Below are 288,358 nucleotides of genomic sequence, written 5' to 3' on the forward strand. Positions count from 1 at the left end.
TAATTGCTCTAGCTAGAATTTCCAGTACAATGCTGAATAACAGTGATGTCAGTGGACATCCTTGTCTTGTCTTTTGATCTAAGAGGGAAAACTTTCAGTCTTTCATCATTAAGTAGGATGTTAGCTGTGGGCTTTTCATATATGGCTTTATCATGGTGAGGAAATTTCCTTCTATTCCTAGTGTTCTAAGTATTTTTATTAAGCAAGGGTGCTGTTTTTTGTCAAATGCCTTTTCTGCCTCAATTGAGATGATCATGCATTTTTCCTTCATTCTATTAATGTGATGTATTACATTGATTTTCTTACATTGAAACAACCTTGCATACCAGGGAGAGTCCCACTTGATCATGGTGTATAATTCTTGTAATGTGCTGTAGGATTTGGATTGCTAATATTTCATTCAGTATTTTCACATCTATATTCATAAGAGATATTGATCTATAGTTTTCCTTTCTTGTGGTACCCTTATCCAGCTTTGATATGAGGGTGATAGATGACTCATAGTATGAGTTAGGGAGTGTTCCCTTCTCTTCAATTTTTAGAAGAGTTTGAGCAGAATTGGAATTGTCTTCTTGGAGTGTTTGGTAGAATTCCCCTGTGAAGGCCCTGGGCTTTCCTTTCTTGGAGGTTTTTGATGACTGATTCAGTCTCTTTGCCAGTAATTGGTTTGTTGAGATCTTCTATTTCATCTTGAGACAATGTAGGTAGTTTATGTTTTAAGAATTTTTCCATTTCATCTAGGTTATCTTATTTATTGGCATACATTTGTCCATAATATCTTATTATAGTCCTTTTTATTTCAGCAGGGTTAGTAGTAATGTGCCCCTTTTCATTTCTGATTTTTGTTATTTATATCCTCTCTCTTTTTCCTTTGTTAGTCTAGCTAAAGGTTTGTCAATTTTATTGATCTTTCCAAATAACAGACTTTTGGTTTTGTTGAGTCCCTCTATTTTGTTGTTGTTGTTTTCTATTTACCATGGTGTTAAAATTTTACGTACTAAATATATAAAATTCATGTTTGGTATGATACCAACTTAAATTCTATAGCATGCACACACACTTTTCCTATGCCTGTCTGTACCCCACCATTTTTTTGTTCGTTACTATTTATGTCTTTGTACATTGTATTTACAATAACCTAGAATTCATCATTAATTTTTATGCTTTTGCATTTTCACACATGTACAAAGTAAGAAGTGGAGTTACATACCAAACCATACAATAAAAGGATACTGGCAGTTATAATCACCCAAATGGCTACCTTTACCACAGGTCTTTATTTCTTTATGCTGCTTTGAACCAGTGTTTATTGTCCTTTCCTTTCAGTCTGAAGAACTCCCTTTAGCATTGCTTGTAGGGCTGGTATGGTGCTGATGAGCTCCCTCAACTTTTGTTTATTTGTGAATGTCTCAATCTCCCCCTCATTTTTGAAAGACAGTCTCACCGGATATAAAATATTGGCTTGGCAGTTGTTTTCCTTCAGCACTTTAAGAATTTCAACCCACTGCTTGCTTTCCTCCATGGTTTCTGATGAAATGAATTTGCACTCATTCTAACTGCTACTTCTTGGTGGGTAACATGTAGCTTTTCTCTTGCAGCTTTCAGAACTCTCTCCTTGTCCTTTGTATTTGACAGTGTAATCAATATATGATGGGGTGCATTTTTCTTCATGTTTATCCTGGTTAGTGTTCTCTCAGCTTCTTGGTTGTGCATATTCATGTCTTTTGCTAAGTTCGAGATGTTCTCTGACGTTATTTCTTAGAATATTCTATCTGCCGCTTTCTCTCTTTGTTCGCCTCTGGGACTCCCATAATGCATACATTGGTCCCATAAGCGATCTTAGGCTATTTTGGCTTTTATATTTCTTTTTTCTTTCTGCTCCTCAACCTGACCCATTTCAAGTGTCTTGTCTTCAAGTTCACTGATTCTTCTGCCAGCTGCAATCTGCTCTTGAAGCCCTCCTGGGCAATTTTTTTCCCAGTTATTGCAGTCTTCAATTCCAGTATTTGAAGTTTGGTTCCTTTTTAAAATTTTCTTTCTCTTTACTTAGACTCTCATATTGTTCATTCATTATTGCCCTGATATCCTTTAGTTATTTCTCTATACTTTTCTTCATCTCCCTGAGCATTTTTTTTTTGCTATGAGTTTTTTTTTTTATTAAATTCAGTTTTATTGAAATACATTCACACACCATACAATCATCCATGATATACAATCCACTGTCCACAGTATGATAACATAAGTTATGTGTTCATCACCACAATCTATCTCTGAACATTTTCCTTACATCAGAAAGAACCAGAACAAGAATAAAAAATAAAAGTGAAAAAAGAACACCCAAATCATCCCCCCTTCCCACCCCATTTATCCTTTAGTTTTTATCTCCATTCCTCCACTCATCCATATACTAGATAAAGGGGGTGTGATCCACAAGGTCTTCACAATCACACTGTCACCCCTGGTAATCTACATTATTATATAATTGTCTTCAGGAGTCCAGACTGCTGGGTTGGAGTTTGGTAGTTTCAGGTATTTACTTCTAGCTATTCCAATACAGTAAAGCCTAAGAGGTGTTATCTATATAGTGCATAAGAATGTCCACCAGAGCAACTTCTCGAGTCCATTTGGAATCTCTCAGCCACTGAAACTATTTCGTCTCATTTTGCATCCCCCTTTTGGTCAAGAAGATACTCTCAGTCCCACGATGCCGGGTCCACATTCATCCCCGGGAGTCATACTCTGCATTGCCAGGGAGATTTACACCCCTGGGAGTCGGGTCTCACGTAGGGGGGAGTGCAGCGAGTTCACCTGTCGAGATGGCTCAGTTAGAGAGAGAGAGGGCCACATCTGAGCAAAAAAGAGGTACTCAAGGGGAGACTCTTAGGCACTATTACATACAAGTTTAGGCTCTCCTTTGTGGTAATGAGCTTCGTAAGGGCAAGTCCTATGCTCGAGGGCTCAGCACATCAAACCGCCAGTCCCAATGTTTGTGACAGCATCAACACCAGTCCAGGTGAGGATGTCCAACACATCCACACCTTCCCCCAGATCCTCGGGGCTGGGGAGGGGGAGGCTGTAAATATATTTTTTATTATCTGCCCAAATTACTCTAGGATGTGTCACTATTTCATTCCAGCCTATACTAACCTACCGTATCTCACTTCCTATTCAAAGTTCCATGCAATTGTGGTGTTTGAACAAATTGACTGTAGAGTTGTACCGTTTAGAAAATTTAGATGCTGTTCCAAATAGATATCTATTCCCTTGGTCTCATATGAAAGTTGAAGTTTTAAAACACAATCAGTTTCAACCTTTACCCTTTGGCCTGGCTTGCCCTGGTCTTAACCAGACCTGCTTCATTCATATCACTAATTGAAGTCTGGGCTCTTTTTCAGCTTTTTTTTTTTTTTTTTTTTTGACAGTGGCTGTATGCACTAATACTGACATTCATATCTGCCGAGCTCTAGCTCTGAGTTTCAGGTGTCTCAGAGATATGCATTGTTCCAGAGACCAATCAGGTTATACGCTAGGGGATCAGCATCTCAAAGTTTAGAGATAGGCCTTACAATTCAGGGATAGAGTTAACTGCTGTAAGAGCTTACAATCTAGGGACTATTACAATTATTATGTCCACATTAGGCTATGTTCTAAGATTCAACTCTGAGTTTACACATTGTAGTTAGGCCATATTGGTGAGGCATCATCCCTCTCACCATGTTTTCTCCAACACTTTTACTCCTATATATATATTTTCCTACAATTTTATAGAGTTATGTTCACATACCATACATTTATCCACAGTGTACAGTCAGTTGCTCATGGTATAATCATAAAGTTGTACATTTATCACCACAATCAGCACTTGAACATACTGATTACTACAAGAAAAATTTTTTTTTTTTTTTTTTTTTAGCAATAAGAAAAAATGTTAAAAAGAAAAATAACATGTCATACAATACAATATACTACTAAGGACAGCAAATAACACCACTACCAAGAATCCCATATTACTCCCCTATATCCCCCTCTCATATACATTTAGCATTGGCATATTGCCTTTGTTACATTTAATGGAGGTATATTACAATGTTACTGTTGACCATAGACTCCAGTTTGCTTTGATTATGTTTTTTCCTGAATACCATCCCTTTTTCAAATTTCTACGTGGTTGACATACATTTGCTTTCCCACATGCAAAAACATTTTTATATTTGTATATTTAGTAACAGTCATTGGCCACTCCAGTTTTTGCCACGTTATACAGTCCCAGTCTTTATCATCTATCTTTACCTCAGGTGTCATACATTCTCCTATCCCATCTCTTTCAGCTTTACTCACAGACACCTTTGTTCAGTGTACTTACAATACCGTGCTACCATCACACAGTATTATGCTATCTATTTCTGGATCTATGCAATCAATCCTAAACATTCTGTAGTCCTTAGGCATCAAATGGCTGATCTCTGCCATCTTTCTATCTCCTGGTTGCCTGTGTTGTCAGCTTTGAACTCCCAAAGTTTGTTCATTAATGTCTGTCCATATTAGTGAGACCATACGGAATCTGTCCTTTTGTTTCTGGCTAACTTCACTCAACGTAATGTCCTCAAGGTTCATCCACATTATTACATGATCCATGTCTTTGTTCTGTCTTACAGCTGCATAATATTCCATCATGTGTATATACCACAGTTTGTTTATCCACTCGTCCTTTGATGGACATTTGGGCTGTTTCCATCTCTTGGCAATTGTGAATAATGCTGCAGTAAACATTGGTTTACAAATGTCTGTTTGTGTCTTAAGTTTCAGTTCCTCTGAGTATATACCCAGCAATGGAATAGCTGGGTCATATGGCAAATCTATATTTAGCTTCCTGAGGAACCTCCATACTGTCTTCCAGAGTGGTTGCACCATTCTGCATTCCCACCAACAATGAATAAGTGTGCCTCTTTCTCCACATCCTCTCCAGCACTTGTCATTTTCTGTTTTTTGGATAATGGCCATTCTGGTAGGTGTGAGATGATATCTCATTGTGGTTTTGATTTGCATTTCCTTAATAGCCAGTGAAGTTGAGCATTTTTTCATATGCTTTTGAGCCATTTGTATTTCCTCTTCAGAAAAATGTCTGTTCATGTCTTTTGCCCATTTTTTAATTGGATTGTTTGTCTTTCTGTTATTGAGATGCAGGATTCCTTTATATATTGGGGATATTAAACCCTTATCTGATATCTGGTTTCCAAATATCATCTCCCATTGTGTAGGCTGCCTTTTTACTTTTCTGACAAAGTCCTTTGATGTACAAAAGTGTTTAATTTTGAGGAGATCCCATTTGTCTATTTGTTCTTTGGTTGCTCGTGCCTTGGGTGTGAGGTCTAAGAAACCACCTCCTTTCACAAGATCTTTAAGATATTGCCCTACATTTTCTTCTAAGAGTTTTATGGTCTTGGTGCTAATGTTTAGGTCTTTGATCCACTTTGAGTTAATTTTGGTATAAGGTGTGAGATGGACATCCTCTTTCATTCTTTTGGAAATGGATATCCAGTTCTCCAAACACCATTTATTGAACAGGCTGCTCTTTCCCAGTTGCTTCGGTTTCACTGCCTTATCAAAGATCAGTTGTCCATAGATGTAAGGGTCTACTTCTGAACACTCAATTCGATTCCATTGATCAGTATATCTGTCCTTATGCCAGTACCATGCTGTTTTGAGCACTGTAGCTTTGTAATGTGCTTCAAAGTCAGGTAGTGTGAGACCTCCCACTTCATTCCTCTTTCTCAAGACATTTTTGGCTATTCGGGGCACCTTACCCTTCCAAATAAATTTAGTTATTGGTTTTTCTATTTCTGTAAAGTAAGTTGTTGGGATTTGAATTGGTATTGCATTGAATCTGTACATCAGTTTAGGTAAAATTGCCATCTTAACTATGTTTAGTCTTCCAATGCATGAACATGGTATGTTCTTCCATTTTTTCAGGTCTTGTTCAATTTCTTTTAGCAGTTTCTTACAGTTTTCTATGTAAAGGTCTTTTGTGTCCTTGGTTAAGTTTATTCCTAAATACTGGATTCTTTTGGTTGCTATTGTAAATGTGATTTTTTCCTTGATTTCCCCCTCTTGTTGCACATTACTTGTGTATAGGAACACTACAGATTTTTGCGTGTTGATCTTGTAGCCTGCTACTTTGCTGTATTCATTGACTAGTTCTAGTAGCTTTGCTGTAGATTTTTCTGGATTTCCTACATAAAGAATCATGTCATCTGCAAATAATGAAAGTTTTATTTCTTCCTCTCCAATTTGGATGCCTTTTATTTCTTTTTCTTGCCTAATTGCTCTAGCTAGAACTTCCAGCACAATGTTGAATAACAATGGTGATAGTGGGCATTCCTGTCTTGTTCCTGATCTTAGAGGAAAAGCTTTCAGTCTCTCCCCATTGAGTGTGATGTTAGCTGTGGGTTTTTCATATATTGCCTTTATCATATCGAAAAAGTTCCCTTCTATTCCTATCCTTTGAAGTGTTTTCATCAGGAAAGGATGTTGAATTTTGTCAGATGCCTTTTCTGCATCAATCGAGATGATCATGTGGTTCTTCTGCTTTGATTTATTAATGTGGTGTATTACATTAATTGATTTTCTTGTGTTGAACCAGCCTTGCATACCTGGAATAAATCCCACCTGGTCGTGGTGTATAATTCTTTTAATGTGCTGCTGGATTCGATTTGCGAGTATTTTGTTGAGGATTTTTGCGTCTATATTCATTAAAGAAATTGGTCTATAATTTTCTTTTTTTGTAGTATCTTTGCCTGGTTTTGGTATTAGGGTGATGATGGCTTCATAGAAAGAGTTAGGTAGCTTTCCCTCTTCTTCAATTTTTTTGAAGAGATTGAGCAGGATTAGTACTAATTCATTGCTGAATGCTTGGTAGAATTCACATGTGAAAGCATCTGGTCCTGGGCTTTTCCTTTTTGGGAGCTTTTTGATGACTGACTCAATCTCTTTACTTGTGATTGGTTTGTTGAGGTCATCTATTTCTTCTTGAGTTAATGTTGGTTGTTTATGCTTTTCTAGGAAGGTGTCCATTTCATTTAAGTTTTCTAGTTTATTAGCATATAGTTGCTCATAGTATCTTCTCATTATCTCCTTAATTTCTGCAGGGTCGGTAGTTATATTTCCTTTCCCATTTCTGATTGCATTTATTGGCATCTGCTCTCTCTTTTTTTTTTGTTAGCCTAGCCAGTGGTCCATCGATTTTATTGATTTTCTCAAAGCACCAACTTCTGGTTTTGTTGATTCTGTCTATTGTTTTCCTGTTCTCAATTGCATTTATTTCTGCTCTAATCTTTGTTATTTCTTCCGTTCTGCTAGCTTTGGGGTTAGTTTGCTGTTCTTTCTCTGATTCCTCCAGGTGAGCAGTTAACTCTTCAATTTTTGCTCTCTCTTCTCTTTTAATATAGGCATTTAGGGCAATAAATTTCCCTCTCATCACCGCCTTTGCTGCATCCCATAAGTTTTGATAAGTTGTGTTTTCATTGTCATTTGCCTCGAGGTATTTACTAATTTCTCTTGTAATTTCTTCCTTTACCCACTGGTTTTCTCAGAGGGTGTTGTTTAGCCTCCATATGTTTGTGAATTTTATGAACTTCTGCCTTTTATTTATTTCCAACTTCATTCCATTGTGGTCTGAGAAAGTGTTTTGTATAATATCAGTATCTTTAAATTTGTTGAGACTTGCTTTGTGACCCAACATGTGGTCTATCCTAGAGAATGTTCCATGAGCACTTGAGAAAAAAGTGTATCCTGCTGTTGTTGGATGTAGTATTCTATAAATGTCTGTCAAGTCTAGTTCATTTATCATACAATTCAACATCTCTGTTTCTTTAGTGATCCTCTGTCTAGATGTTCTATCCATTGATGAGAGTGGTGTGTTGAAGTCTCCAACTATTATTGTAGAGGTATCTATTTCTCCTTTCAGTGATCGCAGTGTTTGACTTATGAATTTTGGGGCATTCTGGCTTGGTGCATAAATATTTTTGACTGTTATGTTTTCTTGATGAATTGACCCTTTTATTAATATATAGTGTCCTTCTTTGTCTCTTTTAATTGTTTCGCTTTTGAAGTCTAACTTGTCTGATATTGATATAGCTACTCCCGCTTTTTTCTGGTTGTTGTTTGCATGAAATATCTTTTTCCAACCTTTCACTTTCAGTCTATGTTTGTCCTTGTGTCTAAAGTGAGTTTCTTGTAGACAGCATATAGATGGGTCCTGTTGTTTAATCCATTCTGCCAGTCTGTGTCTTTTTATTGGGGAGTTTAATCCATTTACATTTAGTGTTATTACTGTAAGGGCAGTACTTTCTACTACCATTTTGTTTTTTGGAATTTATATGTCATATCTTATTTTTTCCTCTCCTTTCACCTTTCCTGTTCATCTTCATTTCTGCACTCTTCTCCAACTCTCTCTCTCCTGTCTTTTCCTATCAGCCTGTAGCACTCCCTTTAGTATTTCTTGTAGTGCTGGTCTCTTATTCACAAACTCTCTCAGTGTCTGTTTGTCTGAAAATGTTTTAATCTCTCCCTCATTTTTGAAGGAAAGTTTTGCTGGATATAGAATTCTTGGTTGGCAGTTTTTCTCTTTCAGTATCTTAAAATATATCATGCCACTGTTTTCTTGCCTCCATGGTTTCTGCAGAGAAATCTGTACATATTCTTATTGACCTTCCCGTGTATGTGATGGATTGCTTTTCTCTTGCTGCTTTCAGAATCCTCTCTTTGTCTTTGACATTGGACAATCTGACCAGTAAGTGTCTTGGAGTAGGTCTATTGGGATCTATTCTATTTGGGGTACGTTGTACTTCTTGAATCTCTAATTTTCTGTCTTTTATAAGAGTTGGGAATTTTTCAGTGAATATGTCTTCTATTACTCTTTCTGCCCCTTTTCCCCTCTCTTCTCCTTTTGGGATACCCATAACACATATATTTGTGCGTTTCATGTTGTCACTCAGCTCCCTAAGACCCTGCTCATATTTTTCCGTTTTTTTCACCATCTCTTCTTTTGTGTGTATGAATTCGAATGACCTGTATTCCAGTTCACTGATCCTTTCTTCTGCCTGTTCAAATCTACTGTTGTGTCCCTCCACTGTATTTTTCATCTCCTCCATTGTGGCCTTCATTCCCATGAGTTCTGCCATTTGTTTTTTTTAAGTTTATGAATTCTTCTTTATGGTCAGCCAGTGTCTTCTTTATATCCTTCAGCTCTTTTGCTATATCTTCCTTCATTTCATGGGCATCTGATTTTCTTGATTTGTTTATTTTGGAGCTTGTTTTCTGTCTTTTATCTAGTGGTTTTCTTGTTGGTTGGCTTTGTTCTCTGGCCTCTGTTATTCAGTTCAACTTATTCTAGACCTCTAACTTAGGTTCTATTTAGTTGGTCAGAGTTTTTCCCCTCTTGTTTATTCTGTTTCTTGCTCTGCCTCTATGTAACCTTTTTGTGAGTGGGTCTCCTCAGATATGGTCGACCCTAGTCAGATTTTCCCAGTCTAGTGAGGCCCAGGTCTCATTGGGAGGGTATGGAGTTTTCCTGAGAATGAGGCCCTCCTATGAGGCCTTTAGAATTGGTGCTTTTCCTCTCCTGTCCAGCAGGTGGCGCTGGCCAGCCCGCAGCTCCCCCACCAGTGTAAGGAGGTATGGAGCCTTTAGTTCTCCTGGTGACTCTGATCCTGTCGGGGGTGTGGGTGACTGAAGCCGGAATCTGACTTCCAGCCCCTGGGGTCTGAATTCCCAGAAGGAGGACTGCCAGTTGAGCTGGACCTCCCTCCACTCTCCCAATCCTCAGAACTCCAGTTGTCTCTCAGGGGCACTATTCCCTTCTCCCCTCTCCTCTTTGGAGCCTCTCCAGGTAGATTCCTTGGTCAGCCTGAGTTGCCAATTAAAGACGGGGGTTGAGGCCTTCAGTAGTGAATACGGAACTCAAAGATACTGTGGGTACTCTGTCTCCCCCAAGCCCAGCCTAGTCCCTCAACCTGGGCTTTCCGATGGAAAATAACCACATATATTACTTTTAGATTTAAAAAACAAAAAAAAGTAGAAAAGAAATCAAGAAAAAGAAAAAAGGAAAAAAAAAAAGAGTCTCTTTTAAAAGTCTTTCCTCAGCCTGTAAGTTTTGTCAGTGTCAGAATAGAACATTTAAAGATATGCTTTGGGCTATTGTCTGATAATTACTCTCCAACTGCTTCAGTTCCACCCCTGCCGGGGGGGGGGGGGTGGGGGGGGCTATTGAAATGCAAAAAGATAAGCGATCAGTGAGAAGCCAGAAGGGACAAAATGTAGGGGGAAAAAAATGGCTTTTTTGGAGTCTGGGAATGGGTGCCCGCTTTTACGTGCCCCCACTTCTCGGAGCCCAGCCCTTCTTTAGCACCCCAGCTCCCAAAGTTAGTTAATTAATTTGTTAATTAATTCTGCAGTTGAGGCTGGGTTGAGCCTCCCTTCTTGCCCTCAGCAGATTGCTGTTTTTTGTTTTTTTTTTCCCCCCTTTCAGGGAGCTAGCAGCAAGACAGTCTGTGAGGTCTGGGTGGGGAGGGGCGCCAGGGGTCTGGTCTGGGGAACTTACAATGTTCGCTGCGATCTCAGCTTTTCCTCCAATTCCAAACTTGTGTCCAATGTGTGACTGGTTACTGGAGACCCCAAAAACACTGTTTCATATAGTTCTTGGGTAATTGCCAGCTGCTCTAGGGGGACGAAATTCTGCTCCTCAGCACTCCGCCATCTTGCCCTGCCTCCTGCTATTAGTTTTAAAACCAGCGGCTGGGGTCTTCTGACTCCTACTTCAGTGCCTCTCCTAAGAAACTTGTTAATATAAGTTTTGAGGCTACGTGAAGTCCAAAGTCACCAAGACAATGCTTTCTCCCCAAGGACCATGGTATGCTCAGGCTTGCTGCCACCGGAGAGCCTTAAGTCTCCGGCTTTCCCTGGCACAAGGCAATTCCCTGAGCATTTTTAAGATCATTTTTTAAAAGGCTTTGGTATTTCCACATTCTTGGCTTCTTTGTTGGTGTTTCCTGGATTTTTGTCCTCTTCTTTTGGATGACCCATCATTTCCTCTTTCTTTGTCTTTTACTCTTTTTTTTGCACACTGTACATTTTAATATTTTATAATATTAACTCTGGGATTTCTTCCTGGGATGTCTGTTTCCTGGTTTTGAACCCGTTGATGATAAGGCAGAGATTTTCTTGAGCTTCTACTCTCCTATCAGGAAGATTTACCCAAGATGAATGCAGTGCCCAGGGTTTTCCCTGTTTTTCTGGGTCTCTGTCTTGTCCTGGCCTTTTGCTTGTTAGTTGTTGTGGAGTTCCCCTGTTACAGGAGTTTCTTTGTCCCTCTGTTTCCCAGGAGACAGACCTCCCTCTCCTGGGTGTTTGAAGCCAGCAGGCATGTGTCCCAGGCTGTCCACCTCTATAGCGTCTCACACTCCTTTCATTGTCTCCAGCTGCTTTTGCCTGGAGGGAAAATTCTTGGAGGAGGGGCACCCCAGAGAGGACTTTCCCAAGTCGGTCTTTCATAGGCTCAAGAGGGCCAGGGACCCACAAAGGGGGTGCAGACCAGCTCCAAGGTGCCCTGGGGAAGGAGGGGATCAGGAGGGGCTCCAGAAGCTTCTCTGATGGTTCCCTGGAGCTGAATTTCCTGGTCTGCCCAGCGAATGCAGTCCTCCAGCTAACTGTCCCCCGCAGCCCTGAGTTAGTGCTGTGTCTTTCAGTCTCCACTGCCCTACCCTTCTCCAGGTATTGTTGAAACAATGGCTGCCGCCGCCTGTGTTTGTGCAGGGTGAAACAATAGGTGCTCTCCGAGCCGGGACCCAGTGATCTGGATTTGCTAATCAAAAGCCATGATTGGCAGTCGGCTGTACTCACCCATGTTCTTGGGGAACAGAAACTTTATGTCCCTTTCTGTCAGCAGCAGCCTGCCCAGGACTGCACCCTGCGGTGGCCTCCCGTGAGAGTGGGGGACTGGCGCCAGTAGCCACCTCGCAGGGAGAGCAATTTACAATTCTTTACAGTAATTTATCTGCTTCTTCCTCCTGCTCTTCCCTGGGTGCTACACAGTGTGCTTCTGGCCTCTGGAGTTTCAAAATAATTGTTTCAGACAGTTCCTGCCTGCTGAGTAGAGGTTTTGGTGGGAGGACTGTGTCCTGGAGCTCCCTACTCTGCTGTCTTCCCTGGAAGGTAGCTGAGGTTCGATTTTGAAACAAACAATCCCAAACTCCCAGCCTCATCCTCTAGTGTTTAACTGATATTCCCATCTCCCTCATAAAGATCTCACACTCAACCACTGCCCTTGTTGTGCAAACCCCACAATGAGACTTGGATTTGCCGACAATTCTTTTCTGATTTGTGGACCCTTTTATACAGGAAGTCACAGAAAAATAAAATTAATAGGCATTAAATTACACTGGTTATAAATCTTCTTAATTGAATATTATGCAAAAAGAAAGAGAAAGATACAAATTAGCAGGAAGAGATAGGTTGGGAACACAGTATTTATATGGTCATTTCAATCATTTTATCGATGGGTAGATGTTCTTCAGACAGAAGAAAGAGGGGAAGGTATTTTAGGCAGCGTTGCAACTGTCTGCGAAGGTGTGGAAACATGAGGCAGCATGCAATCTTTAAGGCACTCAAAATAATTCTTTTGGTTACTAAGAACTGGCCATGGGGAGCCTATACACCATTCTAAGGCTCTTGGCTTTATTATTTAGCAATGGGAACTCATTGAAATATTTGAAAGCAAGTATGTGACATGATTAAATTTATACTCTAGTAAGATAATTTATCTTACTGAATAGATAAATTAGATAAATACTATTGTTTTAAAGTATTATAAAATATTAAGTGAGCTAATATTATTAAGGAAAATTAGATATGTATTTGTAAAATTAAATTGAATTGGTAATTGGAAAGTGGCTGATTTAAGAAGTAGCATTTGCTAGAAAGATGTTAAAATAGCCAACACGAAGCATAAGGAGGGGTACGAAGAGGTCCGTAGCAGTGATGGTAAAGCAGAGGGGAATGGATCAGTAAACATTCTTGATGAGAGGCCCATGGCCCCAAATAATCAAAGTAATGCTAAAATGGTGAGATAGTTTAAAGAAATGGAATGGTCAGGGCTGAGAGGTCAATCAGGGTTGATGGTGAGGGAGTGGTAAAAGTTTAGGGTCCCTGACATGCTTCTGATGGAAGAGGGGAACCATCAGTGTGCAGAGAATAATAGAAACAAATGGGAATTTAAAAACTGTCCAAGGTACAGTGAAATGAAAATAAAGTGAATCTTGGAAACCTGGGAGTCATGGGCATTTATCATCATAATAAAGACTAATTCCTAACAGATAATTATCATGGGCTCTACATGGTTTAAAATGACTTATCTGCATTAATTTTAACTCCCACAGTAAATTTATGAGGCAGCTACTGCTATTAAACCCATTTTACAGGTAAGGAAACTAAGTCATAGGAAGATTAATTACTCATTTGATGTCTAAATACAAAATCGGACTCAAGCAACCTAGTTCCAGAGGTTTTTCTCAGAATGATTCTATTTTAGCCTCTCAGTTATAAAGATGAACATGCACCCAGTCCTTGGTTAGAAGTTAATATGCATCAGTTAAATCCACAAAGAGGCTACCCGGACTGAGACAAGATTCACACATCATTCAGTATGATATGTTTATTTCCGTATTTGTTTACTCTTGTTTCCCTCTACTAAAATGTCCATTCTGTGAGGGTAGGAGATTCTGCTGCTCTGTTCTTGGTGTATCCACCGTGCCTTATGGATAGGACTCCGTGGTTACTCAATCAGTGTTTGTTGAATTAAGAAATTCTGTTTCAGGTATGACTATTGTAAACATCATATGCTTTTTAAAATTCAGTCTGAAGATTGATATTTGTTGTGATTAGGAAGATATTTGGATTTATTTTTACATCTTATTTTGGGTTTCATATTTAATTTTTTATTGCTTTGTTTCCCCCCATCTTAAGCCTTTTACTAGAAAGACTGAGTTTCCTGTAAATCTGTTTCCCTCCTACTTAGAAGTTAAGCATCATTATTTTAATTATTTCATGCTCCTTTCAATTGTAATAGGCTTTCTTACAAATACTTTTATGCTTCTACATACTAATACAATGCAGTATATGAATTCCATCTTGTTTTTAAGCCAATTCAAATTATAATTCTTATACATTTTTATTCTTAGTTAATGCTTATATGAATTTATTTTAACTAACTTGTAATGCTGGTCTTTTCAAAGTGTATAACTGAAAGAAAAACATTCTTGGCCTGCAGACCCAAATCCTTTCCTAAAAAGAAAGATAAATTTGGAGTTCATCACACTAGAGAGGGGAAGAATTTGTGATGGCCTAATATTATATATGTATATCTCCACCGATTTACCAATTTTATTTGTTTACCAGTATTTATTGTACTCCATTGTTTTCTGTCTGCAAATTCCTTTATTCTGAAATACTTTTTGATGCAGCTGTTTTTGAGTGAGAGCCTATGAAAATTGATCGAAAAATGTTTCTATGTGGACCTCACTTTTGAAAGGTAATTTATCTGGCTCTAGAATTCTGAGTTGACAGTTATTTTCCTCAGCACTTTGAAGATATGATTTCATTGTTTTCTGGCATCTGGTTGGTGATGAAAGTCCACTGACATTCTGTGTGTTGTTTCTTTAATTAATCTGTATTTTTTTCTGGCTGTTCTCTTTGATGTTTTGGAAGTTTTTTTTTTTTTTTCTCCTTCTTTCATGGTGAAATTAGGATTTCTTTGTATTTATTTTGTTAGGAACTTGTCATTCATCAAGCTGGAGACCTATCTTTCATCAATGCTGATAAATTTATCATCCAAGTTTCCTCAAATGAGTGCCTCCTTTGAACTCCTCTTGGATGTGTGTTGGACTTTCTTAATCTCCAAATTTATCTCTCTTTACTACTGAGTTTCCATTTCTCTCTCTTTTCTACATTCGGAGTGTTTCTATCAGATCTTTCAATTTACTAATTATTATTTCAATCATGTCTAATTTGGGTCAAATTTATTCCATTTTAATGTAAACAACTATTTGTTTATTAGTGAACATTTTATTTGGGGCATTTTCCAATTTGCTTGTTCTTTTCCACATTGTTTTGTTATTTCATTTTTTTGACTATTTCTATTTTTATCTCTTTTGTCACTTTAAATTTATTTATTCATACTCTTTTCTTTCAAGGGGTTGTTGTTGTTGTCATCGTTGCTGTTATTTCCAGTTCTTGAAGCATTAATTCTCATGTTCATTGCACCTGATGAGACCATCATGGTCGCTTGTTTCTTTACGTGGCTGTTGGTAATTTGGTTTGAGCTTTTTTTAACCAGTATTTTTTCCCTTTAGGGGTACAGCTAAGAGTTTTCTAACTGCTTGTAAAGGAGCCTGGGGTTTTCAATAGTTTTCTATGTTATTTATGAGCTAATGCAACAGACCTGAACTTCAATTTCTCGTTGGTGCCTCTTCTGGTTTGCTAATGCTGCTGTTATGCAAAATACCAGAAATGGATTGGCTTTTATAAAGGGGGTTTATTTGGTTACAAATCTACAGTCTGAAGGCCATGAAAATGTCTAAATTAAGTTATCAACATGAGTATACCTTCACCAAAGGAAGGCCAATGGTGTCTGGAAAACCTCTGTTAGCTGTGAAGGCACGTGGCTGGCATCTGCTGGTCATGGGTTGTGTTTCAGCTCCCTTCAGATCCTGTGCATTCTTCAAAATGTTGTTCTTGGGGCATTTGTCCTCTCTTAGCTTCTCCAGAGCAAATTCTAGGCTAGCATTTCCCAAGTGTCAGCAAAAGTCTGCTTTCAGTGGCTGTCTCCAAAATGTCTCTTGTCAGCTGCTCTGAGGTCCTTCTGTTTGTGAGCTCTTTTATAGGACTCCAGTGATTGAATCAAGAGCCTGAGTGGGCAGGGTCCATATCTCCATGGACATAATCCAATTGAACATTTTACCCACAGTTTGATTGAGTCACATCTCCATGGAAACACTCAAAGCTTTTCAACCTAATCAGCACTAATATGTCTGTCCCCACAAAATTGCATTAAAGAATATGGCTTTTGGTGGAATATAATATATCCAAACTAGCATAGTGCCTTTTATCCACATCCAATGCCCTTAACAGAGTCATGTTCCTCATTACCTAGACCTGTGGACTGAGTTTTCAGGCAAGGGACAACTCTTCAAGAATCTGGAATTTATGCAAGGCCTCAGTTCTGCTCCCTGCCTTCCTGACCCTAAAATCCGAACTCCTGTATCTTCCCAAAGAGCAGAACCCTAGGCCCCATCACTGTTGTGCACATCTTTATCCAAAACCTGAGGGTCCTCACAGCATTTCATTCAGGCTTATTATGTTCACTTTCCTTTCCTTTTCCTTTTGGCACCCAGGAATCCCCTTTCTTTCTTTGGAGCTCACCTATGTGTCAAACAGTTTGTCACATTTTTTCTGAATGGCCACAATTTGATAACAGGAGGATGCTTAAACTGTATTTGCTTATACTGCCTGGGTTGCCAGAAGAATCCCTTTGTTAAGTATAGTTCCAGGGTTTGCACACACTGCTCATAATCCTTTGAATGTGTTGCCTAAAAGCAGCAGGAAATGATCATAGTTTGCAAACCATACCTGAAAAGTAATGGAAGGAATTAGTTAGGGTCAGAGAGGCCTAATGAGGACCACACATAATAATAAGAGATTTTTTTACTTTCTTATTTATATTTTGTATTAGTTTACTTTCTATGTTTTCTGGGATGAACAAGGATTATTTTTTTGAATTATAAAAGCTTATTTAATGTAATAAACACAAACAGGAGGCAAAGAGTGATACTGTGGAATTGGGACCTGTCACCCGGTGCTTCTGCCCCTCTTTTCTGATTTGGGTAGCATTTCTCTGCAGCACTTGGACTTTTATGTTGGAGCGAAGCAACACTTGACCTTGATTTTTCTCCTTATCTCCATCCCCTAAATCTGGGAATAGATTTCATGTTGTGGTGTTGCTTTATTTCTCCTTTCTCAAGAATGTATGTTTATTGAAGAATTTATGAGAACAAAAGAATGGGACTTCTGCATAAAGAGGGTCTGTTTCCTCTGAACAGCAGGGATGAAAGAGCAACCAGCCTTTGGGTGGTTTCCCAGGAGATGGGTTCTGGCATGCCTGGCTCCTGGCTCCTGGCTCCTGGCAAATGCCCTGCAGCCTCACCACAGACAGTGGCCCTTTCTTCTTTCTTCCTCACCTGCCCACAGCCTGCTAATGGCATCTGAAGGAGCATGGGCAGCTCTACCAGGCACATCTCTTAATCAGATCAGAGTGATTTTTTTAAAATAGAAAATTGCATTGGAAATAAGAAATGCTTTTAGCTTTCTCATTGAACATGGGAAATGCTTTCTTACAGATGCACAGAGTTGGTGCACATTCTTCTCCTTTTCAGCAAGGGGAATGGAAACAAGGTTAGTGGACTTTATAACATCTGAAAAAAGTAGTTTATGGGCTCTAGAAGGCAGAGGAGCACTGAGGTTTCCTGTATCCGGCAAGTGCTCCAGCTGGTTGCCCTGGGTGTCCAAGGATGATGGATGGTCTTCTCGGGCTGAGAAATTGTACCCCACTTTCCATCCCCAACAGAAGCTGATTTTTGACCCTGAATATTTATTCCTTTATTCTTCTTTCATAACCACCTTCAGCCAGAAAACATTTAGCTGAATGCATGCTTGTCCTGAACAAAACGACATTCTCTATCTTCCTGTGCAGTCCCATGTGGTCAAATGACAAGTTCTGGCCAATGGGATGCAAGCAGAAGGGAGCATATCTTTGTTACCCTCTTCCTACCTTTTGGGAGAAACGATGGCTGGTACTTGAGCAGCTGTCTTGGACTCTGAGGTAGAAGCTCTGTGCTGAGGATGGCAGAGCAGCAAGGTAGAAGAAATGTGGGTCTCTAACAAACTCAAGATGTCTCCTATCTGCCCTACATTGCCAATCCCCAAACTTCTTTTGTGTGAGAGAAGAAAATATATTTATATCTTGTTTAAGTGTTAGTGTGGATACTTCATCATTTTTTTCACTGTAGCTTTTGTCTTTCTCCCTTTCACCTTTTAATAACATTTAAGATAAATTTCACAACTGTACCACGTTTTTCCCCTTTAAGAATAATTCAAGGGATGTTCTGAAGGTGTATCCTGTAGGAAAAAAATCAATGCTCTTAGACGTGGGAGCACTGGTGTTTGGATAGGAAGGTTGCAGTGAGATCAGGAAGCCATTACTGAACACAGACATTGTGCAATTTCCATCCTTGGCTTTCCCAAATACCCTTTTTTTGTGTGTGTGAGTAGCAAATAGCTAATTAAGTTAGAGTAACACAAATTTAAAATATATACTCTATTAATGGGGAGTAGGTTACAATGTGCATTTTACAACTAATTTAGAAAGAATGCCATTTTGAGAACAATCTGCCAAAGTTTTTTTCCCCCACTTGACTTCAGACTGGGGAAAACTAGTGCTTTAATTATAAGCTAGACAAATACAGTCCGTGAAATCTTGTTTAGTGAGTTCAGATATAATGAGCTTTCAGCAAGCAGTAAGGAAAATGATCATTTATTTATGTGAGTTTTGCTTCTTGACGTTTTATGATTGCATTTGTTTGGCGTGCTTGACTATTAAGGTTAAGAGGCACTGTTTCCAACATAAGGTGGAAAGTTGCCAATAAGTCAATGACTGTGAAGAGTATTCCTACTCCTGAACCAGATAGGGGCTCCATCACCAGGATCAGGGAGCCAGGGCAGTGTGGAAGCCAAGGCAATGCGCAGTTTCTTTCTTGTTGCTGCCTGATGAAGACATCTTGGTGATAAGCATCAACATACTGCCTATTGAATGTTTGACCGAAATGAGACTTGTTTATATCCCAGACTCTGATCAGTCCACACTCTGACCTACCATGTGTAGTCAGTGTCTTGTGCAGTTTCCTAGGATCTCAAGAGGGGTAGAAGGGAACACTTTCACATTTCACTAAGATGGGTTTGATGGAGCCAACTTAGGATCTCTCATCTAGCTGAGACAGTTGTATACTCTTACCCCAATGCACTGGTCTTTTGTCTCTCTTTTCTAAGACCGTAAGTTTCAAGAAGACAGTACCACTTCTGTCTTATCATTGTTGTATCCTGAGTTCGTAGCCCAATGGCCGGCATATAGCAAATGTTTGATAAATATTTGTTGAAATGACAAATGTTCCCCTTCCCCCCATCTTCATAATAAAATTCAGGCTCTTTTGCATGACATTTAAGACACTTCAAAATCTGCTTTTAAATTCTTTAATAGCCTCATTTCCTACTCTCGCCTGACAATTGCTGAGCAACCATAATGAAACCACCATGCTTTCCCAGACACACATGAATTCATACACTCTGTACATTTGCTGAGAATAACCTTCATAAACTTTTTTCTTTTTCACTGCAATTTTATTGAGATGTAATTACATACCATACAATCATCCACAGTGCTCTATCAGTTGTTCACAGTTATCATCATATAATTGTGCATTCATCACCACAATCATTTTTTGAACATTTTCATTACTCCAAAAAATAAAAATAAGAATAAACATAAAAGTAAAAAAGAACACCCAAAGTATCCCACCCCCCCATTATTTGTTTAGTTTTTGTCCCCATTTTTCTACTCAACTGTCCATACACTGGATAAAGGGAGTGTGAGCCACAAGGTTTTCACAATCACACACTCACACCGTATAAACAATATGGTTATGTGATCGTCTTCATGAAGCAAGGATACTGGATTGCAGTTCAACAGATAAACTTTTAAGATATACCTCAAATGTTATCCCAGGCAGGGGTGGGAAGACACTAGGCTGAAGCAAAGGAAGTAAGTGCAGAGCATAATGGCCAAGGGTCAGCAGAGTCCACGCCGAGAAGTCCAGTCCATTGTTTCTTCAAGAAGAAAAGGTGAGTCCTTGGAATGGAAAACCAATAGATCTAAAAGCTAGTTGCTTCTGCAAACAGGACTGTGCCCTGTCTTCCTCTCCTTTCCTATCTCTAATTACTTTGGGTTCCTCCAACTGCTGATAATTCCCTGTGCAACTCTGTGCCAGTGCTTATGCTCTCCTTTCTGACTGCCTGACCAACTCCTCCTCTTTAAGAATTAGATTAGGAGCCTTCCTCCAGGAAGCCTTCATGGATTGCCACTTCAGTTGGGATTAAATGGCCCTCCTCATGCACATGTCTATCACTTTACTTGCCACTTTCAATTATGTATTTATATGTCCAGTTGCACCTCTGGAAAGTCACCTGGCTTGAAAATTGCAATGCTGAATCTTGTTGAAAATGGCAGTGGTATAGAATCAGATGTGCGCTAGGAGTTTGGATTTGAATACATTCCCCAGGTGATGTTGTGCAGTTTCAAAACCACTGCTCTGGATTGTGAGTTCCTGGAGGTCAGGACATCTCCTGGAATCCTTGTGTACCTGGCAGGTGTTGGGTAATCCATGATCATTAACTGAAGGAGGGAGAGAATGAAGAGCAGTGCCCTGGGTGGCATCGGAACAGACCAACCCCTCACTGTTGGCCCCATGTGAGCGCTCCAACTCCCTGCCTTGGTCCACCTGCTCTCCTTCTGGATTCTTACCCTTCACAGATGTACCTGCCTTCACCTGTTATTGTGTCTTTGTTTCTGGACCCTCCCTTGGGATTTAGCTTTTGCATCTATGTAACATGCTATTTAATTGTCTGATTTATTAGGTTTGTCTGTCTTCCCCCACCAGAATATAAGCTGCATGAGGAGAGGGGAGTTTGTCTAGTTTGTTCAGTGATCCACTGCAATTATCCTATGTCTGATATGAAATAGATGCTCAGTAAATATTTGGTGAATGACTGAATAAATGACTGTATAAATCAATTTCTAGACTTGGATCCATTTTCGTTCTGCTTTTACTCTTGAACTTAATCTGTGTAGCTGTACTCCATCCCCACCCCCCACCCTCCGCCAACCTGTTTCTGCCCAATAGCCCTTCCACAGCTTTATCCCCCTGCCAACCTCCTTGCTGGATATGCCAGTTCTCAGGCTCTGCCAATGGAACACCATTTTGGCCACATCCACTACTTACCCCTCCTAGGTACTTTAAAATGTCACTGGCCACTCCTTACCTCTGAATGATCAGGGAAGCATCACTTGCTTTAAAGTAGCACCACTTCCATGTAAGCCAAGGTCCCAGCTGTTGTCTTTGATTTATTCCAGCGCTGGGCAAGGAAACCTCTGCTTCCTGTGCAGACCTCCCCCTGGGAAATACAGATGACAACAGTTAGATTCATCACTACAGACGGCATCCATCACTGCATCCACCTAAATGATTCCACATTTGGGCAAGCTGGTTGGAGCAGAACGGCTGGCTTCAGAGGCTTTCTGGCTTGATAATGGGTTATTTGGCTGAATCTTTTTACCCTGAGGTCGCTGGTTTGCAAACAGCCCAGATTACTGTTGATGAACAGGGCTTTTGTTTGACAGCTGGGCTACAGAGTGGCTAGGAAATGACGGGTTATAAGGTGGCCATTGGTGGATAATTGTTTCCCATTCTCATGGTGGGGACAGACTCAACATCAAGGCTGTCCCTTCCATCTCTGTGGCATGGTCCCTGAGATGGGTGGCAGGAGCTAGGCATTTAGAGAGGTGGCCTGGGATCATTGATTGGTGGGTCTGAGCATTTCCAGATGTGACAAGAGACTTGAGGGAACTAAGGACATTCAGGGAGAGTTGCCAGATGGGGAAAGCAAGGTGGGGAGGCAGGCAGTGGGGTCAGCAGAGTTGTGTAATGGGGAAAGCACAGTTAGGGTCAAACAGGCAGTGTCCGATACTGGTGCTGCCACCTTCTACTTATGTGATCTCCAGTTAGTTAATGAAACGCATTTCAGACATTATATTCCTAATTCATAATATGAAAATAGTAATGCCTGTATCATGAGGTTATGGTATGACCCATATGTGTACAAGTTATATAGCAATGGAAGTTAGATTGTAAACTGACAGACTCTTTACCCAGCTGCTATGAGGGGTGCCAGGTCCCCTTTTTCTTCGGTTCTCCAAATCCCACCTTCAAATGGAAGTCAATTCTCCTTTCATTGAATCAGGAGGAGGTAGTGAATTTTATCCAGAGATCATATAATCTAACTAGCTTTGGTGATGATGGATTGTCATCTAGAGATGTTAACTTGACTTGTTTCTTCTAGCTGGTGTGTGCACAGTTGTGCATGTACCACTGAGAATTGGTATGTAGACAACCAGTAAATGTGCAGCTGGTACATGAAAGAACCAGGGTTGTATTCTAGGTCTTTGGGTGTCTAAAGCCTGTGGTTTTCCCCATCTGACTGAGGACTCCTAATGGGATAGAAAATCAGGGGAGAACAGGGAGAGATAAAGCACCCTTAGATCAGACATTAGGGTAAACTTAGCTGTATTTCTTTCATAAATATGGTTATTTCATTCCCTAGGAACCTCAGGGAATGTGGGAACTTTCCTCAAAAGAAGGCTGATGAAGTCACTCAGTCATTCATTCCTTCAGTCATTCAACAAATATTTATAGAAGACAACATATGCCAGATTTTATTCTAAGCCCTGGGGATATAGTGGATACTGAGTCAGTCAAGGTAGATACCTTCAGAGAATTATTGGGAAAATGGGAAAGAATTTTCTGGGCACAGCTGTTTTTATCTTATATACTAGTACCCCCTTTGGAAGGATTATGCTCAGCTCCAGTTACCTTAAAAAAATTGGCCAAGTAATTCTACTCTGAGGAATGTATTTTAAGAAAACAATTGCAGATTGAACAATTATCTATTTGAAAGAGTGTTTTAGAATACTACCAAAATGTCCATAATTAGAGAAAAGTTTAAATAAATCAGCAGTATGTACATCAAGTGATATATCAAGTATGTCTTTTACAGAACACACAGTATGTTCCCACATTGATTAAAAACTATAGATATCTATGGACAGAATAAAGACAGGGAAGATTCAGTCAAATATGCTGGCAATGATTGCCTTCAGGTCATTAGTGGTTTTCATTGTCTTTGCTGGGCATAGCAGATACTTAGGTTTGAATCCACTTATGGATTCAAAATGACCTAAATACTGTGAACTTTCTCTAAAATGGGAATAAAGGTGACTTCAGAGGGCTTCTGTGAATTTTAAATGGGATAATGTATTATATAAACCTAGCACAGTGCCTGGCTCAGAAATAGAATTTAATAATGATTTGTTTATACATATTAGTTTCTAAGGTGTCTACAATTAATGTGTTACTTCATTAATTGGAATAAAGCAAAATGAATATTATAATGCAAGAGAGGGACAAGTGGGAGACTGACAGGCCCTCTGGCAAGGAAGACACTAACACTTTCGCTGTGTAGTAATTTATATTAATTTTAAATAACAACACTATGACCACATCACAGGAAGAATTTTAAGAAGTTTTATTTTTCTGAATAGGAGTCTTCAGAAGAGACATACTTGAACATGTATCCTAAGGACTGTGTTAGGATTCCAGGACTGCTGTAACAAAATAACATAAACTGGGTGGCTTAAAACAACAGAAATTTGTTCTGTCACAGTTCTGGAGGCTATGAGTCTTAAATCAAGAGGGTGGCAGAGTCATGCTCCCTTCAAATTATATAGGGAAAAAATCTGACTTCTGATGGCTGTGGAGTTTCCTTGGCAGTCCTTGGCTTGTAGCATCACTCCAGTTTCTGTCTTTGTCTTCATGTGGTTGTCTTTCCTCTGCTTATGTCTGTGTGTCTCCAAATCCCCCTTTCCTTATAAGAATACCTGTCTCTGGGTTTAGGGTCCTCATGTTAACCTGATCATATCTGCAAAGATACTCTTTCCAAATAAGGTCATGTATGCAGGTACCGGGGGTAGGACTTCAAAATGTCATTTGGGTAACACAGTTAAATCCACAAAAAGGATCTTCATGTCCAAGAGAGATAAGGATTTAGAGAGCAGAGCTACAACAAACGAATAGACGTCAGCTTGATCTAAGAAAGGATGCTTGTGCCAAGGAAGGGGCTGCCTTGGGAGCTCCTTGCTGATGGAGGTGCTCTCACCTGGGATTGGAGCCCAGTGTTCCACGAGGTTGTAGTGAGAGTTTTTGCACTGAGTGAAAGTTAGACTAGACCCTACCATCCCTGTGATACAATAAGTCCATGAATCGTCACAAAGGATTTTTTTTTTTTCCCTATGTTATCCCTCTAGGAACTGCCACAACCAATCCTGATTCCTAGAAAATTTAAGAATGTGCTAAACTTCATTTTTGGCACCTCCCATTGTTGCCCAACCCTACCCACAGGAGCTTGATAGCCTCATGGTGCACAGGATGACTCTGGATACAGGTCTTTGCCCATCAGCGCAGTGTTTGTAATTACCACGATGCAGAGAAAACCACTTGGAGTTTGGCATGGGAAACACTAGGTTTAGATTTTGGCCACGTTGCTCCCAAGTTTCACAAAATGTTTGAGCCTGGCTCTCATCATATGTAAAATAAGGATAGAAATCGCTTCTCGTGGGGTTTTAGGAGAGTTAAATGAAAAACAACTGGAAAATATGAAATAGTGTTGCCTTGGATATAAATGATCCTTTCCTCTGTTTTTTACTTTTCCATCTTCCCTTTCTTCTTGCCTTTTCCTCTCTCTCCTTTACTTCTTTATTTTTATCTTGAATATTTCCCTCACTTTCCTAAATAACAAAACAATCTCTTAATCTTGTCTGCTTTTTAATTAGTAAAAAACTTTCTCAGTTGGTCTTCACCAAAATATGAACAGATTTGCAGAGAGTGAAAAAGGAGTTTATAAAGAGTGACAATAGTAAAGAAACAAGAAAGCAGTGTCATTCCTGTGAGGGAGGAGTAGGTGATGTTATCTCAGTTTTAAAGTTGATGAAACCAAGGCCAAGAAAGGTTGGTAATTTGTCTGAAGACGCAGGGTAAGAAAGCTAGAAGTAAAATCTGAACTAACCCCTTTATTCAGACACTAAAAGAGATACTAGCTATTCCCAGCTGTTTCATGCTTTCACCAAATTAAAAAGGGAGACAAATAGCAAACAGGGTTAAAAATTGGGTTATACTTATCTATAACTCCTTTTAAAATATACAAAATACATGTAATTATTTATGTATTTCTTATTTCAGAAAAATGCTTAAAATCTAAATTCTAGAATCTTCTAGAATGTCATCCAAATGGCCTTTCAGAAACCACCCCCTCCTTTTCCCTGGCCTGTTCAATCATTGTGGGCTACCATGGACTTTTCTGGTAGGAAATCAAATAGAAGATGGTCACATGCTTTGGCAAAGGATGGCTGGTAGACTTTTCAATTAAAATAAATAACAGTGATTGAGTCATCACATGAACAGAGGTCTTGATGGCCGCAGAAAAGAACGTGCTGCTGTGTTTTGAAAGGCTGGCATCTTACTGCCCGGAGCGAGAGGGATGCAGTGACATGGGGCCTGCTCTGCAGTGGGCTCCAGAAACCCTGGAAGTGCACCATCACCGTCATCACGCAGGGCTGAGCCACGGACGTGGTGTTGTTCACTGGACCTCAGACCAGGCAGCCAGTCTGATTAGGATTTGGCAGATACTAGGTCTCTGAAGTACTTTCAAGCCTGCCCCAATCAAGAGTGACTGTCAAGTCATAAACAAAACAGCTGGAAGGGCAACTGTTCCAACCCTTTCTTTTTACAGATGAACCAATTGAGGCTCATGGGAGACAGCGAAGAGCAGGGATTTGAAGATAGACTGAACTAGGTTGGTCTTTTGGTCTATCTACTTTCTGGACAAATCACTTAGCACATCTCCCCAGGGGCTCTGGGCCTCTCGCTCCTCTATGTAAATGATGGTAACTCTATCTCTATTCCAGACTTGAGGGAACTAGAAACACTAGATGTTAAATGCTAAGCTTAGGGCCTGGCACAGAAGAGGAACATGATAAATAAATTGATCAGAGACACACAGCTCAGCAGTGCAAAAGTCAGGGCTTCTGTTGGAGTCTTTGACTCTACTAACCTCTTTAGCCTCATAAAATAAAAATGTACAAAAATACTGTGACTCAGTTTGCTTGGTTTAGCTACCCTGTGGACAAAGACTGAGGAAGAATGTTTCTGTGGGAAAGAGGTCATCATAAAATCATAGAATTTTGGGCTGGGAAGGGGATATGGGATCATTTACTCCAACTCTTCATCTGACAAACTCAGAGAGGTGATCAATAGTCCATTGGCCCCGCCCCACCACCTCTACCCCACCTCCATAGATTCTTACCCTTTCCACACTGGACTTCAGAGAAGTGCCTCATTGGTTTTTCTTCACTGATGTCCAGTTGAATGATTGTAGCGTCACTGTAACCCCTTGCCAGGGAACTTGCTCTTTCAGTAGAGTCCTAACTTTAAGATCAAAGAATCAAATGGTAATGGTGGGATTATAGGCTTTAACCAGTCAGTAGGAAGGTGCTTCTGAGAACTTTGGGCTGTCTATACCCAAGAATTAGACCAGTCTTACCTCTATAGTTCTTGTTAATCTTCTGGAATCTCTAACACTCTCTTTGCTTCAATAAACCCTAAGATTTCATTCATTTAGTCATTTATTCTAATTTAGTCAGTTATTATATGTATTAAATTCTATAAGATTCTCTATGCAGCTATAAGCCTGAGAGAGGCAGAGGTGTGAAATAAAACACTGCAGTTAATTAGGGAGCACAGTGATAGAGCTCAGGCCTCTGTGGGCATATAGGAGCATGCCTGATGCTCTGGGATCTTGGAGGAGGAATTACAGAAGAGGAAAAAAGAGTGGAGACTCAAAAGAGTAGTTTTCCAAGTGGCCTGGAAGGAAGGATATTTCAGGTGGAGATAGGCCTGTGTAAAGACAGTGAGATTGGGACCTGTGCATTATGTGGGGGAACTTTAAGTCATTTCATGAGTATGGGCCATAGAATATGAAGAGCAAATATCGAGTCATGAGAATGTGAGAGGCTTGCAGGGTGCACGTGCTTGTGAGCGATGCCCCTGGGGTTGATCAGTGTGGAAGCCCTAAGGCAGCATCATGGAGGGTCTTGCACTTTATGGAGCATGGATTTTGTCCTGATAACAAAGGGAAGGAGAAGCGCTCTAGTATGGGGGATAAGGGTGTGTCCTCAGGCACCTGGCTGCCAGGGCTGGCATCCTTGTCTCACCACTGTGTGGTGTGGGGCAAGTGATTTAACCTCTTTCTATCTTGATTTTCTCATCTGCAAAATGGGAATAATGAGAGTACCCACTCATATAGTTGTTGGGAAGATATGATGAATTGAATTATGTAAAATATTTTGAATTGTTTTCAAATATACTGCGTGGTATATTAGTTTTGCCTTTACTACTATTATTCATGGGTTTTAACAGGAGAGAAGTGAGGCAAATGGTCATCTAGACAAATAAGCTTAACTATAATGGGGATGATGGATTAGAAAAGGAAGACTAAGAAGCAGAGAGGTCATTAATAAGCAACTGCATTAATCCAGGGAAGAGAAAATGAAAATCTAATGTTTGGCCAAGGTGGTAGAGGTGGAATAGAGGAGGGAATCAGTTAATGGTTGTTGTATACCAGGTCACCTCAAAATTCAGTAGTTGAAACAGAAATCATTAATTATCAACTTGTGCCTATAAGTTGGCTGGGCTGAGCTGATCTAGGTTTGACTTAACTGGGCTCTCTTGTGTATCTGTGGTTCTGTTGGGGTTTGGCTGGCCTTGCTGGAAGAGGTTGAGCCAGCTTTCATCCACATGTCTTTGATCCTCTTTCTGTGATTGGTGGTGATGAACAGAGCAAGCTAAAACCTGAAGGGCCTCTTAAGGTCCAGGCTTGAAAATGGAACCTTGCTTTTCTGCCTAAATGCCATTGACCAAACCAAGTCACAGGGCCAAACCCAAATTCAAAGGGCTAAGGCCAAAGTCAAAGGGACGGGAAAGTATTTTCCACCCACAATGGGGCTATGACAAAGGTTTGAAGACTCAGGGCCAACAATTCAATCTACAATAACCAATACTCAGTTTTTTTTGGAAGTCAGATCAACATAAGCCAGTGATGGATTAAAGACAATTGAAGTATAGGACCATAGCTTGTCCAATTTTAAATATTACCTTATTTTTCACAAATGGGTAGCTGCAAAACACATGATTATTACATGATGAGTGAGTAGCTGAAAGGATTAAATAAACTGTGATCTGTATTTATGTTTTGAATAGGAGGAATAAAAAAGTTTGTTTAAAATATTCTTCAGGAGGATAAGAAAAGGAAAATGTACGTTTATTTACAAGCTACTATGCACCAGATATTCATGATAGGCACTTTCATTTAAATTATCTTATTCAATTCTCACAGATTCCCTGCAAGCAAGATATTTTCACCATTTCACAGATGAGGAAGTTCAGACTCAGAGTTAAGTTATTTGCCCAAGGAGAAATAGCAAATACATGGTAAAATAGAAATTCAAACAAACTCGAGGTGACCTAAAGCCTGTGTTCTCACTACCCATAGCATGGTATAGTCAGACTATGTTGACCTGAGTATGATGAAAAATTAATGCATCAAGCTGTTGAATGGGACTATGCTCACCACAGGCTATTTCAGAACTTGGGGCTTGGAGACAGGAGATATATTTTCAGTTTGATCTCTTTTTCTTCCCAGATTGTGATACTGGATACCAGTCACTTAATATCTCTGAGTCTAATTTTCACAACCTCTGAGGACTGGGGGTATAGTCAGATAAGGGTCCTTGTATCTTGCATAGTTTATCAATCCATATACTTTGGGGTGCTTTTAATATGAGAATACAGGGTTTGGAGTAGACAGTGAACTGGGAGAATCTTGAAGGTTGCTGTTTTATTCCAGCTTCTCAATATCTGAAGGCCAAAGTCTTTAAATCACCTGCTCTGGTCATGGGGTGGTGGAAAAAGTGATTAATTGGGGGTGAGGGCACCTGTGTTCTGGGTCTATCTCTGTGGTACCCATATAATGTGATGTGTGCTATCTGGACCCAGCACCTCATGGAGTTGCTAGCATACCAGACAATGCTTCTTGATATATATCAGCAGCTGTCCTCCTGTTCTTCTTTAAGCCCGTTGAAGTGTTACTGTCCCTATAACCACCATTCCAGTTTCTCCTTACACGACTCCTGGTTGCTTCCTCCCAGGCTGTGATGATGCTCATGGTGCCTTGACTCCTTGGTTCCCCAGCCAAGTCCTCAAGGTGCCCTTGGGATTTGCATACACATGACTCTGACAGTTGATCACCCTGAATGATGCTATTCTTTCTTGACATGTTGATAATATCCTCAGTGCTTTTGTGAAAACAGTTTTGGCCAACGAGTACGGAAGAATAAGAAGCAATAGCAAAAGATGTCCACAATGAAGTAAATCAATGTATTGTCAAGGACAACTCAAACTAAAGGAATATGGTGGACCAGCGTGCACTGCAGCAGCTCACAGCAGAGCTTCCTCTCTGCTGCACTGGATGACAAGACAAGAGGGAAACAGTCATTAACTGAGATACTCAGTATGCTCATTATTGAAGTGCTTTTGAATATTTACTTACATCTTTATGATATAAGAATATTTTTAAGATGTAAGTGCTATAATTAATCAGTGCTCTGCCAGGTGGAGCTGAAAGAGATTTGACTCTCATGTTTGGGTCACTGTGACAAAATCCCACAGTCTCTTTTAGCCTCATTTTTCTCAGTGTGTGAAGTTAGAGGTTTGGACTGAATGTTATTAAGATGCTTCCTGAATTGTCTATTTTCTGAATCTAGGTCTAAAAAATATATAGCATAATTTCTGTAGTTGGGCTTTATTTCATCTGTGCACAGTGTCATTTACCTTCCTCTATTCTTGGCAGGAGGGTGGGAGCTAGTGCTGTGAAAGAGCCGAGTGCTCTCCTAGGAGATGGGATTTGGCAGAAGTAGCTGTGACAGTGAGCTGGTGGATCCCTAGCCAGGGGGGAATAGGATGAAAAGAGATACTGAACTGTCAGGAATGCAGAATGCTATGGGGCAAAGGGGCTGGACAGGCCTCCTCACTGGGCCCAGGCTCTGAGTAGGCATTTCCTAGGGCTTAGAATATGTTCCAGAGAAGCACATAGAGAAGAGGGCGGGTGCTTGGAGGCAGGTCTCAAATTGCAAAGGAGCAATGAATAGTTATTTATTGAGAACCTACTAATGCCAAGAGATGAGCCATGTGCTTGGCTGAAAGGGTAGAAGATTTTGTGGAGAACACAATCTGAGTTAAACCTGGTTCCTTTCTTTAAAGGGTCTTGTGGTAGAATTAACTGAGGATTGAGCAGAACTGGAGTGTTGGGAATCAGTACTAAGGTTAGGATATGGTATAGAACACTTCCCCTGAGTTTCAAATTGGAATACTGAATTTACATTATTTTTGTTGCACTTTAAAAAAATTCATGTCATTCCTGTTGTTGGTTTCAATGTCTACACTGTCCAGACTTGTATGATAATAAGTTAAACTTATTTGCCACTCAAGATGTTTATGTAGAAAGAAGGGAATTTCTACTCTATTCTTCAAGAAAGGAAAGATATCAAATGAACAATTGCAGACTTAAGTAGAAGTAATGTAACTAATTGATTATTTTGGGAAAAGAAACTGAGCTTGACCAATTCAGTCTCTTCTTTTTCCTCTTTCAAATCTGCCTGCCCACATAAAGAATGAATTCTCTATTCATCCATGGAGTAAGTTTTCCTGGGGTGGGGATTTGAGTGTAATGTGGTATTTTAGTCAGGATAGGCTAGGGTATCCTGCAATAACAAATAACCCCAAAGCTTCGGTGGCCTACAACTATGATGACGCTTGTCCATCACAAGCCAGCTGTATCTCTGTTCTATAGGGTCTTCACTACGGGACCCAGGCTGATGGAGAATCTTTTTCTGGAACGTTGTTGGTCTTGTGGAAAAGGAATAAAAAGCCTTGGTAAATCACATACTGACTTTGGAGCTTCTACTCAATAGTTTTACCTAAAACTTCTTCTTTCATTTCCATTATTTCCAGAAGTCGTGTGGCCAACCCGGAGGTCAATTATAATCCTTTCCCTGGACTGGAAATGTTTCTGAAAATTCATACAGTCTTCTGGAGTTTGGTATGAGGTCTTGCAATAATTTAGCTGTGCCAGTGACAGGTGAATAGAATAGATCTGTCTAGTTAGCAAGCCCAGTGTGGCCACACATCTAAGCCACATCCTCCAATCTGGGCTGGTCAATAATTAAACTGATATTTTGATCTCAATTTCTCTATTTTCTATTGTTTAATAATTTTGAACTCAGGAGGGGCAGACAAGAGTGTTATATATTGATCTCCTCAAACCCTGGTATTGTGGTGAGGAAACTGTACAGAGAAGAGTATAAGGGAAGGAGTATAGGGGAGAGAAGGGAATTGCCCTCTTCTGCATTTCAACCGCATATCTAGTGATGTTCTCATGATTTGTTTATTTTCTCATTAGAAAATCTCTGAAAAGCTGGTGTTTACTATTTCCCACTGACAAAGCAGGAAATTGCGGATTTGATGGAAACTGCCAAAGGGTGCAAATGAATCCAAGTCTGCCTGTAGCTATAAGTATGAGTATGTTAATCCTAGGATAAGGACCAACATCAGGAAATAATGATGGCATCCTGTTCTCCCAGGGGAATGTATGTTAAAACTTAGGTGTACTTCAAGGAGAAAAGAGTCTCACACGTTTTCCTACTCTGTCAGTCCAACACCCATCCATCCATTTGCTCATGAATCCATCTACTTACTTATCCAACTAGCACTTAATGAGCAACAGCCAGCTGTGGGTCAGGCATGATGGTGAGTTCTTGCCTATTAACCAGACATGTGGAATTCCTATTTTATTACCCAAAGAAGTCCCTGTCTCTCTTCCTATTTCTTGTCTCAGGGAAGATAGATATTGATCAAATAACTGCAAATGTGATGAGTGGCACAATGTAGAAGTAAAGGCTCTGTGGGAGTCAATGACACCTTGTAGATCAGGGAGAGCTTCTCAGAGGAGGTGACTGAGCTGAGATTCGAAGGGTGAGCTGCAGTTACCTTGTCTGACTGGCTCTCAGAGCTCACCTTCATCACCTTGGTTCTTTGGTAAGTCACATTTGAGGAGCTAAGAGTTGTAGTTTTCTAGTGGGACTGATTTCCCTGTGGTCCTCATCAGCTACTCTCCATAGGGCAACTGGATGTCTGTCAAGAGACTTTACAGACTGAGTGAAGAGTGGTTTCCATTCTAAGTTGCTTCCAGGTCTTCAGGTTTCACTGGGTATTCTTTCCATCCTTTCCACCTCTCCTGTGCCTGGTTGGTTTTCACTTCAGGCTTCAGCTTAGGTATGACTCCGCCCAGCAGCCCTCACTCTCCTTCAAAGTGGTGTTGGGAACCCCTCCCTTGGCCCTGTGCAGCACCTGTGTTTACTGCTCTGGTAGGGTGTCTCCAACCCTGGAAATCACCTAAAACCATCTGGAGAACTTTTAGAAATGATGGCTCCCAGATGCCACCTCTAGAGATTCTGATTTGAATGTCTGGGGTAGCCCCAAGGCATCATTAATTTTTAACAGATGCCCAAGTGATTCTGCAATGTTGCTAAGACTTGGACCCACTGATCCTCTGCAACACTTTTCATCCTGTGTTGTAGGTTCTGTTTATCCATATCCTCCCTTAGACCTTAAGTTCCCAGAGGGTGAAGATCTTATGTCTTATGCATCTTATATTCTCAGAAGCTAGTGCATATGAGGGCCAACAAATATCTGTTGAAAGGGTGGAGAGTGATGACGAGGGCCATATTTCTCTAATGCCCACAAAGACGCTGTCATCCACTCATTCCATGTTGAAGTCTTTGATGTATGTCTTGGGATTTTCCTCCTTCCTTTGATACTTACCCAATCTCTAGATTATGTTTGGACTTTCATTCAGTTTGAGCTGCCTGAGGCCCCCAGTCAAGGCTTTCTTTGGATGAGGCTCCCTATTTCCCCTTTCAGAATCCTAATTTCTTCTAGATTTCATCTTTTGTTGAAGAACTTTAGGTAAATAGGACTTTACTGTGAGGTTTTAGGCCAGCAGTTAGGCTGTGTTTACTGTTTGCTGTAGCTGCAGGTATCAGAGGCTAAAATTTTGTTTTGTGTCCTTGTTTTTGTCTCCTCTATTATCTTCAGGCTTCCATAAAGATCCCTTCTTTATAAGCTTGCACTCTTTCAGCTTTAATCCCCTGTTGGTACACAGGAGAACTCCTGATGTGATGGTAAGGTGTGAGGGGAAGGGAAGCATTCAATAATCCTATGACTAAGTCTCAGTCATTTAATGAGCTAGTGCTCCTGGGCCGTGACCTTCAAAGCTGCCTCTCAGCTTTTGGCTCCCTCCTTACATAAGACAGGAAGGCAAGAAGGGGCTGGAGTTGGGTATTTCTCTTCCGTTAAATTCAAGTTGGTTAGGCTCTGGTAAAATAGTTTCCCTTGAAGGCAGATCTTTGCTAAGGAGAACCCCTTTGCTCTAGGTGTATTTCAGAATGGTTACTCACCCTCCCTCTCCTGTCTCAAGCATGAGGGGTTTTTTCTCTGACTTTCACCCTGAGAACCTTGTGAGGCTAATAGAAGTAAAACTTATGAAAATGTAGGGCCTCTCATAAAGCTGAGCCCCCCAGGTTTTTTTTTTTTTTTTTTTTGTTTTGTTTTTTTTTTAACTCTTAAGCTAGTCTATGGCTCTGTTTCCAGCAACTAGCCAACTACCCTCTAAGCGCTCCTACTGGTTGCTGGCTCTGGCTGTGGTTTCTGCTCCTGGTAAGCTGTGCTTCTCCGTATTCACCTGTCTATCCAGTTTTGAGTGTTGTGGCAGGTTGAATTGTGTGCCGCCAAAAACACATTCTTAATCTGCATTTCTGTGGGTGTGAACCCATTGTAAATAGTATCTCCTGAAGACGTTATTTTTAGTTAAGTTGTGTTCCCACTGAATGAGGGAGGATCTTAATCAGATTACTTTATAAGAGAAGAAATTCACACACAGAGAAAGCCGCAGGAAGGAGCAAGAAGTAAGTGGAATCTGGAAGAGAAAGGACAGGACATTGCCATGTGATAGGAAAGCCAAGGAACCCAAAGATTGCCAGCTAGCCAGAGCAAGCCTTCTAGCCACTGAAACCGTGAGACAATAAATTCCTGTTGTTTAAGCCAAACCCTTATGTAATATTTGTGATACCAGCTCAGGTGAAATTAAGACAGGTGTGGTGCTTTGCCCTAGGAACTTGATTCTTTGATGGATCTAAGAAGAGTTGTTTATTTTCAGTTAGATTAGCTTTTTTCTTATTGTAAGGAGAGGAGTGGCGACTTCCAAGATCTTTCTAGATTTCATCTTGTAGAGAAGCTGATAAAGTCATTCACATGAAGCCAAGAGCAGTGGCAGGGCCTTGATAGTAGATACATAGACTAGAGAACATTGAGATTAGTTGGAAAAACTATGGTTTGAGTCCCTTGAGGCATGAGAAATTTGAAAAAGAAAACCAATGGGAGCTGAGGAACCATTCAGTACCATTTTTTTTTTTTTTTTTGTTCATTCCCATTGTCTTGTTTCATCCCTGCAAGTACCCAAAGAAGTAGAAATGGACATATATTTTGGGAAGGAAGGACCTAGGTAAGAATCTTATGGGGCTCAGCACAGACATTTGGCACATTCCTTAACCATTTAAACAGCACACTCTTTCTCAGCATGTGGCTTCCACTCTCTAAGCCTCAGTTTCCTCACCTGTATAATGCTACTAATAAAATCTTGCCCCCCATTCCCTGCAAGGTGGTACAGGGAGACGGTATAGTAAAACAGTAAAGTACATGGACTCCAGAACCATATTGTCTGTGCTGGAATCCCACCTTCCCCACTTACTGCCCGTGAGACCTTATCCAAGTGATTTGACTTCACTGTGCCTCAGCTTCCTCATTGGTAAAATAGAAATAAGATTAACACCTATATCAGAAGATTATTGCCAGGTTTAAAGGAATTAATATAGATAAAGTTCTTAACACAGGGCCTGGAACAGAGTACCCTGCCACAATATTAGCTGTTATTATTATTACTTTTGAATAAAATAGCGAGTTTAATAGACCTTGTCAACTGCCAAGCAGCAAGAGCAGAGGATTTTAAGCTCTCTTAGGTTAGAGTAGACTTCTTGAGCACATTAAAATTGGCCCAGCAGATGTGTGGAGTCCTGAATATAAAGTAATTGTTTAACAAAGACTTCCAGAAATAATGCTAATTTGGAATTAGGAAGGCTATATCCCCCTATCCCCCTTTTTCCTTGCAATTTTACTGAGATATAGTCACATACCATATAAACATCCAAAGCGTACAACCAACTGTTCAAAGTATCGTCATATAATTGTGCACTCACCACTACAGTGAGTTTTTGAACATTGTCATTACTCCAAAAAAAAAAAAATAATAAAAACAAGAGTAAAAAAAGAACAGCCCAAACAACCCACCCCCATCATCCACCCCTATTATTCATTTACCTTTTTGTCCCCATTTTTCTATTCATCTATTTATATACTGGAAAAGGGAGTGTGAGCTACAAGATTCTCTACAATCACATGGTCACACCATATAAGCTATATAGTTATACGTCTGTCTTCAAGAATCAAAGCTACTGGGTTGCAGTTCAACAGTCTCAAATATTTCCTTCTAGCTATTCCAGTACACTAAAAACTATAAAGGGATATATATATAATGCATAGGAATAACCTCCAGAATAACCTCTTGACTCCACTTGAAATCTTTCAGCCCCTGAAACTTTACTTTGTTTCGTTTCTCTTCCCTCTTTTGGTAGAGAAGGCTTTCTCAGTCCCACAATGCTGAGTCCAGACTCATCCGTGGGAGTCATTCCCACATTGCCGGGGACATTTACACCCCTGAGAGTCATATCTCATGTAGTGGGGAGGGCAGTGAGTCAACCAGCCAAACTGGCTTAGAGAGAGAGGCCACATCTGAAGGGTGAGTCTTAGGCACAATTATAACACACAGTATATATTTGCGAGAATATAAGGAATTCCCCTGGTGGGTAAATGTAATATTTCTACATTTTCCCCCTAGTCCCTCAAAAGGGTTTTTCAAGTACGTTTTTTTACCCTCTGCCCAAATTACTCTGGGAAGTACTGGGGCCTCACCCCAACCTGTACAAACAAACCAAGTCTCACAAGGCTAGACTTTTATTTCCACTACTTTGCTACTCATTTTCTGGGAGAACTTCTCAGTGATTCACCTGCTTAGAGCCTCAACTACAGACTAGGCATAACCCCTAACTTCCTTATACATCAGGCCTCTTGCCATGATTAGACGAGATAATGGAACAATACTTAATAAATGGTAGTTCCTTCCTTTTAACTAGTGTGTGCAGAGATCAATTGTAAATTAATAAAGCACCAGATGAGATGAATCCAGAAATCTCTTTCTTGTATAATGTTCTTGGCTTCTCAAGAAGACAGTGTTTTCATGCAGCAGAGGCAGCTGTGCTTTTCTGAATAGCTGGAAATTTGGCCATGGAAGCTGTGACAGGGCAGATGGGATGAGGCAACCATGAATTAACAAAGGCATGAAAGAGCTATTCAACCAGGAGAGTGTTGAGACTGTGGGGATCTGGGCTCTCTTGTTAACTTTGCTCAAGTGCTCCAGTTCCTGTTAAGGTTTTTGTAGGCTAACTGGAATACCCAGGCCCCTGAATAACAACAAAAGGCACACTCAAAGTTCCTTGGCAAGGATGAAAGTAATGCATCGTACAGTCCTAGACACAAGGACAACCAGTGTTCTGAAGAAACTTAGAGATCATCCAGTGCAAATGCTCATTCCCCAAAGAAAAGAGATCCCCTCAAGGTCATACTGTATGTTCACTCTTTTTTTCAGCTACCATTTACTGAGCACACACTATAGATCAGGCTTTGGGCTGGATGCTAGTGATAGGAAGATGAGCAAGCAGTCTCTGTTCTTTGAATAGACAGATGATTATAAATGCACTTGATTATTATCTTCAAACATGTCCTACAATGCATCACACCCAAGTCAACTTGGTCTTCTTCAAAAATGTATTATTATTGAGCATTCAATTTTCAAGATTGGGTGAGGATCAGTGTGCTGGGTAACATCTCTAGTCTCTCCAGATTCTCTCTTTATCCTTCTCACTGCCCCTGGAAGCTGACCTGTATGGATTATGTCAACAGATTTCTATTGGGTTCATCTCGGGGAGTCCTGGCAAGAGTTCAGAGAATTGAAAGTGGATTAAGATTTTTATTTGCTCTCTCTCTGCAGCATCACACTTTGGCCTGGCTGCAGCCTTAGACATAGGCCAAAGTGACCTGCTCTGTCAGACCCTCTCCTTCTGGATTCCAATAATAACTCCTTTCTCTCATCTCTTCTGGTCTGTTTTACTAGAACAGACCACTGCACTCTTCTCACCTTTGTAAGCAGACCCTTTATTAGACCCTCCAAAGTTAATTCTAATTTGAGTGTGTCATCTGTTTTCCTACTGGGATATCTGGAAAATTGTTTGATGGTGGTAAGGGAAAGAGAAGGGAAAGAAAGAGGAAAGGGGAAAAAGCAATTTAGGGCACAGTTGAAGAGAGAATTAGTGGATTAGAAAGTAGCATGGAGGAATTAACTAATACTGCAGCACAGATATACATTATGAGGGCAGGATTATCAGGTCCAGATGGTTTTACCGACAAGTTTTGAAGGAAGAGATAATTTGCACTGTCTTCTAGAGAATAGAAAAAGAGGAAACTTTATCCAGTTATTTTTATGAGGTTAGTAAAACCTTAATTAAACAAATCAAAGGATAGTATAATGATAAGATATTGTTGATCTATCTTACAGTTAAAAACAACAACAAATAAAACCTGACCAAGTAAAGTTTATCCCAAGGAAGGAAAGATTGGCTCAATATCAGAAAATTCGTCAATTAAATTCACAGAAAAATAAAGGAGAAAATATTTTATATTTGATATTTTCTATCTGTTCATACTTCACTACTGACTTTTGGAAAAGTTCTTATGTTTCTTCTTCCAACTCATAATTTTATTCTGAAGCTGATTATATCTTATCATTTAACTATCTGTTTTTCACTATTTTCCTTCAATTATTATTTCTTTCAAATGAAATATTTCATTTTGTCTCTCTTTTATTGTTTATTTTCTAACACTATTTTATATAGACAATATCTTCCTTTAGCTTTTATAGCAATTTAGTGTGCTTATTTTAAATTCATCCAATACTTCTTCAGCTTTAGCTGGTGTATGTCTTCCAAGTTTTGGTTTTGTCTCTGAAGTTGTTACAATCCATGAGCCTCGAGCTCATACTCCCCTGAAAGTGTTTGCCACTGTATCTGGTAATTCATATTGGGAAAGGGTCTGAGACCAGCTCCTGGCGTGGTCTGTCTGTCCTGAGGGCCTAAGGAGAGGAGAAGAGATAGGTGAAGAGTGCAAGTTCTTCGAAATCACCATAATCACTCCTGTTTTCCATCCACCTGCTCAGGCACTTTTCAGGTCAGGATTTTACTTCTTAATCCTCACGAAGAGGCAGATTGGGTTAGCTCCTAGGCTGCAATCCGTCAATCCTGGAAGTTTGAATAGGGAGGGATGGAGGGCCAAATGTCAGCGTCTAGTCAATCTTTATTCCCTTGATCACCTCCTCCCTCCAGCAGTTCTGGGGGTGATTGCCCTGTATCTCATAGGTACACAATCTCATTTGAATCCTTTGAGGCAAGATTTATTTCAGAATTCATAGTTTTCCAGATTTTAGAAAGGTAATGTTGTATATATACTGTGTGTTATGTATCACCCAGGGGTGTTTGTGGCAGCACTCTGCAATCAAAAGTATTCGTATTTTTTTCAGTATTATTTCACTATTCAGGTTAAATAGGGTTAATAAGGCTGTTAATGGCCTCATTAAGTTCAGGCAAAGTTTCACCACCAAACAGTTTCAGATAAGGTCAGATTTTGCCTCCAAAGGTGTTACCAATATCTTTTGATTTTCAGAGCTTTCTGGGTTTTGGCATGGGAATAGGAATTCTATCCCTGTTTCAGACAAGTTAAAATCCAGATGCAGCTAATTAGCTGCCTACTGAATGTCAAAAATGAATTCTTTCTGCTGAGACTAGTGACTTGTTATTCTGCCTGATAAATATTTTTTTAAAAGACTTCTTTTTCATAAAATTAACAATATTCAGAATATGTGTCTGACTTTTAGAAACACTCCTGCCCTTGAGCAATAGGTTTGAGGCTCAGCAAAGCCTAAACCCTTCACTCATAAAGACACCTTTGGCCAAAATCCTCAGGATATAGGGCCCAGCTGAGAGCTCTGGACAGAATCCTATGCCTGGAGTCTTGATGTTTGTTTCCCTTCAGCCTCTCATGCAGGGCATGTTCTGGATTGCTAGAAGGAAAGGTCTGGTGTTTCTCCCGGCCTTCAGAACAGCTCATGTGAACAGAAGGATCAGCTCACCTTCATCCGCCTCAGACTTCTTTGGGCATTACAAAGAACCTCAGAGCTGTGCACAACCAGATTGCTTTGGTGACTTCCAGCCTAAATGCTGCTCTTTTTGGGTAGTCTGACGTGCTCTTTGGGCAGTCTCATCACACAGGCACACAGAACAAGTCCAGCCTAAGGCCATTCTGTTCAGTCTTCTTCCCAAGAAAGAGTTGGGAAAACAGAACCTTGATGTCCCAGCCTCGGAAGGCTCAGGGAAGATGCCTGCAGCCTGTCCTGCGAGATTACTCCTTGATTCACACAGCAGACACCTGGTGTAGGGTAAAAAGACCAGACAGGTATGGGCATATGAATGAAGAAGTAGGGCCTACAGCTGTCTCAGCACGTGAGCAGTACCCAGATGCCCACTTTGATAGTTTTCTTAAGAGTGTGGGAAAGAAAACACCCAGAGGACTTCAGGACACAGTTCTGGTGCAAACAGAAGCATAAAATGTGCCCATTATGTTCCAAGTTCCTGCAGGCAGCACGTTCAGGGCAGAACCCAGGCCAGTGCTGGCAAGGCAGGGACTGGGTAGGGGTCAGGAAACAGCTCTGGAATCCGGCCACGGGGTGGGTAGGTCTGAGGGTGGGGCACGTGGCAGGTTCCAGAGGAGATCTGGGGCCTGATCATTCAGACCGAGTAGGTAGAGCAGGGAGGATCTGAGTGCTTACGAAGCCCAAGGTGGCTATTTCCGGCTCCCCAGGCTGCTGGGCAGAGGCTGCTGATGCATTTCTGGGACTGTCTTGAGCTTTGGGGCTCTGCCTCAGATGGTGGGGCCCCATCAGTTTCTGCAGCTGGATGGCTCCCCAAGGTCTGCAAAGAAATTTCACACTTTTCTGATTGGTATTCCAGATTTGCAGTGAACTTATTTTCTGATAAATCCCTTTATATGCCACATGTTGGAGTGATATCAGGTCCCCCATATTAAAAATGAGGAAAATACCTCGAAGTGGAGATGCGAGGATAAGGTATACCTAGTACCTGACACTGGCTCGGACCGAAGTAAATGCTCAGTTAACATTTGTCATTGTTTCCCTCCTCCTCCTTCCCTTTAGGTGTCCAAAAAAGGGTTGTTGGATTGAATTAAATTCACTATAAATATCTCATCTGCCTGGCAGCTTCCCTATGTTTCTTCCTGTGACTTATCTGCTATTTACTTCTGTTTTTTTTTTTTTTAATTCACCTGAATGAAAGTCACTGTGGGAAACAGGTTTGCCTGGAGGTCAGTACAGAGAAGTCTGAGCTGAGGTTCCACTTGTCCACTCTGGCTGCCCAAGAAGATGGGAAGATGGAGAAATAAAACATCTCTATTTTCTGAAACATACACACAGAGGAAGAAAAAGTTGTGTGAGGCCTATCTATAATAATTTTCAATTTGTGAGAGGTGGTGACCTGTAGCTGGCTAATATAATGGGAAAATTTGATTGTGCTGAATCTGGAGAAGAAAAAGGCCTGGGAAACTTGTAGGAGAGTGGAGGAGAAGGGGGAGGTGTTGCCTTGTGGGACAGAGGTTGCCGGCATCCAGAGGCACAACCAAGTGGGTGGCCGGACTTGGAATGGGGTGAACAAGACACTGTTTCAGCCAAGCCTCAGCCTCTTGAGATCAGAGCTCCGGAGGCAGCTTTACAGGACCCAGACACAAAACATCCGTCCTTAGAAGGACTAACTCACTGCGTAGCATAGTGGTTGGGGACACTGGCTTTGGAATCAGACAGACCTGGGTTTCAACTCCAACTCTGATGCTTACTCTCTGGGTGACCTTAAGACAATTCTCTTACCTCGGTGAGCCACAATATTCTGAACTGGAAAACGGGGATTCTCAAGTTTACCTTGCAGAGTCGGCTTGAGGTTAGATGAGACAAAGCAATAAAATAGCTCAGAGCTTGAAGCCTAGCAAATTCTCGACAAATTGTTCATTTATAGAGTCTGCTCATCATGGGAACTTGGACTCCCTGTACCAAAAATCTGGGAGACAGTAGGAATAAGGCTTCAGTCTACATTCAGGAATGTCTTAAGAGCCTCTCATTACCTGACAATTAAGGATCAGCTCAGCTTACTGGAGGATGCTCATCCCCTGGGGATGTGATGTTTACTGCTGGACTTTTGTCTACCTAGAAGAAGGCAAAGCAGGCTTTTCTCAGACAGGGTGTATCACAGATGCTGGGGAAAGGAGAAGGAATCTGCCCATTAGGCTGCATTTGCAAATCCATTGGAAGCTGGACTTCAATTAATTCAGCAAGTCCACATTATGTGTTAGAAAGAGCCTGGGGTTTGAGGTCAGAAAGGCAGAGGTTTGGATCTGGATCATCATCTTTCAGTCTTTTATATAACACACCTTCATTGGGGCTGGCCCTGTTCAAAGTATTGGGTGTGGGTATGAGGAGTTCTACATAGATTAGAGAAGTCAAGGCCTTCTTGATATGCACCGTTCATTAGGGGAGAATGATCCGTAAGCAAATGTGTATAAAATGATGTGTAAGTTCAGAGAAAGTGGAGTGCAGAGGAGATTACTGAGTGAGCTGAGCCCAGTTTAAGATTCTGTGTCCTAGAAAGTTTCCTGAAAGAGATAATATCTGAGATTAGTCTTAAGGGGAGGAGAGGATTTGGGACTGAAGCTTGGGTAATTTAATCGGCCAGAATCTTTCTCTCCTTGGGGCCTCATCTTCCCTGAATGTGAGATGGAGAGCACCTCTATGTCAAGGGATCATAGTGGGCACTGATGTCCAAGTACATGGAAATCCTGGTTCCCTGCACCTTCAACAGCAGTGAGCTGTAAAATTTGACAGATAAAAATGATATTTTAATGTTATAGAAATGCATTTTTAGAAGTGATGGAGTTAAATACTTTCCATATAATTATTAGCTATTTATAATTTTGCTTTGTGAACTTTGTATTCTTGCCTTGGGCACCTAAAAGCTTCAGCTTGATGTTAAAGAGCTCTTGATGTTAAGAAAAGTCATTTGCAGAGCCCAGGAGAATAACCAATCACATGAAATAAATGGGATGGAAGGAAGCATCAATAGTCATGAATTCTAGATGGTGAGAAAGCTTAATTCCATTGAGTTAAGTCATACAGAACTGAATTTCTGTGAAATATTATGGATTTCATTAACTGGAGCAGTTTTTTGGGCTCATGTTCCCTCTCACTATAAAGACAATTCTCCCACTCTATTACAACACATCCACCCTTGAATGACCTGATGTGTCTCCCGTGTGGAACCACTGCTGTGGCAACAGAGACAGAAAAGTAGATAAGGTGTCATCTATGCCCTTGAGACTCATAATCTGATGGAGAGGATAGATACATGAGCTGATCTTTAAATATGATTTCAGAAGTACAAGACAGGTGTCAACAGGAGGGGCATGTGGTACCCACTGTGAGGGTTTAGTGAGATCTTTCTGGGGAAGGGGTCAGCTTGAGTTTGTACCTCAGGCTTGCAGACATATTACCACAAATGGACTGTTGCATATTTCTATTCCTTGGATTTACTCTGAGGAATTATTTGTTCTCCATGCAAGATATCTTGTTTTCTGATCAGAATGGGGAAAGCACACAGGATCCTTGGGGTTTGTCAGTCTAGTTTGAACACCCAGAGCATAATCAGTGGCTGTGCCTTACTACTTATAAACTCTGAGTTAGTAATTAGATCCATACCACCCACCATGCAGGAGTCCCCTGTCTAACATCACAGAGAGATGTGCAAATGACTTCAACTGAAGTGATTTTTCTTGAAATTCATAAGTAAAATATGAATTTATAGGCCTAATTATTAATGATTAACCTTGTATAAATGTACATTGTACCATGATATATTAATGGTAATGATAAATCTATATTATAAATAACTCATGAATAATTATGATATATTGATGATAAGATTGATGATAGGTCAGTAGGTAGGTAGAGAATGAGGGTGGGAGAGCATGCTGAAATAATTTTTACTGTTGGAGTATGTATTAGTTAGGATTCTCTAGGGAAACAGAATCAGCAACAGATATCTATAAATATAAGATTTTGTAAAAGTGTCTCACATAACTCTGGGTATGCACAAGTACAAATTCCGTAGGGCAGAGAGCAAACCAGCAACTCCAATGAAGATGTTTGATGAACCCCTCAGGCAGCAAGCTGGCAACTTCGATGAACTCCTCAGGAAATGCTTTACAGGTTAGCCAAAGAAGAAGTGAAGGTCCTTTATTTGTCTTGCTTCAAAGTCTTCAACTGATTGGATTAAATCCAGATGATTGAATTCTCTCATTGTGGAAGACACGCCCTTTGTCGTTGTAATCAGTCACAGCTGCAGCCAGTTGACTGATGATTTAATAAACCAGCCTTCTGGTTTATTAACCAGCCACAAATGTCCTTGCAGTAATGGTTAGGTCAGTGCTTGCTTGACCAGACACCTGGGTACCATCACCTGGCCAAGTTGACACATGAACCCAATCATCACAGTCCACCCCTTGTCAACTTGGCAGCTATACACATCACCTTAAACCATACTTTATCTCTAAGTAGATAACAATAACAGACATGTATTTTACCCAATAATACTCTGCTGTCCTGCTTACAACTGGAAATGCACTAAATCTCTCCAGAATAGGGTGCAAGTCCTTGGGTGACATTAACTCTTAAAATTGATTTCCTTTAGCTTAAATACTGCAAAATGAACAATAAGCTTATGTCATATGATAAGGGGATAAGATAGAAAAGAAAGCAAAGATATTTGCTTTACCGACAAATGCAAACATGCTCATAACAAAACAAGGAGGAAATATTCATGCCATCACAGTTCTTGTTTCTGTAACTGGTCACATGGTCATAACTCATATTTATCACTACCTTCTTCCACTACCCAGCAAGCACTTCAGCTGGCCATGGTTTTTTGCCTGGTGGGGTGACCCAAACCTTCATTCCTGACGTTTCTTGGCCGTTGGTAGTTCTGCCTGGATTGAGTTGTTGCAGTTTTCCATTGACTTTAATCACAGGGCATGGTAGAACTAAGAGACGCCCTGGGGGGATCTCCTGTATGCCAGGAAAACTCTTCTTTACTTCCATTGTGTAGTTGCAGTGTTACTTCCCCTTGATAGTCAGGATCAATCACCCCAGTCAGTACAGGAATCCCCTTCCTTGCCTGTTGATTCAGAAGCATAAGAAGCCCAAAGTGGCCAGGTAGCAGTCTTAACTTCCAGTTCAATGGAATTATTGTTGTGTTTCCTGGTGGAAGCACTCCTCCTTTTGGAACAAAAACTTGTAGACCAGCAGAGCTTAAGCTTGCAGGGACAGAAAGCAAATTTTCCCTAGTGGATCACTAGGAGTGATAGTGACTGGTGCCACTCCTCTTTCCACCCCTTGATTCCTGGACCCATGAATCCTGTCTATGGGGGAAACAGCACCATAGAGTGGATGCTGATTCAGAGCATACACAGCCTCCTGGAGAACACTGCCCCAGCCCTGCAAGGTATTGCCACCTAGTTGGCACTGTAATTGAGTCTTCAATAGGCCATTGCACCGTTCTATCAACACAGCTGCCACTGGATGATGGGGAACATGGTAAGACCAGAGAATTCCATGAGCATGTGCCCATTCCCTCGCTTCATTTGCTGTGAAGTGGGTTCCTTGGTCAGAAGCAATGCTGTGTGGAATACCATGACAGTCTATAAGGCATTCTGTAAGTCCATGGATGGTAGTTTTGGCAGAAGCATTTCATGCGGGGAAGGCAAACCCATATCCTGAGTAAGTGTCTATTCCAGTAAGAACAAATTGCTACCCCTTCCGTGATGGAAGTGGCCCAATGTAATCAACTTGCCACCAGATAGCAGGTTGATCACTGTGCCAGTTTGAATGTATTATGTCCCCCAAACACCGTTATCTTTGATGTAGTCTTGTGGGGCAGACGTTTTGGTGCTGATTAGATTTGTTTGCAATGCGCCCCTCTTAGCTGTGGGTGATGACTCTGATGAGATATTCCCATGGAGGCATGGCCCCACCCATTCAGGGTGGGCCTTTATCAGTGGAGCCATATAAATGAGCTGACTCAAAGAGAAGGAACTCAGTGCAGCTGTGAGTGATGTTTTGAAGAGGAGCAAGCTTGCTAGAGAGGAATGTCCTGGGAGAAAGCCATTTTGAAACCAGAACTTCGGAGCAGATGCCTGCCACGTGTCTTCCGAGCTAACAGAGGTTTTCCGGATGCCATTGGCCGTCCTCCAGTGAAGGTACCCGATTACTGATGTGTTACCTTGGACACTTTATGGGCTTAAGACTGTAACTGTGTAGCCAAATAAACCCCCTTTTCATAAAAGCCAATCCGTCTCTGGTGTTTTGCATTCCGCAGCATTAGCAAACTAGAACAATCACCTAGAGGAATGGTGCCATATCAGGAACTGAGTGTGGGTCTCTGCTGCTGGCAGATTGGGCAATCAGCAGTGGCTGTGCCCAGGTCAGCCTTGGTGAGTGGAAGTCCATGTTGCTGAGCCCATGCATAACCTCCATCCCTACCGCCATGGCCACTTTGTTCATGAGCCCATTGGGCAGTGACAGGAGTTGCTGGGGAAAGAGTCTGATTGGTATCCACCAAACGGGTCATCTTATCCACTTGATTGTTAAAATCTTCTTCTGCTGAAGTCTCCCTCTGGTGAGCATTCACATGGGACACAAATGTCTTCATTTTTTTGCCCACTCAGAAAGGTCTATCCACATACCCCTTCCCCAGACTTCTTTGTCACCAATTTTTCAATCATGCTCCTTCCGAGTCCCTGACCATCCAGCCAAACCATTAGCAACAGCTCATGAATCAGTATACAGACGCACCTCTGGCCAGTTCTCCTTCCAAGCAAAGTGAACAACCAGGTACCTTGCTTGAAGTTCTGCCAACTTGGAGGATTTCCCCTCACCACTGTCCTTCAGGGACATCCCAGAATGGGGCTGAAAAGCTGCAGCTGTCCACTTTTGGGTAGTGCCTGCATATCATGCAGAACCATCTGTAAACCAGGCCTGAGTTTTCTCTTCCTCAGTCAACTGATTGTAAGGAACTCCCCAAGATGCCATAACTGTGGGCTGGGAAAGAGAAGGTAAGGTGGAAGGAGTGGGGGCCATGGGCATTGGGCCACTTCCTCATGTAACTTACTTGTACCTTCAGGACCTGCTCGAGCTCTATCTCGTATATACCATTTCTATTTTATGATGGAGTGCTGCTGTGCATGCCCAACTTTATGGCTTGGAGGGTCAGACAACACCCACCACAGGATAGGTAACTCAGGTCTCATGGTAACTTGGTGGCCCATGGTTAAGCGTTCTATCTCTACTGAGGCCCAATAGCAGGCCAAAAGCTGTTTCTAAAATGGAGAGTAGTTATCTGCAGAAGACGGTAAAGCTTTACTCCAAAATCCTAAGGGCCTGCGTTGTGATTCTCCTATAGGAGCCTGCCAAAGGCTCCAAACAGCATCTCTATTTGCCGCTGACACTTCCAGCACCATTGGGTCAACTGGATCAGATGGTCCAAGTGGCAGAGCAGCTTGCACAGCAGCCTGGACCTGTCGCAGAGCCTCATCTTATTCTGGTCCCCACTCAAATCTAAAAGCTTTTCTGTTCACTCAGTAAATGGGCCAGAGTAGCATCGAAAACAGTCACATATATTAGGAAACCATTGCTGTAGCAAATGGGTTGGAGAGTGGTAAGACTGGATTGAGGTGGGATGCTGTTGGGTATTTCCAGGCAAGGCATTTGAAATGGGGTTGGTAAGGAAGGCAGAGTTTCAAAACATGTTAAAGAGGTAGACTCATGAGAGCAAATTGCAGGGATACATCAGAAACTGCAGCTCCTTTGTGAACACATCAGGCTATGAGTCTAGAAAGAGCAGAAGAGAGTAACAAAATCCTTGTCCATGAGCAGAGAGCAGGTTGGTTGATCATGAACAAAATCAGTCTATTAAGGATGATCAGTAGAGCTCCTTGGGGTGTTCCAGTTGAGACGTGTGTACAAGGAGATTCTAGGGAAGAAGGGGAAGAGTTTGACTGGTTCCACTGGATCATCTGGAATTTGAGGAAGACCATTTCAGAGGGTTACCCACTCTATGACGTCGATGACTGTTATGTTGCTTCCTCTGATTCATTTCTAGAGAAAAATAAGATGCCAAAATACAGTTTGGATGAAATATAAAGTTATTTTGTAGACAGTGTGACAGAAGGGCGAGATGTAAGGTATAAAATGAAAAGAAAGATGTGAAACAAACCCGGGCCTCAACAGGAGGAGGCTGATGAAAGTAAGAAAAGAAATGGGCAAGAAGTAGAACTAACCTTTAGTAATACTATGAAAAGACAAAAGAGAAAATTAAAATATAGAATAGTTATAGACAGATATGGAAGAGAATCACTGTGAGGAACAAAGGAAATTCCAGTAGTATAAGTTTCAAGGGTATAAATCAGTGGAGGCCACAGAGGAGCTGGTTCATGGAGGAAAGATTAAAGAAGCGATGCAGGGACATGAAAGTCTGAGATTATGGGACACCAAAGATAATGTATTATGTCATATACTTGTCTCTATATACTGTCTAAGGATGAACCTCAGCTACTGTCTTTAAACAAGGATTGACTGCAAATACAATTCAATTCACAGCTTAGCTGGGGGACACGTGTAAACAACTGACTATAATAGAACAGAAAATAAAACGAGAGCTAACTAGAGCCATCAGCAAACCCCTGGAGGAAATCTTTAATTCTGGCAGGGTACTTCAGGGAAAGCTTCTGGAAGGAGATGTCAAAAGACAAATTGGAGCAGAGGTTGCAGATTACAGCATTTTATTCAGGACACTAAAGTTTTGCTGTGGCAAAGGAAGCCAGATCACTTTGCCAGAACAGAAGTAGCTTCGGGCTTCTTGGGATGGAAAATGATTTTTATAGACACAGAAAGGAAGTTAGCTTGACTCCTATTGATTGGATGAGAATTTGCCCACCTTATAGGGGCAGGTTTAGGTCAAATGGGCTTTCTTTTGTATTGAGTCAAACCTAATGAACTAGGGACTTGATTGGCTATCTGGGTCGGCCGCCTTGGTGGGGGATTTCAAATTTGAAAAGATAAAGAGGAAATTAAAGAGGGAGTAAAGAGAGGAAGTAGGGCATTAGTTTTCTTGGTTCTAAGGGTTCCCAAGGGCTTTCTTTATATAATTTTATCAGAGATGTTGGTTTCACTCCTGTTAGGAAGATCGTGTCTAGAAGGGATGGGGGGAATGGATCCCACACAGCGGGAACCACGTGACCAGGCAGGAAACTGTGAGGCGTGTTAAGAACACATCAATCGGTTATTGTGACTTGTCTCTGAGGGCCAAATAAAGGTGGCTTTGCTGATTGCCTTCCTCAGTGACATGGTCTGGATGAGTCATTCCCTCCCACTCCTTCCCCCAGCACTTTCTTCCATAAGATACCTCTTCTGGGGTTCTTGTAGCACAGTGCTAACATTCTCTATTTACTTGTTTACTTCTTTGTCTCCTTAACCAGATTTTTTTTTTTTTTCTGGGACATGGACTAGGCTCTCGCCATCCTTTTACCCTCTGACTTGCTTATTTCCTGGCACAAGCCTTGTGCTCAAGGATTCTGAGGAGGACCTTGAAAGACAGGCCAGTGGTTTATCTTGCATTCAGCAAGTGATGGGTAACCAGTAAAGGTTTTACATATTTTTGAAAGGTATCATGGGCAGCAGAATTTCGTACCATTTTTAAATGAAGGGAAAGAGGGGTGACTGGTATAGGCATGGTGGCAAGGAAGGCATGACTTTGACAGCTGCTGTGCATGACTCTCATACTTCTGATCTGGGGAATGGTCAGATGGTCATGCCATTTAGAACGAGTATTAGACATAGAGACGTCATGAAGATGTGCTAGTTTGGGAGAAGAATGAAGATGTTTGTTTGAATTTATTGATGACAGTAAACCAAAATGAGTTGACCTTATAATTGGTGATCTTTCTTTTTCAACAAGATTGAGCACAATCTCATAATTAATCTGCATATATATTTATTTTTCATTACTTAGTTGCAGAAATGATTGGCTTTCACAAGTAGCTGTTACATTTTTGGGGTCTGTTCCCATCTGGCTGGTATGGTGGTAACAGCAAACACTCGTCTCCAACAGGAAACATCCCTAGATTATTCTAGCTCATATTTTCATCTCCTCCAGGACTCTGATTACATGTTGTGACTCTACCAATTTTTCAGAAATGGGCTGGAAGGGAAAGGAAAGATCCTTTGGCCAAGCCTCTTTATTTTACAGTAGGAAACAGAGGGTCTGATTTTTTAAGTAACTTGCCTGCAATCCCACAGGCTGTTAGTGGCAGATCTGGGTGTAAATATGTGTGTGTGTGTGTGTGTGTGTGTGTGTGTGTGCACAGAGCCAGCCACTCAGAACACTCGGTCAGCCAGTGTTGGACATCTAGGAAGTATTAAAACTGTGAAGCTTTCTCAGTGCACTTTGAACCTGTTAAACAGTCTAAGCAGGCCTGTGGGACCACGACGTAGGGAGGTGGGACACACGCACTCCCCTCCATTGAGGAACTGTGATGTCTGAGGAACAAAATGCAGAACAATAAATTAAATGACCACTGATGATAATTGGTGTTCAATTAAATCAAAGGATGATGTGTGCAATTGTTCCGTGTCATACGCCAAGTAGGCCCAGTGCAGACAATATTTTCGTATGACAGATCATACATTTACATGCATTTTACCACATTATATACAAGGAAAGAAAAAAAGAGAAATGGATTTTGACCACTTGTTTTATATTAGGCATTATTTTAGCAAAGTTACAGACATCATTTTGTTCTGATAAGCACCCCTGAATTAGACATAAATTTCCATTTGCAGATCACGTGTATGTTCAGAATTACTAAGAAACGTTCCCAAGGTCATGCACTAGCATGTGATGGGGCAAGTTTAGTACACAGGTTTGTAAAGTCCCAAAACCTCTATCTCCCCAATCACAGCTTCTTGGGGGTGTCATTCAGATGTCAAATAATCCTTCCTTACAACCCTAAAGAAGGATTGAGAGAGGAGTCACTTGAGCGAGAAGACCCTGCCCTGGCAGATTCTAGTTTTGTTTATAAGGCCTGCCTCACCTTCTGCTGGTGTTGGATGTCCCTTCTTGGCTCAAATCTCTTGGGGATCCTGTCAGTTTATTTCAAATGAGGGCTCCCTTCCAACTGTGCCGAAGTCTCCAGAATTTAAAATGCATCTTCTTACTCTGCAGTGACGTGAAGTTCAAACATGAGTTTCTGTGTCTGCATCTGCCGTGTTCCAAAGGCTCTATGTCTGTCCTGTTTGTCGGCCCACATGTCTTCTCAGATGCTGTGGTGGTACTGCTCTGTGGGCTTTGCAGCAATGCCTCTGGCAGCTGCCTGTGTTAAAGCCAGACTATGCCTCCTCCTCTGAGCGGATGGAGAGGGAAGGACTGTTCAATATCCCTGGATTTTAAGGGTAAGAGAATAACTGTCAGCCCAGGGCAGCCTCTTACCCTCCATACCCAGTGCTCTTCTCCATGATGCACATTCTGGGTTACCTTCTCCATGGTCCATCGTGGCTGACCATTCTGGGTGCATCATTAGGGTTTTGGAGTTTGGATATAGGTTTGGCAAAAATCCTAATGCACCAATATTTCAGGAAGAGAATAGGCAATGAGAGAAGGAGTGTGAAAATCATTTTATAGATGATGGAGTAGCAAGTTGTTATTGTTCTTGAGAACAAGGAGTATGATTATTCAAAGTCATCTCCAAAGGTTCTCTAACAATTCACTGGTGGGTTATTTGCTGGTGGGTTTAATTACTGTTCTTTGAGGATTCCAACATACTTTTGGAAGGGGGCTTGGTCAATGGATGAATCCTTTGTTCACAGAACGGTGGGCTTGCCTCTAGAAAGGAGCACTCTTCACTTTTGAATTTGGACCATAAATACCAGTAGTGGGCATTTGATTGCTAAGACTTGTGGTCACGTTTGGCAGTGCAATGTGTGAGATCTCAAACTCTAAAAAAGGAAAGAAGATTGCAGCTTGCTTGGTCATCTGAGGTTAATAGTGGAGCATGTCAAGAGGATGGGTTGGGAGGCCTGGGGATTGTGTGCAGAAAGAAGACATTTGTCGTCAAGACCAGGAGGGACAACAAGAGCTCTGCTGGCTTTTCTTCTACAACAACAGAAATTGACCTGGCAGTTTACTGAACTTTGAAAATGGATCTTGCTCCTGGAACAACACACTTGCTGATTGTTTGGCAGCAGAACTGTTTTCAAATGATCCAAAAACCCGTGTACTGCTTCCTACAGCCCCACACACCTACTCTGCCAGTTCCAGATGTAAAGCCCTAATCTTGGATGGATTCCTAATTTAGAGACTTACCCCTGAATCTGCAGCACTAAAGTGACATAACTGGTTCTAGAATCCTCTCTTCTCTCTGAGGTGCCCACATGGCAGGAGGTCTTGACTGCTGTGCAAGCTGCCCTGCCCCAGGGGTGTGGGCATTTGAGTCAAGCTCAGGGTTGATACACATCCGTAATATCAGCTATCACCTTGGCTACAGAAAGCTGAGATATTTTATGTTATCAGTTTATTTTCTTGTTCACACACATATATTTGCAGTCTGTACAAACAGCACTTTTATTGCAAAAGATGAGGTGTCAGTACTCATAACTTTGATAAATTGTAAAATGTATGTCCCACCCTTGCTCAGTTCTCACACACCCTCCCCCACCTCTCCACACTCACTGGGACAAGGGCTTGTTCTTAAATAATAACTCAGCAGTGACAGCAATTTAATGTCTTTGAACTGACCTGCGTTGGCAGGTAGAAAGCAAGGTTCTGGTGCTCCGTCCTGTGTGGGTAAAATCAGGAATGTGATGGGGAGAGAACAACCATTTATGGTGGGCGCTCACATTCATTATTTCATTTAAGGATTTAAAGGGCACTATCCTTATGTTCCTGATATAGCTCAAGTCTCGAGCATGGGGCGGATACATATGAACATTTCTTACATTCTTCTACTTACTTGCTCTAGGATCTACCTCTCCTTATTTGCAAAGAAGTCTGTGTCTTCCTCTCAAGGCTTCTCTGCCCTCTGATCTGCTGAATGTTCTTGATTCCTAATCAGTTAAACGGAGTTAGTCATGACACCAGATGCCAGGGACTACTAGGATGGAAAGTCGGATCCATTCATTGGTACAGACCCTCAGGAATGGCTTTACAAGGAAACCGTGAAAATGTGGTGCCTCACAGGCCCACGGATGTTTGTTGCCAACCTGGTGGTTGCTTTGATGTCGGAATTGCTCACGGCCAGGCTGCCCCAGGCTTAGGACTGACTCATTCACATTTGTCTACCCAGGCTTTGCCCCCAGGCCATGTCCCCTGCTCCTGTGGTAGGATCCTAAAGGGCTCCCAGTCTCAGCCCCTTACTTGTTAGAACCAGCAGCTCCCACGAGCACCCAGACTTTGCTCTATCTGGGTCACTCGCCGGGTCAGGTCACTCCCTTCTGCTGAGTTTCCCCTTGTGCTTTTTTCTTGCCAGTGGACTAGGTCCGGTCCACCAGATCCATCCCAAAAGGCTTTCCCAACTTTTAATCTCAGGATATGTGTGTTGTATTCTCAGCAACGTTCCTCCCTGGAGACCTTCTGCTACTTTCACGAATTGGTCTAACTCTTCTCCAGGGTTCCATATAAGTGGAGGGATCCAAGCAAGAGGCAAACTCGATGGAACCACAAAAGGTTCTGTTTCACCCTGTTCCTGGCCAGTGGGAATCTACAGGAATAAATGCCCCCACTCAACTGATGTCTCCAAAGTATTGTTTGCTGCAGATGAAGAGGTGATTGGGGGTAATTTTTGAAGGTCTCCTTTCAATACACATATTAATGATGAAGAAACAGGTGCACAGATATCTGAAGTAATTTGCCCAAAGTCTTACTGCTAAAGAGTGGCAGAAACAGGATAACTCAGATTTCTCTGAAGTAAATGTATGTATCCTTTCTGTTACAATCTACAACCTGTCCACATGAAGGATGAGATGCACTTATCATCCTTGAGGAAGTCCTGGGTGGATTGCAGAGTTGGGAATATCACATTAAAGGTCAGCAAACAAAGTTGGACAATATTCAGTAACAACAACAGAGCTGAAGGCTTTGAGCGGTGGGGTCCCGTGCTTGTCAAAGACTTCATGGAGGAGACGGGCCCAACGGGTCTTGAAGAATGGACAAGACTGGGCAGAGGACACAGGGAAGGACCCCAGTCCAGAAAGCAACAGGGGCTTGTTTAGATAGTAGTCACAGTAGTAGTGTCAACATTAGGGGAAGTTCATATATATTATGCATAAAACACTTATTACGGGCTAGCACTTAAAAATTACCTTATTTCATTTTGTGAATGACCCTATGAGACATGCTATTATTATTCTCACTTTGGATATGAAAAAAATCGAGGCCCAGAGGAATTAGGTAACAACAATTAACACCCAGAGGGACCAACTAGGTATGGTTGGGTGGAGGGCTCTGCATCCTTGTAGAGTATGAGAACTGGAAGTACCTTATATTCAGGTAAGATAGAGTGAGTCCAGAGGTGACTTCCCAAGTCACACAGCTAATTTCTGGCCAAGCTGGATAATCAATAATAAAGCCTAACTCCTTGGTAGGATTATTACTCATTGGATCTTGTTTGATTCTCACAGCAACTAGTGTGGGATCTACCATTATCCCCATTTTTCAGATGGGAAAATTGTGACTCAAATATGTTAATTATGCCTCATGTTTTCATAGCCCCTTAAAGTTCACAAAGAATTTTCCATTTTTTCTTCATCACATACCTGTTTATGAGAGTGTCCAGGGAAGAGGGCCTCTAATTTTTTTTTTTCTTTCAATGGAGTGTAGACATTTTGAGGTCACTGGCTATACTTGCTTCCTGCAGGCAAAGAGTGTGACGGTTAATTTCATTTGTCACCTTGGCTGTTTTATGGTTTCCAGTGATTTGGTCAAGCAAACTCTGGCCTGAATGTTACTAGGAGATTGCCCTCAGCAATGAGGGGAGTCTTCTCAGCCCATCACTTGGAGGTCTAAGAGCCAGAACTGAGGATTTCAGCAGTCAGAAAGAATTCCTGACTCTACATCAGCCAGCCAGATTCTCCTGGGGAATTCAACTTCACCTTCATTAGAGTTTCCAACTTGCAGCCTACCCAATAGAATTTGGATTTACTAATCCCCATGGTCAAGGGAGACAATTTCTATAATAAATCTTTTAATATTTACATCTAACTATCTATCATCCATCTGTCTATCTATCTTCTGTCAGTTCTGTTTCTCTGGAGAATCCTGACCAACAGAAGGGTCATTAATTATCTTTTGGAGAGTTAATATTGAAGCCTTTTAGTTACACTTCAGTAAAACAGACACCGACCTGTAAAACAGCTGTTCCGTTGAACTGAGCATTTGGCTTATTGATGTAAGTTGAGTATGTCTTTCTCCTGATGGGCCCTTGAAGAATTTCTCCTCTTCAATGTCCATTTATACTGAACTCATGGTGCTCTCAACTAGTGCTCTTTAAGAATGAACAACTCAGATTTCGAGAAAGAAATGCCAATGGCAGCAATCACCTCTTCTCTCTAGGGAGATCAGGGTCTGCCCTGTGGGTGAAAAGATGAGTGGTTTCCTGGAGAAATGGATGATGCTTCCGCTTTCTGTCAGTCTGAGTCAGAGAAGAAGCCAACCATGGGCTGAATGTGGGCAGGGAGAGAGGAAGGGCCCTTGTTTCTGTGCACCAAGGAACGGTGGTCTGGTCTCTGAAGGAAGCAGTGGCTGGGAATTTCTCCTTGGTGAGGGTTGCTGTCCCCTTCACCTGGAAGTCTGTCAGTCACAGATGAAATCCTGAAGTTGGGTTTAGAGTTTGTGAGGCTGATGAGTAACCATGTGAGCAACGTAAGCCACTGGGCTTTACTCTCTGTCATTCCTCAAGCATGGAGTAAAGGCTCATGTACCCCATACAACACTGAGATATTTGGAGATAAAATTGAGTCCAAGCTTACAACAAACTTGGGTGCTAGAGTTTTCTGTAAGAGTTAACTCTGGAGCAACGAAAACTTGGAGCCTGGATGACCAGAGTGGATTAGTAGAAACTATAAACAAAATGCTTAGAGTGTTACAGAAATTTGGAGGGTGGGGGGCAGAAATCCAGGAGAAAAACTGGATATTCTGTTGATCTATAGTCACTGGAAGCCAACGTTGTTCTAATTTGAATATTAAAGAGAATATGCCTTTAATCTGTTCCCCAAGATAGTGAAGTGGAGAAAGCGAACCGTATTTTTGACTTAGGCATAAAAATAACAAGGATGTTTATTATATGTCATGCATTTTGTATTACATTTACTGGTTCACTTAATACTCGAAACAATCCTACAAGGAAACTGAAGCGCAGAGAAAAGCAATGACTTGCTAAGAGTTGGGAGTGGTCAAGGTGGGTCTCCAGTCCATATATTATTATTCTCTACTTTTACAGATGCGGAGTCTGAGCCCAGCGTGTTTGATAAATCACAGGAGGTGAGCATGGGTTCGTGTGTGGATTGTGACTTCAGATCTGGGCTCCTTCCAGCCCTCTAGCCTCTTTGACATGATGAAAAAATTAATTTGAATCAGGTCCTTCTAGTTCAGGTGCTTTGTCCACTTTGTTGTTGGAGAGTCGTCTGTCTTGTCTGCATATTCTAGTCCTGTGGACTGTCCACTCCATGGAACTCAGATCACACACACACCCACACACACACACCCACACACCTTTCATTGCTGTAATATCACTGCTCTGGCAGTGACATGGAAGAGAGGCTAACCTGCTCTGGAGCTGGCTTTGTTGGTTTTAGGGCATTTTGAAAGGCTTGAAAGCATATTGTTGGTGACAAATACATATTTTTAAAATGTCAAGTCACTCTCAAAATGGACGTTCCTCCCTTATTAGACTTATGCTGATGGCTTAAATGCTATGGTGCCTCCCACAGGCAAGCTCCCAGCTCCTGCTCCACTCAATTCAGACGGCTGGATGGGCAGACGTCTCCCACAGAGACAGTTCTCCAGTGCCAAGGCTTGCACAGAAATTATATGGAATCAGATGCTGGGAGGAGGGAGAGACTGTGTTACTCAGAAGTAAAACAAGCTACCAAATAAATTACAGGGCTGGGGCGGCATAAGGGGCTGGGACTGGTGTGCAGTTTGACAGCTGTGGGTTTGGATCTCTGTTCTGTGCTGGCTGGTTGACCTTCAAATCTCCAAACCTGAGTTTCCCCACCCATGGAACGCAAAGCACAAAACTTTTTGTATATGGCATGTTGTGAGGGTTAGCAATGGTATATGTTAGGTCTAGCCCAGAACAAGGAATAAAATAGGAGCTCAAAAATGCTAGCTACTGTTGCCATTATTTCTGTTTTTTAAAAATTGAATAAAAATGATAAAGATTCCCATAGGCAATTATTTGCAGAGTATCCTAAGACTGTGAGAAAGATTCGTGCAATCTCCTAAAATCCTTCCTGACCCTTCCCAGATTTCAGCCCAGTCACATTTCTTGAGTGCTTACAGTTTCATCTGTGCAGAGTGAGTCCAGCCGCCTAGCAATATTAAGGGAGCAGCTGAGAGCCCCATTTTGCACAAGGAGACTACTGTCCCATGCTGCTGCGTGGTGGACCAAGGATTGGTCCTCTGTCTTTGGGTCTTTCTCCCTGATACTCAATGGCCCAGTGGGCATCTCAAGTGAGAGATCAAGGCACCAACCAGGCAGTGGCACCCAAAACATGGGATTTTCTTTGAAAAGAATGTGATATTTGATATTTCAAAAATAAAATCAAAGTAGTCCTTACAAGAAAATCAGAACTTGGTTGGACTTCCATTTATGTCACTGGCAGTGTTTTCCTTCAATAACATGTAGGTAATGGTGAGGGATAGTTGAAGGAAAGGTGAGGGATAGTTGGACACTGTTCGGGTTTAGGACAGAGATTCTCAACCCTGATGGCATGTCTGAATCACCTGGGAGTATTTAAAACTCCCAAAGCCCAGGCTGCACCCAGACCAATCCAGCCTGAATCTCTGAGGTAGTACCAGGGGGGGTGGATTTGGAAAGTTCCCCAAGTGATTCCCACTTGCAGCTGAACTTGAGAAGGGTGGGGTTGGGGCTGCTACTGGCCTCACAGGCACAGCATGGGGGCTACAGCCTTCATCTCTGTGTTTCCCAGACTTGCTGATCATGAGAATCACAGGAGGCTTTTATTAGAAACACTGATTCCCAGGTTCCTTCTTTGGAGATGATGCTTATTTCATCTGGGGAAGCACCTGAGTATCAGAGATTTTAACATTTAATTCAGATGGTCCTTCTGTTGTGTCAAATTGGGAAACCCAGCCTTTAACTGAATGAAGTCTTTGGCTCTATTTTGATAGCAAATACCCCTAGAGGGGACAATGAATTGTTATTGATAATTTATTTAGTGGCCTAGATCATAAGATCGTGCATTGTCTTTTCTAGAAATGATCTTGGGGGTCATCTGGTCCTACCCCCTTATTTTATACATGGGGAAACTAAGGCTCAGAGTGACATGACTTCTCCAAGGTCATGTATTAAACGGTCTCAAGAGCAAGGCTGAGAGGCCAGGCTCTGGCTCCCCGTCTGTTTCCTTCCCCTGCAGCCGGCCTGACTGGGCAAACTCAAAATCATCAGACAACCAAAGCAGTCAGTGTTTCTGAGCAGGCAGCCCAAATTACTTTCCCCTTAATATATCCTTGTGACAAGGTGGTTGATGCTAAACAAGGCCCCTGGAGGAACATAAAGCATTGTCCCTGCTCAGGGCCACACCGGATGGACGAGGCTAATCCATTTAGGTGGACAGCTCCCCTCTGCTCTTGCACCCCAGAACTTCATCTTCATTATTAACTTATTAATCACCATTACCAGGAGGCGCCATGAAGCCCCAAGGAAAGGCAGCCAGGTAGGGTAAGGCTGCGTTGACTTCCATCTACTTAATAAATATGGTTTTCCAGCAGGCTTGTGGACAACTATTAGGACAGTAACCTAGAGAACCGTTGCCCTGATGCCCTGTGGAATCCCACAGTTGCTCTTTGAGGAAGGAAAGGTCAGGATAATTAGACTCTGTTGACTAAGGAAGAATTGAGATAGCTCCCGGGGTGAGGGGTTCTGGGTGAGGAGTATGGAAAGATTATTGATCGAATCGGCAATGTAGAGCTCAGGTGTTTGGGCTGGTGCTTCGTCCTTTGTGATCTGGAAAAGTCACTTCCCATCTCTGGACCTCAGTTTCCTTATTTCTGAAAATGGGTCTATTCTGTGCACCTTCCAGCAGTTAGGCGGGAGGAAAACTTGGTGAATGAGGTGAAAGCACTGAGCGTTTGTGCGGAAACTGCTGCCCGGCTAGGCAATCATGGGTGCCCACCTCTGCACAGACTTACAACTGCTGAACCCTCAAACTGATACTTATTGAATACATGCTTAATGATTACTAAGCAATACTGAGAAAAAGCTCGAGCATAGAGTTGAGGGAAGATGGAGAAAGCTGCCTCCTGGTGCAGAGCTCAGGTTCTCGGCATGGCCGGCCACTGAAACATCAGCCTGACCCCAACTGGCCATCTCAGTCCACAGAACAAATTCCACAGGGACCCGAGGGCCTGGATTTATTGTCCTGGGAAGGCCACATCTGCTTTTAGAATCTTTATGGAGGCTTCACTCCCCAGTGGTTCCCCAAATGCCGTATCAAAACTCTTCTTCCTACTTCATGATAAATGGTATTTTCCCTAGTTTATTATCTTTCCAGTGACATTTGGTGCCCCTTATGCAGTGTCACCAGGCACTGACTGGCTGGCTGAGCTTGTAATTAGACCCTGGGCATTGAGTAAATACTGTGTGTCCTCTCCGCTTGCATTCTATTAATTGAGGGGATCTTCCATTTCATGCATATGTGCTGTGTTCTGTCTCCTCTCTTTCTTAGGTCTCTGGTGGATCTTGTAATTGTCCTTTGAAACCCAACCCAGACATCTCTTCCTCTGGAAATTTCTCAAACCTTCCTCTCTCTGATACCCCAGAAGCTTTTGTCTTCCCTCTGAACTCCCCTGATGCCTTATTCACACTTCTATGACAGCGCTTACCATGCTGATAACAAACAGAACTGAGTTATCTGCCCCCTGTCCCTAGTACATTGGTCGGTGAGCCCTTTGTCAGCAGAATATTGTGCAAATCACTGCTGTGTCCACAGAGTGCCTGCATATAGGATGTCCTCACTATGTATTTTTGGAATGAATAAACGTGTGTGTGTGTACGCGTGTATATCAATGTTTGCAGCGCCAAATCACTGCACTTTTCTTTAATTGTTCTACATAGAGAGTAATTAGGATGATTTTTGCCTTTGAAGTGACTTTTTTTTCCTGTTTTGATGAATTGTTTTTTAGATGTTGTACCGATTTGAATGTATTATATCCCCCAAAACACCATTTTCTTTTATGTAATCTTGTGTGGGCAGACTTTTCAGTGTTGATTAGATTATAATTCTTTGCGTGTTTCTTTGGAATGCGCCCCACCCAGCTGTGGGTGATGACTCTGATTGGATAGTTTCTGTGGAAGTGTGGCCCCGCCCATTCAGCATGGGCCTTGATGAGTTTGCTGGAGCACTATATAAGCTCAGACAGAAGGCGTGAGCTTGCTACAGCCAAGAGGGACACTTTGAAGAATGCACAGAAGCTGAGAGAGTAGCTGCAGATGAGAGGCAGTTTGAAGACAGCTGTTGAAAGCAGACTTTTGCTCTGGAGAAGCTAAGACAGGACAAAGGCCCTAAGAGCAACTGAGAGTGACATTTTTGAGGAACTGCAGCCTGGAGAGGAACGTCCTGGGAGAAAGCCATTTTGAACCCAGAACTTTGGAGCGGACACCAGCCACATGCCTTCCCAGCTAACAGAGGTTTTTAGGACACCACTGGCCATCCTCCAGTGAAGGTACCTGATTGCTGATGTGTTACCTTGGACACTTTATGACCTTAAGACTGTAACTGTGTAACTGAATAAACCCCCTTTTGTAAAAGCCAATCCATCTCTGATGTTTTGCATTCCGGCAACATTAGCAAACTAGAACAGATGTTGAGTTCAAAACTTCATAGAGACAAGAAATTAGACTTCTGACGAGCATCATCAGGTGGATGGTTGTTTGTAAAGGGTGGTTGCTAGTCTGTTAAGATGAAATAGGGCCCTTTTGGCCTGGTGAGCTGGGACCCAGACCTGCCTCCTGGATGCCCACAAGTTCCTTCACCCCCTTCCACTAGCGTCTATTTATAGCGATTGAGAGAAGTAACATCTGATTGTGAATATACAAGGAGTTATGAATTTAGAAAAGGGAAAGGTAAGGCAAAGGGGGAAGGAAAGCAGATGGAGTCCTCCTGTATACCCTCACATCTCTTCCCATGACAAGTTATAGTTGCCTTTCTTGCCAGTCCCTCTCCTGAACTATAGATGCTTTGATGGCAGTGATTTTCTAATTCACTTCTGAATTCCCAGGGTCTGCCACATGGTATGTGTTTGGTAAACATTAACTCAATAAAAGAAAGATGTACTTGTTTTCAGTTATTTCCACATGCCCAATGTCAGTGTTATGTGTTGCGGGGTGGGGGCCACGTAGACACTGGAGCATGCACCATGATCGTTCTGGAGTTAAATGGGGTTGAATGTCTCTGATGTGACCAAGAACAGTGCTTTGCTTACAGCTAATTCATGATATTAATCTCACAAAAGGCATGTATCAGCAATAGGGGGCAATCAGCACTGTAAACAAGTGTCCAGGACCAAGCACCCACCCCCCTGCTAGTAGCATGCTCTCAGTGACCTTGGCATTCACTGATTTGGGTCACCCAGGATCCATCCAGCTTAGTTCGAGTGGCAGTTTGATTCTTGTTCCAGTGGATTTGGTGGGCTTGACTCCACAGCTCTTGACATCAAGCACACCAAACCGTTACTTTTTCCTGGGCACTTTGTCCAGCTCTAGGATGTGTGCATGACACAATCAGAGGCAAGGCAACCTTGCTTGGAATTCTGGCAAAGCCACTCACTGTTTATCTGCAGTATCTAGTTTGAGAGGGTGCAAGTTCTGGAGCTGCCACCCACAGTCTTCTTGCTTCCAAAGAGGAGACCTCGTCTGAGGAAGGAGCCAGCATGAATGGAGGCGGAAATGAGAGATGAAGAGACTGTGACCAGGTCCTGGTATTGTTGGCTGTGTCCCTGAAAATGTTGCTTTTGCATCCTCAGTTACGTGAGACAATAGCTTAAGTCATACCGGATCACTTTCTGCCGATTGCAACTGAAGGAGCCCTGATCGAGATGCTCGGCAACCCTCCGTTCATCACTGTGGCTTTCTCTGTATCTCAGGATTGGGAAAACAGAATGTCTTGGTTAAGAAACATAAGGATTCCAGTGATTAGAATGAAATGCTTATTGTAATGAATGCATTGTTATTCTCCTCTTAGTCACGGTCAGACTATCACTGCTGTTTGAGCATCTTGGCATAGGCTGAGCAGGCTTTTTTATTCTGGATCTGTAAGACTGTGGGCCAGAACAGGGACTGCAGTCACTTGTCAAAGGACCCTTTCCCTTGGGACAGTGTCCCCAGCCTATATCCACAAAAAATGCATGTATGTATATACATATACATACACATGCATATCCACGTATGTGTGTACGTAGGTGTGTGTATAGTTGCCCTCCTATGCTAAGTACACTTTGAATCATTTAAATTTAACTTTGCAATATGAGCATTGTTGACGTTTGTATACAAGTTTTATGGACATTGTTTATAAAGGCTGGGTATAGTTCATCGAGTGCGGTGCCGTGGCCTCTCTGGCTGGGCCTCTCTCTGGCTGTGACCATCTTGGGGGGCTGGCTGCTCATCAGGCTGATCCAGGCTGAATCTGGGGGTTTTTCTACATCTTGTGATATAGGGACACAGGACAGCTCTGAATCTTACAGGCTCACAGACATGCATTTTCAGACTTCTTTGCAATCTGAGGAATCTGCTTGATATTTTCTTCCTTCTAAATTGTTACTGAAGAGCCATATTGGCATCAATAACCTCCCATAAGTTGAATCTGTTTGACACTAAAACATCTGTAGGAAAGATGAAAAACCACCTGATCTTCCAGATCTAGATATATTATTTGCAGACTTGGAGCAGGATGAGTAGATTTTTTCCTTCTTTAATCTGACTGTTCCGCACTTTCAAAACTGTCCCAGAAGCACAGAAGCAAAATGGCCAGGCTGTCTCACTTCTCTTTTTCTTGTTCCAAAAGGCCTTGTGGGTGGGTTTTCCTCTATTATTTAAATTCCTTCTTTGACTCCAACTGAGCCCAGAAACTGTCAAGCTGAAATACTGTGAGCAAAACTTTAGTTCCTTTAATATAACTGCAAGTTTTGAAAGTTAAAGATTTGTAACCGTCTTCCAACCCAGAAAATTTCAGATATGCTCCCTGGCTTTAGATTTTCATTTGTTGGTATTGCTATTGAACTCAAACAGAAGCTCTTTGTACTGATTAAAATTTTATTATCTGCTCATACCATCTTTTAAAACACTTAATTGACAACTATTGTGGGCAGGCACTGTGCCAGGCTCCTCAAAGATGAATGAGTCACGGTCTGCGGTCGCATCTACTGCTTCGGGGCGGGGGGGGGGCGGCCGGTTGCTGAACCCTCGGCTCTCGGCGTTGCTCGGAGGGTACCGGCGGCGGGGGCTCTTTCCCGGAGGCGAGGGCGAGGCGGGGGACTTGGCCAGGTCCCCGGCGGTGGCGTGCAAGGTGTGGAGGGCGGCGAGAAGGGAAAGACAAGACACTCTTCCTCCAGTAGGGGTAGAACAAAAAGACAAAAGGGGCTTTATTCAGGCGTGAGCACAGGTTATATAGGCTGGCATAGAGGGCGGGGGTTGTTACAAGCCAATGCTGAGGGGATAAAGGCTAGGATTGGTTCTGAGAGGACGCGGAGGTTGTTTGAAAAGGGGCGGGAGTTGCTCTGGCAACGGTGTCTGGCAACAGTGTATGCGCACTGGTGGTGGCGGGAGTTGCTCTGGCAACGGGGGGTGTGCGGGCAAGATAAGGGGGTGGGGAAAAGGCGGTTCCCTCTGGCAAGCCTCCCCTAATGGTGGTATTTTGGGTGAGGAAATGGGGCCTGCCTCCGGCCTCACTTTCCCAGGCCTGGGGGGCTGTGGAGGGTGCTGTCGCCCGTGCCCACCACCCTCCCCAGGGGCGGATCCGGTCCCCTGGCCCAGGCCTGCCAAGTTGAAGCACGTAATCAGTATCCTGCATTTCCCCCTTCTGTTCTAATTAAAGGAAGAAGCTTACCGGAGAGGTCCGCTAAGGGATGAGGGAAGGGGGAGGCCGGGGAGGGGAAAAGGGGTTGACGGTGGCTCAGCGAGGTTGGAGCTTGACGTTGGTGTGGCGCCCGAGTGCTTGACAGGGGCCTCGCTGCTTGCGGGATGGACGAGGGTGGCGACGCTGCGGAGGGTTAGCTTCTTCAGTGGAGGCAAGTTGTTGATACTGGACTTGCACAAATGATGAGAGGACAGCATTGGTATTGGCCTGGCTTTTAGCAAGTTGGCGAAGTCTGCGGATAACCCAGGGTCCTAGGGTGAGAGCTAGAATAATTATTAGTAGGGGGCCTATGAGGGGGAGGAGGTAAGGGAGGAGGGAGGTAAAGATGTGGGACCAATAGTTGGCAGCTTCACGGTCCCTTTTGCGCTGTTCTAGTCCTTCTTGGACTTTCTTTAGGCTGTCTTCGGCGAGACCTGTGGAATTGGCATATACACAGCACTCTTCTCCTAGGGCGGCGCAAAGGCCTCCTTCTTTGAGGAGAAGAAGGTCGAGACCTCGACGGTTTTGGAGCACGACCTCAGAGAGGGAGTTAACAGAATTTTTAAGATGGGAAATAGCGTTTTGTAGGTGACTAATATCTTCGTCCACGGCTGCCCTGAGGTGAGTTAGGGCAGAGTTTTGTCGGGCTAGCGCGGCAATTCCAGTGCCAGTGCCTACAAGACCTAGGAGGGTGGCGATCGTGAGGACGGTGATGGGCTCTCGCTTTTGCAGAGGGGCAGGAGCTGCAGTTTTTTCCAGGCGGAGGAAGAAGTCTTCCTCGCTGTGGTACAGGACCCTAGGGATAAGGACAATTAGGAGGCAAGTTTCTTTATTTATATTGATGGTTTGCACGTTAAGGCAGGGGGTAAGTCCTGTAGAGGAGCAGAGCCATTGGGAGGAGTTGTGAGGAATAAGAAATTTGGCAGGGCTGCTGGGAGATGAGTAGTTGGCACAAGCTGTGAGGTTGGGAGAGTTACTTGAGCGAGGGCGGATGCACTTTCCTGTAAAGGAGACTGAATGAAAGGTTAGGGGGACGGCAGAGGTATTCCAATTGCATTTCGAGGGGCTGTCCTCTGTGTTTTCTGAAAAGGAGAGGTTGGAGGCAACTGGCTCATACAGGGGGAAGGAGGTGGAGAGGCAAAGCCAACAAGAGGAGGTAAGATTGGGGTTGGAGGAATTCACTGAGGTGAAGGCCGCTTGGATAAGGCCGAGGAGGGGAGAGGAGTAGCGAGAGGAGTAGCGAGAGGGGGGTAGAGGAGGTCGGGGTGGTGGGGTTGGCGATGCATTGTTTGCAGCTGAGGTGCGGCTGGTTGGAGCTGAGGTGCGGCTGGAGGGCTGTGGAAAAAGGGGGTTCACTCGGACTGGGGTCCAGGCCCAGGTGTACTGTTGTCATCTGGTGCACCAGGTTGCGGAGACGACGGCGTTCTCGTCTCGTTAGACGCGTGGTTGCTGGTGGCGGGCCGGATTGCCCTTCCTGGGATCCAGATTGGTTGTGCTGCATCATCTGGGAAAACACAAGCAAACCCGCGCCCCTGGGCGAGGAGTGGGGAGGGACCCTTCCAGGCATTATTCTCTGGGTCCTTCCAGTAAACCATCGGGGCCTGGGTGGGCCTATACGAGGGCCCCCAATGTTTATGTAGGGGCGAAAGCCTTTCTTTATTGAATGTGAGTAGATTAAGGTGAATAAGGGCTGCTATGATAAGGTCCCCTGGAGTTGCCTGGGGGAGCATTGCCCTTTCTTTTTCAATTTGTGTTTTTAAGCGGCGATGGACTGCTTCCACAATGGCTTGCCCCTGTGGATTATAGGGGATGCCGAAATGATGGGTGATGTTATATAACTGAAGAAAGGCCGCAAAGGAGGCACTGCGATAGGCAGGCCCATTGTCCGTTTTTAGGTCCCAGGGGACTCCCATGAAGAGAATTCCTTGTCTTAGGGCCTTGATACAGTGTTTGGCCGTTTCCCCGGCAAGGGGGACTGCATAACACATGGCCGAGAAGGTGTCAATTATTACATGCACATATGTAATTACATGAGGCGCCCAAAGGACGGAACGTGAGTTACGTCCATTTGCCATCTAGAATTGGGTTTTAGGCCTCGTGGGTTGACTCCCTGAGGTTGCAGGGGGCCAAGCGGCACAAAGGGCGCACAAGTTGCGCAATTGCGGACAAGATGTTTACAGGTGTCTAGGGGGAGGCCACATAAATGATGTAATGACGTAGCCGAAAAGTGAAACCTGGAATGCAATAACTTGGCCTGGTTAACAGCATCCCCCGGAGGGGCTGCCGTGTGGGTTAGCATAGCTTGGGTATTCTGAGCTGAGACCGCTTGGTCTACTATACTATTGCCATTAGCCAGGGGCCCCGGAAGGCCTGAGTGACTACGAATGTGGCTAATGAACCAAGGATCCTGTCGATGCTCCAGGATGCTCCTGAGGTCAGAAAGTGCTTTATCAATGGCCGAGTTCCCGGGGAAAAAGGTGGAAAACGTGAGGACTCAGCAGACCTGATACGTGTAGAGGCTGTCAGTGAAAATGTTTACTGGGTGGTTACAGTGGGCGTTTAGCGCGTATGACACTGCCAAGATTTCCCCCACTTGGACTGAGTGAAGGTTGACATAGCTAAATAGGTGGGGTTTTGGGTGGCCTGGGGGATAAGAGAGGAAGGCGAAACGGGTCTTGGAGGCGTCAGTAAACACGGTAGTGGCACCCGGGATGGGTGCAGAGGAGGGGAAAGGATGGAAGGGGCTGCGGAAGGGAAGCTTGGCGAGCCCCTGTAACAGTCGATGGCTAGGATAGTGGCAGCTGAATTCCCCCTGAAATCCTTCTAAGAGGATTTGCATGTCCGGGTTATCACGTATAAGCAGGCGGGTTTGGCCTGCGTCCAGGGGCCAAACAATTTTTTCCGGCGGCTCTCCAAATACATGAACAGCCAGGGTGACTAGATCTGAAGCTAGGCTGATCCAGAGCCACACTGCGGGGCAAATTTTCCTAAGCCGGCTTTTAGCAGGGTGCACTCAAAGTAGAGGGCCTGGCACGGGAGTGGGGGTAGGGGCAGCGCTGTCCTAAGGGTTGCCTTGAGGTGTAGAAGGCAGCCAGGGGTTGTTAGTCGGCAGGGTGGGAGGAGCAGCGGCAACTGCCGGTAGCGGCTCCGAGGGGGAGCTTGTCGAAGGGGGAGGCGGAAGTGGGAGGCCCCAAGTGTCGCAAGATGGCGGCACGGTAGGCGTGGCTAAGACACAAGATGGCGGACTAGCTCCGCCCTGTGAAAGGGCGGGGCCTAAGGCATAAGATGGCGGACTAGCTCCGCCCTGTGAAAGGGCGGGGCCTAAGGCATAAGATGGCGGACTAGCTCCGCCCCGTGAAAGGGTGGGGCCTAAGGCATAAGATGGCGGACTAACTCCGCCCTGTGAAAGGGCGGGGTAAAGCGCATGCGGTTTCCGGCCCGGCTTAGGGCTGACATCATCACTAGAGCACTTCCTCCCCTCAGTGGAAGAAGAAGGAGGAAGTTCGCCATTTTGGAGCAGTCTGGGGGGGTGGTTGCAAAGAGGCACACGGCGCCAAACAAAGAAACAAAGACACAAAGGACTACAGCAAAGTAATGGAGGGGAAGAGGGAGAGTGTCTGGAGGAAGAGTGTCAGGAGGAATGGGGGACATAGGAAGAGAGGACGAAAGGTAGTCGGGGGCAAAGCCGGGTTAATACGGGAAAGGAAGAGCGGCCCGGGCGCGGAGCGGCGAGGGAGAGGCGGCTCCGCGGGGCGGCGAGGGAGAGGCGGCCCTTACCTTGCAGGCGAGGAGAAGGGGAGTTGGAGAGGCGTCTGGGCGAGCGGGTGGTTTACTGGACCGCTGTGTGGAGAGGTCCAGGGCCTCACACAGGGCACCAGTTGCGGCCGCGTCTACTGCTTCGGGAGGGGGGGAGGCGGCCGGTTGCTGAACCCTCGGCTCTCGGCGTTGCTCGGAGGGTACCGGCGGCGGGGGCTCTTTCCCGGAGGCGAGGGCGAGGCGGGGGACTTGGCCAGGTCCCCGGCGGTGGCGTGCAAGGTGTGGAGGGCGGCGAGAAGGGAAAGACAAGACACTCTTCCTCCAGTAGGGGTAGAACAAAAGGACAAAAAGGGGCTTTATTCAGGGGTGAGCACAGGTTATATAGGCTGGCATAGAGGGCGGGGGTTGTTACAAGCCAATGCTGAGGGGATAAAGGCTAGGATTGGTTCTAAGAGCGTGCGGAGGTTGTTTGAAAAGGGGCGGGAGTTGCTCTGGCAACGGTGTCTGGCAACAGTGTATGCGCACTGGTGGTGGTGGGAGTTGCTCTGGCAACGGGGAGTGTACGGGCAAGATAAGGGGGTGGGGAAAAGGCGGTTCCCTCCGGCAAGCCTCCCCTAACGGTGGTATTTTGGGTGAGGAAATGGGGCCTGCCTCCGGCCTCACTTTCCCAGGCCTGGGGGGCTGTGGAGGGCGCTGTCGCCCGTGCCCACCACCCTCCCCAGGGGCGGATCCGGTCCCCTGGCCCAGGCCCGCCAAGTTGAAGCACATAATCAGTATCCCGCAACGGTCCCTGGTAAAGAGCTCACAATACTGGGAGAAGAGGGCATACAAAAATTAGTTTTCTTTGGGGCTGAATGAAATAAGTAACCCAGAGGAAGAGGCATAATTCTGCCTGGTACAAGCAAGAAAGTCTTCTCAAAGGTAATAGTTTCTGTGTTGCCTCAAAGGATTTCTGAGAACAGGGAGATTAAGGAAAACAGCAAATCTAGGGGATGCCTTGAACAAGGCTTGGAGAAAAAAACCGATTGTATACATGAGGGCAAGGTGATCCTAAAGTTCATCTCAAGCAAGAACAGCCTACTGAATACCCTCTCCCCTGTCCAGGTATATGTGAGTTTGGGGAGATGTGTAGACAGGAGAAGGAGGAGACCACCCTGAACCTTCTGTTTGGTCCCAGCCTCACTGCCACCCCTGCCTCCCAACCTACCGCACATACTTGCTTGCCCAAACACACTGGCGTGTTCTACAATATTAAAATATTGCACTTCCCTGGACATTATGTAATCTTTCATGCCTCCAGATTTTGAACATTCTATTACTTCTGCTTGGGATACATCCCTCTCCTATCCCATCTACCTGGCCGATGCACTCCTGTCCCTCTTTAAGATTCAGCTCAAGATTCAACTTTATATTCTCCTTCCGCTCTATTCCCATGAAATCTATATTAGGATCCCTTTGGTTGTAAGTGACAGAAACCTGGTTCAAACTTATATAAGTAGAAAAGGGTAATTATTGTCTCCACAATTAAGACAAGAAGATGATGGAAATTATTTTAAGGTTTAAGTGCTGTAATTAGGGCTTTGCATAGAGATGCTTTCTTTCTGTCTCCACCTTTTGGTTCTATTTACCCCAGCTTCATTCTCAGCAGAATCTTTGAGTATGGAGACAATACTGAGTCATCCTTTTCCTTACAAGTCACAATTTTAAAGAAGAAAGACCTTTCCTCTTTCAGTGTATTATGCTCAATCTCATGGTGGGGTGTTGGCTGTCCCCAGTAGATTTATGTGTCCAAACTTAAACAATCTCGTGTGGCCAGGGGAACAGATTTGCTTGCTCAGCTCCATTCAAACCACATAGAATGGGTTTCCTCTGGGAATGAGAGCTTCCAATATCAGAAGAAAGGGGAAAGGCAAGCCAAGTAAGCAAAAACAAACAAACAAACAAAAAGCATATCAACACTTTACTACTATGAAATTTATCATGACAACTGCATGGTTTGTTTACTAGTTTGTCTCCTGCATTAGATGGTCACCCTTGATGGCAGAGAAGGAGGCCAACTCATCCCTGCAGGACAGTGCCAGGTACGTATTAGCTGGGGCCCAGGACTCAATTGCTAACTGAGTTCGTTAGTCAGTGAATGAGGGAGCAAATGAATAAACAACCCAGTGACATAGATGAGTCAGGTAATATTATTTCTATTTTGTGGATGTATTCCGTTACCTCTAGCCTGAACTCTTTTAATAGCCTTTTAATTAATCTCCATATCACCAGTCTTGGCATCCTGTAATCCACTCTTTACACGGCAGCCAAATTGGTATTTTAAAAAAGTGCAAGTATGATGTTTTTGTTTCCTGCTTTCAGGATATTGGAAAAACACTTTCACAGGGCTCTTTTGGGATCTGGCTTTAGTCTGCTCTCCAGCCCCAACTCTTGCTGCTCTTACTATCCTGAAGACCAGGACCCCCAGCCCCAAACCCATGTGTCCTCTACACTCCAGTCATTTTTACTTCCTAAGAGACATTGAGTCCTGTCTTGCTCCCCTATCTTTGTTCTATCCTCCTGAAGTACTCTTCTTATGCCTTTTTTCCCCATCCAGCTAGTTTCTACTCATGTGTCAGAGCTAGCTTACATGTCGCCTTGTACATGAGCTTGCTTGGACTTTCAACTACTTTCTCTCCTGTGTGCTCCTGTAGAACCCCACAGGCCCCCATAGGACCTGTCTCATCTACTGTAGCCGCTTATTTCCTTGTCTGTAACACCCACTAGCTGGACTGTATGCTTCCTGAAGACTGGGGGTTTATCTGTTTTATTCACTGTTGTATCTTTAGCACCTACTATAGGGCCTGGTACTGATGAATGAAAGAATGAATAGTGAATGCACTTATTGAATCCCAACAATATGATAAACAGTTGGTATGGACTGGAGATGGGGGGGTGGGTGGTGATTGTGGCAAAGTCCCTGCCCTGAAGGGGCTCCTTGTCTTTAAGCTAAACATCTGAAGTACAGGGAGGTTATAAGAGGCAGAGCCTGGTGTTGAACCCATTTGGACTCCAGATTCAGCCTCTTCACTCAACTGCAGCTGTCCCTGTTTTGATGTTTGGTTTGCATCTATTAGGATAGAGAAGCCTGTGGGTGACTTGGCTGGGCTGGGTTAGGATGTTGAGGGAGTCTGGTATCTCATGACTGAGTCAAATCTCTGTGAATTGGTATTTAGGCCAGGGGCCATGTTCTAAATCACTGCTTTCCCATTTCTCTGGAGAGAGGATCTGGTGATAGTGTTTGGCTTTGGAAAACATGTTGGAACTATTTGTCTCTCTTCACTCCTATTTGTGCATTGAAATATAAGCCTCGAAATATACCACAGGGAACAATGAAAACTATCAAAACTGAGGTGTTGGTTTGCTGGAGGCCCTTGATGGTCACACTTGGATTACAGGAGCTGACACTCTAACCATTCTTGGTGAGTACTTTGGAGACCCAAGTTCTAGTCTCAGCCAGACTTGTAGACATTTTTATGATCTTTGCCAAATCATGAAACTAAGTGGCAGACACTGTCCATTATCTACTCAATAGCCATATTCACCTCCCCTCTTTGTTTTCTTTGCACAAAAAACCCCAGTGTTGTATACTGGTTGCTGGAGGGAATCCATCAATTTTAGTGAGGGAGGTTCTACCTCAGCCCAGAGGATCATCCTTCATTGATCTAAAGCTGTTGTGGAAATCTCATATTCTTTGCAGTGTTTAAGTCTACTCTAGAACCTGATTCTGCCCATTGAGACATAAGAGGGAGTCTTCATTTCCAAAATAAAAAACAGAGCCTTAAATGAGAAAGTATTTAGCATTTCCTCCCTTCCTTCCCTCCTCGCAGAAGGATACAATAGAAAAGATATGATGCGTGGACCTGTGGGAGCCCTCCCGTGACTCAAAGGAAATATACAACAACAAAAGTCAAGGACAGGGTAGCTGACCTGGAAATTTAGAGTCTGGGTCCTTGCCAATCCAGTTACAGTCTGGAACAAAAGCTCTAATCTTCTGGATGCACAAGATAATTTAATGTCTTTACTGCTCAGAGCCACTCTAGTTGGGTTGGGTTTTTACTACCTGCAGACAAAAGCATTTGTAACCAACGTACATGGAATCAGTTAGGTTACAGCTGCTCTATTATACCAAAAACTAAAACAAGCAAAAAGGATTCACTCATTGGGGCAAATCAAGGATCATTCTTTGCCTGTCTTAGTTTACTCATTTGTTGAGTTGAGAAAATGTAATTATCTGGAGACATAGCAACGAGGGAACAATGGTGTTAAGTCCAGATATATGAAGTGGAACTTTAAACCTCTGTTTGAACCACCACTCTTCATTGTGTTTCATATAGACCCTACTTGAAATTCATATTTCTCCACAATATGCCATATAGTGAAAAGGTCACAGCCATTGGAGTTATACTTGAGTTTTCAGCCCATTTCTTCTGCTTAACTAGTTACAGACCCACCTGTAAGATGGGAATGATAAAGTCCACCTCCAGGTGGTTGTGAGAATCGAGTGAGTGAATATATGTGAATGTGCCTTGCCCGATCCTGCCATGTGGTTGATGTGCAATACGTTTTAGATAACATTGTTATTTCATTATGTTCTGCTTAAGATAACTGCTTCGTTTTTGAAATGTCACAACTTATATCACACTTTTAATCCATGAGGATTGTTTCATTGATAGTGTTTATATACTTTGTTAAGCTTCATCTTCTGGAGTTGATTTTGATTCTCCCGTACGCTTAACACCTCATATTCAATCAGTTGTAAATTTGTGTGTGTGTGTTTGTGTATATCCCAGAAAAAGACATTAAGGAGGTGGCGGGCTGTGAAGTGAAGTGAGGTGGACAACGTTAAGTTGTGGCCAGAGGACAAGGGGCTTTTAACACCAGTTAGAGTTGTGCTTTTCTGCTGAGTGCCAGGGGGGCCGTGGCGGAGACTCCGCTTGCAGGAGTGTGTGGGCCACAGCAGAGAGAACCAGGACAGGAGGAGAGTAGTGGTGAGGCTGCCACAGGTCAGTTCATCCACCTTCTCTTGGCTTTGTGGACACCACCAGTCAGCACTTGAAACACATCAGGTGTCTGTGGTCACGTAACAGGCCAACGAGCTAAAAGACTGAAGCAAATTCCAGTGTTTCATTTGGGTGTTTTGAAAGCATGAAGATCCTTTGGGGAGTAAAATTGGTCAAAATGGTAACTTTTGGAGAGTTCTTCCTTCCCCCCAATACTTCTCCTCCTCACACTTGGGTATAGAACAAGAGCTCTGGGTGGGTCGGGGGCAACGCGCGTGAAGGCCCATTGAGCTTTATCGCTGGAGCAAACAACTGATGACTGGAGGTGGAGCACACTGAACCACACTGACCCACTGGACATCAGAGGTGGGGGGGATAGAAGGGATTGTCTAGAGCCTGCCCTGTTTCCATAGATGGAAAATCAGAGCCCCAGAAGGGAAAATGAATTGCTCAGTGTTGGGATTATTAATTTTTCACTGTAAAATAGCAGAAAAGAAAAGTTTAAGTGAATTGCCAGCAAGTGTTGATTTATTCATTGTGAAGCTTTATCTCTACTCTCTTTCTTGCAATTTTATTGAGAATCTGTTATTTGTGGAGCACCATACTAGATTCTGAAGTTACAGAAATCCAGATAATTCACATGACTGTCCTTTATGAATATATTCACATGACTATCCTTTATGAATATTGAGTTCTTATAATTTCCCTGGAATGAAAGAGAAATAGATTCAAACTCCTGTCTCCCCACTGCAGCTGCCAACTAATGTAAAGTGCCACATGAGCAATATGTGGAAAGACGTTCTAGAAAAATCACCGTTTGTGACTGCTGGGCTTTGGTGCACATTTCTTCTAGGGAATCCCAACACTGGCGACCTGGAGTGGGCCAAAAGGTAATTGTGACTTGCATATGGCCCAACCCAGCTCATCAAGGAAAGAAACTGTTTCTCCCATAGAGCACAGGAGTCTGTCAAAGGGCTGTTTGTTGTCCCTGAGTGAGGTTCCTTCCCCTTCTGGCCCCTTATGCTGCAGGAGCACACATCATGGGAGAAGAGAGAAAAACACATTTCAAAGAACCGAAGACTTCCAGGGGGAAGTCTATGCCATCCAAACATGAGAGCCTTCACCACAAAGTTCCTGCCTCCTTTATGTCCCCTGCCAGTCATCCCCACTCCCTAGCTTGGAAGCCTTTTGAGTGACATCCTTGGTCCTGACCCATATTCCAAACTTCTTCTCTTGCAGCGGTTGGGTAAGGCATGTTGGAGCTTCCCTGGTGACCAGTCTCACTGACTGCATCAGGGGAACCAGCTCTGGCCACAAGAGTAGCTTAGACAATCCTGCTAAATGATTTTAAACTTGTCTTTGGTTGGTTTTCAAAGGAATATCCCAATGATAGTTCATTTAGTTGCATGTGAGATATGAGAGTTTTTTTTTTTCCCCACTCACTCCATTTATTCAACAGCTATTTATTGAAGTCCTACTGTGTGCAGGCATATCCAGAAAGGGCCTCTGGAGCAGCTCATCATTGTTTTATCCCTCATGGAGCACTCTGTGTTATCGTGGAGGTTGCCTTCCAGTGGAAGAGACACAATAAATAATAAAACTATCAGCTTTCATCAAATTGAAGATATTATTGATTGTAGGATGTGCCACTAGCTCATGAGGTACTAAAGAAGAGAAGAGATGATAACTAACTAAGACGTGCTATAGTAGACACCTGCTATCATGGGGCCATGTCCTCTCCTACCATCTGACTTCTGTGTAGCTGTCATGGGTAGCTCCAAGCACTTGTCAGAGTCCTGCATGCAGTGAGTACCACAGTGAATTTTTATCTGCTTGGGTTCTCAGATGCCAGGAGAGGCTTCTTGGCTGAGCACAGTCATAACCCTTAAGTGGGGTGGCTTGGGAGACTAATGACACTGGGGGATAGCTGTTGGTGATAGTGCCTGTGTTGGTTTGGGCTCTATGTACCTCCAGAGAACCATGTTCTTAAACTTAATCCATTCCTGAGGGTGTGAACCCATTGTAAGTAGGACTTTTTGATGACGTTACTTCAGTTAAGATGTGGCCCACCTCAATCAGGATGGGTCTTAATCCTATTACTGGAGTCTTTTATAAGCAGAATGAAATTCAGACAGAGAGAAAGTCACAGGAAGCAAAAGGCTGAAATTCAACAGAAATTGGAAGAGAGTGGAGAGGCCAGGAGAGGCCACCATGTGCATTGCTGGGTGAGAGGGAGCCAAAGACCAAGGGTCACCAGCAGCCAGCCCCCAAACGCCAGGCTTGGGAAGAAAGCATTGCCTTTTCAATGCTTTATTTGGATTCTCTCTTAGCCTCAAGACCATGGGCTAATAAAATTCCACTGTTTAACCCAACCCATTTCATGACATTTGTGAGCAGTCAAGGAAGCTTAAACAGTGCCCCTGACCCAGCTGTGTTCCTCAGGGAACCCAGGACAAGACACGCATCAGTTGTAAGATACATCCTGATTTCAAAGATGTTAAAATATGAAAAATATTTATCTTAGAAATGATGAAGTACAGCAAATAGTGTTAGTAATTAGCATGAAGGAGAAAAATTAGAGAGTGTCCAGAGAAAGTCTTTCTGATAGGCAACTGTGCTGGTTTGAATCTGTTATGTACCCCAGAAAAGCCATGTTCTTTTAATCCAATCTTGTGGGGATGGACCTATTGTGGATGGGACCTTTTGATTAGGTTGTTTCCATGGAGATGTGACCCCTCCCATTCAAAGTGGGTTTTCATCCCTTTACTGGTGTCCTCTATGAAAGGATAAAAGGCAGAGACATTTGGAGAGAGCTTAGAGAAGGTAAGAGATACAGAAACCCAAAGATACTCTGGAGAAAGCCACTGAAACCAGAAGCTAAAAACAGGAGAGAGGGGTTAGCAGAGCCTGCCACGTGCCTTCCCGTGTGACAGAGGGACCCCAGGGGACATCGGCCTTGCTTCAGAGAAGGGATCATCCTGTTGATGCCTTAATTGGGTTATTTTCATGGCCTTTGAACTGTAAATTTGTGAACTAATAAACCCTCCATTGTCAAAGCCATTCCGTTTTTGGTGTATTGCGTTCTGGCAGCTTTAGCAAACTGGAACAGCAGCTTTAGAAAAAAAAGACTGGAAGGCAGCAAGACTTATTGATATTTGCAGGGAGAGGAATAGCTCGTGAAGAGGTTCCGATGAAGGAGTGTGCCTGGCCTGTTTGGAAACAATGGGAAAGGGCAGGAAAATAGAGAAAGAGGTCAGAGAGGAAACTGGAGGTCAGATGGTGTGGGAAATTTTAGCCATTTTAAGGATTTTGGTTTTACTCTAAGTGAGATAGGAAACCACTGGAGGAGACTCAGCAGAAGTGATACGAATTGACTTACATTTTAACGGGCTGATTCTGCCTGCTGTGTTCCGACTAAGCTGAAGGCAGAGGGGTGAGAATAAAAGCAGAGAGACCAGTTAGAATACTGCAGATCCAGAGGAGAGAGGTGGGTGATTGTGACCAGGATAGCAGCAGGGAAGGCAGTGAGTGGGGGTCAGAGTATGGAAGTCTGTGGAAGGTAGAGCTGAAAGGATTTCCTTATGGATGGAGAGGAATGGAAGAAAGAGAAAAGTCAAGGTCGACATTTTTGTGATATTGCCATTTTCCTCGAGTTAAGTCACATGACCCACACCTCATACACACACCCGTGCCTCGTGGGCTTCCAGAACACTCTGTACTTCTCTGGATCACAGATTATAGAGCCTCCCTGTGTCTCAGTTTCCCCAAATGCAAAACAGAAACAATAACATCAATAACAAAGTATGGAGCTCAAGGGATTTTGTGGAGATTAATATAGATAATATATATAAAGTAGGTATTATATGTTAGATACTTTCTAATGCATTCATCAAAGTGCTTCAATAAATGTTAGCTGTTTGTTTCAATTATTTTATTATGTTTATGGAGAAAGTTTCCTTGGACCAGGGCCACAAAAGATGCCCTCTCTTCCTGGTTCCTTATAAATGAGTGGGAAGGAGGATTGAGAGCCCCCTTTGGCTGTCTGCTTCACATATCACAGTTTCTGAGAAGTCCCCTGGAGGACACGATGCAGCCAGGTTCTATTGAGAGGTCATGCTAACCCCAAAAGAAGTCCTGCTTTTGCACACCTCAGTGCCTCAACTGCTCCTTTCCCTCGGCCTGCCCAGCATCCCCACTCCTCCCTAGTGTCTTCCTGACAAATGCTTCTCACTGTCCCTTGTCCATTCAGAAAATGCAACTTAAACTGTATCACTTCCCTCTGACACACACAAAGGGCAAGCAGGAGCATCTTGGCTAAGCCTGTTCAGTGTTGCACACCTCAGATGTGTTCTTCACATCCCCAATCACACTCTTCCTCCATCTTTTGTTATACTCCTTTAATGTGATTGGCTTTTCCATCTTGGAGAGGAAAGGGAGACCCTATCTGAGGTTCAGATGTGTTTATCTGTCTACCTGAGCAAAGCCTGGCTGCTTTGCTTCTTACATGGGAAGATCATGGAGTCAGGAAGGTATCAAAAGAACTCAGCTAGTTGGTAGGGTAAGAGATGAATGACAAAGAAAGAGCTCAGAAATGAAGGAGATATGCATGTTGGGTGGGGTGGCATTGGATTCGCCCTATTTCCATGGTGGAAGGAAGTCTAGGAGAGCCAGCTGAAGATGCTGGGTCTGGTTGGTAGCCTGTCAGGGAAGCCCAGGAAAGACTGAATGAGTAAGTCATAGTCATATGGTGTGGAGGTTATTTATTTAAGGGTCTGCTATTAACAAGGCCCTATGTTGAGTGTGCTGAGGAGCCTATGTGGATGAGTAAGACAAGCCCCTTGCCCTCTCTCCAGAAATAACTTTCCATCTAGAAGGGAAGTAAGGTTTATCTTTGTTCAGGTCCACACTGAGCACCATGGGGTTATGGCCGTTCTGGGAGTGACGTGGCAGAGCCTCTGTCCTGGTGAGTGAGCTCCAGGAGCCTGGGTTTGAATGAGGTGGGGCACTGCCCAGATTGGCAAGAATTTACCCAGGACTGGAGCGAATGCTGGTGATGCCCCTCTGTGGTAAGGGGGGGTGGGTTTTCTAGGGGGAAATTGTCAAAAGACATCTCCGACCCACAGAGCTCTCACTTTCTTGCTTCCCTCTGTTCCCACTTAACATGTCTCCATTCTCTTTTTCCCTGGTCTCTTTCTCCAGAACATTCCATAAATATGGGGACAGTGGAAGTCTCAAGGGGTAATGGGCTGGAGTTGGATATACCCTGGGTTTGCCTTTCACCTGTGGGACTTTTAGTTGAGATACCCCTTGGGGACCCTTTGGCTACCTTGAGTAAGTTTCACTAGTGGTCTTTTACTACTAGGGTTTACACAGCTCTCTGCCCCCAGACAACTCTGGCCCTTTGTCGGGGCAGGTAATTGCTCAGGTAAGTGTCACACCTCTCCCTGTCTTGACATCTTCTGAATAGAAGCCCTCTTTTCTAACTTCCCGTCTCCAGACAGACTGACGTCTAAACATTTTCCATGTTTTGGCTAAAACTTTCTGGACAGAGATGCCACACTTTTCCTCGGTAGCCCATTCTAGATTTTCATTTACCATCCTGTTCTGAGAATATGAAGTAGCTCTTCTTTGTGTTTAATTAACATCTCTCTTGTAGGCAATTTCCCCCTGAGTAGATTTCATGAATGTAGAGAACAATAACTAAATGCCTTTTTCATATAGAACATTTATATGCTCATATATACAAGTTAATTTTCTTTTACAGCCCTATATTTAGCCCCGTTTGGGCCTCATTTCCATTCATTTGCATGTTAATATTCATATTTATGTAGATATATTCCTGGATTCAATGGGAAAGAATATCCCACACAGAAGGTTGGAAATGACAATTTATTCAAAGAACTTGATCTTAAGATCCAAGAGAACTTCATTGGGCAGGATTGCCAAATTGAATACCAAACTGCTTTTTCTGTACTGTGTGAAAATGGTGATGAATTATATTTTCTCATTTGTCTTCTGCCAAAATGAGAGCAGAGGTAGAAGCTACATGGAACACTTCCCCCAGCAAGACAGTTCTGATGAATGACATCTGGTCTCTATGATGTGACAGGCATCTGGGAGGAAATGGGCCACTTGGGTGCCAGAAATGTCAGTCCTTGCCATGAGGATGCCACTCTGTAAACATATTGTCCCGGGCAGCCTCCACTGGTCCCTCTAATGTATAGCTTCCCTGTCGAGAACTTAAGCAGAATGAAAAAGCTCAAGAGGTCTGATATTAGGATATTCGCAGCTCTCACAGTAGCTAGGAGTTAGGACCCAAAACAGGGAAACAACATTTATTGACCACCTAGCCCATGCTACATGATGTTCTGGTTCTTTATGTTGTCTTACTGCCTTTGAATAGTGTCCGTCTTAAATAGAAGTCACTGTTTCTGATTTTCAGATGATGATACTGAGGTTCAGAGAGGATAAGTAATTTGACAAGGCCAAGTAAATGGCAGAGCCAAGTGTTGAAATTATTTTCTTCTGATCTCAAAGCTCATATTTATTTCTGCTTAATAGGCTCCTAGTCATTAGAATGAAGATACCTGGGATGCTTTTGAGGTAGAAACTCTGAATAACTACTTTGATTATTATCTTTGGCCAAGCTTCTCTCAGGATTAATGTTCAAACAGGTTGTCTTAGCTGTTTTACAAGAAAATAAAAACTGAGGTAAAAATCACGTGCTCAAGCTTTATTGCGATGCACAGTCCCAGGGCAGCAAGACAGAGAGAGAAAGGGGAAGTGAGACACAGAGGCAGTTATACCCCAGTGAGCAGGAGGGGGCAAGTGGGCAGCACCCACAGATTTCCAGCTCAAAGGCCCCTCTCTCATCCTCCCCACTGCTGGCCAAGATATTGCAGGATGACTTAAACCCTTTAATATGTCTCCATGGCCTAAGTATGGGTCCATACTCAAACTATTATAGAATAATAGAAAAGGACTTCCTGATCTGGCCCATTTCCACCTCTCTACAGAGATCTCTAACTATTTCCATTCTTGAAGCCTACCTCCCAGCTATGCAGTGCCACAGACATTTGCCCTAGAATATTATATAAACATTGAAATATCATTTACTACCGGGCTAGTCTGTTCCCATTACTCCCCGTGTTCAGGGCTCCCTGATAGAACACCCTCTAGAAGGCAGCTTGAACTCAAATCAAAATGAGGCTCTCTCCAACTTTTCTCCAACCCACCAAAACAGATTGTGAGTGGAGAAAGCACGATCTACCGAGAATACACATTTCTGTCCCCTGAAACACGGGTGATGTGCTTGTTCACGCACCCTATGTCTGGTAGAGAAGAGTTGTTGAGCGAGGGGACATCCAGGCCTGGGCTGGCTTTTCTGGGCACTGCTCATGTGGTTCAGTGGGTGTCAGGCTGCTGTGGCACAGGAATCAGATGGTCACTCCACTTCCTGTGGGAAGGAGTGGGAGGGGTGGCGGGGGGGCTGGTGACCACAGGTGTTCATGTCAACTCTGGTTCTCCTCATCCTTTTAATGGAAACTGAGCTGTGAAGGAGGGGAGGGAAAACGATGGGAGACAGATAAGAGTTTCCACCTAACAGTGAGCCTAGAACCAGGAAAGCCAATAGAAATGTTACGATTTTATGAAGATTTCCAGAGAAGATGGTGGAGTAGCAAGCTCCAATACCCAGCCCTTCCACCAAAACAACTACTAAACAGGCAGGAACTGTCTGAAACAACTACTTTGAAACTCGGGAGGCCAGAAGAACACTGAGCAGCATCCAGGGAAGAGTGGGAGGAAGAGGCTGATAAATTACAAAAAGACCAGTAAATTGCTTTTTCCCCATGGTGGCTAATGACACCCATTCCCCTCTCTCACAGCAGGGTGCCATGGAGTCCAGTCCTTGGCTACTCGCTGGGTGGCTGCAGGGACATAAAAATCCTCTTCCCCAATAACAAGTGGGCATCACTGATCACTGATCATGGCTTTTGATTAGTGAATTCAGATTGCTGGGTCCTGACTCTGAGCGCAGTTATTGTTTCAACTCAACTTGTACAAATGCACTAGTAGCTATTGTTTCAAACCTCCCTGGACGGGGTAGAGGTGGTGGAGATTTAAAGATGCAGTGGTACCTTAGGGCTGTGGGGGATGGTTAACTGAAGGGCTGATTTGCTGGGCAGGCCAGGAAAGCTCCGCTTTGGGGAGCTGTTGGAGAATTTCTTGGCACCTTTCCTGATCCCCTCCCCAGGGCAATTTGGAGCTGGTCTGCACCCCTTTTGTGGGTCCCTGGCCCAGTTTTGACTGAGAAAGACTGACTAGGGCAAAAGCAGCATGAGACAATGAAAGGAGTGTAAAAAAATTGGAGCAAAGGCCTGCTGCCTTCAAAACCTGGGAGAGGGAGGTCTTTATCTGGAGAAACAGAGGGGAAAAGAAAACTCCTCTAAACAGAAGAACTCCAAAACGACTAACAGGAAAAAGCCCAGGATAAGACAGAAGCCCAGAAAGACAGTTTTGGAAAACACTGCACACCTCATTCACCTTGGGCAGCCTTCCTGATCGGAGGGCAAAGCTCAAGAAAATCTCTGTCTTGTCACCAACTGGTTACAAAACCAAGAAACAGACATTCCAAGGAAGAAACCCCAGAGTTAACATTTTAAAATATTAAAATTTACAATGTTTAAGAAACGAGAACATGACAAAGAAAGAGGAAACGATGGCCCACCAAAGGAAGAGGATGAAAATACAGAAAACACTAATGAAGAAGACAAGAATATGGAGCACCAAACAAAGCCTTTAAAAAATCATCTTAAAAAATGCTCAAGGAGATGAAGGAAAGTACAGAGAAAAAAAAACTAAAGGATATCAGGAAAACAGTGAATAAACAACATGAGAGTCTTAGTAAAGAAATGGAAATTTAAAAGAGGAACAAACAGAGCCACTGGAGTTGAAAATTACAATAAATAAAACGAAAAATGCCCAGGAGGGAGGGTTTCAAGAGAAGAGTGGAGCTGGCAGAAGAAAGAATCAGTGAACTTGAAGATTGGACACTTGAAATGAGTCAGGTTGAGCAGCAGAAAGAAAAAAAGAAATATTAAAAGTGAAAATAGCCCAAGGCAGCTATGGGACACAATCATGCACAACAATAGATGCAATATGGGAGGCCCAGAAGGAGAACAAAGAGAGGGCAGAAGGAATAGTCAAAAGAAATTATGACAGAGAACTTCGCAAAACAGTTCCCAGAGAACTTAGCAAAAGACATGCATATGTACATTTTAGAGGCTCAGAGAACAGGATAAACATGAAGAAAAGTACATCTCATTATATATTGGTAACACTTTCAAATGTAAAGGACAGGGAGAGAGTTCTGAAAGCTGCAAGAGAAAAGCAACATGTTATGTACAAGGGAGTCCCAATTAGATTGAGTGCTGATTTCTCATCAGAAACCATGGAGGCAAGAAGGCAGTGGATTGAAATATTTAAGTGCTAAAAGAAAACAATTGCCAGCCAAGAATTTTATACCCAGTGAGACTCCCTTTCAAAAATGAGGGGGAGATGAAGATATTCTCAGATTAACAAAAACTGAGGGAGTTCTTTACCACTAGACCTGTCCTACAAGCAGTGCAAAAGGAAATTCTTCAGACTGAAAGGAAAGGGCACTGGACAGTGGCTCAAAGCAGCATAAAGAAATAAAGACCTGTGATAAAGGGAACCATTCGAGTAATTATAAATGCCAGTATTATGGGATTGTGTTGTTTGGTATGTAACTCCACTTCTTACTTTCTACAGGTGCTAAATAGCAAATGCAAAAAAAAAAGCTATATTTTTTGACATACAATATACAAAGATATAGAAGATAACAAATACAAAAATGTTGGGGGGTCAGAGGTGTATAGGAAAAGTATGTGCATGCTATTGAAGTTAAGTTTTGATATCAAACAAAATGTGATTGTTACACATTTAGGATGTTAAATTTTAACCTCATGGTAACCACAAGGAAAATAGATGAAAAATATATCCAGATAGAAATGAAAAGGCACTCAATATGTTATAACACACACACAAAATCAAATAAATATAAAAGTAAGCATTACAGAAGACAGGACAAAAAAGCTATAAGACTTCCAAAGGCTAAATAGCAAAATGACAGGATAAAGTCCTGTATTGTCATTAGTGATTTCAAATGTAAAGGGATTAAACTTTCCTATCAAAAGGCAGAGATTGGCAGAATGGATAAAAAGCACGAACCAACTATGTGCTGTGTGTAAAAGACTCACTGTAAAGTCAAAGATACAAGTAGGTTGAGGGCAAAAGGATGGAATATATACCATGCATATAGTAACCAAAATAAAGCTGGGGAGGCTAATATTGAATAAAATATACTTCAAGTCACAAAAATTTACTAGGGACAAAGATGGTCATTATATACTGATAAAGGGGACAATACAACAGGAAGATATAATAATTATAAATATATATGAACATGATTAAGTGGGGGAAATGTTAGATTGTATATATGGTGACAATATAAATCTTAAAAAAAGAGAATGATATCAAAAGCCTGCATTACAGACGATGATAACCTAAATTAGGAAATGTCCCTGATGGGCAAAGCTGCATCTGTATATATTCAGAAAAACATCATGTGTAGAATCTGCTTATCTATATTATAACCCCTTCCTTGCCATTTATTCAGCCTGTGACCAGTGGCAGCTTGGAAACCCTCTCTGAATCTCAGTCTCTTCATCTATACTACAAATGCTTTGTAAAGTCACACTTTTTTTCCTTGAGCCAAACTTCTCAAATTTTATTCTGCTATCAAAAAATGCACAGCATAAAACTTAAATGACCAAGAACCTACTAAAAAATTAGTAGTTGCAACCCCAAGGAAATGGAAAGTTTAACAAGAGTGCAGCCAGAGCTGCATTTAAGTGGGAAAAGAGGCATTCACATAGAACTCTTAATTGGTAACTTGGGCAGCCAGGGGTAGGCAGCTAACAAGCTGAACAATTTTGATGACATAAAATTAACACCAGGACATAGGAAAAGCCTGTTTTATTTGCTATTTTATGTGTTATGTGACAATTTAATTAAACTTTGAAGGAATCCAAGCAGTTAATTCTCCAGAGAAATAAACCAAGAATGACATTCAGGCCTGTCTCCTAAGGAGTTAGGCAAAGGAGTCTTTTGCGTTTTATAATGCTGTAAACCCAACTTTACCTTGACATTAATAAATGTGATTAAACAGCCTGGGCTTTGCCCACACCCCTTCCCCTTTCTCCCCTGGGGATTGACTTGAGGCCTTTTGGCCCTCAAAAGGCAATATGGTGAAGGCATCTGAATTCCTCCTCATGGTCTGTGTAACCAGCCTTCTGTATGTGCTAGAATGCAGGCTTGCCTTGGGCATTTCTGCTCTCTCCTTCCAAACATTGGGGGGGTGGGAACAAAATACAGTAGCAATAATAATAAATACAGTATCAGTGAAGAGAGGCTAGGTAATGCTGCAGAAGCAAACAACCCCAACATCTCAGGGCTTCAAGCAGCAAGTCTGCTTCTCATGCATGCTTCTTGTCCACCGGGGGTCCTTGGGGAATCCGTTTCATGGTGACACCTCCCGGTGCCCGGGCAGATGGAGTGGGCACTGGATAAACTGCTGTTGGTCTCAGCAGTAGAGGGAAAGCAAGAGCACTGGAAGAGGTGCCCGCTATGAAATCTTCTATCTGGAATTGACACGTCAACTCTACTCACATTTCATTGGCCAACGTCAGTCACAGGGTCACCCCCAAGCGGGGGTGCAGGGAAAAGGAGAACAAACTGGGAATATTTGGTGAGCAGCACTTTCTTCCACAAATAAATTTACAGCACTTCCCGTGTGCTGGGGGTTCTGTTCTAGGTAACATATGTATAGGCATTTATGTGTGTGTATGTGTTTATATGTGTATATCTGTGCACATGTATTTGTGCACATATGTACTTGCTGCATATATGTTCATTTAAATGATCTGAATAATATAAAAGTTTCTGTATAGTAGATTGAAAACATCTTGGAGCCTGACATCGCAGTATGTGCTGGCTCTGTCTCTTCCCAGCTGTGTAACTTGGGAAAGTGAATTAGCTTTCTCCATTCCTCATGTGTGAAATGAGATGAATCATAATGCTGACCTCACAAGGCTGGTGTACAGATGTAATGTATATGACATTGTTTAATAAATGATCAACAAGTAAGTGCTAGTTACTGCTATCTGTAGGGAGGGTTCAATGCATTCGTTAATGAAAATGAATTAACAGAGACTGATCAACATGATTTTCATGGAAGCCAAAGGAAACGCGATGACTAAGAAGGGTGCAGGCGGGCGCCGATCAGGGAAGGCAGCAGCTGGCGAGGAGCCCTCTTTCTAGATGTTCAGATGCTGGAAGACTAATTCCTTATACAGAAGGAGGAGCAAAGGGGGCTTGTTCCTTTCAAGACATGAAAACCTTGAGTGTTTCTTAAAACTGAGGAGGAGAGTCCTGGAGGGAGGGGAAAGGGTGAAGGAAGTGTGAGAGAGAGAAGGTAGGAGAAGGTGGGAGAGACGAATCCATCCATGTTCCAGGTGGCCCAGGGAGCAGACAGACTGGCATTGAGGGCTCAAGTAGAGATAATTCCAGGAGGCTTTGGAATAGGAGGACCAGAGGACCAGAGGGGAGAGAGGAGGATGAAGAGGAACATTTTAGCTGGTGACTTTGGGAGTCTAAGACGCTTAGGTTTCAGGACCTTCAGCTTCTCAGTGAAGGAAAGGGGTAGAGCTTTTGCCAATAGTGAGAGTTCCAGATTAAAATCAGATTAACTTGGCAGTGCCAAAGTAAAACTTCATCTGTTTTTCAGTTTTCCTGGGGTTATCCCTGATGAGCATATGAGGGTGTGGAACACAGAGGACTTTAGTTGAACCGAGGCCCTCACACACATCTAGCCCATGGTAACAATAAATGCATAGTTAATAAATGTCATTTTTTAAACATTATTTGAATTGATTTATGTTGTCTTTAATCTTCCTCTCTTTCCTAACTTCCAACTAGATGCTAAATGAGAAGAGGAAAATTATTTCTGAGAAACCTACTCTGAGCTACATCTTTTATTTATATGCTCTTAGACTCCACCGCTGAATTCAGAGGTTTCCTGAAATTGCCTCCAATTCACAGGATTAGTAAATGCATCTCCAGTATTCAAACCATTATTCACATGTCTACAAAAAGCTTGTGTGCTCCCTCTAGCTCGAGGATACTGTAGTGTTAATTTCAGTGTTTAGTTCAGTGACTTTCCTATAGTTAGTACTTAATAAATGCTCTTCAATTGACTTGGAGCTCTTTTTCTTCTTTTCAGGTTTCTTCTCTCCCTCTCTCTTTCCCAACCCCCCCACCCCAAGTCTAATTTCCTGCATTCCCAGGAGGAGCTGACCATGAATTTATTACTGGTGTTAAGAATCACACTGTGTCAGCATGCAGATCTCTCTCTATCAGCTTATCAAAAGAAAACAGCTTTTATTTTTAATGCGGAGGAAAAACTGGGATGGTAAAAGGGAAGTATGGAAAAGTGTGGAGGGAGGAAAGAGATTAGAGTAATAGAGGGTTGTGAGGAAGGCTGACAAAGCACAGAGGGCAGAGTGAGGAGGTGGAGAAGAGGCAGGGACCATGGGGGCTGGGGGAAGAGCGTGGAAGGGGAGAGAGGCCTGGACGGTGAGAAAAGGAGGGGCATGAGCGGAGTCAAGGACAAGCGAGAAGGTCAGGGAAGGCTGAGGTAACCTCAGACCCATCACCAAAATTTTGCTACTTAGGAACCCCAGTAGACCAGGTCTGTGAAGATAGCAGACAGTCTGTTGGACACTTAATGATTTATAACAAGTACATGAGAATGCCATTAAAAACTAATTCATCACCAGCAGCCTAAATGATTTGCAAACATCTGCTCTGCCACAGGACCCTCTTGGGAAGAGATTTTCCATGGGTTGAAAAGTTCTTCTAATGTAGATATTGCAGATGGGAGTTAAGACACAGTTACATGCATTTGGGTCACCAGCTTTCTATCCAAAGTGATTAATAAGGGGGATGCTTAAATGTTGCTTTTTGACCTGCCTAGTTCATGTGCTGAAATTTTCTCTAAACTGGGCCCCCTCCAGAGTGACATGTAGATTCAGACATGACTGTGCCTCGCCCTGAGGGTCCAGTGCCCTGAGATGACTAAGTTTCTTAGATATTATAGGCTTCAACCTTTAAATCAGCTGACTTGAACTTCTGTCAGAAAGCGAATTCCAATATGAATGAGCTCTCAAGCTAGACATGTTCATTTCTGGCCTCAGACTTGACAGTGGCTCATAATCTTCTGGGAATGGTCTTGGCTCCCCTCCTCACTCTTCAGATGATTTCATTTTCAGTAATCCTTGAATTTCCCATTCCAGGTAATAACCTATAACTGTTGATCTCTTGCTCCATATCCCCTGTGCCCATCATGGCAGCTATGGGAGACAGTTTTCAACGTGCTGATAGCTTCTCACTGTAAATGCCTGTCTCTCTCTCCTTCTCTGCCTGGGGGCTTTCTCTGGCATGACGGGTGCTTGCTCAACCACATACAGGCACAAGCTGAAATATCAGGGGGTGTGAGGAGAACCCTTCTATGACTGGGTGATGAGAATCAATGGATAAGTACCCCAACTGCCCATTTTCTGGTGGGGCAATTGTGAGGTGAGTTCTACAGTTCTCAGAGGGTCCCCAGAGGGACTGAGCTCCAGGAAAGAGATGATGGTGGCATAAACCAGGGTGGTGTCAGTTGCAGTGTGGAGAAGTGATCGGCTCTGAGATGAATCTTGAAGGTAGAGCCATTAGAATTTCTTGATGGGTTTGATGGTGGGGTGTGAGAAAAAGAACTCATGTAAGTCTTCAAGGATTTATCTTGAATTACTGGAAAGATGAATTTGCCACCAGCTGAGATGGTGAAGGCTGTGAGGGGAATAGGTTTTGCTCGTCTTTCTTTGTTGAGCTCATTTAGATTTGATAATTTGGTACAAGATTCTATTTCAATACAATGTGGGTTAAAAACATCTACAAATTCTTTGCCACTCCTCTCATCAAAAGGGGGAGTCTAGGTCCCCTCCCACCTTAAATGCATGGACCCTTTAAGGGCTTATTGAGCTGAATGCACTGGGCAATTACAGAGCTTTACAAAGATGGGGCCATGTTAATTGGACTTTGAAGTAAGGATTGAGAAAACATAATCAACTGAGTAGTAATTTAATTGCTAAGATAATTCTTTACTTACTGGAAATCATCAAGAGTTGGTTTGAACACAACTATAAGCAGTTCATGCTGACTCTTCTTTCTCTCCTCCCCGATTCCCCATCCTGATCTGTGCCTGTGTCTGGGGAGGCTGACTCCAAAGGACTGCGTCAACCTCAATCCCTTGCACTCTTGCTTTAGCTTGCATTCAGCCAATAGGAAGCACCAGTAGGAGATGGAGAAGAGTGTTAGGGAACAGAAAGTTGGAGTATTTAGTCCCCTGGGCTGCAGGTGTGGTGGTGTGTCCCTTCCCAAGGCTACAAATCCCATCCTACAGCTATAGGATACCTAGAGCTCTCTCTGCCTCTAGTAACTATTCCCTCCCGGCCTTTCACACCTAGAGGTGGAACCACTCTGGCTCCTACTATCATTAGCTCCAGAGTGTTTCATCATCGTTGCTGATTTACTTAACACTGTCCATATCCTCATAATAGAACAGGCATTAAACACTTCTCAGTTCTCCCTGTTGAGTGTGATACATGCTTCCCTCAGGGAACAAGTAGTGATGGTAGATGAGAGACGCAAAATCTTCCTGCCTCAGTCATATGTACTTCTGACTTAAAAGTCCCCAAATTAAGTGACTTGGCAATGGAAATTAGCAGCACATGGCAAAGAATAAGGCTTGATGCATTCATTTGATTGCACCCATGATGGGCTGAGGCATCCCCGGGAGGCAGTTTCCATCAACAGGCAGGCTCCGTTCCGAAGACAGCAGGGAAAGCATGCACAAGGACTTCAGTGCCCAAGCTGCCCATATCTGTCAGTGACTGTCAACTGGACTTGGGGCCCAGAGCGCTTCAGACTAGAAACACAGGCAGTGATAGGAAGAGCGGAACAACCCCCGAGAGTAGAAAGGCAGCTAAGGATTTGGTTAAATAGTGATTGAAAACAGAATAAGGGACAAAAGTCATGACTACTCCTAGTTTTTTTTTTTGTTTTTTTTTTTATCTTCATTTTATTGAGATATATTCACATACCATGCAGTCATACAAAACAAATCATACATTCGATTGTTCACAGTACCATTACATAGTTGTACATTCATCACCTAAATCAATCCCTGACACCTTCATTAGCACACACACAAAAATAACAAGAAAAATAATTAAAGTGAAAAAGAGCAATTGAAGTAAAAAAGAACACTGGGTACCTTTGTCTGTTTGTTTGTTTGTTTCCTTCCCCTATTTTTCTACTCATCCATCCATAAACTAGACAAAGTGGAGTGTGGTCCTTATGGCTTTCCCAATCCCATTGTCACCCCTCATAAGCTACATTTTTATACAATTGTCTTCAAGATTCATGGGTTCTGGGTTGTAGTTTGATAGTTTCAGGTATCCACCACCAGCTACCCCAATTCTTTAGAACCTAAAAAGGGTTGTCTAAATTGTGCGTAAGAGTGCCCACCAGAGTGACCTCTCGGCTCCTTTTGGAATCTCTCTGCCACTGAAGCTTATTTCATTTCCTTTCACATCCCCCTTATGGTCAAGAAGATGTTCTCCGTCCCACGATGCCAGGTCTACATTCCTCCCCAGGAGTCATATTCCACGTTGCCAGGGAGATTCACTCCCCTGGGTGTCTGATCCCACGTAGAGGGGAGGGCAGTGATTTCACCTTTCAAGTTGGCTTAGCTAGAGAGAGAGGGCCACATCTGAGCAACAAAGAAGCATTTGGGAGGAGGCTCTTAGGCACAATTATAGGGAGGCCTAGCCTCTCCTTTGCAGCAACCGTCTTCCCAAGGGTAAAACTTATGGTAGAGGGCTGAACCCATCAAACCACCAGTCCCCTATGTCTGTGGTCATGTTAGCAACCATCGAGGTGGGGTAGGCCAATACCCCTGCATTCTCCACAGGCTCCTCAAGGGGGCACTATATATATTTTTTTCCTTGTTTTTTTTTTTTTTTTAACTTTTTTTTTTTAAATCAACTATATGAAAAAAAAATTAAAAAACAAAACAAAACAAAAACATACAATAAAAGAACATTTCAAAGAGACCATAACAAGGGAGTAAGAGAAAGACAACTAACCTAAGATAACTGCTTTACTTCCAACCTGTTCCTACTACTCCTAGTTTTTTAAAGTATTTTTATGATTGTCCTTATTTATATATTATTTTGCATCTGATCAAGCAGTTTCCATAGTGGTTTTAGTAAAGGATTGTGTTTTGAGGGAGAAAAAAGGATGCTCATTGGTTAACTTCTGTGGTGACTTTATAATGTGACATCTGGGCCCCCCATGAATGACATTGCCAGAATCTTCCTTCTTCTATATTTCAGGTTAAGGTGGGCCACAAGAGAGATTCTTGTGCAAGATTGGGAGACAGGGTGAAAAACCATCCTGGTTTTCCTGGGGCTGAGTAGTTTCTTACTCAGGGGGTTTTTGGTGCTCAGACTGGGACGGTCCTGGGTAAATGACAGTCACCCTGCTGGGAGGAAGTGACCAGCTCACACCTGTCCTCGCTTACCTGCTGACTCACTTTGATCGTGTGGGGTGGCAGCTGGGGCCTGCAACTGCTCTGCCTTCACCTGCCTCCTCCTTCAGCTTCTCCCATCCCTGGGCCAGCTGTGCACTTAGCTCTGGGGAGGACACTGTGGCCACTCACAGCATCGAGATCCCAGGCAGCGAGATCTGCCAGCTCGCTCCTGAAGCTTCATCACGCCCTGGCTCACCCACCTTTATATCCATATTCCCTTCCTGACTTCCCTCGTGGCCGTAGAGCTCCAAAATCAGATGCAAAAACAAGAGCACTACCAACCCCCACCATTTCATAAGTCACATTTCTGCAATAAACCTCTATACCTATACATACGTACACCTCCAGGTTCAGCTTCCCTGAACGCTGGCCGATGTAGCTCCATTTCATATTTCGGGCATTACATTTAGGAAAGAGTTTACAGTTGGTACCACATGACTGCACCACAAGCGCTGTTTCTCAGCTGTTGGCAGAATCTCAGCGTTGGCCTGGAAGGCAGTTGCCAATTGGACGTTTACAATAACATTATAGCAGGTGAATCTAGGATGCCAGAGAGGTCCAGAATCCAGAGTCATAGAATCACAGCGGCTCCACTGCTCAAAACGGAGTGTTCCCTAAATGTCTACAGACCTACTTATTATGAATGGGAGGCCCCTTGGGATAGAACCCTTAGGACAGGTCTGCCACACCTGATCTCCCCTACGTTTGTCCTTACTTCCTGCTCCAGCAACACTGAATGAGCTGTGATTCCCTCTGTGTCTGCAACTAATTCTCCAGGTGATCACAGACAAACAAACAAACAAACAAACAAACAAACAAAAAACAAAAAATACACCAAAATAACTCTCTAGCTCCTTGTGGCAGCCAGTGTTAAGTGACAACTGTTATAATCATATATACCTTATGCTCTTCTCTCTTCTTGCATTGTCCCCGTCAACCCTGCCTACCTGTAAACACCATTGTCTGTGAATTAACCTCCACAGTTAAACCTCACTTGAGTTCCCCAAGACACCTAGGGGCTACCTCAGAGAAATTCCTACTTCTTCTTCTACCATCATGACTAATAAGTAATAACAACAATAACAAAAATAGTCATAATAAAGAGTACATGTAATTATCATTTTTTACCAAGAAGTGGGGTAAATCCTTTACATCCATTATCTCATCTAATCCCCACAAAAACCCTGAGGTATGTAGTGTAGTTACCACCATTTCATACATGAGGAGTGTTGAGGTTCAGAGAAGTTAAGTAACTTGCCTGGGGTCACAGTGGCTCGTATGGGACTTTTTTTTTTTTTTTATTAAATTCAGTTTTATTGAAATACATTCACACACCATACAATCATCCATGATATACAATCCACTGTCCACAGTATGATAACATAGTTATGCGTTCATCACCACAATCTATCTCTGAACATTTTCCTTACATCAGAAAGAACCAGAACAAGAATAAGAAATAAAAGTGAAAAAAGAACACCCAAATCATCCCCCCATCCCACCCCATTTGTCCTTTAGTTTTTATCCCCATTCCTCCACTCATCCATACACTAGATAAAGGGGATGTGATCCACAAGGTCTTCACAATCACGCTATCACCCCTTGTAATCTACATTATTATATAATTGTCTTCAGGAGTCCAGACTGCTGGGTTGGAGTTTGGTAGTTTCAGGTATTTACTTCTAGCTATTCCAATACATTCAAGCCTAAGAGGTGTTATCTATATAGTGCATAAGAATGTCCACCAGAGTGACCTCTCGACTCCATTTGGAATCTCTCAGCCACTGAAACTATTTCGTCTCATTTTGCATCCCCCTTTTGGTCAAGAAGATACTCTCAGTCCCACAATGCCGGGTCCACATTCATCCCCGGGAGTCATACTCTGCGTTGCCAGGGAGATTTACACCCCTGGGAGTCGGGTCCCACATAGGGGGGAGGGCAGCGAGTTCACCTGTCGAGATGGCTCAGTTAGAGAGAGAGAGGGCCACATCTGAGCAACAAAGAGGTACTCAGGGGGAGACTCTTAGGCACCATTACATACAAGTTTAGGCTCTCCTTTGTGGTAATGAGCTTCATAAGGGCAAGTCCCATGCTCGAGGGCTCAGCACATCAAACCACCAGTCCTGATGTTTGTGACAACATCAACACCAGTCCAGGTGAGGATGTCCAACACATCCGCACCTTCCCCCAGATCCTCGGGGCTGGGGAGGGGGAGGCTGTAAATATATTTTTTATTATCTGCCCAAATTACTCTAGGATGTGTCACTATTTCACTCTAGCCTATACTAACCTACCGTTATCTCACTTCCTATTCAAAGTTCCATGCAATTGTGGTGTTTGAACAAATCGACTGTAGAGTTGTACCGTTTAGAAAATTTAGATCCTGTACCAAATAGATATCTATTCCCTTGGTCTCATATGAAAGTTGAAGTTTTAAAACACAATCAGTTTCAATCTTTACCCTTTGGCCTGGCTTGCCCTGGTCTTAAGCAGACCTGCTTCATTCATATCACTAACTGAAGTCTGGGCTCTTTTTCAGCTTTTTTTTTTTTTTTTTGACAGTGGTTCTATGCACTAATACTGACATTCATATCTGCCGAGCTCTAGCTCTGCGTTTCAGGTGTCTCAGAGATATGCATTGTTCCAGAGACCAATCAGGTTATATGCTAGGGGATGAGCATCTCAAAGTTTAGAGATAGGCCTTACAATTCAGGGATAGAGTTAACTGCTATAAGAGCTTACAATCTAGGGACTATTACAATTATTGTGTCCATGTTAGGCTATGTTCTAAGATTCAATTCTGAGCTTACACATTGTAGTTAGTCCATATTGGTGAGGCATCATCCCTCTCACCATGTTTTCTCCAACACTTTTACTCCTATATATATATTTTCCTACACTTTTATAGAGTTATGTTCACATACCATACATTTATCCACAGTGTACAATCAGTTGTTCATGGTATCATCATAAAGTTGTACGTTTATCACCACAATCAACACTTGAACATACTGATTACTACAAGAAATTTTTTTTTTTTTTTTTTAGCAATAAGAAAAAATGATAAAAAGAAAAATAACATGTCATGCAATACAATATACTACTAAGGGAAGCAAATAACACCACTACCAAGAATCCCATATTACTCCCCTATATCCCCCTCTCATATATATTTAGCATTGGCATATTGCCTTTGTTACATTTAATGGAGGTATATTACAATGTTACTGTTGACCATAGACTCCAGTTTGCTTTGATTCTGTTTTTTCCTGAATACCATCCCTTTTTCAAATTTCTGCGTGGTTGACATTCATTTGCTTTCCCACATGCAAAAACATTTTTATATTTGTATATTTAGTAACAGTCATTGGCCACTCCAGTTTTTGCCACATTATACAGTCCCAGTCTTTATCATCTATCTTTACCTCTGGTGTCATACATTCTCCTATCCCACCTCTTTCAGCTTTACTCACAGACATCTTTGTTCAGTATACTTACAATACCGTGTTACCATCACACAGTATAATGCTATCTATTTCTGGATCTATGCAATCAATCCTAAACATTCTGTAGTCCTTCAGCATCAAATGGCTGATCTCTGCCCTCTTTCTATCTCCTGGTCACCTGTTTGTCAGCTTTTAACTCCCAAAGTTTGTTCATTAATGTCTGTTCATATTAGTGAGACCATACAGAATCTGTCCTTTTGTTTCTGGCTAACTTCCCTCAACATAATGTCCTCAAGGTTCATCCACATTATTACATGGTCCATGTCTTTGTTCTGTCTTACAGCTGCATAATATTCCATCATGTGTATATACCACAGTTTGTTTATCCACTCGTCCTTTGATGGACATTTGGGCTGTTTCCATCTCTTGGCAATTGTGAATAATGCTGCAATAAACATTGGTTTACAAATGTCTGTTTGTGTCTTAAGTTTCAGTTCCTCTGAGTATATACCCAGCAATGGAATAGCTGGGTCATATGGCAAATCTATATTTAGCTTCCTGAGGAACCTCCATACTGTCTTCCAGAGTGGTTGCACCATTCTACATTCCCACCAACAATGAATAAGTGTGCCTCTTTCTCCACATCCTCTCCAGCACTTGTCATTTTCTGTTTTTTGGATAATGGCCATTCTGGTAGGTGTGAGATGATATCTCATTGTGATTTTGATTTGCATTTCCTTAATAGCCAGTGAAGTTGAGCATTTTTTCACATGCTTTTGAGCCATTTGTATTTCCTCTTCAGAAAAATGTCTGTTCATGTCTTTTGCCCATTTTTTAATTGGATTGTTTGTCTTTCTGTTATTGAGATGCAGGATTCCTTTATATATTTGGGATATTAAACCCTTATCTGATATCTGGTTTCCAAATATCATCTCCCATTGTGTAGGCTGCCTTTTTACTTTTCTGACAAAGTCCTTTGATGTACAAAAGAGTTTAATTTTGAGGAGATATCATTTGTCTATTTGTTCTTTGGTTGCTCATGCCTTGGGTGTGAGGTCTAAGAAACCACCTCCTTTCACAAGATCTTTAAGATATTGCCCTACATTTTCTTCTAAGAGTTTTATGGTCTTGGTGCTAATGTTTAGGTCTTTGATCCACTTTGGGTTAATTTTGGTATAAGGTGTGAGATGGACTTCCTCTTTCATTCTTTTGGAAATGGATATCCAGTTCTCCAAACACCATTTATTGAACAGGCTGCTCTTTCCCAGTTGTTTTGGCTTCACTGCCTTATCAAAGATCAGTTGTCCATAGATGTAAGGGTCTACTTCTGAACACTCAATTCGATTCCATTGATCAGTATATCTGTCCTTATGCCAGTACCATGCTGTTTTGAGCACTGTAGCTTTGTAATGTGCTTCAAAGTCAGGTAGTGTGAGACCTCCCACTTCATTCCTCTTTCTCAAGACATTTTTGGCTATTTGGGGCACCTTACCCTTCCAAATAAATTTAGTTATTGGTTTTTCTATTTCTGTAAAGTAAGTTGTTGGGATTTGAATTGGTATTGCATTGAATCTGTACATCAGTTTAGGTAAAATTGCCATCTTAACTATGTTTAGTCTTCCAATGCATGAACATGGTATGTTCTTCCATTTTTTCAGGTCTTGTTCAATTTCTTTTAGCAGTTTCTTACAGTTTTGTATGTAAAGGTCTTTTGTGTCCTTGGTTAAGTTTATTCCTAAATACTGGATTCTTTTGGTTGCTATTGTAAATGTGATTTTTTTCTTGATTTCCCCCTCTTGTTGCACATTACTTGTGTATAGGAACACTACAGATTTTTGCGTGTTGATCTTGTAGCCTGCTACTTTCCTGTACTCATTGACTAGTTCTATTAGCTTTGCTGTAGATTTTTCTGGATTTCCTACATATAGAATCATGTCATGTGCAAATAGTGAAAGTTTTACTTCTTCCTCTCCAATTTGGATGCCTTTTATTTCTTTTTCTTGCCTAATTGCTCTAGCTAGAACTTCCAGCACAATGTTAAATAACAATGGTGATATTGGGCATCCCTGTCTTGTTCCTGATCTTAGAGGAAAAGCTTTCAGTCTCTCCCCATTGAATATGATGATAGCTGTGGGTTTTTCATATATTGCCTTCATATTGAAAAAGTTCCGTTCTATTCCTATCCTTTGAAGTGTTTTCATCAGGAAAGGATGTTGAATTTTGTCAAATGCCTTTTCTGCATCAATTGAGATGATCATGTGGTTCTTCTGCTTTGATTTATTGATGTGGCGTGTTACATTAATTGATTTTCTTGTGTTCAACCAGTCTTGCATACCTGGAATAAATCCCGCCTGGTCATGGTGTATAATTCTTTTAATGTGCTGCTGGATTCGATTTGTGAGTATTTTGTTGAGGATTTTTGCATCTATATTCATTAAAGAAATTGGTCTATAATTTTCTTTTTTTGTAGTATCTTTGCCTTGTTTTGGTATTAGGGTGATGATGGCTTCATAGAAAGAGTTAGGTAGCTTTCCCTCTTCTTCAATTTTTTTGAAGAGATTGAGCAGGATTGGTACTAATTCGTTGTTGAATGCTTGGTAGAATTCACATGTGAAACCATCTGGTCCTGGGCTTTTCCTTTTTGGGAGCTTTTTGATGACTGACTCAATCTCTTTACTTGTGATTGGTTTGTTGAGGTCATCTATTTCTTCTTTTTTTTTTTTTTTTTTTTTTTTTCTTTTTAATGCAATTTTATTGAGATATATTCACATACCATACAAACATCTGAAGTGTACAATCGTTTACAGTATCATCATATAGTTGTGCATTCATCACAGCAATCAATTTTTGAACATTTTCATTACTCCAAAAAAAAAAAAAGAAAAAAGAAAAAGTGAAAAGAATACCCAAAACATCCCATACCCCTCCCCTAATTACTCATTTACTTTTTGTTCCCAATTTTTCTACTCATCTGTCCATACTCTGGATAAAAGGAGTGAGCCACAAGGTTTTCACAATCACACAGTCACACCATAAAAGCCATATAGTTATATGATTGTTTTCAAGAATCAAGGATACTGGGTTGCAGTTCAACAGTATCAGGTAAGCATCATGATTTTAAGGTTCCTTCATGTTGTCACAAATATCATAGTTTGCTCCTTTTTATCGCTGAATAGTATTCCATTGTATGGATATAACACATTTTGTCTATCCATTCACCAGATGATGGACATTTAGGTTATTTCCATCATTTGGCTATTATGAATAATACTGCTATGAACATTTGTGTGTAAGTCTTTATGTCAGTATGTTTTCCTTTTTCTTAGATAAATACCTTAGGAAAGAATTGCAGGATCATATGGTAAATTTATGTTTAACTTTTTTTTTTTTTTATTTTTTTATCATCATTTTATTGAGATATATTCACATACCACGCAGTCATACAAAACAAATTGTACTTTCGATTGTTTACAGTACCATTACATAGTTGTACATTCATCACTTAAATCAATCCCTGACACCTTCATTAGCACACACACAAAAATAACAAGAATAATAATTAGAGTGAAAAAGAGCAATTGAAGTAAAAAAGAACACTAGGTACCTTTGTCTGTTTGTTTGCTTCCCCTACTTTTCTACACATCCATCCATAAACTAGACAAAGTGGAGTTTGGTCCTTATGGCATTCCCAATCCCACTGTCACCCCTCATAAGCTACATTTTTATACAACTGTCTTCGAGATTCATGGGTTCTGGGTTGTAGTTTAATAGTTTCAGGTATCCACCACCAGCTACCCCAATTCTTTAGAACCTAAAAAAGGTTGTCTAAAGTGTGCGTAAGAGTGCCCACCAGAGTGATCTCTCGGCTCGTTTTGGAATCTCTCTGCCACTGAAGCTTATTTCATTTCCTTTCACATCCCCCTTTTGGTCAAGAAGATGTTCTCCATCCCACGATGCCGGGTCTACATTCCTCCCCGGGAGTCATATTCCACGTTGCCAGGGAGATTCACTTCCCTGGGTGTCTGATCCCACGTAGGGGGGAGGGCAGTGATTTCACCTTTCAAGTTGGCTTAGCCAGAGAGAGAGGGCCACATCTGAGCAACAAAGAGGCATTCAGGAGGAGACTCTTAGGCACAAATACAGGGAGGCCTAGCCTCTCCTTTGCAGCAACCGTCTTCCCAAGGGTAAAACTTATGGTAGAGGGCTCAACCCATCAAACCACCAGTCCCCTATGTCTGTGGTCATGTTAGCAACCATGGAGGTGGGGTAGGCGAATACCCCTGCATTCTCCACAGGCTCCTCAAGGGGGCACTACATCTTTTTTTTTTTTTTTTCCCTTGTTTGTCTTTTTTCTTTTACTTTTTTTTTTTTTTTAACTTTCCCTTCTTTTTTCAAATCAACTGTATGAAAAAAAAAGTTAAAAAGAAAACAAACATACAATAAAAAAAACATTTCAAAGAGACCATAGCAAGGGAGTAAGAAAAAGACAACTAACCTAAGATAACTGCTTAACTTCCAACATGTTCCTACTTTACCCCAAGAAAGTTACATAATATAGCAACATTTCAGTGAACTTGTTCCTACTACATCCATCAGAAATTAACAGACCATAGTCATTTCTGGGCATCCCCAGAACGTTAAATAGCTTATCTGTTCTTCTTGGATTATTGTTCCCCCTTCCTTAATTGCTCTCTACTGCTAGTTCCCCTACATTCTACATTATAAACCATTTGTTTTACATTTTTCAAAGTTCACATTAGTGGTAGCATATAATATTTCTTTTTTTGTGCCTGGCTTATTTCGCTCAGCATTATGTCTTCAAGGTTCATCCATGTTGTCATATGTTTCACCAGATCGTTCCTTCTTACTGCCGCGTAGTATTCCATCGTGTGTATATACCACATTTTATTTATCCACTCATCTGTTGAAGGACATTTGGGTTGTTTCCATCTCTTGGCAATTATGAATAATGCTGCTATGAACATTGGCGTGCAGATATCTGTTCATGTCACTGCTTTCCGATCTTCCGGGTATATACCGAGAAGTGCAATCGCTGGATCGAATGGTAGCTCTATCTCTAGTTTTCTAAGGAACTGCCAGACTGACTTCCAGAGTGGCTGAACCATTATACAGTCCCACCAACAATGAATAAGAGTTCCAATTTCTCCACATCCCCTCCAGCATTTGTAGTTTCCTGTTTGTTTAATGGCAGCCATTCTAACCGGTGTTAGATGGTATCTCATTGTGGTCTTAATTTGCATCTCTCTAATAGCTAGTGAAGCTGAACATTTTTTCATGTGTTTCTTGGCCATTTGTATTTCCTCTTCAGAGAACTGTCTTTTCATATCTTTTGCCCATTTTATAATTGGGCTGTCTGTACTATTGTCATTGAGTTGTAGGATTTCTTTGTATATGCAAGATATCAGTCTTTTGTCAGATACATGGTTTCCAAAAATTTTTTCCCATTGAGTTGGCTGCCTCTTTACCTTTTTGAGAAATTCCTTGAGGTGCAGAAACTTCTAAGCTTGAGGAGTTCCCATTTATCTATTTTCTCTTTTGTTGCTTGTGCTTTGGGTGTAAAGTCTAGGAAGTGGCCTCCTAATACAAGGTCTTGAAGATGTTTTCCTACATTATCTTCTAGGAGTTTTATGGTACTTTCTTTTATATTGAGATCTTTGGTCCATTTTGAGTTAATTTTTGTGTAGGGGGTGAGGTAGGGGTCCTCTTTCATTCTTTTGGATATGGATATCCAACTCTCCCAGCCCCATTTGTTGAAAAGACCATTATGGCTCAGTTCGGTGACTTTAGGGGCCTTATCAAAGATCAGTCGGCCATAGATCTGAGGGTCTATCTCTGAATTCTCAATTCGATTCCATTGATCTATATGTCTATCTTTGTGCCAGTACCATGCTGTTTTGGCAACTGTGGCTTTATAATAAGCTTCAAAGTCAGGGAGTGTAAGTCCTCCCACTTCGTTTTTCTTTTTTAGAGTGTCTTTAGCAATTCGAGGCATCTTCCCTTTCCAAATAAATTTGATAACTAGCTTTTCCAAGTCTGCAAAGTAGGTTGTTGGAATTTTGATTGGGATTGCATTGAATCTGTAGATGAGTTTGGGTAGAATTGACATCTTAATGACATTTAGCCTTCCTATCCATGAACATGGAATATTTTTCCATCTTTTAAGGTCCCCTTCTATTTCTTTTAGTAGAGTTATGTAGTTTTCTTTGTATAGGTCTTTTACATCTTTGGTTAAGTTTATTCCTAGGTACTTGATTTTTTTAGTTGCTATTGAAAATGGTATCTTTTTCTTGAGTGTCTCTTCAGTTTGTTCATTTCTAGCATATAGAAACATTACTGACTTATGTGCATTAATCTTGTATCCCGCTACTTTGCTAAATTTGTTTATTAGCTCTAGTAGGTGTATCGTTGATTTATCAGGGTTTTCTAGATATAAGATCATATCATCTGCAAACAATGACAGTTTTACTTCTTCTTTTCCAATTTGGATGCCTTTTATTTCTTTGTCTTGCCGGATTGCCCTGGCTAGCACTTCCAGCACAATGTTGAATAACAGTGGTGACAGCGGGCATCCTTGTCTTGTTCCTGATCTTAGAGGGAAGGCTTTCAGTCTCTCACCATTGAGTACTATGCTGGCTGTGGGTTTTTCATATATGCTCTTTATCATGTTGAGGAAGTTTCCTTCAATTCCTACCTTTTGAAGTGTTTTTTATCAAAAAGGGATGTTGGATTTTGTCAAATGCTTTTTCAGCATCTATTGAGATGATCAATTGATTTTTCCCCTTCGAGTTTTTAATGTGTTGTAATACATTGATTGTTTTTCTTATGTTGAACCATCCTTGCATGACTGGAATGAACCCCACTTGGTCATGGTGTATGATTTTTTTAATGTGTCTTTGGATTCGATTTGCAAGTATTTTGTTGAGGATTTTTGCATCTATATTCATTAGGGAGATTGGCCGGTAGTTTTCCTTTTTTGTAGCATCTTTGCCTGGTTTTGGTATTAGATTGATGTTAGCTTCATAAAATGAGTTAGGTAGTGTTCCATTTTTTTCAATGTTTTGAAAGAGTTTGAGTAAGATTGGTGTCAGTTCTTTCTGGAAAGTTTGGTAGAATTCCCCTGTGAAGCCATCTGGCCCTGGGCATTTATTTGTGGGAAGATTTTTGATGACTGATTGGATCTCTTTGCTTGTGATGGGTTGGTTGAGGTCTTCTATTTCTTCTCTGGTCAGTCTAGGTTGTTCATATGTTTCCAGGAAATTGTCCATTTCTTCTACGTTATCCAGTTTGTTGCCATACAGTTGTTCATAATATCCTCTTATAATTTTTTTAATTTCTTCAGGATCTGCAGTTATGTCACCTTTTTCATTCATTATTTTGTTTATATGGGTCTTCTCTTTTGATTTTGTCAGTCTAGCTAGGGGCTTGTCAATCTTGTTGATCTTCTCAAAGAACCAACTTTTGGTGATATTTATCCTTTCTATTGTTTTTTTGTTCTCTATGTCATTTATTTCTGCTTTAATCCTTGTTATTTCTTTTCTTGTACTTGGTTTAGGATTGGTTTGCTGTTCATTTTCTAGCTTCTTCAGTTGATCCATTAGTTCTTTGATTTTGGCTCTTTCTTCCTTTTTAATATATGCGTTTAGTGCTATAAATTTCCCCCTTAGCACTGCTTTTGCTGCATCCCATAGGTTTTGGTATGTTGTGTTCTCATTTTCATTCGTCTCTATATATTTAGCAATTTCTCTTGCTATTTCTTCTTTAACCCACTGATTGTTTAGGAGTGTGTTGTTTAACCTCCAGGTATTTGTGAATTTTCTAAGTCTCTGATGGTTATTGACTTCTAATTGTATTCCATTGTGGTCAGAGAATGTGCTTTGAATAATTTCAATCTTTTTAAATTTATTGAGGCTTGTTTTATGTCCCAGCATATGATCTATTCTGGAGAAAGTTCCGTGAGCACTAGAAAAGTATGTGTATCCTGGTGATTTGGGATGTAATGTCCTGTAGATGTCTGTTAAATCTAATTCATTTATCAGATTGTTTAGGTTTTCAATTTCCTTATTGGTCTTCTGTCTGGTTGATCTATCTATAGGAGAGAGTGATGTGTTGAAGTCTCCCACAATTATTGTGGAAACATCAATTGCTTCCTTTAGTTTTGCCAATGTTTCTCTCATGTATTTTGTGGCACCTTGATTGGGTGCATAGACATTTACGATTGTTATTTCTTCTTGCTGAATTGCCCCTTTTATTAGTATGTAGTGGCCTTCTTTGTCTCTCAAAACATCCCTGCATTTGAAGTCTATTTTATCTGAGATTAATATTGCTACACCTGCTTTCTTTTGGCTGTAGCTTGCATGAAATATTTTTTTCCATCCTTTCACTTTGAGTTTCTTTGTGTCCCTGTGTCTGAGATGAGTCTCTTGTATGCAACATATTGATGGTTCATTTTTTTTGATCCATTCTGCGAATCTATATCTTTTAATTGGGGAGTTTAATCCATTTACATTCAACGTTAAAACCGTGAAGGCATTTCTTGAATCGGCCATCTTATTCTTTGGATTATGTTTGCCATATTTTTCCCTCTCTCTATTAATATCCTTTATTGTACCCATACCGAATCTCTTTAGTACTGAACCTTTCTCCAAGTCTCTCTGTCCTGTCTTTGTTTCTCTGTCTGTAGGGCTCCCTTTAGTATCTCCAGTAGGGCAGGTCTCTTGTTAGTAAATTCTCTCAGCATTTCTTTGTCTGTGAAAAATTTAAGCTCTCCCTCAAATTTGAAGGAGAGCTTTGCTGGATAAAGTATTCTTGGCTGGAAATTCCTCTCACTCAGAATTTTAAATATATCGTGCCACTGCCTTCTCGCCTCCATGGTGGCTGCTGAGTAGTCACTACTTAGTCTTATGCTGTTTCCTTTGTATGTGGTGAATTGCTTTTCTCTTGCTGCTTTCAGAACTTGCTCCTTCTCTTCTATGTTTGACAGTGTGATCAGTATATGTCTCGGAGTGGGTTTTTTTTGGATTTATTCTATTTGGAGTTCGCTGAGCATTTATGATTTGTGTATTTATGTTGTTTAGAAGATTTGGGAAGTTTTCCCCAACAATTTCTTTGAATACTCTTCCTAGACCTTTACCCTTTTCTTCCCCTTCTGGGACACCAATGAGTCTTATATTTGGACGTTTCATATTATCTATCATATCCCTGAGGTCCATTTCGAGTTTTTCAATTTTTTTCCCCATTCTTTCTTTTATGCTTTCATTTTCCATTCTGTCATCTTCCAGGTCACTGATTCGTTGTTCAACTTCCTCTAGTCTTGTACTATGAGTGTCCAGAATCTTTTTAATTTGGTCAACAGTTTCTTTAATTTCCATAAGATCATCCATTTTTTTATTTAGTCTTGCAATGTCTTCTTTATGCTCTTCTAGGGTCTTCTTGATTTCCTTCATATCCCGTACTATGGTCTCATTGTTCATCTTTAGTTCTTTGAGTAGCTGCTCTAGGTGTGTCTCTTCTGGTCTTTTGATTTGGGTGCTTGGGCTTGGGTTATCCATATCGTCTGGTTTTTTCATATGCTTTATAATTTTCTGTTGTTTTTGGCCTCGTGGCATTTGCTGAACTTGATAGGGTTCTTTTAGGGTTTGTAGACCAGTTGAAGTCCTTATCTCTAATTTATCAGATCTACAGCTTCGTGGAGTACACTTTCTCTAACTAACCAGCAGGTGGCGTCCACGAGCCACCTGTTCTCCACAAGCCAGATCTCCCCTGCTTAGCCTTTTTGGTGAGTGGGGGAGTGAGTCTTGTGGGGCCCAATTGGTGTACCAAGCTTGCGTGTGTAGTTGGTGTTGCCTGCCCTGTATGTGGGGTGTGTTTCTGGGCAGTCGGGGAGGGGGGGGTGGCCCTAACAATCAAATCTCCCTGATGATCCTAGAGTTTTAAAGCTACTGCAATAGTCTAATCCTTCAGTTCAGTCCTGCCACAGTTTGTCTCTGCCACTGACCCACAAGTCTTTGGTATTGGCGTATGGCTCCTGAGACTTGCAAGTGGGCCCCTCTTCCAGGCTGTGCACACCGGGTCCTCTGTTGAGGGATGACTGTGCTATGTCACAGGTGAGTGCCGTCCCCCCAGGGCAGTTCTGGGCTGCTGGGCTGTGTTGGGAGGCTCCCAGTCTGCTCAAATGATGGCTGAATGGGGCTCTGTTAATTCACACTGCTCCCCCTTCCCAGCTCTGGGACATTCAGCTGAGGTTGCAGGGAAGGCTAATGTCCACGCCCAGTTTTGTGGTGTGTGCCTGTTATTTGAAGCACTTCCGTCACACTGGGTTGTCTGGGGCAGCTCTGGGCTATGGGGCTGGCGATGGGCAGGAGTGTTTCCTGTCCACCAGGATGGTGGCTGTGAGCGGACACCCCCCTTTTCTTGGGAAGTTGTGTTGTTTAGTGAATTTTCTCAGCCACTGGATTATTGCCTTTTGTCTCAGAGCTCTCTTAGTTCTGCTCTTGACTTGACATGCCCAAATTTCAATTCTTTGAAGCTTTCTGTATTGAGCTTCTTAGAGTAATTGTTTTAGAAAAAGCAAAAAGGATTTAAAAAAAAAACAAAAAAAAAAACAAAAAAAAAAAACGGCCCTCCTCAGAGATCTAATGGGTTATTGAAATGCTAATAGACAATGCAACCAGGGCCATTAAGGAAAGGTGCACAGGGCAGAGAGATCAGCCTTGCTTCGGGATTTGCATATGCGCCTCAAGGCCTGATCTCCGCCCTTCCCCTTTCTGTGTTCACCAGAACTCCAAAAATCCTCTGCTTTTATTTTGGAGTTTTTCGTGTTGTTTTTTTTCTATGCCTGTCTCCTCTCTGCTGGGCTGGCTGCTCTCAGAGTCTCTGGTGTCTGGTCTCAGTCTATCTATGGTTGGAGTTTGAATCAGTAGAATGAGTTTCCGATAAGAGCAGCCACTGCAATTCTCCCTTCTCCTTCCTGGAGCTGACAGCCCCTCCTCCCCCGGGACTGAGCCTGGCAGGGAGGGGCGCGGGTCCCCTGGCCGCAAAAACTTACAGATTTCGCTGATCTCAGCAGTTCCACGTTTTCATGAGTGTTGTATGAAGTATGCCCAAAGACAGATTGCTCTGTGGTGTCCAGTCCACGCAGTTCCTGGCTTTTTACCTACTTTCCTGGAGGAGTAACTAAAACATACAGCTCACCAGTCTGCCATCTTGCCCCGCCTTCCATCTATTTCTTCTTGAGTTAATGTTGGTTGTTTATGCTTTTCTAGGAAGGTGTCCATTTCATCTAAGTTGTCTAGTTCATTAGCATATAGTTGCTCATAGTATCTTCTCATTATCTCCTTAATTTCTGCAGGGTCGGTAGTTATATTTCCTTTCCCATTTCTGATTGCATTTATTTGCATCTGCTCTCTCTTTTTTTTTGTTAGACTAGCCAGTGGTCCATCGATTTTATTGATTTTCTCAAAAAACCAACTTCCGGTTTTGTTGATTCTCTTTATTGTTTTCCTGTTCTCAATTGCATTTATTTCTGCTCTAATCATTGTTATTTCTTCCCTTCTGCTTGCTTTGGGGTTAGTTCGCTGTTCTTTCTCTACTTCCTCCAGGTGAGCAGTTAACTCTTCAATTTTTGCTCTCTCTTCTCTTTTAATATAGGCATTTAGGGCAATAAATTTCCCTCTCATCACTGCCTTTGCTGCATCCCATAAGTTTTGATAAGTTGTGTTTTCATTGTTATTTGCCTCGAGGTATTTACTAATTTCTCTTGTAATTTCTTCCTTTACCCACTGGTTTTCTAAGAGGGTGTTGTTTAGCCTCCATATGTTTGTGAATTTTCTGACCTTCTGCCTTTTATTTATTTCCAACTTCATTCCATTGTGGTCTGAGAAAGTGTTTTGTATAATATCAATATTTTTAAATTTGTTGAGACTTGCTTTGTGACCCAACATGTGGTCTATCCTAGAGAATGTTCCATGAGCACTTGAGAAAAAAGTGTATCCTGCTGTTGTTGGATGTAGTGTTCTATAAATGTCTGTCAAGTCTAGTTCATTTACCGTACAATTCAGCATCTCTGTTTCTTTAGTGATCCTCTGTCTAGATGTTCTATCCATTGATGAGAGTGGTGTATTGAAGTCTCCAACTATTATTGTAGAGGTATCTATTTCTCCTTTCAGTGATCACAGTGTTTGCCTCATGAATTTTGGGGCATTCTGGCTTGGTGCATAAATATTTATGACTGTTATGTTTTCTTGATGAATTGACCCTTTTATTAATATATAGTGTCCTTCTTTGTCTCTTTTAATTGTTTCGCTTTTGAAGTCTAACTTGTCTGATATTAATATAGCTACTCCCGCTTTTTTTCTGGTTGTTGTTTGCATGAAATATCTTTTTCCAACCTTTCACTTTCAGTCTATGTTTGTCCTTGTGTCTAAAGTGAGTTTCTTGTAGACAGCTTATAGATGGGTCCTGTTTTTTAATCCATTCTGCCAGTCTGTGTCTTTTTATTGGGGAGTTTAATCCATTTACGTTCAGTGTTATTACTGTAAGGGCAGTACTTTCTACTACCATTTTGTTTTTTGGAATTTATATGTCATATCTTATTTTTTCCTCTCCTTTTACCTTTCCTGTTCATCTTCATTTCTGCACTCTTCTCCAACTCTGTCTCTCCTGTCTTTTCCTGTCAGCCTGTAGCACTCCCTTTAGTATTTCTTGTAGTGCCGGTCTCTTGTTCACAAACTCTCTCAGTGTCTTTTTGTCTGAAAATGTTTTAATCTCTCCCTCATTTTTTTTTTTTTTAATCATCATTTTATTGAGATATATTCACATACCATGCAGTTATATAAAACAAATTGTACTTTCGATTGTTTACAGTACCATTACATAGTTGTACATTCGTCACCTAAATCAATCCCTGACACCTTCATTAGCACACACACAAAAATAACAAGAATAATAATTAGAGTGGAAAAGAGCAATTGAAGTAAAAAAGAACACTGGGTACCTTTGTCTGTTTGTTTGCTTCCCCTACTTTTCTACACATCCATCCATAAACTAGACAAAGTGGAGTTTGGTCCTTATGGCATTCCCAATCCCACTGTCACCCCTCATAAGCTACATTTTTATACAACTGTCTTCGAGATTCATGGGTTCTGGGTTGTAGTTTAATAGTTTCAGGTATCCACCACCAGCTACCCCAATTCTTTAGAACCTAAAAAAGGTTGTCTAAAGTGTGCGTAAGAGTGCCCACCAGAGTGATCTCTCGGCTCGTTTTGGAATCTCTCTGCCACTGAAGCTTATTTCATTTCCTTTCACATCCCCCTTTTGGTCAAGAAGATGTTCTCCGTCCCACGATGCCGGGTCTACATTCCTCCCCGGGAGTCATATTCCACGTTGCCAGGGAGATTCACTTCCCTGGGTGTCTGATCCCACGTAGGGGGGATCTCCCTCATTTTTGAAGGAAAGTTTTGCTGGATATAGAATTCTTGGTTGGCAGTTTTTCTCTTTCAGTATCTTAAATATATCATGCCACTGTCTTCTTGCATCCATGGTTTCTGCAGAGAAATCTCTACATAGTCTTATTGACCTTCCCTTGTATGTGATGGATTGCTTTTCTCTTGGTGCTTTCAGAATCTTCTCTTTGTCTTTGACATTGGACAATCTGACCAGTAAGTGTCTTCGAGTAGGTCTATTGGGATCTATTCTATTTGGGGTACATTGTACTTCTTGAATCTCTAATTTTCTGTCTTTTATAAGAGTTGGGAAATTTTCAGTGAATATGTCTTCTATTACTCTTTCTACCCCCTTTCCCCTCTCTTCTCCTTCTGGGATACCCATAACACATATATTTGTGCGTTTCATGTTGTCACTCAGCTCCCTAAGACCCTGCTCATATTTTTCCGTTTTTTTCACCATCTCTTCTTTTGTGTGTATGAATTCGAATGACCTGTATTCCAGTTCACTGATCCTTTCTTCTGCCTGTTCAAATCTATTGTTATGTCCCTCCATTGTGTTTTTCATCTCCTCCATTGTGGCCTTCATTCCTATGAGTTCTGCCATTTGTTTTTTTAAGTTTATGAATTCTTCTTTATGGTCAGCCAGTGTCTTCTTTATATCCTTCAGCTCTTTTGCTATATCTTCCTTCATTTCATCAAATTTATTTAGCATTAGTTGCCTCCACTCCTGTGTCTCAGCTGAGCTATTAGTTTGTTCCTTTGGCTGGTCCATGTTTTCATGTTTCCTGGTATGGCTTGTTATCTTAAGTTGTCTAGGCATCTGTTTTTCTTGATTAGTTTATTTTGGAGCTTGTTTTCTGTCTTTTACCTAGTGATTTTCTTGATAGTTGGCTTTGTTCTCTGGCCTCTGTTATTCAGTTCAACTTATTCTAGACCTCTAACTTAGGTTCTATTTAGTTGATCAGAATTTTTCCCTTCTTGTTTATTCTGTTTCTTGCTCTGCCTCTATGTAACCTTTTTGTGAGTGGGTCTCCTCAGATATGGTCAACCCTAGTCAGATTTTCCCAGTCTAGTGAGGCCCAGGTCTCATTGGGAGGGTATGGAGTTTTCCTGAGAATGAGACCCTCCTATGAGGCCTTTAGAATTGGTGCTTTTCCTCTCCTGTCCCGCAGGTGGCGCTGGCCAGCCCGCAGCTCCCCCACCAGTGTAAGGAGGTATGGAGCCTTTAGTTCTCCTGGTGACTCTGATCCTGTTAGGGGCGTGGCTGACTGAAGCCGGAATCTGAATTCTAGCCCCTGGGGTCTGAATTCCCAGAAGGAGGACTGCCAGTTGAGCTGGGCCTCCCTCCACTCTCCCAATCCTCAGAACTCCAGTTGTCTCTCAGGGGCACTATTCCCTTCTCCCCTCTCCTCTTCGGGGCCTCTCCAGGTAGATTCCTTGGTCAGCCTGAGTTGCCAATTAAAGACGGGGGTGGAGGCCTTCAGTAGTGAATATGGAATTCAAAGACACTGTGGGTACTCTGTCTCCCCCAAGACCAGCCTAATCCCTCAACCTGGGCTTTCCGATGGAAAACAACCACATATATTACTTCTAGATTAAAAAAAAAAAAAATAGAAAAGAAATCAAGAAAAAGAAAAAAAGGAAAAAAAAAAAAAGAGTCTCTTTTAAAAGTCTTTCCCCAGCCTGGAGGTTTTGTCAGTGTCAGAATAGAGCATTTAAAGATATGCTTTGGGCTATTGTCTGATAATTACTCTCCAACTGCTTCAGTTCCACCCCTGCTGGCGGGCTATTGAAATGCAAAAAGATAAGGGATCAGTGAGAAGCCAGAAGGACAAAATGTAGGGGGAAAAAAAAAGGCTTTTTTGGAGTCTGGGAATGGGTGCCCGCTTTTACGTGCTCCCACGTCTCGGAGCCCAGCCCTTCTTTAGCACCCCAGCTCCCAAAGTTAGTTAATTAATTTGTTAATTAATTCTGCAGTTGAGGCTGAGTTGAGCCTCCCTTCTTGCCCTCAGCAAATTGCTGTTTTTGTTTTTTTTCCCCCCCTTTCAGGGAGCCGGCAGCAAGACAGTCTGTGAGGTCTGGATAGCTTACAATGTTCGCTGCGATCTCAGCTTTTCCTCCAATTCCAAACTTGTGTCCAATGTGTGACTGGTTACTGGAGACCCCGAAAACACTGTTTCATATAGTTCTTGGGTAATTGCCAGCTGCTCTAGGGGAGAGATGAAATTCTGTTCCTCACCACTCCATCTTGCTCCGCTTCAGTCTGGCCAAGTTCTTTGAAGGAGAGTTTGCTATAGGAATTCTTATTGCTTTGGACTGGACCAGGTTCTTGGTTAGGAGGTGCTGAGTGAAGATGAACCACTATTTCTGCACTTTCTGTTACTGGCTACTGGATGAGGCTGAGCTGCCACCAGCGTTTCACAGACGAAACAGCCCAGCGGTAATATAACGAGGATTCATTGGAAATGCCACAAAGAGCACCAAAAGGTTCCAGCCTTCCCGACCGCTCCCGAGGGCCTGCAGCTCAGGCAAATCCACAACTCAGTGTTATGGCACAATCTTCTCCGCAGGTAGAAACCTCATATGGGATTTGAATGCCTGGGACTTCAGAGCTCTAGTTGGTGAGTATTGTTCTAGTCTGGGTCATGCTGATCACCTGCCACGATGTTGCCCATTTACACAATGTGCCTCATCCAGATGGTAAGTTTTTAGAGGATAAGGAAGGGGCGTGGTTATTTATTCTTAATTTCTCCAGCTTTTATCATTGTTTCTCGCACAAAGCAGGTCCTTAATAAAAATTTGCAGAAGAAGGCATGAATGGACGGATGGACAGATGGGTGGAGGGATGGTTGGATGGAATGATAGGTGGATGGATGGATAGATGGATGGACAGATGGAAGACTGGAAGCAGCCTGAGAAATCACCTTGTCCAACCTGGTATGCCTGGTGACGCAGCTCAGCAGAGCTGGACTGATAAATCAAATCTGTGGACATCCAGTCCTGTGTCTTTGCCACCACAGCATCACCTGACACCTTTCAGCAAAACAAATTTGTGAAAAGCATAATACCTGGACATTGTTAATACTAAAAGAGAGGGTGAGCATTCTGGTACTTTCCCCCCTTCTATTTAATATTTTATGGCTCCAAACAATTTCCTATTCTTACACATAATACAAAAATATATACTGACTTGGATACTTAACCTAGTACTTTTAGCTATCTGCTGTGTAAAAATTTAAGAATGGGATTTTCCAACTTTCCTTCATTGTCGTGCCTGACTTTTACTGAAACTTGAGAATCAAATTATCTGCTTTTTCTATCAAACAACAAAGATTTACCAAATTAATCTCTGCCCTGAATTTTGTTTTTCTTAGCCTAATTCCATGTCATTATGTATCATTCAAGTCCTGAAAATGCAATAAAAGTGGAGACTAAAGTGTATTTCAGCCTCCATTGATCAACATAATGATTCTAAATGTATTGGATGCAAAATAATGTACCAATTTTGCTTACTCATCATTTTCCCAGCACAAATGGAGGAAAAAACACAGCGCCTCAGGGGAACCGAAACTGCAGTTCTCTGCATTTGAAACATGTAATAAATTTCAGCCAAGGATTCCACACAGCCTGGCTGGTAGCAACACTCGGCCCCTTTCCTCTCACTGTGTGTTTGTCAGTGACTGTGAGCAGGTCAGCACCACAAACCAGCTGATTACCAAGTGTAATGACGCTGTTTAATTGACTTGCTCCAAATATACTATTATTATTATTAAACTCTTTAGTTTGACATAATTTCAAACTTACACAGATCTCCAACATACCCCACCCCCAGATACCCAGATCTACTGATTTTAATATTTTACCGTGTTTGCTATATCATTCTATGTATGTATGTATGTCTCTCTATAACATCTATCTGAAGAGTAAGTTGTAAATATCATGCTCCTTGAATACATAATATTTCTGAGCACATTTTCTAATAAATTGATATCCACTTTTGTAACCATGTTAAGTAAAATTATCGGGTTTAAGAATTTTTCCATTGGTATAAAACTTTCAGTCTGTATTCCAATTTTTCATATGTCCCAATATCTTTTTGGGACTTTTCTCCCCCTTTATTAGATCCAGTCCAAGATCATGTGTTGCATTTTGTTGTCATAGTTTCTCTAGTTGCTCTTTTTTTTTTAATTGTGGAAGCATGTACACAGCATAAACTTTCTATCTCAGCTACTCCCAAGCATACCTTTCAGTGAGATTAATCACATTAACAATATTGTGTTACTCTCACCACCGTCTATTAGCAGAACTTTCCCATAACCCCAAATAGAAACCCTACACCCATTATGCACTAACTGTCTGTTCTCTTGCCCCTGGTTACCTCTACTCTACTTTCTGCCTCTCTGCCTTTGCATAGTCTAGCGAGTTCATGTAAGTGGATTAAAGCAGTATCTGTCCCTTTGTGTCTGAGTTATTTCACCCAAAATATTGACCTCAAGGTTCATCCATGTAGTGGCATGTATCAGAACTTCATTCCTTTTTAAGAGTAATATTCCATTGCATGTATATACAACATTTTGTTTATCCATTCATCTACTAATGGATATTTGGGTTGCTTTCTCCTTTTGGCTATAGTGAATAGAAATAAATTATTTTTACCACTTAATTTGATGCCACAGACCACACTCCATTAACCTAAACTCTTGGACCGATTGTTGGTAGGCCAGTGTGTTGGAAAGAACACTTTACTAGGAGTCATATACCTGGATTCCAGAACCTGCTCTGCCACTAACTAATCGTTTGACTTTGGGCAAGTCGTTTGCTTTTAGGCTCTGCTTCTCTGCTGTAAATTGAGGGAGCTTGACTAGCCAAGTGTTTCACAAACTGTGATCCATGGGTTTTGTGGGATTTGGAAATATATTCTTGGAGTTGAGTAATCATTGATAATTTCAAAATTTCATGTTTTTATTTAGTCAAAGATATATAAACATCTAAAAGTGATATCTCACTACATGAATAACAACCAAGTCCTTCCTTTAATTTTAGTTCAAGCAAATTTTAGTTTGAGCATTTGCCTTTGTGTTGGCTACCTCAAGTGAAAACTGTAGTGTCAGAGTGTAACTTTAATTGTTCTTTTTCTCTTGAGGGTCCACAAGGGATCTCACATTTGAGAAACACTGGGCGAGGGAGCACATCTCCAACATTTGGTGATTTTTCTGAAATAACAGAGTTATTTTTAAGAAATTCTGTGTGCTTCCTGGAATCTAACAGTCTGGTTTGGGAGTCAAGCATGTCTGTAGAGAGTTACTAGATGTGTGATTTTAAATCAATAAGACCTTTAAACCACAATAAAATAAATCACTCCTATAATTAGCATCACTTAGAGAATTTCTAGCTTCTTGGCCCACTATGAAACCGCAAAGACTTGTCTTGGACTCTGTATGACTTGAGCAGTGCCCTCAGCCACACGGAAAGTTGTCATAAGAATGAAATGAGATGTTCGGAGTAAAATTGCTCTGAAAACAAAAGGTTTATGCTTCTTGAAGGCAGAACTAACTTCTGATAACTTTATTTTTATTTATTAAATTATATATTTCTGAAACAGGACATATGGTGATTTGCAAGCAAAGCCACATACTAAAATAGAACTGATAAATCCAGGGAAGGAAAGAAAAGGAAAGGCATTTGTCTGGTCCATGGGTGACATAGGCATGTTTCTACTTCAGGGGAGCTTTGAGGATTAAATGATGTATACATGTAAAACCTCAATGAATAAATCCCCCAACTCCTACTATTTGTCTTTATGCTTTTCTTATTCCTGGACTCACGAATTAACCCTTTGAATTCTGACTTGCTCACAGTCTTCTTTTCCCTTTGACCCACAGACCCACCATGTATTGGATGGAAGGGAAAAAAATGTACAGTTTGGTTGGCAAACCAAGTCTGAGCTTAATGCGGTGATTTAAAAAGCCTCTTAAACTGACACAACTTCTGCCTGCTTGAATCAGGTTATGCTCCGCCTTGCAGATTCTACCTCCTTCCTGGTTTCCAGCTGAAGGGGGATTTAGTTATATGAAAGGGCGCATCTTACGTGATCTTGTTGCCATTATGAAAAGGGATCCACACAGAGTCCTCTGGTCTTGGCTGCCTGTGGTAGGCAGAATGGCCCCCCAAATATGTCCATGTCCTAATCCTCGAATTCTGTGAGTATGTTACTTTACATGGCAAATGGGGCTCTGCAGATGTGAATAGGATCCTGGACCTCAGGAGAGGGAGATTATCCTGGATTATCCAGGTAAACTCAATCTAATCACATGGGCACTTAAAAGCAGGACACTTTCTCTAGCTGGAGTCAAAGAGATGTGGAAGAAGGAGCAGTAAGAGATTGGAAGTGTGTTGCTGGAGTGGGAAACTTGGAAAATCTGAGCAGGGATGCAGGCTTTTAAGAGAAGAGAATGGCTCTGGCTGACAGCCAACAAAGACACAGGGACCTCAGTCCTACAACTGCAAGGAACTGAACTGGGCCAGCAACCTGAGTGGGTTGGAAGTGGCTTGATCCCTCAGCCTCTGGGTGGGAGTGCAGCCCTGCCACATCTTGATTTCAGTCTCATGAGACGAAGCAGAAGATGAAACTGAGCCATGCGGTACCCAGACTTCCTTTCTAAAGAGCTCTGAGTTTATAAATGGGCATTGTTTTAAGCCTCTAACTTTGTGGTAATTTGTTACAGCAGCAATAGAAAGCTAATGTGTACAGCCTCATGGTTGGACAGTTGGACACTCTGCTCCACAGTCTGGGGAGGTGTTTTGGTCCCATGTGACCTTGTGAGGGGATGTCTTAGTACCCACTATGGAAGTTCACCATGGCTATTTTCTCCTGGTCATGCTAGCAATCCTAAACTTTCTCAAAGATATGGAGATCTCGGGTGCAATAGGTATGAAGTCAGTTCAAAAAGATACCAGGATAAAAGCTTCTATATGTTTCAAAAAATATTATCCCCAGACAAGCACAATATGGTATTGTATGTGCCATTAAAAAAGAAGTAGCAGGAACATTTTTAGAGAGTGTGTGTGTGCATGTGTGTGTACTTGTGTGTGTGCCCATATGCATATATTTGTGTTGGGGCAAGGGAGGGCATGCTAGAATGTCATGGAATGTTCTCTGATGGAATTCACTTCTAAGATGAGACCTAAATCTTGAGACCTCAAAGCAAAGAGAGATGGGGAAGAGTATTTTGGGCAGAAGGAACTGCATGGGTCAAGACCCAGAGATGGGAGCATATGCGTGGTTGAGGACAGGAGAGAGCTGGGGGTAGCTGGCTTGCAGAGTGCTGGGCAGAGTATTTGGACTTGTCAGAAGAACCACATGACTCCAGTCAAGTGTTTTGTGGCTGGAGAGTGAAACAATCAGATGATCAGATGTATGTTTTAGTAAGGTAACTTTGGTCATAAGAATGGCCCAAAGGAGTCAAAGAATAGAGTGAAGGAGAACCATTATCTGTAGAGGATTGTTGTGCTTTGTTTAAAGGAGGAGGGTTTGTCTGGAAAAGGTGTTATTACGATTGGGAGAGTTCAGATAGGCTGTTATCATTACCTTACACTCAGGCTGCATCTTCTTAGATGATGGGGGCCAAACTGCTTTAGCTAAAACTCAGGTCAAAACTGGAGTAGCAGAAGCTGCTTATTTTTGTGCCTTTCTCCATAGTAATGACAGTGTAACAGCAGAACAGACAGAGGAGGAAATAGACCCTTCGTCACCTCCATCTCATCACCCCCAAACAACGATTTTCCTTCTTATAGATACATTTGTTGCCTTGTTCAAACACCTGTATGATTTTATGCCGTTGGAATCATACTGAAGATAATGTATACAGTGTTCTGTCTCACTTTATAAGATCATTTCTAAAGCCCACCTAATATGCTCCCCAAGTAGATGCTCAACATTCTAACAAACCATTCTCTTTTTGTTGGATATTATGTTCCTCCCAGTGTTTTTTGCTATTATAAGTAACACCTTCTGCATATAGCATGCATTATTATTTTGGGGAGCTATTGCCCTTGATATGATTTCATCTAGTGTGATTATACAGGGTTGAAGGTTAGGATCTATTTGGGGGTGGGGGTGGGAAGCTCCTGAAATCTATTGCTAAATTACCCAGAAGGTACTAATTGGAAAAGGCATGGCTCATTTACCATCGCTGGGGATCACTGGGAGATCAGGAAAAGAAATTCAGTATTACAGAGCCCTCACTATGTAATAAGTACTCTATGTTTCTTAGGTCATTGAATCTTTACAACAATGCTGAGTTGTTTTCTTTTACTTCATACAAGGAACCTTGCTGAGGGCTTTAAGATCTTTATCTCATTTAACCTTCAGAAGGGCTCAGTGAAAAAGATGCTTTCATTCCATTTGACAGATGAGAGAAACTGAGGTTCAAACAGGCTAAGTAACTTCTCAGATCAAATAGAAAAGAGCAGGCCTTGGATTTGAATCTGGTCTAGCTGACTTCATAGTCCTTAATCTTTGTTACTGGACCTGTAAGCAATGCATCCTCTTCCTTCCTGTTTAACTTAAAACTCATATTCATAGAAGAGTGAAGAGACAGAAGCAGCAACTTGAAAAAGAGAGGATGCTTTAGGAGCCCTGAGCACCAGCTGCAATTCCTTATGACAAGTCACAGGTCCAACTGCTGCTCAGCCTGGTTCACCAGACATCAGGACTGCTGTATGTTGCTTTTAAACTTAGTCCATGGAGAAAATTCCTGGGAGATCTTCCAGCTGGACTCCAGACAATATCAACAGCAACCGTATACAAGCATTAGGCATCCCTGTACATCCTGGCAGACTGGATCCAATGGATTAGTGCAGGCAACAGGGCACGAGGCCCTCTCTCAGCACTGGAAATCTCCAGCCTTGGAGGGGGTGGAGGGCCTGTGATCCATCCATGGAGGAAAAGGAACATGAGCATTTTTAGCTTGGGGTAGGAAGGGTGTGAAGATGACAAGCGTGTTTAATTGCATTGTGACTGGGAGTTTGCACTGGATTCAGACTTCGGAGGATGCATAGGGTGCTATGTAATCCATCTGCTCCTGTTTAGCTTGCCAGAAAAAAGTATGCACAGAAGGCGAGAGAAGCAAAAAGCATGGGGACTTGGGATAAATAACCCCCCGTTGCCTCTTTGCCTGAATCAGGGCACTTTGAGAGAGACTACATCATTGTCCTTGGAAAAGACATTGATTTTGTAATGATAAAGTATATTTGCTTGTGTGTCTCTCTAATTGCTTCATTTGTAATTTCAGGTTTCCCTCCCCAGTGCATTTCAGGGTCAGGGTCTTCTTTCCTGCTTCAACCCAGTGCACTTTAACCAAGTAACTGAGCATATATTCTGGGCCAACCACTTTGCCATGTGCTGGAGATAAATGCAACAGAGCGATAAATGCAGTGATCTGAATATGGGCCGGACAGAAAGTGGCACAGAACAGGGATGGTTAACCCTTCCTAGAGCAAGAAAGGGAGAAAATAGATCAGGAACTTGGCGAGTATGCTGCAGAGTTAGGCCTTGAATGCTTTATGAGACTTTGCCAGGGAGGCAAGGAGCCCATACCATTTCAGGCAGAAGAAATAGCGTATTTAAAGGCCTGGTTTGTTTGAGGAATTGCAAGCTCTTTAGGGGTACTAAAGGCTAAAATGGGCAGTAGTGATGGTGGGAGTCCCAAATGAAAGAGGTGAGAGGGAATGAGAAAAAAAGTTGGGCTGAGAAGAGTGTGGGACAAGAGGCAGTGTTGTTATCAGAAGACCTGATTTTTCTTTTTAAGTATTATTTTTTATTACATAAATTGTATGTTTATGGAAAAAATCATGCATAAAATACAGAGTTCCCATTTACCACCCTATTATTGACACCTTGCATTAGTGTGGTACATTTATAACAATTGATGAAAGAATATTTTTATAATTTTACTATTAACTATAATCCATAATTTATATTAGGGTTCAGTGTTTGTGTTTTATAGTCCTAATCAGTTTTTTTTTTAATTTTTTTCTAGTTACATATATACAACCTAAAATTTCCCCTTTTAAGAACATTTAAATATATAATTCAGTGCTATTAATTACATCCACAATGCTGTGCTACTATCACCACCAACCATTACCAAAACTTTTCCATAAACCCCAAGAGAAACTCTGTACAATTTAAACATTAATTCCCCATTCCCTACCTCCACCCCAGCCCCTGGTAACCTGTATTCTAGTTTGTGACTCTCGGAATTTGCTTATTCTAAATATTTCGTATCAGGGAGATCATTTACAATATTTGTCCTTTTGTGCCTGGCTTCTTTTGTTCAACATGAGTCTTCAAAGTTCATCCATGTTGTCACACATATCGTAACTTCCTTCCTTTAATGGCCGAATAATATTCAATTGTATGTATATACTGCATTTTGTTTATCAATTCATCAGCTGGTAGACATTTGGATTGCTTCCAACTTTTGGCAATTGTGAATAATGCTGCTATTAACACTGGTGTGCAAATATATGTTCAAATCCCTGCTTTCAGTTCTTTTGGATATATACTTTGAATTGGGATTGCCAGGTCGTATGGTAAGTCTACGCTTAACTTGCTATGTAACTGCCAAACTGTCTTCCATAGCGGCTTCACCATTTCACATTCCCACCAACAGTGAATGTGTCCCTATTTTTCCACATCCTCTCCAACACTTGTAGTTTTCCATTTTTTTAATAGTACCCACGCTGGTAGGTGTAAAATGGTATCTCCTGGTTTTGATTTGCATTTTCCTAATAGCTAATGATGTTGAGCATCTTTTTATGTGCTTTCTGGTCATTTGTATATCTTCTTTGGGGAAGTAACTATTCAAATCTTTTTCCTGCTTTTTAATTGGGTTGTCTTTTTGTTGTTGAGTTATAGGATTTTTAAAAATATTCTGTATATTAAAACCTTATTGGGTATGTAGTTCCAAAATATTTTCTCCCACTCTGGAAGTACATTGCCTTTTTACTTTCATGATAAAGTCTTTTGATACAGAAAAGTTTTTAATTTTGATGAAGTCATTTCATCTATTTTTTTTTCTTTTGTTGCTTATGCTTTGTCTGAGAAACTGTTGTCTAATACAAGGTACTGCAGATGCTTCCCTATGTTTTCTTCTGGAAGTTTTATAGTCCTGGTTGTTATATTTAGGTCTTTGATCCATTTTGAGTTGATTTTGTATATGGTATGAGGTAAGGGTCCACCTTCATTCTTTTGCATATGGATATCCAGTTTTCCCAGCACCATTTGTTGAAGAGAATGTTTTTCCCCATTGAGTGGACTTGGCATCCTTGTCAAAAATCAATTAACAATAAATATGACGATTGATTTCTGGGCTCTCAATTCTGTTCCATTGGTCTATGTCTGTCTTTGTGTGATACCATGCTCTTTTGATTATTGCAGGTTTGTAACAAGTTTTAAGATTGGGAAGTGAGAGCCCTCCAACTTCATTTTTCTTTTTCAGAATAGTTTTGCTATTTGGGGTCCCTTACCCTTCCATATAAATTTGATGATTGCTTTTCCATTTTTGTAAGGAAGGTTGTTGGAATATTTATTGGGATTGCATTGAATCTGCAAATTGCTTTGAGTAGAACTGACATCTTAACAATATTTAGTCTTTCAATCTGTGAACACAGAATGTCCTTCCATTTATTTAGGTTGGAGGAAGGGAGGGTGGTAGCCACTGCAGAGACGGTGAAACTTACAGGTATTTATTGCAATTTACCAGTCCCTTCTTCCTGCTCCTTCTTTGATGCTGCACAGTATTCTCATAGACTCTGTAGTTTCAAAATATTTGACTCATACAGTTCCTTCTAGTTGAATAGCTGTTTTGGTGGAAGGACTGATTCCTGGAATTTCCTACTCTGCCATCTTCCCACAATCCTCCAGTACTTTTTTCTCTTGGTATGGTTTTAAAGAATCTGTTTGACCCTACAGGAGGTCATCCAGTACCTGCTGCACAGTGCTGACCTAGAAGAAGCTTGCCTTAGGGAATCAGGCTTGGAGGTAAAGCCCGGCTGGGACACTTACTAGCCAGTTTTGTGATCTTAGGCAAAGTATTTTGTCTCTATGAACCTCAGTTTTCTCATCTTTAAAATAAGAGCATCAATATCATTTTACAGTGTTGTTCTGGCAGATTTAGAAAATCCAGTGGCATGGGAAGCACCCAATACCATTCCTGGCATAAAAATATGCATTCAGTTGGTGCCCCGTAAATTCAGACTGAATGTAATTTCATTAAAGAAATATAAAAAAATCAACATTATCATGATAATTAGTCAAAAAAAGATGGTGGAGAAAATGTTTATCACTACAGATGATGTGCCCTACTAAAGTGGAGGCAAGACAAGGCAGAGGAGTGGAGGGGAGGAGAGAGGAAGAAATGATAGACAATGGTTTCACGGCAGGTAATGTTGATTAAATCAAGGAAGACCTTTATCTGGACTCTACGCTGAGAGCCCTGGTTAAAAAGACCTCAAGCAAGCAAGTGTCCTTCAGGATTTGACCCTCCCGGACACTAGATAATAAGTCAGTAGCCTCTGTCACAGGTTTCCATGTTCATGCTTTTTCCTCTGTCTTCCTGAGTCAGGGAGCAGTAATTCTAAGCTGGTTCCTGTACATGCAGTTAATTTAGATCTATTGAGTTTACAGGGATTAACTTGCTTACTTTGTAGTAAATAAAGCTACAAACAGCTGGTGAGATTAATTAATGGCTCCATGCAAGCAGAAGCATTTAATAAAGTTGTTCATTGGGTACAATCTGGAGAAGAGAGGAGCGCAAGGCAAGGGCCACAGCTGTGGGCAGTCTGATGGGCAGAGAGAGGCACCGAGACGGGGCAGGAACTTCATTCAGCAAAGGATGAGTCCCTAGATTCCACTTACACAATCTGGATGATGGCCTCATGCATTCCTCTTTTATTTTTTAGCTATCTAGATACAATTTTTTTGCATTATTATTTTTAAAAACCAAAAACTGCATGGAAAACATGATCAGAATTGCAAATGGATAAAATAAAAAGTCATATCCTATCTCAACCAATCAAAGCAGTTTAATCTTCCATGTTCTTATCTTGCCCTGGTCACATGCATGTATCATTTTTGCATTTCTTTTTTGTCCCCCTACAACCCACGCTCTGCCTGGCTATCAGAGAGATTGTCTTGAAACATTAATTCTGTCTTGGTATGCATTGCTCTGGGCCTTCCGGATGAAGTCTCAAATTAACCAGGCCAACAAATGCCATCTGGCATAGTTGGCCCTGCTCAGCTCTTCAACTTCATCTCTGGCCAATATCCTCCTTACGTACTAGGTTCCAGCCACACTGATCTTCTGGTTTCTCAGTTGTTGTCCTAAGTTCATTCTCAATGCTGGGTCTCCATCTCTGCTTTACTCTCTGTCTAGAACACTCTCCCTCTATTCATTGCTTGATGATACCAACTCATCTTGCATGTGCAAATGAACTCTTCTCTGCCCCCCACCTAAATTAGATTCTTCTAATTAAACTGAACCCCAAACCCTATGCTTTTCTACTTCTGCTTCACTACAATCTTCCTGAAAGTGGAGAACGTCTTCTATTCATTCATCATGATGTGTCCATTTTCTGACAGAGTATCTGGATTGAACTTGAATTATTTTTGAATATAGAATTTAATTATAAACACACAATTTATATTTTGTCTCTTTTCACTGAACATTACATCATAAATATAATGGTGCATTTGATTGCTTATTAGGCATCAACTAGATGCAACTTATTTTACTTAATTGCCTACTGGTAGTAGAGCAATTGAGATTTTTTTGACCGTTATTTCATGCTTATAAAGAGCACTTCTATTTCCTATAGCTGATCCATTTAATACTTATTTTCAGGGAATTAGGTTCATTTGAACAGAGTTTTCTTTGTTCCACAGTTGTCAGAAAAATAGTCATCCCAGTACTTGTCCCACAGTCTGCTGGGAGTTCTTGCTTGGAGGGGACCTCATGAAGTCTGAGTGGGAAGCAGCAAATTGGAAAAGTGGCCAGGAAGATACAGGGTGGAATAGCTCTCTCTACCCAATCTCTTAAATCTAAAGGGTGTGGAACAAACTCTATCTTTGGCCAGATGGTGAAAGCTGCCATAGTCAAAATGTGAATGCATAGGCGTGACTGTGTCCCAATAAGAGGTTGTTTACAAAAACAATTGTTTGCCGATGCCTGGTCAAGAGAATTAAAGCAGATTCTATTTGTAAAGTGCATAGCTCAATGCCTGGCAAATAGAAAGCACCCAATAAAATAATAGTTATCATTGAGGTTATGGTGATCAACATTACGATCGGCCTGTTTACTGGACTTTGCATCTCGATCGGCCTGTTTACTGGACTTTGCACCTGCCCTTATGAGGATCCTTTGAAGCTGACATCTGTCAAAAAAGTACTTCCCTCAACCAAGCTCTGTAACTCCCCTTTCTTTTGGCATATTCCATTACCATGTGCAAATTCCTAGAGTCCTTGGCAAATCCTACCCTTCTAATTGGACACGTTAGTTTAAAGCATATAATTACTTCTAATTGATTCACAATCAACGTGCTGCAGTGCTATTAGAGGCATAATCGATCATCGCTCTATGGAGGAATTCTAGCTCGATACCTGCTCAAGCCTTCTAGTCAGTTGAGATTTGACTACGTATTAGATAACCCTCCACAAGTGGGGTGTGTGGTTTTGCACTCGGCCTGTGATTGCTGCCATCTTTTGCATCTGCTTCAGTGTAAACTGTTGGTCACACACACCCAGGAGAAGCAACCCGCCACAAGGTGCGGAAGAGGAGGGTTGACGCCCACCTTCCGTAATGTATCCTTCTGGCTCCAGAGGTAGAGAATAATGTGGGCACATGAGAAAGGAAAAGACGGGAGTTATATTTAATTATGTATTTAGCTCAGCAGACCTCGGGAATGCAGTTTAGTGTTCATCTGGGGGCATTATGAGCCCCTCTCTGATACACCGGGATGCACACCCTTTTCCCAGCTCAAGAAGCTCCGTGCCTGAGGAGAGGGGCCTTGACGCGCCCCATCACCCACACTCCAGCAACCTCCTCATCCGGGAGAGAAGGATGTAGCTCCTGTGCCTTGTCCTTGTTCATTCTCGTTCTGCTGTCCTTTGACTTCTGTTTTTTCAACTGTCATTTTTTTTTAAACACCACCCACAGAGAACTGGAGCAAGGGAGAGAGGAGAGAGGTTGGGGTCTTGACTGTAACATTAACCATTTCTGTGGCTTGGGTAACTTCTGTTCCCTCATCCCCCAAATGAGGTTTTCGATTAGATTAATACCAAGGTTGCTTCGGCTCTAGCCAGGCCAGTTAATGAACCTCACCTTCACCGCCATATTTGGACCTACCTTGAACATATGAAGCGGTTTACATCACTTCTTCATAGACTTAACTGTCTGGGGTCCAGACACTAGCCTATTAAGCATTCCTGAGGACAAGCAAGCCATGTTGAGGACATTTTGAGATGCATGATACATATAGATTTATAAGCTAATCTAATCCCTAGAAATGTTCTTATACCAAGAAGTTTTTTTTTTTTTTTTTTTTTGTATACTTTCCACATTTTATTTACATTTTAAGACTAACTTTAATCTCAAAATCACATATCCTTACACCTATTTCCTTTCTGTTGTTTTCACTTGAACTTAAATGCATGGTTTGTTAAACAAAGAATTTAAACAAATATTTACCATGTCTGTTACATGCAACACACAGGAATGGCTTTTAACAGAAATTCATTGACACACCCCAACATTTTTTTAGTATAAATACTGGTATCAAAACAATCCTGAAAATATTTTTGATACTACTAGTAGTCAGCACCCACAATGTTTCAAAAATTAATACAATTTGCAACAGTATTCTTTGTACCTGCTTGAAACTGTTTAAACTGCAGATCTTTCACTAAGCAAGTGAATAAAACATGCTATTTATGATTTTCCTTCTTGAAATTATTGTTCAAATACACATATCCTTCCACAGCAATCTGACACTTCTTGCCATGCTTTCATCTTGTAAACCTGAATCCTGCTTTAAATACTCCAGGTTTATGTTTAAATGACAGTAAGTGCCTTGATAAGAGAAAAAAGAATTGTGCTGCATTTTTCCTCCTGTTACCTGATGATATTATGGGTGTACACATATTAAATATATTCTTACAAATATCCGGGTTATGTTTACCAGCTGGAATTCTTTTAATTAATATGTAGGTATTCTGCATTGTGATACTCAATCAAGACATTAACATGTGTATAAGCTTGTTGATTTAAGACAGGTTTGAGATCCACTAAAATTAATTATTGTATATTTGTCCTTCTGATGGCTGTGGAAGTTTCATATTTTCTTTGGACATCATTAGATGTCTTAGCTCTTGAAATACAACTTTAATGTTATGTGAATTTTGCCATTTTTCCAACACTGGTATGCTCCGTGCATCCACCATTCCACTGGAATTACTTATTTCATTCATATTAATTTTTGTTACAAATCTAACTGATGGAGGAGCTTCTGGGTATTTAGGTCCACATTCTACCTTCAGGCTATGTATTCTGTTTTCGTACTTTGTTTCTGGAGACCGCCTCTTCTCCTGCAGCCCAGTGCAGCCACATGCACGCACAGCAGCACCATCAACGAGTTTTTTAATAAGTTAAATGGAGCCAGGAAAGTAAAATTAATGAATGAATCAAATAACACATATTTCTTAAGCCCATAGTGTGAGCACCTTTGAATTCTTAAAGCAGGCATAATGGGGGGTGGGGGTGGGGGGAGCAGACAAAGAATAAGACATCAGCTTCACATAGTGCTTGCATATAATTATCGCTTCCTTCAGTGAATAAATGAGACTCTTACTGAACACAACGTCAATTCTACCCAGTCTTAGAATATCTCTGATCAAAGCAGGAAGCACCTTAATGTTTCCTGTAAGGTGCTGCCCATATGGCAGGCACCAGGCTGAGTGCTCTGCACACATTCACTGACATCATCACAGCTCACTCCTACCATGGATTTAGTTCCATTGATCTAAGTTTACAAATAAGGAGACCAAGACTCAGGCAGGTTAGGAAACTTCTCAAAGACACACCAGAGGAGATCAGCAGCAGAACTGTGTTTAGACACAGAACTGTCTGACCCCAAGGGCTGTGTGATCTTAGCCAGCATCCTATCCTATAGTGCCTTCCTGCCAGCTGGTGGCTTGGGGACTTGACCACTATTCTTCTGTGGGCTGGTGGCTGACATGACCTGGGAGAATCTGGGCACCTTTCCAGAAGCCCTGACATGTGGTCTTGTTTCTGCCTTGGTTTCTTGAGTTTCTGAAGTTCTGTATGGGCCTGAATTTTTCACTCTGAATTCTACTTAATTATTTTGCAAACTTTGCCTAGCTTGTTGGTAACATCTCTCTCAGTCCCAGCTCTGGCCCTTGTACCAGCAACTGCAGCTACCAAGAGATTGGTCAACCAGAATTCATGCCCTTGTGGAAGTGTCTACCTCCTCCATGTCTGCTTCTGCTTTCTGCCTGCTGAGTTTGAATTCACCCTTGTTGTCTTCTTGCTATCACGCCATCCATAGCTAAGCCTGAACACTCTATACTGGACTGCCATCCACCCAACTTGTAGGCCATCTCTACAGGAAGCTTGGTCCTTAACCCCGCATTCTATCCTTCTCCCACTCCCTCTCCATTCCAATAGGCTTCATAGTACTGACTGTCAGAGTTAGAAGAAAGATCTTTGTGCTCTGCAAATCACGCATCCCTCTGGAGTGGAACACACTTTTGGAGTCGCACCCTAGTTGTGGGATCTTGGGCAGACCACATACCCTCTCTAAGCCTAGTTGTCCCATCTCTGAAATGGAGATGGTACTGGCACAGTCCTCAGAGGCTGTTGGTGAGGATTCGAGGTGAAAGGTGTGAAGCCTCTGGACAGTTGCTGCTTAGTAAATGGTGATTCTCTCATGGTGGTAGTGGTTGTAAATTGCTCTTTCTTAGGGATTATGCTGCTGTTGTCATCGTGATGGAGGTGGTGACCTCCTATGCCCTTTCATTGTAAAGTCAGCCTCTCTATCCCACAATCCTGTACCTCCCAAAGTTACACAGACTCAAGGAAACAAGTCTGACAAGCATGTAAGTTAATTAAGAAAATGAACCAAATCAAAGGAGTCAGAGGTAGTTAGTAAAGAATAAAGGAAGAAAATTGAGTTCAAAGTGTGGTTGTTAATTACTTGCTCTGGATTTAAAAGGCCAAGGGGGTCCACCAACAAGAATACAAAATGAAGCAATGAAATACTTTTTCAGAGAAACTCTGCCTTATGTTGATTCTCTGAAATAGATCAGAGTCCTTGTGAGTAATTAACAGAGAGCCAATTCAATCAGCAATGGAAGGATTCTTTGTAGAAACCTTTTTAAGGATAAAAGAAGAAAGCATAGGGGAAACTGGGAGCTACATCACAAAAGTGAATCACCATCATTCAGCATAGGGGTTCATTGACAAGCAGGGTATTAGGGACTTGAGGGCAATGTGGAACTGAGGAAATGAGCTGGAGAGATTAAGGCCAGAGATGAAATCTGAGTCCTTCCCCCATTTTCTCAGTGACCTGTCTTCTGACTGGCTGGCAATCTTTGGGGTTCCTTGGCTTTTCTGTTATATGGCAGTGCACATGGCTGTTTCAATTTGTTAATGCTGCCATTATCAAAATACCAGAAATGGACTGGCTTTTATAAAGGGGATTTATTTGGTTACACAGTTACAGTCTGAAGGCCGTGAAAATGTCCAGATGAAAGCATCAACCCAAGTGTACCGTCACCAAAGGAAGGCCAATGGCATCTGGAAAATCTGTTAGCTGGAAGCACATGGCTGGCATCTGCTGACCCCAGATTGTGTTCCAGCTCCACTCTCAGCTCCTGTGCATTCTTCAAAGTGTCTCTCTTGGCTGCAGCATCTTCTTCTGTCTGTGAACATTTTTACAGGACTCCAGTGATTCAATTAAAACCCACCCTGAATGGGCAGATAACACCTCCATGGAAAGCCATCTCATCACTTTGAGTCACATCTCCATGGAAATAATCAAAGGATTCCAACCTAATCAACACTAATACGCCTGACCACACAAGATTACATCAAAGAACATGGCGTTCTGGGGGAAATAATACATCCAAACTGGCACAATGGCTGAGTTTTCTTCCTTTTCTTCAGGGCTCTGTTGATTTCCAGCTTCTGGCTGCTCCTGTGGTTTCTCTCCCATGTCCAATTTTCTTTGCTTATGAGGAATTCAGTCATATTAGATTATCTCCTCCCATTCAATTTGGAGTCACCTTAACTAATAACATCTTCAAAAGTCCTATTTGCAAATAGGTTCACATCCACAGAACGAGGGCTTGGGACCTCAAGATGCCTTTGGTGGGGACACAATTCAATCCCCAACTGGAAGAAACGGTTTTGTAATTTGGTAAGAGCCTTCAAATCTGAGTAATGATGGTGATGAAGAGGAGGATAACCATAATGATGAGGATGTTGAAAAGGATTTAGGATCAGGATAATGTGATCAAGATGGCACAACCTTAAGGACAACACTAGAGCTCATTTACCTACCCTGAATCCCTTCTGCTTGCTCCCTGTGCATTGACTGGGGACTTGGTCATGGCACATATATGATCCCTGCTGGTTAGCATGTTTACTTCCTTTTCATTGCATTGCCAGTTTGTTTTCTATTTACTAACCAAAGTCTCACTAGATCAATTACTGTAATGCACCCCAATTTCTTATGGGCACTTGTCAGGGAGTAAGGGGAACTGCTCTAACATGTGTTGATCTCTTTGCAATACCAAGAGCTTTATATTCCTCATGCCACAAAATCCTTTCAGCATAACCATGAGATATCTCTTATGGTCCAATTTTGCATTTGAGAAAACTGAGGCATATCCAGCATGATAAAAATATTAAATAACAGAGTCTAGACTTAAGCCCTGATCAATTTAATTCTCTTCAATAAATCTCACTCTCTTAGTTTAATTATCCTTGTTCTGTAGCCATGTTTCAAATTTGTCATAGGGAATTAATCATGACTTCTTTAAGAAAATCATATTCAGAGGCACAAAGCTATAGCTCGAGTCTTTAGAAAAAGAAAATTTTAGTCTATTGTAAAGGTATATTCATTTTAGGGAAGGCTAAACTATAAACAAAACTATAAACAACCAATGCCAGTAAGAAGCTCCCAGGAAAACTAAAGTAAATGTTACTTTGATTGACAGATGCTGGTGCTATGTGTGTAGATTGGTAAGGTCTCTACCAATGCCTGGTCACCAGAAGAAGGGGGCTATTTTGAGCATTATTAGCTCTATTGGAGTTGTGCCATTTGTCAAAAGAAGCAATGGCTTTCGGAAGCAGACTTTATCCTGGATGGAATTTGTCGAGATGCTCGTGACATCTCACTCTGATCAAGGTACCACAGATCGTCTAATGCCAAAACTGCAAGCCTCTTGGGAAAGTCAAGACTTAAATGTGATTTTCAATTTCGGAAAACACGGATGAGATAAAGCAAAACTTTCTTCAGAGAAGAGAGAAGAGAAAATAAAGATTCTAAAAAGTAGCAATTGATAACCAAATCTGAAAGCAATGTTTCCCCAAGCAAGCAGACATTCTGTGGGGGAAAAATAGGTGTTATATTCTATGGGAGTTCTATGAGCAAATAAATGTGATCCAACTCTTATTTCCACAGCGTTAAACATGTTCAATACTGTAGGATTTCTCAGAGTATTCCTAAAAATACTCTATCACTCACCCCCACACCCCACACTTCACAATGTCTGTCTGCCCTCGTGTTCACTGTGACATAATTGAGAAGTGCTGGAGTCGTCTCAGCAGGTGGGCTCAGCAGGTGCTGCAGATGTATTCTCCGCGTTCAAGCAGTTCTCATGGGGGTGGTTAGCTGTCTCATTTGTTATTTTAAATAAAAATCTGTTTAGAAAAGGAAACATCTTATTTATATGCCTGAATGATGTGTTTTTTTTTGTTGTTGTTGTTCTTTTTTCATCTCTTTCCTTTAGTCATTCCTGTGGTTAGGTTCAGAAACTCTACCTCATAACCCTATGTGCACTTGCTTAGCAGCAGCCACTGCAATAATGGGCTTAGTTTGAGGAGAAAACAGAATACAACATAGTCCCTGGGCATGACCTTGAATTTTCTTTCTGAGAACATTTAGTTAGTAACTGCTGTGTGCCAGAACTTTGTTAGAGGTTGTGGATTTGAAAACAAAATATATAATCGCTAATCTCGAGGAACTCAGGGCCTGGTATAGGAGGTGCACAAAACAAAAACAAAAGCAAAAATGCAAAAACAGCCATTTACAATACACTCTGATTAAGTGCTCTGGAGAGGGGTAAGAGCAGAGGCACAGAAAATTTGTTCAACCTACCCCAGCTGAGGGCGTCTAGAAAGGAGAATGAAATAAATGAAATAGTTTCAAAGAAATATCTAGGTCAATGTAATTGTCACATTACTGATGGATCATGTGATTATAAATTGTGAGTTCTTTGCAACTGAATTCTGAAGATTTTGTGGTCCCCTTAAGCCTTCCTGATTTTCTTCTCTGATTTAGGTTTTGATTCTTAGACCACATAATTAAATTTCTCTTATGTGTATGCGGCTGAGTCTGTTGAAAGAAACCAAAATGCAGGCAATTATTGATTTCTCTATAAAATATGTCTTTTAATTGCTGTGTAAGTTGCTAATAATCTATATGTATTAGTTTTATTTAAAGAATGAGTCAGAGTAAGATTTAGCCAGTGACCATATCTACATAGAAATACGTTCTTTTCTTCCCTAAACATAACTGTTATCCATCACTGTTTGTTACAGGGTTTTTGCTAAGGTTGTAGCTGATTTCAGCCTGCCTCATTTTCCTAATGATGAACTTCGGAGCTGCTCCCGATGCTGAGGATTTCAAAAGCTATCTTTTTCTCTAAAAACTAAATTGGTACAGAGGCATTTAAATTGGAGATAATGCTCTGGTGTTTGCTTGGAGATGCGACTGGAACCCACTTGGGGGAACATAAAAGGAAACGTTCTTGCCATATTTTGTGCCCCAACTCATACATGATTCTCAGAGGACAGTAGGGGATTTGTTGGTAATTTTGGGAAAGGATGATGAATTAGGCTAAAATAAGAGTGCTGCAGAAGGAAAAGATAATCCCCTGGAGAATAGCAGTGCTGTAGGACAGAAGGCACAGGCCATCTACTGTGCCTAGTATACAGTAGGCACTCAATTCTACGTCTCAAAAATGAGTGAGGGCAGATTTGATGATTGCATCTGACTCGATAGCACCTCTGCTATTTAAAGGAGGGATTATTCCCAGAGATTAATTTACTCCTGTTCCTCGCTGTTGCAGTTGTGGGAAATTGGGTGGGAGACTTGCCTGCCTTTGTTGATTTCCTGGAATCCCCAGGCTTCTCCAGCTATTGCGAGGTGTCAGGAATCCTTTAACTAGCCCCTGTGAACATTTTCAGGGACATGCCATAGCTGTGCCCAGACCCTTTCTCCTTCCTGAACTTTTAATTACCTGGCCCGTGCTCCCAAAAAAACCCAGGCTCTTGTTTCCCCTCCCGTGGTCACGTGGCTTGATTCCCTGGTTTGGATCCCTTAATGTCTTTTCATGGATTCCCAGTCTGGGTCCAGAACTCTTCTGCTTTGATTTGCATTGCATGCCAGTTCTCAGCACTTGGCATACCTTTTCTTGCTCCTTCTCCTTTTTTGCATTTCTATTCATTCCTAAGATCTGATATGTGAGACAGCGACACTGCTGCCAATTTTTGCTCTGCTCCTGTGGTCGACCTTGCATGACTGACCGCCATTCTGTTCACACCTCTCGTATCCCTGCCCTTGGGTGGTGCCTCCACACTGCCACCAAGCATGACCACAGGACTTATTTTTGCCAGCGGGATAAGAGTGAATGTGACCCGAGTGGAGAACTGAAAAGCACTTGTGCATTGGGGCTTGTCCTCTTTTGCTGCACTTGGATCCCTTCTGCAGGCATGTGAACGAGCCCGGGCTAGCCGGCTGGATGATAGCAACACATGGCCCAGTCACACCTGTTGCCCCAGTTGGCATCCTGCAAACTGCCAGACTTGCAGGTTAGCGTGTCTGGGACCAGCCAGTCCCCAGCCAACATGACAATTGACTGTAGATGTTAAGTGAGCCTAGACCAGAAGATCTGTCACCAGAATGTGAGCAAACTAAACAGTCATTTTCAGGCACTAAGTTTTGGGGTTGATCACTATGTAGGAATAGATAAGAGATGAAGGTCTTCACCCAAGTTTCACACTTCCCATTCCCATTCTGCCTGCTTCTGGCAGCCCTGAGTAAATATCCCACTGACCCTTCCCAGGAGGGGGTCTCTAAGGCCATAAGATTTGCCAGATTCTTTCTAGCTTCTGAAAGCAAAAATTAGACCTGAAAGCTGAGTAATTGGGACCAGAAGCTCCCTAAATCTCCGTGTCTCCAGCTACCCTTCCAGATCTGTTTGGTACAGATTTCCTGCCTGCATTCACCATCGATAACAGGCTTCTGATGATAGATGCTCTGAATGGGTTTGGCTGAGGTCTAATAGTATTTGCTTCCTGACTGTCCCATCCTCAGTGAATCAGCTCCCAATTTAGGATCTCCCTTTGGATCCACTTTCCTATGTCTTTGAGTCACCTATATCTGGGCAGCTGCTTTTGGTCCAGCCTCATTTGTCACCAATCTTGGGTGTTTGCTCTCATCTCCCAGCTACATCCTGCCTGACCTTCACCCTGGTTCTGCCCCTAGGACATCCCGGCTGCCTTTGTAAATGCTGCAGACAACACCTAGCAGCAAAGCCCCTTCCACAGGCTGCACTGGGGCCCTCCAGGAAAGGAATCAGTGGATGGGTGGAAAGAAGGAGCTTGAGGAGAAAGGATGCTTCCATAGCAGGCTCGTGTATGCTCTGGCTGAGGATGGGAGGTTTAGGGAAACAAGAGAACAAACAGGGTGGGAGCCACCCATTCCCCCAGTGAAACTGGGGGCACATGAACTTGGAACCACGGGTCTTAGAGAAAGTGAGAATGGCCAGCACACTGTCGGATAAGCCTGGACAGTGAGGCAAAGCGTCAACACACCTGCAGACAAGCCTGTGTCTTCCAGAATCACCAAACATTAAGTAAGACGTCTTACATATTCAAGCAGCCTGAACTAGGTCAAATCCTCACAAGCGTGGAAATTTGGTGGCACAGGGGAAGCGAAGTTGCCCAGTGTCAAACATCGACTACTGAGTTAATTCTGCTTAATGTTAGTTAAACATTTTAACACAATTCGGCAGTGAGAGAATCTGTCTACCACTTCAGGCACCCCTCAGAGGGACTGAGTGATGGGGGGATGCAGGCCCAGGGAATTTTCATGACGTTAATTACCTACAGAAATCCAGGCAGGATGTATAGACACAGCTATCTTATAAGCAACATTTTTTTAATCTGCACTCATTGCATTTCATTTTATTTAGTCTCACCCCACATTTGGGAATACATGGAGACAAATACCAGTCAAATTTGTGGAGTAAACTGATATGGATTTGAGTGTCAACTGTTTAATAGTTGTTCTAGTTTGCTAATGCTACAGAATGCAAAACACCAGAGATGGATAGGCTTTTATAAAATGGGGGTTTATTTCGCTACACAGTTACAGTCTTAAGGCCACAAAGCATCCAAGGTAACACCTCAGCAATCGGGTACCTTCATCGGAGGACGGCCAATGGCGTCCGGAAAACCTCTGCTAGCTAGGAAGGCAGCTGGCGTCTGCTCCAAAGCTCTGGCCTCAAAATGGCTTTCTCCCAGGACGTTCCTCTCTAGCAAGCTTGCTCCTCTTTAAAACATCACTCCCAGCTGCACTCAGTTTCTCTCTCTGAGTCAGCTCATTTATATAGCTCCACTGATCAAGGCCCACTCTGAATGGGCGGGGCCACGCCTCCATGGGAACATCTCATCAAAATCATCACCCACAGCTGGGTGGGGCACATTCCAAGCAAATCCAACCAGCACCAAAATCGCCTGCCCCACAAGACCGCAAAGACAATGGCATTTGGGGGACACAACACACTCAAACTGGCACAATAGTATAGTATTGAACAGCTACTTACTTAGTTTTCTCAGAACTGAGGAGCAAAATAATATCATAGTAACTCCAAGGTTTGAAGAAAAGATAATATAAAAAAAGCAGAAAGTACAGTACCAGTACAGTGGGAGGGACTAAAAAAATGTAACTGTACCTTTTATTATCACCCTGGGCATTAAAAAGCCCATGTTCATTTCCCTGTGAGTTTCTGGGGAAGACCATAAAAGGAAAGTTGGATTCTGACCTCCCTACCAGCCGCAAAGCCTTCCTCACCCTGGACGTCTATTTGTATGGCTGCCGTATGGTTGAAGTCTTTCTCATTCCTCTTGAGTGTGAGATCTGAGATGATCAGTCACATCCAGCCATGACAGAGCTACGTGGAGGCAGCTCTGAGATGAATGGCTGAAGAACATAAAGAATAATGACATTAACATATACATATAAGAGGAGCACTTTAAAATTGCTTTCAGAAGCGAGACAGAGAGAGAGGAAAAAATACTCCTATTGAAAGTTGTAAAACATACTGACTTGCTAGTAGCAGAAGAACCGTACCCCAGGTTGATGCTATTCATAATGAATTATGTGGAGGTGATTTATTTATACTAACTGTTTAAGAAACTTGCCAGATTGATGAAAAATGCATAGGTGTGCACTTTAGTCTGACGCCAGGCTGAGAACAGGGAGGAAAGGGCCAGCTTGAAAGGGTAGGAGATGGGAGAAGGCACAATAGCCAGACCGAGGGGTAGGGGAGTGAGGAAGGGATGGCCTTTTATAACGAGAGCTACACAAATAACACGAGCAGTATTTCCATTTGAATTTCCCTAATTCTCCATTCCTAAGATCATGATGAGCTATAAGTTGCAAGGTAGATGAGCTTACTGATGTAAGGACATGTTGAGGGAAGACGCTAGGGTGAATGGGAAAGAGCACAGGCTTTGGAGTCAAGATGACATGGTGCAAATCCCAGCTTTGCCAGTTTCTAGTGCTGCGACTTTGGAAGTTTGCCTCCTTTTCTGACCCGAATTTCCTCCTCTTTTCATTATCGAGTTTAATGAAATTGAATGAAAATTGTTTCAGAGCTGCCAAAACAAGCATGGGTTGGAAACTTAAACAGCAAAAGTAAAACACGAACAGAGGGCATTAGGAACAACCCCCAAAGTCAGAACCAGCCAAGGGTTGACCTGGAAGCCAGGTGAGGAATCCATAGAGGGTGTAGGAGAGGACTCAGGAGTAAATTGTGCTTGCATGTTAGAGCATGGCTATCTCTTTTACTCTCTCTTTCAGACCTTATGTTTGTGTATTTGTGAAAAATTAATACCTGTGATTAGCTACAAATAATACTACAAAAAAGTGAAAATGACACTCCTTCTGACCCTGTTTCCAGCCCAAGTCAAACACTTGTGCACTTTTCAGGAAATTTTAAATCCAGGTACAAGAATATACAGATATATTCTATACATCTATAGATGAGATGTAGATGTAGATATAGGTGAGACGGAAATGCATGTGTAGATATAAGTATGAGTGTAAGTGTAGGTTTAGGTGTAGGTTTACGGGTAAGTTTAGCTGTAGATATAGATTGAGATGTAGCTTTAGGTGCAGATGTAAGTACAGCTGTAGATATTTCTTTCCTCTTTCTGTAGGTAGTTTGTAGTGTACTATGCTCATTGTTCCATGCTTTACTTTTTACACTTTTATCTTAGAAATTGTTCTACAGCCTTCCATAGAGATGGGCTTCTTAGTTTCTAAGAAGCCATAGTTATCCATTATATAAATGAACTATCATCAGTTTTTGCTTTTACAAACATGATCACGATGAATTTTTTCATGCTAGCATTTTTTGGAGTATGTGTCTGTCATTACATCTTATGAAGTGAAATTGTTGGGTCAGATGGTGTGAGCATTTTAAACTTTTGCAGATACTACCAAAATTTAAGGCCCCAAATCCCAGGTAAATGAATATCTGAATTAGTTTTAAAAGCATAGTATGCCATCTTGGGCACCCAACAACAGTCATTACAAATAAATCTAGATCACCTTTTTATACCAAGCTTTATTTGACTGTTTCTACAACTAAAGTTTAATTACCCTAGAGCCACCTGATCACAATTACAAACTATATATAATTTCTCTCATTGTAGGAGGAAAGGAACAACTTCATTATTCTCAGCACTTTAATATATTAGCTCTGCCTACATAAAATTCTAGAGGTTTATAATTGAAAACTAACATTATTTTCATCTCAAAAACAACTCTCTTGAAGAAAGCAAATGTTAAGAACTGGAAGTGTTAATTATACGTAGCAAACTTTGACAGAAATAATATAGGTAAATATACATTTTTCACTATTTCTTAAAATGTGTCATTGATATCTGGATTGAATATATTGGCCTGATACAAAATAAAATGCCCTGTTCCAAATACTGTTTTGGACCCAAATGCCTTTCAATGTTAGGATATAGCTCATCAATTTTTAGGCCAAATTAAAAGTAAAATAAGTGATAGAAAGCTCTGATTAAGGAAGATAGGGTATCTGGGGAGGTTGAGTGACTACTTCAGTCTTGGCTGATCATAGCCTCAGTTACCCTGGTTGAATGCCTATTTATGTTGTAAAAACTTTGGTATGTGTTTTGTTTATATCTCACTTTGAAACACTCTTATTCACATTTTAAAGGGCTTAAGAGATTAAGAATAGCTAAAGCAATGGTTCTCAAAATGTGCTGTCTTGACTACCTTCCTCAGCATCATCTGGGATCTTGTTAGAAATGCAAATTTCCCATCTCTGCCCCTGATAGAATGATTCAGAAATTATTCTGGGGTGGGGTCCAGAATCTGAGTTTTAAGTAGCCCTCCAGGTGATCCTTTGTTCTTAAAAAGAGAAGTTGTAGTTTTACAGAACAATCGTGCATAAAATACAGGATTCCCATACCCCACCCAACCACCAACACCCTGCAATGCTGTAGAATATCTGTTAGATTTGTTGATAGCACTTTTTTATAATTGAACTATTTTTTTAAACTTTAGTTACAGTTGTTACAATTGTAATGAAAGATTATTAAAATAGTTTTGTTAACTATCTTCTACATTTTACTTTAGGTTTATTTTTCCCCCATATACCTCCCTCTTATTAACTCCTTTTATTAGACTCATACATTTGTTATAATTCATGAAAGAACATTCCTGTACTATTAACTATAGTCCTTCATCTACAATAGGGCTCACTGTGTAATACACTACTGTGTTTTAGCCTTCAATTTTTATTCTATTAACATATGCATCCTAAAGTTTCCCCTTTTAACCACATTGACCAGTATAGTTCAATGGTGTTGACTGCACTTTCCATAACTTGCTAACATCACCACCATCCATTTCCAAACCTTTACCATTAGCCCATATAGAAAATCTGTACAAGTTAAGCAACAACTCCCCATTCCCTACCCCTAGTCTATTTCCTGGTAACCTATCTTCTTGACGCTAACTCCATGCATTTGCCAATTATAATTAGTTCATAACAGTGAAATCGTACAATATTTGTCCTTTGGTGTCTGGCTTATTTCACTCAACATAATGTCCTCAAGCTTTATCCATGTTGTTGCATGCATCAGGACTTCACTCCTTTTTAAGCTGAATGATATTCCATTGTATGTGTAAACCACATTTTGTTTATCCATTCATCGGTTGATGAATACTTGGGTGACTTCCATCTTTGAGCAATTTGGAATAATGCCACTACGTACATCAGTGTGAAAATATCTGTTCGATTCCCTGCTTTCAGTTCCTCAGGGTCTATACCTAGTAGTGGGATTGCTGAATCATATGGTAATTCTACATTTAGCTTCCTGAGGAACTGCCACTTTCTCCCACAGTGGCTGCACCATTTTACATTGCCACCAGTAATGAATGAGTGTTCATATTTCTCCACATCCTCTCTAACACTCGTATTTTTCTATTTTTTAATAGTGGCCATTCTAGTACATGTGAAGTGATATCTCTTTGCAGTTTTGATTTGCATTTCCCTAATAGCTAGTGATGTTGAGGATCTTTTCATGTGCTTTTCAGTCATTTGTATTTCCTTTTTGGAGCAATGTTCAAGTCTTTTGCCCATTTTTAAATTGGGTTGTTTGTCTTTTTGTTGTTGAGTTGTTGGATTTCTTTGTATCTTCTGAATATTAAACCCTTATCAGATATGTGGTATCTAGATATTTCCACCTATTCAGCAGGTTGCCTCTTCACTTTCTTGACAAAGTCCTGTGATACACAAAAGTTTTTAATTTTGAGGCGGTCGCGTTCATCTATTTCTTCTTTAGTTGCTTGTGCTTTGGGAGTAAAGTCTAAGAAACCATTGCGTACCATAAGATCTTGAAAATGCTTCCCTACATTTTTTTTTCCTAGGTGTTTTATAGTTCTGGTTCTTATGTTTAGGTCTTTGATCCATTTTGAGTTAATTTTTTATATATTGTGAGATAGGGGTCCTTTTTCATTCTTTTGCATACGGATATCTGGTTCTCCTGGCACCATTTGTTGAAGAGACTATTCTTTCCCAATTCAGTGGACTTGAAAGACTTGTCAAATATCAGTTGGCTAGAAATGTGAGGATCTATTCTGAACTCTCAATTTGATTCCATTGGTCAATATATGTATCCCTGTGCCAGTAACATCCTGCTTTCACCACTGTAGCTTTGTAATATGCTTTAAAGTCAGGAACTATAAGTTCCCAAACTTTGTTATTCTTTTTCAAAATGTTTTTGGCTATTCAGGCCCCTTACCTTCCAAATAAATTTAGTAATTAGTTTTTCCAATTCTGTAAAATAAGCTATTGGAATTTTTACAGGAATTGCATTGAATCTGTAAATCATTTTGGGTACAATTGACATCTTAATGATATTTAGTCTTCCTATCCATGAACACAAAATGTCTTTCCATTTATTTAGGTCTTCTTTGATGTCTTGAAGGAATATTTTGTAGTTTTCTTTGTACAAGGACTTTACACCTTTGGGTAAATTTACTCCCAGATATTTGATTCTTTTAGCTGCTGTTGTATATGGAATTTTTTTCTTGATTTCTTCCTCAGATTGCTCATTATTAGTGTATAGAAACACTACTGATTCTTTGTTGTTGATCTTGTATCCTGCCACTTTGCAGAACTCCTTTATAAGCTCTAGTAGCTTTGCTGTAGGTATTTCAGGACTACTATTTATAGGATCATGTAATCTGCATATAGGAAGAGTTTTACTTCTTCCTTTCCAATTTGAATGCCTTTTATTTCTTTTTCTTGCCTAACTGCTCTGATTAGAATTTCTAGCACAATGTTGAATAACAGTGGTGACAGTGGGCATCCTTGTCTTCTTCCAGATCTAAGAGGGAAAGCTTTCAGTCTTTCACCATTCAGTATGATATTAACTTTGATTTTTTTCATATATGATATGCCCTTTATCATGTTGAGGAAGTTTCCTTCTACTCCTGTTTTTTGAAGTGTTTTTATCATGAAAGGATGCTGGATTTTGTCAAATATCATTTCTGCATCAACTGAGATGATCATGTGGTTTTTCCCCTTCAATTTTTTTACTATTTTGTTCTACATTAATTGATTTTCTTATGTTGAACCACCCTTGCATACCTGGGATAAAATCCACTTGATCATGGTGTGTAATTCTTGTAATGTGCTGTTGGATTTTGTTGAGGATTTTTGCATCTATATTCATTAGAGAAATTGGTCTGTAAATTTTCTGATAGTATCTATCTAACTTTGGTATTAGGGTGATGTTTACTTCATAGAATGAGTTACATAGTGCTCCCTTCTCTTTAATTTTTTGGAAAAGTTTGAACAGGAAAGGTGTTAATTCTTCTTGGAATGATTGGTGGAATTCACCTGTGAAACCATCTAGTTCTGGGCTTTTTTTGATGAGAGATTTTTGATGACTAATCAATCTCTTTACTTGTGACTGGTCTGTTGAGGTTTTCTATTTCTTCTGGAGTCTGTGTAGTCTCTACATTTGTTTGTATGAATTTGTCCATTTCATCTAAGTTGTTTAATTTGTTAGCATACAGTTGTTCATAGTATCCTCTTATGATCCTTTTTATTTTGATGGGGTCAGTAGTAAGGCTGACTCCCTCTGATTTTATTTATTTGTATTTTATTTTGTTTTTCTTTGCCATTCTAGTGAAGGGTTTGTCAATTTTATTGACCTTCTCAAACAACCAATTTTGGTTTTGTTAATTCTTTCTATTGTTTTTTTTTTTAATTATCAATTTCATTTATTTCTGCTCTAATCTTTTTATTTCTTTCCTTCTGCCTCCTTTGGGATTATTTTGCTGTTCTTCTTCTAGATCCTCTGGGTGTGCAGTTAAGTCTGATTTTAGTTCTTTCTTCTTTTCTAATGTAGGTATTTAGGGATGTACATTTCCCTCTCAGCACTGCCTTCACTGCATCTCATAAGTTTTGATATGTTGTATTCTCATTTTCATTTATCTCAAGATATTTACTGATTTCTCTTGCAATTTCTTCTTTTACTTATTGATTGTTTAAGAGTATGTTAACTTCCATATATATGTGAATTTTCCAGTTCCAATACCTCTTATTGATTTCCAGCTTCATTCCATTATGGTCAGAGAAAGTGCTCTGTATAATTTCAGTCTTTTTTAATTTATTTAGATTTGTTTTGTGACTCAACATGTGGTCTAGCTTGGAGAATGATCCATGTGCAACTGAGAAGAATATATATCCTGCTGTTCTGGGGTGCAATATTCTGTATATGTCTGTTAGGTCCAGTTCATTTGCCATATTATTCAAGTTCTCTGTTTCCTTATTTATCCTCTGTCTAGATATTCTGTCTGTTGATGAGAGTGGTGCATTGAAGTCTCCAAATATTACTGTAGAGACGTCTATTTCTCCCTTCAATTTTGACAGCGTTTGCTTCTTGTATTTGGGGACACCTTTGTTGCATGCATAAATATTTATGATTGTTATTTCTTCTTTGTGGATTGCTGCTTTTACTAATATATAGTGTCCTTCTTTGTCTCTTAAAACAGTTTTGTGTTTAAAGTCTATTTTGTCCAATATTAGTATAGATATTCAGCTCTATTTTGGTTACTGTTTGCATGGAATGTCTTTTTCCAGCCTTTCACTTTCAATCTATTTGTGTCTTTGGGTCTAAGGTGAGTTTCTTATAAACAGCATATAGTTGGATCATGCCTTTTAAATCCATTTTGCCAATGATTTGATTGGGGAGTTTAAACTATTAACATTCAGTGTTATTACTGTAAAGTTAGTACTTATTTCAGCCATTTTATCCTTTGGCTTTTATATGTCTTTTTTATTTTATTGTGTTTTATTTTAATTTAATTTAATTTAATTTTATCTCTGTTTTTACCCTTTAGTTACCCTTACTGATACTCTTAACTTCAACACTCTACTCCAAGCCTTTCTCTCCTGTCTTTTCCTTTCAGCCTGCAGATTTCCCTGTAGTATTTCTTGTAGGGTAGGCCACTTGTTACTATACTCTCTCAGTTTCTGTTTATCTGTGAATATTTTAAACTCTCCCTCATTTTTGAAGGACAGTTTTGCTGGATAAAGAATTTTGGGCTGGCAGTTTTTCTCTTTCAGTACTTTTAAATAAATCATACCACTGCCTTTTCGCCTCCATGGTTTCTGATGGGAAATAGGAATATTTCAGTTCCCTTATATGTGATGAATCACCTTTCTCTAGCTGCTTTCAGGATTCTTTGTTTATCTTTGGCTTTTGAATTTCTGATTCGTATGTGTCTCAGAGTAAGTCTATTAGGTTTTATTCTGTTTGGAGTACTTTGCACTTTTTGAACCTGTATATTTATGATCTTCATAAGAGTTGGGCAATTTGTGGCCATTATTTTCTCAAATATACTTTCTGCCCCTTTTCCATTCTCTTCTCCTTCTGGGACACCCATGAAACATATATTCATGTGATTTATCTATCATTCAAATCTCTGAGACCCTGATCAATTTTTCCCATTCTTTTCTCAATCCATTCTTCTGTCTGTAAGATTTCAGTTTTCTTGTCTTCTAGCTCACTGATTCTTTCTTCTGCCTCTTGAAATCTCTCTTGTTTGCCTCTAGTGTATTTTTAATCTCAATTATTATATCTTTCTTTCCCATCATTATTCTTATGTTTCTTTTTATATTTTTAAATTCTTCTTTGTTTTCACCCAGTGTCTTCTTAATATCTTTTATGTCTTTAGCCATATTTTCCTTCATCTCCTTGAATTAATTTAGGAGATTTGCTTGAACTTCTTTGATTAGTTGCTCCAAATTCTGTGTCTCTTCTGAAGTTTTAATTTGTTCTTTTGTCTGGGCCATATCTTCATGTTTCTAAGTAAGGCTCATAAGTTTTTGCTGCTGTCTAAGCATGTGATTATCTTGATGAGTTTATTCTGCAGGACAGTTTCTCTTATCTAGGGTTTTCTTGTTGTTTGCTTTGTGCTAGGTCTCTTCTTTGACACTTGGTTCTACTTATTGTAGACTTTTAGAACAACCCATGTTTACCTGATCAGAGTTTATCAACTCTTTATCTGATTCTTGCCCTGGATATTTGGTGCAATTTTTAAGAATGCACTATTTGTGCAGTTGCTTCGCCTCCAGAAGAAAGCTTTCTTTCCCCTGTTCCTGGTCCAGAAATGTTGATCTGTTTGTTTTTTGATTTGCTTCTATAGTTTTTTAAAACTTCTTTCATTGTCTCTAGCTGTTTTTACTTATAGGGAAAAATTGGGGAGGAGGGTCACCCTGGAGAGGACTTTCCCAAGTCAGTATTTCCCAGTCAAAACAGGGCCGGGGACCCAGCAAGGAGGCATAGACTTGTTCTGGAGTGTCCTGGGGAGGAGACTAGGATGGATGCCAAACTTTTCTTTGATGGCTCCTCAATTTTTTGCTTTTCTTGCCTTCCCAGAAGATAGTGCTCTTTAGCAAACCGTTCCCTATGGTCCTATGGTGCTACTGTGCTTTTAGTTCTCCACTGACTCCACTCACATCAGGGGTGATACTGAAACAGAGGCTGCAGTCATTTTTGCCCTGGGCAGGTTGAAACTATAGCTGCCCTTAGACCTGGGACCCAGCGATCTGAGTTTGCTAAACAAAAGTCTAAGCTGTGTTTAGCTCCTCCCGACACACACTTTCTTGAGGAAGAAAACTTTTATTTCCAGCCAGGGACTCTTTCCAAGGTGGCCTGCAGTGCATGTAGGGGATGGGCACCGATCTCCACAGCATGGAGTTTCTACTCACAGTTCTTCACCAGGGTTTATAAGTCTCTTCTTTCAACTCTTCCATGGATGGTGTTCTGACTTCTGGAGCCCCTTGAACAGTTGTTTACTAGCTGTCCTGGGGGACAGACTGAGTCCTGGAGCTCCCTACTTTACTGTCTTACTCAGAAGTTCTCTCTAACCAGCTTAACTTTTGTTCCTTGCTTGTGCAGGAGGCAGGAGACCTGGGTTGAGTCATTGCCCCTTACACTTGTCCTATCTTAAGACACACATTTCTACAAAGTCTGAATGAAGCCAGAAGAGGAATCTGTACCAGTGGAACAGGCTGTGAGCAACTTGGGGGATGTGGGGAGAGGTAGGCTTGGCTTATTTGGTTTTTCTCTTCCCAGCACCTGCAGTCATTACTCTGGGGTTCTCTCTCTACTTCAGCTCAATTTTCTCTTTTCAGGTGATTCTTATCACACTAACATTTGAGTGGTCTAAAGCTGCCCTAAAGCTGTCACAGAAAAATTAGGACAAACATTGGGCTCCTGCCTCCAATCCCACGGCTCCTCAAATAAAAGCCCTTGAAGACTTGGATTCTTCTTGGGGATGGATATTTCAGTTTAGGGTGTAATTTCTGTCTTGCCTTCCTCCACACCTTGCAGTGACATTGTTCCTCATCTTTGGGAGCATCCTCATATTTCCCCTTTTACATCCTCCAAGTGTGAAAAGATAGAGCAGGATTAAAAATAGCTTCATGAATATGCCTGTAAATGCAAGTTCATACTGTGATTATACTTTTTATCCAATCAGAAGTATCTACTTTTCCATCCTATTATTTTAAAAACAAGAAGTATTTTATCTCCAGCTTTTTAGTAGGAAGTTTGGTGTTAGCCAAAAGTTAAATACAACTCCCTAGCAACAGCGGCAACTTTCTGGCTATATTTACAAATTGCCTTTGACACAAATGTTCTCAGACACTGTTTGTTAATGTTCTAAAACATAAATTTAAACATGGTATTTGAACATATATTAGACTGGTTTATCCACAAAGGCAAAGACAAGACTCAAGTGACATCTGGAGAATTCATTCAACTCGCTTTGACATGTCAGGCATAAGAGGACTGTCAAATGAAGACAACTTCTACCTCAAACATAAATTCTTCTCATTCTTCTTTCACACCAGGTTGGAGGTGAAACAAAAGTGAATGTAATCATGCAAAGCTGTCCTTGCCATTATGTTGCATAATCTCCTCCACGGCTTCCTCCAGTGGGTGAGCTGCCAGCCCCGCCATGACATACAAGACTCTGCCAGGTCTCCCTGGCGCTTCTCTCTCTGGCCTAAGAAACCTCTGTGACCACTTCTCTGAGCCACCTGCCAGTCTCTGGGAGGAGCATGGTCTCACGTTGGTCCCCTTGTCTGAAATTCCCTGCCACCTTGTCAGTAGAATGGATTATCACTTAACATGTAAGCCTGAGATTGATCATCTGACTGCTTGCCCAATCCCCCAAACAATTAGGGTTAGTTGGGGTCAATCTGACGGGCCCATCCGCAGTCTGGTGGGGCACCCTACCCTGAATTGAAATTGCTCATTTATCTGCTTGTTTCTAATTTAATACAGACACTTTTGATGACAGGGGTGGGTGGGTCACATTTTAATGTCATTGAGTCTCCGGACCTCTCCAAAATATATGTCAGATTGAAAAAAAACACTCCCCCCAAAGTGTTTGATGAATGTAGAAGTTGATTCTTGAGTGTGGAATATGGTGAGTGTAATCAGAGGTCAGAGCTAATAGTTTGTTCTCATTCTTAAGATGATTCCTCCGATTATTTTGTTGCCCGGTGCTTATATCACTATCACTAACAGAATGGGGAGTGGTGCTAACAAGTTACTCAATCAAAAAGCCAAACAAACAAACAATTTTTTTTTCTCTCTCAACTGGCTGGATCCATTTGGAAGCTCCTTAGGGAACACAATTATCAGGGCACAGTTCCTGTTAGCACATTAGCACAGCTTTTTTGCTAAGTCAGTAGAGGCTTTTCATGGAGGAGTGGACTAGCAGAGGATTGCTTTTGGGATGGACTTGGAGGCAATTCATGAAAGAGACATGGAATAAGATGAGGCCCAGGGGACATTTCATTTCCATTCAATTCAAGTAAATTCAACAAAGATTAATGAGTCTAAATTTAAAAATGAAGAGTTGATAAAAACACACACATACATTCTACAGAAATAGTAACACACATCACCTGGCTGCAGAAACCTGTAGTGCAGAGTGCATGGAGTTTTCATAAACTAAATGGCAAATAAATCACAAATACACTGCATCTACAGACATCCCCTGCATGCTTCTAAACCCTGAGTACACAGCCCCACCACACACATTTCTACTGTCATATACACACCCCAAATTACAAATGTGCTTTACATGCATATACTACTCCAGCATCTTACATGTACTATATATAGAACTTTCCCACATCACTCACATCATTTTCACAGAGGTAATACTAATATACATAATGCATAGACATTTACACACCACAAAAAGGTAGGTCCCCAAGCTTTATCATGGCCACACTTTTCACACAGGATCATAGTCTACCCACCCCGTCCCTCCACATTCACATCCCACACACCCATTCTCCCATTCTTCGTGTCCTATCAAATACATATGGGATGTACCTCACTTCCCCATTCCTTAGCTATAATACACACATGCAGACACATTCACGTGCACATACACACACTTGTCCACCCACACGGATGATGCTGGCAGCTAATTAGGTCCACGCTTAGCTCTTTGACACACTAGAATGAGAGATGCTGGTGGGACTTTGAAAGTGATGGTTTGAATAGTCACCTGCTTGGCACCAGGTATGTGAAACATCCTTATGTCCAACTGAAGCTTCTTTCCTGCAGAAAGCTCTTTGCTCCTAGAGGCTTCCTATAAAAAACACAAAGAGAATGCATTGTATTAGTCATCATTGCTGTCATCATAATCATCACCACCCTTCATTGCATATTATAATTCACTGAACATGTCCACGCACATTATTTTGTTCAGTCCTTATAACATGCAACCTCAGGGTGGGGACGGTGAGGATCTGAGAGGGGAAGTAACTGGTAGCATGGCACAGTCAGGTAGTGGCAGAGTCGGACAAAACAGGACCCCTGACCTCCTGGTTCCTCTAGACCAATGGTTCTCAACATGGGGTGGTGGTGGTGGTGCTATTTTGCCCCTAGGGGAACAGCTGGAGCATCTAGTGAGTAGAGACCAGAGATGCTACTAAGCTTCCCACAATGCACAAGACAGCCCACAATAAAGAAGGATCTGGACTCAAATGTCACTTGTGCTGCAGTTGAGGACCCTGGACCTGACACACGTAGTGTCCTGACAACTGGGGTGAAGGAGATGGGATGGAGCTGCCTGACCTGGCACAGGAGGCCCCTCAGATGATGGCTGGGAAGGGAGGCAGCTGGATCTTCTAGATTTACCATCTAGACAGATACTCTGGGTGTTTAGAGGCCAGGAATAAGGCAGACAATGACGTATAAATGGCTTCTCCCTGCCAACGTTATTCACATCCACACCATCCAGAAGCCATCCCTCTAAGAAATGGGAATATTATTAAAACAGAAGGACTGAAACCTCCTGAACATGAGCTATTGCTGAGCTGATGAATGTCTGCTTTCACCTTAAAGTTACACGCCTTCCCTTCGATAGCAATTAAAAGAGAAACCAGGAGGAGCAAATACCAGCACTGGTTTCTCTTTGCACGATGTAAATCAGCCGGACAAACCCTTGTGGAGCTGAAATACATCTATCATGGTCTCCCATTCAATCAATTAGCAAGAAGCAGGGAGGACAGAGGAGGCCTGCAAAGTTCCTGGCAGCCTAACAAAAGAGCCTGCCATTCCTCAGTCTGAATCCTTCCCTTGTTCTTGTTTCTTTGGGTACAAAAACTGCTGAGAGTTAAGGGAAATGAATCATTTTATAGGAGAAAAGACAGAAGCCAGTTGTCATTAGATTCATTAGAAAGTCTCTGTGAATGATGAGAATTTTTCTTGAGTCAGAGGCTTTCTGTGGTCTGTCACTGAAGATGTGGGATCCCCCATTGTCAGATCAGTAGTTTGTTTGTGATTTCCAGGCAACAGGGATGTTTTGCTTCAAAGCATCCGTAGTCTCTGTTCTGAGCCTTCTAATGACTGAGGAACTTCAACAGACCTCGTTGAATAACAGTAAATCTTGACATCCACATGGCAGTGAGTTATTTACAAAGGTTGTTTAAGTGAATGGTTCACGATGATTCTCACAACATCTATTAAGTTGGTGGCATGGGTATCATTATTCCTATTTTACAAATGAACTGAGGCTGTGGGATATCAAGTTGCTTGTCTCAGATACTCAAAGGCAGTAGAAGGATTAGAATGAGGTATGTTAGGAGATTGAGAAGAGAGCAGCCATTTTCTTATATATACAACACTGTTTCACAAGTTCTCAAAGTTATTGCATATGAAAGAAAACAGGAGTTTTAAAAAATGCTGATACCTGGATCCTATCCCCAGAGTGTCTGATAAAACTGATGGGGTTGTGGTCTGAGCATCTAATAATGTTCAGCCCCATTTGAAAATTACTGCACTAACTATTCACTGCATTGTGGTTGGGAAAGGGGGCCCTGGGTTTCCAGGGATTCTTATGATGGACTTGTCAAGAGTTGAACCCAAAGCCCATAATCTTTCCCATCTGCCCATGTGTAATCTCTCCCACCCACGAGGCACCCCGCGATTTGCACAGGGCTTTCCTGGCCAACATCCCTTTTTACTCTCTCAAACACTGTGAAATAAGAGCCTTGTGATCAGTCTTATTATCACATTACAGATAAGGAAGCTTCAGTGTTTTTAATTTTCCAGAAGACCTGCTGGCTTTAAATTCTATTCTTTTCAGTCTTTGCTCTTGATCTTCAAACCCCAGGCTGTAGACTGTACCATTCTCTGAGGTGTGGCCAGGAGCGGAATAAACTCTGATCCCCTTGTCTTTGAGAAGATGTGGGGGGAGAGGGATATGTTTTCTTTGTTGCCAGGAGGCAGGCAGCTGGGGGTAGTCAGCCGAGGTGAACCAGATTGATTTCAGCCCCATACCTCTGCCCTGTTTCTTAGGCCATACTCCATCTTAAGGTGACTTAACAGTGATATTGATCAAATTTGAGAAGGCAGGGGCTGAGGGCTCAAGTCTGTGGTCAACTGAAGTGGTTAGCTTCTAAAGGGAATATGATATATAAGAAAGAAAAGCAGAAAAGCTGTTTATGCAATTTGCAGTAAGAACATAATCGAGGCAAGTAAAACTTGAGTGATTGGAGCTACCTTCAAGGTCAGAACGTCTTGGCTTTCCAGACCCCAGAGGGAGGCCATATGATCAGAGCTGGCTGGAAATAACATTGTGGTGAAATACGGCCGTGTTGTGGACTAAACAGTTTTGTTATTATTTGGCTTTCTGCTCTTCAACTTTCTTTCTTTGCAGCTCTGTGTGTCCTCATTTGAGGCTGTATGGAGCATGGTGACATTGAGTCTTTCTGAATCCTGTCTTCAAGGTGGACATTAGACATATTTGTGGCTGCCCAGTATCTTTTTTTCCTTTTTTTTTAATTAAAGAAGTTGTAGGCTTATGGAAGAACCATGCATAAAATACATGTTACAAGAATAACCTTTAAAAAAAAAAAAAAAGGCCTGTACAACACAAATAGTAAACCTTATTAGAAATAAGGGACTATGGTTAATAGTACGATTATAAAAATGTTCTTTTATGAATTATAGTGAATATGGTATATGGGAACTCTGCACAGTATGTTCTGAAAATTCTATGTCAGCAGAGTTCCTACATGAGTCCTGCATTCCTAATATAGAACCCTCGACTCCCAGCCTTGCTTGAAGCCAGGATACAGGTGTCCTCAGCCTGGCCAATCTGATGCACCCTCCTGGCATCTTGAGGAATCGGGCACCAGGTGGGGCTCACATTGAGGTAATGGTAGTGGCTGGGTCCCAGCTCTCAGACACAACCACATGGCATTCCTGGAGCCCCAAGTCAGCAGTGCACAATGCAGCAATGACTCCCAAGAGGGGAAGCCCTGGGGTCTTCATGCATGCAGTTCTGTGGTGGGTTTAGCTTTGAGTCTTGCTCTTAACTTACCAGTGTGACTCTTTAATTCTCTCAGAAACACTGGGAGCTCTCTCTATTTTTTACTATTTTTTTTTTAACATAATTTAGCCAAAGTGGTTCCCATTGTTTGCCAATAAAGAACCCTGAGTGAAAAAGAAGTTAGTACCAGAAATGGATTTGGCATCAGAGGCTCAAAGCAATGGCAGCCCAGGGCTTGTTGTCTGGACTATGGGATATGAGGACAGCAAGGATCCAGCTGCTGGAGAGGTTGGGACTCTGGAACCTCATGGTGCAGAGTGGCAAAACTATAAACTAAGTGGTAGCCTGGGGTTACCTGAAATGCAATGCAAACTGAAGCCGGGACTTTGGGGACCAAGTGGTCAAAGAACAAGCAACAGACATGTGCACGAAGAGGGGCAGGTTGGCCCCTTCTAGCTGTACTAGAAAACCTAAAGACAAAGAATGACAAGCTCAAACCTAAATTCTTTTCTCAAGTCAAGGTCAGAGAATCAGGGATTTTCTATGGCTGAGATAAAAAGATGTCTTAACTAACTCCCACAGTTGCAGTATTAAGGATGCAGAAAATCAAAATCAAAGTTTAATCCTACAGGTGACCAAATTACAATGTTGATAGAATTCAATCTCTGCCTGGCTGCTTGTGTGAAAGTTGAGGCATTGATCAAGAAAGAGTAGGATCCTCCTTTCTAGGACCAGCCTGAGGCAAGCAAGACACCGAAGGTATAAAATTTAAGGAGGTGCTCACCCTCAGGTCATGCCTCCTTAAATTTTGTGCCCAGACACCTCACTTGTCTCACCCTAGTCCCAGCCCTGCTCCAGAAGAAGTAGAGAGGCCCCAAAGTGGGAGGATTTCTATCAGTGTACCCAAAAGGCCAGAGCCAACCGTGCCAGCCTGCACAGAAGACCAGGCATCCTGCTTTCTTTTTGTACCCTTGGGGCTCACAGAGTTCCCGACAATAAGAGGCCCTCGGTGCATGTTTCTAAATGCGAGAATTATAGGACATCCTGAGTGCACATTGCACGTTTCATTAAAAAATAAAAAAGCAAAGTTAGAATCAACTTTCTACTTTTTTCTTTAATCAACCCAAATTTAGCTATAGAAATCAAATACATTGTATGGTGGATTTTACTTTAAGGGAATTAAGCCCATTTCCTGGGCTATGAATATAAAGCCACACACAATTGTCTCAGCAAAGGGCCTTGAGCAGTTGTGAGACATCTGTCTTCAGGCACTCAATTAAAGAGGGTGTCCATCAGTAGGGATATTTGAGAAAGATGGATCAGAGGGTTACGAGATGTGTCACTGTAGCTGCATTTCTATTCCTTAAAACCAAAGACTTCAGAAAGGAACTTTAGATTAAACAATAATAATAAAAATGCAAATATGGATGGATGGAAACCTCAACAAGCAGCATGTACAACCTTCGTTGACATGGCACTAAATAATTTCTATCCACCATGTTAGAAATGAACAGAGTGTTTTTTCTCAAAAATATCTCTTATTTCATTGTTTGTGAGCCCTTCATGAATATTGAAATGCTCGAGGATCATCAAGAGCTGCCCCAGCTTTAGCTCCTACACCCTGGGACACCTTCACGCAGCCCCTCCAGGATTAAGCCTGCTCTTGTCCACACAACTCTTGCACTTTCAACCCATTTCTAAGTTCTTGAAAGTGGAATAACAAAAAATAGTGTTAACATGTGCAGACTACTGACTATTTGCCAGAAACTATTCTATGCTCTTTACAAATATTTACTCACTTATTTCTCATAGTAATGTGGCGAGTTATCTTCATTCTTTGTATTACTCGGATGAGGAAACCAGGCCTCAGAGAGGTTCAGTGCTTTTCAGGTGCCCTGGGGGGACAGAGAACTATGATTTCTGGCCTGTGAAATCCTGCACGTACTTGAAAATAGTAGTTATTCTAGAAATGGTTGATGGATTCAATTTAGTTTGTTCAAGTAAACCCCATTTACTTATTCCTCCCTCCCCCACCAAAGTGAATATTGAACACATTTATTGGGCTCCTGCTATAACTATGAGCACTTAGTAAGCTGCAATCCTGCCTACTCCAGGAGGACAGTCACAAGGACAGATACTTGTAATGAAACATTGTTTCAGAGGAGAGCTCAGGGCGTTATGTGAGCATGAGGGACAGATGGACATCCCAGCATGTGGCATCAAGGAAGGCTTCCTGGAGGAGATGATAATTTAGCTGAATTTCAAAGAAGCAGTAGGAGACTCTTGGAAGAGAGTTGGGCATTTAAAGAATGGGAATAGGAGGATCTGGTCAACAGATGGCCGTTTCCCCAGAGAGTATTTGATCAACTATCAATAACTGGTAGAGTCATCTTCCTCAAAAGTTCAGAAAACAATTAAAAGGTTGCAATAACTGGGAGAGTGATGAATCAAGAAAAGGAAGCTTTAATAAAAGCATGACCCAACTATATACTGTACACAAGAGACTCACCTTAAATTGAAAGACACAAGTAGGTTAAAAGTGAAAGGATGGAAAGAAATATACCATGGAAATAGTAACAAAAAGAAAGCTAGGGTAGCTATACTAATATCTGATAAACTAGACTTCAAGTGAAAAACTGTCATGAGGGTAAAGGAAGATTCCTAAATACTGAAAAAGGGGTCAATTCAACAAGAGGACACAACAATTATAAATATATATATGCACTTACTGGCAGAGTTCCAAAATATATGAAGCAAATATTGACATATTTGAAGGGAGAAATAAACAGCTTTATATTAATGGCAGGAGACTTTGATACACCATGTTCAATAGTGTACAGAATATCTAAACAGAAAATCAACAAGGAAACAGTGTATAGAAGATACTGTAAACCCCACTAGACGTAACAGACGTATGTAGAACATTTTACCCAATGGCAGCAGAACACATTCTACTCTAGGGCACGTGGGTCATTCTCCAAGTTAGACCGTATGTTGGGTCACAAAACAAGTCTCAAGAAATTAAAAAAATATTGAAATCATACAATTTATTTTCTCTAACTACAACGGAGTGAAGCTAGAAATCAACAACAGTGGGAGAACTGGAAAATTCACTTGAGTATTTGGAAATTAAACAACTCACTCTTAAACAACCAATGAGTCAAAGAAGTCACAAGGGAAATATAGGAAATATCCTGAGGTAAATGAAGGCAAACACAACATATCAAAATGTATGGGTGAAGTGAAGACAGCATTGAGAAGGAAATTTACAGCTCTAAATGCTTACATTAAAAAGAAGAAGGATCTCAAATCAGGGACCTAACCTCACAACTGGAGGATCTAAAAAGAGAAGCAAACTAAACCCAAAGTGAGCAGGAGTAAGGAAATAACAAAGATTAGAGCAGAGTAAATGAAATAAGAAATAAATAAACTATAGAGAAAATCCGTGAAACCAAAAGTTGTTTCTTTGAAAAGGTCAATAAAATTGAAAAACCTGTAGCTCTTCTGACAAAGAAAAAAAGACAGAGTATGCAAGTAACTGAAATCAGAAAAGAAAGGAGGGCATTATTACCATACCACAGAAATAAAAGGGAAAATAAGAGGATATGATGAACAACTTTATGCCAACAAATTATCTAATCTAGATGAAAAGGACAATTTCCTAGGAACACACAAACTACCCACACTGACCCAAGAAAAAATAGACTGTTTCAACAGATCAATAACAAGTTAAGAGATTGAATCAGTAACCAAAAACTTCCTAACAAAGAAAAGCCCAGAAACAGATGGTTTCACTCATGACTTTTATCAAATATTCCAACAAAACTTAACACCCATCCTGCTCAAACTCTTCCAAAAAATTGAGAAGGATGGAATACTCCCTAACTTACTCTATGAGGCCAATGTCAACCTAATTCCAAAGCCAGACAAAGATACCATGAGAAAAGAAAATTACCAATATCACTTATAAATATACATGCAAAACTGCTCACAAAACACTAGCAAACTGAATACAACAGCACATTAAAAGAATTATACACCATGTCCAAGTGGGATTTATCCCAGTTTTGCAAGGGTGGTTCAACATAAGAAAATCAATTAATGTAATACACCACAATAAGAGAATAAAAAAAAAACACACACATTATCATCTCAAATGATGCAGGAAAGGAATTTGACAAAATCCAGCATAACATTTTTAATAAAAACACTTAGAAAACTAGGAATAGAAGCAAATTTTCTCAACATAAAAGGGGGATATATGAAAACAAAACCAAACAAAACACAGCTTATATCACACTCAATGGTGAAAGACTGAAAGCTTTTCCTCTAGGGAAAGCTGTACGGGAAGTCCTAGCCAGAGCAATCAGGCAAGAGAAAGAAGTAAAAGACACCAAAGTTGGAAAGGAAGAGGTGAAACTTACCCTATCTGCAAATGACATGATCCTTTATACAGAAAATCCTGAAAAATCCACAACAAATCTACTAGAACTAATAAACAAATTCAGTAAAGTGGCAGGGCACAAGATCAACATGCAAAAATCAGTAGTGCTTCTATATAATATTCTTAAACAATCTGAAGGGGAAATCAAGAAAAAATTTCATTTACAGTAGCAACTAAAAGAATCCAATATCTAAGAATAAATTTGACAAAGGATGTAAAGGACTTGTACTCAGAAAACTACAAAACATTGCTAAAAGAAGTCAAGGGAGATCTAAATAAATCTAAGGAAATTCTGTGTTCATGATTTGGAAGAATAAATATCATTAGGATGTTAATTCTACCCAAAGTGATTACAGATTCAGCGTGATCCCAGTCAAAGTTCCAACAGCTTTCTTTGCAGAAATGGCAAAGCCAATCATCATATTTATATGGAAGAATAAGGGACCCCCAAATAGCAAAACTATCTTGGAAAAGAAGAGTGAAGCTGGAGGTCTCAAACTTTCTGATTTTAAAATTTATTATGAAGTCACAGCAATCAAACCAGCATGGTAATGGCTCACAGAGAGACATCTAGACAACTGGAATTGAATTGAGAGTTCAATTGATTTTTTAAGGCAATGTTACTGAGATATTCTCACATACCATATAATCCATCCAAAGTACATAATCAATGGCTCACAGTATCATCATACAGTTGTGCATTCATTGCCACAATCAATTTTCAAACATTTTCATTACACCAAAATAAAGGAGGAAAATATAAAAAATGAAAGAAGAAAGAACACCCAAACCATCCCATACCCCTTATCCTCCCCCCCATTATTTACATATTTTTGTAATTATTTTATTACTTGTCTGTCCACACACTGGTTAAAGGGAGTGTCAGTCACCAGGTTTTCACAATCACATGATCACATGATAAAAGCTATATAGTTATACAATAATCATCATGAATCAAATCTACTGGATTACCATTCAACAGATTCAGGTATTTCCTTCTAGGATTCAGGTATTTCCTTCTCTATTTGAATAGACTAGAAACTAAGAAGGAATCTCTATATAATGCATAAGAATAACCTCCAGATTGACTTCTCGACTCTATTTGAGATCTCAAAGCCACTGAAGCTTTATTTTGTTTCATTTCTTTTCCCCCTTTTGACCAGGACAGCCTTCTCAATCCCACAATGCCAGGGCCAGGCTTATCCCTGGGAGTCCTGTCCCTCATTGCCAGGGAGACTTACACCCCTGGGATTTATGTCCCACATAGCAGGGAGGATGAGTTTATTTGCAGAGTTGGCTGAGAGAAAGAATCCACATCTGAGCAACAAAAGAGATTCTCTGGGGGTGACTCTTGGGCATAATTATTAGTAGGCTTAGCTTCTCTTTTGCAGGAATATTTCATAAGGGCAAGCCCCAAGATCAGGGGCTTGACTTACTAAATTGGAATTCCCTAATGCTTGTGGGAATATCGGGAATTACCCAGGTGAGGAAGTTTAATATTTTAACATTTTTTCCCCAGTCCATCAAGGGGACTTTGTAAGCACTTTATTTTCTGCCCAAAGTTCTCTGGGGTTCATGCGGGTGTCATATTAACCTGTACAGAATAACAAGATCTCATTCCCAGTCTAGGTTCCATGTTGTTTAAATAGACTGACCATACAGGTTATATTAGAGAGCATGTTACAGAGAATATGAATTTTGTAGCAAATAAACATCTCTTAAATAACAGCCAGAACTCGGGAATAGATGTGACTGCTGTTAGAGTTTACAATCTACAAACCTTTACATCAAGCCTCATTGAACACTCTGTGTGACTGCATCATCGACTGCCCAATCTTTGTCCACATTCTATCACCTAGTACCTATGCCTTCAAATTCAATTCTCAGCATTTGCTCATTATGGTAATTTTATATTAGTGAGACCTTACAATATTTGTCCTTTCATTTCTTTCAACATAATGTCCTCCAGTTTATTCATCTAGTTGCATGCCTCACAACTTCATTCCTTTTTGCAGCCTTTCAATATTCCATTGTATGTATACACCATAGCTTGCCCTTCCATTCACCCATCAATGTACCCTTAGGCCGCCTCCATTCAACTGCAAATCGTGAATACTGCCGCCATCAGCACCAGTGTGCAAATGTCTACTTGTGTCCCTGCTTTCAGTTCTTCAAAGCAGTTGATTTTTGATAAGCATTCCAAGTCCACTCAGTGGGGAAAGAATAGTCTCGTCAACTAGTAGTGCTGAGAAAACTGGATCTCCATATTAAAAGAGTTCAAGTGGACCCTACATAATATATACAAAAATCAACTCAAAATGGACCAAAGTCTTAAATATAAGAACCAAGACTATAAAATCATAGAAGAAAACATAGGGAAGCATCTCAGAACCTTGTGTTAGGCATGGTTTTAGGCTTTATGTCAAAATATGCATGACAAAAGAAAAAAAAATAGGTGACCTGGACTTTATCATAATTAAAAACTTTTGTGCATCAAAGGACTTCATTGTGAAAGTAAAAAGACAAACTACACAATGGGAGAAAATATTTGGAAACCATATCTGATTAGGGTTTGATATCCAGAGTATATATTTAAATCCTACAAGTCAGCAACAAAAAGAATAAACAACAAATTTTAAAAATCGGCAAAAGTCTTGAATAAACATTTCTTCAAAGATGATATACAAATGGCCAATAAGCACATGAAAAGATGTTCAATATCATTGGCTATTAGTGAAATAAAAACCAAAACCATGAGATACCATTTCACATCCACTAGATTGATAACTATTAAAGAAATGGGAAATAACAAGAGTTTTGGGTGAAATAGAGCACTCACTCATTGGTAGGAATGTAAAATGGTGCAGCTACTATGGAAAACAGTTTGGAATTTCCTCAGAAAGTTAAATAGACTTGCCATTTGAACCAGCAATCCCACTTTCAGAAATATACCCAAAAGATTTGAAAGCAGGGATTCAAACATATATCTGCACACCAATGTTCATAGCAGTATTAATCTGTATTACCAAAAGAGTTTGGAAGCAACTCAAGTGCCCATCAACTGATAAATGGAGAAATAAAATCCTGTATATACATACAATGGAATATTATTCAGCTGTACAACGGAATGAAATTTTGATACATATGACAACATGGATGAAACTTGAGGATGTAATGGTGAGTGAAAAAAGCCAGACACAAAAGGGCATATATTGTTTGATCTCACTGATATGACATAATTAGAAAAAGCAAATTAATAGAGTCAGAAATGAGAATACCTGTTTACCAGGCACTGGGGTGGGGGTAGGAATGGGGAATTAATGCTTAATTGGTACAGAATTTCTGTTTGGGGTGATGGGAACATTTTGGTAATGGATGGTGGAGATGGTAGCACAACATTATGAATGTAATTAACATCATTGAATTACATATTTGAATGTCATTAAAAGGGGAAATTTTAGGTTATATATGTGTTACTAGAATTAAAAAAAAATGACTGTGCAACATAAAATGTTCCCTATTGTAAATTATGAACTATAGCTAATACTATATTTATTATAATAGTCTTTCATCAATTGTAACAAAGTCTTAACAATATGGAAAACTGTGTATTGTGTGTGTGAACTCTATTTTCTGCATGATTTTTCTGTAAACCTTCAACTTTTCTAAAAAATGAAAAAATAGTAAATAATTTTTTAAAAATCGAGGACTGTTGTTAGAAAGTCTGTTTGTGAAGGTGTTGGGATCCTCTCTTACCAGCTTTCATTGGAAACTGCCTCTCCCCAACCCTGACGATAAAGACCTGAAGTTTATCTTACTATTATATTAGTTTAACACAGAGGGTCTCAGGACTGGGGAACAACTAGGAAGCCACAAGGGAACAGAAATATTAAGTAATTATATTCACATTTGGTGCTGAAGTCCTCAGCCCTTTTCTAATTTTTAGCCCCCAGAATTCTGGCAGCTAGAACTTCACAACCCAGGATGGAGATTGCAAGAGTCTTTTCTGAGAAATCTGATAGGATCAGGTAGAAAGACCTAAAAACCACTGAGATTTGTGGTTCCCAACTCATCTGGGCCTAGTAACATCATGCTGCGTTAGTCTCAGAATTCACAAACACTGATGATGCTCAATGTTTCCAATCAGTGTCTTTTTTTTTTTGCTTTTTTTTTCTCTTTTCTTTTTCCCTAACTTATTCGTGTTGGTCTAATCAGCTTCTTACAGTCCCATTCCTAAATATGAACACACAAATAAGTTTATCAGACAGGTATGTCAGAGAGAAAAACCAACACATTTAAAAAATAATTCAGAGGTAAAAGAGACATTGCTAGGAAAAGAAAAATTAACAAACAAACAAACTACCTGCCATTAATATCATTATACAGATGGGAGAAAAATATTACAAACCTTAAAAAATGAACAGATGTCCATAAGAAAGGGACATTTAAAGAACAACAACAACAAAAAAAAACTTATAGAAATTTAAAACATGGCAACTGTAATGAAAATCTCAGCAGAAGTGCTGGAAAATAAAGTTGATGAAATTTTCCAGAAAGCAAAGGGAGAAAAAAGAGATGAAATAGAGGAAAGATAATACCACTAGAAAAATAGTCCAGCAGGTCCAAAATCCAAACAATAGGAATTTCAGAGAGCATACAGAAAAATAGACTAAAAGAAATTAACTAAATAATTCAAGAAAATTTCCCTGATAGACATGAGTTTTCATGTTGAAGGGCATACTCAGTCCCCAACACAATGAATAAAAACAGAAATGCTATAGGACATTATTATCCAAATTTATATAGAAGGTAAAATTCCTAAAAGTTCCCAAAAGAACAAAATTGGAACACATAAAATGGATCATAAGTGAAAAGGACTTCAAATTTCATTAAAACAATGCTTTAAACTTAAAGACAATATAGATAGACTTTCAAATTCTGAAGGAATATCATTTTCCATTTCAAAACTACAATTCTATACCCAGCCAAACAGTCAAACAAGTGACAGCAGAATAAATGTATTTTCATACATGTACATTCTCAAAAACAACAACAAAATGAAAACCTCCCCATATTTTCTCTGAAAGCTCCTGGATGAACTACACCAAAAAAGGTGTAAACTTGCATGAGATATAACAAAAAGGAAATATGACATATGGTAAAAGCAGTAAGAATTCTTATGTTCATAGTGAAGAGAGATCCTGGAAAGAGAGCCATGCATCAGCTGAGGGATACCATCCCAGACTGGATTTACTCAGACAGTTCCTGAAGAAACTCTTTAGGAAGTGAAGTTGATAAAAATTTATGATGTATCTGCACACCTTTTGAAAGGAAATTAAGATAAGTGGTGAAGAGTTTTGGGTTGAATTTCTAAAAGGTTATAGACAATTAAGACAATAATAGGCAAACAAAGGAATATGTTTTTTGTTTGAAATAAAACAAAAAAAGTTCTGTAGGAAAGGAAACTTAATATTAATTTCTCTATAGGTGAGTGATAAATAGTATTTGCGTATTCATAATAATATAACAAATCAATATTGATCAAACCACTATTTTGATATAACTAATTTAGTGGGATGGCTGGGGGTGGGCAGATGGAGAGCATATACACATGTATTTGACTAGGGGAGGAAAGAGAGTAAAGCCTTATCTTCAACAATGGAACTTAAATAGTTGATGCCTAAAACTGACAAACCAAGATGCTGCAATAAAAGCATATGATTTAGAGACATGGAAGGAAACACCCAAATAAGCCACTGAGTGAGGTGGAAGCAGCTGTCTCTGGGAGAAGGAGAAATGGCCTCTGTAAAATCTTCTTAGGAATGGGGCTAAAGGCAGGGAGAGCAATCAGAAAGCATTTGTGGTGTTCCAGGAGAGAGATGATGAAAGCTAAACAAGGACAGAGAACATAGGGATGGAGAGAACAAGGTTGACCAGAGGACCATCTAGGTGGGACACAATGATTGATTGACTGTCAACAGATGAGAAGCAAGATGAATCGAGGATGACTCCCAAGTATCTAACTGGAGAGACCAAGCATAGCTACCACGAGAGATTTGGATCTGGATAGACTAAAGGGAATGACAAAGGGAAAAATGAAATAAATTTTGGACAGGTCTGTTGCTTCAGGGCAAAAGCACTGAATTGTCAGGGAAAGACACTGTAGGACTCTTTCTGTACTGACAGTGATCATGGAAGGCCAGAGGTGGTGGCTACCATCAGCCTGAGTTCTTGAGTGAAGACAACATGGAGCAAAAGCCCCTGTCAACCTGATATGGATACGTTGTATGCATGAGATTTTTTTTTTTTAATCTTCATTTTATTGAGATATATTCACATACCACGCAGTCATACAAAACAAATCGTACATTCGATTGTTTACAGTACCATTACATAGTTGTACATTCATCACCCAAATCAATCCCTGACACCTTCATTAGCACACACACAAAAATAACAAGAATAATAATTAAAGTGAAAAAGAGCAATTGAAGTAAAAAAGAACACTGGGTACCTTTGTCTGTTTGTTTCCTTCTCCTATTTTTCTACTCATCCATCCATAAACTAGACAAAGTGGAGTGTGGTCCTTGTGGCTTTCCCAATCCCATTGTCACCCCTCATAAGCTACATTTTTATACAATTATCTTTGAGATTCATGGGTTCTGGGTTGTAGTTTGATAGTTTCAGGTATCCACCACCAGCTACCCCAATTCTTTAGAACCTAAAAAGGGTTGTCTAAAGTGTGCGTAAGAGTGCCCACCAGAGTGACCTCTCGGCTCCTTTTGGAATCTCTCTGCCACTGAAGCTTATTTCCTTTCCTTTCATATCCCCCTTTTGGTCAAGAAGATGTTCTCCATCCCACGATGCCAGGTCTACATTCCTCCCCGGGAGTCATATTCCATGTTGCCAGGGAGATTCACTCCCCTGGGTGTCTGATCCCACGTAGGGGGGATGGCAGTGATTTCACCTTTCAAGTTGGCTTAGCCAGAGAGAGAGGGCCACATCTGAGAAACAAAGAGGCATTCGGGAGGAGGCTCTTAGGCACAATTAGAGGGAGGCCTAGCCTCTCCTTTGCAGCAACCGTCTTCCCAAGGGTAACACCTATGGTAGAGGGCTCAACCCATCAAACCACCAGTCCCCTATGTCTGTGGTCATGTATGCATGAGATTTTAAACCTTAGTTTTGTCAAGTTGCTAAGATTGCATTCTCCAAAGGGAGCATGAAATATGAGCACTTCTTTCCAAACTCCTGACATCATTGGTTATATGATCTAATCCAAGTTTTAACTTCTTGATGCCTCAGTTATTTTGTCTGTAAAATAGATGCATTACTTATCTCATTACTTTATTTTGAGGATGAAATTAATTACTCCCTATAAAGCAGTAAGAACAATGTCTGGGACATGTTAAGTGTTTATTACTCTCACTATTGTTATTCCTATTATAATATATGAATAAATATAAGTCCATCTCACAGTGAGGTAGAGTGGAGTGGAGACCATAGCCAATTAACTTAGATGCTAGTCGGACTTTCTCACTGACTTTTTGTGGAATGTAACCACAGACTAGGTGAGAAGTTTAACTCCTCCTCTGATCTGAAAATGAGGGATTTGCACTGATCACCTTTGCAAGACTGTGACTCTGATTGCTTGCCTTTGGCTGGCGTGTGGCGATGTCCTCTAGGTATAGCTAGAGGGTGGATGCCACTGTCTCCATTCTGGGCTGGGAGGGGGAGCAGGGAGACAGGCCTCACTTAGAGATGGGTGTGGCCTGGGATCCCCATCAGGAGAGGCTCTTAATTCCTGCTATTCCAAATGCCACATGCTGCTTTGGTTCCAGACGCCTTCTCTCCCTGCTCTTTACAATAACGCACAAATGGAAGCACATAGGGAGGGAGCCAAGTAAGTGAGGCATTTGTAACTCCTTAAGACCTGAATATCAGTGCCTCGATTCTCTTTTCTGTAATTACAAAAAAGTGCTGAGGCTGATAATACCTTGCATCGGATGTTACTTTTATGAATCGGGGCACTTTCCAGGTTGTAGTGAACAATCGTGAGGAACAAGGGAAGCAGTTATGCTTCTCACCCTGTCCGGTGCCTTCTAGCTGGGATTTATTGCTGTCAGCCTGACTTGGAGATCTGCTTCTCTTCATCTGCTACCCATGGCGAAAGGTGCCATAAGCAGTTCTTGGCCACTCCTCCTCCCCCCAGGCTTTATGTTGGAGCATCATCATTCTTCACTAATATCTGGCACCTGTCCTAAAAGGATTTAAATTGGCCAGGCACAGCAAAAACTACAATCCTAAAAATGACATCCCAAACAGCTACACTGCCATTAAAATTTGGCAGTGCTCTATACTGAGCGTGTCTTTGTGCTAGGCTCTGGGCTCAAGCTGTAGACACTGCTTCATTTATTTCTCAGGACATACATCCGACATAGATATGACCAATCACATTTTATGTATGTAGACTGAGGATCAAAGAGACATGACAACTGTTTCGAATTTGCACAGCTTGATTTTGAACCTGAGGTCATTAACCACTGTTAACCACTACACTGGGCCATGTGGTGTGGATGTGTACTAAACTTTGGACAAGTTCCATAAGGATTCTATGCCCCAGTTTCTTTGTTGGTTCATAACTATTTGAAGTGCACAGTGAAGACTCAATGTTTTTATAAAATATAAGCTACATGGCAAACATAAGTACTCAATAAATGCTGACTATTATCTCCATCCGCCTTATTTCCCTTCTCCCCTCTCTGTTTCTTCTTTCCTTTCATCACATGTTTGGAGTCCCTGATCCATGCTAGGTATTTGTGTGACAAGATCACATAAGACAGATTCCTGCTCCAGAAAGTCACCCTTTTTCAGCTTTTGCTCTAAGGCAGGGAAGTTCTTGTTCACCATAATTTTGAACAATTCCATCTCTTCTTCTGTTTGGGAAAAAGCAGAAGATTTGACTGCATTAAACCTGACACGCAGAACTAGATTTTAAAAATAGTACTAAAACATCATGACACTTGTCCAATCAGCCTCATTACAAAGCACGGGGTAGAATCAGATGATCTTCTGCCTGTATTTCCTGCAAACAAATCTGTTGCATATCCTGGGTAATTTTAGAACCAGAATTAACTTCCAATTTGTTGGCACATTATTAAGGAGAAAAAGTAAAGAAAAATGAGTCACTGAAATTAGATTAACTCCCAATATTATATTCCCCTAGAACCTTAATATCAAGCACGCTGTGTCCACATACCCACAGAACCAAGAATTAATCAAATTCTAAATAACAAAACCTATTTTTTCAGATTAAACTGAATACTCATTAGCTAATGCAACTGGATGGGAGAAATCCCTGGTGTCTGAAATATATTTATGCAAACAGACAAATACCAGCTGCCATTCTCCCCTGGTTTTAGGAACTGCATCCTTTTGGGAGGCCCACCTTCTGTAACACAACATCCTGGTTAGGTCCTGAGCCTATGTAGATACATCTGGATCTCTGATTTAAAGGTCTACACAGTATGTCCCAGACCAGAAGGACACACATGTACAATTCTATCACAGAGTGAGCATGTTGTAATGACAGGGTGTATAAGCTATAGATGGAGGTCAGGGGTGTGAGGGTGTGTGCATATTTCAGGCATGCAGGATGTCTTCTGGGGGAAGAGGGTGATGCTGGCAGGAAGAGAAGAGGCCAACTCAGTGGGGGAGCAGTGTTTGCTAAGCTTGATTTCCTAAGAATAAAAAGTGGGGAGCTTAAAGGGTTTCTACTTGGTATGAGCCCTTGGCTGCCCCTACTCCCTTTCAACACCAAGGAAAGGGACATTTTATTCTTTTCATTGTCTAGGGAATTTAGAATAACCAAGGCATTTCCTATATCAAAATAAAAATCTCCGTTTCCCTTCCCGTAATCTATTTCTCTAGCCTCCATGGGACCTGCATTTGTGTTCTGCAGCATTTCTGCCTCCTTACACCTCAGCTTCCAGAGTGGGGCCATCTAGAGCTGGATATATATGTATCTCAGGAGGTTCTTTCTCCCAAACCCACTTCTCAGTGTAACTGGCTCAAGAGGCTATCTCCCTCCTTTGGGAAATTAAGGGCGAGAGTGGTGGCTGAGCTTTGAAGTTTAAGCTCAGCTGATATCCTGGGGATTCACCATCATCCACATGAATGCTTTGTTTTTCCCAGTGAAGTCCTACCTCCCGGATTTCCAGGTCTCCCTGACTCCCACCGTGTTCATTCAGATAATACCTTTCTGCTCTTTGAGCTGACTTGTGCCTAGTCTTGTGTTTCAGGAACCTGCCTTTCCTGTAGGCCTTCAGCTGGCTGTGATAGGCTTTTATATTGCAAATTAAGTAAGTGAGTGCATCTAGGGAAAAATAGAACTCATCTCCTTCTGTGTGTTTGGACACTGTTAAAGTTTGACCTTACCAGTTTTGTTAGTTTTGTTTTTTGTTTTATATCTCTCTCTTTGAAGGTGAACCTATTGCTGAATTTGGAAGAATGAGATAATCATTAATGAACACAAAAATTGGCCACATGAATGGAGTGATCACATAAACAGACTTTTAATAAAGTTACTAATTTTTACCAGAATATGTGAAAACTACCCTTCAAGTCCAATAATGCAACCTCTAGTTTGTGCCCCAATTCACTGGTCAAGCTGTTTGGGTTAACATTTCCCCTTTCAGTCCCCACCCCACCTTCTCAGCTTGGTCTGTGGGGGAAGGGCCACAGTCAGTGCTTTCATATTCAGTAATGTAGGAAATCATAAAACAATTGTTGACACACTCATTTTAGACCAAAGAAAATTGTGCCACACAGCACGCTGTCTCAATGAGGCCAAATACTGAGCTTTGTAATCTCCATTCCATTCATAATTTCATCTGTATCTGGTTACAAAAATATAGGTTCAAAACCACTTATCTGAAACCTTTGGTGCCAGATTTGTTTTGGAATTCACATTTTTTTTTTTTTTTTTGGATTTTGAAAACAATGAACATGTATAACACTTACATATACCCCCAGGAGCAGCACTCTGCCATCAAACAGCAATATTCCTGACACAAACTTGTGGATACTCACAACAAGCAGGATGAATAAAGATAGAGCTTCTAGCCAGGTCTAATTAGGTGTTGCTTCCCAATGGGCCTAGGTCAAATTGAATGGTCTCATTAAATAGGTTAAAAAAAAAAAAAAAAAAAAAAACTTTCAGATTTCAGATCTTTTAGATTTTAAAAAATGTGAGTAAGGGATTATGGGTCTATATTACCTTCATTGTTATCATTGTTATTATTAACACAACCTGTGCTTTATGGAGCATTTTCTAGTTGACCTACATTGATTCCTCATAAGGTAGTGGGGTTGCTTTTGTACTGGTGAGGATATGAGGTTTGGCAAATATTTCTGATTTCCTTACGCATAATAATTGGCAGAGCCAAGATTTGATCTCTGGACTGCTGGTTTCAAAGCCAGTACTCTGCGCACTTCATCACACTGTCTAATTAATGGTTCAGTTTTGGGTGATTTCCATTTCAGGGGCTCCTTGCCTTAGGCTAGAACTATTTTCCTAAGGCCAGGGCTTCATTTCTTTCTTTTCTGACAAGTAAATGGAGACAAAAGTCTTCTCTGAAAGCCCAGTATAGAAATGCATATAGAAAACAATTTACAAATGTGTCAAGATTATAACTCAAAATATGACAACTGAGGTCTCATTTAATTGTTTCCTTGTCTGTCCAAACTGTAGGATCTGCTAGAATACTCTCTTTGATTTATATTCCCTCTTATGGGTCCCTTTTATTCAGTCATTACTTTAACGAATATTTATTTAAGAACCTAGTATGCACCAAGCACCATTTGAGGTACTGGGAATATGGCAGTGACAAAAAAAAAAAAAAAAAAAACAGTCAAAAATCCCTGCCTCATGGAATTTACAGTCTAGTGTGGGGAGAGAGACAATAATTGAAATTAAAACAATGTGTTCGTGTATGTGTGTCTGTGTGTATTGTGCATGTGTGTATGTGTGTATTGTGCATATGTTTATGTGTGTACGTGTATAATTATTAGATGTTGAAATGTTGAAGAGAAGTTAAAGCAGGAACAGGATGGTGATGTTGAGGGGGGACGTTGCAAATTTTAAATAATTTAGTCTTGGGAAGCCTTAATGACAAGGCAACATTTGAAGAGGAAGAAGTAGGCAGCACCAAGAGTCTAAGGTAGAAGCGTACATGAAGTGTTTGAGAAATAGGCAGGAGGCAACTGTGGCTGAACAGAATGAGAAGGGAAGTAACAAATGAGGCCAGAGAGCTAGGAGAGGTAATACAGATTCTGCAGAGCCTGGTCAAATACTGTCTTTCATCAGAATGAAATGGGAGTCTTTAGAAGGTTTTGAGAAGAGGGATCTCTGTCTACTCTGTTGAGACTGGAGGGAGCTAGGGCAGAGTCAGGAGGGCAGTGGGTGAACCTGTTCCAAAGCACCTGCCTGACTCTTTTCATCACTCAGGTTGGGTCTAGAGGGAACTGGGATCTAGAGGAAACAGTCCTTACCCAAGGCTTCCCAACACCCAAAATTGGAGAGATAGGATAAGTCAAAGCAATAGAGAAAAGTTAAGATTCAAATCACAGGAGAATTACACATCATCAGAAAATTACTCAGAAACCTCATGCTTCAAGTCTTGGCCCAATAGGACCTAGCTTGGGATTTCCAAGGCGGTGCTCAGAGTCATGTTTGGATGAGGTGAAAAGAGGCCAGGAGGCAGAAGGTGGACTCAGATCATGGTGAGAACATCAGTGGTTATTTGCCACTTAACTTTGGTGGCCAGCTGGTGTGAGAGACATCATTGAGCTGGGGTGTCTTAAAGGACGTAAGGCAAAAGTGACTCACCAAAATGAGGCAGAGAAAGAAAGAAAGGAAATAGTATTCCACAAGATATCAGACTAAAGTCCTGGATCCTTCAGTGTGTCCTGCTCTGCTCAATAACTCCCCCAACACTAGGACAGCTGCTGGATTGAAGGCAGCAGTGTTCTGTAGGAAAATTGCAGGTTTAAAGTGAGGTTGTATTGAATTCTGGATCCACCGTCACGAGCCAGGAGATCTCAGGCAATTTGCTTAGCCTCAGTCTTGATTGTGTTATATGTCCAGGGAAATCATCATCATAATTATTATTTTTGAATGAGCTATAATAATTGCATTTCACACAAATCCCTTAAGCCACATCTCTGTTCCTCAGTGAATGTAATGACTATTATTAAAATGAGCTATTCAGTCCAGAAATCTGTCAGTTCCAGGAAGGGTCTTCTGAGGACACCCCATCCCTCACTTCACAAGGAAAACCTTAAAGCCTAAGGATTTAATCTCAGCACAGTTTTTCTTAATAAATCATTATAAATTCTTTGACCATGAGTATTTGAATTTTTTGAGTTTTATCTTTGAGAGCTTGGTTTTGCATCCTGCCTAGGGCACATCCAGTTCTGAAACGGGCTTTCCTGGCCCCTGAGTACCAGGGCAGGAGTTTTCTAATTGTGCTAAGGAAGCAACAATCCTGCTTTAGGAGCCAATCTGGCATAAAAGTTGGTCACCTTCCATAATCCCATATTCATGGAAATGTCTTGTCCATGGCATGTTACACTTGCCTTTGTCAGCTAGCCACACCTGGGGTCGTTTACTGTCCGTACAATAACATGGAGGTGTCCATGCAGTGTTGCAAATGGACGTGGCCTCTGGGGTTGGACATAACTGAGATTGAAATTCTTTTACTTCCTGGCATATAAATTTAGGTGAGTCAATCATTTTCCAGGGTTCTCAGTTTCCTCATCTATCAACTCAGAATAAATATACATACTGAGAGGGTTGTGTGAGGATTAAATGAAAACAAATTAAATATGAATAAAGAGAAGTCCCAAAATATACAAAAGTATATTCAAAGGAGTCATCTCAAAGTAGCTGGAAAAAGGTAGTTTATTTATAAATAGTGTCTGGACAATTGTGTAACCAACTAGAATTACCAAGTTGCAACTGTAACTCATTCTATAAGGATAGTTTTATTGGGATAAACTTAAGAGGGGTTAAAGATTTTAAAAGATTTAAATGTAAAATATAAAAATAATGAAGCCATGAATATACTAGAAGAAAATTTTTATTCATTTAACAAATATTTACTGAATGCTTACCATATACCAAGAACTCCTAGGTGCTGAAAGTACACTGGTGATTAAAACCACCAAAATATCTGTTTTTTTTTTTGTTTTTTTTTTAAGGCTTATGGTGGTGGGGAACACAGAAAATGAACAAAATAAATAAAAGAAATTAAAATGCAAATGAATAAAATTGACAAATAATTGCTATGAAGGGAAATAAAGCAGAGAAAGATAGCAGAGAGCATGGAGGAGGGAGATTATTGCACTTTTAAATAAGATGGTCTCAGGAGTCTTCAATAAGAAACTATTTGGATCAACACCTGAGAGAGGCATGGGCTTGAGTCACCTGGAAATTTAGGGGAAGAGTTCCAGGCAGAGGCAAGAACAAATAAATGCAAAAGTACTATAGTAGGAGAAGTGTTTTATAGTCTTGGAGTGTGGAGGAACTTTCCAGCTGTAACTCAAAATCCAGAAAATAATCACTAATTAAAAAAAAAAATCACAGCTTTGTTAGGGTTATAAAAATAAAAGATACATTAGAAATTAAGAGAAAAATCTTCCATCATTTTACTAAGGAATCGTCCTTAATACAAGAGCCTATGAATAGAGTTCACAGGAAAGACTCAAACATCTGAAAAGAGGCAGAGAGTCACACACTGAAACACAGGAAAGTTAGAAATACACTGAGTTGCTCCTTTTACCTAGTGTATTGTTAAAGATCCAGAAGATAATTAATGTAGTCTTTTGGCAAAACTGGGGGGAAACAGGCCCTTTTCGCATTTGGCTTTTAAAAATGTGGAACTCCATATGAAGGGCAATATCTAGCAAAATAATAAGTTCATAAACTTTTTGATCCAGAAATTCTCCCCCTGGGAATTTATCCTACAGTGTTAATTGCCCATGGGTAAGATGATTGTTGTATATGATTATTCTCTACAGCACTGTTTGTAGTAACTTTTGTTGTTAGGGGAACAACCTAAAAGTGCGTTAATATGTACTTGTTAAATTAATTATGATATTTCCATGTAATCAAGTTTTAAGTAGCTGTAATAGAGAATGAGAAAAATCCTCACATGGAAATATCTCTAAATTTATACGAATTTTAAGAAAGCAAGTTGCGTAGCATGGTATCTTTTGTGTAAAAATGAAGAAAACAAGAGTCTACTTGCACTTGCTTTTTTACGAATAGAGAAACTCTAGAAAGGCACATAAAGCTATAGTAATAGGGATTACCTGTTGGCGAGAAGGAGGTCAGGGAAAGGAGAGAGACTTTACACTGTATTATTTTTTATGCTTTTTAATTTTAAGCCAAGCTAATGGATTACCTACTCAAAAATTAATTAAAATATATTACCTTTAAAATGCAGCAGTCAATTTATAGCTGCTCTTATAATTATTAACATTAAAATTGACATTAATATTAGATATCCTGAGTTCTAGTCAGAGTCTGACACAAACTGTCTGGACTCTGGCAAATTCTCCTAATTACTCTAAACTTCCATAATCCATAAAATGTTAATTTTTCAGGGCTCTTCCTCCCTTAACATCCTGGTGCCAAGAAACGAGTAGGCATTTGTAGAAAAATGTGGTGTGTATTTGGGACTTTAAAAATGATCACTAAAGTAATGTAAAATAATTCTTTGTCTCCATTTTTGAGATAAGGGAGAGCTTAAGTAACTTGCTCATAGCCACAAATCTAATAGATGTTAGGGTTAGGATGTGGACCCATGCCCTCCGTGAGTCCAAGGAATATGTCTTACCCTGACGGAGCATGATGGAGAATAGCAGGCCAGCACAGGGTGAAGGAGAAAGGCCATGGTCCCAAGTTTCTTCCCTGTTTTAGTTCTGTTCACATTCCGAGACCGAAAGCCAGCGTTCTCAGTGTCAAACCTGTTAGGTCCCTGGTCATTCTGCTGGTTGTGCCAATTTATTGACCTTGTCAGCCAGGCAGTAGAGTCCACCATGACCACGAATGCCGTTGGATTTAGTTTTCATCTCTTGAATCAGGTGCCTCCTGCTGCCATGGCCCTTGAGTTTGGATAACATCCCATATTGGTCCCATGTTTGCCATGTTCTTTTGGACATTCCTTGAGTCATTCTTATGGGACTGCAATGGATGAGTGGGAAAACCTGACCTTCTAGGACAGGGTCTCAAGATGAGGAAGGACTAGACAATCCATATATCCGGAGAGACCATGGTTAAAATAGTGGATGAATGTGAAATGTAGTTAAAGAGAGGAAAATGAGGTCAGAGCTAGAGTTCCATGACTGGGTTCTAAGAACTGTGCAGATCTTAGTGGAGCAGAAGAGCCCGAGGTGAGTGTCCGTCAGTTTGCAAGGCCTGCCATAACAAATACCACAAACCGCTTGCCTTAAGCAATAGGACTTTATTAGCTCATGGTTTTGGAAGCTAAAAGCCCCAAATCTAGGTCTTGACAGGCCGTGCTTTCTCCTGGAGTCTACACTGTTCTGGTGCTGGCTTGCTGCAATCCTCGGGGCTCTTTGGCTTGCGTCTCTGCATCTGTCAACATGGCATCTGCCTCATTCTGTGGCTTCTGTTGCCCATATTTCTTCTGCTTTTAAGGACTCCACTCATCTGGATTAAGGCCCATCCTGATTCAATTTGGCCTCATCTAAGTAGGATCTTCAAAAATCCTATTCACAAATGAGTCCACATCTTAACTAATAATATCATCATCAAAGGTCCTATTTACAAATGGGTTCAGACCCATAGGGCCAGGGGTTTGGACTTGAATATTCTTTTGTGCAGGGCATGATTTGACTCCTAACATGATCAGAGAAGCAGTAAAAAGAGATCAGAAATGAGAAGAGCACAATTGGGCCTATTTCTCTTAGCATTGATCACATGCAGTGTACTGAGCCTGCTGGTTCTAGGGTAAGGATTTTAGATTACTGGACTGTGCCTAAATGTGTCTCTGCCCTTGCCCTGTTTTTGATTAACTCCTCTCAGTGTAACACTAAGTCCCCTATAAGCCTTGCATGCAAATCTACATGGCAATAATAAGAAGAAAGGCAAGGCATGAGAAAGCCAAAAGAGTGGGCCAACATTAAGCCTTAGAATTGAAACCAGAAGAAAAGTACGAACATTATGGTACATTTATAATGTCCTAACATCCCACACTGAATATCAAGCTTCTTGTTCCTTCCCCAAAATTGTAAGTCAAGGTCCACAACAGAATGAGCTACAAAGCTGCAATACCAAAGCCAATTTCCAGGCCAAACAGCAGTGACAGGGCTCAGTGGAAGGTTAATGGTGGGACTAAACACAATGACTGGTGGAGATTTAAATAGTTGGAAGTAGAATTAATCATCAGCATCAGAGCATGGGTTGGAATTTATCCTAAGTTGAACTGAGCCGTCACCTAACTCCTTATCCTTTCCTCTCCTCAGGTACCGTACACCAGTTGCAGGCTCTATATTCACCAGTCATCCCACCAGCTAGCTGGAACTTCCTCTTTGTTTCCAGTTTCTCCTACATGTCTCACATTCAATCTACCAGCAAACCCCTTTGATTTTACCTCTTGTATGATTTTTATACCTGACACTCCTTTGTATCCTTATTTCCCGACCCACTGGTTCAGATTCTTATGATAACATCTAGGACGACATCAGTAGTCTCCTACAGGTCTCCTTCTGTCCAGAGACTCATGTTCCCGTTCTTTTGCTTGCTCATTGATGTCAGGGAATATAGCCAAGATGGAGATATGACTGTGTAGGCTCTGGGTAAAATCCTTCAGCAACTCTCAATGCTCTAAATATTGTTTTTTACTCTCTTTTAACCTGTGCCTTCCTACTAAGTTTTCTCATACATACATATGAAGATATTAAAAATTCATGTCACATGGTAAGCACAAAATAAATGCTAGCTATCATTGTCATCATCATCATCATCACCACATTCTGAGTTTCCTCATCAGTCAAGGTTTGTGAACTTCACTTTCTGAAAAATCTGTGTTATGAAAACAATAGATAACACTCAATATGCTTTTTAAAAATTATATTCCACTTCCCGATTCCAGATTCTACCTGTGTCATCCTCTCACTGCCTCCTCTGTGGTCTCACTGCTCATGGAGAATCACTAATCCACAACATAAATTCCAGGGGGTCTCTCCCATGTACCTCTCCAGTTTTAACTTTATCTACCATAATTTCCGTAACCTAACACTACTGTGACACCTTGAAACACTGCTGTCTTTTGGCAAAATTTCCCTGTAATTCCTAGTTATGCATTTTAAGGCTCATTTCAATTTTTGTCTCCTCTGTTAGGAAACTTATTCTGATTTGGATCCCTGAGAGGACATTGGTGGTGCCTCTTCAATCTTCCCATAAAGCCCTCTGTCTATCTTTAGCATTGCCCTCATTTATTATAACTACCCTTCTTTGTACCTGAGTCCCTAACTAAGGCTCTGAACATCTTGAAGACAAGGGCCTGGTGTTGTTTGTTCAGGTCTTCCTGGTGCCCAGGTCCACACTCAGTACATAGTGTGTGCTCCATCCATGTGCATTAAATGGATGGCCAGAGACCAAGAGGGATATGCAGGGAACAGAGGCTTTCCAAAGACTTGATGCATGAGAGGAGGGGTAGGTGTAAGGAATTAAATGCCAGAGCCCCCACTGTGGCTGATTCTCCACCAGTGGTCTCACTCAAGTCCCCTAACAATGGATGTGCTGAACTTTCTCATCACTCCTGCCAAAGCCACAGAATTAAAGTGTCAGTGAAGACACTTTTCCTAGGTGACTTAACTAGACAATAGCTGAGCTGAGATGCAAGCTCAATTTATCTCACCCCTTTGTTCTAGCAAATCCTGCTATGGCCCTACAACTTAAAAACATCTAGTTTTACTCCTTTCTTCCCATCTCTTTTCTTTCCTCTGTGCTTTACTATGCCAGTTATATTTGACATCTCTAGGGAATGAGAGTCTATTTCACATTTTTTTTGGCCAAGAGACCACTAGAGTGGTTGTCGAAGTTCCTATCCCAGGAGAACGAATACTTCTTTGTGTGCAATCCAAGCTTATGATTTTTCTTATGGCTGATATTACTCAGGAGATATATGTGTTATGGACAGAGAGATGGATACATATAGTGTATTTGAGTGTGGGTCACTGTTTGAAGGGAAGGTAAGGAAAATCTTCGCAATTTTATTATGTGTCTGGACAACACCTATGTTTTTAAGTGGCTCCCTATCTCAGAATCAGACAAAACATTCCTAGACCTTAAATTATGCCTTAATCATGTTGGACAATTTAGATGCACTTAGAAGTGACACTGCTTGCAAGGGGAGTGGAAAGTATCATTTATCAAAATGGTCTCCAAACGGCTGTGTTTTGTGTAAGCACAGTCTACAAGTGCCCATCAGTGTCAAGACTGAGTGGTGTGGGGGATGTTTCCAAGAGATGCCACAGGGAAAAGGGTTTGCTTGGCTTTCATTTGAGGCTCTGGAATAATTTTCTGGCTATATATTGTGATCCTTTCGTGGTGGCAGGGGGATTGACACATTTTAATCTCAGCCTCCAGTATACTTTGGAAACCAACAATTAGTTTCCCAATTGCTGCAGGGTTGTTTTAGGATTCTTTTTTCCATTTTAATTTTATTTTAAAGCTGGGCTCTGCAAGCCTCTGTAAACAAAGTAATTGATCAATGGCTATCAGCAATTCTTGTGAGAAGGCAGAATAATTTCATGGGTTCTGGACAATAGGAAAAAATAGAGCAAGCAAGCTGAATAAATTAATGGACATTATTATCAGCAGAAATGGAGGCTCCCTCAGGTGCTCTTAAAAATGCACCCTCATTCCTACTCTCAAGCTATTAAATCTCTCCCAGGCCATGTGAGATGATAATGCTTTGAAGTTTCTCATTTATAACTTCCTGTCCCTTCTTGTATCTTCTTACATTTGTAATTAGGCTCTTCTGGATTATACATGGTAGAGATCTAAAATGAACCCTGTTTGTTTTTAATTTCCGTGGACTATTGAATGCTAGCACTAGAGGAAGATTCTTTTGAGTTCCTGTACTCTGATTCTCTTTGGTGAGAAATAAAGATCAGAGTTGCAGGAAGACAAAGTGGTTTTCTTAAGACTGCAACTGCTTATTGTTGGAGCCAAGTCCAAACCTTCTGCTTTAAATTCCAGTGCATTTGGGCCCTTCCACATTTTTGTACCCAAGTTTACTTTAGGTAACTATAATGTGAGATCCATATGAACACTTAACTGCTCCTCTTGCTTCATTCCTCTCCCCTTTTTCATCCATCTTTCATATGACATTCTGTTTAAATTCCCCCAAACACAATTTTGGTACTTAACAAGCTCCGGTTAAAAATCTTTTGATATTCATCCATTGCTGAATGTTTCAAATACCATTTGTGTGCTGGTTTAGATGTGTTGTGTCCCCCAGAAAAAGCCATGTTCTTTGATGTAATCTTGTGGGGCAGACATATTAGTGGGGATTAAGTTGGAATGTTTGGATTAGGTTGTTTGCATGGAAATGAGCCCCACCGAACTGTGGGTGATGACTCTGATTGGATAATTTCCATGGAGGTGTTGGCCTGCCCATTCAGGGTGGGTCTGAATTAAATTTCTAGAGCACTATATAAGATCAGACAGAAGGAGCAAGCTGCTACAGCCAAGAGGGACACTTTGAAGAATGCACTGGAACTGAGAGAGGAGCTTCAGCTTACAGAGACATTTTGGAGATGGCCTTTGAAAGCAGACTCTTGCTCCGGAGAAGCTAAGAGAGGACAAATACCCCATGTGCAACTAAGAGTGAAATTTTTGAGGAACTGCAGCCTAGAGAGGAACGTCTGGAGAGAAAGCCATTTTGAAACCAGAGCTTTGGAGCAGACACTAGCCACGTGCCTTCCCAGCTAACAGAGGTTTTCCAGACACCATTGGCCATCCTCCAGTGAAGGTACCCGATTGCTGATGTGTTACCTTGAACACTTTATTGCCTTAAGACTGTAACTGTGTAACCAGATAAATCCCTTTTATAAAAGCCAATCCATCTTTGGTGTTTTGCATTCCGGCAGCATTAGCAAATGGAACAATCTTTTATAGATTGAATCATGTCCCCCACAAAGACACACTCAAGTCCTAACCCCCAGTCTTGTGGATGTGAGCTCATTTGGAAATAGGATCTTTGAAGATCCCATTAGTTAAGATGAGCCCAAACTGAATCAGGGTGGGCTTTAATCCAATATAAGTGGAGACCTTATCAGCAGAGGAAATTTGGACATAGATGGAGAGTGAGAGAGAGAGAAAGAGAGAGAGAGAGATGTGGCTGCATGTGAGAGGTGGAGCTATGGCTTGCCAGCAAGCAATCACCAGAACACTGCAGACTTTGGAGAAAGCATGGCTTAATACCTTGATTTTGGACTTTTAGCCTCGCAAACAATAAATTCCTGTTGTTTAAGCCAACTAGTCTGGGTATTCTTTATAGCAGCCCTGGCAAGCTAAGATACCATCTGCAACCTAGCATCTAAGATCTGTCGTGGGGGCCCACTCTCCTACGACTCATCATATTTCCTCTATACTCCAGCCCACAATTCTGCTCCTGTGCAAATATATAACTTGGCTTTTATTTTCCCCTTGGCCATTGATACCCTCTACCCATCTCATTGATTAAAATCCTTTCTGGTTTTCAAGACACATATTGGATAGCATTTCCTTTATGAAACTGTGACTAATCCCCACTAATACATCCAATGAAGCTTCCTAGCATTTCCTTGCACAATTCTCTATGCTTGGTCTGCTTCAGGAATCTGAATTAACGATTCAGATATTAATCTGAATATTAAAGACAGTGGAACCACAATATGGAGAGATCCCAGGTCCCTGCATCACCACTAGATGGAGAGAGTTACCTCCCTACCCAGAACAACCATTTTGGACTTTATGTGTGTAAGAAATAAAGTTCTACTTCAATAAGCCACAGACATTTTAGAGTTTAACTTATTGAATACAACACAATAATAAACAATAAAAGGATGTAATAATTGCACAAAACTTCAGAAGGCAGAGTAGGGAATGACCTGACCAAGGTCTGTGTGATTTGTTCAAGAAATGATGACTAATTCTCTTTATCTAGAGCAAACCATGACGTGGCCAGAGTTAGCCCAGCACCTGTTTTTATAAATAAAGTTTTATTGGAACACAGCCACATTCATTTCTTTATGTATTATCTATAGATGCTTTCACACCATGCAACAGAGTTGAGTAGTTGTGACAGAGACTGTAACCTCCATAAGGTTGAAAATATTTACTCTCTGGCCCTTTAAAGAAAAAAGTTTGCCTCCCCTGGTTTAGGGTTATGCCTTTGCAGGCAAAGAGAGAAAAAATGAGAGACAGGAAATAGGATTTTTTATGCCACTGAGGAATTTGGACTTTACCAACCCCATCTGTCAAAAAAAGGATAATAATAGTACCCATCACATGGAGTATTCTGAGAGCAACATGAGTTAATGCATGGGAGGTGTTTGGAATATTGCCTGGCATGTCTTGGGCATTCAAGATATGTTAGCAATTAACATTACCTTGAAGGAAAAAAAGGAAAATCAAATAATCTAAAGCAAATATGTTCTAAAATCATACATTCATTTTAGATCAATTACTTTGGCTATAGCCTGTATAAGAGTTTTGTATGTAGGGGTAGGGATGTGGATTGGCAGAGAAGCTATTTACAGAGCTTTTGCAATGTTTTTATTCCTTTCCCAAGTAGCATCTTAATTGAGCTCTACTAATTATTTTCTGGCTAAATGGACTAGCTGTCCTCAGAAATATACACTGATGATGTCAACAGCACACTTAAAAGCCTCCAGCAGGTAAGTTATTCCTAGTATACCTGTGTGTGTCTACTCCCACAGGGAGAATTTATCCTTATAAAAATGGTTGTGTTTGTGTCAGTTGTACTTGTATTGTATTTATACATTTAATTAATTACTATATAAATCATGAAATGTGAGTACAAGGATGAAAAGAGTCATTTCTAAGAAAACAAATGTAAATGCTTTGGAACAATTTGATAAAGGCAAGTAGTTTTAAAAATTATGCTTGAATCCAATAAAATATTGGGGGTAAATTTTTTAAAAACCCAGCATTCTTTTGCTTCCCAAGTGTCTACATTTTTACTCTACTTTAAAGGAATTCATATTGGAAATCAAAGATCATACATTATAGGTGTGATTTATGCAAAAGACTAAGGACACTGCAATCAGTTGAGGACTCATCTTCAAATCAAGGTCTTGGCTATACATAAGAATCTCAGCAAATGAAGGCACATTTTTATGTTTTGGGTTAGTATAAAATGTTTAACGTATGTTAACATCATTTTTAAGATCCTCTGTTTAACTGACTTCTGATTAATCAACTATGGGAGCCCTATTTTATTGACTTCAAGGGCTTCTAATGATTTCAAGACTCTTAAGCCCGGCTCCTTCAAGAATCTTGCCCTTAGCACGAGGTTCTCTTCTCTGCCTCTGCATTCCTAGCCTGAGTACACCTCTATTAGGGCACTTTCAACACCTTCCTGTCAACTGTGAGACACCTGAAGTCTCCAGTGTCCAGAGCCCCATCCACACAAGGAATCAAACTGATGATGATGATCTGCACATGGAATCTAAGAGACATCTCCAACACGCCTTGCCATGGTCTTTCCATCTCAGATAATGATGGCTCCAGGCTTCTGGTTGCTCAGGCCAAAACCCTCGAGTCATCCTTGGCTCTTCTCTTTCTTTTCAACCCCCTCCAATCTGTCTGCTACCTTCATATTAGATCCAGATATGACCACTGCTCACTACCTCCACAGCCACCATGTTGGTCCAAGACCCCTTCTGCTCTCATCCAGATGATTGCAAAAGCCTCTTGACCAGTCTGTCTGCTTTCAGCCCTGCCTCTCATTCCTCATTCTCAATACAGCAGGCAGAATCATTTTCAAAATATATTAGATAATGTTATCCCTTTCCTCAAAGCGTCCCGTTGGCTCCCCAGCTTACTCAGAGTACGAGGTGCTCAAATTTTCTAAGAATATATTTCTACAATGAATGAACCATAGCTACTATTATATTGACAGTAGTAATTCCCATAGTAATAAAAATAATAGCAACTATTTTGACTGTAGTAGCACTTTCCATAATTCTCAGAAGAAATAGCAGCAAAGATAATGGGAAAAATAACTTTGATCACTTGGGTTGAGATGTCTGTGCAATAATAAAGGCCCATTTAGGTGCCCAGCCTGTGGCTACAGGTAGCCTGGGAAGGTGATTCCTGCACAAAGAATGGAGAAAGATAGGTGGCAGTGGGAGCTTAAGTTTGAAAGGCCTTGGAAGCTACATTAAGTTTGGATTTTATTTTATAACTGTTATGGGATTTCACCAATGTATTGTCTTATTAATTTTTTTCCTTTCCTCAATACTTTGCTTTTTGCCAGGTACATATTAGGTGCTTAATGCAAACAAAGCTAATTTAGTCAATGAGTTAGTAGATGCTGGACCTCCAGCATCTCTCCTAAACCACTGACAAGCTTGCCAAGTAGTCACAATATCCACAGAAAGTCCAACAAGCATCTCTCCAACCTAACCTGTTCAAACGGACATCTTGATCCCCACCCCTGCCCTAGGAAACTTGCCCCTCTTCTCGCCCCTCTCATCTCAGGAAATGGCACCACCATCCACCCAACTGCTTGGGCGAAAATGTTTTGTAGTCGTCTGTTGCTCCTCCCTTTCCCTCACAGCCCAATGCTAGTCTAGTTACAAATTCCCTAACTCTAGCACTCAGTTGTCCCAAATGTGAGCCCTTCTTCCACCTTTTTTAAGCTCACCTGGCCCAGCCACCATCGTCTCTGATGACTGTTCTCGTACAATGGCCTCAGACCTGTTGTCTCAGTTTTGATTCTGGGCTCCTGAAGTCTAATCTCTGATCAGCCAGTCTGATCATTTCAAATGTGAATCTGACCAAGCCTCTTCCCGCAACCCCTTTCCCAGTTCCTCTTAAATTCCACAACAATCCCTTTTATGATAAAGCTGTGAAGTTCTTTCCATGGCCTAAGGGGCACTGCGTGGCTCCTCCTTCGCTGCCTGCCCACATTTATCCCCGCCTTGTAGCCCTGGCCCGTTCTGCTTCAGCTGTGCTGAGCTTACTGTTCTCCAAAGGCCCCCAGCAGGTTCTCATACCGGAGCCTTTAACTGCTCTCTGTCCACTTGAAATGCCCTTCCCGGAGCTTCCCCTGGCTTGCTTTTGCTTAACTTTAAGTCTCGCTCAAATAGCACTTCTGTGGGAGGCCTTCTCCACTGCCCCTCATTCCGTACCATCAAACCCTTTTCTTTCATGAGTAGTCCAAGGTACTATGCGAAAGGACATTATTATTATTATTTTTTGCTTGGTTTTCTCCACTAATTGAGTTTTTAAAAAATCTTTTCAGTGCTAGAACAATGCCTGGTACATAGTAGGTGCACAATAATTATTTGCTGAATGAATGAATTGAAGGAACAATGTGTACTTGGATGTTTTGTTTTGAGTGGCTATTTTTTTCCTCTTTAAATGTATTCAACACAGGAGAGTGAACATAAGTCAGATGATATATGGGAAAATGAGAAAATAAAAAGGAGAAAGTGCTGAGCTACAGACTAGCAAATCTTAAGGGGAACTTTCTTATGTTCAACAACTTTATTTTCCAGAACAGAAATAGAATATCCTTGTTTGGAAAGGAAATCCCAGTGGATCTTGCAAAGCATGAAAGAGAATTGCTTTGCCTTTTGGGTTTAGTTTTGCTTTGCATTGCTTCAGTGTATGAAAAGAGGTTTCTGTGCATCTTTATTAGGTCAGTGTTTGCAATAACATTATCTTCAGGGCAGTGGGAAGAGATGGAAGCGTTAGAAAAAAGCAAGTGACAAGAGAAAGCTTCCGTTTTTTCATTCCTACTCTGTGCTCAGTGCTTTATAGTCATTATCTTAGGAGCTGAAATTAATTGAGGAATTCATCATTGTCCCATGTTACACACATGTTAACATCTGAATAAGTTAGTCTCATTTCATACTTAAGGAAACTGAGACTAAGAAATATTTCATTTTCTGAGTCACACAGCTAGAATGATCCTCTGCTTTTAATTCCCATGAAGTTCCCTGACGGAGGCTTCCCTGCCTCTCCTCTGGGTATTGCAACAGCTTCATAGCTGATCTACTTGTCCCCAGATTCCCTGTCTTCCGACCCTCTCTCGAGATTGTGGACCTTTGCATGCACATATCATATCACGCAGTGGATCAGCGGTGTTCGCTGATTCACTCTGACCCACCAGCTTCGGGTCAAGCATTCCTGTCGGCATCCAAAGCCCTCCAGGACCTCTGCAGTTCTGCAGGGAGGGACCAGACCTTCTACTGAGAGACCCACTGGGAACTTTAAGAAGCTTGAGAATAGACCTGGGCCTTGTCCATCTCTGTATTTCTGGTGACCAAGAATGTGCCAAGGACAAAGGACATATCCTGTAATTGTTAGTTTTCACATCAACTCTTTACTTTGCTTTATCTCCTGAAAATCCTCTTGTAATTCCTGTGGGATAACTGTGAGTCAAGCCATTGCCATTGGGAGTCAACTAGGAATGGGCACATGGGGTGAGAAGTAGCACGTCCTCTCTCATGAGCCCTGCACAGACTATAGAGAGCAGCGGTTTACGGTGCATAGATTCTAGGTCCGGCCATGGGTTCCAGTCCCAGCTCTTTCACTTAGCACTTCCGTGGCCTCGGGCAAATTCTATTCTCTTCACCACAGTTTCCTCCTCTGTAGAATGGAGATACATAACCATACCTACCATGTCAGGTTTCTGTGGGAGTCAGTGGGCTAATGTATAACAGCAACAGCAGCTGGAGACTGTTCCAGGATAGCACCCGGAATACAATGTGCATTTAATAAATGTTAGCTAAAATTATTACAGTTCTTACAAAAACGTTGTGAGAAACTGACTCTGCATATCCAGATTTTATGGATCTGTCACTGTGTTTGGGGAGGTTAAGTGACTTGTCTCAGGTCTCCTGGCCAGGAGTCCTTGGATTTACAGTGGCATCTGTTTGACTCTAACCAGTGGTTCTGAGCCAAGGGCGATTTTGACCCCACGGGACTTCTGGCAATGCTTGCAGACACTTATGATTGTTACAATGTGGAGTGAGGTTGCCACTGATATCTAGTAGGTCGAGGCCAAGTAGGCTGTTGAAAATGTTCCAATGCATAAGACAGACGCCACAGCAAAGAATTACATGGCCTCAAAAGTTGAGAAACTCTACTCTAACCAATCACCAATTAGTTTGACTAACCAGTACAGTGTAATCACAGCGTAGCATAGAAATGACCACAGACCAGACATCTACAGGCAGCACTTCAAGTCCCAATGCTTAAGGGGCAGGGTTAAGCCCCTCTGGCTGGAGCCCAATATCATGAGCTAAGGAGATCCCATCAGGCCAGTGGGGTTCATCAGCGAGTCTTTCTATGTAATAATGAAACTCCTGGTAACAGTGCTGTTATTTGGGGAGAACAATTCTATTCAGATCACAACCCCAAATTGCCCTTTGTGATATTTATCGCTACTATAATTCATTAATTTATGAGATCTTTATCTGTTTAATCACTGTCTTTCCTCTAGACTGTAAACTCTATGATGATGAGGATCTCGCTGGGTTTGTCCACAGCTTATCTTTAGTACCTGGCAAAGTGTCTGGATCACAATATGGTTAAAATAAATCTATGCTATAAATATTCTTGTGTGAATGAATAAATGAATGAATGAATAAAAAATAAAAGATACAGGTCATCATCTGGAAATATAAACACATGGTCCAGTGCCCAGGAAAGGAGCCTCATAATATTTAAGTTGCACTAGGCAGTATAGATTATTTAAGAGCATAGGATTTGAAGTCCAAGGTTCATTCATTCATTTGACAGATACGTTTCAAGAGCCCAAAATGTGCTAGGCATGAGCTAGCCAGGAGGGATGCAGCCAAGAATCTAGTTACAGCTCACTTTGAGCCCTGGTTCTACCACTTTCTAATTCTGGGATGTTATCTAACTGGGCTGTACCTCAAGTTCCCTCTATAAGATGGGCAATAGCCTTTCCAATAAGATTGCTGAGAGTATTAAGTGAGAGTCTCGTAGGGTTAGTTATAACCCTAGATGCAGAAGGTCTTTGATAAATGGTAACCATCTGTTATGAATTTATTCCATGCCCACAAATTCTTTGACACTCCTTCCATCAAGAGATAGCACCTAGGTCCCCTTTCTTTGAACCTGGGTGGGTTTTGGAGCTACCTTGACTAATAGAAGAAGACAGAAGTGACATCATGTGAATTCAGAAGCTGAGTTAGGAAAGGCCATGCAGCTCCTGCCAGTTTCTCTGAGGTTACTTATTCCAAGAGCCACCCTGATGCCACCATGAAGAGAGACCAGGGGGAGAGAGAGAGAGGCCTATGGAGCCCCACCTGTGCCAGCCCAGGCATCAGGTATATGAGTGATGAAGTCTGGGAGCCCCACATATCCCCTGGCTGCAAACTTATGGGAGACCCCACGTGAGAAATCCTACCTGAGCCTGGTCAACTCCCAGATTTGTAAACAATTTATAAAGAGTTGTGTTAAGACACTGCATTGCAGTGGTTTTTCTGCAGCAATAGATGAACAGAACATCATTTTTTTTCTGGGCTCCAGGCAGATCTGATGTTGAGGCAGGTCTTCAGGATCAAGGATGCCTGAGAACAGGAAAGGAAGACAGAAACCATGATGTGTGCAGGGAAGGTATCGTGGGCTGGACATGAAGGTCACTAGTGGCATTTGGCCCACTGGACACTGCTTTGGGTGGCAAAACCAACCAGGCAAATGTCCTCCTCTGTAGATATCAAATAGGGAAGGCGGGGAGGGTGAGGTATTGTGGCCCAAGATCCCAGGCACTAAAGTGAAGCCAGATATTCAACAGTCTATACACCATACTCTGAAAATTATTCAAGAATGGGCTATTGGAATTTTTGTCCAGGATGGTAGCAGTAAAATAAAAAACAAATGAGAGAAGATTCGAGACAGTATGAATAATAACTTCAGTAATGTATCTTATGGAATTAGGAGTCCTCATTGGTGATAAGGAGAAAGGTAACAACATATTCTGTGCAAAAGACTGCAGAGGGTTGAAGCTCTGTGAGCAGCAGAACCAACAGTGATGTTGCAAAGCAGCAGACAATTGAATGTGTCAAATACAAAGTACATGCTGTTGTTTTATTCGTAATTATCCCAGAAATAGAATCATATCATAACCCTAATCTTTTGCCTTACTTTATTCTTCCAGTAAAAACTTATAAAATATAATCAGACAATATTTCAGACATCTGCTTATTAATGGCAAAAGCAGCTATTTTTAAATAACCAAAGATATGTTTCATGAGAAAATGGAATCTATTTACCATTTCTTCCATCTTAAAAGAGAACAAGGAGAAAGCAATGTAAAGAGATGAAGCCAAAGAAGATTTTCCTAAGGCCGCACTCTTCTCTGCAGCAATCAATTATTTGGTTTCATATTGGGTATCAGGGGAGAGCAGATATCCACATCAGAAAAGCAAGCTTCCCTCCCAGCATTTGACATTTGGTCCCACCTTCTGGCTTTTGGATATCGTTACAGTGTGACCTGATGTCATCGAACATTGAGAATGTTTATTTTTACTTATTTCTTGCAGGAGAGAAAATGCCATTCCTTATTTAGACTGTTTGCTCCCGACCTGACCTGGAAGCAGAGGGTTGAGGCTCTGTGAGCAGCAGAACCAACAGTGATGTTGCAAAGCAGCAGACACTCAGCTTCTCGGGTGACTTGAATTAATAGCAGATTCGGCACCTGGCTAGTGAGGCCAGAGCTATTAGGGCTCTTGGCTAGATGGGCCAAGGGGAAGTGCTTCCTGAGCCAGGCACCCGCTTTATTGGAATCGTAGCTGGAGCCCCCACCTCCCGCTAGAAACCCTTTGAGTTTGGAGGAGAAAGCTGTGTATGTGAGACACCCTTTTGAGATGAGGACTGTTGTCGTGGGAAGCAGATGGGTGTCTGATAAGCAAAAGGCTCTGCACGCATTTCACTCATTCACCGATTTGTTAAATCCCTGGAACATGTAGGGCGGGGCACTCGGTTTAGAGTCAGACACATAGGATGCGTGTATGCCTTGATGAGGGCCCTGGGACCGCTGTCAAAAATAGAAGTGACCCCCAAATTATTGCATCACCATTATATGTCTGGTGTTGGGGATGGGGTGGGGAGAAGAAACTTCTCTTCCCTGTCTGAGTTTTAAATAAGTAAAGAAATTAGAAAAAGAAGTCCATAGACCGGGTGCAGGAGGATCAAAACTTCCCCTTAACTTATCAGTGGAGGAAGGCTGGAGGGCTCAGCTTATAAAGCCAGAGGGTCCGGCTTCCACACAGAACTCAGGAAGGAGGCAGGCTCTTTCCCCGTCACCGGACTCCCGGGCAGGGCAGCCTTCTCCTGGCCTCCATTGCTGAGTTTACCAAGTGGCTGAGAGCAATCGACGTATCCAGCTGCCTGTTGGCAGGGAGCTCCCAAGAGCAGGGAGAAAATGCATGGACCAGGCAGACTGAGTTTCTCCTTCAGCACATGCTGTCAATGTGTCTCCACGCTGCAGAAAAGCACCGAACAGGACGCTGGAAAGGACAGTCATGCGGTCACCCTGGTGAAGCCGCCTCTTCCCGGAGGGAAACGTCAGGGCTGGGGAAGGGGCGTTCTCTTCTGCCCACCAACATCTTGCACTGTAAGGCTCACTTCATATTTGCTGTTTCATTGGGCTATTAAGAGGATTAAATGCAATGATGGCTGTATGTAACAGCACTTTGCAAACGCCAAAACATTTTACAACCTTATTATTAAGCCTTGATTGTGTGGCAGGCCTTGTGCACGAGCTCTTTGGAGGAAAAAAAAACAAAACTGAATCCAAACTGATTTTGCATTATTAGTTTCCCTAACTTTATGTCTTCACTAAGAAGGAATTACTAGAGTCATATTTCTAGGGTTCATATCTTATCTCTACCACTTACGAGCTGTGTGGCTTTGGGCAAATTGCTTAACCTCTCTGTGTCTCTGACTATAATAGATTCTTAAGAGTGATGTAAGAATTAATAAGTTAAGTTTAAAATCATGCTGACATAGTGTAAATAAAAGAGTATATATCAGTGATGATGATTATTAATAATAGTGTAATGGAGACAGAGTAGTAAGATGTTGATAAGATTATCTCACTTTGCTGCTTAAAATCCTTCAAATGCTTCCAGTTGCTCTTGGAATAAAATGCACAACAAAGTCCCTGTATGACAGCACCACTCCACCTCTTCATCCTCGACTCCTCTCCCGTCCTCCTTGCTCAGCACACTCCAGACACGTGGCTCTCCTGAGGTTCCTCAGCCTCGCCTCGCCCATTGCCTCCCTTGGGCCAGGACTTGCTGCTCCTTCTCTTTCTCTGACTTCCTCACACCCGACTCCTTCCCATCCTTGAGGTGTCTGCTCAGGGAGCATGTCCTGTGTAAGGAAGGCCACTCCTCACCAGATACTCTCTCCCGCAATCCTGTCATTATCTTCATAGAACTTATCACGATCTGTATTTTTGTTTACCAGTTTATTGTCTGTCTCCCCTCATGAGAGTGTAGACATCACAAGGGCAAAGACTGTGTCTGCTTTATTCACTTATCTATCCTCAGCGTCTCCCACTGGGCCTGACCTTAATAAGTATTCAATAACATCACATTGATCGAATGAATGCAGAAAGCATGGCTTATAGACTAAGGTGACCCAGCTTGGAGCCCAAGTCCAGCCACCTGTAGCCTTTCAAGCCAGGCAGGTCATTCAGTCCACACTGCTGAGCCTCTGTCTTCTCATCTGAAAAAAAATGGGGACCTCTGAATTTTTGATCCTTTTTAGTACTATCTATCAAGATGTAAAGCAGGTTTTGTTTAGCTTATTAAGTGTTGCAGGAGTTCTTCACACAGGAAACTAGAGAGGCTGTTTGGCCCAGCTTTCTTTCTGCAAGAAACACCATGCTGTATATATATATATAAAACAGAACAAAACAAAACAAAACGCTCCAGGTCAAAGAGCCCAACACGTGTTGCTCTGAGTTGTCACATGCCCAGTTCAGCTGTCTCCCTCCCCCCTCATATTCATCGGAGTCTCTTGCATGTGTGTTTTGCTAATAATACAGAGCTGCTGTGCCACAGTCTTGACCACACCTTCCCAGGCTGCTACCTTGCACCCAGATACCACCTCTTTAATTCAGCTGTTCTGCCTTATCACTCTCCCTTCTTCACTTGTCATATCCTTATCCTCAGGCCTTTCTTTTGCAAGCACCTTGGACTCTCTGCCTGAGGCCTTCACTGGCCAGAAGTATGGTTCACCCCCCAGCAGGACAGAGGCAGGACTAAAGCTGGGGCGGGCCCTCCTTCAGACACAGCCCGGAGTTGGTGGATATATGTTCCAGCTTCCTTGTCCTTGGTGAATATACACCCCAGCTTCCTCATCCTCTGGTGGGACAGCTCAGGTAGGTTCTGTGCAGTCTTCTATATCCCTAGTGGTGGGGCCTCCCTTGTGCCTGCAGCAGTCCCTTTCTCATCAGTGCATTATGCATAGCCTTCCTTCCCTTCCAGTCTCACCTCCCCGTTCATTCAGGGTGCTTCCTGGGCACTCCTCCCACCTAAATGATGTGCACTCAAATGCTTGATCCAGGTGTGCTTCTGGGACCACCCAGCTGCAGACAACCCTTCTCAGTCCTCAGTCAAAGCATTCCTGGCCTTTGCGTTGTTTGGGGAGAGTGTGTGTTTCCACAGCAAGGACGCTGGGGGCTCTGAGTTGATTGCACCAAGGCTGATGAACGTGGATGATCTGGCTCCCTCAGAGGACACACTCCCTCCGAGAGTGTGAATTCTGTAAGAACTCCCACCTATCATGTCAAAGGGTTGCACCAGCAATGGCCATGTCACCTAGATTTCTGCTCCTCCCTTTAACTTTCTTTCTTCTTGTGGCTGAACTTCTTCTAAGTTGGGAGGTTGTGCAGATATTAGCGATGTTAGTTGAGAAAACCTGATTCCTTTCCAGAAGGAGGAAAAGGAATGAGTACACATGGTGGACCAGGTGCAGTGATCCGTGGTTTGGATTTAATGATTATATTTTATCCTCACTCTCTGGAAGACATTGTTGCCCTGTTTTACAGGTGAAGAAATGGAGGGTCAGCATGCTAGTGTCTCAGTGTGTTCATCTGAGATGGAACCATATTACCTCCTTCACTGGGTTGTTGGGAGGATTATAGGAGATGTAACAGGGAAGGTGCTTAGACCAATTCTCAGAATTTAGCAAGCCATCGACAAATTTCAGCCACCGACATTCTTATTATCATCACATAGAGTGAGAAGGGCAGGAAGCCAGCCCCATCTGCCCAGGATCCACGGTGCGTTCTATCATTACCAAGATGTTCCCTGAAACACCAAGCTTTCAGGAGAAAGGACACTGCCTAATGAAAATCAAGCTAGATGTCACCAAGCCTTACAAGCAATGTAATTGTGGCTACAAACTGTATGTTCCAGATGCTCCCTGTTTTATAAGGGATATTACATAAAGTAGGCTGAAAGTGTAGTTTTTGAGTAGAGAGTATGCACACATATATGAGAAGCACTTGTTTACGTCACTGGATGGTGAGATTCAAGATTTTCTTTCCAAGTTTTCCTACTTTAAAATTTTTTTGAGAATGAACAGTTACTATTTTTTTTACAATACTGTATCCACTAAAAGTGCTCAAAATACTGTTTGCATTAGAGGCAAAATAAACTACTCATCCACTCCTATGTACGAGACTTGCTGGCAGTGAGCTGTTCTCCTCAAGGCCATCTGCAGAGTTACCATGGGGCATCACAGTTTTATTACTACCAGGAAACATGCATTCTAAAAGAAATCTAGTTATTTCCTAAAACTATAAATATAACCAGAACATGGTGATGCTTAATATGATATTGAAGTCTCCCAACAAATAATGGACTTGACTTACATTACTTATTTCTAGATTCCATCAAATAATGGGTCTTGGGCTACAGGTCACTTACCTCATTGATCAGGGTTAGCCCAGGGCCCTGAACACACCTGGGCATGTGCATTGGGTTTATCCATGTGTCCATCTCTTGCACAGAGCTGACTACCAGTGAACAAGACAGTTATTCTGATGCAAGAAAAAAGGGCGAGCTAAGATAATGAGATACCATTTTACATCTCCCAAATTAGCAAAACCTAATCTATAAAAAACTATGAATGCAAAGTATTGGTGAGGATGGGGGAGACCAGAGTTGTCCTACTCTTCTGTGGGAAGAGTAAATTGGTGTAGATAATAAAGAAGGAAACAACTTGTCCTTACCTTGTAATGATGAAAAAGTGCACGATATACTTCAAAATACACACCCACACGTGCGCACGCATGTACATGCTTGCACCAACTAATATGTGCAAGAGTGTTCATTCTTCATGCCTTCACTTTTCTTCTTAGCCAAATTTGATTATGCAATCTATCATTATGATCACTTCCAGACCCCCTCAACTTCCTGCACCTGCAGTCAGCCACCCGTTTTGGTAAAAGTTTTATTGGAACACAGCCATGTCCTTTTGTTTACTATTGTCTATGGCTGCTTTCATGCTACAACCAAGGAGTTGAGTATTCAGGACAGACACCATCTGGACATAAAGCCTAAAATATTTACCATATTGCCCTCTACAGAAAATGCATGGTGACTCATTCCCTGGACCATCTCTTCCTTTTACAAAGACAAAAACAAAACAAGCCTGGCTAAATCCAAGTCTGTGTTTCCTCTTCACTGATCTTCCGCAGTTGAATATGTCTGAAGCAAAGCACATAATCACATTGTCTTGTCTCCCTTCACATTTTTAAATATTAATTCCAACTGGGACCTTAGTATCAACCAGTAATCCTATTAGATTCTCCTAGTTTATTTGCTTTCCCAGTCCCCTAAAGGAATTTGTCATCACTTCACCTTTGTAATATATATCAGTTATCTAACTCTACATAACAACCCACTCCAAAACTTAAAACAATAATCATTTACTATTTTCCATAAGCCTACAGGTCATCTGAGCAGTTTTGATAATTTGGACCTGGATTGGCTCATCTCATGTGGACCCCTTCGTGTGTCTGTGGTCAGTTGGTAGCTAGTTTTGGTGGCTTTGGCTTGGATGACTCAGCTCTCCTCCACATCTCTCACATCACTCAAGCAGGATAGTCCAACCATGTTGATGCTATGGTGTTGAGAAGGTAGAAAATACCAGCAATTTTCCAATACCCTGTTTGCTTCAATTTGCTACTGTCCCATTGGTCACAGTAAGTCACAGGCCAAGCCCAGACTCAGTACAACATGGACACGGGAGTCATGAAGAACCAAGCCCACTAATACCACTAATATAACACCATACGCGCATCACTGGGCTACTTCTCACTGTCCTGGCCATCATCTCTGGAGTTGATTCCCACAATACTTTCCAACCCTTGTTTCATCTCTGGCTCCTTTAGTGTCCACACTCAACACAGCAGCCAGAATTGTCCTGTAAAACAGTTAAGTCATATCATGTTCTTCTTCTGCTCAAACCTCTCCAATGGCTCCCCATCTCACTCAGAGTGAAAAACAAAAGCTTTCTCTTGGTTGACAAGGTCCTTCATGACCGACTTTCCTGCAGCATTTCTGGCCTCATCTCATACCTCTCTCTCCATCACTTTGTTCCTAGAACACTGGTCCACTTACCTTTCCTTGAACCTGCCCAAACCCTACTTCCTTAAGGCCTTTGCATTCTGTTTGGATGTTTTTCCTTCCCAGACCACTAGGTTTAGGTATTTGCTCAAATGCTCAAATCCTTAACAGTGAGGATTTCTCTGACTACCTTATACAATGTAGCTACATTCCTTTGCCCCAACAATCTTTATTTTCCTTATCCTGCTTTATTTTTCTCCATAGTACATATCATCATCTCACATACTATGTATTAACATTTATTTTTGTTTATTTGTTAGTTGTTTGCTTTTTCATTCTACAATGTAAACTCTATGAGGATACCACCTAATTTGTTTACTGCACTCCCAAGTGCCTAGAACAATGCCTGGCACAGAATTGGCTTCAGTAAATATTTGCTTTATAAATGAATGGAAAAATGAGTGTAAAAAGAGCAGAAAATTGGAACCAACCCACTGTTCACTAACTATAAAATGGACTGATTAATTGTGGTATACTTTTACATTGGAATACCATGCAGCACTGAACTGGAATAAAATACTGTTACACATACAAACATGGATAAATCACATGACACAATGTTTAGCAAAAAAAAAAAAGAGCAATTTTCAGGAGAATTATGAAAATGACCCAGGCAAAGAATCAGATTGGATTAACTAGTCAGAAACATAGAATACTGTGTCAATTCTAGAAGGGTATTCCAGCCTCAGATTTCCCTTTCTTGTCTGCATCCTGGAGGAATAGAATCTCATGGATTGTATAGCAGAGTCAGAAGTGGGAGTGCTTGGGAAGATGGAAGTAACTGAGCAGATTTCAGGGCCTTATTTTCAGCTGACATTTGCAATAGCCAGTTATAAAGTATATCCTTCAATGTAACACATTTTTTTTTTTTGCATGTGTTTGTGACTTAAGTTTTAGATGGAAACTTTTTCCTTTGGAACATGCATAAATAAGAAGGATCAATAGACTACATTGACAGAGGAGACAATAGGTCAAAATTTATGACCAGAGTATAATTCCTTAGGTTTATCAAGCAAAGTTAGGAAGATAGCTATGTTCTTCTGTGAATCATCTAAGGGACAAACGAGCAATATATGCAGTTACTAAAAAAACCTTGCTAATGTCCTTCAACATAGATAAGACAGAGCAAATAAGACAATCTGTTCCCTAAACATTGTGGAGTATCCACAAAACTTGGACTTTTGGGTCAGAAACAGCAAATTCTAACTCTACAACTTTCTAACTGTATGTTCTTAAATAAGTTGTCTAATATTTCTGAGACTGCTTTCAGCTTTTGCTTCTGTGAAACTGGAGACATTAAAAAGTATGTCTAAGATTTCTTCAATGATTACTGAAAATAACAATCTAGTATCCCCTAGTATAGGGCCTAGCTTATATCAAGAGTTCATAAAAATTGGATGATTATACGAATGATTGCCTGGATAAAGGAGCAAATGAATAAATGAATGAATTAATGAACACTAAAATCAAGTGGGGGGAGATGTATAACTAACTACAATCCAAGGTTGAAAGTGATGGAATGTGACATCACCTGAAGAATCCTCTTGGAGAAGAGTGCAGATTACTGTGCTAAGGAAATAGAGAACATGTCATGGAGGAGCAGATTTGGGCCTTGGAAGACGGCAAGATTTTTTCTGTTACAAGGGGGGTGGGGTGGGATATGGCATGAAGAGCACAAATGCCGGTGAAGTTGGGGGTTATTTAGGTTTGCTGATCTTTATCAATTGAATTCAAATATTAAGATTAATAAAAACCACATTAATGTCCACACAATGTCATCAATGTAGAAGCACAGCTTCACAGTCACATATCTGGAAACTCTGGGGCTTGATACATTTCAGAATTCAATTGTGTGTGTGTGTGTGTGTGTGTGTGTGTGTGTGTGTGTGTGTGTGGGTGGGTGTAATTTTAGAAAGGCCATACCCTCTGTGGGATTAGGAGCAGCAGATACATGATTATTTCTGCAGTACAACGCAGGGCGTTCACGCTGATGGAATAAATAAAAACCGTAAAGAGCCTCATGGCAATTCAGCTAATATTTTACTGCAAAGTACTTATGAAAATCTTGCAGCTTTCAGAGTTTTAAGTTTCAAAATGGCAGATAAGGGACAGCCTGTAAGGGCCTTGGGACAGGAGCTTGACCACATGAAAACACAGTTGGCCGCATCTGAGATAAGCATCTCATAGAACCGCTTAGGGCAAGAGGCCCAACAGGGGACATGTGAGGCCCAGAGCCCACTTACTGAACAATAGGTGGTTTCTCTTTGTTTTAGATAAGCCACAAGAATTATGAGGCCCTCTGGAGAAATCCAAGCTGTCACATACTAATTAACACGAATAGCAAACCTCATGTGGCTGGATTATACCTGAAAAATCATCCTTGACAGAACACATCTAAGCATCATAGGAAAGTGATGACAAATAAGTGTTTACTCTCTCTAATGTCTTGAATTGCAAGGTATTTCAGAAACAAGATCAACAGAATGCCAATTTGTCTAACAAGGGAGAGAAAATGTGAGGCTTGTTTTCCTGATTTTCTTTTTCTTGAGAAGTCAAAGATTTATCTCAAATCTGTGCCTCTTTGGCTTATTATTAATGTAAGTCTGGAGGCATAGCTTAATGTGCTGGGTTCCAATGTGGTTAATGTGATGAGATCAGAAAGCATCATCTCATCACACTCATTTCAAGAAGATTTCTTAATTTCTACTGAAGAATTTTTGCAAGGGAATTGGCAAGCAGAGTCTTTCCTTCCAGTCACTCATTCCATGGGATGTTCACATCAAGGTATTGGATTGTCTCAGCTTCAAAATCTTTCTTATTAAAATTAAGAGGTTAAGTACTTATTGGAGACAACAAAAGATTATGTGTGGACAGTGACAGCCTTTCAGTGGGTTTGTCTTAAAAACCTGATCCTACCGATCCATTTATACAAACACATCCTCACGTTTCCTCACTTGGCACGAGAGTTGGGGTGGATTTGGCTTTGGGACATTGTGGGAAGAGATTGGGCCAATGGCTCTGCATGGGGAGGTGTTCTGGTTTGCTAATGCTGCCGTTATGCAAAATACAAGAAATGGATTGGCTTTTATAAAGCGGGTTTATCTGGTTACAAATTTACAGTCTGAAGGCCATGAAAATGTCCAAACTAAGGCATTGATATAAGTATACTTTCACTGAAGGAAGGCCAATGGCATCCAGAAAACCTCTGTTAGCTGGAAAGGCGTGTGGCTGGCCTCTGCTGATCCAGGGTTGTGTTCCAGCTCCTCTCTCAGCTCCTGTGCATTCTTCAAAATGTGCTCTTGGGGCATTTGTCCTCTCTTAGCTTCTCTGGAATAAACACTGGGCTAGTATCTGCAAAGTGTCAGCAAAAGTCTGCTTTCAGCAGCTGTCTCCAAAATGTCCCTCTCAGCTGCTCTCCAAAATGTCTGTCTCAGCTGCTCTGAGCCCCTTCTGTTTGTGAGCTCTTTTATAGGACTCCAGTGATTAAATCAAGGCCCACCCTGAATGGGCGGGGTCCATATCTCCCTGGAAATAATCCAATCAAACATTTCGCTCACAGTTGATTGAGTCACATCTCCATGGAAACACTCAGTCAAAGGATTCCAACCTAATCAACTCTAATACATCTGCCCCCACAAATTGCATTAAGGAACATAGCATTTTGGGGGACATAATACATCCAAACCAGCACAGGAAGCCATTAGCAAAGGAGTCAGAAGTCAAGTCCAAGCCATGGTACTTTCAGAAGGTAAGGGGAATAGTTGAAAATGAGTTTAAAAAAGTCAAAAAGGTAGTGATGAGCTGGAAACTCAGAGACCCAGCCAATACTCAAGAGGCAAGAGGCATTGGAAGGCTCTGAGTTTAGACTCCAGCATGAGCTTGAAACATCCTCCCCTCTTATTAGCTGTATGATTTTGAGCAAGTTGTTTAACCTTTCTGAGCTCTGAGCTGGTATTTCTCTGTCTGAAATATTAAGGAAATGGTGTCCCCTGCACTCATTCTGAAGATTAATTAAGAAAGTGTTTGGCACATTGGAATGTACTTGATAGATGCAGTTATCTCTATAGGCTGGTGTTGTCAGTTAGGATGATTAACGGTTGATTATGATGATAAAGATTGCTACTGGTCCTGTTGCTGCTGGTTGGAAGTTTTAGTAGTAACCAAATGAAATTTGGACCCAAGAGTGTCTGGAATTTAGAATGACCATACTTTCATTGTCTAGCAAGTCTGTAATACTGGAGATTTAAAACTAGTATAAATCAACTTGGGAACATAGATGTTGGTTGTAAGAAATTGGAAAATACACTCACTCAGTTTGTTTCCAAACCAAACTTTACTCCCTACATTTTGCAGTAACTCTCCTGGGAACTGAGGACAGAGGTGAATTGGACGGAATTTCTGCCTGTGATGGTTAAGTTCAACTGGGCCAGGTTATAGTGTCCAGTCATCTGGACAAGCAAGCACTGGCCTGATTGTTACTGTGAGGATTTTTCATGGATTTAAATTGTTAGTCAATTGACTGCATCTATGGCTGAATACATCTACAATCAACAAAGGAGCTTGCCTTTAGCAATAAGAGAAGTCTCACCTAATTAGCTGAAGGCTTCAAACAAAGAAAGAATGACTTTAGTAGTCAAAAGGGAGAGTTTGCCTCTCTACTTCAGCAGCCAGCTTCTCCTGTGGAATTCATTGAAAACCTTCACTGGAGTTCCCGGCTTGCAGCCTGCCATACAGAATTTGGACTTGGCCACAACTACGGTCACGTGAGCCAATTCCTACAAAAAAAATCTCATAATATTTGAATAATATATATATATATCCTGTTGATTCTGTTTAACTAGAGAATGGTGACTGATACACTTCCCAAAGGAACTTGTTTTCCAGTGGCAAAAAAATAGATGGCAAATGCATGAAAGAATGAATATAGGTGATATGTTCAGGTACTGATGAAACCTCTTAAAATTATACTATAGATTTTGTAAAGAGAATAATGATTTTTGTTCTGTGGGGTGGCAGGTACAGCGCTGCTTTACCAGGAGTTGTCAGAGGAAGTTTTCCTGAGAAATGGATTTTTGAATTGAAACTGAAACGGTAAAAAGGAGACTCTCATTTTGTAGGATTGTATAGTGCTTGGTAAGGATTTTGGATTTTTTTTTCTAAGTGAAAAGGAAAATGATTAGATGATTTCAAGAAGGGGACAACATAATCTGATCATGCTTTAGAGAGATTACTCTGGTTGCTGATTGTAGGATATTAAGTTATTTGGGAGGAGGGGAGAGGGATGGTACAAGGCAAAGCAGGAGTGACGGTTAGGAGGCTGTTGGAGAAATCCAGAGTAGAGAAGATGACGGCATGTACTATGCTCATGGTAGTGAAGAAATGGGGTGGGGTAGGATTTGGAGCCATATGCTGGAGATATACTGAGATCACTTACGGAGGGAATGTCTGGGAGCTCAAATCCATCAAACTGGGAAGGAGCAGCCTCCCTACCTTGAAAATCCAAAAACAGATGCCAGCTATTCAAAGCAAGTGTACAGCCTTCTGGGACTTTTCTTGTATTTAAGATAGATTTGGAAGTCCATAGCTAAGCTTCAGGTGTCTTTCAGACTGTTGCCTTCCACTTGCTCTCTACACAGTGTTCATGCTTCCACCACCTGGCTTTTTTTGTTGTTGTTGTTCTGCGCTCCTTGGTGCCTTAAAGTTGTTGGCCATGCCAGTCCTTCTACTTGCTGCAATCTAGGAAATCTTTTCCAGAACTTTCCCTTGGCTAATTCCTGCCCTTTCTTCAGATACTACTTAAAGTGCCATTTCCTTGACACCTTTTCTATATCACAAACTAGGTTGGATCCTCCTGATAAAAACCAGTGGATCACCTTGAATGTGTTAGTAATAATAACAATATGACTAACAGGTAACACTTTCCAAGGGCTTCCCATGTAGTGGATACTCTGAGGCAGCTGACATGAATTATCTAACTTAATCCTTATAGGAGCTCTATAAAGTAAGAACCTGCATTATCTTCATCTTACCTACAAGGTATCTGGGTGGCTCAGGGTGGTTGGGTAGCACAGCTAATCAGTGGTGGGACTAGGGTTTGATCCAAGACCAGCTGACTCAAAAACATCAATTCTAAACTATGCAACCCTCTGTCTCTCTTGGCCCTCTGACCCTTATAGTGCTTGCAGTTATTTGTTCAGTATCTGTTTTCTTTGCAGCTTAAAGTTTCTTTAGGGTCAGAAGCACATCCATCTGGTTTGAGGTCTTGTCCAGTCTTGTCACAAAGGGCCTGAAGGGCCTAGCATTGAGTCTGGGCAAGGTGATCACTTGGTAGATATTTGTTAATTGACCATTTATTATTCCAAGCAGTGCCCATGTGGGGACCAAGCAGAAATCTCCTGGGCACTCACGGGTCACTCCCGTAACATTGAAGCCACTTGCTCTGTTTTACAGAGGTTGTGGCCCCTGCAGCACCAGCAGGTTAAATTGGGGCCACGCCTGCAGGTGCTTCCCTACCGGGGCCACCCACTGTGTCCAGGTGGGACGCCTTTGCTGGGTTGCGTGGTGCCCTCAGGAGGACGGGGGAAACGGTCCTGTGATACATGCTTCAGCATTACCTGAGGAACTGCTGTTGGGAATTTGGGATTTTTCCTGGGAAGTGGGGGCTGGCCAGTCCTGGGGGGCCTGCAGCTTTCATAGGAAAAGCTTAGCCATTCCTGCACTGTTCATCAGTCAGCCAAGTGTTAAAATAGATGGTGGATAAGATATCAGCAATTGTGCTCCAAAAAAAAAAAAAAAAAAACACTTTACTTTTGCAAAGGACTTTTTAGTTTATCATATCTACTTTCCCATTTTTCCTTAACATGACAATCAATGTTCTAATTTTAGAATTCAAGCAATCACTCATCAAATATCTATGCATTAATGAAGATAAGACAGGTTTGGGTGTAGCAATGACAACAACAACAACAAACCACACAATCTCAGTGTCTTAACCCAATAAAGGTTTATGTCTGTGTCCATCCTAAACCCATAGGGATTGGGTGTCTCTTATCCTGCTCCCTCTTCCAGATGGTGAAGCCGAAGCCCAGACCACTTCCAACTTGTAACTCCACCACCTGAGGGCCCTTCATTTCCCATCACATGAACAGGAGAGAGTAGCCAAGGCTAACTCACTCTTCACTGCCTCTTTCCAGAAGGTGCATATCATCTCTGCTTTTGCTAGCAAGATGGGGTCCCAGGACACCCCCTGGGGGTGGCAAATAGAGAGGAGCACATGGATATTAATAAGCAGTAACAGCCTCTGCCATCCCCACTATGGGCCAGGTCCTGAGAATAAGAATTTAGTAAAGAAATCCTATTTTCTAACTATAAGATGCCCATTGTTTTATCTCTTAACATTATGAAACTGGAATGTGATTTATAATCAATGTTTACATTTAATACAGTAGGGGTTTTTTCATCAACAAAAACTTGTCATTAAATTGATGATATGTGCTACCATCAATGACCTGTTAAAATCAAGGGAGAAGCTTGCGTTGTAGGGGCAGGGACAGAAACATAAGAAGATGTTTGCAAGAGTGTTGCATCGAGTTTCCAGTAGAGGAAAACAGGGCTCTAACAGGGTTCAGTGCAAAGGCAGCTGATCCAGACTGGGGAAACTTGGGGGCAGGGGGCTTCCTGGAGGAGATGGTATCTGAAATTTAAGGAACAAAAAGGAATTAGTTATGGAAAAGAAGGAGGCAGAATGTACAACCTGGGAGACAGAAATGAGCAGGGCCCATTGGGAGAAATGCAAGCAATTCTGCACTGTTAGTGAACTGAGGTAGAAGCCAGGAAAGGGTGGGGGGTAGTGGTGGTGAGGGAGGATAGGCCAGAATCATGCTGATCTTGAGGAACCTTGTTTATTTGCTTCTCCTTGTGAATATTAACTCATTAAAGGATTTAAAGCTACAGTCTAAGAGCTGGTGGGTGTCTTCAGAAGATCACAGAGTAAGTGAGATCCTGGTCTCATTATAGAAGAGATCTAGTGTTCCCTCCTAGAGATTAGCTCCAGGACTCCTGTGGCATCCTGTGGGACACGGGCAGGTGAGGAGAAGACGGGTTGAATGTACATCTGGGACACAGGTGATGGGAGGGACAGAAGGAGGAGGGGGCTTCCATTATTACGAGCCAAAATTTCAAACAATCCAGCATTTAGAGAAGCTGGGCTTTTGGGATCAGAGCCCTGTCCTTTCTTTTGGAGGAAATTCACAGACAGTTGCAAAGAAGAAGCACCTTCCCTTGATCTATAGTGATGAACGTGCTAATGACTTTGTAGTAAATGACCTGTGCTGCAAGACGGGCATCTGCTCAGCATGGGAGAGAGCCCATCAGTGCCCTGGAAGTCTGAGGGGCTACCCTTCCGTGGGGAAACTGTCTGCCACCCAGCTCTCCAGGTCTCCCTGTGAGTCAAGCCCACCCCCCTCAGAGCCCCCTACACTGCATGAATTTAGTTTTGATGTTGCTGTCTTGCCCAACAGGCTGTCAGGAACTCAAGGTGAGGGTATGTGTCTCTTTATCTTTATGTCCCCAGTAATTGGTGAGGTGCCCAGAATAGAGTAAATGTTCACTAAATAAAAATAAGAAAAAGGAGGGGAGGAAGGAAGGAAGGAATATAGGGGAAAGGAAAGAAGCAAGGAAGAAAGGGATGGGGGTGGGGAGTAGAGACAGAGGGAGGGAAGAAGGGACAGAGGACAACATCACAGCCAGGTAATGTTTCTAGAAACCACCTTATTGTCACACCCTCTTCCATTAGGAAATCCAGGTGGACACTTTTTGGCCCAGGGGCCCTGAGAGAAAATGCTCAATTCTCCAAGACGTAGGAGTTTCTAGCTGGCACTGACAGAGCATCTTTGACCCCAGGGTGAGATTCCATTCTGACACCAACTGGAAACAAGACAGAATGCCACAACAGAAGTGAGGCTAATGAAGAGTGAGGAAGCAGGGCTGGCGCTCGCAGCCGGGAGTGAGGAGAGCACTGCCGTTGGCATGGCCTGCCAGGAGGAGCACGATGATGGCTCGGAAAGCTCCAGATGGTTTGTATCAGGGGGCAGTGTAGTCAGCCACAGCTTCTCCTGTGGCCTGCCCAGACCCTGGGCCCCAGAGAGAGGAGATGATGCTACAAAGTCCAGGAAGGAAGACGGAGGGTTTTTAAGAAGTGTCCACACACCCTCCACCAGGTACTTGGCACTAGCTTTGTGTTTCTAACACGCGTCCCCAAACATGGGACACAGAACTGATACAATTGCAACCTCCAATTGGCCTGAGCGGATTGACTTTTGGGCTAAAAACCACGGGGTCAAGGGAGTGTCATTTAGACCCTGGCTCTGATGAACCACTTTTACAGACTGTGGTCTTGGGGAATGCCCTTCAGCTCTCTGCGCTCCTGAAAATAATAATAAAAACAAACTGCTATCTCCTCCTGATCTCCTAAGATTACCATGAGACTCAGGATGAGCATGGAATTGCTTAGTGAACTGCTTCAAAGCTGAGCTGCTATCATCTGGTCTCTTCTCCTTTATTTACTTTGCTATTTAAATCCAAACTCAAACTCATCAATTCTGATTTCTCCCAAAGATACTAAGGGACAGACGGAGGCGAGCTGGGCACCCACTGTGCTCCAGTGTGTTTCTTCATAGCTGCTATTTGTCCTTCACCAGCTCTGCTCTGGCTCGGTGCTAACTGCCCACTGCATGTTACAGATCATCATGCAAAACCTGCAGAGTAAGATTTTTTTTGTTTTGGTATTCGTTTTTTTTTTTTTTTTTTTCCTCTTTGGTTATTGTTGTTTGTTTGTTTTCGTTTAATAGGTCACGAAACTGAAATTCTGAAGCATAAAGTAACTTTTCCAAGGTCTCACAGCTGTCATTTGCAAGGTTGGGAATTTGACCCAGGCTCTTCGGTCTCCCCAGCATTCATTGTTGCAAAAGACTGTGCAGGTGGTCTTACAAAAGTCTCTGTCGCTCTTGCACAGAAACTTTGTCTAAAATGCTCTAAGTGCTCAGTACATGTCTGGGAAGCAACTTATCCCCAGCTACATGTCTGTACTGAATTGAGCTTAGAAAGGAATCTTTCCTGAGAAAGGTTATGAGTTTGACAAGTGTCAAGAATTATCTTATTTATCATATTTTAACAGAAGAAAGTGCATACTCAAATAATATATGCCAAATAATTATTTTCTGTGAAAAGTAGAGTGTTTCTTAACTTTTCTATAATATTGTTTGTAGCTATAGAACTGATTCGCTGTGTATTATTAAGAATTGGGTTGATTACAGAATATTCATAGAATAATATTGATTGAAATGAAGGGGCCCATTGACCTGGGTTCAGAATACTTTCGGCAATATAACAAAACTATATTATGATGGGATGCTGTATATAATGCAACATACCAGGAGAAGGTATGGAAGGTGAAGGTTCCAGAGAAGCCTATTAACCACAGTTGCTCTATGCAGTGGGTTCCACTATATACAAGTTGCCTTACCCAATATGGGGACCCCCATCTTGATTCAGTTTCTCCTGTGCACACTCCAGTCCATTCTGTTCCTCCATCATAACCACTCATTTCATCCTGGTTCACTGTACTTGAGTAAGGCAGAAAGCCCTCTAGATACCTCCTGCTCTTTAGTGGATGTTAAGGATGATACTTAAAAAATGTAGTCAAGATTAAATACTCAGTTGTGGAGAGCAAGTATCAGTGTCTCTGTAGGGCCACATAAACGAGAATCGGGATTATAGGATTAGAAGCTAGACAAACCCAGACAGAAACTCTGCCTTGCTCTGTTTAGGAGACCTTGGGGAACTTGCTGAATCACTGGTTCCTTCATCCGCATGATTGGCAAAGTGCTTGCTGTGATATGAGATCTTTATAAAAGTGCCTTGCTCAAAATTTGGCACAAAGCAGGAACTAAAAAATACAAAGGCTTCTCGCTGCCCTGCCCCACACTTGCTTCCTTTTAGAAAAAGAAAGTCAGTAGTTCAAGAGATTCCTTGAAGGGAAACTTAGAGGAGAAAGATTGGTGTAGGTAGGGGGCATTCAAGATGAAATTATAAGAAGTTGGGCATTTCGAGCAACCAGCCAGTTTATGAAGACTCGTGGTTTATTCATAGCCACCTGCAATCTATTTTAGAAGCAATTAAAATATTTTAATCCGTGTAGTCTTTTACTTAGCTTAAGCATGCAGTGAAGGATAACATCTGCCTTTCTTTTTTCTAATAACTAGTCTCATGTCCCAGGTCTAGTAAATATTTGATTATATGCTCCATCAAGTTCCTGTCCCTACAACTGTGAGAAGGGTAGTGAGAGGAGACATTTTCTTCATCAATTAACTTCCAGACCCAGCAAAGGGTGTATCCTGCTAACTGAGATAAAACCCCAAAGGCAGGGGAGTGAGAAGGATGGTAGTGCAGCTCCTTATCCCTGACAAATAGCTGCCGAGCTGGCGGCTGTAATTCCAGTCCCCCGATAATCCCTGAAGTGGTTGCTCCATCAGCAGAGGGGGGCTATTTTGCAAACTGAAATACTCAGAGAAAACCAAGTTAGATGTAGATTATGTCTGTTAAAAGAAGCTGCAGGGTTGGAAGGAAAGAAGAGGCCAAGAAATTGAAAATTGCTTTTTATTTTTTAAAATGACCACTGTGGAAGCATGATGTGAAAGTTGACATTTATCCTCCCTCAGGGATTAGGGAATAATAATGCTTAGGGAAGGGAGGGACACCAAGATCCCTCAATTTTCTTTTTTTGTGGAGACAGGGTTCCACAAATTTATTAGGAAGTTGGAATGACCCACTAAATGTCAGGGGAGTCTATGTAGCCTAGGAGAAGTAGCATGTGCACTGCCTGGGGCTAGGAGAGAGGTTACAGACCCACCGGGCAGGAGGTTCCTCAAGACGTACCATGAGGATGGGCCAAGGGTCCACAGACGAGGGCCAGGTGGACAGGTGGGATCAGAGAGGTCTACCGTGGAGTAAGCTGTTGAGGTCCTGCATCACACTGAATCTAAAGGACACAGTACAGTCTCTGCCCTACCTGACATTGTAGGAGTCCTTAAAAATGCTGGCCACACTGTCATTGTTGATATCATTTTATCCTCTGGCTTCCAAGACACAGACCTCCTTTCATTTTCTCTCTACCTGTCACTAGCTGTCCGTTTTCCTCAAAGGTTTCAAGGGTCCACAAGGGCAGAGGGAAACAGGAACATCCCCCCAAAAGAGAAGATGGGCTGCTCTTTTCCCAAGAAGCAAGGGATATTTAGCAGAAATGAAACAGAGCAGTATGATTACTAAACCAGCCTTAGCCAAGGCATTGCTCTCCCTTGAAGATGGAGGCCACTCCTCCAGCTGTGAGAGAACCTTTTGCTTGTTAGCAGATGTTTCTCTCTCTTATAAGTAACTATTTAGCATGGTCTACTCTTCCCCAGTGCTGACAGATTATGTAAATATATGTGTATGTGTGTGTGTATATATATAATATATATATAAACACATATGTATATACATATAGCTGTATATGTATGGATAAATATATATGATATCCGTGTGCATGTGTGTATACATACATCAATATAGGATTGCCGTTTTATTATTTACCATAAGGGTATTCAAAATAAAGCAAAATTGAAACAATTACCATCTACTATTACCATTATTTCACAAACATAAGGGTAATTTTTAACCACAAAAGTCAGAATCATATAGTCTCAAAATTAAAACAAAACTTGCACATTTGGATTTATGAGATGATCTTTGCTCTGCCCTTATCTTGTCCATTTGGCTGTAGTCTGCTGAAAAATCTCACCTCAGACCCGCCGTGCTCAGAGCCTTGGCTCCACGGGAGGGAATCTGTGCGATGTCCACCTGTCCGCCAAGTTTGGTCCCTTCTTTCCTCCCTGTGTGACACCTGTTTCTACAGCTCTTTCCCTTACAGTGGTTCACTCCATGAGCATCTCCGTCACTCCCAGTATAGCAGGCCTCTTCCTACAGGGGTTACTCCACTAGATGGATGAGTTGACAAAGACTCCTCTGGAACTGCAGTTACATTGCTGATGCCATTATATAACCCAAGAATCATTTCCCCACTCAACGGGAATTCCTTGAGGACAAGGACTGTGCTTTCCAGCCTATATCCTGCACAGAACTTAGCATGGAATTCAGCACACCGGAGATATTTCATTAACATGCTAATGATTGAGCAAATACATATAGCTAGTTTTACTTAGTTAAGGCTTTAATAATTCATTCATATCTGATTTATGATTTTTTTTGTCAATTCTGATCATGTTTTATCTTAATTAACTTTACCAGCTTAATTATTAATAAACTTTAGTTAAATTTTAATAAAAGTTAATAAACCTGATCATTTTAATGAATTTTACCAGCATTTACCATTTAAAGAAGATGTGCTGATGTCTCTGGCCTTTGTATGAAATGATAGTTATAATTGGAAGCAATATTTAGTCCATAGGTATTCGGGTTTTATGAAAACACTTGTGGTAAGGATAAATGTTGATCAAAGTAAACATAAATTTAGAAATTGTATCAAAGCTGAAACTAAACGTGTACTTATTAATATCCTTTTTCTATAGTTTATACTTTTTGGATTTTGACTTCTGCAAATGTGTTTTGACTTCAAATGACCAAAATTCGGTAAAACCGGTTAAGTCAAAATTTCAAGCAGAGGCTGGAGAGGAGATGGTGCAACTTCACTTTTTCGTTGGCGTTTGTCAACATTAGTGAATCAACAGAACTGACTGAAAGGAGATTGGTTGATTCTGAAGCCTTTAGAAGGGGAATTCTTTGGGACCAAGGTATCCATATCAGAAGTAAGGAATAGCAGACGGATCAGCAGATACTGGTTTTCTGACTACCTCTTGTTCTCCCTTTGAAAGAGAGAAAGATAGGCAGAGAGACAAAGAGAAAGAACAAGAACTTCCCAAACAAGTTAACAACTTAAACTACAGTGTCTGCAGTTAAAATCGCTGTGACCCTCCTGTGTGTTGAACCCAGAAGTGAGTGAGCAAGGCGTTGGTGACTTTTCTAAGGAAATCTTACTTGATAGAAATCTGTGAGAGGTTAAGGAAAGAATGTAAATTAGCTACTAGTCTCTTTAAATGCAAGAATTAGTGTTTTATGCATCTGAATCCCCAGAGTTTAGCACCTGGTTCCTTGGAAGGCTTCTTTTTGTGGGGGTGGGGTAATTATCCTTCCAAGGAGCCAGGACCAAGGTGTCATGTCTTGGAAAGGGATGGAGCAAGCTAGAGCTGTTTTTCTTGGTGGTTGGAGAATGGCATAATTATAGACACGAGGGAAAATTAGAGCCAAGTAAAAGCTCAAGGCAGAGCAGCAGGCAATGCAAAGCCCTAGGTTCTCGAGGCCTGAGGGAGGCAGGAAACAGGAGAAAAGAATAAAAGCAAAGAGAGCAGAATGTATGAAAGAATGAGCCATAGAAGAAACAAGGAAGTGCCTTTGTACTGGATTCTGGTGGCTTGATTTGGGAATTCGTTAGGTTTATATAAAGGCCAAGCAGTGTTGACTGCAGGTGTCCTTTTCTTCTTTCCTATCTTGGGGTAGGGTTCAGGGTGGGGGCACTGTTTCAATAGTTCTCCATTAAGTATGCAGTTGGCTGTAAATTTTTTGTCTATACCCTCTATCAGACTAGGCAATATTTCTTGTACTTCTAGTTTGCTTAGAGCTATAATTATGAATAAGCTATTGCATTTTATCAAGTGTACTTTCTGTACTCCTTGAACCGTTCCTATGATTTTCTCCTTTTTATGTGCTAATATGGTAAGTTACACTGATTGAATTTCAAATGCTAAAGCATCCTTTCATTCCCAAAAACAATGAATTTTTCTTCTATCTGTCTGTCTGTCTATCTATCAAAACCTTGTCATCTCGATTAAGACCCACCCTCATTCATTTAGCCATACCTTAACTAAAATAACATCTTCTAGAAGGCCCGTTTACAATGGATTTGCACCCACAGAGAAGCAGATTAAGCTTAAGAACATGTGTTTTGTACAGGATTCAACCTACCAGTCTGTCTATATCTATATCTATTTTATCTGTCTATCTGTCTATCTATCTATCTATTTATCTATCTATCTATCTATCTATCTATCTCTATCATCTATCTATCTATGTCATCTATCTATCACCATCTGCTTAAGTTTGTACAGGATTCAACCTACCAGTCTGTCTATATCTATATCTATTTTATCTTTCTGTCTGTCTGTCTGTCTGTCTATCTATCTATCTATCTATCTATCTATCTATCTATCTATCTCTATCATCTATCTATGTCATCTATCTATCACCATCTGCTTAAGTTTTTTATGCTTTGGTAACTCTATGAAGCCTTCAAACACATAGTTTTCATATTTCATCCCACTTCCTAAATGGCTTCAGTAATTGAATTGAACTGATAAACGCAAATATTTCAAAGCTATAAATAGAAGTCAATAATTGTATTTGATATGCAGTTTGGTTTATAAATATTTTATTCATTTTTATTTCAAATTCAATATATGGGACCTCTATTATAATTATTTCCTGTGTTGGGTGTGATTTTTCAGGCAGAGTTCTGTGGATGTTTTAGTATAATCAGGCATAATAACGACAGCAAAATTTCTCAAAAACTTCGTTGGGACAAGCATTATAATGATAACCACAGGGATTAATTTGTCCACATTTCTACAGTATGTTGTATAAACTTTTTTTTGTAATGGCTCCATTTATTAAGAATTATGTCACAAATGTTCACAATATTAATGCATTCTTGTTGGCATGCTAGACAGAGACAATATTTTTTAAGTTCTTTTGAAGATATTTTGACTTTTATTCTTCCCTCACACTCATTTTTATATTGACTTGATGAGGTCCTCAATGTCTGTAGTGTCAGTGTGAGAAAATATATGGAAAGAAGAACTGAAATGACGTGATAGCAATTAATGGGGAAAAACAAAAGTAATATTATTACCTCCATGGGAAGCAACATCACAACTTGATAACAGGATTATACAGGTGGAGCAAACTCTCTAAACATACCCAGGCAGGTAACCGTAACAAGCAAGGAGGACACCTGAAGTTCAACAGTTGCCTTCATGCTTTTGTCTCCTAGCGGACAATGCCAAGGTATTTCTTTGCATGTCCTGGGCAGTCTGAAGAAGGTAGGAAAGAGCCTTAGTAAAGGGAATGAGATTAAGCCAAAAGAACAGATATATATATAGTCTGCTTATGTACTACATAAAGGAGTGTGGCATTTATCTCTCATGGTAAAGGGCTAACTGGAGCCTCCCACACGGCATGCGGGGCCCAATGAGGCCAGTGATGGTGAAGTGACCAGTCACCTATGATGAGCTGCAGTTGGGCGAAGGACAGATGGAGGGGCTGGCAGACACGGGGTCTTGGGGGTGGCATCCACTGGGACGAGCTACAGGGGGACCTGGCTACACTCTGTGGCACAACGGGGCTTCACTGAATGGAAGACAACATGTGATGTGGGCTGAAGGGCAGGGACTCTGTGGGGGTGTTGGCTTCATGCTGGGGGTGGGGTGGGGTAAAGGGGTGCGGGTGCCGTGTATTATCTGCTGTGCTTTAACGTTCTTTGGAAGTCTTTCAAAGATTGCTGAAGTTCCTTTTTGAAACGGGTCTCTTATTCCGTCATTCTTGAAAGACTTCTTACGCCATCTCCTACTGGTTGGCCATGATGAACCGGGACAGACAGCAGGCCTGCAACATGCCGATCAACTGGGAGAACGTGATTCTGAATGCCTCACCAGCAATGATTTCCATGTTAGTCTCCATGAAACTAGTCACCAGATCTTAACAACCCTTCTGGTTAACTTTGGTGGTGGCCGTGGTCAGGTTGTGTAGCTCCTGGAGATTGCAATCAGTTTCATTCCTGCAGCAACTGGAGTGGGGTGGGGTGGGGTGGGTGGGTGCTGTGCTCCAGGAAGTAGGGGCTGGGCTTTTGGTTGGCATAGTTCTGCAAGCCCCAGCAGCTCAGGCTTCTCTGCCCATGATCCACTGCCTGGATCCTCTCATTATTCACATTGTAATTCTGCATGGCATCCGTGTAAGTCCTCAGGAAGGTGTCCTTGATCTCATGATGAAACCCAAACCCTGAAATGCCAGCTATTAGCTCAGCCAGGAACACCAGGGACAAAAACATGGCATACAGTTTCAGCATCCATGGGCTGCCGTGGCATGTAGCAAAGCTTCCAAACAGGCTGAAAACCAGTGATAGTGGTGCCAGTTCCAGTGGGCACGTAGGGAACATTGGTGGGGATCTCAGCAAGGAGGGAAACATAGGTGGCCAGTGTGAGTGTGCCCCAGACTCCAACACCAGCAGGATCACCCCAGTGATCCAGAAGACGAAGGAGTCGACGAAGAGGAGGGTTTTGAGACAGCCTATCACAAGTTTGGTCTCTGTTTTCCTCGATGCCATACACTGTTGTATACACTTTTTTTTTTTTTTTTTGGCTTTTATAAAGAGGGTTTATTTGGTTACAAATTTAGAGTCCTAAGGCCATAAAAGTGCCCAAACTAAGGCATTCCAAATGCAAAGCACTTCCTTGTTACATAAAATTAATCCCTACAATACTTGAGAAATAGCAAGGGAAACTTGGTGAAGTCTTTGTCCATTTTACAAAAGAAAGGAGAGCATTGCAGAGACAGTAAGTTTTGTTCCAAAGATCCCATGGTTAGAAGGTAGTGGAGCCGAAAGTGAAAATCTGGGATTTGAGAACCAGCAGATTGGTGCTCAAAGAATGGCTTTGCTGTTTATTAATTAAGGGAAACTGGACATATTTTAAGTACACTCATGGGGCTAAGTTGCAATACAAGTAAAACTGGAATAAATTCTTCTTCAAAAAGTTATTGTGACAACTCAATTTGCTGATGCTTTTCAATGAGTCTAGTACAATATCTGGTGTGTCGCAGGCTCTCAATATATTAATTCCCCTTCCCTTTTTAACCAAAAGATCTCACTCCAAATTCAGTACACTTTACACTGTGCTCTCATACTTCTCACAATATCTAATTCAGTACTCAAATGACAAACATTTTGGTTTAGAGACTTATAAGAGAGATCATCTGGATTCAGATACTGACAAGTTGTAAAGTGGGTGAAGATTGACTTCACTACATATTGACCCATTTGCAATGGGTTCACACCCACAGGAATGGATTAAGATTAAGAACATGTTTTTCTGGGATACATAGCTCCAAGCACCACAACAGGATTTACTATTCTCCTATATACTTTACTTTTTATTGTTGGTCTAAACAGTTACTGCACTTAGCATTATCATGCTCTTTGTTCTGATTTTCCTCTGTGGAAAGAAAAGCTCTGTCCACTGTCAAGTATTTATAGGTATTAGCCAATAACTTAGGAATATTTGCGGGGGGGTGGCAACTGACAGATATACATACTTTCTAGTGTGCTTGCAATCAAAACACGCAGGGGGATGCTCAGACAGCAAAACACAATGCCAACTCCACTATTAGCAGATGGATTTTTTTTCTGCACTAATCTCTGCACCATTTCTTGGCCCGAAGGTTGACAACCCTGAGGATAAGAATTGAGTGTGGCAATGATAGAGCTTCAGATACCCAACTCCAATGAAAAGAACCCAGTTTCCTCCCACTTCAAATGGAGACAATAGCACCTTCCATTTTTCCTTCACAAACTGATGTTGAATAATGTGTGTGTAACATTTTGCACAATAGGATGCATTACGATGTGTGTAAAGAGGGGGTTCTTTCTTGATGGCACTGCTACTCTTCCCTCTGCTCCACTGCTAGTTCTCGGGCATTTGATTGACAGTGGCCTCCTTTTGCATTCATTGGGTGCTCGAGTATGGGTATCATTGTGTATCTAGTTAATCTTACCATTATCTGATTCCCTAGCTGTTTGATTTTGCTTTAGGGGCCTCTATAATGTTGACTCAGTATTGGAGATGGTAGGAAATCCTGTGTGGGAGTGTATCAAAACCCAGAGAGCCAAAATAATTCATTTGTAGAAGCATATTGAACATGCATATTATTTTTATAAAACAATTGAAATAAAGTAAGACTTCACAAAATCTTCCTGAGAGATGGGTATGAGCAAGATACAGATGGCTAAAGCATTGTCAAGGATTATAAAATGTTTAAAAAATACTATATGCAATTATCTTTTAAAAAACGCTGTATCCAGTGATCTTTAAAATCCATTACAGCTTTCTTTCATTCATTCACTCATTAAACAAATAATTATTGTGCTCCTACTATGTTCAGTTGCTGTGCACCAATATTTTCTGGTTCTATATCAAACTTATTGTCTTGGTTTTGATTCCCCCTCATTGTCATTCCAGGCTCTTTGGGATGAGTTGCTGTGTCTCTGGTGCATAGCTGACTGGTTCTTAGGAAGGCTGTGGGCTCCAGAGTTGCTCTTCAGCTGATCACGATGCACTCAGTGAGTCTGGATGATTGATGTGTTGTATAAATAGAACATTGGAAACACAGTGTGGGAATAGGGAGAGCTAAATGTCAAAAAAATGCCCTGAAAATAACCATTCAAATGTATGCAAATTGCTTAATTAATTGACCTCATTTGTGCTTGCAGATATCCTTTGCCTTTCCCTTTGTGGATTGGTTATTTTTCATTGTGCTTCAAAACAATATTCCAAGGCTAATTAAACCCTTTCAAGCTATAGGTTAATATTCAATTCATATGTAAACACATTTATAAACATTAATCAAATCCACATTACTCATTTCATAAATACTGTTTTATTCATTTTCAGCTAATAGATATGTTCTCTGCATTTATTTGGTGTTGGTCTTCAGAAGTTCACATTTGGCGAGATGATAGTTATTTAAACAGCAACCGAGTGTTTACTTTCAAGTCTATTATGACTTTGCCTTGTTTCCAATTATTTGTTTCTATAAAGATTTAGTACAAAAGCTTCCTCTGGAGTGTTGATGGGGTGCATAAAATATGATGATTATCAGAGAACAGGGAAGACTTGCTGCTTGTTCAGACTAGACTCGTGGGAGAGTTGAATCTTAGTGTAGTCAACACAATCTCAGATTTGGCCTCAGCTTGGACTATTATTTATTTTTCCACTCATTAATTAAGTGGCTAAATGATGTGTTCATTGTTATCCAACCATCCATCCATTCAACCAAGCGTTAATTCACTCTGTTAAATGTACTTCTACATCAAAATATGAAAATTGCTTGAAACATTGCTAATTCCTAGGCCCCATCACCAATCCACTGAATCTAATATATCTAAATTTTTACTAAACTTTCAGGTTAATCAATATATGCATCGAAATTTATTAACTTCTCTCTTACATAAATATATGTTATGCACATGCTTAGTGTCAATCACTGAAATAGGTACTGAGTACTGGGGGTACAATTGTGAATGAGACAGTTGTTCCCAACCTTAAGATAGTAAATACATGTGGTTAAATATGAGTGCTGTGATAAGAGCGATTATAAGGAGCTATGGGCATCTATAACCTTAGATTCTAAAGGAGGGTAAGTGTCAGGAGAAGTCTCTCCTGGAATGCCATGTTTAAATAGAGCCTGAATTGCACAGGATTCAGCCACATGGAAAAGGATTTAACTGAGTTATGTGGCTCTATGCTGGTATGTTGGATGTGGGATGGGTAACGTGAATTCAAGAATGACTTAAACCTGACAGTTTACAGTCTAAGACGGGAGACTGACAAAAATGAGAAAAAAAACTGTATTGCAGTTATAAGTGCTAAATCACAATTAATTGAATAGGCTCTAGGTTCAAAGTTTGATTCACCATTGAGAAAGTTGCTTAATCTCTTCATACCTCAAGTTTTCTTATGTTTAAAACATATATAATATTTCTCTATCACATGATGGTTCTGATGGTTGAATGATATCATCTTATGAAACAAGTACTGGGGGAACACAGAGGAAGCTTGTGGCCTGGGGGAGGCTTCACAGAGCGCCCCTGGAGTGTATATGATGACGCCTTGCTCCCAGGGAGGCTGCTGGGGACGGACACCGTCAACGATCGTGGAGTCCTGATCATCTCTCTCCCTCCATACCCCAGTGGGTCCACACATACAGGAGATGGAACTCCAGAAGCAATGGGAAGTGGTTTCACGGGGCCGCCTGACGCTTTAGTTCCTTGATGGTGAACTTGGAGGCATCAGAAGCTGGAAACAGATGGATGCAGAGAGCTGACGCAGGCAGGAGAGGAAACAGGCATGTGAGATAGCTGAGAGGGGCAGGCCTGAGACACTCACAAAGCTTCTTTGGGGGTAAACCCCAGCAATGGAGGAGAAGACAAGAAACCTCAAAGTGATCATTGTCGTGACCCTGAATTTGCTTTCATTCTGGTGTGGCCTGGGGAAACAGACAAGGGTGTTCGTACTATAACCTTACTGGACAGGGTGGTGGGATGGTGGTGGTGGCTCGTAATTTAAACCACATTGCCCCTGAATTTGTGTGCTTTATTACAGAGCCTGGTGAGAAATTAAAAAAAAAAAAAATTAGTGCAATTTATCACAGAACATAGAGATTTTTAAATGTACACTTGGTCATGATTTCAAACTAAAGTAATTTTAAAAAATTTAAAAAAATGTCTTCAGCGACTTTCGTCAAAGACTGCCTGCTTTTTATCTCACGTTTGCATTTGTAAATCATTGCAGCCTTCACTTATCCTCCTTGACTCCTGACGGCCTCCTCTGTCTTCCACCCTCTTTCTTCCTTCGTTCTCTTTATTCTTATCTTTTTCTTCCTTCACCCAGGGATCTGATGTGAGTCTTTCTTTGGCTTGTTAGGATCTGCACCTGAGTGGACTCCTTGGCTCGCATTCAGGTAAGGTTTGAAAGAGGAAGGGGTATCCACGATCCGCCATGGAGAACTTCTTTCTCTAGACTGGAGGCGTTTGTTGCTGTTTTGCTTTGTTTTTTGTTTGCTTGTTTTTATTTCTCTTTTGGGTTGTGAAGAGCCAAAACATGTTCACCCACAATTTCTAGAGGAAGCCATCTGTGACCAGATCCGGTGTTGAGATTCCTAAAAGTCACAGCTTTTAACCAGAACATACACCAGAATGTGTGATTATTTGTCCATGCGTCAGACATAGAGGTGTGCCCGGCTGGGGGACAACCAGAAAGCCAACACAGAGTTCCCGTGAGAGGGATTCGGAGGCTAATGATGGGGAAGGGTAAAGGCTTGGCGAAGACCCAGGTGTGAATGCAAGTGTGTGAGTGTGTGCATGTGTGAGTGGGTCTGTGTGCATGTGTGTCCACGTATTAGTTTTTTTTTGTATGTTGATTGCATTTACCAGTGAAACTACCCGGGCCTGGAGTTTTCTTTGTTGGAAGGATTTTAGGTATTAATTCAAGTTCTTTAATAGACATAAGACTATTAACATAAGTTGCCTACTTCTTGAGTGAGATTTGGTAGTTTGTATCTTTCAAGTTGGTTGATTTCATCTAAGTTGTTGAATTAATCCACATAGAGTTGCTTTAGCATTTCCTTATTGTTCTCTTAATATTTATTGGCCCTAGAGTGATTTTTTCCTCCTTCATTCCTGATATCGGTGATTTATGTTTTCTTTCTGTATTTCTGTGTCAATTTGGCCATAAGTTTATAACACTTACTGATCTTTTTTGAAGAACCTATTTTTGCTTCTTTTGATTTTTCTTTATGATAATCTGTTTCCAGTTTCATTGATTTTTGTCTTATTTTAATTATCTTCTTTTTTTCTAGCTTTGTATTTAACTTGCTCTTCTTTTTCACCTTGAGGTGAAAACTTAAGTTAATGATTTGTGGTCTTTTTAATTTGCTATAAATATGCCTCTAAACATTGGTTTAGATGCATTCCACAAATTTTGATATGATATATCTAATTTTCATTCAGTTCAAAATATGTCCTAATTTTCTTGAAACTTATTTATTGACCCATGAGATATTTAGAATTGTGTTAAATTTCCAAATATTTGGGAGATTTACCAGCTATCTTTCTGTGATTGATCTCTAGGTTATTCCATCATGATCAGAGAACAAACTTTTTATTCTTTTATTTTACCCTAATTTTTTTTTTTTAATCAGTGTATGTTTTCTGGTTTAAGATATGGCCTATGTTTGTAAACCGACATGTTCCCTTTCAAAGAATGTGTATTCTTCTGCTGTTGGGTGGAGGGTCCTATAAATATCAATTAGATCAATTTGGCTGATAATGATAAGAGATTCCTTGGTGGTTTTCTATCTTCCTTTTCTATCATTTACAGGGAGGAGGTGTGTAAATCTCAGCCCTAGGTTAACCATGAAGCTCTGTAAGCTCTTGGATTAGGGCAGGTGGGGAAGAGGCAGTATAGCATTAAGTCATGCCCTTAACTCACTCATTGCTTCCCTTGCCTTTAGGTAATTTTTCTTTTTGTGGTTGTATTTATCAGCTCTCTTCAACTTTAAGCTGAATTATTAGAAGTATTTTCTTTGGCGTTGTGAGTGACCAAAGTTTAAAAGCGATTCTAAGGTGTCCTCCGATATCACGTTTGTTTCCAGTTCATCGCTGACGAATTTCACTTTCATGAGTGTGAACATGGTGGCCTGCTGTTGTCTGCCTAGCATTTCACTCATCAGCTGATTTATTTAAAGAACGTTTACACTTTTTTTAAGGTTTTATTTTTTTATTTTGCTCTCTGGAGGGTCTGAGAGGCAGCACTTCTGGACTGAGTTTAAAGCATCATTTATACTTAATCTGGCCCCAGAAAGACTCTAATTATAATTGCAGATTAGCTCATTTCTCCTTTCAAATCTGTCAGCATTTGCTCTATGTATTTTTAGCTCTGATGTTAGAGTCATCCAAATTTAGGATCACTACATCATTTTGGTGAATTGACTATTTCATCATTATGTAATATCTTTTTCAATCCTGGAAAATGTTCTTGTTATATAGTCTATTTTGTCTGATATTAATATAGCCACTGCAGTTCTTTTTTCTTTTTAAATTAGTGTTGAATGGCATTTTTTCCATTTTTTTTACTTGTAACTTATCTGTACTTTTATATTTGAGCAGGGCATTTTTTTTAGACAGCATATAGCCAGGTTCTTTTTTTTTCCCATAATCCAATTTGGTAATCTCTGTTAACTGCTATGTGTAGACTACTTACATCTAAATAATTATCGATATGGCTGGATCGGTCCACTAATTATTTATTTTCTCTTTGTCACCTTTGGTTTTTATTCTTCCATTCTTCCTTTACTTACTTATTTTGAATTGTTTGAATATGTCTTAGCATTCCATTTTAGTTAATCCATGGGCTTTTTGTCTATAACTCTTTTACTATTATCTTTTTTAGCGTTGCTCTCGGGATTACAATATGCATAGTTACCTTTTCACAGTTTACTTACAGCTAGTATTTTAGCATTTTGAGTAAGATAAGAACTTTACTCTCACCCCTTTAGATTATATCTTTCATATGTATGATATCTATATACATTAAAAGCAGAATAAAAAGGACTGTGTTTCATTCCATTCCAGAGGTGACCTTTCAACAGACATGATGGGCTCGGTTTATGGCCTTGCTGCTTGGCCTCTGGTGCTTGATCTGCCCGTGGCCAGGACACCTCCCCATCACTCAGGGCTACTCCACTGCCAAGGTTCATCTCCCAGGTGGCACTGTTGTGTTGGGATGCATGTGTCGTTAGAGAATCACAAGCAACTGAAGGTTCTAGGGTATGCTAGGACCTCAAGAGACCCATCCCCTGTGAGAGTGACTTAGAAGGAATTTGTCAGGGATTCGTGACATCGGCCAACTGGCTGATGCTCTATCAAAGCTCTATTCCCAATTGGGTACCTCAGTGAAGGCCAGAAGTCATAAGAAGCCCTTATGTCCAGCCCTGTGACCTGCTCCGGATGGATGGGGAAAGTGCAGATCTCTATATAAGCAATTGACCAGGGACTCGACTCTGTTCATGGGACACAGTTTGCACTGGGGACTGGTCATGAGACTCCCAAATGCCTGCCATGACCACAGTCCCTTCCGAGTACAGATCTTCCTTTAGAATGACATTTCTGTTATAGAAAACATCTAACTTCTGATTCAATTAGTACACTTTTTTTTCTTATTTCTCTTTGGAAACATTCATAAATGCTACATTATATCTTGATTTAAAAGATAAAATGTAATAGGATGCAGGTAATGTTTTGGTCTAATATTGAGGCTGATTCTGTTCATTTCCCCACCTGGAAGACATCTTTCTCCATTTAATGAACTCTCGGAGCAGAAGGATCAACGGCAATGCACACTTGCAAATAGCTTTTATTTTTAAATCACATGCACAATGTTGTGCTACCATCACCACCATCCATTACCAAAGCATTTCCATTACCCTAAACAGATTCTGTGCCAGTTAAGCATTAACTCCTCATTCCCCACCCCCTCCCTGCATTTGGTAAACTCTATTGTAGTTACCGACTCTATGAATTTGGTCACTCTAATTATTTCATACTGCTGAGATCATTCAAGCATCTGGCATCTTTAGGAACTTGTGTCAGGCAATGGTTTCTTAGACTTTACATGTTATCTTCAAAGTTCATCCATGCTGTAGCATATATCAGAATTTCATTCCTTTTTACAGATGGATAATATTCCATTATATGTATAGAACACTTGTGTATATCCATTCAACTGTTGATAGACATTTGGGTTGCTTCTGTCTTTTGGCAAATATGAACAATAATGCTAGGAATATCAGTGTGAAAATATCCATTCTAGTCCCCACTTTCAGTTCTTATAGGTATAGACATTGTGGTAACTTATGGGTATTAACTGAGTCATGTGGTAATTCTATACTTAACCATCTGAAGAGCCAGCAGATAGTTTTCCACACGGACTACACCATTTTACATTTCCACCAACAATAGGTGTTCCTATTTCACCACATCCTCTCCAATACTTGTTATTTCCCACTATTTTAATACCAGCCATTCTAGTGGTATGAACCAGTATTTCATTGTGGTTTTGATTTGCATTTCCCTACTGGCTAATGATGCTATGGATCTTCTCGTGTGCTTTTTGGACATTTGGATATCTTCTATGAAGAAATGCCTATTCAAGTCTTTAGCACATTTTTAATTGTATTGCTTGTCTTTTTGTTGTAGTTTTGAAGGATTTCTTTAAATATTCTGGATATTAAACTCTTTTAAGGATTGTCTTTTTGCTTTCATGATGAAGTCCTTTGATGCACAAAAGCTTTCAATTTTGATGAAGTTCTGTTTATCTAGTTTTTCTTTTGTTGTTCCTACTTTTGGTGTAAAGTCTAAGAAACCATTGCCTGACACAAGGTCCTAAAGATGCATCCTTTGTTTTCTTCTAGGAATTTTATAGTCCTGGTTCTCATATTTAGGTTTTTGATCCATTTTGAGTTAATTTTTGTATATAATGTGAGGTAATATTATTTTGCATATGGGTATCCATTTATCACAGCAGCATTTGTTGAAAAGACTATTTTTCCCCATTGAGTGGACTTAGCACCCTTGTCAAAAATCAGTTGGTCATAGATAGAAGGGTTTATTTCTGAACTCTCAATTTGATTCACTGGTCTATATGTCTATCCTGTACTAGTACCATACTGTTTTGATTACTGTAGCTTTGTAATAAGTTTTAATATTGGGAAGTGTGAGTCCTCTATCTTTTTGTTCTTCATTTTCAAGAAGGTTTTGTATATTTGGGATCCCTTACTCTTACCTGTCTGGGCATGGTTGTCTTCAAATTTATCCTGTTTGGGGTCCATTAGGCTCTTTGAATGTGCATATTCATGCCTTTGATAAATTTGGAAAGTTTTCTGCTATTGTTTCTTTGCATATTCCTTCTGCCTCCTTTTCTCTTTCTTCCCCTACTTTTCTTCCTCCATCTCCTCCTCTTTCTCCTTCTTTTGTTCTTAGTGAGATGGTAACTGAACTCTGTCTACCTTCCTGTATGAATAATAATAGTTGCTAATATACTTATAAATATTTATATCTAAATATATTTATAAGTATTATTACCATCATCATCATTAGAGGCAGTATTGAGCAAACATTAAAGCCTTGGATCCTGGGGTCAGACATACCTTAGCTCAAATATTTGTTCAGTCTTACTAGTTAACTAAACTCTCTAATCTCTGGTTTTATCATCTCAAAATTAGGGATAATAATAGTACCTACTCCTGGATTATTATGAGGGACAATTAGACAATGGATATAAAGCACCTACCATAGTTCCATATATATATAGTGTTTTTTTCATATTAATAATAGTAATAGTAGTAGCAATAACTATGATTTTATTCATACAATAAGGTCCAGGAAGCAGGCATGTTTCTAAAAATTCCACAGCTTCAGTGCACATACAGTCTTTTTTCACTTTATGACTGGGGAAACTGAGGTCTGAGGGATTGGGTAATGTGGAGAAATAGAGTTGGAAACAGTACGTGACTCCCACTGTATGGCAGTTGATCACACTGCTAATGTCTGCAAGGTCAGAATCTTCCAGAGGACCCAGCCCCACTCCCGTTAGTGATGCCCCATGGGTCATGGGCAAGGTTGCCTTCTCTACGTTTATGATTCGCCCACCCCATAAGACATCCAAAATTAGTCTGCCCCCAGCATTATTCAAAAATTCCACCAGTGGCTTCTGCCCTACATATCTGTCCCTAGGACTAGACTCTCTCTTTTTCCACCCAGACATCAGAGAGCACTCTTGGTGGTTCCCCTCGCCCAGGGACTCCCCTCTTTTCTCCCTTGACCTGTGTCTGAATGAGTAATAAACCTTTGGATTCTTCGCAGCAACCAATTGTGTGGTGTGTTTTACTTCTAATACTTTTAAATGGGAGGGAGTCGCAGACTGTGACAGGCTAGACCAAAAGGATCACCGACCACTACCAGCTGGAGAGGGCACCGGTGGTCATCCTCTTTGATTAGACCTGTGAGTGATGCACGTTTTTCAGTTAAAGCCCTGATCCTCTCTCTTCAAGTGGTGCAGATAGAGCTGGGGTTCCTGAGCCATGTTGGCGCTGCACCTCCTTTCGGCTTCAGCCTGGGTCCCTGGGGAGCCCTGGAGGCCCACAGTTCTGTCCAGCACGATTTAGACACCGTCACACTGGACCTGCATTCCTCTCCGGCATCTGTAAGACCTTGTGGATTTGACAGGAAAACAAGCCCTGGTCAAAATCTAAGGCTTATTGAGTTCAGCTCGTATGACCTGGATCCTTTCCAATGAACCTGAACTCGTCTGATAGTCTCATTTTTGAATCTATTGGACTTTAAAAAATACAAAATAGAAGAGAGGAGCCACATGTTAAAGTAACCTAACATACATATACTGAAAATAGGGGAAAATAGAGAGAAAAAATATTTGAAAAGCCCCTTAGAAATTGACTTTGCAAATGATCTAGTTCTTGTCGAGGTGGTGGGAGGTGCCATTGTGTGAACGGAGGGTTGGAGAAGCAGCTTGCTATAATGAGAAGATCTCAGGCTTTGGAATCACATGACATTTTGATTTTTTTCTGTGCCAACTTTTTTCCTGTTTGTTGTTTTACATATTAAAAAACACAGTATACTCCTCTGCAAATTAAGAATGCAGTTTAGTGTAGAGTGCACAGACATCTTTTTAACATCCTTGCTTCGGCAATGCTCCTTCCAGCCCAACGTGGTCCTGATGGTGCTGCTTTCCAGCCCCATTAAGCACCATGCCATTACCACTACAGGGTGACTGTTTGTCCTCGGTGGCCAAACAGAATCCTCCATCACCTTGATCATGGGAGAGCTAAAGCACAGTCACAGGCTCCAAGCAGGGCTAATCAGCGTCCTTTCTGGGAATGGGGCTATGAACAGTGGGAGAGAGAGAAAGTTTCTTTAGTTTTGGATCACGAATTATAAGGATCTTGGGGCTGCCAGTGATGCTATTTCCTGCATCTGAAAAGGGCTTGCATAATGGCAAAGGCATCACAGGAAGAGGCAGAGCAGAAACACTGAGAGGAAAATTGAAAGCTAAAGCTAAATTTAAAACTTATTTGAGCTTCTGAATCCAGCCATGCCTGGTTTTGGTTCCAGCCTTGGACTTCCCTGTTAAGGGAACCAAAAGAGTCCCTTTTTAGGAGTGAGAGCTGGGATTCTGCCATTTGCAAGGATGGAATACCAATAAGATACTTAACTTTCAGGGCTGTTTTAAGGATTAGAGGTAGAATATGTGAAGCTCATGGCACACAGTAATCACTCAAAAAATGGCAGGTCATTTTATTGTTTCTTTGGATAAATGAAGTGGAGTGCTAACTTGACCAATTTGCCTTGGACTAACCTTGAAGGTTTTCTCCTCTATTGGTTGACATTATTAATCCTCAAGACAGATTGAGATGGATCTATTTTAGCAGATTACTCACATATTGAGAGGTATTATGTTATTTTCACATTTAAATGCATTTAAAAGAACTCTTAAATATTGTGAAATACCAATTTCTAGTCACGTCATTATACTAATTTAAAGTATTTCCCTTAAATGGAAACAACAGGGTTATGAAATTCATAATAGCTCCAATAAGACTCTTGTTTATAATTCTCTTAAATCTCTTTAATAAGGAAGGGGAAGACAAACTTGTATTTACTGAGTACATATCATGTCTCAGGAAATTGTTAAGTCTTAATAAATGGTTTGCCTCATTTGAGTCTCACTACAAATATCTAAAGTTGAGCTTTTTATACAGTAGAGGAGACTGAGGCTGAAAGATTTTAATACCTTGCCTAAGCTAATACAAATAAACAGAGGTGAAATTGATATTTCCACCTAATTACCTCTGCCTGCAAAGCCTGTGTTCTTTCTAACACGCCAAACTATCCCTCTAAAGAATAAAAAGAGAGGCATCTGTTGGGAAATTAAGAAGTGATGACATTCTTCCAAAACGGAGTTTTAGAAAGAAAATGTAGCTCCTATACGGATATCCAAGACAAATTTGCCCTGGCATCCTTACACTTAGCTGGGCTTGTTCCATCCCTGGAGTCTCCATACCAGCTGTTCTCTCTGGCCGAAATGCTTTTCCTATTGCCCTGCTCGGACAGCATTCCTGTCTCAGCTCAAGTATCTGCTGCTCTGAAGTTTTGTTTTGTTTGTTCATATGTTTTTCCATCTCCCCATTCACTAAAACCTTATATCCATGACAGAAGGAAACTTTGTATCTTTTCTTCCTTCTCCAGTTCTTTAAACAGTACTTGGCACATAGTATGAACATAATAAATAATTGTGTATGTTTGTTGCAAGGATTAAATGAGGTAAAATCTGATACAGAAAACATTATTATTCCACCCCCCGTCCTGACCCACGGGGACAGATCCACTTGGCGAGTGGGCCTTCTCCCCTTGCCCGGCCGTCACTGGAATGGTTTGCAGGGTGTGCGAGAGCAGCTGAGCAGATGGGAGCTTACAGCTTCCAACCGTCAGGGGGCCTCGAAGAGATGTGGCCAACATACAGTCCTCGGGGAGGACATGGCAAGCCAAGGCCATTTGGAACACTGACCAAATCCTGCTGGGTGGTCAGAGCCGCCCAGTAGTGCCTGGGAGGCTGGCTAGTGAACCAACGCTGGACAGGCTCGGTCCTCAGGGCTGGCACCATCCAAGGTAGTTCCAAGCAGGGAGAAAGGATGGGCTGTCCCAGTCAGCAGCAGTGAGGAGAGGTGGGGTCAAAAGCAGAGAGAACAAAAACAAGGGCTAGGAGGGAGAGGGCAGGAGGCAATGAGGTGTGTGGGTGGAGCCCTGATCTGGGAGCTGCTCAGCACCCCTGATCCACAGGTAAGCAGGTTGTGGCAAGCCCAGAGCCTCCTGGATGACAGCTTCAGCAGTGGGTTGACTTGTTCACTGCGGGGGACTGGCCGGTACAGGGCCACGGTCAAGGAGCAGGGCCAGGCGGGTCCTGACATTCAGCTACACCCCGCTTTGCCGTGGCAAAGAAGGAGCCCTGGGCTGGGAATCTGCTGCCCACTCTTTGGGTGCTCAAGGGCAAAGCCTGCAGCTCCCTGGGCCTCTGCTTCTTCTTTTGTCAAACCCAGCACATTTATAGAATTATTGTGACGCTTCCGTAACTTAATGAATGTAAAGAGTGTGAATGTATTTTTGTTTTTGTTTTCAGTATTGGGGAGATAGTGTCTGCCCTTTTTTAGACCTCCTTGAAAGAAAGATCTGACTAGTGGTGAGATGGGGAGAAAGAAACTGAACTTGTCACACCCCAAATCTTTCTTTCCGAGATCTATTGTAGGTGTACATTGATTTCTGGATTGGAAAGTTTAGATTGAGGGACAGGGGGATAGAAATTCTGAATCTGGCTGCATATCCAAACTGGGTTCTTAAATCCATCTTTTGACAGGAATAAAGCTGATTGTTTCATCCTTATCTGTTCTTGAGTGTATTTTTATTTATGAGTATAGACATACTCGCATAGAAATTCCTGCCGAGTATAAGGAAAAAGAAGCATAATTAGGTACCAAGCCCCCCCACCCCCCCAGTTATATTACTGCCCTCACCTGGGGGTCTTTGTAAATGCCGCTTTCCTGAATGACCTATTTCCGTCCTCTGGTTGGACCATCCACATTCCCTTAGCTGGAGCTGTGCAGGGCCCTCCATAGGAGCACAGCCCCGAGTGCCCCTCTGTGCTGACCCCACCCCCTCAAGCCCTTCCCACACCACCTCTCCTTCAGGCCTGCGAACTTCCTGGGAGAGAGGGCTTTATCTCATTCTCCTTTGCATCTCCAACGTTAATAAAATCTAGCACCCATAGTCACTCAATCCATGTTGGCTGGCAGGGTGCATTAACAGCTTAATTAAAAAAAAAAGTACTATTGACCTTAAAATATTAGGTTCCTAGATTTTCACGATACTTTGAAGTCCATGGCTTTCTCATAGGCTTTGTTAGTGTATTGGGTTACATGCTGGGGCTCGAATGAAACAGTTCCCGCCATCATTGAATTTATAACCTAATGGGGGAGACAGGTTTTAATCAAATGACACAAAAAAATGTAAAATTACATTTTTGTTAAATGCTACCAAGGAGAGTTATGCAGTTCCATGTGGATATATGAAAGGCCCCATGATGTATCAATTGTCCCAAGAAATAAATGTTAATGGAATTCAAATATGTGGTCTAGGATAACACAACTTAGACATGTTAGATTCTTATTACGAATGTCATATTTTTCTCAGTCCATTTCTGTTTCCTTTCATTGCTTCTCATCCTCCCAAACTTGCTGGTGTTTCTTTGGAATGGATTGTTAATGGATTGAATCCTGTCCCGCACACAGACATGATTACCCCTTTGTAATATGTTAACTTCTTTGGAAATAGGATTTTTGAAGTTGGGACTTATCAACAGAGGAAATTTGACAGAGAGAGACAGAGACAGAGAGAGACAGCCACGTGAAAGAGGCAGAGATGGAGTTAAGGATTGCCTGCCAGCCTTCACCAGCATGCTACAGACCTCAGCAAAAGCAAATCCTGCTGACAACTTGGTTTTGGATTTCTAGCTTCCAAAAGTATGAGACCACAAATTCCTATTGTTTAAGCCTGTGGTGTTTGTTACAGCAGCCCTGGCAAACTAAGACACTGGTCAATGATAATTTTTCATTTAATGACGTGTTGACCTGTTTCTACCTAGTAAGAGCTGGAGGTGGAGAGTTTGGGGTTAAAAAGTGCAACAGTGGGAGGAGTTCTGAGCTGGAATTCTTAGAGTAGCTTTCAGTCACCACTCAGCGCCAGGCCAAGTTCTGCTTTGCTTCCTTCACCACGCTGCCACCCCCTCCCCCCCCCCAATTTGGGATGGAGCAGAACAGGTGAGTACAGTCCTGCAAGACCTTCGCTCACAGCAGTGAAGGGCAGGGCACCCAGGACAGAGGATGAGGAGCCTCCTCACCTGTCTCTCCCGGGAAGCCTGCTGCTACTAGCTCTTCTGTACAGGGTGTCCAAGGCAGCTCAGAGCAACATCTTCCCATCCAGAGAGAACCCCATGCACCCTGACACCTTGCCAAAGGTCTTCCCAAACTGGGTCTTCAATCCCAGTGCTATTTAAAATCCTGTTGAGAGATTTCCCAAAAAATGGGGGAGGAGGTTATTTTGGTACATTTGACCCCTCCTTTTTCCATCCCTGATGAAAGAGTGTGGTCCATCTCATTACTCACTTGAAAATTAGAGTTCTATTTTATCCAGGAATTTTTAAAGTATTGACAATAAACTGAGTGCCAAGCCCTGTGCCAGGCTCCAGAAAGGAGAAGCTAATAAATATAATAAAGCCCCTTTTTGTCCCCCAGGGCTTCCCAAACCCCTTGCTCAGTGAGGACCCTACACACTCCCTGAAGTTCTGACCTGTCTCCAAATTCCAGACACGTATGTTCAACTGAGTACTCAACATTTCTCTCTAGAATAAACATCTCAAACTAAGCATGTCCAAAATGAAATGTGTCTTTGTCCCCCAGAACCCACTCCTCCTCTGTAGTTCTCTCTCCTGGATCCCCTCCTTTCTCTCAACACCTCCCCTCCTATACTCTAGTTAGTTACCAAGCTCAACCTTTTAAAAATTCTATTCTCTTTCCCGTATTTCTGCTTTCTCTGCCTTGGCCAATCCTGTCCTCCTGGGTTACTGCAAAAATCTGCTAATTTCCTTGCCTCCAGTTTGAGCCTCCTCCAACAATCTTTTGTAGCTTCCAGAGTGATGTTTTTAAAAAATTTAGGCCAGATCTTTCATGCCCCTGCATAACTGCCTTCAGCAGCCACAGAATACCTCTAAACCTCTTGCATCAACCTAAAGTTTCCTTTGTGATGTAGTATCTGCCTTCCATGCCAGGTTCCTCTTAGAGTCCCCCACCTGGCCACAACGAAACACCTGCATTACTATCAGCATGTTCTTGCTTTCATTTGAGATTTTTCCATTTGTTCTTTCTGTAGGAGGTCTACTTTCCTCCACTTGTCTATCTGGTAAATTCCAACACCTTTCCAGCTCGTGCAGCTATCCCTTCCTCTCTTGGATCTTCCTGGAAGACCCCTCTCATATGCTCTGGTTTTGAGGGTCTCGCCTTGGTTCTCCCGGAGCTCTCTGTGCATAGTTCCATCATAGTTCTTGTCACCTTCTTCCATAAATGCTGTTTTCCATGTCTGTAGCTCCCACAAGACTATAGTCCATAGCTGGTAAGTAGCAGGGATTCCAAAGATTGTGTTTGAATGAATAGGGGCTTATTAAAATGAAGGGAGTAGGGAAGTTATGAGCAAGACCTAAATAGGAAACTCCCCAATTTCAAAGATCTCTATTGGAGCTCAGCTGGTTGCCATGGAGAGCAACCACTTTGAAATCCCACCCTAGGGAGTTTCGTTAGTTAAATTAGTTAAGAGCCATGCTACTCAAAGTGCTTATCCATCAACTGTTTGTTACAAGGCTGAGATGAGATTACATGTTTGTGCTGGCATGTAAGGCAATGCACCGCCTCCTGAATCGATAAAGCCTTGCTAAGCAAAAAAATATATATGTCCGCTGAAATGAAATGTGTTCTGTGACAGCTGATTACATTCAGGCGCAAAGTCCTTATCTCATTGCAGAGTGGCAGCATACAATTTTGCTCTAGCAAAATTCCTGGGAATGCATTCTTCAAGAGTCCTCTGCCTGAATTTAGGAGAGCAGGCAGAATCTTTGGGAGAGCCAATTTTCACCTGGTATAACAGTTTGCCACAAAACATAAGACTATCATTTGTTTACTTATTTCATCCCAAATTAATATCTACCTCCAGGCTTAAAAAGAAACAAGAAAATGCTGTGGTTTAAAATGAAAACCCTGAGGGTTCCAACAGCTTTACAGCCCCCTTGGCCCCGTGACCTTGACCAAATCACATCCTCTTTTTTTTTCATTAAAAGGGGCAGATTAATCCCTGTCTTGTGTTCTTTCCTGGGCATTTGTGAAGATTAAATGTGGTAATAGTGGAGAAGTGCTTGGAGAACAGTAAATGGACTTACAAATGGAAGGGATTAAGAGATTAGCTTTAGCTCGGTGAAGATTTTCTCTTTTATAGAACAACACTCTAAACCTCAGCCCCTGCGAGCTTACAGCATGCCCCCATGACACACACCCAAACATACTCCTTACTGTTTTTTCCTTTGTCTCTGGTGGTTTCTCAATCTTCCATCTACACTAAGTTTCCTCAACGCATGAAGACCTTTATCCAATATTACTTTAGGGAAATTGTAATATGTTAAAAGCTTCTGTGCCTGAGGTCAACATGTGTGGTGATCAGTGTGTAACTGAGTGTATGTGTATATTTGTGTGTGTGTGAGAAAGAGGTGGGTGGAGAGAGAAATTGTTTATTCATTGACTGTTTGGTAAAAAAAGGAACCTCCAAAAGAAAAGTCCAAGAATAACAGGTAAAGTTGCTCTTATATTCTTTATATTCTTCATTTTGGAATTGTTTGTAAACAGAAGGCTGATAACATACTGTTTCCCTCCTAAGCTAATTTGTCATATTATTCATCTCTCTTTTAAAGAATAGTCATTATCTAATATGTTTAAAAATTATTTTTTTAACAATCCCTTCCACCCAAGCATCTTGCCAATTATCTCTCATGAGAGAGGATTATTGTACAACAATTTCACTTTACAAATGCAGAAAGTGAAACGATTTGTACACTCATTAGTTGTCTGACCAGTCACACGAATGCATCGAATCCTGCCCCAATATTAGAAAATGAGTGACATGGGCAAAGAAGGTGCAGCTAATACAGAGCACTGACATATTTGCAGACATCTTGATATAACTCATAAAATAGCATCCTATCGTGGATGACCATGGATGTCTGTCTCCGAGGGCAGAAACTATGTCTTTTCAGCTTTATGTCTAAGTACCTAGCTCCATGCCTACCATATAAGCATTCTTATTCAGTGAATGACTGTAAATACTTTTTCATATTATACATGAAAAATGTACCTCTTTGTAATAAATAATTCTAACAGTATTTATATATATGCATACTCAATATGTAATTTAGAGATCATCTGTATTTATCACATATATATTCATATGTGCATATATATAATTGATTTTTTGTAGAAAATATGCATTAGCTGAAAAAAAAATAAACCAAGAACAATGCAATTTCATTCTCACATGTTTTTCATTTAACATCCATGGAGTAGACATGGATTGCTTAGAAAGCAGATTCTGGGAAAGAATTTATTTTGTGATTCTGTAGAACTTTAAATTCTATCTGCAAATCTTGAGCTGGGCAAGCTAGGAAGGCTGGAGGTGGAGGATGAGGTGGGAGGTGGAAAAACATTTGACGGTAGCAGGTGGGAAATAAACAAAATGAACAGTGTGTTGGTAATGGGGTGAAACTTCCAGGCAGTTGTCAACCAGCAAAATTATTCTTTTCCTTCCCTTGAAAACCCTGGGAGGGAGATTAAACTCCTTCCCCAACAGCACACAGCATTTTACAGCATGACAAGAGTCATGCTTGTTGAATTTTGGTCATTTTCCTGGATTTATAAAATAGCTATTAGGGACAAAATAATTACAACCCAGGTAGACTGCTTCTAAATTCTGTGTACTTAAGGCAAAATGCCTCCAAAGTTTAGAGGCCAAAGTTTGAGAAAATGCACCCTCAAATGTTAACATTTTATTTGATGCTAGACCCAATTAATGAGCAGTATAAACAATTAATGTATTAGTATTGAACAGAGGCTGCTGTTATCACTTTTGCTAAGGGCACAACTACAGTAATAGTGAGGAGACATTGGTAAATGGTAGGAGACCAACACTTAGGTAATTCTTGCATGTTATTTTTAAGCGACAAATGTTCCACCTAAAATTAGACTAAAATTAAAATTAAAGCCTACACGTTTTATTACATAAAAGATTTGTGCACCTGTATATTTAGTATTTATATTCAGTGCTTGCTTACATGGGACATGGAAGACACTTAATAAATATTTATTGGATATATCAGTAAATCACATTTGCCATTATTATAATAAGCAGAATATAGTTTATCTTGTAGTTTCAGTTTTTATTTTGAATTCTTCTTCTCTTTTTAATCCTTCAAGCAGAAAGCAACTGAATGTAGTTGTGTCACTGCTGTTGGTATTTGTAATCCTGTTTCTTAGATTATACAGAGGAATTGAGGAAGGAATTCTGCTTGGTGTGCCACAGGCTATTCCCGTAGGAATAAAGGAAAAATTTCTAAATTTGATTCAGAACGCTGAGCCCAAGTTCCACCCCCTTACAACTATTTGATGTAGGTCACAGAATTTCATTACCTTTTATTTTCTTATCTGTGTCATAGATAAAATAATGTCTTCGCAAGGCTGTTGTGAGGATTAAATTAAGAAATATTTTTGAAAATTATTTGTGTAGTTCTTTGTACATGACGGACCTTCTTGATTTAAAAGCTTTACACAAATCTAACACCGCAAAGTATTTTATGTGAATTTTCATATGTCATTCCCATACATACTCTAAGAGGTAGCCATACTTTCCCCATATGAAAATGAGGAAGTTGAGGATTCAAGTGTTTAAGTAATTTGTCCAAACCTATATAGCTGGTAAGGGGCAGATTTAAGATTTGCACTCAAGCCTTTCAAGGCCACAGGATATTTGAAACTTTGCCCTAAATTTTGTCCATGATTCCCACTTTCTCCTTCTTCCTGGGTAGTATGCAGTAGACACACGCAGAGCTTCTTTGGAAAGGACAAATGCATGCTGTCTGAATTTCAGACGACCAACCTGAGAGTGAGCCAGCTTTGGAAAGAAGCGGGTTTTTGCCCTCTCTGGGCTCTCTTGACTCCTGTAGGAGCTTGACCTACAGGGAGAAGAATAGCCATGTCCCGGAAAGCCTCCCAGAGGGAATATTCTCGTCTGTTTTTGTTAGTGCCACGATGAAGGCCACTGACGCGGCCATGCCATGTATGTCTGTTGGGTCAAATAGAAACACAAATATGAAAAGTCACAGGTTGCATGTTTAAAAATTTTTTCCTGATAGCTCTTCCTTGAAAATGTGCCAACTTCCATTCTGTACCTTTTCATAGTTAATTTGCTTAATTAATCAACGAGCTCAGTCGAATCTATTTTTAGAAATGCATTGTCATTCTCCTATCATGGCTTGGTGGTTGGCATAGGCAATTATGCACAATAATTATTTGTTGCAAGCATAAATTAGAAGCAGAATTGCATAAGTTTTATTTTTTCGTGCTGTGCCATTGCTTCTACACCCCATAATTAGAGATGACTTTGGAAAGGCTCCGTCTGCTCTGGTGCATCTTACCTGGGGCTACACACTCTCCTGGGGCTGAGGGAGGCAGATTCAAGAACAGCAAGTGGTATTTAAATTCACAAGTCAGGGATGTGCTGAGTAAGATTAAATAACATATAAGACGTTTCCTCCGTCCTCAACACATCATCCTAATTTTTTGAGCAATCCTTTACAGCTTGGCTTTTGGCAAAGTATTTAATGGCTGTGAGCTCCTCACCATGTATCCTGAGAATTCATACATGCTGCTTTCTTTAGGGAAACTTGTTGACGTGCCCCATACAGGGTGGGAAAGTGCAATAATAAAACACCACAGATCAATTCAATATGGTATTTGGTTGTTAGAATATAATACAGCCACAAATATCATATTGTGGAATAATATTTAATCATATTGAGAAATGCATGCAATATATTAAGTAAGAAATGTTGTAAAATAATGTACAGTAATGTATATGTTAAATTAATATACCTCTCTAGCTCTCTATTTGTATCTGTATCTCTGTCTCTATCTCTTGCTCTCTCTCTCTCTCTCTCATCTTTATGTATGAGGAAAACAGCAGATATTTAGTTAGATACTGAGAGGTTGTCTGTGGCTGTCTCTGGCAGCCTCCCCTGCAGCTGGGCAGCAGATCACTCTTTGAAGGGGGCTTAGAACAGTTCACCTTCATGTCTACTGCAGTCCATCCCTTATGCTGCCCACGTGTGCCTCTCCACACATATGCGGGGACCAGGATGTCTAACCCTGTAGAGCTCAGAGTTGCAGGGATGGGAAGCACACATTTCCCCTTTGGGGCACTGTGAGTGATGGCCATTTCTGCACCCACTCCTAGGTTCCTGGCCATATATTCTTCCTACAGGTGATGCAGTGCCTCACAAATTGAGGGTCAGCATTGCAGGTGGGACGTTTGGTAGCAGCAGTACTGGATCACCCTGGGTGCGTGGGAGACTTTGCTCTTGGCCCCATGCATTGCACCCATCTCTGCCACTGGGGACACATCATGTATGTACCCACTGTGCCAGTATTGGGGTGCCGATGGCAGAGACAGGCTGACCTCAGCTGGTTGGGTCATTTTATTTGGCTATTCCGTCCGCCACCATGGTGAATGCTTTCTGGTGAGTATGAACATTTAATTCTAAGAAGCTCTTCCTTCGTAACCACTCCCATCTGTCCCAGGTTTCATTATTCTCAATCATCCAGTCTTTTCTCTTGATGCCCCTGAACAGCCAGCCAAGCCACTCATTACTGCCCATGACATTTATTCTAATGTTGGGCCACTTGTCTTTCCACAAAAATGGGCTGACTGCATGCCTGGAGCTCTGTGCCTAGGGGGGTTTGTCTTGCCATTTATTCACCATCATCCCTGAGGGAGGCTGCTATGCCAGTGCTCCCCATTTTTAGCTTCCATTCTTACACAGAACCAGACCATCTGTAAATCAAGCTTAGGCTTTTTCCTCCTCAGTCAGATGGTTGCACACGGTCCCCCATATGGCCATAGGAGAGATCCAAAGAAAGCATGTTGGTCCGACAGGGATGGGAGAGCCATGGGCATCAGAAATATCCACGATGCATCTTGCTTGAGCCCCTTGGTCCTGCTCATGGTTGATCCTGGATGTGCCACTTCTACCTTGGGATGGATTGATCTTATAACCTGGTGGGTCTGATGGGACTCAGCCTATGATGAGCAGCTCCTGACGTGGTCACTTGGTGTCTCACGCTTGGGCATCAGGTATTAGAATGAGTTTTTACAAAGGTATGAAGTTCTTCACTGCAGTTGGCATCAACTTGTTCCTACCCCAGGGGATGGCCTGGTGATTCTGTCTCTGGGGCTAGTCACATACTTCACAGGTATCTTCTCCCACCACTGCCACCTCCAACATCGTAGGGTCATTCAGATTGTATGACCCATTGGCAGCACTACTTGCACTAGTACCCCGACCTGCTTCAGGGTTCCTTCCACCTCCAGGGCCCCCTAAAAGCTGGCTGTCTTTCACATCATCCCCTAAATGTGTGAGAGCAGGATCCCTAGGCATGGAATATACTGCCTCTAGGATCTAAACAGGCTTGCCAGGCCTTGCACTTCCTTCTTTGTTGTAGGAGTTGTAAGATGCATTAATTTGACTTTTATTTGAGAGAGGAGGGGCTGGCACATGCCTGACCACAGGACCTTGAGGAGTTTTATGGATGTAGCAAGCCTCTGGAACATTCCGGGATTTATACCACACCCTCTGGAGTGCAAGTCACCTTTTGTTCATCCCACCCAATGAACATGATGTCATCAGTGTAGTCTGGGAATGTAATGTTTTGTGGGATATTCTGATGGTCCAGATTTCTTTAAACTATTTTTGTGAAAGAGAACAGCATTCTTAGCATAGCTCTAGGGCAATAACATTAATGTTTGTTGTTACCTATTACCTATGAATGCAAACTGTGTCTTATCTTCTGTTTTTATTGGGATAAAACACACACACACACACACTTGTTAAATCAATGGCCATGTGCCATATACCTGAAGTCATACTAATCTAACAAAGAAAGCACATCTGGCTGCAGTCAGGCCTGTCACTTAGTCATTCTTGTATGTCTACAGTCATCCTCCAGGGACCATAATGTTTCTTCAGGGGTCAGATTGCTGTGTTGAATGAGAGTACTGTGGGGCTACAACTCCTGCAGCCTTTCTGTCCCTAAGGGTGGCACTTCTCTCTGCCATCCCCACTCCCCAGGGTGCAATATTGTTTACATTTAACCATCTTTGAAGGTCAGGCACTTTGGTAAGTCCTGATCTTGGCCCTCACCTTTTTCTGGTTAGAGGAAATTAGAGATTCTTTGTATGCACCTGTGATGGTTAGGTTCATGTGTCAACTTGGCCAGGTGATGGTGCCCAGGTGTCTGGTCAATCAAGCACTGGCCTAACTGCAGGGACATTTGTGGCTTGTCAACAAAATCAGAAGCTGGTCAATTGATTGCATCTGTGGCTGATTACAACAACAAAGGTCGTGTCTTCCACAATGAGAGAATGCAATCAGCTGGATTTAATCCAATCAGTTGAAGACTTGTAAAGGAGAAAGAGAGGATCTTCACTTCTTCTTTGGCTAGCTAGTGAAGCATTTCCTGAGAAGTTCATCAAACAACTTCATTGGAGTTGCCAGTTTGCTGCCGGCCCTATGGAATTTGGACTCATGCATCCCCACAGTTTTTATAAAATCTTATATTTATAGGTATCTCTTGTTGGTTCTGTTGCCCTCGAGAACCCTAACCAACACAGCAGCTAATGAGGTTCTCTAACCTCATTATAATACTTGGTTTTCAATTGCCATGACTTGCCCTCAGTTCTTTATTATTTTTCTGTGATGCTTCTATGCTTAGCAATACCATCAATATCATCATTCTTAAAGCTACTGTTTTCTATTTACTTCAAATGTCTGATACATCACATCTTCTAGTGAATTCCCTTTCTCCAGTACCCCTCCTCATTGACTACCTGTGACTGTTTTCACATTTGGACAGCCACTTCTTCATGCCAGAGGCTGTCTGTTTTCCCTCTACCATCAGCGTGACGTCCTCACTGCCACCTGGGCAGTGCACAATCCTGCTCAAAAATCCCTGTTATCACCTGCCTTCTTGGGCCACTCCTTATCAACCATCAGTAGTTGGATTCCCAGAAAGAGATGAAGTTTGGGATGCAAAATGTTAATTAGGAATCAAACTCCTTGCAGAGTAGAGGGAGGGAGGAAGCAGAATTGGACATTGGTGGAGATCAAGCTGCCATGCAGGCCCGACAAATCCTTGGCCAACCTGGCTCGAATTTCTGGAGCCAGTATTGCTTATTGGAGTGTCTCACTGAGAGCCCTTCCCACACACCCTTGGCCTTTGATTCTGAGTTATGATGCTTAGAACTCAAAAGTCTGGGGACGACTCTGTCCCCTATTTTAAATAGGTTCTCATATTTGAGTCTCAGGATCTCGCTGGGGAATCCTGATACTCATGTTCCACTTCCTGATGGCCTTTGCTTTCTCTCTTCCAGCCCCTTTTCTGGTGCATAATCTCTGGAACTGTTGGGGCTCAGGCTAAGTTCTCCCTTTTCTTAATGTGCCCCCAGTGTAGCATGCAATCCTCTTTAGTTGGATACTCACCTCATTGTAGTCAACAATATCAAACAATGCCAAATCTCCTCCTCAGGCTGTTCCCAACGGTCTTAAAGTCTCATGAGAATGGGTCCTGGATGTTGCCAACAACATCCCAGAAATCTTTGGAGGAGCTATATAAATTACAACCCCGGAAAGACCTAGTTCGCACATAAGCTCAAAAGTAAAAAGAGTTGAATTCAAGTCCAGGTTTTGACATTATCTAACTATGTGAACTTGGACTGGTTATTTTACTTCCACATGTCAGTTTTCTCATTTGTAAATGGAAAATATTATTCTTTTTTTTTTGCTGATATCACCAGGCTGTTGAGAAAATTCTATGTAACTTACATGCAGGAAACCCTTTATAAACTTTAAAGTACTGAATAATTATTAATTGCTATTTGTATCTCATCTTTGCTAGATCCTGAAGAAGAGAGAAAGGGAACTAAAAATCAGTGAGAAAATGCCTGCCTTCGAGACATGCCATTGCACAGTGACTAAGAAAACGGATGACATGATCTGACCCAGGCAAGTTACGTGACCTCTCTATGCCCCAGTTTCTTCATCTTTACAATGAGGCAATAACAACCTCATAAAGTTGTGATGATTCAATACATGTATATGCATATATATGGGTGTGTGCATACGTGTGCGTGGCTTAGCACAGTGCCTGATGATTGGCAAGGACTATAAAATTATTAGATGTTTATCATGATTATTTTGAGCCAGGCATTATGCTATATACTTAGAAATAATATCTTATTTGCTCTAACTTTTTTAAATGTGTAGAAACTGTGCAACCATTACCCACATTTACCAAAATGTTAACATTTTTTTTAAACATTACATATATATATGCCCATGTATATATATATTTTAAATAACAGGTCAGGGATAAAGATAAAGTACTACACACTTTCCCATTCCTTTTCTCTCTTTCCATGGTAATTTTAATTCTCAAGTTCTTGTGATTCATTCTCATGAATTTTTCTGCTTTCACTACACATATATATAATTATGCTAAGATGTATTGCTTTTCATATACTTAACCTTTACTACATGGTATTATACTGTAATCTTCTATTACTTGCACCTTTATTCAACTTTACATTTTCAAGAGTTATCAATTCTTATATGCAAAACTGATTCCTTCATTTTAACTGATACATATGTATTCTAGTTTGCTAATGCTGCAGAATGCAAAACACCAGAGATGGATAGGCTTTTATAAAATGGGGATTTATTTTGCTACACAGTTACAGTCTTAAGGCCACAAAGAGTCCAAGGTAACACATCAGCAATCGGGTACCTTCACCGGAGGATGGCCAATGGCGTCCGGAAAACCTCTGCCAGCTAGGAAGACAGCTGGCTTCTGCTCCAAAGCTCTGGCCTCAAAATGGCTTTCTCCCAGGACGCTCCTCTCTAGCAAGCTTGCTCCTCTTCAAAACATCACTCACAGCTGCACTGAGTTCCCTCTCTCTGAGTCAGCTCATTTATATAGCTCCACCGATCAAGGCCCACCCTGAATGGGCGGGGCCACGCCTCCATGGGAACATCTCATCAGAATCATCACCCACAGCTGGGTGGGGCACATTCCAAACAAATCTAACCATCACCAAAACATCTGCCCCACAAGACTACAAAGATAATGGCATTTGGGGGACACAATACATTCAAACCAGCGCAATATGTATGTATAGAATGCCGTTGTTTGGGTATCTCAGAAATTTATTCACGTGCTGCCTTATTGCTTGCCATTTAGGCATATCAGTTTTTTTTGACAGCTACAAATAGTATTTTCTCGAATATCCTTGTTGTCTTCTCATGTACCTGTATGAGAGTTTTATTTCCAGTATTTTTCCCTAGAAACAAAGTTGCTGGATTGAACTTTATTGAATTTTGTAAAATATTCTCCAAAATTGTTCCCCCATTTGCCAAATAGCTGAGCATCTTCTTCCAAGCAATGCCACTATACCTGTTTTCCTCCATCTAAGTCAATACTTATTATTATTATTACATCTACAGTTTTTCTCACCTATTAGTAAAATAAAGCATCTTCTCATTTTTACTGACTATTCTAATTTTCTCGCTGGTGAATTTCTTGTTCATATTCTTTGCTCATTTCTGAGTGCATCATTTACTTTTTCTAATTGATTTGTAGGATTTCTTAATAAATTCTTTGTACTAATCCTTTATTGATTATAAATATTGCAAATATCTATACTCAGACTGTGACTTATCTTTAATTTTGCTTATTTACAGTTTTGTCACGGAGAATTATTAAATTTGATGTAGTTTACCAACTTTACTTTTCATTTTTACTTTATCCTCTTTTTCTTTTTTCACAAATTCTACCCAACACTGATGCCTAAAAAGACATTTTCTTACATTTAAAATAGGCAAAAATTTGTTTTTTACTACTTTGATCTTAGTCCATTCGATATATCCATGTATCTATATATCTCTGTCTCTACAACTAATCTGTATCTGTATATACATCTACATCTACATTTATAGCTCTATTATCTATATTTATATCTATATTTCTTTATCTATCATATGTCTATCTGGGGTATGTATGTGTTATATGTGTTTGTGTGAGTATCTGTATGTATGTGTTTAATGTCAACTAGGAATCTAGTTTTATTTTTTCTGTATAGATGAACAATTGTCCCTGCAGCATTTTAAATGTTATTTTTGTTGTATATTCTTTTCTCCCACTTCATCTTCTTATTTGATATGCTAGTTTTGGATTTTCTCGTTCTCCCAGAAATTTGTGAGTCAGCTTGTTATATGAAAATAACAGTGGTCTTTGATTTATACACTAATTTGTGGTCACCTTGACACCCTTATATAATGAATGTTTTCTTTCAGAGTATGAAGTGTGTTTTCATTTATTAGATCTTCTGTGTATATGATAATACATTAAAATTGTACCATTGCATAGACACAATACTGATATTTTATTTTCACATTATCTCTAGCCACGTTGAATGTTTTACTTCCAATAGATTTTAGCTTATTGTGTTTCTATATTATTGTCATATTGTTGGTTAATTTATCATAGTGCCAAGTTTACTCCTTTCTTTTTCATCCTTATACTACTTCTTTCCAGTACTCTGCTGAATAAGAAATATGTGAGTTGGCATTTTTTGCTATTTCCTAACTTTAAAAAAGAGAAAGTTTGTAACCTTCTTAATAAGACATTATTAATTATTAATGTAATTAATTTATTTTAATCTTACTTCCATTTTAATATATGCATTTCAGGCTATATATTTCCATTCAAGTACTTTTTAGCTGCACTCTAAGTTTTAAAAAGAAATATTTTCACGTGCAATTATAAATATTTTGAAATTTTATTTCTATTATTGGAGTTTTGCTTTTAAGTTTCTAAACATTTGCGTTTTTGGAGTTTTATTTTTATTAATATCTAATATTATTGCTTTATGGTATGAGATCATGGTTTTACGATATGAATTATTTTATACTGGTTGAGTCTTGCTTTATGGAGTACTGTGTGATCAGTTTTTACAAATGCTCCATATTTGTTCAAAAAGAATGTGCACATTTTACTTGTTTGTTGCAGGATTTAATGGCCATTAGTTAAGTTTGCTACTTGTGTTCTTATCTTCTAGCCCAGGGATTGGCAAATCCAGGCCACAATTTATTTTGTGTGGCCCATGATTTAAGAATGACTTTTACATCTTCAAGTGACTGGAGAGAGAAGGAGCTATTGCACATGCTGTAGGGACCATATGTGGCCCACAAATCCTAAGATAATATCTGTCCTTTTATAGAAAACATTTATCTTTTCCTGTTCCAGATCCTTAGTATTTTTTGTCTGATTTATAATTTTCTTACATAGAAATGTTAAAATTTTGCATTAAGTATTCTTTAGTCAATTGAATATTTGTCATTTTTGCTTTTATCTTTAAAGGCCATGCCTGTAAGCACACGTAGGTCCAGGATTAGAATATCTTCCTAGTGAATTATTCATTTTATCATTATAAAGGTCATCTTTATCCATGTTAATGCTTTATGCATTAAATTAATTAGCAGCTGTCTGGTGTATATTAACAGAAAGCTGGGGCCCAAATATTGATATCAGATTAAATTCTCTCATAAGGGATATTTTGATTGTGGGTATGGGTGGGAGAACTTTGGGTTCTGGAAGTGCTGCCTCAGGGAAGTTTTGGGTTTCTTTGTCCTGGATATTTCAGGGGTTCTCCAGATCAGAAATAAGTTCATTTTATTAATATATTGGTTTAGAAATTGCTGAACAATTCTGGTAGAGTAAATTTGAATTCTACACCAGCACTCCATGCACGTTTGGGTGGTTAACAATTTCTCATGAGAGACCAATTTTTATGTCATCCAGGGGCCTGCTCAGAGACAAACTTCATCCTCTCTTCCTCTCTTCCCTTGGCAGGTAAACAGTGCTTCATTGTTCCCTCTTTCACTTAGCTACTTGGTTTCTCAGGCCCTAGATTAATGCAGGAAACTGATGTTACAATCTCTGGAATTCCTAAGCCAAAAAACAAGTCTTCTACCTTTCTGTAGGGTTAACATCCCTGCACCTGGCCCCTATGATTCCATCTCACGTTATCCCTCACCCAGATCACTTTAAGGTCAACTCAGGAACGTATAGCACCCGTTTATGGTGTCTGGCTGTTGCCCCTTTCCCTTTTGGATTTGGCGCTCACATATGTATTTACGTTTTAAAAGATTTCATGTTTTCATTATTTCTAAGTAAGATGCAAGAAGGACATTTTTGTTATGTTAATTCATTCTACCTTATGTCAGGATTTGAATACAGCAATTTCATTTCTTCTTCCCTGTAATCATGTGCACCATATATTTGTATCCACACATTTAGTAATGGGACACTTGAGCCCAGAGACTTCAGTTAACTTGTCCATGATCACCCAGCTATTGAATGACAGATAAAATTCCATAATCTTTCCATTGTACTATGTTGTAATGTTGACATATTAGAAACAAATGAATCACACTAGTAAATGAACATGTTAGTCAGATAAGATTTTATTAATCAGGATTTTTTAGGTTTCAAATGACAGAGTAGCTAAAATTTTTAAGGAAAAAAATGTTGGCTTATGTATCTAAAAATTCCATCCTGGCACAGTTGACCTTTTCTTCTCTCGGCCCTGATTTCCATGTGTTGTTCTGGCTTCATTCTTGAGCAAGGTGGCCTGATGTGGTAGAAACACGGTCACAGACTAAGCTGGGTTTCCACCCTACAGTTGAGTAGCCTCAAGATAGAGAAAGTGCCTTTTTCTCCAGGTTTGGTCTAAGTTTGAGGGATGTCCCCATTGGATTGACTTTGGCCATGGACGGGTACTGAACTTTGCCCAGGGAATGTGCTCGTTACCCAGGCCTGGGTTGGACGATGCACCTTGAAGCAGAGCAGTAGCAGGAGTGACAAGAATGTACTGGTTAGGTTCATATCCTTTTGAGACCAGGTGTACATATTCTTCACATAGGTTATAAAACCTCTTGGTCTGAGGCTTGCTCTGAATATGCTGTTCTCCCAGAACTCTGGCATTGCTGCTTTCCTGATTTGAAGCACTCCTTGCTCCCAATGCAGTATCACAGGAGATATTCGCATCCCTTTAGACTCTGTACTAGAAGCAGTGGTGTTGTAATTGCTTTTTAAATTAATTGGTTCTCCTCTCATATTTATTTTCCAAGAGGGCATGGACCACGCTTACTTTGTCCATCACTTTATAATCAGTGCCTAGCAAGTTCCAGGTACATTGTTTATCCTCACCAAATGTACTCATTAAAGTAAACACCAGCTGTTATCACAGATAAACCACAAAATCTCAACGGCTTAAAAACCAGAAAATTATCTCTTGCTCACATGAAATGCAGTCAGTGATGGTGGTGATGGTATCTTGTTCCATGCAGTTATTCAGAGATTCTGATAATGATAGAGGGTCTGTCATCTTTAAAGTGGACCTTCCAGGTTGCACTGGTTGTCAGCATCTGGCAGGCAGGTGGGGAAAAGTGAGGATAGAGGATTATCCAGGAAGGTGTTGACTGGGGTAAGTCCATTTGGGCCAAGACTGGAAATGATGTGCACTGGCCAGTACTCAATTACACTGTTCTCTCTCCATGCAGCAGAGACTGGAATTATAGTTCCTGGCTGACTAGCTACTTCTTAGCATTGCCTCTATACCATGAAGTAGAAACACAAATCTTTGGTGGACAGCTTGTAGTCTTTCTCATGGTAAGATCTGTTGAATGAATAAATAATCTCAGCACGCTTTGTTGAAAGTCAGCTTGGGGTTTACAAAATTCAGGAAAAAATTATATTTCTTATTTTACCTTTGCTTAGTTTAGTTTTTCTTTTTCTTTCATTCTTATTCTCAGAAGGAAAAGCTGGATAATAGTCTGAATATGGGGAAAGCTAGAACACTTGGAAAATGTCACTGTTTTCTGGTTCCATCTGAAGAATTTGGGACAGGCTTAGGGTAGCTAAAGTAGCCAATAATTTTCTGCAATGAATTGAGGGGGCTGGTAATGGTTTTTGGAACCAGACACATTTTTTCATCTGCCTATTATTGATAAAGCTTTGTAGCTTTTGGAAGATTTAGAAAGAAAAAGGAAAGAAATAGAAATGATCCTTATTGAGCTTCTACAATGTGCCTGGCCTGTAGTAGCTGCAATGCATAGGCTATTTCATTCAATTATCTCAATAACTCTATGAGGGCATATTAATATATACTCATTTATGTATACCAATAAAATATAATAAAAATATCAACAATAAAATTTAACCTCTAAGTAGCTTGCCCTATGTATCAGTATTTTACATAGAGGTTCTTCTTTAATCTTTTTTTTTTTTTCACTGCCCTGGACCAGATGCACTCTCCTTATGTGTTCCATACTCCCCACCCCCCACTCCCGCCACCCCGTAGCCACTGTGCTGGTTTGAATGCATTATGTCCCCCAGAAAAGGCCATGTTCTTTGATGGAATCTTGTGGCGGCAGACGTATTGGTGTTGATTAGATTGGAATCCTCTGAGTGTTTCCATGGAGATGCACCCCACCCAACTGTGGGTGATAACTCCACGGAAGTGTGGCCCTGCCCATTCAGCATGGCCTTGATTAGTTTACTGGAGCACTATATAAGCTCAGAATGAGCTAGCTTGCTACAGCCAAGAGGGACACTTTGAAGAATGCACAGGAGCTGAGAGAGGAGCTTCAGTTTTGGAGAAGGCCTTTGAAAGCAGACTTTTGGTCCAGAGAAGCTAAGAGAGGGCAAACATCCCAAGAGTAACTAAGACTGACATTTTTGAGGAGCTGAAGCCTAGAGAGGAAAGTCCTGGAAAAAAGCCATTTTGAAACCAGAACTCTGGAGCAGACACCAGCCACGTGCCTTCCCAGCTAACAGAGGTTTTCCGGACACCATTGGCCATCCTCCAGTGAAGGTACCCGATTGCTGATGTGTTACCTTGGACACTTTATGGCCTTAATACTGTAACTGTGTAACCAAATAAACCCCCTTTTATAAAAGCCAATCCATCTCTGGTGTTTTGCATTCCAGTAACATTAGCAAACCAGAACATCTGCTCATCATATTTCCTTTAATCTTTTTGATAACCCCATGAATTTGGGACCTCCAAGAGATTTAATCATGTTCAAGATCATTCTTGCGGCAAGAAACCGGGCAAGTCATTCAGCTGGTGAAGTAGCAGATTTGGGATTGAGCCCCATTCCTGCCCTTTCCTATCAGGCTGGCCAATGTGGTCTTCAGCAGTAACTTATGGCTCCTTGTATGCCCTGAAGTGGAGGAAAACTGAAGGTCACACAGCACCTGAGTGGGGTTAGTTAGCAGCAGTGAGGAGGGAGATGCAGCGGGAAAGGGGCTGGACACATGGTCTGGTAGGTTAAAGGCCCCAGGAAACTGAGTGGGGGTGAGGAGGCTGCTAACCGTGAGCTGCAAGGACAAAGAACCTTTGCTCTGGGTGCTTTGTGCAATGTGGGGCAGAAGCTATCGGATGACATATGTCTTTGACTTGAACTCCACAGCACCTGTTAGAACTTGTTGGTGCCCTGCTTCTAGGGTGATAAATGCTTTCAGGCTGCTTACTAGGTGGGCAGCTTCTGTGTATTTAAAGAAAAAAGCACACATTGTTAGGCAATGTGGCTCACTCAGTCTCTATTTGGAGTTCAGGGTCATGTATTTACATATGTATTTACATATATATAAATATATGCTTGTGCATGTATGCTTACATATACACATGTGCATATGTGTATACATGTGTATATGTATATAATCTTGCATCTCAGTGTCTACACAACTGAAAAAAAAATAACTTTATTACTGTCAGTAATAACACTTTCTGAGGCTTGAGAGGTTTGGCTGACCATGCTGACTCCCTGCCAAATCTTATTTTTTCAATTGCTTATCCTTTTTGACCTAAAAGAGAAAAATATCAGGTGAGAGCTGTTTTCACTCCTTGAGGGAGAAAACAGTCACTTTGCATTCCCCCAGGCTTTTCATTCTAGTAGGATTGCCCTTGTGAGTGTTAATACGTGTAGTCCTTGTTTGAAGTCAAACTAAACTAGCCAGTGAAAAAACGAAGTTTTGTTGAGTGCTTACTATGTACTAAATACCAGACCTTCACTTCCATTATCTTAGATGATCCTGCCAATAACCTTGTGAGTTTGATAGAATTCTCCCTATTTACATATTTGGGAAATGAGGCTCAGAGTATTTAAGTAATGTGTTTTATGTCATAAGACCAATCAATATACGACAAAGTTGGGATTGAACCTAGCCCTCATTGTCTCCCAAAGACATGGGATTGCCATTAAATCTATGAATTGCAAACTTTTCTGTGTTTCAGAAGCATCCATACAGTTCTTTAGAAATGAAGATGTCTGGGCCCTGTCCTGGCTCTGCAGAGCTTAATTTGTTCATATGGTGCTGTGCTCCTTTTAGGAAAAGCAAAAAAAATACTGGCCACTGAAATCTCCAACACTTTAGGATGGTTGAATAATATATTTCTGAGGACTCCTTTTTGTCTTCGGCATATGTATTGGTTATCTATTGCTGTGTAACAAATTGCCCCAAACTTAACAGCTTACAAAAACAAGCATGCATTATCTCATATTTTATGTGGGTCGGAATTCTAGACACAACTCAATTGAGTGCTTAAGAATTAATGTCTCTTGTGAGGTTTCAGTCAAGCTGACAACCAAGGCTGTGGTCCATTTGAAGTCTTGATCTAGAGAAGAGGATTCATTTTGAAACCCTCTGTTATGACTGATTGCAGGTCTTGGTTCCTCACCCTACAGGCTTCTCCATGGGGCTGCCTCATGACATGGCAGCTGCAATCTCACCGAGAGACCTGGGAGAGAGCGAGACGGTGCCACAGTGTCTTAGTTTCCTGACTGCTATGACAAATACCACAGAAAGGGGAGGCCTGGCAATGCAAATTTATTGTCTTATGGATTCAGAGGCTGAAAGGCTCATTTCCTCCTGGGATCTATAGTGTTCTGTCCAGCAATTCTTGGGTTCCTTGGCTTTCTCATCACATGGTGAAGTCCTCTCTTTTCTCATCTGTTTTTTTTTGTTTTGTTTTGTTTTGTTTGTTTTTTGTTTTGTTTTGTTTTGTTTTATGTCTTCTAACTTTTGTTTCCTCCCCTTGGCTTTCTCTTTCTATTTCAGATTTTTTTTTTTCCCCTGCTTATAATGGATTTCAGTAAACTGTATTAAGACCCAACCACATTCAGTTGGGCCATACTTTAATTAAAAATAACATCTTCAAGAGATCCTGTCTGTAATGGGATCACAAACGTAAGAATGGGATTATGATTAAGAACATGTTTTTGCTTTTGTCTCTCCCCTGGGCTATGTGATTCAACCCACCACACCCAATCTTTTTGTAACCTAGTCTCAGAAGTGGCATCCCTGTCATGTCAGCTGTATTCTGTTTGTTAGAAGTTAGTCAACACATCCAGCCCGCACTCAAGGAGATGGTATTATATATGATCATGAATTCAGGGAGGATTCGGGTCCATCAAGGGGGCCACCCACACAGCATACGTCAAGGATTCCCACTGTGGGGCAGGTGAAGGAAGGCTGGGAGAGGGGAGTGGCTTGAGCTCCTCTAGAGAATTGTGTGTGAATCAACAAAACATTGGGATAAGAAGAGTGACTGATCCAAATCATGTTATCTTGGTAATAGCATGGATCCAAGGTCAACAGTTCCTGTTAAAATATTAAAATTATAATAAAAGTTGTGTTTATTAATTATCTATATGCTAAATTCTAACCTCTTTAGAGGAACACTTAAGTTTGTGGTGTGATGTGGTTCTACTTATTCTTTTGGTCTTTTTTTCATTATTTCCCTTGTGTTGCTCATTGTAGATTAGCAAAAAGCACCACATTTAGGATTGGAAAACTTCTAGCTTTGGTTCTGCCATTTTTAGCTCATTGGCCTGAACTTCAACTTCCTAATATATAAAGTGAAGATGAAAGTCCCTGCTCTGCCCATCTTGCAGAGTGTGAAAATGGATCACGTAAAATGAATTATGTAAAAATGTTTTGTAAAGAATTTATAGTCTAGGTAGTTAAACTATAGTAGTTCTATAAATAGAATAAAGTATACTCTGTTTTCTGACAAAAATGTTCCTCAGATATGTACATGCTTCACTATCAAAGTATATATCTGCTGGTTTATCTATCTAGAGGTCCCCCTTTCCTTGTTTTTCTTCCTATTAAACCTGTCACAAGCTGGTTGAAAAGAACTACCCAAACACATCTTATTTCCCTGGATTTAGAGTTAAACTTTATCAACTTTACTTGCTTTATAAGTTTGAAATCACTTTTTCCTGGTAGGCTTTGCATTCTGGCTGGTAGTGGCCTATGTTATTTCATCTAAACCACTGTAAACTTCTAGAGCACAGGGGCTGTTTCTGACTTGTTCACAATTTCTGATTTAGTTAGTTAAACCTGCCTTATCTTAACACCCTTTAGAGGCAGCTAACAAAAATTCATATGATGGGAAAAGTCAAAATAGTCCTGGAGTGAGGATACTGTGAGACATTGATTGTTTATTTTGTATAGAATATATGTTATGTGAATATATCTCAATGAAATATGCAGATTCAAAAAAAAATGTCCTGGAATTGTTCTGAATATTCAGGGCCTAACAGATCAGTGCACCCAGTAGGCACTGAACTTTTCAATGAATTGTACGGATGCAGTAATGGTCAAGATGGTTTTCATCCTGGGAACTCCCACATCTTCACTAATGAGCTCACTTTGTCTAATCTCCCAATCCCCATAAACTGATCATGGCATGTACCTGCCAGATTATACACTCGTAGTACTCCAGGGCCAGGTCATTGTACTTGCTTGTACTTTCATCTTTTTCATTCATTCTTCATTTCTAGGTTAATTATTTAGGTTCACTAATATGAATTTGATTTAACTGATATTGTCTTTGGAATTGTAGCCTCTGTTAATTTTTCTTTGATTTTTCATAGCCCAATCTTCAGCTTGTGTTACCGCCCTTCTCCCTCCACCCAATTTTTCCACCACAGCTCTTCTAGGAAAGGCTACCAAACTACACGGTATGGATTTTATAAAGGTACTTCTTACTAAAGTGTTCTTTTTTCTCCAATCCAACACTAGGAGTGGATGAAACTAATAGACCGTGAATATTTTGAATTAACTTATGTAATTATGAAGAATCCCTTAAACTTCCCTTTTAAATCTAATTCAAGCTTCTCCTTCCAGGCTGATTCAATTAAGATTCATTTTTACAGCACAACCTTGTCTTCGTAATTGTTCTTTTTAAGTCCTTTAAAAGACAAGTATCAAATTCCCAAGTGCTACCTGGCTTCTCAGTTTTACCTCCAATTCCCTACTTAATGAAGCTGAAAAGAGTGGGTGATTATATTGTTCCTTTGTTTTTATTGGACAGGCCCAGGAGAATTCTGGTGAAATACTCCTAACTTGAAATTTTCCCAAGGATTTAGCACACACTCTCTCTGTGTATAGGATGTGGGAAGAGTTGTTTCCAATGCAGGTTTTATTCTAAAAACATTTATGGAGTGCCTGTTATATGCCAGACACTCTGCAACATTCTGGCGTTTAAATGATAAAAAAGGCAGCTGTGTACTTGCCCTTGATCCTAGTTTATAGCACAGAGGAAAAGTCAGAGAAGTAAGCAGATTGTGATAATACAGTGTGACAAGCCCAGAAGACCATGTTGGCCAAGAAGTGGGACACTCATTTCAGCTTGGGGGAGAGGTGTCACGAAATTCTGCCCAGAGTAGGTGATACGCAATCTTTGTCCAGAAAGATGAATATGAATATAAATTACCTAGCAGAGTCAGTTGAGAACCACCCAGTTGCTAGGGAGAGATACCAAAAAACAACAAGCATATGCAGAAACATGAATTAATTGACTGCTATAATTGGGGGAGTCCAAGGGACTCTCGAGGCCTGGCTGAATCTAGGGATTTATGTCTTTGATTCTCTTGCTCTCACACATCTCTTTCATTTCCTTGGTTATTTTCTCTGAATCTCCTACTAATCAGGCAAGTGGGAGGCAGTAGATTTTCAGGATCTGTTCCAGTTCTGATTGGCCTTGGTTGGGCCATATGCCAGCTCTCTAATTCACTCCCTCGTTTATTCATTCATCCATTGCAGCTACTGTGAAAGTTGCTTTTCTGGGGTTCATCTCTGGACTCTGGAATTGGTGCCACCAGGCCAGTGTGACTCACCTGACTCCCACTGGGTAGGAGAACAAGGCCATGTTAGCATTCCCACCATCCTGGAGGGGGAATTACTGAAAAACTATTTTCTCGATAAATTAAAAACTAAGATATTTGTACTAGATGATTCAAAGATAAGGGAGGTACATCCCATATAAAGCTCCAGAGTCAGGAGAGGGTACGGCACATTAAGACAGTGCTTCTCAAACTTCGTGTGTGCTCATGTCACCTGGGGATCTTACTTAAATGCAGATTCCGATTCAGTAGGTCTGGGCTGGGACCTGAGACTGTGCATATCTAATAAGCTCCTGATTATGCTGGTGCTGCTGATCCATGGACCACACTCTGAGTAGCGAGGCTTTAGTGGAATTACAAGTCACTTCCTATGGCTGGGGCTTAGAGCACAAAGGTGGGTGAGGTGATAAATACTGTGGGGGCCACCAGCATTGTCGCAAGGTAAAGACTATGAGCTGAGGGTCTGGCTCCCAGCTTGGCTATATGATCTTTGAGCCTGCTCACATCAGCTTTTTTGCCCTGGGCTGTAATGTCCCATCTATATTTGCAGAGTAAGTTAATATTAAAGAAAGAGGCCCCAGGGCAGTGTCATATTTGGGGAAGAGGACAGTTTTGGAAGACCTCTATACCTGTGCTGCTAACAAGCTGGCTCTCCTTCTGACTAAGTCCGTAACTTGCCAATGTGACTTAAGCATCTCATGTCTCTTGTGTGGTTATTCTCCATTTGTCCATCAGATCCATTTTCTGCATCCTTCCTCCCCGTGTTTTGGACTGCATCACTTGGCTCCTTTTCTGGTTCTCAGTTACCAGTGGCAGGCACCAGCAGAAGAAGTATGGGAGGAGAGAGAGGTTGCAGTATTTTTCCTCACTGCTTCATCCCTGGCAGGCCAGAGTTTGGTATCAGCCATGTGCTTCCACCTAAGGCCACAGCTCCTACCAGGAAACTGCTTCCCTGTAGCAGCTTTTGCCAGGTGCTGGAACACGGCTCCTTCTCCCTGCCCTTTAGGTCAAGGGGAAGCAATGGATTCCCACTGTGGCTGGTTCTTGGGTCCATCACCATCCCTTGATGGTCCTCTGAACCCTGCTAGAGTGTGCCACCTATTCCCCACTGGGATCCTTACTGATAGGTTCTCGTTGCTCATCTGTAAAATGGGCTACTAATAGCTATTTTCCCTGATTCTTGGGGGAATTACATGGGTCAGTTTAGTGAACATACCTTGTATAGTGCCTAGGCATGTTGGATACTCCACAGTTGAACATTAGAAATTCTCATTGCTTCTCTTTCTTCCAATCTTCCTTCTTAGAGAGCAGCCTTTACACCTTTTCCTGAGAACACACCGTTGGGAGCTCATGGGCTCTGATTCTGACCCCCAGGCCACAGCTGGTCGGGCCAGCCCCATCATGGGCCCACCAGCCTCTGACTGCAGGGAATCTGGGGTCAGCACTCAGAGTATTGTTGGTCTTTGCAGCATCCTTATCTGGGAAGGTGTGTGTGGTGGTTTGAAGCTGTATGTACCCCAGAAAAACATGTTCTTAAATATAATCCACTCCTGTGGCTGTGAAAACTTCATAAGTAAGACCTTTTGATGAAGCTACTTTGGTTAACATGTGGCCCACCTAATCAGGATAATCTTATAACTGGAGTCCTTTATAAGTGGAGTGAAATTCAGACAGCATGAGAAAAAGCCATGGAAGCAAGAAGGAGAAATTCCGCAGAACCTAGAAGAGAATGGAGAGGCCAGGAGAGGCCACCATGTGCCTTGCTGTGTGAAAGGCTAAGGACCAAGGATCACCAGCAGGCAGCCCCAGAACCCCACAGTTTTCCAGGAGAAAGCATCACCCTGACTATGCCATGGCATCAACCATACTTAAGATCAAGCGAACAATATTTTGCTGGTGGATTCTTCTAAGGGAAGGAAGGAATACTCTAACATTCCTAGACTCAGTTAGTTTGCTTAATTGTTTATTTTGTTTTATTTTCATGCCCTTTTCCATGTTTCCACATCAAGATACATCCATGTCTTCATCCTGAGCTAATTCAAAACCCCTCAACAAGACGGCATCAGGTAAATAACCTATAAATGGCTTCAGCCACAGTATCACAGAGAGCCAGGGACGAGTGATGAGGTGGCCTGGATGCCTTTATCTTTGAGGTCAGAAGTTGGCATCAGCACACAGGCAGCTCTCCTCTAGGGCATTCTCTGTCTCCTCCCCTTTCTGTCACTCTCTTCTTGGATTTACATTTCTACTTTAGTCATCCTCCAGATCCTCACTCAACTGGGCCTTCTCTATGGACAGGAGAATGAAGCCCAAGGCCAGGCTTAGCACTTCCCAGACACTAGTATCAGGATCCCACCAAAATTTAAGCTTCCCCCCTCTCAGCACACAACATGCCAAGCACCACATGGAAGAGAAAGCTGTCCTTCTCCTTATTTACTCTCTTCATTTGGATATGTCAGCTTTGACCCATTTATGATACTGAGTCTGGTTCTGCTCCTCCTATCTTCATTCTTTTTTCACCCCTCAGTATGCTTTAGTCTGGATCATGAGTACTGCCAAGTTTGCTGGTTACAACCTCAACCATTTTTCCATCCTGATTTGGGCTCTCCCTCGGCTTGGTGTTTCCTGAACCTTTATGGAGGTTGATTAGGCTCCAGCATCCACTGATCTTGATTTCATTCTACTTTCCACATTGTGTTTTTCACCCATGGAATCAGAATTGGGCATGTGCTTCCCGAATTAACCAGATGCACTGAACTATCCAGAGAGAACTTGGCCCTAAATGAAAGATTATAAAGGCAGAATGTTTGACTTCAAGTAATACCTGTCACCTGGCCTTCTGTCCCTATCAAAGAATATCCTTCCTGGTTTTAACATGTTCTGGAATCAGGCTTTCCACTGAATTCTACACTCACGCCTTATGAGCAATGGTGGTTGTGGTTATTGTGGGCCACAGTAACTAATGCAAATAGAAATAAATTTTACTTTTTCCTTGTGAGTATATGGTAGAATTGCATTTCCCTTCTACTTTTAAAATTAGGTGTTTGACCTATTTTGGCCAATGAAATCAAGCAGAAGGGATAAGTGTCACTTTAAAAATTTAAAGAGACACTCTAAGACCCTGGGTACAATTTCCGTCATTCTAGTCCTCCTACTGCAAGGATAATGGAAGGGGGTGGGGGGCTCTGTTGGCCTGGATCCCTATTTGACTACTGTTTGGGTGATGTAGTGTTTGTGAGAAAATAAATTTTTTTTGTATTAGACACTAAAATGTGGAATTGCTCATGCAACACAACCTTGCATATCCTGACTGATACAGTGAACTTAAATGGATCACATCCTCTCCCTGGGCTGTGGGTAGTTCATTTGTGAAAGGAGGCAGTTGGACTAAATGATCACATATTTTTCCTTCATGCCTGACATTCAAGGACTCTACATCTTGTCTGACAGCATCCAGACAAGAATGGTGGCCCTATTATTTGTTCCACTTGGAATCTTTCTACAAAGCTCAGGAATGATTAAGATATGTGTCTAGGTAACATCCAGTGGCAATAGAATAAGACAGCTGGCTAAACAACTGTAAACTGTAACCAGAGTGTATACTCCAGATGCTCAAATATTATTGTCAAATGTCCAAATAAATGCCCTTCACAATTTGGAAACTGAGATTTTTCTTTCTCTTAACATGATTTTTACTGGCTGTCAAATCAGTTTATGGAGAGCCCATAACACAAGTGCCACTTTATTTTATTGGGATTATATGAACATGGTGGAAAGTGCTTGTGAAACCAGGCATGGAAGACAGATAAATAATACACCAATAAAATATCAGAATCACAAGAGAAATTTTTCAAGTGAAAGCATGTCATTATTAAAATTTGTTTTTTTAATGTTTATAAATATGATTGAGCATATTTTCTTTACACTTAATATAATTTGTTTTCTAAGGAAGAGTAGTATGGAGAAAGTCTATTTGAAGACTTTCCTGATAGGATTCTTTTACAGCAGATTTCATACAGGACTTTTAGAGACAGACCAACTCGAGTTGGAATCTGGACTTTACTACTGTTATTAGTGTGACTTTATTTTTGAGTCCTAATTTCTTGAATTGTACAGTGAAGATAGCTACATTTCAAAATATTTTATGGATATATATGCATATACACAGATGCAACTGCTCAGTTGGAAAAAGTCATTTCCATTGTGAGCAGTATTGTTGTCATTGTCATAATGCCCATGGTCAAAGACATCTTTGTTTCTACAGAAAAGGCTTATATACTAGCTTCTGATGACTGCCTTGGCCATTGGAAACACATCTTAGCATATCAGATTCTACTGACATCAAACAGCTACAGGGTAAGAATAACTGCCCTTACTGCCACATTCTGTCATTTTCAGCATGACTTCATCCAGAGATATCACAGGGGCTTTCTCATAAAACCCAGCTTAGTGAGTTAATCAACCTTTGGGAGGTAGTAGAAGACAAAATACATGTGCATTTCAAAGGAGCTTTATTCCTAAATCGTTCCGAATCGCAAGTCTGAACAATTTTCTTCTCTACTGCAGTTAACTTGATGGTCAAAATTTATTGAACACATTTTACTTACTCTGGTTCTGAAATAATCCTTGCCATCCCCCATCAATTTAACAAATTCATCCCTCTCTTTCTAAGGTTGTCTGTGAAATGGGGGAACTGCATTTCACTAGAATTGTAAAAATTAAAAAGTTTCAATGGTGGTACTTCCCAGAATTTCAAAAGAATTCCACCCTTTGATTGAAGGAACAAAAAGCATCCATGCTTTTCATGGGTTTATTTTAACTGACTTCAGAATGATTAATAATAATTATTGAGTACTTACTATGTGCCAAGTATTGCTAAGTGCTTTACTTAAATTATTAAACACCATAACATAAATCATAAAACCCACTTTTTAAAGCTGAGGACAGAGAATACAGTGAGTTTAAGTAGCGCTGTGTGCACTGTTGTTTCAACTGTTAGAGAAGTTTTCTGATGGAAGTAGAGGAGAGAAATCCAAACCCAAGTGATGGGCTGTATCATCAGAATTGAATTGTAACTGAATGATATCTATTATTATACTGTAACTTTTCCATTCTAAGAAATGAATAAAAGGCACTAAGGATTGGTTTGTCTCCAAATTTTAAAGTTCAAGGAGACTCCCTGGGCTTTTCAGGGGAAGCATGCCATTTACAGATAATCCATAAGCTGTAAATTTTCACCTGGACCCTTATTTTAAAGTATCTTTGAGATGACTTCAATGTAAATTGCATGAAGGAAGGGATTTTTGTTGGTTTGGTTGGCTGATGCATCCCCAGTGCCTGAAATACTGCTTGTGTACTGTAAATGTTCAATAAAATTTGTTGATTAAATGAAGGCATTAACTCTAGTTTTGGGATGCGTATTTTCTTGTTTGCAGCCTCTGCTAACTGTACCTCCTATTGATACCTTTCCTGGTGTGATTTAAAAGTTTTGACTGTGAGCTCATCTTCAGTGGGTGTTAGGTCTGCTGGCCTGCACACAGATTGTGGGGCATCCATTCAGACAGATCTGTGACTTCCTCTGTTTCAGAGTGTTCGGAGAGTTTGGATTTCACTGATTCTGGAACACTTTTCTAATACTAGTTTCTTGGCTTACAGCTTCTTTAATATGCATGAATCAATACCATACATATATGTACAGAACAGGCAGATAGTGCATGACTGTAAGTTATGTTTGCTACTTTTTGGGCCAATTGGTAGGGTTTTTTTGTTCCCCATTTCACATACTGTCTGGACATTTAGTTTTTGTTTGGTCCTTTAGCAAATAGCTCAGGTAAGCACAGAACCAAAAGCCTGTACTCCTTGCCCCTTCCTGGTGTTAAGGATTTGTCTCCCAGGCATGAAATTTCATATTTGGTCCTGATTCTCCTGTAAGTCCTTTAGTTTTGTTATTTCACCAACCTCTTGCTCTTAATCCCTGGCATCCGAGGATTTCCCTTTCTTTGATTAAGCTCACTTTATGTATCTATCAAAAAAGAGTATCACTTTATCTATCAAAAAATGATAAATGTTGATTAGGTTTTACCCAGCCTTTTATTTGTTTTAGGTTGGAGAAAGAGATTTACCATGTCAACTCAGTCTATTACCTTGAATAGAAATCTTAAGCACCACTGTGCCCAATAAAAGTCTTGTTGGAGATAATATTAGCACAGTCAGTTTTCTTATTGGTTGCCACCTAGACTCAACTGTGATGTTGTGAAGGCCGTGGCTGCATCATGTCACTGGAGCCCAGCAGAGTCCTCAGCTTATCACGGATCATAGGAAACATCTGCACCTTGGGGAATTCATCCTTGCATTTTCCATCATTCTCCATCCATTTGTTGACCCATGGTGGGTCAACAGTGGGTCAACCACTACCTCTTCCTCAGATCCCCACAGGCCCAGGGATATGTTCTAAGTCCTTGTGTGTTTTTGGTCAGCTGTTTATTTTTCAACCAAATTTATTTTTGAAATAACATCTACTCCTGATGTGCCATCACTTTAGCCTCCTTAACCCTTCCAAACCCACAACTTCCATTCTTTTCTAGAATGAACCATGTTTGGAGAGACCTGCTATTTGCGGTGCTATATCTTGGTACGTTTTTATGCATGGCCTACTGTTCTGCTCAGGACTGCAGCAAAATGGATTCTGAAGTAGACTGGGGCACAGAAGACCATGACTTCTGAGTTTTATTTAATATTAGGAGGAATGAAAAAAGGTGAGTCCAGACAGTAGTTAGTAGTTCACAAACCATGCCTGGGATGGAAATGCTAAGGGTAAGTCATGTTATATATATCTTGAGGGCACTGCATTAGGTACTCAGCACAAAGAAGTAGACTAAAGTCTAGTTACCAGAACCGGGGTAAATAAATTGAAATAAATTGACAGCTGAGGGAACTAGAGGTTTTTGCTTTTTGTTACACTTCTTTCTGCCTCAAATATGATATATGATATATATATATATATACACACACACACATATATATTTATATATCCTTTGTGTATCTATATTTACACACACATTAGGTTTAGGGCTAAGGCTTCAGGTGTTGGTACATCAGTCTCAATAGTGGGAATAGAGAGATTCAAAGACGTGAATCAGGCAGGGTGATTTTCACTATGTGCCATGAAAAATTTAACAGCATCAAAACATGGTCCTCTCCCTTTTTACCTCCAATCACAGGTAGTTAGAACCACTCAGGTGGGTTGGAGAAGGCCCTGGCTGGAAACAAGGAGGAATGGCTTTTCTATGTGGGCTGGAAACAAGAAATTGAGGGTGTTTTATATGCTTCCCAACTGCCCTGCTTTGGCTGGAGAAATCTTTTTAGGTTGTTACAGTCTCAGCAGATAAATCTGAGAATTCATTTTTATTTATATGTGTTTGCTTGGCATTTCCTGTGATAGACTTGGGTTGTAAAGAGAGTTATAAATGCTGTTTCTGTAGGCTGTTTTTACTGCACTGTATTTGTGTTATTTCAGAAGGGCCCACTGAGAACTGATTCCGAAAGGTCTTGTCGTTGGATAGAGGTCTGTCTGTTCCTTGCTAGCTGCAGCTGAGAGAATTCTTGATTTATATTCTGGGGCTGTTCCAATTACCCAGAGTGGTCAAGAAAGGCAAAACACGGTGGATACAGTGCTACTTGTACACTTCCACACACTAGGTGTCTGTGGGGTTATTCATTCATTTATTTAATACACATATGGAAATGAATATAAATACATATAAATATGTATGTGTGTATGCATGTATACATATGTGTATAAATGTGTGCATATATGTACACATCCATGATTATGATCCAGACTGTCCTAAGCGTGTGGGATATAATGTAGAGCAAAAAAAAAAACAAACCAAAAAGTGCTCTACCTTCTTGGAGCTTACATTATTGTGAGGTGTTGGGAGCAGAAGTAGTAAACGACTGTGAACTATTAAATTGGCTAATCAATAAAAGGTATAATTTCAGAGAGAGATGAGTGTAGTGGTAAAATATGAAGTAGAGCAGTGGCTTGAAGGGTGATGGCAGAGGTGGGACAGTGATGGGAGGGAGAAGGTTCTTTCAGATAGGGTGGCCCAAGCAGGTTTCTCTTACGAGGTGAAATTTCTATGGAAACGAGTAAACTGAAAAAGCTGAGCATGCAAGCTGGCTGTGAGGCTGTCTGGAGCACGGGGATGAAGAGGTGGGGTAGGAGAAGTTGAGTGGGGGGGAGACATATTATGTAAGGCCTCGTAATACATTTGCAGGACTTCAGATTTTATTCTGATGGTTAGAGTTTTGAGTAGAAAAATGATATTTGGCTAGGAGGGGAAAGCTGATAGCAAGAAACCAACTAAGAGGCTATGCCGATGATGCAGGTGAGAGATGCTGGCAGCTTGGACCTTTTGTCCATACTGGATATGTTTTAAAGGTACAGGTGCAAAGTCTTACTGACGATCATGTGGGGGGTAAAAATCAATAGGGCAATCAAGGATGATTCTTAGGGTTTGGCATTGAGCACCTAGGTGAAAGGTGACCATATGCAGAGATGGGAAGACTGGGGAATAGTAAATTTGGGGGGAGGGATATTAAAAGTTTCAGTTCGGACATGCTAAGTTTGAGCTTTCTATTAAATATTAAATTGAAGATGTTGGGTGGACAGGTCCATAAATAAGATGTAAATACTCAAGAGAATGGTCAGAGTTAGAGAGAAAAGTTGACCATCAGCCACGTATACATGGTATTTAACGATGAAGGAGTAATAACATCATCTCGGAAGTGAATGTCAAGGTAGAGAAGAAGTCGTCTAAGGACTGAACTCTGCAATCCAATATTTAGAGATCAGGATAGGGAAAAGAATCCAGAAAAGGAGACTGATAAGAGTGGTCAGTGAGAAAGAGAGAAAACTGGAGGAGTTTGTTATCCTGGAAATCAAGGGTTGAAAGTATTTCAAGGGGCAGAGAGTGATCTACTGTATCAAAATCTGCTGGTTAAATGAAAAGCAAGACTCAATCCTTAGATCTGGCAATATGAAAGTCCTTGCTGATACTGAAAAATTCTGTTTCAATGAAATGCCAGTGATGGAAAACTTAATAGAGAAGGAGACGTGAGTACAGGGGTAAGGAAGTAGAGAGTGAGTACAGCAACTCTTTCAAAAAGTCTATGAATTCAAAGTAGAAAATGGCAAAGAAACTTTTAGTTCAGTACTTAATTTCTATAGATTAATTTAATCTGGTTTAGTAGAGAATCTCTATCTTTTGTCTGAGGAAAATTAAGCTTAAATAGTTAAATTCTCAACTCAAGGTGATAGTGCAAGTAGCTGGTGGAACAGGAAGCAAAGTGAAGTCTATCAGATGCTGTTTTATTTCCACTACAACATCTCAGGAGACTGACTATAAGAGGAAAGTATAAATATATAAATATAAGAAGAAAGACCAAGGATGCTGTTTTTTCCATATGTAATTTAATGTCTCACTCATTTTCCTATTTTTCTCATATCTAATTCATTTCAGAGGCTTAATGACCATCTATGGCTTGATGATACAGGTTGGGGGTGACACTTTTGGATTTTTTTCGTTTTTTGATAGAATTCTGTTTATTTCTCCTCCCTTCTCCCCTTTCTTTTTCTAATACGAACAAACGGTGTAGTGATTCATCCGCAACTCCCTCTACTTTAGCTTTTACTTTGTGTCTCAGAAATGGAGCCTTCAGAGTTAGAAAGCAAAAGCCAATCCATTTGGGAGCTCAGGCTCCCCAAATATTGTACCCTTTGACAAGCTGTATCTTGACGGTTCCTCCTGGCGCACCGTGAGAGCAGCCCACGGATCAAGCACTCCCTAAACAGCAGTATTCCCTTACGTGATGGATCATTAGAGTTTCATTATAGTCTTTTGAGTCAATGATGTGGGAAGAATGGGCTATCATTTTTGGGCCCTTGGGAAAAGAGCTATTTTGCCACCCCAAAGGAACCACCTGCCATTTTATCTATGTCCACTATTTTAGGCTTTCCTCCTCAGGTTCTACCACCTATTTGGTGCTGTAATACCCAAGGAACCACAACTTTAATTATTTTTAGTACTATCACTATCACATTAGCAATTTACAGGAGTATTTGCAGTGTGGAGGAAAGGACACTGAGACGAAGATCAGAATAGCTGGCAGGTGGGTAGAATCTAGTCATGCCTTTGCTTTGTGACCTTAGAAAAGTAGCTATTTAATCTTGACTGATCAATAGATAGATATAATTAGATACATGCACAAGCACACATATGGGCATGTGTGCACCCACAGAAACATGCCCAAGAACACAAGCATGCATGTGCCTGTGCAGTTGCACAAACATACATACACACACATACATTAGTATCCTCAAGCCCGTAGTGGCATGATGCCTGACTCATAGCAAGAATTCATTCAGGCTAGTGCTCTTTGTTAAAATCTGAAATCATTAATCATATTTCTGTTTCTGCTTACTCCTAGGGTCAGTGTGAGAACTGACAAAGATAAGAATATTACGTAAACTGAAAAAGTTACATGCATGTAAAACATTGGTTTATTCACTGTAAATATAGTGGTTCAGTAGAAATTTCTTCCACAAACATTTCTTAATAGTCTACTATCTGCCTGGAAATAACCTGGGCACTAAAGACAAAGGTCACATGCTCAAGGATCTCAGTATCCAACAGGTATAAGGCTTCTGCCATTGAACATGGGATAAGAGCTGGTTAATCTCTGAAGTGGGAGTGGAGTCAGGTGAAAGACCCAGAGATTGTGGTGACAGAGCCTTTTACTAGTGGTACTTGAAGTGCAGCTGGGTTCACACTTTTGTCTCATCAGACAAATATTTCTTTGATTTGCTCTTTTAATACTATAACAATAGCAGCTTTTCACAGTTGTAGTGTTTTAAACTTAATCTATTGATTTCATCTAATTAGTTCACACAATGCTCACGATAACCCTGTGGTATCGTTACCTTATTTGCCACAGGTGAGGAGTCCATCTCAGAACCATGAAAAGCCTTGTCTAAGGTGGTTAAGCTAATAGAGAAGCTAGAAATTGAATCCTGATCTGATTGATCCTGCCTTCAAAAGCCACACATACTCTAATGGCTTCCTCTGTCTTCCAAACGGCTTCCCGGACTTGCCTCATCATGAGACCCACCTGGCAGGTGGATGCTGGTGGGCTGGTGGGTGCTGGTGGTATCTGTGGAGCTGGGTCTGGAGGTGTCCTGTGGGGCAGGCATTGACCTGTTACTTAGTAGACCCTGAGCAAGCAGAGGGGTTGGGTGGCTGGGAAAGGAGGGACACTTGGGGGGTTGGAGCAGAGACTACTGATATCTTAACAAATGGTGTAACGTATACCAAAGGGATCTGACTTAATATCAGTTCTTTCTAGGGTAATCTTTAAAAATCACATCCCCAGGGCATGTTTTGAAGGTTTTCATGCAATAGATCTTGAGGAAACCCTGGAAATAGATTATATATGTATGTTTATTTTATCACAATTCTGGTAGATCACTGGGATCAAGCAAGTTTGGGAAATTGTGGCATAGTGTTGAGTGTGGACTCTGGAATCAGACTACCTGAAAAAATCCCAGTTATGAAACCTTGGGCTAATTATTTAACATGGTTAAGCCTCAGTTTATTCATCTGTAAATTTGTGACATTAAAATGAATATCTTACATAGTTGTGCAAAGGGTCAAGTTGCACCAACTTATATACAATTATTTACAATGCTAAACACAGCCACTGCTGGATCCCTACAAATAGCCAATAAGTGGTAGCTATAAAAGCATAATTTTTAGCATAAAAGTGACTGTCTTTTTTTTTTTATCTTCATTTTATTGAGATATATTCACATACCACGCAGTCATACAAAACAAATCGTACTTTCGATTGTTTACAGTACCATTACATAGTTGTACATTCATCACCTAAATCAATCCCTGACACCTTCATTAGCACACACACAAAAATAACAAGAATAGTAATTAGAGTGAAAAAGAGCAATTGAAGTAAAAAAGAACACTGGGTACCTTTGTCTGTTTGTTTCCTTCCCCTATTTTTCTACTCATCCATCCATAAACTAGACAAAGTGGAGTGTGGTCCTTATGGCTTTCCCAATCCCATTGTCACCCCTCATAAGCTACATTTTTATACAACTGATAAGTGACTGTGGCATGTCTTGGAAACTGCATTTCTCATGTGAGGATGGCAAACTATCTTCTAATTAGTGGAAAATATATATATCAAGGTGAGTTCTAGGATTCTGGCTTGAACACTGGGTGGGTAAGGTGCTGTCTGGTGAACTGGGGAATCACTGGGAGAGCAGGACAGCTTTTTAAAATGATTTATTTGTTTTCTCTTCCTAAGATTCAAGGATTATGTCCAATCTTACAACATTTACCTTTTAGTGTTTAGTTTTTAATATATTTAATGTAAATATTGATATGTTTGGGCTTAATTCTACCAACTTGTTATTTGTGTTCTATTTATCCCATTTGCTTTTTTGTTTCTCTGCCTCTCCATTCCTTTCTTCTGTTTTTGATTTATTTGTTCTTACTCCATTTTATTTTGTTGACTTATTCTTTACATCTCTTAAGATTTTTCATGGTTGCTCTAGTTCTTGCAACCTGCACGTTTAACTTATCACAGTCTATCTTCAAATAAAATTAAAATACTTCATGAAAAATGTAAGATTCTTACCATAGTACACTTTGGTTTCCCCCTTCCCACCCATGGTCAGGAGAAGGTTGAGGAGGGAAAGGACTTAGGGTACAATCTGTCCCTGGGCCGGTCAGCTCCTTATTAGCCGCGCCTCTCAGCTCACCTGAGTCTTTCCCTGCTCCCACCATGTGTGTCCTTATTTCATGTATTTTACTTTTACATATGCTAAGGACTCACAATGCATAGTAATGCTAGCCTTAAACAGTCAACTGTCTTTAAATAAATTACCTATATATGTATATGCATATATGTATATGCATATATGCATATGTGTATATGTAAGTATATTATATATACATATGACAAAGATAATAAAAATATATATTAACCTTTTTGGTGCTTTCTATTCCTTCCTACTGATCTAGCTTTCACCTGGTATGATTTTCCTTTAGAAAAAGACTTTCTTTCAGCATTCTTATAGTTTAGGTCAGCAGCAGATAGATTTTCTCACCTTTTATCCATCTGAAAATGTCTTTGCTTTGCATTCCTTTTTTAAGGAATCATTTTGGTGTATAAATAATTGTAGGATGACTTGTTTTTCCTTCAGCACTTTAAATATATTGCAGTCTGACTATGATGCACATATGTGTGATTTCCTTTACATCTCTCTTGCTTGTGATTTGCTGAGCATCTTGGTTCTGTGAGTTGATGTCTTTCAAAAATTTCATAAACTTAACAGAAACTCCCCCATTCTCTTTCTTCTCTCCTTCTGGTACTCCAATTACATTTGTTAGATGTTAGATCTTTAATATTATTCCAAAGGTCTTAGACTTGGTGCCCGTCTTTATTTAATTCCTCTTTTCTCTTTGTATTTAGTTTGATTAATATCTATTGACCTGTCTTCAGATTAGGTAATACTTTCCTCTGCTGTGTCCAGACTGCTTTTTAATGTTTTAAAATTCTTTTATTATGCAGAAAGTACAGTTTCCCATATCACCCACCCCCCACATGCAGTTTTCTTTATTGTTAACATTTTGCATTGGTGTGGTGCCTTTGTTACAGTTGATGAACAAATATTATAATTATGTTATTAACTATTGTCATGACTATCAAAACTTCTTTGTGCTGCCTTGGCATCCTTCTCACTTCAGCTAAGCCACTCGCCTCAACAGGGACCCGTGGCCAGTAAACGAACAGCTTCCCAGCCCTGGGGCATTAACGCCCCCAGGGCTCAAGCCCACATCTGCGGCTGCCACCCACTCCACCCACGGCTGGCCCGGATGATAAACTGACCATCCTCACAGCCTTCGACCTTTCCTTTCCCACTCCTTTCCCGTGGGAAATCTACCAACCTCCACCCCTGCACCACGGTAAAGGCACAAGCCCACGGGTCCCTCTCGCTCTGCTGTGAGCTCCCCACCCTCCACTAGAGGCACCGAGCCAATCGCACTTCCTGTCAACCCCTCGTGGCACCCCTCTCTCCCTGGGACCTGTGAGTAAAAAAATCTTTTCCCATCCTTTGTGGCCTCAGTTTCCCATTGTGTCACACCAGACCTCCACCCAGACCCAAATTTAAAAAAATCCAACTTGACTAATTCGAGACAATTATTGTCCATAGTTTACATTAGGGTTCTCTCTTTGTGTTGTACACTTTGATAGGTTTTTAAAATTTTTTATTCTGGTAAAATATATACAACATGAAGTTTACCATTTTAACCACTTTCAGGTATACAATTCAGTGGTGTTAATTATAGTCACAATATTGTGCTACCATTATCACCCTCCATTACCAAAACTTTTCCATCACCCCCAAACAGAAACTCTGCAGTGTTAAAATGAAATATTAGATGAGATATTATCTATGGGAGTTTATTTGAGGAGTTTATTATTGATGAATTGAGAGGCATCCAAGCCACACATGGAAAGAAGTTCCACTGGGAAAGTGGGAAGGGGGAGCTTATATGGGGTAAACCCGGAAACAGGTGAGGAAATACTCTGACTGGATGTCTAAGCTGCATTGCCTTATATGGGCTGTTTCTTGTGAAAAGCTCCCTTCCTGAGATATCTATTTCTGTTTGGTTACGTTTCCATTTTACATAGGGGGTTCTTAAAGGGTGGGGAGCAGACATGCATTGATTAGTAGGAATGCTTGTCCATTCTGATAAGCTCTCTCTGCTGAATTGAAACTGGTTTATCGCCAGGTGTAGCTTATCTGCAGTTCTGTAGCCTGCTTTCCATTGTTTGATTTTCTCAGAAAGTCCCAGCAGGTCAATTGTTTTTATGTTCTGGAAAATCCCTTCTCAGAAAGGGGTCCCTTCTGGCAATATCCAATTCAGGTGGCCATTTTATTTTACTTAATAATACCAATTAAGCATTAATTCCTCTGCCCATAGTAAATGTATTCTAATGTCTGACTCTCTGAATTTGCATAATCTGATTTCATATAAGTGGAATGAATCATATAATATTTGTCCTTTGGTGCAGAATGCTTTTAAGTCCTTCAGATGATGTGATACTTTTCATTTCCTGCATTTTCTTTGATTGTTTTCTTAGTTTCATCTCACTGCTAAAATTCTCCAACTTTTCCCACTGGATCTTTTAATATATTTATCATACTTATTTTAAAGTTAAAATGTGGTAATTTCAACATCAGGGCTGGCATTGGGCCTGCTTCTATTTACTAATTTCTCTCTTGACAATAAGTCTAATTTTTTTTTTTTTTTTTTTTGCTTTTTTCATATATTCCTGATCTTAATCATAGACCCAACATTCTATGTAAAGACAGTAGATACTGAAGTAAATGATCTCCCCAGAAAAGGGCACACCCTTCTTCAGTTAGGACACTAGTGAGTGGATGTAGTGGTTTGAAGCTATATCTACCCCAGAAAGGGCCATGTTCTTTGAATCCATTCCTGTGGGTGCAGACCTATTACAGGTGGGATATTTTGATTAGGTCATTTCAATTAAGGAGTTTCCCCAAGGTGGGTCTTAATCCTTTTACTGGAGTCCTTTATAAAGGATGAAAATAAAAGAAGCTCATACAGAAAAGCCCAGGGGAAGCAAAGAGAGGACCCAGAGAAGCTCAGAGAGGAGCCACTGGGAGCAGAAGCCGAGAGCAATGAAACCCAGGAGCGAAGGACCAGCAGACACCGGCCAGGTGCCTTCCCATGTGACAGAGGAGTCCTGGGTGCCAGCAGCCTGTCTTCAGAATCTAGGTATCGCCCTGTTGATGCCTTGAATTGGACATTTTCACGGCCTAAGAACTGTAAATTGTAGGCCAATTAATCCCCATTGTAAAAGCCAACCAGTTTCTGGTCTATTGCATTCCAGCAGCTTTAGCAAACTGAAACAGTTGGCTTAAGTCAGACTATTCTGTTGTTGAACTGAGTCTAGCTACTGTCTGGCAAACAAATGAGTAGGTTTCAGAGTAAGAGGATGGCAGCAACCAGGCCAGGTGGGAGGCTTTGCCATCTTCTAGAAAAGAGAACAGTGGCTTAGACCAGGGTGTGTGCAGTGGAGAAGAATGTGATTGAATTTGTGGTTTATTTTAGAGTTGGGATGGTGTCAGACAGAAAACAGAACTAAAAGCTGCCAAACCTTGGGACAGAATAGATATGCCAAGTAAGAAAGGTAGAAGAATTTGGGAAGGATGACCACAGGTTTATCAACTATCTCTGCCACTTTAGGGAAGGTCACACGACAAACACATCACTCATGCTTCCCATAGGCCCAAACACAGGAGTTAGCACATAGTAGGTATGGCACACATAGTAGGTGTGCAACAAATGCCTGCAGACTAGCACAACTTCAGCCTGGCTTTAAATGTCTTTCAAAGTCTACCCTAGTGTGCTCTGAGCTCTTTGGCTGGCAACATTTACCAGTAGACTGCTGTAAAATAAAAGATGCAAAATTATTTCAGGGGCAGCAGAAGCAACAGAGCTACTGATTTTAATATCCTGTCAAAGAAGCAGCATCCTGGTGAAACTCCACGGCTTTCCTTTACTTAATTAAGTGAAAAGAAAAGCTGCGTTGACCTTGATGAATCCTCACCTGTAGTTCTGAGACATCTAAATATGTCAGACCTCTGGTGCATGCCATAATCCTGCCCAGTAAGTAGCAAATAGTTCTTAGTATTTTCTTTGTTCAAACTGCATTATACACTTCAGGACTTATGGATCATAAGTCTGCAATGACTTGTACTTACGTGTGACAGTCGGAGAGATTAGTGTAGAAAGGAATTAATGAAAGTTCTAGCAAAGAGATGTGTTCATCCTTACTTAGACAGAGGACATCTGGATTTTGATTTGTGGTGTCCAAAGATGAGGGAGGCAGGTAGAAGCTGTATTGTCTGGGGTTATGAGCTACCTTAAGTTAAGCCCTCAATATCCCCTCTACTCCTGGCTCCTGTTTGGCTGGCTCTATGTGAATTCCTCAGGCCACAGGTTTTCCCCCTTTCATCTCTGTTTCCAAGTATTACCAAATTACCCACACAAGAAAAGCTACTGGGTTCAGGGCACAGGACATTCCTGGGTTCAGGAATGTTCCCTCAAAACATCCATTTCTTTTAAAATTAAAACCAGCGTCCATAAGGCTCTGCTAGTGAGATATCCCTGCTGGGGGATTCTAGCTTCTTATTGCCTCTACATCCATACTGGCATCAGGGGACACTGTTGCATCTTTGAGCCTCTGGACCAAGTATGAGCATTCAGTATAACTGGCTGGCACATTTAAATTAGAGTTTGTTGACAGCTCGGTATTAACCAGAAAGTGAACACAAAATGCCAAAAACTGATAATCTGCTTCTCAAGGTATGGCTTGCTTTCTAGGGGATATGGGCTTGTTTCTCTCCCATCACAGACTCCCCCCATGTGGTGGATGCCATCTGAACACCCCTCACCCAAGAGCCTGTTTGTCTAAAGTCCTGATAGTCTAGACTTGTGAGAAGGAGGCACAGAGCCATGGAGAGAGGTGAGTCCATCTCTTCCCTGCTGAAGGGTTGCTTTATGAGATCAGGGTTCTGGCCTCCATTTATGAACCCCATATACACTGTCCCCCAAATTATGTTCTGTTAACATAAGTGTAACCAGAAAACCACAGTATAAATCCAAAATTTCTGTTAGAGGTATCACAGATGCTGCTAGGATCGAGGCTGTTAAATTTGCTTCCTCATGAAAGTGGAGTCCAGAGCATTAAGAGTGAGGCCCATGGATGTCAACCATCAACCTGTTCCTAACAACCCACAGGAGCTAATGTTGACTGGGCACTCAATAAGGTGCTGATGTCCACCAGCCGAGGGCTACAAGGAACACATCCGTATCCCAGCAACACCGGGTTTGTGACTTTCAGAAGCAAGGGAGACCACACACCACGAGAACCCCCAGTGGGAGAGTGTTAGCAGGGGCTTGTTGCTACTTGATTGGAGTGGGGGTGGGGAGAGTTCAAGGAATTGAGAGTTTGCTCTGTTGGGTGTTTCTGGCAGGAGGCAGGGTAATACTATGATTGGGTATCAATAATTTTTATTTAGTATGCAGGAGGAATGAAGTGCTCACTGAGAGCCTAGTAAGTGCCAGGGTAGCTGCAAACTGAGGACTGTCAGGGCTATTGATTTTTTTTTTTTTTTTTTTTTTTCAGTCTCTTCTTTTGGCCAATGACTGGTGAAGTCTGGCCACAAGCATTTATTCTTGGTATCCAGTTCTCTATCTTTGCCAAGCTCCTGTGGATCATGAGGTTGTCCAGGTAATGATGTCAGTAGTTGAGCTGAAGTTATGTTCTCCTGCTTCTGGTTGTAAGGTAATTTGTTGACTTATCTGGTCTGACAATGGCTGACACTGGGCAGGGGACATTGACCAACTGTAACACAAGCAATTACCAGAAACAAAATGGTCATTAGTTCTCGTAGAAGACCCTGAAGCCAGAAGCCTAGATTACCAAACCCAGGCCATGAAACAAAAGTCCATCTGGGTGTGATTGCCTTTAATTTTATGCTAGTCACAGACTGTTCTACTTGACTGCTTGTTTTAATATAGGTGCAGCAAGATGTGTTTCTAGCGTATACTTCTTGTCTAGTTGACAACTTTAGTTTGTTGGGTCTTCAGAAGAAGTTGTGTCATGAATGACTTTTGTTAGGGTCAGAAATGAGTTTTGAATCCCTTTTACCACTTAACTTTTTAGTTATGCAACCCGGCTATATGTTTTTTGCTTATTTGTTTGGTTTCCCATTAGCAATGTGGGTTGGGTTTTTCTCACTTGCAACCAGATACCAAATTATGGGGGAAAAGGCAGGGCGGGGGTGTAGGGGGAGGCAGGATCATCATGGTGAAATTTCTTGCATAAGATCAAAAAGTTAGTATTAGGATCAGTAGGGCTTGACTGAGTCAGTTTGATTCAGAGGCCCATGCTCTGTCCATGCTACTTCATGCTGGGAGGTATCAGAAAGGAAGACTGAGTGCTCTGAAAACTCAGGGAAGAAGAAAGCTTCACAAGGAAGGCATCCATGACTGACAGTGCTTTGATAAACTACGATGAGGAGAATGTGTTATTCTTTCTCTGGTGGTCAGTAATTGAACTTGCTCTCTTTGTGTTCAGGTGTGGGGGAAGCAGCCACCATTCAACCTGCCACTTCTCTCCAGGCTTGCCCTAATCTGATCCTTGGGGGCAGAGCATTCTCTTATTTGGAGGTTGGGAAGTGAGTTCATGCTTGGTCCAGGTCCTTCTTCCTTATAGGGCGAGTGATCCTCCCCTGTTCCAGTGCACAGTGAGCTTCTAGACATTGCTTGGGCATGCATGTCATATGATACCTGGCCAACCCCAGTGCTCCCAATGGGAAGAACAGGGTCTCCCCCATTTTGCCGCACAAGAAAGATGTGTGCAAATCATCTGCCTACATCAGCTGTTGGGAGGGGCCTGCTGGCCATGGGAGATCAATGCCCACTACTAGAGCTGACCTTGCTCTGTCTCTTCTCTTTGTGATTTCCAACCAGTGCTTGTGCATGTTGCATCTTCCATGGAGACTGTGATACCATGGTACCATGGAGAGGGCAGAAGTGTCTGGAATCTTACTCTTGAGGACTGATTATCTTTGCCGTCCTCCATGTGGGAGACCTTTTCCCCTGGTGGTACCCCGGAGTTGACTCGACAAAGTGGTACCATGGATTGTCAATAGTCATGCAGGCAAGCCACATGACTAGTGTGTATATTAACCACTGGATTTCGAGATGGTCAAGTCCATGCAAGAGCAAATGGGTTTAATGTTGGAATCATTCCAAGGGAAAGCTTGACTTCCATCACAGAATTACTAGCCCCTCAATAATTGTGTCTGATTTTACTGTTTGTCCCAAATATATAGCATAGTGCCTGGCACATAGAATATTCTCAATAAATGTTTGTCAAATGAATGTTTGTATCAATTAATTATACCAGGAAATAACCTCCAAACACCTGTTTCTCCTCTGTTTGCTATCAACTTCTCCAGAGTTCAGAGAGTACCAACTTATAAATGGCCTCATTAGTCCAGCCACTGTAAATCATAGGACACATATCTTCTAGGAGAGGAAAGTCCAGTTTCCTACCAGCCCAGATTTCCATTGCATTCACAAGAGCATGGGTGGCTTGCTCCATAAGGGCCATGGGTAACAATAGACTCTCCTTTCATGATACAAACAGGGCAGTAGACTAAAAACAAAAATAATGACCTGGAAAAAAGTTAATTTGGAATCATTTCATAGCTGATGAGCCATTATTCCTCCCTATCACCAATGCATCTAAAACAGACGCACCTATCACCTTGTTCAACCTCCACCATAAAATTAATTACCTCTGGAGAGACCCCATTTAATTGCTCATAAAATTGATCTTACTTTCCAGATTTTATGGCAACTAGTATGTCATCAACCAAAGCACCTAGAGTAAATGGTATGCTCTACCTTGAAATAAAATAAAATAAACCCATGATGGATAGAGGATCCTTTGGCACTTTTAGCTCTTGTACTGAAATGGACACTTGTATACAAGTGCACAGTGCGCCTAAAGATCTTTCCTGGAAGGGAATTCATTTTCAAAAAATAACAGGTAAAGCATTCTTTTTCTCTTATAACATTCAATGTATTTCATTTCAAACAGCTGCAAAGACTGCTGTTATCATTTAATTATTTGCCCTTCCTGGGGGCAGAGTGGTTATGTAAAAAAACAAACAAACAAACAAACAAACAAAAACAAACAGAAGTGAAGTTAGAAGAACTTGCAATTCCATTCTTGCTTCCTTCGTGTAATAACCACCCACCAGAGAAAGCTGGCTGCCTCTGTATCACAGGTTTATCTTCAATAAATAAAGCATAATGATATTTATTTCATGAGTTGCTGTTTGGTTTAAATGAGATGATGAATATGAAATACCTAATAAAGATCCTAGTCCAAAGAAGAAATTTTAACCATTTTAGGTGCTATTACCTGTTATTGCTGCTATTAATAAACCATCTGGGAAGCAAACATGTTTTGAAGTGAGATTGCATGATAGAAAGAACATGGGCGTTGGTACATGAGTGTTTGGAGGCTGTAATTTGTAACCCACGTTTCCTGGGGTGGGTAACTTAGTGTCTCTCATCCTCTGTATCTTCAGGCCTAAATGGGAATATTAACACTTAACTTCCAGGACCAGATGAGATGGTGGATGAGAGATCCCAGCAAAGTGCTTGTTGTGCAGATCCCACCTTCTTGGTAAATTTGTCCTCGGTCCCTGCTTCTCCTTCTCCCATTCTGAGTGTCAGGCTGAGGTTCCTAATACACACTTGGCATTGACTTCGATTGGCTGAAGAGCTGGGCAGAGGAGCAGGAATCCCACCCCAGGAAAAGTGCTGAATGGGGCTGGGGGATCTGACAATTCTTCTCCACTCTCACGTGAGGACTGGCCCAGCCATACCTTCTCTATCCTTTCCTCTGAAGGCTCATGCCTGGCTGCTTTGCTCTTCAATCTCCATGTTCCAGCTGCAGGAACTTATTTATGTTCCTCTAAGATTATGCTTTCTTGAACACCAAAGTTTTATCTCTGTGATTCTGTCTGAAACACTCCCTTCCTGACCCCCAACTTCAACTTTCATTCACTTAGATATTCCTATGCACCTTGATAGTCTGGAGTACATGCCATTTCCTCCTCCTTGGAATCTTCTCCCAACCCTCAAGTCCAGATTATGTGCTCTCCCTTAACAGCATGTAGTTTCCCTCCCATAACGCCAGCACATTGTCTTTTGAGAGCCTGTTTGTGTAGCTGTGATTGATAGGCATACATTTTGTGAATTTACATGTCCATTTTATTCATCTCTTTATGTTCAGTGCAGGCTCTCAGTAAAGATTTGTTGAACCGTTTGATGGAATATATTCTGTGAAGTCCTTGAGGGTGCCTAACTCAAAATTTGGAGGACAAACTCCAAATCAGGTAATGAATCCAAAGGGAAAGGACAAGAATTGAGTTAAGGAAAACGGCCGAACTAGAAGGCCAATAAGTGAGGAAAGCCAAGGGGAGGTAAAGCAGGACAAAGCTTGGCGAGTGACCTGGGGAAATGATATGGACCCTCTGCAGACTTCTGCTACCTTTACCTCCAAGCCCTGCCTAGCCTTGGTGTGAAGGTGTATGTGGTAGGTCTTACATGTATTACACGAACAAGGGGCTGAGCAGCAAAAATAAATAGCTTCTTATTAGGATTTTCCATGAGGTTTTATAAGATATACATGCCAGTATATTTTACCAAGGGCATACATTATTCAGAAAAGATGGTTCTGTGACTAAATGAGTTTAGAAAATGGTTGGTTAAGCCAACTTACCTATCATCTTACCAGAATTCTCAGAATCTTTATAATGCAAACATGAATTTCTAAGACAGAGCCATTTACCAACTACCTGACAATATAAGCCTTTTTAAATTTTTTTAATGGATAATTTCATTGATCTGGTATCATGAGGCATTGGTTTGGAAAATACAGCATTATGCTATTCTTAGAGGCTTGTATTATTTTTATGGCTGCTATCATTCTATGTATTTATTTATAGCTTGTGTTGTTTCAGAATAGATTTAAACCAGTCAGTACAATAATGATTATAGTTTAGTCTTGCTTTGGGCTTTTTACACTAAATATTTTGCTTGACCTGCAATTAAAATCTTCTTGCATAAATTCTATTGAATTTACTACACCCCTCTGGCAAAGGGGGCCTCAAGTGAATTAGCGAGCTAGCTCATGAAGGTGGGAAGGTGAATGAGGGTTTCCAGAATCTCATCTGGGAATTTTTGACCTAGGGTGTTCTCAAAGAAGAAGGCCAGAGAGAAGAAAAGAAGAGATGTGGAAATGGGAAGAGTTTGAGCTGTAGGTCATCTTAGGTATCCGATCTTAACAAACTCACTTAGCCTCTAGCGTCTCAATGTTATTGTGTGCAAACCTTGAAGTAATAATATCCACATTCAAGGATTTTGAGAAGATTCAATGAAGTGAAGATTGTTGACTCCCTAGCATGTAGGAGAAGCTCAGTGAGTGCTGGTGTGGTGAGGACGACGACTATGATGACGACGATGATGACTATGATGTTGACAACTGCATGGGTTCTCATATTTGAGCTATAACTAGAACCAAGTTTTGTGACTTCTTTTTGTTTTGGTCAAGCTCTTATTCCTTGAGTATTCTCTTTCACCATTTATTGGATCGAGATTTTGTTTTCTGGAGGTTTCCCAGAAACTCTGAGTACAAATAAGAGTTTTTCTGAACCTGGTCTTCTAAGGTAGTGTCCCCACTTCTCAGCTAAGACTGGCTCTTGTGGGGAGAGAGATTAGACAAAGCCACTCCAGGGGAAACCTGTGAAACAGCTGGGTGGGTTGGGACCCGTTTGGAGGAGAGCACTTGTGTCGTATCACTGGGGGAGAAGGGAAGGAGAGAGGAAAGGAAGGGAGAGCCGAAAGAAGAGTTAAAAACCCAACCAACCAAACACAGTATTCCTTCTATGAGCTGCCCACACCTAACTCAACAAGAAAACCCAGGAAGCATGTATTGTTTGTTTAACATGTTCAGCAGTGGATCAAATCCATAAACTAAGCTGTTCATTTCAATTACAGTTCCCTTCCTTTTTTTCTTTCTTTCTATTTTGTTTTTATGGTAGCAGATTTGTTATATTTTATTTTCTATTCACAAAATGTTGTTTTTTATTTCATGATGATACTGTTTGATTCAATAATTCTACTTTCGGAAAACATCCTAAGAAAAAGATTGAAAATGAAAGCAAATATCCATTACAGTGGTATTCACACTAATGAAAAACTAGAAAGTCTACGATATACAACTCAGTAAAAGTTTAAACATATGATGTAATGTTATTCAGCCATTAATAGGGACATTTTCAAAGAATTTGTAATAAAAAATGCTTATATCATAATATTACAGTGGAAAATAGCATGATGCAAACATTTTTAAAAGAGGAAGAGCATACCTGTTCTAGTTTGCTAGTGCTGCCGGAATGCAAAACACCAGAGATGGATTGGCTTTTATAAAAGGGGGTTTGTTTGGTTACACAGTTACAGTCCTAAGGCCATAAAGTGTCCAAAGTAACACATCAGCAATCGGGTACCTTCACTGGAGGATGGCCAGTGGCGTCCGGAAAAACTCTGTTAGCTAGGAAGGCACGTGGCTGGTGTCTGCTCCAAAGTTCTGGTTTCAAAATGGCTTTCTCCCAGGACGTTCCTCTCTAGGCTGCAGTTCCTCAAAAATGTCACTCTTAGTTGCACTTGGGATATTTGTCCTCTCTCAGCTTCTCCAGAGCAAGAGTCTGCTTTCAACGGCCGTCTTCAAACTGTCTCTCATCTGCAGCTCCTGTGCTTTCTTCAAAGTGTCCCTCTTGGCTATAGCTCCTTTTCAAAACATCACTCACAGCTGCACTGAGTTCTCTCTGCCCGGCAGCTCATTTATATGGCTCCACTGATCAAGGTCCACCCAATGGGCTGAGCAACACTCCATGGGAATTATCCAATTAGAGTCATCACCCACAGTTGGGTGGGGTGCATATCCACAGAAACTCTCAAAGAATTACAATCTAATCAACACTGATAACTTCTGCCCACACAAGATTACATCACAGATAATGGCGTTTGCGGGACACAGTATTTTCAAACTGACACAATACCTATATAATAAAATAAGCAAATCAAAAAATTCTGAAGGGTAACATAAAATGCTAAGTCACAATTTTGTTGGGTCAATTGTGGTTGATTCTTCCTTTCTTTGTCCTTTCAGTATTTTCCACATTTTTCAGTATTTTCCACACACATATATATTTTTCCTGGAAACATAACAATGCACAAAGAGAGCAATTTACCAGTGTTTACTATAATTTACTAGCCCCTTCCTTCTGTTCTTTCCTGGATGTTGTACAGTGTTTTACTGGACTCTGGCATTTTAAAATAGTTGATTCAGACAATTCCTGCCTGTTTCATAGTTGTGCTCGTGGAGGGACTGATTCCTGGAGCTTCCTGCTCTGCCATCTTTCCACAGTTCCTCTCCCTTAAATGACTTTAAATTGCAAGCAGGGTCTCAAGTCAGCAAGCAAAACTGTCTCATCCCAGGTAATTATAACTTGAACAGTTTAGGGCTTACTAGTGCTTCATCCAGTTCTCTTCCTCATGGGCACACAGGAAAATAGCATTTTGCAGTTTCCATTGCGGTTAGGTTTGCAACCATGTTATTGAATTCTGGTAGTTGGGATATTGGAGAAGTGATTTATGACATTTTCAGGCCAGTTTATAATAGGCTTTTGGGGCACTCTTTTTGTGCCTCAAAAAGCCAGCATGCTATTTGTTGAAATAGCAGGGAAGGGATGGTGAAGTCTCAGTCAGGATGGTTCCCGTCTGAGTATGTAAAACACAGGCCCTCCTACCCCCTCACACAGTCACCATTTAGAAATGTTGCATGAACACAAAATAAGCACTTGTGGTGTGAATTGACTGAGATTGTGGGGTTTCTTTGTCACCTACTAGAGCCTGTCCTATCCTGACGAATTTTCTGAACTTGGTTAAGTTTTAAATCTTTTGTCCTCTGTAAGTTGGCATTTCTTTGAACTGCTCATTTAAAGTGAGAGACAGTGCTATAATCCCCCCGTCCTTTTACCCACTTGGAATTTCTCCTCCTACAGACTCACAAAATAATTTTCTGATCTCACCAATTTAAAGCAAGGGGAAGGTTGAAGGAAGGGGAATAAAAATATTCTTATCTGATATTGTCCTAAGGTGTCCAGGATTGGCAGGTGATTAGAGCTTGCCCTTTCTTTTCTGAGTGCTTTGCTCCCTGGCTGAGACCTTGACACTACAATTTTCATGATGTGACCTCTATCAGTTGTCTCCTCCCAAATCATCATGACTTTTTGCCCTAGCAGAAAACTCCATAGTCTGTGACTGTTGGGGTGTATCACCTTGACAGACTGCCCTTTTGGGAAGGACTTCTTTCAAAACTACGCCAGGCCGGTTTGATGTGTTAAGCCCTCGATCATGGGACTTGCCCTTATGGAGCTCATTACTGCAAAGGAGAGTCTAAACTTGCATGTAATTGTGCCTAAGAGTCTCCCCCTGAGTACCTCTTTGTTGCTCAGATGTGGCCCTCTCTCTCTCTTTAACTGAGCCACTTCGGAAGGTGAACTCTCTGCCCTCCCCCTTACGTGGGACCCGACTCCCAGGGTTGTAAATCTCCCTGGCAATGTAGAATATGACACCTGGGGATGAATGTGGACCTGGCATCGTGGGACTGAGAGTATCTTCTTGACCAAAAGGGGGATGCAAAATGAGATGAAATAGTTTCAGTGGCTGAGAGATTTCAAATGGAGTCGAGAGGTCACTCTGGTGGACATTCTTATGCACTATATAGATAACACCTCTTAGGTTTTAATGTATTGGAATAGCTAGAAGTAAATACCTGAAACTACCAAACTCCAACCCAGCAGTCTAGACTCCTGAAGACAAGTATATAATAATGTAGATTACAAGGGGTGACAGTGTGATTGTGAAGACCTTGTGGATCACACCCCCTTTATCTAGTGTATGGATGAGTAGAAAAATGGGGATAAAAACTAAAGGACAAATGGGGGGGATGGGGGGATGATTTGGGTGTTCTTCTTTCACTTTTATTTTTTATTCTTGTTCTGGTTCTTTCTGATGTAAGGAAAATGTTCAGAGATAGATTGTGGTGATGAACGCATAACTGTGTTATAATACTGTGGCCAGTGGATTGTATACCATGGATGACTGTATGGTGTGTGAAGGTATTTCAATAAAACTGAATTTAATAAAAAAAAAAATTAGTATTGGAAAAATAAAACAAGCAAACAAACAAAAAAAGCTACACCAGGCTCCCATCCTACCTCATATGGCCTAAAGCTCCATGCATTCTTTGATTTACTGTCAGGAGTGCAGTTAATTCCCACATGTGGCTCTCCAGCTTGCAACCCAAGTTTTGCTACAGATTTCTCAGGCATAAGTCAGCACCCATCCAATATCTCCACCCCAAATATAGGGATGCATGCTACCCCAACTGTGTTGTGAAATCCTTCTCATTATGCTCCCACCACTCCACACTCATCAGCCCCTAGGTTTTTCCTGAATCACCACCCCATTTACCCTTTTATATCAACATTTTGTCTCATTCATGCAGCCAGTTATTTTTCCAGGATGTTCTGTTTCCAATTCACTTTGGAATGTAGCATCTGTTGCATTCGTGCCTCATGAAGCATGAAGTATCATTTTAACATCCTGTTACACATATATTGCCTCATTTATACTCCACACATGCCCCCCATGAGCTAAATTGACCTCTACTTCATAGGTAAGAAACCTAAATTTCAGGGAGTTTAACAGAGCCATGTATGTAATAGGCCAGAATGAAGGTGCCATGTGGAGAGAATTTTAGATAAAATGTTGGATAAAATTCACTTCTGCATCACTGCACATAGAACAGCACCTGGCACATAGTATACACTCAAGATTTTTTTCTGCATGAATAAAAGCGATCAGGGATTTACAAAGCTATTGTTATTTACTCTAAACTAGGATTTTTCGGTCTCAGCACAACTGATATCTTGGGCAGGGTAATTCTTGTTGTGGGAAGTTGTCCTGTGCATTGTAGGGTGTTGAGTAGCATCTCCGAGTCTACCCACGAGATGCCAGTAGCAAACCTCCCCATCCTAAGGTGTAACAACCAAAAATGACCCCAGACATTGCCAAATGTTGCTCCAGTTGAGAACCACTGTGGTTCATTGGTGTTTTCTATGTGTGTCCACAGACCATGGGAGGAAAAGAATGGTTTAAAGTTGTAGTTGGGGAGGTGGAGGGGGTGATTGGCTGACCTGTCCTCAGAGAGGGTGCTTACAATCTAAACTAAAAATATAGTATTTCAACTCATTCAATTTGTAGGGTTAAGGAAATTATTCTCAGGGCAAACAGAGCCAAGAAAGTACGTAAAGAGTCACTTTACTCCATCAAGATGAAGTTGGGTCTCAGAATTTCAGGTGAGACCAATAACTGATTTTGTGTTTATTTTTGCAAATACTTTTGACTTATGAATGGTTGTGATTTTCTATTTATGGCAATGAACCTTTGTCTAATTGTAATAGAATGTCAGTTGATCACCAAACCCACTTTTTTTTTCCTTCCTAAGCTTAACTATATTTTTCAAGTTCCTTGCAATTAGGCATGTCCTTGTATCTAAGCTGTAACAAATGGAATTGTGAGCAGAGTGATGGGTGCTGCCTCAAGGCTGGACCTACAGAGTGTTCACTTTAGCAGGTCTCCCTTCTCTTTTACCCACTGGTTGGCTGCAATGATTGGTCACCAAGGCAATTTTGGAAGTTAATGTTGAAGACCACAGAAATATAAGGTAGAAGGAAATTGGGTCCTAAATGCATGGAGGGCACTTGCACAAAATGGCTTTCTGGAAAATGTCCTTCTTTGGAGACTTTCACAAGAAAAAATAAACTTTTACTGTGTTTATTATGCTCTGAGATTTGAGAATTGATCTTTTGGAATAGCTGGTGTCACCACAACTAATACACTCTTTGTGTGGGTTTAAATAAGTAAAATATGAGCAGATATAAATAAAAATAGTTAATTATATATGTATTAGGTGATATGCAGATATACTCTTGGCTTTGACATATATAATGATATGTTTTCATCAAAAAATAATTAAGGCAAGAGAACCATATTAGTTTTCTATTATTGCATGGCAAACTACCACGTATTTAGTGGCTTAAAACAACATACATTCATTATCTCTCAGTTTCTGTAGGTCAGAAGTCTGGACACAGCTCAGCTGGGTCCTCTGCCCAGGGTCTCACAAGGCTGAAATCCAGGGTCCAGCCAGGCTGTACCCTCATTTCAAGGCTCAACTAGAAAAGGATCTGCTTCCAAGTTCTGTCAATTTGCTGGCAGAATTCATTACCTGTGGCTACAGAATTCATGGCAGAATGCTTCTTCTAAAGCCAATGTGGGGGGGGGGGGTGCGGCAGGCAGAGAGAGAGAGAGGGAGAGAGACTGAGCTTCAAATCTTTGGCTTGGAGGACTTACTATAAAGAGCACTCATCTGATTAGGTCATGCCCAACCAGGATAATATCCCTTTTGATTAACATCAAATCAACCAATTAGAAATGTTAATTAATCTATAAAATTTCCTCATCTTTGTCATATAATGTAACATAATCATTGGAGTGATATCCCATCACTTTTTCCATCTTCTAAATGTTAGGAGCAAGTTACAGATCCTGTGACATTCAAGGAGAGGAGTTTAAGCAAAGATGTAGAGATCAGGTTCAGAAATCTTTGAATTCTGCCTACCATTGCAATTAACTGATAAATAATCCCAAAATTGTAGGAACTTAACATGATTCCATCAAAATGTGGGTTTGTACGGAGATGATGCATCTGTGAAAACTTCACCTCTTTCCATCTATGGCTCCACCTACATCTAAGCTCTTTGATATTTCTCCTTGCAATTAGCAGATGGAGAAAGAGGACTGAAAATCATCTATGGGAGATTTTTTTTTTTAATGTTCATTTTATTGAGATATATTCACATACCACACAGTCATACAAAACAAATCGTACATTCGATTGTTCACAGTACCATTACATAGTTGTACATTCATCACCAAAATCAATCCCCGACACCCTCATTACCACACACACAAAAATAAACAGAATAATAATTAAAGTGAAAAAGAGCAACTAAAGTAAAAAAGAACACTGGGCGCCCTTGTCTGTTTGTTTGTTTCCTACCCCCACCTTTCCACTCATCCATCCACAAACTAGACAAAGGGGAGTGTGATCCCCATGGCCCCCCCCAATCCCACTGTCCCCCCTCATAAGCCACATTTTTATACAATTGTCTTCAAGATTCATGGGTTCTGGGTTGTAGTTTGATAGTTTCGGGAGATTTTTTTAATGGATCAAGCCTAAAAATGAAGCAAGTCACTTCCACTTACATTCCATTGGCTGGATGTCAGTCCCGTCTAATTTCAGGGGAGGCTGGAAAATGTAGTTTATTTGTGTGCCCAAGAAGAATGGAAAAGCGTGGAGATTGCCCTCTGTCTATCCTTCTGGTCACTGCAAAACCATCTATTTCACTTTCCTCTCACATGGAAAACCTCTCCTGCATTCTCTAGGAGAGACAACCTAGATCTTTCGTGTCCCACTGCATCCTAATCAAAAGTGATGCTCAGTTTGTCCACCAGGTATGATACGTCTTCTCATGGTTCAATGGTTCATAAAGAGGAGGTTGCCTACTCCCCCATCCTCCTCATATGCAAAGGAATTCTCAATCAGAATTCGGAAGAGTGGGAGATTCAGAGCAGGCACTGGTCTGTAACAGCTCAGAAATCTTAATGGGCAGGCTAAATGAAGGGCCTTCACCCTGAGAATAGGGTACATTTCTTGATTAAACACTATTTCTGCTCCCTGGAAGAAACTCCTTGTTCTCAGTGGATCCTTGCTCTATACTTTGGGTGGGTTTTTATCCTCGTTGGCTATCCTTCAGGGCCAATATTTCAGCTCAGCGAAGTTGCTATAAATCAATGAAACCCACATCTGTTGGTGCATTTTGGAACCCTAAAGATCATGGTAGGTCTCAAAGAGTCAAAATCTTTTTTGGTTCTTCATTGTAGTTTTTTTTTTTTTTATGGTTTATGCACAAAATTAGGAGGCTTATGATCTATTTGTTTCCATCAATTACATGTGCCAGTGGACACAATTCTAAAGCCTGATAAATTTTTTTGCTTTCTTACCATTATGCTTCTCACTCTCAACTTAATGGGTTGACATTTTAAAGCTCATTACATAAGACTTCTCAGAAGGTCTTGTCATGATTGGTCATCTGTCACCTGCAGCAGTGGCCAATAGGATTATATATTCTTAGACTGGATTTTCCTCCTTCCCCACATGTCTTACCTGGTCTTTCACTTCCACTCAGATAAGACCCATGAACATAAATCTTTGTTTTGGGCTCAGCTTTCAAAAGAATCCAAGCTGAGGCACTACTCTTTGCAGAAATGCTGAGTCTTTGTGAATCTTTGTCAATCAATGGCTTTTTTAAACTTCACTTGTTGCTGATTGGGGTGCATAAATAGTCATTTTGTCAATCCTTAAAGGTCCGTAGATTTCTGAACTGTCTCTTGTCTTTTTTTCTGCTTGCAGACATGTCAATTACTAACTGAGCTTATTGCTAACTTTTTAAATATTTCCTGAAGTCAGCTGTATTAGTTAGGGTTCTCTAGGGAAATAGAATCAATGAGAGGTATCTATAAATACAAGATTTATAAAAGTGTCTCACCCAACTGTGGGGATGCATGAGTCCAAGTTTCGTAAGACACGCAGCAAACTGGCAACTCCAGTGAAGATGTTCAATGAATTCCTCAGGAAACGAACTTGCAACTTCGATGAACTCCTCAAGAAATGCTTCACTGGTCAGCCGAAAAAGAAGTGAAGGTCCTCTACATGTCTCGCTTAAAAGTTTTGAACTAATTGATTGGATTAAATCCAGCTAACTGCATGCTCTCATTGTGGAAGAGCTAACTTCATGCTCTCATTGACGTCATCAGTCATAGCTGCAGCCAATTGACTGATAATTTAATAAACCAGCCTGTTGGTTTATTAACCAGCCACAAACATCCTTGCAGGAATGGTTAGGCCAGTGCTTGCTTGATCAGACAGCTGGGTACCATCACTAGGCCAAGTTGACACATGAACCTAACCATGACATCAGCTGATAGAAACCAACACACCCTCACTCTGACTCCCTCTAGTTCTACTTCCTGTAGAACTACATGCTCAGCGGGCACATGGCCTGCCCTCCAAATAACAGCAAGTGACATTTTTTTAATTGAAATTTTTATTAAGGTAAGTGTAGATCCACATGCAACTGTAAGAAATACTACAAAGATATTCCTTGTACACTTTGCTCAGTGTTGCCCAGTGGTAACATTTTGCAAAACTATATTAAACATCATAACCTGGAGACTGATGTTGATGAAATTTACTTTATGCATGTGTGTGTGTGTGTGTATGTATTGGATTCTATACAATTTTATCACCTTTGTAGCTTAGTGTATCCACCACCAATCAAGATATTGGACAGTTCCAACACCACAAGTATCCCACATGTCGCCCTTTTATAACCACACTCACCGCCTTATCACCTCAACCCAGGCCCTGTGGCTAGCCCCTAACCACTAAACTTTTGTCATTAAAAAATGGAACCCTATAAAATGTTGTCTTTTGGGATTGACTCTTTTTATTCAGCATAGTTCCCTAGAGAGTCATCCAAGTTCTCGTTTGTTCATTCTTATTTCCCAATAATATTCCATGATATGCACCAAAGCTTAACCATTCACCTGTTGAAGGACATAAGGATGGATTACAGTTTTGGGCTATTGCAAATAAAGCTACTGTGAATATTCATGGACAGGTTTTTGCAAGAACATAAGTTTTCATTTCTCTGGGACAAATGTCCAAATGTGCAATTGCTGGGTCATATGGTAATTTCATGTTTAGTTTTAAAAGAAAGTGCCAAACTGTATTTCAGAGTAGCTGTACCATTTTACATACCCACAGTATGTATGAGTGATCCAACTTTTCTGCATCCTCACCAGAATTTGGTATGGTCAATATATAGAGATATATAGATATATAGGTATTCATTTCAGTCACTCTGATAGGTGTGTAGTGATACCTCACTTGGTTTTAATTTGCATTTCCCTGCACGTAATGATATTGAACATTTTTTTCAGGTTTTTTTGAACATTTGTTATCGGTATCAGTGAAATACCTCTTTTTCTGCCTATTTTCTAATTGGATTGTTTTTTACTGTTGAGTTTAGAGAGCTCTTTATGTATTCTAAATACAAGTCTTTTGTCAGATATAAGGTTTAGAAATATTTTCTCCCAGCTTATAGTTTGTCTTCTCTTCCTCTTTACATGCGCTTTCAAAGAGCAACAATTTTTAATTTTGATGAGGTCTAATCTATCACTGTTTCTTTATGGATCACGTTTTTGGCATCCACTGTTACCCTAGCTCTAGAGCCAAAGACTATCTTCTACTTTTTTCTAAACGTTGTATAGGTTTATGTTTTATATTTAAGTCTATGTTCCATTTTGAGTTGATTTTTGTATAAGACGAGAGGTTTAGATCAAAATACTTATTTTGGCTTAGGGATGCCCAACTGCATTAGCATCTTTTGTTAAAAGGGCTATGCTTCCTCCAATAAATTGTTATTTACCTTTGTTAAAAACCAGCTGGGCATATATCATTGCGAAATATTTTGCCATGATTTAAGAGGGTCCTCTCCTTCCATCCTCTGATACCTGTTTCTTCAACACTCTGAACAAATAATCTCATTTTAGGGGCTTTTCTCTAACTCAAATAAGATTTTGTTTCTTCTTTTATCAAAGACGTCTGCATTGCTCTTTGTAATCTATAAATTTAAATGCATTGCCTTTCACCTAACATACAAGACCTTTAACAACCGAGTCATCATTTACCTACTTTATCATTAATTCCTCCCACATATACACCTTATGAACTATTACTGATTCGCTAAACACAACTCTCAAATTGTTCACTCCACCCTGGGTGCCTTCCCCCGCTCCCCCCCCACTTCCTTAGAAATATTTGTGGGATTTCAGCAAGAGTTTTCAGTAATTGGGAAAATCAGGGCCAGTTTACAAAAGACTGTGGATGCCCGGTTAAGTTTTTGGACTCTAGCCTGTAGGTAAAAACAATTCTGTTCTGGCCTCAATACTCGGAGAACTCTTATTAAAGGTTACTGAAGCTATTTTCTTCTGGGTTACTTGATTGTAAAGAAGAAAGCATGCCTTGCTGCTTTGTTTTGGAAGTCAGTTGATAAGCCAGTTATTAGACTAATCCAAGCTGTATTTTCCAATGGATATCTCAAGGGAAGGTTTCCAATTCACTTTGGCTACTTAAAAGAAGTTGTCAGAGTACATTAGGACTCATCTCTTGCTAGGGCAGTGGATATTTCTGGAATAACATCTTGGCCTTTCTTGATGGACAGAATATTTTTGTTTGTGGTCTGATTGGGCCACATAGCTCTAGAGAAAGTGGTATTTTTGTAGAGAAATAATCAGCCATCTAAACAAATAACTTCCCAGCATTTATGTACCAATTATATTTAAGACAGTAGATGCTAGAAAGTGTATGAGAATGGAAATGATAAAATTCCAGTGTGCAGCAAGGATAAAATGTTTATTTGTTCACCCATGTGTTCACTTATTCAATCACCTTACATTTACTGATTCAGTATTTACTCATTTCCAGTTATATGCCAGTTATTTTGCTAAATGTTGGTGTTCTAATGAATGAGACATTACATCCCTTGGGTATTTGGTATTGCTGAATGAGAAGACAGCCTTTAAGCAGATTTTTATAAAACCATGTGATTCCAGCAGTGACTTACTGCCACATAATCACCATTGTCACATAGAGCCCCATTAAAATGTAGAGAAGAGATACCTAATGCAAAATGCAGGAAAGTAGAACAGCATGGAAAAGTCCTAGAGGAAGTTTTAAAGGACAAGTAGGAAGTAAGGCAGAGAGAATAGAGAAGGCAATCTTAGGCAGACAATGGACTAGGGCTGGGAGAGAAGCAGCATCATAGCTTCTCAGAGAACTAGGCACTGAGTAGAGAAAGATGGTGCTGAGAAGTGGGAAAGGTAGGCAGGGAAGAGTAAGGGGCCTTAACTGCTCTGATTTGCATAGTGTTTTACTGTTTACAACTTGCTTTATTTGACTATCACACAGAAATCCTTGATAATTAATTCAATTCATGTGGCCTGTTACACAAGTGTAATCTGAGGCTCCATTAATTAAGTTCCTAATTAATTAACTTTTTCCTTCTGTTTTCTAGCTGCTTCTTCCCTCCATTCGTTCTTCTCTCCCTCCCTCCCTTCCTTCCTTCTGTTTTCTTCCCTTCCTCCCTCCCTCCTTTCTGCATTTCCTTGTTGTTTTTTTGCCAAAATATATTTATTGAATACATACTAAATACCGTGAACAGAGCTAGAAAATAGGGTTCAAACCCCAACAAAAGCAACAAAAATCCCATGACATTCACCTTTATAAATTTTGAATTCTACTCTAGAAAGACCATATTCTGATAAACAGGCAAATATTTAAAATCATTGTCAGTGAAAGTACATGTTTTGAAGGAAAAAATGGAGTGGCTGCAATGATAAGTAAAAGAACAGGCTTTACTTTGCAAAGTCTGGCTAAGGAAACCCTTTTGAGAAAGGGACATTTCAATTGGGACTCAGGAAGAAAAACAGCCCCCAGGAACACAGTTGTAGAGGAAATAGCATGTTCAGAGTTCCAGAGTGTAGAGCAGGTAGATCGGAAATCTACTTAGTATAGTTGGAGCACAGTGGAAGAGAATTATCAGAATTTCAAGCTGGGACAAGAGATTTGGATTTTATTTTAAGCGTAACGTGAAGACATTGGATCATTTTAGGCAGTGGCAACATGATCCAATTTGTATTTTTAATAGAGCACTTTGATGGCCATGGGGAAACCAAGAGCAGTGGGACAGAGATGAGAAGATCCAAGACCAGCTGGGGGACCATTGCAACAAATCCAGGTGGGAGATTGTTGGGGTTGAATCATGTCCCCACAAAAGGCATGTTCAGGTCCTCACCCATGGCCCTGTGGGTGTGACCCCATTTCTAAATAGGACCTTTGAATATGTTTTTAGTTAAGGTGAGCCCAAGTTATTTAAGGGTAGGCTTCAATCTTATGGTTGAAGTCCTTATAAGCAAAGGAAATTGGACGTGGGGGAGAAGCCCTGGAGAGCAGCCAGGAGCAGAAGTCCATGCAACCTGAAACAGAAAGAAGACTCTTCCACGTGCATTGCCATGTGACAGAAAAGTCAAGGAACCCCAAAGATTGCCAGCCAGAAAGACTGACCCAGGAGGAAGCAAGCCTTCCAGCCTCTGAAACTGTGAGCCAATGAATTCCTGCTGTTAAGCCAACCCATTGCATGGTATTTGTTTTAGCAGCCAGGAAACTGATACAGAGATGATCGTGGTCAGAACTATTGTTGGGCAGTGGAGGCTGAAAGAAAAGGGAAGAGGGGTTGAACATTTCAAAGATTGCATTAGGAGGCCTTGGGAATGGGATGGGTAGGTTAGCAGAATCGAGGTGTCTTTTAGGTTTCTGGCTTGAACACTGGATGGATGAGGTGCTGTTTACTGAAATGGGGAGGACTGGGAGTGCAGAACAGATTTTTTTGTGATTTATTTTCTCTCCCTGATATTCAAGAAAAGATCCTGCCCTTTGTTTAGGACGTGCTCATGTAAGACATTAAGGGATGTCAAAGGGACAATGGGTCATGTAAGTCTGGAGCTATGAGGTGAGGTTTGGGCTAAATATCTTAATTTTGAAGTTATTTGGAAGTTTTCAGCATAAACAGGCATTAGAATATTTGAGACTAAAAGAAGAGATAAAAGAGGGCATGTACAAAAAAGAAAGTAATAGAATGAACACTGAGCATCATGTAAGTAAATATTGTTTTGCAAAATGATCTATTGATGGCTGTGTTCTAGCTAATTGTTTTATTTCCTGATAATTATGTATTATGTAGCCTTTCCTGAATACTTAGTACTTTCAAGTACTGTCATGGACTACCAAATCCAACTTATCCAAATATCAACTATACTATAAAAAACAATTATCACACATACGCATATAGAAAAGGAGAAAAATGCAAACTTGTTTCTAATGCAAATGGTTACTAGGTTGTAAGCCAAAGTGCATGACTACTAGCAGCCTCCTGTGGATGGAGTCACAGTAAGGAATCGCAGTAAGGAAGGACTGAACTAAATCAATTATTTTGTCAGTTGTAGGTAGATAAGCATTTTGCATGTGGGTGGGTAGCAGGGGGGTGGGTTAGGAGGGACATTTTAAATAGAAATTGTGGCCTGCAAGATGCATGGAAGCGTGAGCTGTGAGCTTATATAGATTTCACAGAAGCACACGGCTAGTGGCAGATGAGGGGCTAGAAGTCAGCTTTCTTGACGTGTGTCCAGAGCTCTTTTCACTATGCCGGCTTTACTTGTATTTAGTTTTCTTACAGGAAGGAAGATGATAATACTTCCTGCTTCCCTCAGCAGTACAACTTTAGGTCCAATTGCTAATTTTCCTTGGAGGAAGGGCCCTGAGTTGACAGACCTCAAGGTGTGGCTGGGGAACAAGAGGAGAAAATAGAGAGTGAGGTCGGGGCTGCAGGGAAAGGTTTGCTAATCAGTGCCATCTGCTGGACAGGCCCAGGAAGTGCAGCTTTAGGGAGCGATCAAAAAGACTTTTTATGTCTTTTCTGATCCTCTCCCCGGGATCTTGGAACTGGTCTGCATTGCCTTCATCAGTCCCTGGACCTGTTTAGGGTGGGAAATATTGACTTGGAAAAGTCCTCTCTGGAGTGACCCTGCTCCCAGAATTCTCCCTCCAGGCAAAAGCAGCTAGAGGCAATGAAAGGAGAGTAAAAAAAAGAAAAAAAGAAGAATGTTTAAAATATTCACAGATAAACAGAAACTGAGAAAGTTCATCAAAAAGAGACTAGTCCTACAAGAAATACTGAAGGGAGTTCTACAGGCTTAAAGGAAAAGACAGGAGAAAGAAGCTCAGAGGAAAATGTAGAAATGAAGATTATCAGTAAGGGTAACTAAAAAGGTAAAAAGAGAGCAAAAATAAGATGAAAACCAAACGATAAAATGGTTGAAGTACTGCCTTTACAATAATAACGTTGGATGTTAACAGGTTAAACTCCTAAATCAAAAGACACAGATTGGCAGAATGGATGAAAAAGCATGATCCATCTATGTGCTATCAAGGACAGAAATAGGTTGAAAGTGAAAGGCTCGCAAAGGAAATTCCATGCAAACAGTAACCAAAAAAGAGCTGGGGTAGCTACACTAATACTAGACAAAACAGACTTTAAATGCAAAATTGTTATAAGAGACAAAGAAGGACACTATATTTTAATAAAAGAGGCAATCCACAAGTAATAAGTAATAATCATAAATATTTATGCACTTAATCAGGGTGCAAAAAATACACAAAGTAACCACTAGCAAAACTGAAGGAGAAATAGACATCTGTAAAATAATAGTTGGAGACTTTAGTACACCACTCTCATCAATAGATAGAACATCTAGACAAAGGATTAATAAGGAAAAAGAGAACTGCATAATATGATAAATAAACTAGACTTAATGGACATATGCAGAACATTGTACCCCCAAACAGCAGGATATACATTTTTCTAAAGTGCTCATGGATCATTCTCTAGGATAGACCACATGCTACGTCACAAACAAGTCTCAAAATTTTAGAAGATTGAAGTCATACAGAGCATTTTCTCTGACCATAATGGAATGAAGCTGGAAATCAATGACAAGTGGATAACTGGAAGATTCACAAATATACAGAGGTTAAACACACTTTTAAACAATCCATGGGTCAAAGAATAATTTGCATGAGAAATCAGTAAATGTCTCAGGATAAATGAAAATAAGAACACAACATATAAAAACTTATGGGATGCAGTGAAGGCAGGGCTGAGTGGGAACTGTATAGCCTAAATGCCTACATTTAAAAAGAAGAAAGCACTAAAATCAAAGACCTAACTGCACACCAGGAGGAACTAGGAAAAGAACTGCAAACTAATCCCAAAGCAAGGAAAAGGAAAGAAATAACAAAGATTAGAGCAGAAAGAAATGAAATTGAGAATAAAAAAAATAGAATCCATGAAACTAAAAGTTAGTTCTTTGAGAGGATAAGTAAGATTGCAAGCCCTTAGTTAGACTGACAAATTAAAAAAACAGAAGTTGCAAATACATAAAATTCGAAATGAAAGAGGGAACATCACTACTGACCCCACAGAAATAAACAAAGATCATAAGAAGAAACTCTGAACAAAAACTGTATGTCAACAAATTAGACAATTTAGATGAAATGGAAAAATTCCTGGAAACACACGAACAACCTATACTGAGATGAGAAGAAATAGAAGACCTCAACAGACCAATAACAAGAGATTGAATCAGTAATCAACAACCTCCCAAAAAATAAAAGCCCAGGACCAGATGGCATCACAGGTGAATTCTACCAATCATTCCAAGAAGAATTAATATCAATCCTGCTCAAATGCTTCCAAAAAATTGAAGAGGAGGGGATACTACCTAACTGATCCTATGAAGCCAACACCTTAATACCAAAGCCAGATAAAGGTACTACAAGGAAAGAAAATTACAGACCAAACTCTTTAATGTATGTAGATACAAAAATCCTCAACAAAATACTTGCAAATCAAACTCAACAGCATATTAAAAGAATTATACACCATGATCAAGTGGGTTTTATCCCAGGTATGCAAGGGTGGTTCAATACAAGAAAATCAATTAATGTAATACACCACATTAACAATCAAAGGGGAGAAAGCACATGATCATCTTGATTTATGCAGAAAAGGCAATTGCCAAAATCCAGCATCCATTCATGATAAAAACACTTTGAAAGACAGGAATAGAAGGAAAATTCCTCAACATGATTAAGGGCATAAACAACCACAGCTAACATAGTATTCAACGGTGAAAGTCTGAAAGCTTTCCCTCTAAGATCTGGAATAAGACAGGGATGCCCACTGTCACCACTGTTACTCAACCCTGTGCTAGAAGTTCTAGCTAGGGAAGTTTGAAATAGAAGGAAATAAAGAAATAAAAGGCATCCAAATTGGAAAGGAAGCAGAAAAACTCTCCATATTTTCAGATGACATGAACCTATTTACAGAAAGTTCCAAAAAATCTGTAACAAAACTACTAGAGCTAATAAACAAATTCAGCAATGTGGCAGGATACAAGATCAACATGCAAAATCAGTAATTTTTCTATACACTAGTAATGAACAATCTGAAGAGGAAATAAAAAAAATCCATTTACAATAACAGCTACAACAATCTAATATCTAGGAATAAATTTAAGCAAGGATGGAAAGGATTTGTACACAGAAAACTAGGAAACATTGCTAAAAGAAATCAAAGAAGACTAAATAAAATGGAAGGACATTCTGTCTTCATGGATTAGAAGACTAAAAACTATTAAGATGTCAGTTTTACCCAAATTGATTTATAGTTTCAATGCAGTCCCAAACAAAATTCCAACAGCCTACTTTGCATAAATGGAAAGGCCAATTATCAAATTTATTCGGAAGGGTAAGGGGCCCCAAATAGCAAACAAACAAACAAAAATCTTGAAAAAGAAGATTGAAGTTGGAAGACTCACATTTTCTGACTTTAAAGCATAATACAAAGCTACACTGTTCAAAACAGCATAGTTCTGGCATAAAGATAGATATATTGATGAGTGGAATCAAACTGGGATTTCAGAAATAGACCCTTCATCTATAGGCAATAGATATTTGACAATCCTGCCAGGTCCACTCAACTGGGAAAGAATAGAATCTTTAACAAATGTTGCTGGGAGAACTGGATATCTACATTCAAAAGAATGAAAGAGGACCCCTATCTCACACCTTCTACAAAAATTAACTCAAAATGGATCAGACTTAGATATAAGAACCAGGACAATAATACTCCTAGAAAAAAATGGAGGGAAGCATGTTCAAGATCTTGTGGTAGTAATGGTTTCTTAGACATTACACCCAAAGCACAAGCATCAAAAGAAGAAATAGATAAATGGAACGCCTCAAAAATTAAAAACTTTTGTACTTCAAAGAACTTTGTCAAGAAAATGAAAAGGCAACCTTCTCAACTGGAGAATATATTTGGAAGCCACATCTCCAATAAGGGTTTAATATCCAGAATATATAAATAAATCATACAACTCAGCAATAAAAAGACAATCAACCCAATTAAGAAATGGGCAAAAGACTTGTATAGACATTTCTCCAAAGAGGAAATACAAATGGCTAAAAAGGAAAAGAAAAGATGCTCAACATCACTAGCTATTAGGGAAATGCAAATCAAAATGACAGTGAGATATCATTTCACATGCATTAGAATTACCACTGTTAAAAAAACAAGTGTTGAAGAGGATGTGGAGAAACACTCATTCACTGCTGGTGGGAATGTAAAATGGTGCAGCCGCTGTAGAAGACAGTTTGGCGGTTCCTCAGGCATCTAATTATAGAATTGCCATATGGTCTGGAAATCCTGTTGCTAGGTATATATCCAGAAGAACTAGAAGCAGGAACTCGAACAGACATTTACACACCAATGTTCATAGCGGCATTATTCACAATTGCCAAAAGATGGAAGCAACCCAAGTGACCATCAACCGATGAATGGATATACAGTATGTGGTATATACATACAGTGGAATACTATGCAGCTATAAGAAGCATAGAGGTCCTGATATACGTGACAACATGCATGAAACTTTAGGACATTATGTTGAGTGAAATAAGCCAGAAACAAAAGGACATATATTGTATGATCTCACTGATATGAACTAATAATAATAAGCAAACTTATAGCGTTAGAATCTAGAATATAGATTACCAGGGGATAGAACACAGTTAGAGAAAGGGGAGCTAATGCTTAATTTGTGTAGAATTTCTATCCAGGTTGATTGTAAATGTTTGGAAATGGATATTGGTGAGGGTAGCAGATTATTGTGAGTGTAACTATAAGTGCTGTAGTGAATGTAGTGAACATTGGTGAATGTGATTGGAAGGGCAAGTTTGTGGTCATGTATGTCATTAGAAGGAAAGCTAGAAAATAAAACAGGGGACTGTATTATACAGTGAATCCTGTTGTGGATGATGGACTGTGGTTAATAGCACAAATATAAGAATGTTCTTTCATGAACTAGAACAAATGTACAACACTCTTGTAAGGTGTAAATAATAGGGTAGTGTATGGTAAAAATAAACCTAATATACGCTATGGACTATAGTTAACAGAAATATTTTAATATTATTTCATCAATTGTTAAAAAGGTACCACACCAATGCAAAGTGTCAACAATAGGGGTGTATATGGGAATGTTGTATTTTTTATGTGAATTTTCTATAAACCTACAACCTAATTAAAAAAATAATAATAATTTAAAAAAATTTATTATGCTAAGAAAAAGGAACCATTGTATGATTCCATTTCTATAAAATGTAAATATAAATAAATTTGTAGAGACAGAATTAGATTAGTGTTTATGTAGGGCTGGGGAAGGGTAGAAGGTTTGAGAGGTGACTGCTAAGGGGTATGGGGTTTTTCTTTTTGGAGTAATGAAAATGTTCTAAAATTGATTGTGGTGATGAATGCACAACTCTGTGATTATACTAAAAGCTACTGATTGTATATTTTGGATGGATTGTATGGTATGTGACTATATTTCAATAAATCTGCTTAAAAAGTCAAAAATTATACCGTTATTATCATTATAATTTGGATTCTGTCAATAAAAACTTATTTTTGTTTTTAATTTTATGTAATATAATGCTAACACAATAAAATTAAATTTTCCAAAAAATGACCAGCAGAAACTCACAGGTGCAACTGTGAGCCCCACGGTCAGCTCCAGGCCAAGCCGGTGGCCTCCTGCCAGGGGCTGAGCTGCTGGTGCAGCCGTCCTGTTGGCGAGTGACGGGGCATTTGCCAGCAGGCTGACTTCTGGTGATGGCTCAGGTGTTGAACCACCTCTCCACGGCTTCAGCGTTGTCACCTTGTGGCCGTGTTTATAGAAACAGCCGTGAATGGACAAACCGGACGGACTGAGAAGCCAGCCGGAGTATCCAGAGCAAGTCTAGAGACTGTCCTCTGCCTCTCATACCTCCTGCAGCATGTGAGTCAGTGAAACCGCTCTGGAGACCTAAACCGCTCTGTGGCCTGCTGTGGGCTCTGTCTTTCTCAGTGAGGTCATGTCCGTCATATCTGTCCTTGCCTGTCCATTTCTGAACTGCTGTCGTGACTTAAGCCCTGCTCCCTCTCCCTCTAGGCCAAGTCCCTATGGTGGTCCATGGGTCCCCAGATGGCCTATCCTGCCTCAGCCTGTCCCTCCTGACTCTCCAAGTGCATTTCCTGCCCCTCTAGGTGCTGTAAACACACCGGCCTCCTGGGGCTTTCCCCAACAAGCAAGCACAGTCCGGCCTCAGGGCCTTTGCACGTGCTCCCAGTGCCCTCCATCCTCTTTCCCCATTCAGCCTGGTGGCTTGCATCCCCATTTTATTCAGCATTTGCTCAATGTTATCTTATCAGCGAGGACTTCTCTGACTTCTCTCAATATAGTAATAGCTCCCAATGCCACCCTGTTTTCCTCCTTTCTCTAGGGGATTTGTATACATAAACTTATTTATTTATTCCTCTCTTTCTGTACTAAAAAATAACTTTATGAAGGCAGTGACTTTGATTTTTTTCAATCACTCTTTACCCAGGGCTTACATCAATGTCACAAAATAAGCACTTGGAAAATGTTTGTTAAATAAATGGAGAGAATGAATAAGGGTGACTGAAGGAGCCTCTTAGTGGGGTCCTTTGTCTTCAGTGACTCTGTGTCAAGTCCACATGTCCATCTGATTTCTTTAGAGCAGAACTTGCCTTGTGAATCCCCACTTAAAAGTCTTCAATGGCTTCCCAAGACCTCTATGTCTGCAGCCTCATCTCTTGCCAAGCCCTCCTCAGAATATATGTCCCAGCAATTTTGAGCTACCTATTGTTCCCTAAATAGGCTATGTTTCGCTCCTTCTTTTCCTTACCTCACTTAATATACTGACACTATCCTAGTGTGCTCCAAGTCCAAAACCCGGAAACCACATTGAATTCCTACTTTTGGTCCTTAACCCCCTCCACTGGAAGAGCTTCCCAAGGCCTCTAGATTTTATCAAAGTGTTGTCTATAGACTATTCTTTCCTCCTCATGCTTCCTGCTCTCACCTTAGTAGATGAGCCCATCATTTATTTTTCTTACTTAGTGGGATAAACACAAAATCAGACTCCTTGCTTCAATTGTTGGGTTTGCCACCAGGGAAACCAGTTTCAATTTCTATATTGAGACAGTCCCTGTCTCCTCTGGTTAAACACCTACTGCCCCCATGGTGGGGTTCTCTGGGCATGTCTGGGTTGCATTTATGCATGTCTGGGCACACGAGGGGAACTACTGTGGCAGGTGTGCCCACAGCCTCTTTGCATGAGCCTTGAGGAGCCTTATGAAAGAGCATTCCTGCTGGGGAAAGGAGACACACGAGCTTGATGTAGTGAGAAGGCTGAGCCATTGCGGGAGGGATTCTTCTGAGGCCAACATGGTGGCTGTCCTTAGAGAGGTTGGGCCTACACCGTACATCTCCTACTTCACCCACAGACACACTCAGCATCCCTGCCTGACACCCCAGGTGCCTTGCCCCTTGGGAAGCATCCCACATTGAAACAGTTTCTCCATCTCCAAAGTTGTGTGCAAGATATACCTCTGCATGTCCTCCCCTTCCCTGTTTTCAAACCCATCTTTGCCACTGAGCCTTTCTAGAGTCTACTTACCAATGAGACTTTTTCCCATTCTCTGGCACAGGAAGGTTGGAGGATCAGAAAAGGAGGAAAGGACAA

The 288,358-nt window shown here is 41.0% G+C and overlaps 1 long non-coding RNA gene and 1 pseudogene across 2 annotated transcripts; one reads left to right on the plus strand and one right to left on the minus strand.

The window, feature by feature from the left end:
- Positions 1 to 205,055: 205,055 nt before the first annotated feature.
- Positions 205,056 to 205,824, minus strand: LOC119508909 (annotated as a pseudogene).
- A 54,353-nt stretch (positions 205,825 to 260,177) lies between these two features.
- LOC119509284 lies at positions 260,178 to 263,513 on the plus strand. 2 transcript variants are annotated; one of them, XR_005211667.1, is made up of 4 exons: positions 260,178 to 260,355; positions 261,073 to 261,214; positions 261,878 to 261,982; positions 262,832 to 263,513. It is a non-coding gene; the product is annotated as an uncharacterized LOC119509284 (long non-coding RNA). The 2 variants fall into 2 exon arrangements; XR_005211666.1 differs by lacking the exon at positions 261,073 to 261,214.
- Positions 263,514 to 288,358: the final 24,845 nt, after the last annotated feature.

Source organism: Choloepus didactylus, chromosome 14 (assembly GCF_015220235.1).
Source record: "Choloepus didactylus isolate mChoDid1 chromosome 14, mChoDid1.pri, whole genome shotgun sequence".
Lineage (NCBI taxonomy): Eukaryota > Metazoa > Chordata > Mammalia > Pilosa > Megalonychidae > Choloepus > Choloepus didactylus.